This window comes from Sebastes fasciatus, chromosome 10 (genome assembly GCF_043250625.1).
Source record: "Sebastes fasciatus isolate fSebFas1 chromosome 10, fSebFas1.pri, whole genome shotgun sequence".
Lineage (NCBI taxonomy): Eukaryota > Metazoa > Chordata > Actinopteri > Perciformes > Sebastidae > Sebastes > Sebastes fasciatus.
In genome coordinates, this window is record NC_133804.1 from 14,617,420 (window position 1) to 14,859,590 (window position 242,171).

The 242,171-nt window shown below is 41.3% G+C and overlaps 12 protein-coding genes across 17 annotated transcripts; 5 read left to right on the forward strand and 7 right to left on the reverse strand.

Annotated features, from left to right (window-relative positions):
• The first annotated feature begins 17,461 nt into the window (after positions 1-17,461).
• LOC141775221 (uncharacterized) lies at positions 17,462-24,210 on the forward strand. Its single transcript, XM_074648371.1, has 7 exons — positions 17,462-17,739; positions 21,707-21,860; positions 22,274-22,417; positions 22,546-22,674; positions 22,755-22,991; positions 23,245-23,370; positions 23,496-24,210. The coding sequence occupies exons 1-7, from the start codon at positions 17,588-17,590 to the stop codon at positions 23,721-23,723; spliced, it is 1,170 nt and encodes a 389-aa protein (XP_074504472.1). The 5' UTR covers positions 17,462-17,587; the 3' UTR covers positions 23,724-24,210.
• An 8,951-nt stretch (positions 24,211-33,161) lies between these two features.
• LOC141774812 (L-threonyl-[L-threonyl-carrier protein] 4-chlorinase) lies at positions 33,162-36,289 on the forward strand. The gene is made up of 7 exons (XM_074647628.1): positions 33,162-33,296; positions 33,596-33,791; positions 34,086-34,323; positions 34,404-34,495; positions 35,158-35,297; positions 35,793-35,897; positions 36,001-36,289. Exons 2-7 carry the CDS (start codon positions 33,662-33,664, stop codon positions 36,085-36,087), a joined length of 792 nt encoding a protein of 263 aa, XP_074503729.1. The 5' UTR covers positions 33,162-33,296; positions 33,596-33,661; the 3' UTR covers positions 36,088-36,289.
• Positions 36,290-37,642: 1,353 nt separating this feature from the next.
• On the reverse strand, positions 37,643-39,443 carry LOC141775223 (glutamine amidotransferase-like class 1 domain-containing protein 3, mitochondrial). Its single transcript, XM_074648373.1, has 5 exons — positions 39,310-39,443; positions 38,811-38,923; positions 38,417-38,588; positions 38,120-38,321; positions 37,643-38,020 (listed from the first exon to the last, which is right to left on the reverse strand). The coding sequence occupies exons 2-5, from the start codon at positions 38,916-38,918 to the stop codon at positions 37,828-37,830; spliced, it is 675 nt and encodes a 224-aa protein (XP_074504474.1). The 5' UTR covers positions 38,919-38,923; positions 39,310-39,443; the 3' UTR covers positions 37,643-37,827.
• An 884-nt stretch (positions 39,444-40,327) lies between these two features.
• On the forward strand, positions 40,328-46,058 carry LOC141775222 (uncharacterized). Its single transcript, XM_074648372.1, has 9 exons — positions 40,328-40,479; positions 42,223-42,336; positions 42,442-44,103; positions 44,188-44,287; positions 44,377-44,525; positions 44,644-44,756; positions 44,855-44,944; positions 45,026-45,148; positions 45,252-46,058. Exons 1-9 carry the CDS (start codon positions 40,425-40,427, stop codon positions 45,456-45,458), a joined length of 2,613 nt encoding a protein of 870 aa, XP_074504473.1. The 5' UTR covers positions 40,328-40,424; the 3' UTR covers positions 45,459-46,058.
• An 8,745-nt stretch (positions 46,059-54,803) lies between these two features.
• On the reverse strand, positions 54,804-60,290 carry LOC141775224 (uncharacterized). The gene is made up of 11 exons (XM_074648374.1): positions 60,067-60,290; positions 58,922-59,107; positions 57,310-58,839; positions 57,135-57,227; positions 56,932-57,036; positions 56,533-56,642; positions 56,231-56,428; positions 55,945-56,107; positions 55,683-55,848; positions 55,425-55,519; positions 54,804-55,329 (listed from the first exon to the last, which is right to left on the reverse strand). The coding sequence occupies exons 2-11, from the start codon at positions 59,079-59,081 to the stop codon at positions 55,244-55,246; spliced, it is 2,706 nt and encodes a 901-aa protein (XP_074504475.1). The 5' UTR covers positions 59,082-59,107; positions 60,067-60,290; the 3' UTR covers positions 54,804-55,243.
• Positions 60,291-60,408: 118 nt separating this feature from the next.
• irg1l (immunoresponsive gene 1, like) lies at positions 60,409-64,751 on the forward strand. Its single transcript, XM_074648375.1, has 6 exons — positions 60,409-60,548; positions 60,976-61,030; positions 61,177-61,364; positions 61,722-61,814; positions 62,572-62,777; positions 63,370-64,751. Exons 1-6 carry the CDS (start codon positions 60,531-60,533, stop codon positions 64,295-64,297), a joined length of 1,488 nt encoding a protein of 495 aa, XP_074504476.1. The 5' UTR covers positions 60,409-60,530; the 3' UTR covers positions 64,298-64,751.
• A 2,135-nt stretch (positions 64,752-66,886) lies between these two features.
• glod5 (glyoxalase domain containing 5) lies at positions 66,887-72,958 on the reverse strand. Of its 4 annotated transcripts, none has more exons than XM_074648379.1 (5): positions 72,836-72,958; positions 69,576-69,728; positions 68,649-68,804; positions 67,410-67,565; positions 66,887-67,295 (listed from the first exon to the last, which is right to left on the reverse strand). In XM_074648379.1, exons 1-5 carry the CDS (start codon positions 72,842-72,844, stop codon positions 67,152-67,154), a joined length of 618 nt encoding a protein of 205 aa, XP_074504480.1. In that variant the 5' UTR covers positions 72,845-72,958; the 3' UTR covers positions 66,887-67,151. The 4 variants fall into 4 exon arrangements, with proteins under 4 accessions (XP_074504480.1, XP_074504482.1, XP_074504481.1 ...); XM_074648381.1 differs by lacking the exon at positions 72,836-72,958 and adding an exon at positions 70,137-70,240; XM_074648380.1 differs by lacking the exon at positions 72,836-72,958 and adding an exon at positions 69,980-70,084.
• Positions 70,778-80,340, reverse strand: rlim (ring finger protein, LIM domain interacting). The gene is made up of 4 exons (XM_074648376.1): positions 80,147-80,340; positions 77,384-77,610; positions 74,798-74,911; positions 70,778-74,710 (listed from the first exon to the last, which is right to left on the reverse strand). The coding sequence occupies exons 2-4, from the start codon at positions 77,550-77,552 to the stop codon at positions 72,699-72,701; spliced, it is 2,295 nt and encodes a 764-aa protein (XP_074504477.1). The 5' UTR covers positions 77,553-77,610; positions 80,147-80,340; the 3' UTR covers positions 70,778-72,698.
• Positions 80,341-87,507: 7,167 nt separating this feature from the next.
• nexmifb (neurite extension and migration factor b) lies at positions 87,508-143,742 on the reverse strand. 2 transcript variants are annotated; one of them, XM_074648382.1, is made up of 3 exons: positions 143,185-143,742; positions 97,729-97,859; positions 87,508-92,091 (listed from the first exon to the last, which is right to left on the reverse strand). In XM_074648382.1, the coding sequence occupies exons 2-3, from the start codon at positions 97,808-97,810 to the stop codon at positions 87,869-87,871; spliced, it is 4,305 nt and encodes a 1,434-aa protein (XP_074504483.1). In that variant the 5' UTR covers positions 97,811-97,859; positions 143,185-143,742; the 3' UTR covers positions 87,508-87,868. The 2 variants fall into 2 exon arrangements, with proteins under 2 accessions (XP_074504483.1, XP_074504484.1); XM_074648383.1 differs by having other exon boundaries at positions 143,650-143,714.
• Positions 143,743-155,387: 11,645 nt separating this feature from the next.
• On the reverse strand, positions 155,388-183,785 carry abcb7 (ATP-binding cassette, sub-family B (MDR/TAP), member 7). The gene is made up of 16 exons (XM_074648384.1): positions 183,547-183,785; positions 180,466-180,549; positions 180,305-180,382; positions 178,773-178,892; positions 173,494-173,626; positions 170,708-170,976; positions 169,929-170,017; positions 169,638-169,725; positions 166,566-166,740; positions 165,895-166,052; positions 163,487-163,650; positions 163,198-163,327; positions 162,591-162,762; positions 159,724-159,827; positions 158,951-159,058; positions 155,388-156,864 (listed from the first exon to the last, which is right to left on the reverse strand). The coding sequence occupies exons 1-16, from the start codon at positions 183,697-183,699 to the stop codon at positions 156,646-156,648; spliced, it is 2,244 nt and encodes a 747-aa protein (XP_074504485.1). The 5' UTR covers positions 183,700-183,785; the 3' UTR covers positions 155,388-156,645.
• A 1,963-nt stretch (positions 183,786-185,748) lies between these two features.
• Positions 185,749-192,099, forward strand: uprt (uracil phosphoribosyltransferase (FUR1) homolog (S. cerevisiae)). The gene is made up of 7 exons (XM_074648387.1): positions 185,749-186,299; positions 187,835-187,877; positions 187,962-188,031; positions 188,240-188,302; positions 189,781-189,942; positions 190,549-190,647; positions 191,684-192,099. Exons 1-7 carry the CDS (start codon positions 186,067-186,069, stop codon positions 191,788-191,790), a joined length of 777 nt encoding a protein of 258 aa, XP_074504488.1. The 5' UTR covers positions 185,749-186,066; the 3' UTR covers positions 191,791-192,099.
• zdhhc15b (zDHHC palmitoyltransferase 15b) lies at positions 192,019-200,445 on the reverse strand. Of its 2 annotated transcripts, XM_074648386.1 has the most exons (11): positions 200,268-200,445; positions 198,339-198,365; positions 198,124-198,218; positions 197,893-198,013; positions 197,491-197,560; positions 197,158-197,190; positions 196,952-197,072; positions 196,641-196,773; positions 196,384-196,510; positions 195,931-196,049; positions 192,019-195,214 (listed from the first exon to the last, which is right to left on the reverse strand). In XM_074648386.1, the coding sequence occupies exons 1-11, from the start codon at positions 200,389-200,391 to the stop codon at positions 195,171-195,173; spliced, it is 1,014 nt and encodes a 337-aa protein (XP_074504487.1). In that variant the 5' UTR covers positions 200,392-200,445; the 3' UTR covers positions 192,019-195,170. The 2 variants fall into 2 exon arrangements, with proteins under 2 accessions (XP_074504487.1, XP_074504486.1); XM_074648385.1 differs by lacking the exon at positions 198,339-198,365 and having other exon boundaries at positions 200,241-200,445.
• Between the last annotated feature and the right edge of the window lie 41,726 nt (positions 200,446-242,171).

Below are 242,171 nucleotides of genomic sequence, written 5' to 3' on the forward strand. Positions count from 1 at the left end.
ACCTCCTGGGGATGTCTTTGAGAAACCAATGATTTCTTCAACACAGCTGCAGGATTCTAAACGATCACTAGTCCTGCAAGAAATAAAAAACTTAGCAGGAGGTTTCGTTAAATCCACCTTGCAAGGGAAAGCCCCGGCTGAAGAAGAAAATGCTGGCAATGAATCCGCTAAATGCCGTTGAGACAGTTTAAGTTAGTGGTGAGACCTGCAGAAAATAAATTACAGAGATGACAAGGCCAAATACTTGTAGGTGATAAGTCCTCTTTGGTTTTAGTGTCTTAGGGTTGAGAAACTACAGTGGTCACTGTTGGACAAACAAGATCATACATCACAGTAAGCACAGTATATGATTAAAAGTTGCCTTGCTCTTTGAAGCTTGACTGAGATCAGTTTAGTTGATCTGAGACTTCAACGCTGCAATTTTCAAAGATACCAAAATCCATGGGGAAAAGGTTGTTTTTTTTAAGAAAGTTGCTGAGGCTTTTTAGTCTTGCTGCTCCACTGATGAAAAAATGAAGGAAAGCATAAAAATCTGCCACGACATATTAACCACATGAAAGAGCAACACTATTCCTGTGTGTCACATGGCGAATAGCAACAGACAGGATGGTAATATCAAATGTCTGTTTTGTGCTGTGAACCTGACAACTGGTAATGTAAAAGTCTCTCCTGATCAGCCCGTATGAAAGGTAAACTTTAAAGTTCCCCTTCATTTTGAAATATGTAAAAATACACCGCTATGATTAATGTTTTGTTTAACATGGTTTACCTGCATAAAAAGTAAAAAAAAAAAATCTGAAAATGGGCTGGACCTCTTCTCTTTCTCCCTCATTGAGGGAGCTCTAAAACCGCCAGTTCACGCCTTGCATTAAAATGTGTCTCCACGCGCGCCTCGAGTGACCGCTTGTGATCGGATCTCACTTCCCTGCTCTATATGCAAAGAAACACGTATCATTTCCGTTTGCAAAGACCAAATAAGTTGTTTTTAACCGGCGGGAGACAGCAGTAGTAATGACCTACATATTTGTGAATTTGGGTACATTTTCGAACAGAAAAATATAAGGTTATTGTCTAACGGAAGGGCCCTCCGTACCGCCAACACCGTCGCACAGAGCTTCAGAGAGCCGGGGATGAGAGTGAGCGAGCGGGCAGATCAGGACAGAGTATTGGAACAAAAACACTAACACATCTCAGACAAGCTATTAAACTATAACTAACTAACTAACTACATATTAAGTTATTTTGTTGAGTTGCCTCTTGATGCATTGTATATGTCTTGGGCTCTTATTGTGAAAGGTCGGAACGGAAGAAGCGAAGCTGTTATGCGCTGCTGTTGACAATCTGGGAGTAATAAAGTACCGTTATTTTATTACCTTCATAAAGTATATGCGGTATCTAACCCATGGCTACACAAGCTGTTGTGAATCACCTTTCTCAGTGAGTGACTCACACACACACACACACACACACACACACACACACGTCAGTTGAGTAGGCGGTCCTTCAATGTGGCCCAGGACACATTCAAATTCATACTGCTAAAAGGATATGGCAATTTGCGGCAATCTTCAAATGTGGTCTGAGCGATCGGATCTCAATGCTTCTTTGGTGCATTCACACCTTTACTTAGAGCTGTCCACTTATGATTGGATCACCTAGGACACAGAAATCCTGGATCTGGCCTCGTCCAGTCCGCCACCGCTGCTCGCACTAGGTTGAGCAGTGCGCATCAAGATCAGAGATCAGCGACCAGCTCGCGATCTGCAGCGATAGTTTCGGCCTCTGTTTTATTTTCTCCGTTAGAGGAAACATCAGAGATTAAGCCGTACATGTTTGACTCAGATGAGGAGTCTGTTTAGCGCCAAAATCTGCAACTTGCAGACGTATCAGAATGATAAGAGTAGTAAGCATCTTTTATGTTGTTTGTTAGCTTGTAACTGACACATCATTAGTGGTTTTCAAACCAATAATGTCAAGTTGGAATTTTTGGTACATAGTGTAAGGAAGCTCCGGGGTACAGTTTACATCCATAAACTGCACACTCTACCATGTTTGCTGTCAAAACTTTCACAGTACTAATGCAAACTCTCGCTCTCTGTTCTCACAAGTCCGCTCTGCACTGGAGGTTTCAGGTCTTTTTGACGGTGTTGTGTCGATATGTGTCAGCATTAGCGTATTTGACAGCGATTGGCTTTTCTATTTGTGGCGTACCAAATCTAGTTTGCCCGGGGTTTGTTTGATTATCAGATTTTAGGGAAGTGCACAGAAATCTCCCCCCCCCCCTTTAGTAGAGGAATGTGAAAACACGTCTCTAGTGACAAACCTTACATAGTCAGTATAGTCAAGATCAGACATTTTAGGGGACATAAACATAAGAAAAACACATTTTTGATTTAATATAAATGTAATGTGTCATTTTGTATTTCATGTCACCACCAGTGATTTCAATTTCAAGTGCCTGAACATTCAACACTCGAATGTATCGGTGTGATCGTCGTGCACAGCCAAAAACAAATATCTGAGACACTTTTTGAACGAGGAAACCCTTTTAGAAAGCCTGCTGTTGTTTTCCTTTACCCTTTGACTCTTGTGAAACCTTGACTCAAAGCTGTTCCTCTCTGCTGCACATCACCGACTCCCTCTGGACGCCCCCACCACCCCGCTGTCACCACATGCTCTATTTCCCCTCCAAATGTGAATACTCTCAATCCCTCTGTCTTCTGTACCGCTTAGTGACAAGTGTTTGTGTGTGCGTGTGCATACAGTATGTGTATACTGCTCCTGGCTGCATGAATGAATGTGTGTGTGTAGTCACTGTTTTCTCTATTTTCCTCTGCAATTAACTAGACACCCACAGAGTTATATTAGTATCTATTTCAGTGGAGGGTTTTACTGATTCTGACATCTTTCCAAGTACTTGTGGTGTGTGTGTGTGTGTGTGTGTGTGTGTGTGTACATGGTGAGACCGAGGCTCTCTCATGAGGAGCAGAGGGAGCAGTGGGACTGAATGTCGGACATTTTGGATAGCTTCCAATCCGATATAGTGCAATACCTTTGCTTCTTCTTCCCCCTCAGGCTCGGTTGACATTTAATTTCTCTATCCCGGTGACCAATGCATAAAAGAAAAGGTCCTGCTGCAATTACAGCCAAGGTCAGTGCAGTGGAGTGTAGACTGTTGTAATGTTAAGATGTTGAATAGAAGCTCTTATGGCATCACTGTTCTGTCGTGCATACACACACACACACACACACACACACACACACAATGCACACAAAAGTGAAAGGAAGTCTTCATTTTATTCAAACAAAGACCTTATTTTCACCCTACAGAATTATATACTGCAGGAGCCAAAACCTTCCGTGAAATTACAAATGTAATGCAGCATTTCTTTTTATGTCAGTCAGGATGCTTGCATACTTAATTTAATCCTTTTATAGCTATTTCAGTCAACTGGCATGGAAGCCATGCATGTCATGAATTCAGCCTCCTGCTAATGGTTTTATCATAATGGTTTGGCCTCCCTCTGCCAGCCTGATAAATATGTAGGATTCCATGTTCATTAATATAACCTGTCAGTCAAGGAGACGCAGCACGGCAGCAACCACGGGCATTTATGCTCATGCATGAACATGGCCTAAACACACACATGCAAGGGCCTGCAAACACCCACGCAGAGACACTCATACATGCAGACACAAAGGCAAACAAGGGCTTCTGTACAGTCATTTGTCCGTCCATTTCTAGCATGGTCATTAGCGCACATCTCGTTGTGCAGATTTCACTCTCTAATCCTGCCAAAGCTTTACGTACCAGCCTTGCTTAACATCTAGCCAACTGAGGCAACGGAGCAACACCTCGTTATAACATCTTCTTTTTTTATAACCCCCACTTACTGCTGCTCTATCTTGCCAACTTTGTTTCTCTCTCCTCTCCGGCTCTTCTTATCCTCTACTCCTCTCCTCTCTCCCTACTGGATGCTCATTAAGAGCTTACCCTGGACTCATGCCTGGTCCAGAGACCCTGCCAGTCAAACTGGAAGAAATCTTTACCTGTGAGGTGTAGTGGCCGCGAGCTACCACCGGGGGTCGGTAGTGTGCCACAAAGTATTTGTCTCTCCACACCTATTAAGCTCTCCACAAAATAAGTTGAACCCTCATGTTTCAGCAGCAGATGGACTGACTGAATTAATAAGTAAGAATCGCCTTTCCTGAAAAACATATTTTCCTGTGCTGTCTCGCAGATCCTAACAGTTAAGAGGCAGCGGGAGAGGAGTGAAATCAAACTGTACTTGAGGTTGCATAGGAGCGAGGAAGTTAGAAGGATGGAGCAGATGGCAGACAGACGGAGGCGGGAGGGCAGAGAGGAGAGACGTAGAGAGAGAGAGAGAGGAAAAGGGCACGATCGAGGGTGAATCCATCAGCGTCTTCCTGTGAGGCGTGACAGAGCGCCGGACAGCTAGATGGATGCCTGTAGGTGTGCTCAGTGAGGGGCAGAGCAGCTGGCTATTCACTCCTCCGTCTTTTGTTGGATTCACCTGGATGCCCCATTGACACATATGCTGACACAGCACTGGTACCACACACTCACGCATCCACCCACAGCCGGTCACGCACACACAAACATGCTTAAAATTCACAGCAAGTCCTCCAAATAGAAAAAGAAGGCGAGAGCACAGAGCGGTAGGGCAGACAGCCACAGCATTGTTTACAATAGGATTAATATCAATATAATGGCAGACAATTTCAGAGCTTCACTCGATCAGCTTTCTCAAATGGAAGTTTACGCATCTGTAGCTTCTTCAGAACAGCAATCACTCTGGAGAACAGCCCAATTGTGAAACTTGGGTGAATTGACAGCTCGTTATCATTCCCAGGGCGTCAAATACTGATGGTTTGTCACGCCCCTCAGCGTGTGATACAAACGCACAAGGCACCCTTTAGCACCTGTATGAAAAAGCCCCGGGCTTTCAAGTAACTACAATGTAAATACATCCGTGCCAGTATTAAAAGCTCAGAGGAAGTGGTTGGAGAGTGTGTTGACGTAGTTTTAAAGGTGAAAAAACACACACAGGGTGGGTTGGAGGGGAGGTGGTGGAGTCCAACAAACACAAGGATTTCATCATGAAGACAGCTGTTTGTGTTACGTGTGAAACTGACAACGTGTTTGTCTTTGCGTTCACAAAGTTAAGTTTCACTTTCACATAAATGTCCCTGCTGTGGGACTAATAAAAGATTATCTTATCTTTACAAACAGCTGTTTGTGTCCCGTGTTCACAAAGTTAAGTTTTACTTAACTACAAACATAGTAATTTGAAGCCAAACCATGATGTTTTTTTCCTAAACCTAACTAAGTGGTTTTGCTGCCTAACTTAGTGGTTCCCAACCTTTTTTTGTGTGAATGATCCCTTTATCTCTATAAACTAATTCACATGTAGAATATGTAGGCAACGGCACAAGATTTTGGTACCAGAAGTGTACCTGTACTCATTCGATCAGGCTTTGGTGGAATGCAGGTGAACAGTCCGTGTGGAGCGCGAAAGAGGCGGAAGGCATTGGCCCAAATGTGGTCTCGGAACTCACCAGCTATTGTCTGACGATGATTTAGCTTTTTATTGGTTTTAAATTAGCCAGTAAATGGCTGCTTGTGAAACAATCCGGTCATACACGTCGTCTCTCAACTCCAGTGTCATTTGTTAAGTTGCTAATCGGACTGTAAACAATGAGCAGCGCACAAAAGAGGAAGTCTTGGTCCGGATATCCGCTACACCAGAACTCTATAAATATAGCCCCTTACCCCCAGAGGCATTTCTGTCGTCAGACCGATAACTGATGGATTCCAGGTCTGAGGACTCCTGAATTGATAGATTTCACTTCAGGGATTTCCATCTGAAAAGATCATGCTTGTTAGATATGATTATGACCAGAATTATAGTTGTCAACTACAGTTGAGGAGACAACCATGGAGGAAGTGAAACCCATGATCAGAATAGATACTCTTACTCACATTGGGCTCACTTCTGTAGTGAATTAAATAGTGAAAATAAACTAGCTGGAATTCCCTCAAGGGCCCCTGGGGGTACCCGGACCCCTGGTTGAGAAACACTGGCTTAACCTAAGCATCATAGTTTGACTCACTGGGCTACCCAGTGCGTTAGAAAGTGATGCCAAAGAGTCCTGACAAATCTAGCGTCATTATGTGATGAGTTGGTATGAGAATGTGTTGGAATAGATAATACTAATAATGTTGTGGTCGCTCAGCGGAGTGGATGTAGAGACAGAGGGAGATAAGTTGGTGGAGAAGTCGAATGCTGAGCAGCTCCTGCCTAAGGGCTGTGAGCCAATATCCGTCACCGTGGCATTAATTATATTCTCTATTCATTAGAGCACACCCTGGGGACCGCGGTTATTAGACACAGCCCAATTAGGCCTGCGGTGAGCTAACGATGCCGGGCTGGGGCGAGGGGCAGTGGGACGAATAAGGAAACCTAGAGGGTTGCAGCAGTGCCTCCATCAGCCCCTTTTTCTGGGGGTGGGAGGACTCAGAGCAGATGGGAAAGGATGATGGAAATGTAATCTTACAAGCCATATCCTCAAAGAAATCTATTTTTCTGCTGTTATTCTCTTTGAGTATATGAGAGGAAAAATTAGTAGGGTTTATCTCCTATGGAGTATTCATATAAAAAGAAAGGCTCATGTCAGAGGATAAGAGAATAAATTACAGAAAACCCGTTTCCCACACTGGCACTGTAATCTGCACCAGAAATAAACCTCTTCAGAGACCATTAGCTCGATGGCGTACTGTGAAAGCATGATGTTGATATGATGGACATGTGAATGTGTGTGTGGGACAATGGCATTGTGTAGTTGGATTGTTTCATCTCGTCCCCGTAAGCCCTCGTGTATCCTCATACTTTAGAGATTTCAATACTTTATTGCTCTGAGAAAGCTGCTTGGGAAAAGTTAGTGTCCCATGAAAGACAATGACGTCTTCTGTTGCTCATTTTTAAGGTCCCACAAGGACACAGTGGAAGAGTGACAGAGCCCTAGTACTGAAGAAATAATACCCCATTTTTATGATTTGGTGAACAGCTTCCAAATCTAGATGGGCTTTAGCAGACGAGGGGAGATTTACTGTCAGCGTTGCTGGCTGTGAAAGTTTTTAATGTCACTTTTTATATTAATGTGTATTTCATGATGACAGTGTCAGGACACAATTGGCCTTTGAAATGAGTCCAGATCAATTCTATGCTGTTTCGATGTTAGAACACAGCAATGCTTGAACACCATATTGATCTTCTAGCATCTTCTCTCAGGTTATCTCTCTCTCTCTCTCTGTCATGACGACTGTATGTGTGCTCGCGGCCGCCCCCGGTTCAGGCGGAGCAGATAGGCTGTTATGGCTGGAGGTGAGGCGAATCAATGTATCAGCACTTCTTTGATGCAGAGCCCGTTTCCCTATAGCGCGTCTTTGGTTGATTAAACACATCGACTGGTCTGTCAGCGGAGCTGGAGGGATGGCCCACTGCAGCACTCCGTGGCAACGCTCCTCCACCATCTCTGAGCTTTAGCTGCAGGCTAAAAGGTCGAAGGCAACGCTGGATGATGTCAGCACGATAAATTTGACAACACGAGAAAGCGTGTCTTCATCTCCTCTGTTTTCCCTCTCCTGGCCTTTGTACAGTTCTACTGACAGGAAACTTTCATCTGTTTTTTTCCCCTCCTGCTTCACATCCTGCAGCCTTCTCCAAGCTCCTAGACTAAACAACCTCACTATCCTTGGCAATAGCGGCCCCATTTGAATACTAAGTAGACAGTCATATTCTGTAATTGCTTCGGCCTGCTCGCTGTCCATTACTGAATTAATCATTTCTCTCTTTCTCTCTCTTATTGCCCCTGCCTCTAACTGTCTCTCCCTCTGTCTCTCTAACTATCTCTGTCTCTCTGAGGGTGAGCTGATGCAATGATATCGATGGCTCCCTGACTACAGTGCATCCACGGGCTGATTATGCACTTTTCCCTCCAATCTAATCCAGCTAATGATCCAGGGATTTCATATTTATTAGGCAGCACACCATCATTTATCATTTCCCAGCACCCCACATAAATAGTCATATTGGCTTTGAGTAAATGAGAAGCAGGCAAAGGCAGAAACTTAGTGTCTGGAACCTGTCTGCATAATGCCCGCATATACTATAACAGGCCCGAAGCAGGTATTTGTCTCACAGACTTATTATCTGATTATGTGGATGCAATAGGATCCACAGTGACTATACACTAAATAGCTGTTTTCACATTTCCCTGCACACATGACTGGCTGAAAGGTGTCGCATCAACACATCTGGTCCCTTTGGAAAGGTTAAGTGCAGGCAGACCTGAAGGTTTCATTTAAAGGGGCACTTCACAGGGGCACTTTAGAAAGGCAAAGTTAATTTAATCATCACAGGGAGCACAGCTCAGCCTGTGAAAACAGTTGCATAGTGTCTTCTGGAGGAGCTTCGTCATGTCTGAGAAAATAACCCCTTATGCGTTTACCGTGCGTGACGGCATTTAATCCTCCTGTTGTTTTCATTTCATGTTTATTCATTGGGGATGTTAATTTACTTAAAATATATATATATATACACGTATATATATATATATGTATATATATATATATATATATATATATATATATATATATATATGTATATATATATATATATATCCGCTGAGTTACAGACGTCTCTTTCCCAATGTAAGTCTCTGGGAAAAAGACGTCTGTAATATGTATACACATATATATATATATATATATATATATATTTATATATATGTATATATATATATATATGTCTATATATATGTATATATATATATATATATGTCTATATATATATACATATATGTATATATATATACATATATATATATATATATATATATATATATATATATATATATATATATATATATATATATATATATATATATATATATATATATATATATATATATATATATATATATATATATATATATATATATATATATATATATATATATATATATATATATATATATATATATATATATATATATATATATATATATATATATATATATATATATATATATATATATATATATATATATATATATATATATATATATATATATATATATATATCCGCTGAGTTACAGACGTCTCTTTCCCAATGTAAGTCTCCGGGAAAAAGTCTTTTTGGGCCCAATGGTATCACATGACGGACACGGAGGTTGTAGTACCACCGTTTGGCCACTACAAAGATTTGCTTCAAAGCCCGGCGCTCTTCCAGGGGGCTTGATTATAGCTGATTAGGAATCCATAATAATACATACAGTATATTATCATCTAATGTTGTGTTAGATCTCTTTATCAACTTAAGTTCTTGTGAACATTACAAGTTTTTAACTTCTATTTGCTATTTATGGCCTGTAGACCTCATCAACCTGAGCTCTTACGACTAGTTTTTGAGTAAAAAAAAAAAGCATAATGTATGGATTATTCTGTCTACAACAAATATTCAGATGAAACATATTGTACTATTTATCACAGACTATTTTATGTTAAAGTTTAACAAAAACATCTGTTTTGAAATCATTCAACATTTTTAAATAGTGGTACAAAAGAGTCATGGAATCTTATGACAATCAGATTAAATTAACTACATTGTTCAGTACAAAAACATATAAATCAGTCAAATTCAACTGGAACGCAACAGGAGGGTTAAGGAAGTGTAGGATTCAGTGTTTTTGGAGCTTCACCCACACTCTAGACTAAAGGGGGATTTATAATTACGCATTAAGGGGTTAGGAGCCTTCATACGTAGCCGCCGCCTTAGCTACGCCATAGCTAACATGCATGTCCTCAAAAATGTCCGGGGCTATGGCAGCTACTTAGACAGAGACCGCAAAAACTGTGATTGCTTGTTATCTCCTACAAGCTGAGGAAAGGCTCACTAACCTTCTCCTTTTCAGTAAAACACATCTTGATAATATATTACCACTGCAAACCTTCTGCTCACCTTAAATATGATTTAATCTCCTTTTTAGTAACAAGACATGGCGACCTTTCCAATCATCGCTTTATATCACGTAGTAAAGGAAAAAAATGTCAACACATTTACTGTAAGGAATATGATTAAAGCATGATGCGGCATAATTATCTATAATAAACCCGTCTGGTGTCGCGGTGGTACTATAACTAGGTGAAATCCAATACTGACAATCAAAACCTACACCGACAGGACTGACGTTAACCTCTAGTGTCAAGTATAAATCTTTAATCTCAATCTTTAAATCTGTCAATCATAAGTCCAGACCATATAGAAGTACAACACTAAATGGGTGGAGTAGTCCTTTAACACTAACCCAGTGAAACTAGATTGCCTCAGTGCCCTCTGGATCATTCATCATGGTTGTCTTACAGGAAGTGTGATTGTTGGCTTGTTTGTTTTTTCCTCTGCCAACTGGATTTCAACTGAACACAAAAAGGATGGATGTCTTTTCTTGTCTATCATTAAACTGAATAATCTTAACTCTATGTTTTTAATAATTTACTATTTAGTCCTTTTTTCTTTCTTTTTCTGTTTCACATTTCATCAGCTCAGACTGGTCTTCAACCAGTGAGGGGAAATATGTTTCCACTTTCTCTTTCACTGCATATTGTATGCTGATTTTGAAAGTATTTACATGCGCCCGTACAGACACACTGAAGAAACACACAGTGGATTACAGATGGATTTGATATAGTGTTTGTTTTCAGTCGAGCCCTATATGTTAATTGATCACATTGATTCTGTCAGGCTGATCTAGAGCCTGCAGGCTCACTGAGCCGCCCCGCCTCCTTCAGCTCAAATCCCTGCAGACCTCATATTCTTTTAGCCAACGCACACACACAGCCTTGTGCGGCAAAGCAATGTGCGGCATACAAATACATATTTCACAGGCCATGGAATTCCTATTTATTTTACTCCTGCCCCATAATGGCCACACACTGTTCGGAAATGATTGTAATGGGAATTTCTGTTGTCTCAGCAAGTATGTGCTGCTCTATGCGTTCATTCATATGGCTGAGCAAATGTAATCCAATAAGGGGCTGGCTAGGAAATATGACATGTCACATAATAACCTCACACCACCGCTGGACCTATTAGCTCTCTGCAGAGAAGCAGCAGAACAGAGTTATGGCCAGTGTGAAGTATGCAGGTGAGGATCAATACTTGGCTCGGTGGCTCATGAGGTCACAGCAGAGATCAGCACGTGAATGACACTGATTTACTTTCTCGTGGCTTATTATCAGCTGGTGTCAGGTTCTCTCTGTCCAGTACGAACTTCACAGAGGATGTAAAGGCTAACATGGAGTCATGTACGAATGATTGTGTGGGGATGTCAGATTTTGTGAATAGTGATTGATCCACATTTTGCAGCCTTCTAGTAAAATGCTGAAGAGCGAAAGGGGTCAAATGTACCCCGTTTTGCTGAAATCTACGTCGCCAAAAGTCTATTTTTGTTTGATTCTTTGCTCTTGACATCTTTCCAGGTCCTCTGATGCTTTTGCATGTTTCCATACAACCCGTTCCTCTCTTCCTCTATTCCACTCTCCAGCTCTAAGCCGGAGCAGAGATTAGGGTGCAGGGAGATGTTGAAAATGAAATCTTTTGGATGCAGCATGCCGTGATATTGCAAGCTGCTGCTGCCCTCATACCTACACACACCCTTTTACCTGTACAATATTTATTCCACACACACACACACACACTCGACAGATGTGTGTGTTGATGGATGTTTTTGTGACTGGGGGCCCCCTTCCTCTCTCTCTGTAAGTCAGTGTGATAGGCGGAGAAATTCTAGCTCAGCTAGACTTAAATGAAAAAGATCCAGGCAGCATTTTACTTTAGTTCTCCCATTGCACTATGACTGTGATTCACAGTTTAAGTAGCAGACGAACACAGTGCCGCTCCATCATTCTGTCCCCCGTTATAATTTCTACAGCAGATAAATAGGGGTCATAACTAACCGGCAGAGGTTTAGGCCAAGTTATGCAAAGTGTTTGGCTCTCGTCCCTTTGTCATGCCGGAGAAATAAAGGAGAAAAAACAGAGGGAAGGACGAACGGAGGAAAGTAAAGAAGCACAGAAAGACACGAGGGAAAGCAAGAGCAAGGAAAAAGAAACGAAGGACATCTAGATGGAACTTAAAATGGAGGTCGAGATTACACAAGGAGATAATGATGGACCTGGCTGGGCAGATGAGATTTATTCCCCAACAATATAATCCAGACAGGGAAGCGGGACTTTGATGTATCGTGTCATGGCCGGGCAGAGAGGAGCCATGTTGAGAGATTTCCCCCTAATGAGCTCACCCATGTTGAAGTGCAAAGTAGGGTGACATTAATTCTTAATGGGAGCATTAAAAGCTTAGGAGAATTGGAGAATAGTGAGCATTTGTGATTAACTGGCCAAATTAATAGAAAGTGTCACATTAAAACTGAACTCGGCTTGCCCTCCTTCCTGCAACACAGGGCTCTTCAGATGCAATCAAGAGGTAGTGTTGGAAATTCCTCCATAGAAAACAAAAGCACAACTCAAAGGTCAACGAATGGGGCTGACGTTATTCAATGTTTATGTTATCGTCAAAAAATCTATAAGCCAGTGCAACGGTGTGGCTCATCGATCTGTTTTAAACCACAATAGAGCTATATGGATCAGAGGAATATGATACATCATTTTGGTCTTTTTATGGGATTATACAGTATATAAAATATCCCCATCTTTATCTTTTAAAAGAGTACTCCACCAATTTAGCATTGCACTCCTGTAACACTTTCAGAGTCACGATGGACCAAAAAGATAAAAATCAATGCAGCAGAGCCAGAGATATCATCTTTTTTATTCCATGTATTCCTCTCCCTGGTCAAAACCTGTCGCCTGCATTACCCACAATGCATTAAAATTAACCCTAGCCTCAAGCAGAGATGAGGAGCGAGCTACAGAGTTCTAATAATTTCACTTCTTTCTAACTCTTTTTTTAAAGGGACTGTTTGCAACTTTGTAAGCGTATAAATGTAGTGGGTCGGCACACATGCGCGCTCGCATATGCGCGTTCGCGTGTAGCCGCTGTACCCTCCTCCTCTGCCTGCTCGCCTTCACTCAGACAGCTCAGCTCGCTCCACCTCTAGACGTGAACGCACGCTCACTCTACACTGCAGAAGAGTTAGTTTAGCTCTGAGAATATCTAGTGAATGTACAGGGGACGTTTGTGCAGAAATAAATGCTGCAGCTCCTCCAGACCAACAGAGGTTTTCCGTGTCTTACGTTGTCTTCTCGTTACCGACCGGGTGCCGGTGTCTCCTCTGCTCTCTCCGGCTGCGGGCGGAGAGAGCAGGGAGACACGCTGCAGAGCTCCGCTGCCTCAGCCTGCACTTAGGCAGGAAAAGCCAACACTAGGATCAGATCTAAATCATGTTCATGGAGAGACCTTCATCATTTTAGCTGCTAACATTACTGCCAAGCAGCTGAAATATAGAGTGATATTGTGGTTTTAGCTGACGTGTGTCGCCTCACTGTTTTGAGCGATGCTCGTTCAGGTATATTTAGAGCGAGCAAGCGCGAGCCGACGCTGACTTTCGTTGATTTCACGGCCACAGGTGTCGCTGTTAAGAAGCATTTCTGAAAGTTACAAATAGTCCCTTTAACATATGCAAAAGTCCTCCCCGCTATCTGTGAACAGACATTGATGTGTGAAATTGATTGGCGTTCCCCTTTAACGCTCTTATGTTCCTAACATTTCTGTTGTTTATTGTCATAAAACTAGAGGGGCTCGATCAGTGAAAGAGCTCTGAAGTTATCAGATGTATTTGTTCTGAATAGTTCAACACAACAGCTGATCCCTCTCGAACCTGCCTTTCAACACTTCAAGCTTTATCTCGAACAACAACAACACATTTTAGTCACTTTTGTCTCTGACTTTGCAGCAATCCTTTTCACGTCTGTAAATCTACAAAGGTCTGTGTGATAAATGTTGATGTGGGGTAATACCTTTAGATGTGTTACAGTGCATCATTACATGTGATCAATATCAATTTAGCAGCGCTGTACAACTATCTTCTTTTTTCCAATGACACTACCAACTTAAACTAATAGATTCCCTGTTTGTTTTCCAGAGCAGAACATTTCTGATGCTACAAGCAGATGAGATAACCTGACCTTACTCAGTTTCAAAGCTGGAAACAGCGTGAATTTGCTTTGTGCTTTTAAACAACAGCTCCTTTTCCATTCCTAAGCTTTTCTTTTCATGCTAATATTACCTGCAGGGGAAGGCCGTGTTCCATCAGACGCTTAATTAAAGAGCCTTTTATATTATTGACAGCTTCTGCATTTAAAATGGCCTTCAGTTGCTTCGTCTGAATGCTAGCACATTCATATTCTTTGGAGGACGCAGATGTTTTATGCTTCATCTCACGCTCTCACTTTGCTTCTTGCATTCTTATGTGATGCACACAAATCAACATTTTATATGTTCAAAATATTATTAATGTGACAGCGTGCCATGCATAGGAAATAACTTTGTGCATCTACATGGAATTCGCTCCCAGTCTTGATTTGCTAGTCAGTTTAATATAAGCAATTCTGCTGCACTGGTCCCAAGAGTTGTAGCGCTCTAATTCAGTACTTGGAGTGTGTGTGTGTTTGTGTGTATGCGTGTGGGTGTGAGCGAATGCATGCTTGCATGTACAGTATGCTGCCCTGTGACTCACGTCCCTTTGTGGTAAATCACGAGGGGACAGCTTAATGCATTGTTGCGTTTTATCAGAAATTCTCCAGAGCCTCCACTTCCAGTCTCACACTCACTCACAGTCATGCAACTCAGACACACCAGTGTTCATTTATTTTGATAGATCTTAGCTGAGACACACAGAGATGCACTCAGACAGTCACTGAACCTGGAACAGTCTGCGAAATTGAATCATTGACCCTGGTTGAGTCTGTCAAACTATCGCAGCTGGAGACTAAACAGGTGAAGCAACCGTTACGGTTAGAGCGGCTCTGCAGAGAGACCCAAGTGCTAAAGAGACCAATTTGGTCCAATCCAGTTCAAAAACCCAGACTTTCTCCTTTTAGCTGCTGATGAGGAACTTCGCTCAGCTAGCCCAGGAGAACTATCCACCTCTCAGTCGTCCTCACTCCATGGGACACTCTCTATTCCTCTCCACGATCTCCTGTTAGACTAAAAATCAATCCCCCAGTGGAGCGGCAGCCCATTTGTCCTTGGCTTTGACAGAAGCTTGGGTCAATAAAGGCACTGCATCGCTACTCCCTCGTTGGGCCTCCCAGCAAAGCCTCTGCTTGGCACAGCAATACTCTGACTGCCGTCCATGATAGATGGCACAGGCATGTGAGTGGAATCGCTGGAGCAAGTCGGAGCTACTGGGCAGCACTGACACATTGTGTTGCCTCTCCCACTTTTATCTCGTGGTGGTGCATCAGATGGTAAAATGACAGCAACTTTGACTCTGGCCTCTGGATACCACAGTTCATAACAACACTATAAATCTTGGTTTATTTTACTTTTCCACTAGTGTAAAGGCTGTTGTCTGAATTTAGGTACAAGGGTCAGTAATTTAATGGAAATATTTTTTTTATGACTACTGTCTTTTTCACTGTGAATCAAAGTACCATTATGTAGTTAGTTAGTTATCACCATGTCATACTAGCTCATCACGAAAGAGGCTAAATAACGCTCCAAACTTGAGCTAACTTTTGGCGAGGAAAAAGTGGCATGGTTGTATGGGTTGCCACGAGTCTCCCCTTTACAGACATGCCCACTTTATGATAATCACATGCAGTTTTGGGCAAGTCATAGTCAAGTCAGCACACTGACACACTGACAGCTGTTGTTGTGACCATGTTATGATTTGAGCATATTTCTCATGTTAAATTCAGTACCTGTGAGGGTTTCTGGACAATATTTGTCATTGTTTTGTGTTGTTAATTGATTTACAATAATAAATACATACATACATTTGCATAAAGCTGCATATTTACCTACTCCCATGTTGATAAGACTATTAAATACTTGACAAATCTCCCTTTAAGGTACATTTTGAACAGATAAAAAATGTGTGATTAATTTGCGATTAATCATGATTAACTATGGACAATCATGTGATTAATCATGATTAAATATTGTAATTGACTGACAGCCCTAGTTAGAGTGCTAAAGTGCTAAACTAAGATAGTGAACGTGGTAAACATTATACCCGCTAAACATCAGGATGTTAGCATTGTCGCTCAGACCATGATTGTGTTCGAAATCGCATACTAACATACTGCATATTGTACACACTCGATCAGAATGTACTGCATACTGCCTACTAAATGAACAATTAAGCAAACGTACTCACCCTTTTTAAGCCAAACTATGATGTTTTTACTAAACCTAACCAAGTAGTTTTGTTTCGTTTTTGTTATGTTTTGTTTAAATTTACAACGTTAATCACATGTTTAAAACTGCGACCATAACCCGGGAGAAAATATGTTTCCCTCGAAACCTAACTGAGAATACAGTTTAGTTGTAGGGATCATCATGTTGTAGGAGACAGGGTTGCACTGTAGTGATGCTGACAAGTGTCATTGATAAACGAAACAGGAGATTTATTTCTATTAACCTTTGAATTCTCATCCTAAACTGAGAGCTCTTCATCAGCTGTAGAGCTATTTAATAGAGATTATTTACATCTGAGCCACTGAACTGCATCTCCTCTTCCATATCAGGCAAATTCTTTACCACACGGGGCCTTGAATCTCTTGGACTCAGTAGTTGGAGGAGAATGTGTAGCAAACGAGGCTGGCAAATTAATTTCCTTAGTGTTAATAAAAGACAGCTTAGCCTGACTAAGAGGAACATAATTACAAAAATCCTTTAATTTACTTGATTGCCCCTTGGATGAACATGTGATTTCCTAATTAACCTGCTGCAGCCCACTTCCCTCAATCCCAGTAATGAGCAGACTGGTGAATGCAATCAGCCTGACCCTATTATTATTTGTCATGAATAAATGTATGTGTTACCATTATTATCAATTACATGTTCTGCAATTATGCATATCTATTCAGCTCCCCTGCTATTAGTTCTTTCCTGAAATTGCTCATTTAAAAACATAAGACAGCAACTCTGCTAACAGGCAGCAGTCTCACAACACATACACACACATACACACTACACACACTTACTGCACTGAGTGGAGTTTCCAAGAAAAATTAAAAACAAAACAACACTGTGTAAACATTTTGAATAATTTACGATCAGTACAATAAGTCCAAACCATTTAAACCCCACAGTGGGACAGGCCCTCTTTAACATGAAGCACAGACAGTTGTCAGTGTCACTTCCTATTCTCATAACTCTGCATCATGTGGCTCTTGGTCTCGGCTACTTCCTCTTTTGCTACGTATCAATACCAACGACACTGTTTACTTTCCACCACATCCACAGCAGACAAACCTCGGTCCGTGTGTAGAGCAGCGTTTTTTAAATTTCTTTCGGACTTTATGAAGATTTGATCAGTCATGGATGGAGATGTGCTATCTTTGTCTTCTACCTCATCATTATCATCATCCTCAGCAGCAGCAGCGGCAGAAATACAGAAAGATACTTCACCAAAGAGCGACAGCGGCCTCTCTCAGAGCCAACAGGAACACAAATCAACTGAAGAGTTATGGTATGTATGTTCCACATTTGTACATACAGGGGTGGACACAAAAACAGGAACATATAATAGTATGATATATAACAATTTAATGTAACAACTACAGCCTTGAATAATAAAGTTCAATCAATACATTTATGTCAACAAATGATAAACAAGTAATAAGGAAGTATTTATTGTAGGGATATTGTATTATATTGTTCAGGGATTCCTGTATTTGTATCCACCCCATATTTTACTTACTTAAATATACAGTTTGAGACTAATCAAGGTTATATAATAGATTGGGATATATTGTAGAAAGTCTGGGTATCATCTGTAATGTATTAAATTCTAGAAACTGTCTGAAACTCACATTATGGATGAATTATATTTCTTATTACGTTTTCAGGGAAGCTCCGATAGTTATATAAAGTACAGTGAGAGGAGGAATAAAGAGTGACTGCGGAGTTTCCCATGAGGTCATAAAGATGTAGGCTTCAGTTCATCATTTCACAACACTCATACTCCATCATGTTGTAAAGAAATGCTACTAAAGTCATATCCATATATTATATAATGTCAAGCCATCAACCTGAAACAACCTCAGTATGTTATATTCACTTATTATATATTTAATGACTAATATGGTTCTTAAAATGGGCACACGTGGTAAATGTCGTGACCACACTACCTACACAAATGATTAGTCTGCCTTAAAATGGCCATGTTGAAATAGTGAAACTGCACACTTCTCTCCTCTGTAAGGGGATCAGACTGTGGCCGTCGACCGGTTACACACAGAGACAGATCTACGGTGATATTTCTCTGGGTTGCCACCAGCAAGGAGAAGAGATATTATCTCTCTCTTTATCATATGCCATGACAGTGAATTACCATATTACTGCTGGAAGCTGTGGCATTTTGGTGTCCTTCCAAGAAGGCATACGATTGAAAACTTTGTGAAACTGGGTCAGACAGTGTGTATCGGCTGTCAGAGAAGCCCAAAGAGAAAAGGGCTCTGGATCAGAGCGACATGGAGCATGGTGTGGTCCCAATAGGATGGCTGAATACACAGTGCTGACTTGCCAATGCAGGGTATTGGGCATGGGTATGTTAGCATTTTGTCTCATACTGGCCACTAAAATTAGGCTCCATTTCATTTGTTTCATTTCAGCTTCTGACTTACTCTTCCCAAACTGTGTGTGGGTAATTCAATCATTAGTGACCATAAACAGCCTTCTCTAAAGCTCTTTCCGGCTTTGTTGAACTTGATGACAGATGGTACAGAGTGCAGATTTGGACAAATAATTTGAATCTGGGTAAACTTTCCTTTTGCTGTATGAAATAAACCTTTTTGATTATCTGATGAGAATATGTAGGTTTCACACAAACTGCAATGAAGCCTTTGAAAATAGCAACTTAATTTGTTTAGAACATAACCTTGCTGTAGGATAATATATTTTCTGAAGTAAGGAAAAGTAAGTAAGGAAAAACCCCTTGTTCTGAGCTTTACAACAACATTATTTCAACGTTACCGATTCGAACGTTATAAGTTTTCGTAAAAGAAATAGTTCAACACTTTAGGAAATATGCTAATGAAGCGACAGCCAGCAGCCCGTTAGCTTAGAGACTGGAATCTGGGGGAAAAGCTAACCTCAGCACCTCTAAAGCTCACTAATAGACACATATCATGTTTGTTTTAATAAAAAAGAAAAACAAATTGCAATTTCACAGGTCGTCACTGTAAAGTTTCCAGGCAGCGAAAACTCCAGAAAAATCCCAGCTCCCAGCCAAGAAATAGTCCCACACATAAACCCCTGTAAAACCACAACTTGTTGGGTTATTTTGCTTACTTTTTGTTTACTTTTTGTTATCTTTGGAAAGAGCCAGTTCAACTGTTTCCCCTTTTCCTTCCTTTTTTTTGCTAAGCTAAACTGGTATCAATCTTCTCACTTAACTCTCACCAAAATGTTGAACTACTCCTTTAAGCTCGAGAGGACAAAGAATGTCTAATCTCATATTTCCATCATCCCACAGTAGAGCCCTGCGCGGGACTGTTTTCTTAATCCCGCTGTATTTCTGACCAATACCGCCCACACCTGCAAACATTCTGACCATACATACACACCCGCACAATAGTCAGTAGATTGACCATTGATTTTGTGTCTTCTCCCAGAGAAAACACGTTGTGTTACTGTGTAGTATTATTGATTGATTTTTATTTTATTTGATAGGAACGATGCCATTTAACATACTGTAGTTCCAATACATGGCATCAAACTTATGTGTTGCACAAAGAGTTTATAGCTATGGCTAATTTTCAACTCTTGTCCCTAGTTGGGCTTTTACATGTGTGATTAAAATATACAGCTTTCTATATCATAAGACCACAATACACTACAAATATAGAAATACAACACACAGTGCATATGCCAATGTACCAATACACATACACCAATACACCTTCATTTACAGTACAATTTGATAAAAAAGGATACAGCTCGCTTTGCCAGCACTTATAGTTTGTTGTAAAGGACTTTTTATCTGAAATTGTATATGTAAGGGATAATGTACAGCGAGACAATCATTGTTGTAAAATAAACCCCAACAGAGCGATGTGTGCGGAGGAGTCTTGCATCACCCTGAAGGGGTTTATTTCACAACAATGATCCGCTGGCTGTACATTATCCCGCTACTTACTTTGAATACAAATTTCAATAAAAATTGACACAAAGATGGTCCGCAAGAGTCCGACATCAGAACTGCGTCCATAGCAACGGTCTGCTATAAAGAAATAACAGACCGTAGAACGCTGTAATTGACCAATCAGAATTGAGTATTCAACAAAGCCGTGCAATAAACAGTATATAAACTGTTCATAAAGATATACAGTGGTTGGGTGAGGCAGAACATCTTGTACTTCAAATGCGCGTTGAACTATGTCAACAAAGTCTTTCCCGGCGACGAAGTCATACGGCCGACACACACATTTCTCGACAGTATCTTGTTTAATATGTGCAAGAACAAGTGATTTATCTTTAAAGGAGATCTTAATTTGACTGGGGAGAACGGAGCAGGTAGGCATATGTCACCTCAACACAGAGGTGCCAGATTGGTGCCCATTGTACGTCAATATTTTTGCACATTTGTCGCTACTGACAAAGTCCAGCTCATAGAACATCTTGTCAGAAAAAACACCTTATAAGTCATTTTGTTAATAGACCTGCATCTTCCCATTTATACTGCCTTGAATACAACTCTCTAAAATTGTGTAACAGGTTTGCACATAGCAGGACACTGTGCGTAAGTGGATGAGTGTGTGTTTGCGAGGGAGTTTAGCCTTAAGGGGGATGAGAGGTGATCGCAGATTGTGATTCTTTGTAATACTTCGCTCTATGAGATTACATCAGTCCGGCAGTATGTTTGTGTGAAGAAGCCCTGGGGGCTACATGCACAGTTGTATGTTCTTCAATGAGCATGCAGATTCCCCCCAGGCTTTAAATCTCCTCCGCCTCCCCGTCAGCTATACCGTTTAGACGAGACCTCACAAACAGGGCTGCATGGTGGAAAAGAAACCAGTTTGACTAATTCATCTTTGCAAATATTCTCTTCAAGTGGTTCAATTTGAATCAACATTTTCCAGGGATCATCACCCATATTGTTTCCAGAGGCTATCGACATGCAAACACATCTGATAGTAAACAGAGCTTCTGATTGGCTGGGATGCAGAGAAATGCACCACTCTGTGTATGTGTGTGAGTCTGAGTGTCTTGAGTGCATAATGTTACTGTGCATGCATGTGTGTACGTGGGTGTGCATAATAGCTCCGATTCGATTCTCTGTAAGTGCACTCTATGCGAGTGGGTGTTCAAAAGTACTCTGACGTTCTTTTGTGCGCACATGTGTTTGCTTATTAATGGAAATCCTCTGCTAATGTTCTTCATCATGACTTTATTTATGGCCCATATTCTCTCTGACTGTATCTGTGTATGTGCAGGACCGAGGATGTGAGTCCCGTGGGTGGCAGCAGGCTGCTGTCCACCGAGGAGCAGGTCACTCTGATCACTGAGAGTATGACTGTCACCTCCACTGACCAGGAGAAACTGCTGCTGCTCAACAAGAACACAGAGCTCCGCAGAGTCAACAAAGAGGTACAACATCACCTTAAACCGGTGCAGTCTCTCCACAGATCCATGTTTGTATCGCTGATGTTGGCAATTACATTTACTTCTCTCTGACAACCAGAGTAGGACTGTGGGCGTTGTGTGAAAAACTGCTACTAAGCTGTGAAGAATCATCGTGAAAGTTATACAACCTTTGCTTCTTGATTTTAATTAGATGCTGCTTAGTAAAAAAGGGAAAGAGAGGAGGGAAAATGATTATGTCAACTAAACTATAATGTATTTAGAGAGCGTAGCGTTGTGTCTCACCTCACTGACCCAAATCTACTTCCGGATGTTGTTGTGAGGACAGACTGAGAATGGCAACAGCAATGATGGAATGAATGATGCTGCAGTGGAGGCTATGATGATGATTATGTGATGATGATGATGGTGTGTTACAGCTGATGAAGCTGAACGAGGACTGGGACCAGGTGTACCGCAGTGCCACGCTGGGTCTCCAGCACCGACTGGAGGCGTTGGAGCTGGAGAACACAGCCATCAAACAGCTCAACAGCAGACTGCTGCTCAAAGTAGAGCATCAGCAGGTAAACACACAACAACGCTTCAAGTATGTACAGCATACGGGGGGGAATTCCTAAACGGTGGGTTAAGGTGTAGGAGGTATAGATGTGGTTTATATATGTGAGGTTCACTGCTGTGTTTGTGTCTGCAGAGTGCAAAGGAGTACTATGAGCATGCGTTGATGCAAGAGCTGAAGAAGAACCAGGACCTGCATGAATACATCAGACTGGTGGAAAGCAGGATGCACCACCCAGACAGAGATTGCACACTTGCTAAACAGGTATTACACCTGTCAGTGGGATGTTCTCTGATCTATGATTTGAGTATAGTTACTTAATTTGTTTTATGTCTTTACTAAAGGGCAGCTTCAGTGCTTTGATACGCGGCCCTGCGTCAGGCCCCGCCACTAATCCTCCAGTTGGTCCCGACCTGTCACCCAGTCACGTCTCTGGATACAACCCCTCATCCTCCTTCTTCCCAGCTTCTTCCGAGCGGCAGGGGAAAAGCCAGAGAAGTAGTGCCCCACTGGGAGCACTGGGAAACTCCCATCAAGAAGTGCAGGATCTAAAAACGCAGCTGGAGGCACTGCAATGTCAGGTGGGACGCTCTCTTCAACACAGCATCAAAAAAATGTTCCCATTTCTGATGTGATGAGAGCAGAACTGATGTCAACTCACTGTTGCCAGGGAAAGATTTGCTTGATGCTTATACACTTGAATTAGACGGTGAGCTGCACCACCAAGTGGTGGCTCTCTGTGCTGTTTCGCACAGCGTAGTTAGAAGTATCTGCAGATCTCAAGATATGGCTTTGGTATTGGCTCTCTGCCATATTGATGTCTTGTGTCAGCAGACCCAGATTTATGAAGCAGAATATCAGACGGAGCACAACGACCACAAACACACGCAGCAGGAGAACCGGAGGCTGAGGAAGAAGAGGGAGGAGACGCGCCAACAGGTGGCATTACTGCAAGAGCAGGTAGTGTTTGGATTGTCAGTACAGTACATCCACTTTGAGATGATTCCTGAATTTCTTTAAGATGTGTTTTTCACTGGAATCCCTTTTTTCTGATTTTACTGTCTGTGGTTCTGACATCACTACAGCTCAAGGTTTATGAGGATGACTTCCGACGGGAGCGGTCTGACAAACAGATGCTGCAGCGGCTGTTGTTGAAGAAAACGTCTCCAAACAAGGACCCAGTGCTTATCCATCGCTGCAATAATGAGCAGCAGCCTCCAGGGGGAGACAAGAGAACACAAAGTGGAGAGAAGAGAAAGCAGCACCACCCACTCTGCCCCAAGCATGCAAACAGAGACAAAGAGTCAAGCTGAGGGTCTGAGAAAAAACTAACAAACATCATCATGCACAGTAAATTAAGTTTAAAATGTACCAGTTTCAACTGGATACAATTTTTTGTACTCCATTTGTAGTTGTCCTTCACACTCACTGACAAGACAAATTAATGTTAATGTTTATGGAAATAGTGCAACATGAGCAAATGTGGGGTCAAATGAATTGTTTGCTCTTTTAAGGTTCTGCTTTCTACCATTATTAATAATAAAAGGTTACAGTTAAATTGTAGATTATAATCTATAGTGTGTTTCTGTTTAATAATTACCATAACAGAAACAGTTGCCAAGTTTGATGCCTATATATAATTAATATATCAAATATGTCCTTCCTAATATATGTCTTTTCAACATACAGTACCTCTTTATCTATAGTTATTTTTTGTTTTTTTTACTCTGACTTTGATTGCTATCAAAGCCATTTAAGAAAGCTATAAATAAAGTCAAAATAATAAAAAATAAATAATAAGAACTGTCAGTTTGATACCTGCTTCAGCGTCTCAGCGTCAGAGGAGTCTACCCAGCTTATTTCTAATTCTAATTGTTTCATTATTTCTTCTCTCTGTGGTGCATTACTATGAAGTCTGTAAAACAATTTCCTCTCAAATATGTTGGCTCATTAAAAAACAGTCACAACCACAATAAAAGTCAATGACATCAGAATGTCAGACAAGGAAGCAGCATGTGGGTGGGTTTCCCCCAGAACAGCTGCTGAGGAGCGGACGCTTGACTCTGGAGTGTGCTGCTGAGTTAATGCTGGCTCCGACACTGAAGGAAGTAGAACGCTTTCCTGCTCACTGATCCACATCTGAACTGAAACTATTGACACATATCATCAGGATAATCAGGGGTTTTGTCCTCTGTTAATTATTTTCTCAGCATGCTCCTAAAGTTCCTTCAAGAGACTGTAAATTATTCCTTAAGCTGTCTTTTGTATTAAACCACACAACATGAAGTGCATTTTGTGAAAGTCTATAACAAGTAATCTAATAATTTGTTTTAATTTCTTGATAATTTAGTCATTTATTTATTGATTGAATGCACACACACATATTCATATCATCATTCACATGACGACACCAGGAAGCAGCATCACACGTTTCTAGTCACAGGGAAGGAAGTTATAATGTGGACGCTGCAGTTTCTTGACCACACTCACAGACATCTGCGTCCTCAAACATGTTGCTCACACTCATTTATCAGAAAAGGAAGTTGACAACTTGTCTTTATGTTGGTAAGTATCTTCCTCCTTCCCTGTTTATAGATCAAAATAGAAGCGCCTAGTAATAAGTAAGTAAGGGACTGTATGAAAAGTACTCAAACATATACATACTTATCACACACATACAAACACAACAAATAGGACAAGATAAAATGTCTGGATGTTGGGTGATTTTGCAGCTCTACTCAATCTACAGAGCTTTGTAAATTGAGCTCCATATTCTGTGAAATTAATTCTTCTTTGACATTGTTCTTTCAATAAGTCCTTTGAAGGTGCTTCCTTACTTTTCCAGTTTTGCAATATGAGCTTCTTATAAACTAATGAAAAAAGAAAAGAGTTTCCCATCCAGTTGGGTGTCTTATTGCCCCAACATTTTGAAAGAGACAAATTGTTGGGGAAATTTCTACTTTACAGTTGCAAGTTCTTGAAATCCATCTTTCAATTTTCTTTCTAACTTCATCACAATACCAAAAGGCATGTGTCATAGCCCGGCTCCTAGGCCATGACAAATACGGGAAAGGACGCAGTGATTGATTGTAAATTAAAGATATTTATTACAAATAAATTAAGAATATACAGAAATAACTACAAATGTGGAGTGTGTCAGTCAGTAACATCAGTAATGTAGATGTGGATGTGTGATGTGTTGTAAGTGGAAACTAAAGAAGAGTCAAACAAAGGCAGCCCGGCAGGTTCTGACAGGTACGAGTCCAGGTGAAGGAAAAAGAGGCCTGAGCAGCACTTGATTGGGGCTTTTATACTCCGGACGCGCCAGCATCAGGTGCTCTGCATCAGTCATCAGGTGCTCTGCATCAGGCATCCTCTCCCGTGATACCTTCAAGGACACAGGGAAAGAATCAATGGCCAAATCCACACTGGCATCTCAGTAGTGAGGCAGGGGCCGTCACACCCCCCCCCTTAAAGTCGGTGTCCCAAGGGAACACCGGCATACTTTAAACCCATCCTACCAGAACAAATACCACTACTCAAAAGGACTAACTAACAAACAAAAGGCAAACAAAAACAAATAACAGAAATAATATACGACCTTAGCACTGAATATTCTTCCCGCAGCTTTCTACCCCATCATCAGCAACCCCGGTACCTGAGAAGCAATTTAAGAAGGTGGCACAGAAAGAACAGGTGTATGAAACAGTACAACAGGACAATATATCATTCTAGCCAGTCACACTAGTGACTAATCAATACAGAGGGGCGCGTGATAGCGCATCAGCAATAATGTTGTCTGTTCCTTTAATATGTCTAATATCAAGGTTGTAGGCCTGAAGAAATAAGGACCACCTTGTCAGCCTCTGGTTTGGGCATCTAAGAGAATGCAGAAACGTCAGAGGATTGTGGTCTGTATAAACCAAAGTTGGCCCTCCCGCTCCTACATACACGTTGAAATGCTGTAATGCCCAAATGAGAGACAAAGCCTCCTTCTCAATAACAGAATAATTTCCCTGGTAGCTGTTAAACTTCTTTGAGAAGAAACTAACTGGCCTCACCACCCCCTGGTGGTCTCCCTGGAGCAAGACGGCACCTGCTCCCACCTGGCTGGCATCTACTTGGAGCATGAACGCTCGATCAAAACAAGGAGCAGCTAGAACAGGAGAAGAGCATAACATCATTTTTATGTTATCAAAAGCAGTCTGACATCCAGACGACCAATCAAATTTCGCCTTGGTTTTAAGCAGTTCAGTGAGGGGAAACGCAATGGTGGAGAAGTCTTTACAAAAACTCCTGTAGTAACCCACTAAACCCAAAAACCTTTGGAGTTCCTTCTTTGTTGTGGGTTTTGGATATCCAGCTATTGCCATAACCTTGGCCTGGACTGGCGCTACACTACCATTTCCCACCACACGACCGAGGTATGTCACTGTAGCTCTTGCAAAGTCAGATTTGGCCAAATTAATGGTGAGCTGTGCTTCGGCCAAACGGTCAAACAACGCACGGATGCGCTGAAGATGTGAGTGCCAGGTATCACTGTATATGACCAAATCATCAAGATACACAGCACAGCCTTTTAACCCAGACACGACACGGTTCATCAAACGCTGAAATGTTGCAGGGGCATTCTTCAACCCAAATGGCATCACCTTGTAGGAATACAGGCCAGACGGTGTGATAAATGAAGATATTTCTTGCGCCCGCTTGGACAAAGGTACTTGCCAATAACCTTTAAGCAAATCGAATTTGCTAACAAACTTGGCGGATCCCACCTGATCAATGCAATCATCCATACGTGGCAGAGGAAATGAGTCAGATTTTGTCACAAAATTCACTTTCCTCATATCTGTACAGAATCTAGGTGTTCCATCCTGTTTGGGCACCAAAATACACGGTGAAGCCCAACTAGATGACGATGGTACAGCAATATTATTCTGAAGCATGTACTCAACCTCAGCATCCAAATAACCACGCTTAGATGGTGCCATGCGGTAAAAGTGTTGCTTTATCGGCTTTGCATCTCCAACATCAATATCATGTTCCGCCCAATCAGTTTGTGAAGGAATGTCGCCAAACAAACACGGATACTTGCGTACCAACTCTGACAACTGCTCCCGCTTCGACTCCGACAAATGAGCCAGCAACTTGTCCAAATTACAAAGTGATTCTGAGTTTTTCAACCTTCCATACAGCAGACTATCGTCAGGTTCTGGCACTCCATCTCCCTCATGCACCGAACCCTCCGAAGTCACAGTAAGAGCTGGATGAACACCATCTTTCACCTCCTGATCTAGGTCTGTGTCAATTTCACGCCTATAGTAGGGTTTCAGGAGATTCACATGGCAAAGACGTTTGGTTTTCTTCCGCTCTGGTGTTGCTATGATATAATTCAAGTCAGACCTTTTCTCTGTGACGGTGTATGGACCTGTGTACTTAGCCTGAAATGGTGAACCAATAATAGGCATAAGTGACAAAACCTGGTCTCCTGGATTGAACTCATGTCGCTCTGTACGACGGTCATACAGCTTCTTCATCTTACCTTGACACGCACAACTTTTCCTGTGCCATACTACCAGCAACAAACAAACGATGTCTAAATCCATTGACATAGTCAACTAGGCTCCTTGGCGGCTCAGTGTCAACACAGCCATCTTTCAACACTGACAAGGGCCCACGCACAGAATGTCCAAAGACCAACTCATTAGGGCTGAAGCCTGTACTTTCCTGTACAGCCTCCCTTGCAGCCAACATCAGCCATGGAAGCCCCTCCTCCCAGTCTCTATCTAGCTCCGTACAATATGCACGTAGAAGAGACTTAAGAGTCTGGTGGAACCTTTCCAAGGCCCCCTGGCTTTGCGCATGATAGGCCGATGATTGGTTCTGTTTAATGCGCAACATCTTCAACACTTGCCCAAATAAATGAGACGAAAAATTTGACCCTTGGTCATTCTGGATCACCTTAGGGATACCAAATATAGATATGAACTGTGATAAGGCCTTAACCACAGCCTTGGTCGTAATCGACCTCAAAGGATAGGCAGCTGGATACCTGGTGGTCTGACACATTACCGTGAGCAGATATTTACAACCGGACTTGGAACACGGCAACGGACCCACACAGTCCACAATGAGATGTGTAAAGGGTTCACTCAAAGCTGGGATAGGCTGCAGTGGTGCAGGCTTGATCCTCTGATTAGGTTTTCCAGTTAACTGGCACACATGGCAGGTTTTAATGTATGCGGCCACATCCCTTTTGACCCGTGGCCAAAAGTAATGTTTCAAGATGTTCAAGTATGTTTTCCGGACACCAAAATGTCCACACTCGTCATGTGCCACTTTCAAAACAAGGGAACGAAACTTAGTTGGCACCACCATCTGGAAAACGTCATTTTTCACACCATCCTCATCAACAGGAACCCATTTTCTGAACAACAACTCATTACTTAAGAAGTATCCATTTGCAGCACTATTTATCTCAGAGCCAGGCAAAACACGTTCAAATATGTCTTTCAAAGAAGAATCGCTACGTTGCTCCTTTAATACCTCACAGTGTGACAGCGACACCGGAAGCTCAGACAGAGATGGGACCTCCAAAAGTACATCATCACTGTTGATGTCAGATGACATGTCAGGGTCTACTTTGCTCATAGCACGTGTAATCACACAGGATGAAAAGACTTCTGGTAACACCCTGGAGCTCTCGTCAGACACAGACTCAGTTGGACAAGATGTAACCACAGGTGCGGGATGAGAATCGGTCCAAACTCGGCTACCAGCCAAGCCGTTGCCCAAAATAAAATGGACACCATCAATAGGCAACGCTGGACGCACACCAACAGCTACCTCGCCATTAACCAGCTCACAGCTGAGAACCATCCTGTGCAAAGGAACAGGGAGAATTTTCAATCCCATCCCACGACTGAGAACACTGTCACCAGTATCAGACTCCTCAGACAGAGGCAAAACAGAGTCAACAATGTATGAATCATAGGCACCTGTATCCCTCAAAATCTTTATTGGGACTTTCACATCACTGTCTACCAGTGACACGAACCCATCTCGTATGAAGGGAACATAGGCTGCCAAAACATCCACTTCACAAGAGTGAGAAGTTAGCAACTCAGCAGCACAGCAGTTTTTAACAGGAGCAGCAAATGCAGCAGGTTTAACATAAGCTCTCATTCCCTTAGCTTTAACTTTTAGCAAAGGACAATCTGCCTTCCAATGTCCTTTCTCACGACAATAGTTACAGCCATCACTGCTGTTCAAGTTACCACCTGCTTTAAAGTCAGGTTTCGAAAAACCCACTCTCCTTGAACGCATCTCATATGAAACAGCATCAGAACCGATTCCTCTCCAACCAACACCATCACGTGCCACAGAGCGTTCTTTGAAACTGCTCTTATGGAGCGACACATACTCATCAGCTGACACAGCAGCCTCAGCCGCAGTAGTGTTTCTCCGTTCTGTGATGTATGTCGCAATTCGATCCGGAAGACAATTTTTAAACTGCTCCAAAATCATTAAGTCACACAGATCCTCAAAAGAGGTGACGTCAAGGGCGCTTAACCACCGCTTAAAGTGTGTTGACAGGTCTCTTGCCAACTCCACGTATGTTTGGCCACTTTTTCTCTCCCATGATCTAAAACGCTGGCGATAAGCCTCTGGCACAAGCTCATACACCTTAACAGCAGATTTTATTTTATCATAGCTAGAGCCATCCTTAAGGCTCAATGATGAATACGCCTCCTGCGCTTTCCCTGAGAGGACACACTGAAGCATAAGTGCACAGTCAGCCTCAGGCCAATTTCTAGCCTTAGCTACACGCTCGAACAGCAAGAAAAAGGTGTCTGGATCTTTCTCATTAAACCTCGGTAACAAGCGCAAGTTATTCACATCAAAACGATTCACAGAAGACCTGGGCACTTGTCCGCCCTCATTCTCACCAGACAACACGCCATCTTTGATCATAGACAAACGATATCCCTCCATATTTAATCTTTCCGTCTCTGATTGCTGACGGATTCGCTCTACTTCAATTTGCAATTCATGTTTCATTTTGTCATGTTCAAACTGCAACATCAAAATCTCCTTCTGTTGCTCAAAAGTTAGTCCTTGAGTCTGAAAGGACATAGCAGAAGGAATTGGAGAAGACTTCTCTTCATCTCCGGACATAATTCCTATTTCGATTAATTTTGATTTTATAGGCTCTTTAATATTTTCTTTCATACGCTTGTCTCCTACAACAACCACTGAATAATGCTCGGCAATCAAGAGCAACTGCTCTTTTGTGCAGGTATCCAGGGACTCCAGAGACGGAGCAGCAATGAACGCCTCAATCACAGACATTTACAAAGACAAAAAGCCAACTGACAACTGAGCAAATCCACCGTTACGCACACAACCGCACCAGGCAGACACCACAATGTCTACTCTTGCGCTCAAAGAGGAATACTCCTCAACACGGTTTAGAGTTTCCCCGCTATCTAAAGAAAAACCCAGCTAACTAAGCTCATCCCTAGTCTTCATGCAGCTACTTGCGGTGGGTATTTATGCACTGAAGACCGCTGGCCCAGCAGAGCGACTAGCAAGCTAGCAACCCCCTGAAACCACGGATATGCTCCCGTGAAGCATGAAAGCTTCAACCACTTTTGCCACAGCACTACAAATAAATCAGCTCAACGAACCCAAAGGGAACGTCGCTACAGCCTACAAGGGAAAACTCTGCACCACTTTGCAACAATTACGCACAGAGCAACACGCAAGTGTCATCTGGGCCAGCTGATCTAAGCGCAAACAAAGACGGCGAAACAAACTCCTCTCTCCACAAAATCCAGGTAAGAAACAACTACAAATCCAAAGTCCTATAAAAGTCATTAAATTTACCCTGCAAAGCATCCCAAATACGTTGTCCTTTCCCTCAAACCAACATTCGCGCACACAAGGTACTAGGTAACAAAGGAACAAGCCGCGCGCCGCGGGCGCTCCAAACAAACTTTACGCATGCCAAATTCTCTGAAACACACGAACAGGCCAAGATCAAACTTCTGCTGCAGACAGTTTTTACCGTTTTAACTGACCCAAATGGTCCAAACAAGTCACAAAGAGCGCAACTAATTACCAAAGTGCCCAAAAGCACAAAAACACTCATTACCAGATCTTATCAAAAAGTCGCGGCACAAACGGGAAAAAAGCTGGACGAGCCCCCAATTTGTCATAGCCCGGCTCCTAGGCCATGACAAATACGGGAAAGGACGCAGTGATTGATTGTAAATTAAAGATATTTATTACAAATAAATTAAGAATATACAGAAATAACTACAAATGTGGAGTGTGTCAGTCAGTAACATCAGTAATGTAGATGTGGATGTGTGATGTGTTGTAAGTGGAAACTAAAGAAGAGTCAAACAAAGGCAGCCCGGCAGGTTCTGACAGGTACGAGTCCAGGTGAAGGAAAAAGAGGCCTGAGCAGCACTTGATTGGGGCTTTTATACTCCGGACGCGCCAGCATCAGGTGCTCTGCATCAGTCATCAGGTGCTCTGCATCAGGCATCCTCTCCCGTGATACCTTCAAGGACACAGGGAAAGAATCAATGGCCAAATCCACACTGGCATCTCAGTAGTGAGGCAGGGGCCGTCACACATGTATGAGGAAGTCACTCTGAAACATTTATCTGAGGAGCTGGTGTCAAACTGAATTTTGTCTCTACTATAGTATATCCTTGTCATAATTTATACAGAATTAAACATAATTTTTTATTTGTGGATATGTGAGATGTAAACATTCCTTCCATTTTTTTTCATCTACTATACCAAGATATTATTATTCTATTTATTATGTATGTTTTGTAGCAGTTCTTCATTGCTCTCGGCTTTGGACTCAGAGCTTACTAATCGTCTCTATTTATCCTTTTTTTATAAGTATGCATTTTTAACATCATTTATTTTCCTTCCCTACTCGGCAATAGCGTTGATGCCTGGGCCCGGCTCACTCATTCGGCAGCAATTTAACCTTTTAGCAGCTCTTTATTAAAACCTAGAGAGTGGCTGTATTTTCACTATTTTGTTATACTTAGATATAGATATATAATTCTCAGATATTTGGATTTGGGTATTTCAGTCTTTCAGGGAGAGGGTCCAAAGAAAAATTCACGACAACATTCACGAAGAACGACACAAATGTGTCTACTGATATTCTTATATATTCTCAAATATGAATGGAAAATTTGATGAAAAACTGAATTGAAATAATAATAACAATGATGTTATAATATCCGGAACAACTAAACAAAGAGGAAGCTGGCTAAAATGTTTTGTCATTCATTCTTTACCCAAACTTGTCCAAACACTCACAAAGCAAACTCATAACATCCATCACAAATGATATGAAATATGTCTTTATACTGTGGTCAGTCATCCTTTCTTCAGTTCCCGACAAGGAAGAGAAAAGTGTAATATAAGATGGTGATGATTGGTAAGGTTAGTTTGACTCATGTAATGAGTTAGTGTGAAGTGAAGCTGTGTTGTTCATATCAGTCTGGACCATTTTCAAGTGAGTATCTACTTCCTGATGTATAGCGTGACGGTCATTTAGGTGGAGATTACAAAGGCCGGCACGTAACTTCCAGAAAGATAAGGTTTCATGTTACTTTAGTCTTTGAATTGCCCACCACACCTGGACTAAGGTCGTGTACGTCACACCCAAATGGAGTCATGGATTTTCCCCTTCATTTTAGGAAATGGATGAATTGTAAGATGCTATTAAAGGAAGAGGAGTTTCCAGAAGGTGCTCTGTGTGGTATAAATAGTTGCCACAGAAGAGCTTGGAGGTATCCAGAGCCCAGACTCACAGAGAGAGGAAGAGGAGACTGAACAGCAGACAGGTATGGAGACAATATAATACTTAAGTTAGTAATAAGATGTAACGCCACCTGTCGAATGTGTATATTGGTCTTACAGTGCAGGAAGAACAAGGTGGTGCTCAGTGTAACCCAACTAAATGTGGTTAAATGTTTTTTCCCATCAGTCCAGCTGGACAGGGCATGCTTTTTTTTGTGTCTGCAAATTGAACTTGTCTCTAAAACTAGATGGAAAACACAATGTTAGACAGAATACTGACTATATTTAAACTGAACTTTTTCTATCTGTTCTTCCCCCTCACCTCCACCTCCACCACAAACAGCCTGTACCTTATAAATATTGGAAGCAGAAACCCCGAAGGCGTCAACAGTGAAACTGTCCAACAGAGATGTCTACATCCACGACTAAACTGCAGGAGCTCTACAACCAGCAGGGCTTCCTCTCCGCGCTGCCTGTGTTGAAGGAGACTGAGCTGAGGGAGGCCAAGCAGGCCTTTGCTGAGCTGGAGAAGAAATTTGGTGAGTAGCACTGGAAGACGAAGGAGGGAAGGGATGAAAAAGGACACAGGTTAAAAGAGACGGTGCAGAAATAAGTAATAAGACAAACTTTAGATATCAGGAATGTGGTTTTGGGCAAAGACTGTGAGTCTAATTTGTCTGCAAATTTTTGTAATCCTCAAAATTGACATGCTTGCCATTTCTTTTTCAATGTGTATCTTGTTTTTTGTTCCACACATAACTAAATAAAGTAGGTTAATATACGGTGTTGCACTATACGGTGTTAGTGAATGGGTGTATTCTGTGTGTTTCCAGGTGAAGAATACACCCAGTACAGCCTCCACAATGTTCACCTTCAGTATCCATGGGTGGGGAGCCTGACCAAGCACCCTGAGATCATACAAGTGGTCAAAGCCATCCTGGGCCCTGATGTCATCCTGCTGGACTCCCGCTTCATCTGTAAATACCCAACACTCAAACCTGACATCCAGGAGAATGAAGATGCAGTGAACCAACCTGGACTCCCATATGTGGCCTGGCATCAGGATATGAGGTAGATTCACACACTGAAAAACAAACACGAGAGTTTTTGTTTTGTTTTGTTTTGTCTAACTGTAATTGTGTTGTTCACAGGTATTGGGGTATTGCTGGTGGCCCTGTTCTCTCTGTGTGGCTCGCTTTAGATGACTCACTGCAAGAGAACGGCGCCCTTCAGGTCATCCCAGGTATATCAGCTACTCATTTCTGTTTCTCGTGCAAGTTTATGCCTTTAGCCATTGACCTGGTTTAATCTTTACACACTCTCGTTAGCTGGAATTTGTCAAAATTCAAAGATATACATATTTCACACAAATAATATATATAGCACTGTCAGAGTTCAATAGTTCAACAGACTGTCTGGTTCAGTGCATTAAACAAATTAGTAGCTGGATGTTCCACAAATATTTCCAGTTAAATGAGGACATAACTGAAGTCATTGTTTTCAAGGCCAATGATGAAAGACTTAAAAGTCTGTTCTTACCTTAATAGTCTGTCCTTGGAGAGGACAAACCAAGCTAGAAGCCTCCCTAAATTTCAGTAGTCACATTAAATCAATAACAAAGATTAAATAAAAAAAGAATATCTACTGCCAGGGTTGTAACAAGGACCAAAAAGTCTCAGCATGTACAGTAACTCCAGTTCTAAGATCACTGCATTGGCTATATTGGAAATGTGCTATATAAATAAATGTGTTGCCTTGGTTGCACCTTAACTAAACGAAAGCAGCATAAAAGCTTTTCTTGACTTTCACCAAACACTATAAAAAAGGTTTTGGATTTATATCAGTGTTGAATAAAATTAACTACCTGCGTCACAGAGTGTAACATTTTGTCTTTGTGCCCTGCAGGTAGCCACTGCGCTGGCATGTTGACCCATCGCCAAGCCATCCAGCCTGGAAACATGCTATCAGTCAATCAGGAGATCCCAGAGGAGCTGGTTCAGGCTGACGAAGCTGTGTTTTGTCCTCTGTTAGCTGGGCAGATGTCTGTGAGTTTATTTCTTGTTTATTAAAGATGACAGGGTTGAGTACAAGATAAGGTGAATTAAAGCTAGGGTTGGTAATCTTTTTTTTAAAAAAAAAACGTTTTGTTTTATTTGTTGAAATTCTCTTTACATCCCAACAGCAATCAATAAATCAAATGTTCTGAAGAAAAAAGCACTCATTGCGCGTCACCGTAGTCTTCCACAAGCTGTAGCTTGACAGATATGAGTACTAATAATAGCCATGATTGTTGTTTACGTTCACAATGACAATTTTGGGGGAGTAGCTTTGGATGGAGGTCTGAACAGACGGTGACTGTCAGTGTTGCCAACTTGGCAACTTTCTCGCCAGATTTAGGGACTTTTGGAGCTAGTGCGGGCAACACTGAGTTGGCAACACTGGGCTGTGTTTTTGGTTGGATCATTTTTAAAATCTAGTGTACTCTTGGTGGTTTCTCAAGATTACCAACCCTAGCTTTAATTAGGATTTTGTTTTAATAGATTCATGATGGACTCCTCGTCCATGCCAGTGATCCCAACACATCCCAGAAGAGGCGCTGTGGGCTTGTGATCCGTTATGTTCCCACCAGTGCATATCCCACAGAGGTGAGACAAACACGAATATAGATTTACTATATTCCATGCAGATTATAATTTCACAGACTGACATGGACTGTGTATTGATCCTGATTGTTTTTGTTGCCGATAGGATCCAGATCGTCCCAGGAAGTTTGCTGCGACAGTGTTGTTATGTGGAACGGATCGGTTCAATCATTTCTCCAACAAAACCACATGAATACTTCTTTGATTCTTCCTACTGGCAAGAACAGTTACTTGTACGCTTTACTGTAATATTTCCTACTTAGAACAAATGTTTGTGAGTAATATAATTTATGAAAATAATAGTAATAGTATAATAGTAGTTTGTACTAAATTGTATTGAAATGTCTCAATTGTGAATAAATTATTAATTATATAAAATAATGTTTTAATGTAAAGAATGTGTGGCCATTGTCTTGTTCCATTTATACATTTAACTGGACTGTTTTAAATTGCTTTAAAATAAACCTCAAAACACCCAAACACTGGTCAGTCAATGAATCTCAGTTCAACACAGTTCACTTAGGTTCTGCAAAATATTGAGGACATCTTTGCTAAAGGTAAATATTATTGTAATATTATTGAGTATTGAAATATGATCAAAAAGGGAAGGTATGTTTTTAAAAATCCTCCACAAAACACTTCATTTAGTCACAGCTTGTTTTAGTGTGAAATCTGTAAGAGATTGTTATAAATTCAGACTGAGCTCAATAAATGTGTTATTTCTCATCCAAAGCACTGTTCCACCTCAAGTTTGTCTTTTTGCATATTTGATGCACAAAAGTTGTCAAAATGTTGCACAACGACAGTCAGAATATGTTACTTTTAACAACTTAAAAGACTAAGTTTTCCTCTTCTGGACAACAGTAATTTATTGATTATTGTGGATTCTACTTTATACAAGAAGATGTCTGAAATATGGAATAAAATATGGAAGCAAATAAGAGACATAGATATTTGAATTTCAACAGCCAACGGATACGTAATATTGAAATTTAAACACCACTGAATTCATAGCATAGCAGAAAACTATTAATCTGGATGCATTTGTTCTAAATTCAATTCTTTGAAATTTAAAATCTGAAATTTCTTGATTTGCAAAATCAGAAGCTGAATTTTAATGTTTTTTTTTTCAATGTTCACAAATTCAGATCCAAAAATTTAAGTCGAAAGAAAATCATCATCCAGGATAGCCAGGATAGGCAATTGATTCTGAATGCAATCAAACCTACTTCCGGCATCGGAGCCATGGATGTATTATAAGATCATCCATGATCAGAGCACGATCGCGTCTATTGTTTTTCCAACCCCCTTTAGATGAAACCACGGCAAAATGAGTCCAACAACTGGAACAACTGTATTACTGCATGTACTTGAACCTACCATTTAAAAGATTGTGGGTTGTTGGTATAGCCACGTTGATCTCTGCCTGGACATGGTCTTAGTGGGCTTAAAAATCATCTGCACTGTGTAATAAACCACTGAGTCACATCCATGTTAGGTACAAACACAATATACAGTAAAGGAAATGTAGCCTACTTTGTCCTCCTTGAATTCAAAATCTTTGATCTGCTGCCTCATTTTTTTTGGAATATGCTCGTAATTTGGGTTTAGCACTCCACTGTTAATCTCATTGTTGAAGCGCATCCTTTTTCTAATACAATATACAGTATATATGAGTTTATGAGATTATTATCCTAAAGTATTTATGATTTTCATTGTTTTATTTTAATAAATAAAAAAAATGCAAATTTGTAATTAGTAGAGTCACTTTTATTGAACATCTCAAAACATCTCAAAACATCTCAAAACAACTCATTGACGATACATCAGACGAATGCTCAGAGATAACTTGATATTAGACACATTTCACAATTCAATCAATCACAAATGTTTTTAAATAGATACAAACATCCAGTATTTAATCAGAGACTTTTTAAGCCAGTTTCAGTGTCTCTTTAACAAGGACTCCTATTCCATCAAAGACGTTATGAATGGGAGCTTTGCACATGAATGCAGATGTGGTGACCAGCTTATTTTTGACATCAACGTGTGCTTTATCCACATCCGTGTTGATGTGTTTGCAGCCCATCTCCTTCATAGCGGCTGCTGTCTGAGCATACGGCCACCTAAAGATGAAAAAAGAAGGAAAGTTAGAACTGTTGAGTGACTTTTTTTTATAAATATATATCCATAGATGACTGATGATGACACACTATTTCACACACTTTTCACTCTCTTTGTCCTGTCCCACAGTGATCTCGCAGCCGGGCAGGACTTTGGCAGCGAGGATGGGGGCGATGCAACACATGCCTAGCGGCTTTTTGGCTTTGTGGAAAGCCTTGATGACCTTCTCTACATCAGGTTGGACGGTACAGTCCTTATTCTTCACTCCCCAGTCGCTCAGGTTCTTCGCCACACCAAAGCCCCCTGAATGAGAAAACACAGGATTTGTTTAGAATATTGCAAAAATTGAAGTGAAAAAACAGAAATAATATGGAAAATATTTGACTCCACGGTCGAACCTGGGAGGATGAGGGCATCGAATGCTGAAACATCTAATTTGGCCAGATCAGTGACTTCACCCCTGGCGATGCGAGCACTTTCCTGCAGGATGTTTCTTTTCTCCTCTGTAGGTTTCCCCTCACAGTGATTGACAACATGCATCTGATCTGCATCCGGCGCAAACATCTGCACCTGAAATGAAGCATGTAAAGCTTAGCCTCTGTAGCTAAGGACTGTGGGGCCTTTTAAGAGTTGTCATTGAGACCAACTATATCTTGCTCTTGTATTGCTAAATGATAGACCGAAACGTAGACGTGAAAGCTACAAAGTCCCTCTAAATTGGACTGGATCCAGAAGTCTGACGTAAAATAACTGTAATAAGTAAGTTTACTTCTCATCTTTAATTGCCCTTACTTTTGCTCCAGCACGACTCAGATGGACGAGGACGGCAGAGGCCTCGTGGATCTCTGTGCCGTCATAGACTCCACAGCCTGAGAGAATAACTGCAACACGCTTTGCCATGGTTCCTATAAAACACACACATAAAGCAAACACATTTATCTAGTGTTAATATACCTTATTATCAGACATGAAGAGTACCGCTCCTGAGCTACCTGTTGCACTTGTTTACATTAAAAAATTTACAGAGTCATGGTGACAGAGGAGTCACAGGAGATGCTGTTGCCAGGTAACATTGTTGACACCAAGGAGAAGTTACAGGAAGAGGTTGGAGTCTGCTACGCCAAACTCCACTGATATGAATGAAAATGCAGTACTGTAAAAGGAATATGTGTCATACACTTTGCATTGAATCATAACATTATCGTCTGAAATCAACCTTTATTCTTAACATATTAGGAGAAAGCATTGGTTAAGTTTAGATAGATGTTAAGACAGTGTAAATAGATCTCACCTTGTATAGGTACAGTAGGACAGGTGGCCTGGCTGTGTGTGATGGAGCTGTTGAGCAGCAGAAGTGTGCTGTCTGACCTCTGAAGCAGACTCTTTATAGTCCTGCCTCTCTGTCTCCTCCCACAACCTGCTCTCTTTCCTAAAGGCTGACATCATACACCAGCAAAGGTAACCAGACACACTGTTGCATTGTCATGGTCAGCTTTGGCGGTAAACTGCCAAGTCACTCAACTCAGTTTGTCAATGAACAATTAATGTGATGTAATGAGGAAACATCTAAATTAATTACATGATTTATTTATTTTACTGTTCAATCCTATGTGTTTTAAGAATTATTTGATAATTGTCTTTAAAGAATATTTTGATAGATAACGATACATTAATTAATTTAGGACTAGGCTATTATTATATTGTTATATTTTGATATCAAAATTCAAAGGTATGTTGTGTAAGTTTTGAAACCTAAAAAAAGAGTAGCCAACCACTAATATCAGAAACCAATTTTATTAATAATTAAATGAAATAAAAATTAAATTAAATTAAAAAAAAGTTTTTATAACGTATTTTATTTACGTTTCAAGCTGTAGAAACTTAAAGAAGAGCCTACTGCTAATATCAGAAAACATCTCTCAAACCAATGATATGCAGATATGAATAGGATACTAAAAAAAATAGCAGGTGCTTTAAATAGAATATGAATGTCAGTCTTGCATTTTATGAAGCACAGTTGGAGGTCTAGAATCATAATACATAAATCACCAGATCTGTAATTTTACTGGTTAAAAATGATATATGAAGTCATCGCATTTGCCTAATACTCAACAAGGAAAAAAGAGTTGATATTTAGACTAAGTTGCGATTAAATACCATTAATGTGCAGGTGTATTTACTCACAATCAGCCTACATGACATCTCTGTGTATATATAATGAATCATAATGAGGAAATCACTTTTTATATTTACTATAATTTCTGGAAGAGCCTATTTTTCCTCTCCTGTGACTCACCTGACGTTTTTCCCCGTTGAGGTGCAGCTCATGTTTTTCCTGCGTGCTGCTGACGTCACACGCAGCTGTTGGCTATAAAGTTGCGCCTCAAGTCTTCAGCATCTACTCCTATGATGGCTCAACACTCACTGCATGTGTCCGTCGGCATACTGGGCATCTCTGGCGGTGAGCTTTTATTTACATACGACAGTTTTTTGTTATTTTTTGCATTTGCAGGCATAAGACTACACTGTTAAGAACTTCCCAGTAAAATAACGGTAAAGAACTGGCAGCAGGGTTGCCTTTATGTTACTGTAAAATTAACATTATTATACTGTCGATGAAATTTACAGCTTTGTACTGTTAATGAAAAATACAGTTTGAACTGTTTTGTTTTTATTAATTTCCCAGTATTTTACAGTTAATTACAGTTTAAAGATACATTATATAGCTGTTTTTCACCTTTCTTTTACATTATCTTACTGATTTGTTTTAATGCTGTATTTATTTTTTACATACATTTTAATAAACATTATTTTTTGCCTAGATGAATAGACTTAGCAGGTTACAGACATAGGAATAGTCACACTAAATACAATTAAAGGCACTTGGTAGGAAAAAGGCTATAATAGACTTGTTGACACTTTTCCCAAAATGTCTCTCTATATCTGGCTATAAGCACAGAATGCAAACCATAACAACATGTGAGTGAAGAACAGAGCTAATTCACTGATTTTACAATCATGTACAATGCACAAGCCTCACATGTGCAGATCAGGTCCCAGAATTAAAAAAAATACTGCATGAAACTGTTACTGATGATACTTTAGACAGTTGATCAGCAGTAAAGTGCTGTTTTTTAAGAATGCATTATAGTTCAGTTAAAAAACGGCCTATGAGCGTAATTTAACAGGTTTTCTTTTGTATTAACAGTAAAGCACTGTTTTTTAGCAATAACAGGTTAATACTGTTGAAATCCTGCTGTAAATTAACAGCAATTGTTTACAGTTTACTTTCTGCTGTTATATTTATTTATTTATTTATTTATTTACTTACTTATTTATTTATTTATTTATTTATTTATTTATATTGTTATATTCTGATATCAAAATTCCAAAGTAATGTTGTGTAAGTTTTGAAACCTAAAAAAAAAGTAGCCAACCACTAATATCAAGATAATATAAGATAAGATAAGATAAGATCTTCCTTTATTAGTCCCGCAGAGGGGGAAATGTGCAATGTAAAGCAGCAAAGGGGATAGTGCAAAAAACAAGACGCATCAGCTAACAAAGTAAAAAAAAGAGCTTAACAAAGTGTAACAAAATATGAACCATTTAAATAGAAGGAAGTATAAAAATAGGAGCAGTATATACAGTATTGATAATAAACAGACTATTAACAAAATTGCACAAGTGGAAAATGATATTGCACAGTGAGAATTACACCTGAGTAGTACTGATAGACAGTTGGTGTACAGTAAAGTGCAGTTCTTGTCAGTTTTTTGGTGTGTGTGTATATGTGGTCTACTGGGAGCAGTGCTGGTTCTGGAGTCTAACAGAAACCAATTTTATTAATAATTAAATGTAATAAAAAAATAAAGTGACATATTAGTTCAGGATCAGTTTTTATAACGCATGTTGTTTACGTTTCAAGCTGTAGAAACTTAAAGAAGAGCCTACTGCTAATATCAGAAAACACCTCTCTTCTTAAAACCAATCATGCAGATATTTTTTATTAAATTGATTATTAGCTACATAGAATATGTTATCATGTGAGGAAATTAAAACCGGTTCTCAGTTAGCCAGACTTCTAGGCAGACGCTTGATGTTATTATTGGAGGGTGCAAAATCACATATTTGTTTTCATCAATATTTAAAAAAGTAATACAATATTATAATAATGTTTAATGTTATTTTTTCTGACTTATAGGTTCTCTCCTGCTTTTGGTGAACAACTATGCCAGCTCACCTGAAGAAGACTTCATCCCCCATACTGCACTGGGGATTCTGCTCCTCATTATTGCAGCCCTCTTAGCTTATGCAGGTTGGCTTTGATGAATGTTTATCACAAGTTTTGATTCATTCATTTGTAGTATTGGTTGATTTGTATGTGTAAAACTCATATTCCTCTCCTCTGTTTATATCTCAGGTATCTGTCGCAGTCTGTCCCACGCCCAGCTGTTTTCCTCTCTGTGTCTGACCGTCTCGGCCCTGTGGTGTGGTTCAGGTCTGGTGTACATCCTGGTGGGGCAGGGGGTGCTGCAGCCCACAGAGCTGAGATCCTCTCTGGTCCCTGGCCTGGCGGCGTTTACCTTAGCCCTGCTCATCATAGGCCTTGTAGCAGTTGTCGTAAAGAAAGTAGTTCTGTTTCTCATAGCTGTCGGCATTGGCTTAGCATGTGCTCATCAAATTGCCGGTTTATCAGCTGCTGGTTTTGGTCAGTCTGCCACAGCTGCTAACTACCTCCTGGTCTGTCTGGTGGGTGTTTACTTTGGGTTTGGACGTCTGCTGTCCACCATCACTCGTGGTAAAGTGGAGCCTCCAGGATTGGGCCTGAAGAGGAAAGCAGAGCAGAACCAGAGGTGTAGTGATGCAGTGTCAGTAGGTCTGGTGATGAACTTGCTGTCCGCCTCTGTGTTAGTCTGTCCTCTGTTAGGCGTGGTCCCCCAGCTCTCCATCGGTCACGTCCCCTGGCTGTGGACAGCTGGAGTCTTCCAGCTTGGCATGTGTGTCCTCTTCTACCGAGCCATGGACACACTAGCTGCCACTTTTTACGGCTTCACCGCTCTGCTGAGATTTGCAGAAGGCTACAGCGCTCTCCTATCCTCCTCAATCCAGCCTGTCTCCCCTGTTCCCTTCCCCGTTGTCTTCTCTGTGCTCTTCTCCATCCTGGCTCTGTTCAGCTGTCAGAAGAGCTTGCTGGAGGGGCTCTATCACTTATGCTTTACAGCTTATTGTATTGCCATTGCAGCCCAGCCTCAAGGCTTCTTCCAAGGAGGCACGCAGGGTGTACAGGGAGCTATATTTGTATTCTCTGCCGGCATGCTTTTAATTACCACATTCAATATGGTCTCCACTACAATGATCCCTACAGGGCAGGGCTATTTCAAGGCTTTAGTAAGCAGGATACAGGGTCTCACTCTCAGAGCCCATGATAAAGAGCTCCATGTACCTCATCTGGGCTACTCCAAGTATGCTGATGCAGAGGTGTTAGGCTACGCCTGCAGTGTGCTGGCTGCTTTCGCCATCACAGCCACAGTTGGCGACAGAGATCCTCTGTCTGTGCTGGTTCTGCCCTGGGTGGTGGTGGCCGGAGGGGTTCTCCATCTGCTCTGCGGTTCAGTAGCTTTTGCTCGAGGTAAAACCTTTGAGAGCACAGTTTTTATTCTGTACGGCGTGATGTGGGCGGTGTGGGGGTTGACACGATACGGCGGCCTGTACGGTGAAACCAGAGGCTTTAACGTGGCTGTTGGTATCATTAGTTTCATGCTGTTTAACTGTCTAGTGACAGCTGCAGCCCTGTTTGTAAATGTCGCCTGGTTTGCTTACGCCCTCACCTTCCAGCTCATCCTTATTAGCTTCCTGCTGGATGCACTAGGTGCACTGCCTTATGGTTATGACATAGGGGTCACCATCATCTTCGGTCTGGTCAGTTTTTATTGTTTCCTGGCGCACATTTTCAACAGCACCTTCCAGTCCCCCCAGATCCCCTTGGGAAAACCTTTAGTCAAGCTGAGTGGGGTCGGGGGAGGCGCAGATATTTGTCCACATGTACCAGCCCGCAAGGCCTCGTCTGTCCAACAGATTGCAGGTGAGAATCTGTTAGAAATCGATGTTGATTTTTAAAAATACACAGTTGTTTACATATTTGATGTTATTTTTCTTGCTTTTGCAGAAATCATGAAAAATGGTGGCATATGTGGAATGCCCACCGACACGGTGTATGTGCTGGTGGCAGCTTGCAATAGGCCCGACGCAGTCGTCAAAGCTTACATGTGAGTTTCTATTTTCATGAGCGTGCGCTTATCTGCATTCATTTATTGATTCAGTCTCATTACTCTCTAATTGCTGTGTTTCACTTCAGGGTGAAGAAGCAGGCACAGGACCGACCCATGTCCCTGTGGATCTCCTCCATCAAGCAGCTGGAGCCGGTGCGACACCTGCTGAGCCCTCTGCTCCTGGACTTCATGGAGGCTGCGTGGCCCTCCTCCATTAGCATGGTTATATCCAGGGGTAGGTGTGCGTTTATGGATGCATATTTGTATGAGTAACATTGTGTGTGTGTGTGTGTGTGCTCACGTTGCATGATGGGGGTTTTATGAGCATCATATTGGTCTCTTGGCTCACACAGGCCCGTGGATGGACACCTTTGGTTTAGGAGATGCTGCCAAACACATAGGGACGCCACAAAGCATTGCAATGAGAATCCCAGACTGTTCTGTGGCCACACACCTCATTAATCTGGTAAGGGCTTTAGGAAGTAATCTCTACAGATTGTAACGTGACTGAAACTAGTCAGCAGACCCTTTAGTAAATACTTTTAATAACCTTTTTTCTTGCAGGTGGGGCCCGTCGCCGTGACCTCAGCCAACCCTACAGGCGAGGCCGACACAACTCACCACAACCAAGTTTACGCCAAGCTGGGCAAAAAGGTGAGGACAATAATTCAGTGTTAATGAATACCAGAGGCAGTGGATTATTTTTTGCAGTACACGTGCATTTTGCTCCGTTAGGTGGATGGAGTGTTGTGTGACGGACCCTCCCCAGAGAACATTGCATCTACTGTGGTGGACTGCACTAAGATTGAAACAGGGCATATTGGTTTCTTCAGAGTGGGTCTCATTCCTAAATCCAAGGTAAAATAAACATCCCTTTTTGTTCGATTCATTCTAAATTCACAATTTCAGTTTAGTGTATGCTTACACTAATGCCTATTGCTTTTGTTTTTGTGCTTTGAAGGTTCTTCAAATCTTCGAGGAGGTTCAGAAGCGGCGCAGACATGGGCAGACGAATCCTGCTTTTGAACATGATTTGCATCTGTCAGATACAGAAAGGGACAAAAGTTCAGGAGAGGACGAGGCAGCAGAGTCAGGAAGAGGAAGTGGGAACTCAACACCGTCCACAGTTTCACCTGAACAAAGTCCAGTCCTCAGAAATGGGCCATAGTATCAATGCATTGCTTACAAATGCTGCTAAAATGTAATGTAATTTCAGATGTACACACATACCTATTGTTAAATGAAAAATCCACGAACGGATGGAAATGTAATAGTTGCCACACCCTTTTCTATAATGCATATATGGTATGCACACAGACTCTAATATACTGTAATATGATGAGCTGGATACATTTAATTTGTGTTTTGTACTGTTTGTATTATATTACAATTTTTTTAATTGTTTTTTTTTCTGGAAATTGTATTTTGAATACATGAATGTACTGTATATACTTTTTCATGATAAAATATGCATTAAATTATTTCCAAAAGCAGCTATTTATACAATACTGTTTTAATATATTATTGACTGTGTTTTACTCTATTCTATGAAACATACTCATAATAACATTTACAGATCACTGCCCAATGAAAGTTACCTGATGCACAATAATTGTGCATTACAGGCCTTATTATTTTAAAATGTAAAGCAGTATATGCATAGGGAAACATAGCCACATAAGTATACAAGTATATATTACTTAATTAAACTGTCAATTACAATGAGCGTCATTCCAAAATGAAATAAACCCCATTCAACAAAGACAAACTTCTTTCATACTGGCTGCTCTCTTCAATTTTAAGCTTGTGTGTTAGCAGTGTATCATAGTCAAGAGACATCCAAAGACAAAATAAATGTGATAAAATGATTAATAAATATGAAAACAAAAATCAGTGTTGCATGAAAGAATCACATATGTTTATCAAATGTTTCATGATGTCTGATTCAAGTAGAAAATGTCTCATTGTGGATAAATAACATTTTGGAATAATACCCATATGCAAAGCATCTTTCTCAACAACATAAAAAAAAAAGATCATATATATTTTAAAGCACCAACATACAAGTCCACGCACACAGTTAGACCTCTCATTAGACTTCTTCTCTTGTACAGACTGTGCTTTATTGAAAGCTCAGTCACTCTTCTGTTAGCTTTGTTGCACGTTTTAGGGCAAGGCACTTACACTTTTATTGACATTAGTTTATAGAGTTTGGTGACATCACGTATAATAGTTTCCAGCACATCTCCACCCAACTCCAACCTGACAGGTCTATATAGCCAGAGTATCTGAAAACACCTGTGTGGGTATGCAGGGCTTTTATATAAAAACCCTGAAATCACATTTTAATTTCATGAAACCAAAAAGGGTATCAACCAGTTTGGGGCAAGATTTCAGTTAAAAAAATGATATCTAAATATATTGATAAATAAAAATTAGATCACTATAAAGGTAAAATCTCAGCTGACCCATCACTTGAGGTCATGATGGGCAGGACTTGAGAAAAACATAAATATCCTATTATGCAACAGTTTTTCTGCCAGTAAAGGCATAATGCTCACTTTTCTTTTCCCGGAAGATTGGTGTTTTTCGGGTTAAATTACGTACTTCGCTAGTCCTCTTTTGTTTGTGTAAATGTGTACATTTCCATAGTGGGTGGTTTGCAAACAAAGCTCAGCAATTTGACCTGCTGGTATTTCCTTACATGCTGTTTTGTGAAGATACAGCAACAATGATGAGACGTCACATGGAAAGGAATAAGGACAAGGAAATATAAGGAGAAATCTTGAGCATCTTTGTGAAAGCGAACATCAATTCTTACGAGAATAGGCCCTTTTCACAGCAGCCGTTTTTCACATGTCATTGCAGGATAAACACAGGTGTGATTAATAACATTATTGATGGCCCTGTTCTATTTAGCTGGGCCAGGGCCTTGGTACTGTGCATGCTGGTTCACTGGAAAGGCTGTGGCACACTAAATAGAACAATAGACCATAATTCATTTTATCAATCACACCTGTGTTTACCCTGTTATGACATGGCTGCTGTGAAAAGGGCCTCAATTCAGTTTACACTTATTATTTCAACACATGCTGGCAAGTCATTCTCTTGTTGGACATGGTAAAATATGATTTTTTTTTTATCATCTTTACAAAGTAAACACAATTAAGATCACTCACACTATTCTGTGACGGTCGCAGGAAAACGACCATTGAGTTTCAGTTGTCCTCACAATAACGTGGATTGTAGATTTATATTTATCATGTGGATTAGGATTAAGGTAGATGATTGGTCAAACCAAGATTTTGTAGCACCCCTGTTTCATAATGGCCACAAAGCAGGCCTTGGTACAACTGGAGATTTCCTGAATTTAAAGGATAGGTTTGCAACTTTTCAAGTATGTCTTAAAACAACAGTCAGGTACCCATATTGACACTGAAACAGGGCTTTCTTGCTGTAATCATTCCTCATGTTCATACTGACCATTAAGAGATCCCGATGGGCCTTCTATGTTGTGATGAGGAGAAAATCCACAGTCGTCTTTCTATGCAAAAATGAACCTAATATGAGTCTTCTGCAGGTGGAGTTAGATAATTTAAGTAGGTATCCTCCAAAGTTGCAGTCTTTTTAATGCAAAATTCCCTCTTTGTGTTTTCCTGTTGAGCTGCAGTGGAGGCATAGAGGGAATTTTGTACTAAAAAGACTTTGGATGATAACCACTGTGTTTGTCTAATTTGGATATCTGAAGCATCATATGAGCTGCAGATAAACTTTTGAGTACATTTTTTTCTCAAATCAAGGACTGTGTATTTTGTCCCATATCACTTACATTGAAGTCACATTAGTTTAATTAATCACAATCTGTTTCAGTGTTGATACGGGCACCTGACTATTGTTTTAAGACAGTCCTGAACTTGTGAACCGATCCTTTAAGCTTAGGAATCTAAATTTATGTAATCCATTTTGTGGCCGTTGATTTCATTTTCTAAACTGTGTTCAAGTGCGATTGAGAGTAAACTCGTTGAGCCCTCTCTGTAATGTTCAAAAAATGTCTTTAAGGTGGTAGGAAAGACAAGTGGAGATTTGAGTGGAAATTCATTTGTGTAGTTATTACGGTTAAAAATGGAGTCAGTCTGCAGATGTGCAGGAAAAAAAAGGGCGTGGGTTTTGTCACATGATGAGTGATAATCAACATTAATCTGATTGTGTGTTATCAGGAGAAACGCCTGCAGAAACACCCAAAACTTCTCATCTTCTGATGCAGAAATCAATAAGCAAACACTGCTGTTTCCTGATGTCAGTAAACGCTCTGTATATATCTGTTTTTCTGAAATACTTCCTGACTCTTACTAGATGAATCATCTAAAGTATGCACTCTTTCACCTCTTACAATGAATACACTATTGCCAGGAACCATAGTGAGGAACTAAGACCCTTAGAGGGTTCCAGAAACTTGTTATTTCCTTCCTTCATTGAGTAAACAGTCTTTAGTGTTTCACTTGAACAGTTTGACTGGAGATTAACCACAGTGACTAACAACCTGTGGTGCCGAGTGAGAGGACATCTGTACACAGGGCTTCAGACTATAACCTCTCACAACAGTGATTCTGTTAGACAGGGTTTGTGTATTTATGTGGACATTTGTCAGCGCTCATAATGCATGTGTAAATATGTGTGTGTGTGTGTGTGTGTGTTGTCTGTACAAGCAGCTCTTACTTTTTCAGACTGTGTGCTGATGTGTTTCACTGCAAGCAGAGCATCTTGTTCTCTGCATGACTACATTACGCTTACGTGCCTGTACGGTCCCTCCTTAAGGAAGTGCATGAATGCATTATTCATTCTAAGAGTTATTTTTATCTTTCAAAGCTTAATTGGCCCATGGAAGGTGTTAATGATTCACTGTATCAATAGTTTTTTTACCAATGTTTCCTGGTAATAAGTTACAAATTAATAGCAGCAATTCATCATGAGCCTATAATTAATCTTTACACAGGGACATCCCAAGATATGTTCTTTCAGGGCAGGTTTGAGATCCAAAGATATTTCCTTACTGTTACAGATATAATTGAGGGACATTTTAAGAGGATGTGTCATGAAAATAATTTCAATGAAAACAAGGGTGTGGAAAGAGAGATAACTGGTTGCTCTGTGTATTCAATCGTAAGGGAAAATATGTCAGGTGCTCTTGGAACACAGAAAAAATCAGGATAGACAGGAAGGCAATTCAGGCACTCCAAAATACTAAAACAAGTGTGAACGAGGAAGGCAATATATTAAAAAGCCTTTATTGTAGTGGCTAAATCATTAAAAAAGCCAACATATTTCGACCACTGTAGGTCTAACCTCGACCCTGTAATAAACAAGGGTTTATTCATTAATATGTATTATATTTTAAAGAGGAAAACTTCAAGAAAATGTCCATCTCATAACATATATCCTTCAAGTTACATTACAGTGATGTAAAGAAAAATAATATTTATTCCTAAAAGAATTATTTTTGTAAAAAATTCCATAATAACTTTTCAGTATATTGTAATTAAACCCTCCTGTTACCTTCAAATTTACTAACATCTTTTATACTTGGGGTCAATTTGACCCCAGCAATTTAAACCTCCAGAAAATGATTATAATTAAAATTGTTACCCAAGTTTATGTGTCAGGTACTTTATGTTTGTTTGTTGACTACCTAAATAGCCCTTTAAATAAAATCAGTATCTTCACGGGAACCATATTTTGCCGCCCCCAAAACGTGGGGAAATATCAAAGTTCTCGATTGATGTTTCCCCTCCCCCATGTCGTGTGAACTATCAGTGGTTCTCTCACTACTACAGTTATGGTTATGTTAGGTTAGGGCCCTAAAGCTTTTTGAAGATTATAAAGTTGCATGTTATAGTGACCTCAATATCATCCAAAACAAATGTGTGTAAAATGTTGATATTTCTTCTATGTTTTATACAGCTAAAACAGCCTGGGGTCAAATTGACCCCAAAGAACACCGATGCGTACAGCATGTGTACAGGACATTGAAAACATATCATCATTTTAATTTTATGTTTACCCAGTTGTTCCCATTAAATTAGGAAAATTCATTAAATATGAAGCAAAAAAAATCATGTCAATCATTTATTTAGAGACGTTAAAAATTGAATGGGGTCAAATTGACCCCAGAGATAATAGGAGGGTTAAGTGTTCTGACAGAAAACTAGACTTCTACACCTCCTCATCTCTCTGTTTTCAGGCTTTAAACTATCTAGCCCATGACGGGAGACTTTCAAACTTTCTCATTTTACAGCTAAATAGTACACAATGTTTCTGAAAACATTTGAGGCGAGAAATGGGCATTAACATAACATAATATTGATACATATTTGATCAGCGCGGCCTAGTTTGACCGTTTGGTTGGAGTTCGCGAGTGATTGACAGCCGGCTCTCATAGACAGCAGCTGGACAGCAGATCCCAAATCAGCTCTGACTGCTTGTTTTCCTCCGGAATGTGAAATCTTGCAGGTGCCGTTAGGAGCACCGGAGGACACAGGAGGACACAGAGGTACATGCTTTTTTTCAGGTTACCTGTTTCATGTACTACTGTCACGATATAGCGACCGTTTTATAAAATAACTTTTTTTTACCATATTTGCTCCAATCTTTCAAAATAATACATTTTGCTGAGAAACATGTTGAGAATTAATCTAAAGTCCAAAGTCAATTCTTCCTTGGAGCAAACTTTGTTTTTTCCGTGTGACGTCTCATGATTGTTGCTTTATCTTCTTAAAACAGTATGTAAGTCAACTCCAGGGGGTGAAGTTGCTGAGCTTTGTTTGCAAACCAGCCGTCCTGGAAATTTACACAATTAGACAAACAAAAGAGAACAAAAGATGTACGTACCTGAAACCACAAATCTTCTGGGAAAAGCCTGAAAATGTAGCCTGTTGTACAAAATAATTACTATGAATAGTAGACACACCTCTCTTTGAGGATTGCAGCACCATGAATGAAAATTGATTTAAAAATTATGACAGCTCTCTTCAGGGTGTTAATATGAGAGGAACTATTTTACTCCTTGCGGACACCGGCGTCCTCAGCTGACGTTATAGTCTTTCAGTAGCTGTAGCTAAAAGAAAGGTGCTGGTATCATATGAAACTAGAAAACCTAAGGAAGTTCTATCATGTCATGTTATAGCTTGTCGTGAAGGAGGCTTAATAATGCTCCAAAGTTGGGCTAAATTTTAGTGAGGAAAAACTGGCATGGCCATTTACTTTTTTATATTTTCGACATACTATACTATGACTTTTTTAATTTTTTTGACATACTATACTAAGACTTTATTGTATTTTTCGATATACTATACTATGCCTTTTTTTCGCCATATTATACTATAACGTTTTTTGTTTTTTCAACATACTATACTATGACTTTTTCATTTTTCGACATGCTATACTGTGACTTTTTTTGACATAATACTATGACTTTTTCATTTTTTCGACATACTATGCTATGACTTTTCTTCGACATATAATACTATGACTTTTTTTCAACCTATTATACTATGACTTTTTTCGACAATCCTATACGATGACATTTTGATTTTTTTCACATACTATACTATGTATTTTTTCAACGTACTATACTATTACTTTTTTTATTTTTTCGACATACTATAATATGACTTTTATTGTTCAACATGCCATACTACGTCTTTTTACGACATACTATACTCTGATCGTTTTTATTTTAATGACACTATTAAAATACTATAATATGATTTTTTTCGACATACATTACTATGATTTTTTTTTCGACATACTATGATTAGTATGACTATGACGAAATCAAATATACCAAGAGAATAGTCATAAGTGCATGTGGCATTGGTTGCTTGGTTGTTAAGTTCCCGGGTTCTGAGTGCGGCAGAGCAGGGTTCAATCCCCACCCTCAGATCGATGCCCGGTTCCCGACAGTGGAGTGAGACGAGCGTCTCCTGGGGGGTTATGCAAGAAGTTGCAAAAGAAATTGCAGTAAATTTTACTTTACTGTGGTAGTTATTGTGAGAGAAAATACCGTGTCCCTTTGTATTAGCATTTGTGTACTCAGATTTATCCGAATGTTTTGGGAAAGTAGAGACTGTCCTAGCTTAGATACATTTGTTATCACTCTTTCAAAACATTATAATCAACAGTATCTCTTTTAATGAATCTTCCACTCAGAGGAAGGGCAGAATGTGTGGGTCACAAAGGGGAGTGAAGGCTAAATCAAGATAAGGTGTGGGTCACAAAGGGGAGGGAAGGCTGAAACCAAGATTATAAAGAATGTTGTAGTGAGGAAGCTCTCTGTCTTTGTACACTGACTTGTCTGCTGTATGGACCCAAATGCATTTGCTTAATAAATGGTATTTGCTTCTTAACTGAATGACCAGAGACTGTTTATTAAATAATTTCTCTAACATTATGTTATCGCATTAGGGTTAGGTTAGGGTTCTCTCCAGCCTTGAGAAACGGGATGGTTTTCTTCCTGGGGTGGTGTTTGCTGGACTGAATGGCCGTTTCCGCAACTGCCTTGCCTTGCCCTGGTCGTGGCGCCAGCGGTAACGTCCATCAGCCAAGGTTGGTGAGGAGATGTTGAAGGAAATGTTGAAGGGATCCTCTACCAGCACATAGAGTTGAATATATTAGAAAAATAAATAAAGGGTTAGGGTTATATATTATTTAGGGTAAGCAAACATTATATAGGTTAAGTTAGGGTTAGGTCTGGGTTCTACCAGCAAGTACCAGAAAAATAAATAAAGACATACGTTATAGACATAGACTATGTGATGGAATAATTGATACACAAGTTATCTTTGGAAGGAAGAGGTCCGGAGCTGATGATGTCTTACAAAAGAAGGTTTATTGAAGCTTGATCAAGGAGAATTGACAGGTCTCCACAATAGATGCTCTCTGCGTGAAGGCATCACAACTCTGTCCTTCCTCCCTGGTGCTCAGTGTCTTACCCCTTATCATGTTATGACTTACTTCGTTCCTCTGGCATCTCTGACCCTGGTTGCCCTAGCGACTGGCTCTACGGTCTCCACTACAGACCAAGCTGTACAGATAACGGTGGCTCCTCTAGACAGGACTCCAACCCAATAATGTCAACAGAGGGACACTCTGACAAACACTCTGACCTTTCTACCAATAAGAGAGGAATTGATGGAAAATTCCATCACAGACTATATTTGCTTTGTAACAATTCAGTAAAATTTGTTTTCAATTTGTTTTTTGACATACCACAGTATAGTATGACTTTTTTCACCTTTTTTGACATAATATACTATGACATTCTTTTTTTTTCTGACATTCTATACTATTACTTTTTTATGACTTTTTCAACACATAATATGTCAAAAAAGTTAAAAAAAAAAAAAAAAAGGTCATAGTATAGCATGTTAAAAAAAGTCACAGTATAGTATGTTAAAAAAAGTCGTGAAAAGAACCCACAGAAAAAAAACATGCTAACACGGGGAGAACATGCAAACTCCACAGAGAAGGGCACCAAAGCCGGGTTTGAACCTGCAACCCTCTTGCTGTGAGGTGGCAGTGGTAACCACTGCAACACTGTGCTGCCCACAGTTTTAAAATAGTATGTCGAAAAAAGTTTTTCCTTAAAGCTCACAACACCACACTATAGTGTGTTTTTGTTGTTTATACAACGTTATTCCATTACAGAAACTTAGACATTTTAGAAATTTTCATTTGTTATGATACGTTATCAGAGCAGTTCTCTTTGCATCTTTATGACTGGCGAAAGTTATGATAGTTCTAATGTGCTGTGTAACCAAGGAATCAGATTCCTCTTGCAAACACTGTTGTCACTTTGACATGGAAGTATAAAGCATTATAAAAGCTGAAGTTAAAATGCATTATGTCCATTACTTATAACACTTTATAAATCTTGTTATAAATTGTCATACATGATTATAAACACAAATAATTTTATAAAGCCTTATAAATGCATCATAATGTCTTATGAATGTGCTTATAATGCATTATAGACATGACCAAATTTCTCGTAAGGGAGACAATAAAGGCTAATCTAATGTAATGTAATCTAATATAAACCAGATGAGTTGACAGTTAGACCAAGAGTAAAGCTGAAGCCAAATCACTGTTTGTTTTCATTTATTCTTTCAGAATAAAACCATCCTCCCATTTTTCTTAACATATCTTCATCCTGAGTCAGGTGTTGTTTTGTGAATTGGACCTTGAGACGGGGCAGATAGTGGTTGTAAGTGATGCACAATTTATGGAGCCATCAGCAGCTGCATTTCATTCTTTGTGAATTCTCCCGAGTATGTTTTCACTGCTCACTACGTCCCTTGTTCAGTTCCAGCTGGGGACCTGTGTTGCATCTCATTTCCCCCTTTCTGCCTCCACTTGTTTCATGTCACCTCTCAATTGTCAGCTATTAAATACAGGCAGACATGCTATTTTAAAAAAAACGTTTTAAAAAATGAATCAGTTGACAGTTATATTATTGGTGACATTATTATTTTTATTATTATATTGGGACACAGACATTACACAACATCAGTCAAATTCATTTTCGCACAGTGAGCTTAAATATAGGAAAATGTTCTACTCAACCCTTATTATTAACAGAAGTGCAAAATGAATATCCACATACAGTATAATTTAAATGTATAAATATATATTTTATAGAAATATTAAACATTTATCTTCAAACATTCTTTGCTGAGAATCTTAAGTGTACATCAAGACATTGTGAGTTACAAATGGTTATTTTCATTGCCAAGACATCCACAGTTAAAAACACATACACAACCGGCAATACACACACTTTCACCAAGTCTTTCACACATTGCTCATAAAGTGTAACTGAGCTTGTTGAATGGAAATGGGGAGCTGAAGAAGTCAATCTTGTGGCTCTCTGAAGGAGAGAAATTAAGTACGAGACAATCACACCATAGTGCTTTTCACTCTGTCAAAGATCTGTCGGACTTTTACTGCAGGGACACAGCCCTCCCTCACAATGGTGATGGTCCCTGTGGAAAGAGTGAGATAGGCTTGAGTTAGAAAGTGCCTGTGAAAACACACACAAAAAAAGGGAGAACGTAAAGGGACTATTTCTGCATTTTACCTTCGTCAATCTTCAGGCAGTTGACCACGGTGGAAGCAACAACTTCATTTGAGTCCCCATCGCACAGAACCCCTTGGATCTTGTGTCCCAGTCGACTGTGGCAAAAAAAGATGGTAGGAGAGTGTGTGTGAGTGAATGTGCATGTAGTTCCCATCCATTAGTCATACTACGATGACACATTTATCACTCTGCTACACAAGACACACTGAGATTAATCTGCTGTAAAAGGACATTCAAGTTCTGTGAAGAGACACTTACTTGATGACCATGGTGTGGTGAGTGCTGTCTGGCTCTCCGCTGGGATTGGCTGACGTAATAGCAAGGGGTCCGGTGATGTCACATAGGTGGCCGGTCACCGTGTGGTCCGGGACGCGGATCATGATGCTGTCCTTTGTGCCAACACGGTCATAAGCTGGTCCCACTCCTACACAAGATGAATTAAAAGGTGAGGTGAATATTGATGATTGATATTAATAAGATGAAACAGCTGTTAACGGAATCCAGTAACGTAGCAGCTTACCTAGTTTGAACAGCCAGTCTCCTTTGCTGACGATGCAGCTGATGCCTCCTGGATACACATTCCTCATAAACTCCCAGAGCAGAGGGCTGAAGGGAGGCTTGACTGCTACCAGCTGCTCCACATTAGAGATGCAAATGCAGATGGGCTTCTCTGCTGGTCTGTCCTGGATGAGGTCACAGATGACAGGTTGAGGAGTTTCACATCAAAGGCAAAATGTTGATATTGGATTTAATTATCTGTGTCATATTACACTTCAAAATGATACCAGCATGTTTTTCATTCTTACTTTAATATTGTAGATGTTCTCTATAGCTTGAGGATTTTTACAGGAGGCAGCCAGGGCATACACAGTGTCTGTGGGAATCCCACACACCGCTCCTTCCTCGAGAAGGCCAGCGATCTTCAGGAGACCACTGGTGAGTCGTGAATAAGTCACAAGACAGGGGAACTCTGGAGCAGACTCCTGCTTCACTTCCTCCTGAGACTGGTCACAGAGGAAGGGACATTTTCATAAAACGAAAAGGAAAGAATATGACAGACCATTGTAGAGTTAGCAGAGTAATGCAAAAGGAGTGATTAATTGGTTACCTTTATTAAGGGAGGGCCCATAGGCAGCAGTCTTTGTGAGAAGATGCAGTTCACCAGTGACGCCAGAGCTCCATATATACAAATTGTTGAAAGTAGTGCAAGCATGGCAACTGTAAAGAAAATGTTGTCACAATGTTTCAAAAACAATATTTTTTTACTAGGGCTGTCAAAGTTAACGCGTTTGCCCACTCCCATGTTGATAAGAGTATTAAATACTCGACAAATCTCCCTTTAAGGTACATTTTGAGCAGATTGAAAATGTGTGATTAATTTGCGATTCAATATTTTAATCAATTGACAGCCATAATTCTTTTTTACATATATGGTTTTGATTTCAGCCTATTTCTAAATTTAAAACCCCCAAAAAAATATCCAGAAATAGGCTTTGGGCATACTTACTTTCTAGTTCATATGGCAGTCGCTGCAGAGTCGAAAGCAAGAAACAGACCAGAACAACCTCCATGACTGCTGTTAGAAACAGCAAAACCAGGTTCCTATAGGCAGCTGACATAGACAATGGAAGAATGAAAACAAGCTCAAAAACAAACTAATTAATTACATTTATTTCAATACTATAAAGCAAATAATCTTGTAGGCCTTACCAATCAGCATAAGGAAAGCATTAATAACCAGGAGAGCGATGGCTCCTGCTGTAAAATCGTAGGCTGCCTCTGTGGAAAACTGAAGCAGGTTACCTAGAAAAGAAAAACAAAGGATCAGAATTTTGTGTAATTCAGTCACAAGTCTCCATTTAAACATGTGTTTGTACTGACATACCTGCAAATCTAAACCAGGTCCAGGTTGCCCATACTGCTACATAGATGGATGGGATGACTGACCCAAAACGGCCACCTCCTGTGACTTGCAGCCGGCTGACATAGGTCTGGATGATGGCTCCAGAGATGAGGACCCAAGGGACAGTCAGATGAAGGAAGGCAGGATTCGTACTGGATGACCTTGCATGGAGAGCAGAGAGAGCTGCAACCCCATTTGAAAGGTAGAACAGGGCGTCTGAAGCCTGGTCAGTTTGGGCCAGCGCCTCCTGGTCTCCCTGCTCAGCCCTGCAGCACCTTAACACCTTCTTCAATTGGTCAGAGGAGATGGGCTGTGGTCCTACAGGGATTAGAGACTTCTCGGCTATGGTGTTGATAAGACGCGAGAAAGTACCATACAGGGAGGCTGCGGTGAACAGGGAGCAAGCTATACCAAAGAAGATGTAGTATCCCTGGAGAGGAATCTGGGGGATTGTTGAGAGTGTGAGCAGGACAAACAGCATGTTGTGGATCAGCTCCAGGACATCAGTGTTCAGGCTTCCCACGCAGAGCACCAAGCCTGCCATCACAAAGAACCAATCTCCCACCATTGTGTCCCTCCCTGAGACCACTTTACTGTCCTCCACAACCAGAGCAGATACCACAAACTCCTCCCAAGCCTTGATCAGCCAGTATGTGGCATGAAGACCAAACTTAGTGGTGTGGTAGCAGTCTTGGCGTAGATGGGCGTAGTAGCTGGAGAACAGCTGGGCAGCTGTGATGATTGAGACCCATGCAGCTCCTACGCTAAAGGACTTCATGTACCCAAAGCTGTAGAAAGCAAAGATGAAGGGGGCAACAGTGTCACAGAAGAAACCCAAGGCCATGGGCTCTGCGTATTTTGTGTTTTTCTTCTTCTCTTGGCCAATGCTCTGGGCGCTTGCTGAGTTAGTGGTCCCTAGCAGAAGAACATTAAAGAGGGGGGTGCCAAAGCCTTTGAGGACTAGACGTTGAGTCAGACCTTTGACAAGCAGAGCAGCTGAACCGTAGATGGCAAAAATCAGAATGAGCAACTCGAGAACCCCAGAGACCACAAGGGCCCAGGAGCTCGCTACCAGACCCACTGCTTCAAAAACTAAGGTGGCTGTAATGGCCCCAAAAACAAACGGCATGATGTAGTTGACCGTGGCAGAGCAGAAGGCTAGGACAAAGGACAGAAGGATATAGGGGACCAGACCAGCGATGGCTGACTCTTTTATGGACAGGAACAAATGGGAAACTGGGATCTCTGTGGTGGCATTCAGAGACATGTTGCTTATCAAGTCCAAGTCCATCATGTTAGAGGACAGGGACAAATTGTTCATCACCTGATGTGGTATAAATGCTGTTGTAGGAGTTTCATCCAAGGCACCAAAGTAGATTCGGGTGGCACCATAACTGCCCCAAAGAGCAGCATACCCAATGAAGGCAGTGCCACTCAGGTGATCATATTTTCTGAAGGAAAGCAGTCCGGCCACCAGTTGGCATATACCACCAATCAGGATGAGATGGACACCTGTTAAAAAAACATGGAATTTAAATTACTAAGACAATTTTATTGTATATTACTTTTTATTATATAATTTTTAAAGTTTTACCTGCAAGTATGTTCTCCACCCCGACTGGTGCATTGCCAGTGCGTGCTGTATTGAAGTTCTGTAGAAGTACGAGGAATGCACTGATCCCATTGGATAACATGCCTAACACTCCTGGTTCACCATAGAAACTGGCTGGAAATCCATCTGATGTTGCCATCATGTCTTTGTTGTTAAGCTGCAGTTCCACTGAAATAATGAAACAAATGACATGAATGTATGTAAATTTTTTCCATTAAGTAAGTATGTAGTGCAATACCAAATGCAGAAATACAAATTGAGAATACTGTCTTATTCTTGGTTGATTGACTGAAACTATTTATTCGCCAAAGTGGAATAGTATCACTGTGTTGCTAAAATATAGATGCAATGCAGCATCCAAGGAGTCCAAATAGTTTGGTTCTGTTGACCAATCACTGAGTGGGCCGGCTGACCAATAAGAGCAGACTGGGCTTTTCGGGATGGCAGGAGCTCAAACAGAGTGTTTCAGACAGAGGGTGAAAAGAAGTGCTGCAGCACAGCCGGATTGAGGAAAATAAAGCGTTTTTTGAATATTAAAGCATTTGAACATGTTCTAGTAGAAACCCAAAATACAAGTATGCTCCTGAAAATATGCATAATATGTATCTTTAAGTAGCATAAATATACTGTAAAGCCCAGAGGATAAACTGTTAAGTCCTAGAAACTCAGTTAAGTCAAATTGGAAAGTTCTACACTCTTTTCTGTCTTATCTCCCTAAATACTTACAGAAACCTGAGAGTCTTTGACCCTGCCCTGTCTGTCATTACGGTGCTGATCCACTGTAACAAGAGACACAGAAGAGTAGCTGTACTCAACTTTCCTGCTCTAATGACTGGAAAGCAACCGGTATCAGCATAAGTAAGCATTTTATGCTAAACTAACATACTGATATTTACTGACATTTACCCAAAAGACAGGTACTGTTATATATTTTCAGAGTTGTAATTTTGGTATTCTTTGTTAATTTTTTAAATATCTCAATAAGAACTTTGTTCTGCCATTGAGCACATTTCAACTAACTGCAGATATTTAGCTCATGTGAAAATCAATCATCACCATCAATTTATTATGTAGCATTTTAAAGGTTACATGTAATAAAGTGTTTGTACTAGAAAATAAAGTCTTACCTGTTGAAGACGCTCAGAGAGATGAACTGCTGAGTTGTTCTAGGCAGGGATGAAAGTCTATCATAAATAAGGCCTCCCTGCGTGTAGGTGGAGTTCAAGAAATTCCCCCACACAATCAGTCATCAGCCACCTGAGAGGTGACATCACTGTTTTTCACCTTGAACAATAAAGCACCAGCCCTTCCTCCTCCTCCTCTTCTTCGGAGAAATGAAGATGCTGATGATGATGATGATAATGATGTGACGATCATCGTGGAACTTCCTCCGTTTAATCTATGGTTATGGATATGCCGGTCCTTCCCTGTTCCTTCCAGCTCAGTATCAGTAGCCATTGTGAGTCCTGGACTATATAAGGCAGGCACCCTGTCAATCTGAAAAGCATCAGCATCCTTGCAACAACCTGTTGGCTGCAAACTTACTGCATCTAAGAGAAAGAAAAAAGAAGAACAACAACTGACTGAAGCCATGATCTCCACATTACAGGTAAAGATTTAAAGATATTTTACAGGCCTATTTCTGATTTATAGGGATCTATATAATTTTGTTCAGGCTTGAGTAAGACAAATAGATTGCTGGGTATGCTTAAAACTGTTTAACTTCATCCAGTCCAGTGTAGGATTTAGTACAAAAATCACAATATAGCGTGAACTGTGCGGGTGTTTTTTTGTGAGAATATGCTGGGGGGAATTTAACAGAGCTTTTGTTAAATGTTGAGCAAATTACACATACTGTACCACACCTGTTACACCAGCACAATAGCTCTTTCAAAAGAGGCACACAGACTCAGTAATATTCATTATAGTGATGCCAAATTGTCAATATCCACTAAAAGGAGATCTGAAAAAAACATTTTATAGTAATACAATAAAGTGATTTACAGGTGTAAGTTAAGATACTCTTTGTCCTGCAGAAAACCATTAGACCAGTGTGGGCTGTCAGAGGACTGCATACGTCTGTGGTGGAAGGTAAACTTAACTACATCCTCTTTGTTTCTCTGGTTCAGTCATTACAAACAGTTTTACTTGTAGACAAACAAACTAAACAGTTCTCCTTTACTTACTCATGACCTTATTTGTGCTCGCTACATTCCTTGGTCTTTCCCTTCTTGTAGTCTCGAAGCTCCCAGCCCCTGAAGACACAGTCACAGCCAGCTATGGGAAGTTCATCAATGAAGTAAAGCCCCGGCACTTGTCCTCCGTGGTGCTCCACCGCAGCAAAAGGATGGTGCTGGACAGCATTGGAGTCGGTCTGATTGGCAGCACAACAGACGTGTTTGAGCTGGCCCTGCAGCACTGCCAGGTGAGGCGGAGAGGAAAGAAAAAAATAGGTCCTATCTGATATGAGGCAATAAGGCAGATGAAAGCAATTGCTTGACCTTATGCAAACAGTAGTTGTAAGTCAGTGCAACAGCTGTGTGTGGACAGACAAGATGAGTTAAAAAAAAATCCCAGGTTATTATTATACTGAATTTCATCTTGAAACAGGCAGGGTTTTTTTAATGTCTGGTGACCTTTTCAACTGAAGAGTGATATGCCAGAGACTTTTAAAGTTCACTTTATACATGTGATGACACAATTTGTGACTGTAAACTGGTGTATTAAAAATGTCCTTGAGACAACTCCCTGTGTTTACCTGTCTCCGTCTTTTCCCCTTCAGCTCATGTATGCTCCCGATGACATCAGCTCTGTGTACGGACGCAGGGGCACCAGGCTGTCTCCGACACTGGCAGCTTTCGTCAATGGAGTGGCTGTGAGTATAAATATGTGGAACAGATGGGTCACCATTGTCCCCAGTGCACCTCAGATGCACTTAACCCATAACCACAACCAAACTACAGATATTTTATTCTCAGCTATGGTACCGCTTGGGCAGCCAACCGTAAGAGGGGTTGATGAAAATGTTGAATTTACCCCACATTACCATTCTCTGGAAATTTCCAACATTATAGCTACGTTCCAAATCACATTACTTTTAGTACATAGTGCAGCTGCCCCTAAAAAGTACGTACTGTTGCATGCAGTATGTATGCAATTGGGACATACTACTTGGTCATAACATTGCGCCTCGAACTCTGACCTTCTTGCTCATATATCTGCTGTGCAGAGGATTGTAGGTCAGAATAGCCAGAAAAGCATGCTGGCTTGCATACTGCAAAATGCGATGGTAATAATGGTATTTTTGGCATACTGCATTTGACATACTATGTATTGAGACATACTAAATATTTTTCTGGCATACTAAATAGTATGGTAGTTTGGGTATTGGAATGTCTGTAAACATTGCTTGGCCTCCATTCATAAAAAGCCTTCGGGATGTTAAGCTCATTTCCGCAATATGCATTTGCCTCCAGTGGCAAAGGGATTATTTTTTTGGCCACAGTGAGCGTTAACCGAGAAAGGAGATGAATTGCATCATTTAAACACAGTGTTCACAAATAGCTACTGCATTATTTCATTTCAGTAAATCTATGTACTATTATTCATAATGATTTGGTTGTTTGCTGCAGACTCACTCCATGGACTTTGATGATACGTGGCACCCTGCCACTCATCCCTCCGGAGCGGTCCTTCCTGCTGTGTTAGCACTCACTGACATGATGCCTGCTAACAGCAAACCTAGTGGCCTGGACTTCCTGCTGGCGTTCAACGTCGGCATTGAGATCCAGGGCAGATTGATGAGGTTCTCTAATGAGGCCTGCAACATCCCCAAGAGGTGAGCGCCTCAGAGCGTGAGTCAAATTGGACATAGATACTGTAATTTATGATCTAATAGCATCATTGAAGTAGGTTTTATTCTTTACTGGGTCATTATAGTCATGATTTAATAGATATAAAGCCAGATTTGTGTTGAGGAGTTTTGATTTGTACCACAACGTATCCACAGGAGTCTAAAGAGATCCATATTTGACTCTGCTGTGTGGTTTACAAGGAGGCCTGTGCAGTGTCATGTGCAGCCTCTTACTGGTGTCAATGAGCTGTGAAAGGCGTGTTATTATGTTCATCTCAAGGACAGCAGAGGCTCTGTGGGTAGTGTTAGCACAATTAGCCATGTGGAGGAGAATATCACACAGGACTCCATTTGGCAAGTGTTTACACCAAGTCAAATGACTCACCACATTATGTGCTTGTTTATCAAATACTAAAATGACTAAAAACCTATTTCCTTTAACACCCCTGAAATAAGCTGTCTCTGCACACAGAAGCTCTAACCATAATGATGGAGAGCACCCATTTAAAATGCTTCCGATGAGTAAATAGTTCCAAAACACCAGACCAAAGTCTCTTTCTGTCTTTCTCTTCACCAGGTTTCACCCTCCCAGTGTGGTGGGGACCATGGGAAGTGCAGCCGCCTGTGCTCGCCTGTTGTCTTTGGACCCCTCCCGGTGCAGTCATGCCTTGGCTATAGCTTCTTCTCTATCTGGAGCCCCAATGGCTAATGCTGCCACTCAGTCTAAGCCCCTCCACATCGGTAATGCATCACGTTTGGGGCTGGAGGCTGCTCTGCTGGCCTCCCGAGGCCTAGAGGCAAGTCCCCTGGTCCTGGATGCTGTCGCCGGTGTGGCTGGCTTCAATGCTTTTTATGAAGACTACGTGCCGCAGCCTTTAGAATCACCCGATGACGACGGCCATATGTTCCTGCTAGAGGAGCAGGACATGGGCTTCAAGCGCTTCCCCGCCCACCTGGGGATGCACTGGGTGGCAGATGCTGCAGCCTCAGTCCATAAGCTTCTTGTGGGGTTTGGCCCTGGCACCGTCTCCCCATCTCAAGTCCAAGACATCCTTCTCAGAGTCCCCAAATCAAAGTACATCGACAGGCCTTTCCCTGACTCTGAGCACGAGGCACGCCACTCCTTCCAATTCAATGCTTGCAGTGCTCTCTTGGATGGGGAGGTGACTGTGCAGTCCTTCACACCCGCTGCCTTGAGGCGCCCCGACCTGCTCGCTCTGCTGAGCCGTGTTCACGTAGAGCATCCCCAAGACAACCCAGCTAATTTCAACAGCATGTATGGCGAAGTGCAGGTGACACTCGTCGGGGGTGACATTCTGAAGGGACGCTGTGACACCTTCTATGGCCACTGGCGCAACCCGCTGACCAATGAGAGCCTGAGGAAGAAGTTCAGGAACAACGCAGGGGCGGTCCTTCCCTTTGAGAAGGTAGAGAGGCTGATTGATGTGGTGGAGGAGCTGGACAGACTTGGGGACTGCACGGCCCTTCTCTCGCAGCTGCAATGAACACTCACAGACACAATGGCAGCAAAACAGAAATGATTGTACATAAATGCATTAAAAGACATTTTTACTAAATATTTACAGTAAAATGTATTTAAAATGACACATTTGTACAAATCAATGCTTAAGAATATTACTTGTTTATATACCTATTACACTTAAGTTGTCAAATGTGATCTAGTTACATTGCAAAAGGAAAATGAAGGAAGATTTATGTATGTATTTATTAGGTTTATTATGTATTTATACTATCAGATATCAACATTACACATGTATGAAGTGTTGCAAATTTCTGTACTTTAAACTGTTTTTGTGCCAAAAAAAATGGATTGTTAAATGTTAATTTATAATAATACTATGCAAAAGCTTGGAAACATGTCAATACAACAGAATTTCTTCTTTGACATTCCAACATTTCATTACACAAATGTTGCATTTCTGTTTGTGTGTTTAATAAAATTACAAAAAAAAAACATTGTCTGAGAAATTACATTTTCAACAGAAAAAAACTGAGAAAATTTGAATGTGTTCCCTTTGCCTAAAAAAATATTCATATTTCTTCCTGTTATTAACACCCCACAGTTACAGTATGTCCTGAATTCCCCCCCGGGGATTAATAAAGGTTCATCTTATCTTATCTTATTTAAACACACATTGAAAATGAAAGCAAGATAGTAAGTTGTCAGAGAAAATTCAACACACTGTATTTCCCTAAAAGAAAAGATTCTATAGAGAACATTAGTGACAGATGAGGTCACAAAGTAGAGCACATTACTATGTCAAAGCTTAATCTCTTCCAGTAAATCATTTAAAACCAAGTGGACGTCCGCAGTCGTCTTTTCACGATAAACCTTCCTTTGTCCTTCAATTGAAACAAGCAGGACATTTTCAGAGTAACAAAGGTCAACAAGGAACTGCTATGAATACAAAACTCCCATAAAGGTGCTTTTCTTTTTCAAGACACATTTGGAGCGCAAACAAAAATGAGCAGCCGTCTTTTCAAATGTGGAGCAGTGCTGGGAAAAGAGGGCTGTTTTCCTCATTCCAGTCTGTGGCCATTCCAGTTAATGTGTGTGTTGGATGAATCCACAAAGAAATGATTTGCAAAGTCTTAATAAGGGTCAACCAAGTACTAAAGAAAAAGGCCACATTAAGTTTATTATCAAAGTGAATAGAAGAACAGTCTAAAATACAGCAGAATAGCATGCACTGTTTGACAATCTTGGAAAGAAACCAAGTAATTTACAGTTGTAATTTATTAACTTTGGTCTCATCGTACAGAGAGAGGGCCACCCAACGTTTTGTGTGTTATTTTACACAATTTTCTTCGTAATTCAACCTGATATATTCATTATGTTTGGGAAATGCCAGGGAGCTATAAAACTTAAAAGTTCTGTAACATTTTGAAATGATGGACCCAAAATTAGGATCAGCAGGGTAAAAGAGGTTAGAGTAATTTAAGGGCTAAAGCCAGACGAGGTGTCCCATTATCAGGAATTAATGGACGACAGGGAGGGGTTGCCTCTACAAAGTCCATTAACATCTGATTGTGGTAACCTCGCAGAGCATTATCCCACTTACACCATGGTCATTTGCCAAAGAAAAAAAACTTAAGACCATTAATTTATATCTTCATGTGTTTTGCAATCAAAATCTAAAGTTTTTCACACGCTATAACTCTTTTTTTCCCTGGTAACACCTGGGGGTCTGCTAATACCTAGAACAATCATTACCATCTCATAAGGTTCTAATGCAATGGAAACATCATTCACTTCTCCAGTAAATAGGACAAACCTTAGATACGACTTGGCAACGGGAGATATTTTTGTAGTCCGCTTGAATAAAATAAGATTGAAATTCAGTTACAGTATCACAAAGACAGCAATAGTACAGACAAATAAAGAAAGTGAAAGAATAAATAATTAGAGCTATAAAAAAACTAAACTAAAATAAGAATAGAATAAAAAATGGAAAAACTATAGAAGAACATATGGTCTGGTTAAAGTGACTGTAGTGATTAACAGCAGCAGTGTCAGCAAGTCTATGTTAACAGTGTACACCAGACTGATGATATGACTAAATAATGGAAATTAGTATTTGTCTGTATTAATAGAGATGTAATATAAATATACTATAGAATATGATGCAGAAATTAGAACATATTAACATAATATAGTATAATACTATACATTTTGATGGCATGGGATATGAGATGTAGTATGAGGCTGTGTTGAATACTCGATTCTGATCGGTCAATCACGGCGTTCTGCGGTCTGTAATTTCTGTATAATGGACAGTTGAGTGAGGTCCTGCTTCTCACTTTCTCCCTCTTCTCATGTGAGGATGGCAGCGTTACCTCTGTGCCCTTTTTGTTCATGAAATACTGTCTGCAACAATAAATGGCTTAAGAAACCACATTAAAAACAATATGAAAAGTTAATGGCAAAGGCTAATATGATATGATAAAGAGATATTTAAAGAAAAGCAGAAATAACAGCATTGGGTACATGGAAGAACCTTTTAGTTTCTGCTGAAAAAGCAATTGTCCTTATAAGTGTTCAGTTTCTCTTCACAAAGTAAGTACATCAGGTGTTGTTTTTTCATTTTTTATTCCAAATTAAGAGTGCCAAAACAGCCTTTTCTGTGCATACTTAAAATAGCAACCACTGGTCAGGAGAACTACACAGGAACAGAGCCTCTGCACAGCCAACTGATGTTATCAAGTCTGAAAATAGTGCATGTGTTGTTGAATTACAGTAATGTTGGTCCAAAACTTCATAGCTGAAAAAACTCCAACTGTACAAATTGGGCCGAGCAGACAGAGTTGGGTGCATTCACAAACAAGGCAAAAGAAGTCTCAAGAAGATCCCTCTAATGTTGACTCATTATAGTTTGACACTTCAATGAGATTGTGGTCTGGATCTCTGAAGTAAAGAGAGGTGATGGGCCCCACAGCTCCGCTCCGTTCCACTGGACCCTCCTCGATCTCAACCCCACAATCCTGCAGAGACAACAGAAACTGACACTGAGCATTTCAGTGGCATCTTAATCCCAAAATGGTAATGAAATGTGACACGCAAAGATGAAGTGGTTTTAAAAGAAACGGGTGAACGACCTTCAGATGTGCAGCTACTGTAGCCAGGGAGGTTTTGGTGATGAGGCACAGATCTGCAGAGCCTGAGGTTGGATGCTGGGCTTTGGGCTCAAACTCCTGTCCCAGCTGGTGAAGGTTAAACTTCTGCTGCCCAAAACCCAGGGCCTTACGGTTTCCCTTGAAAATGCAGAGATGGCATGTGTGGGTGTTGTGAAGTGTGTGAAAGCTCAAGGTCCCTCATAAATGACTGAGTGGAGAGGGCTGCTATCAGCTGAAAAACGGTCAAAGCCTGCCATCTAGTGGATGTGCTCTCAAACCAAAAGCAAAAGAGTATTTCACTTTTCCTGATCCCTGTGTAAATCATCATTAAACACAAGCATTAGCATGTTCGTTCTGCCTTCGTTCTGGGTCTTGAACTCACAACCTCAGACACAACGGGCAAGTCATGGTGAGCTTACTGTTGGCTCAATTTTTGATAATTCAAATATCTGGCTGGATCGTTTGTGGAGGACAGTCTGAAGATGCATCGTAGCAAAAAAGGGGGGAGTCCAAGGCACTCTTCTGGCAAAAAAAATATAAAAAGCCTTTATTCAATTGGCTAGTTCATGATGAAATGCTAAAAGCAATGCTGTTACAACCCCCTACGGGTTGTTACCCAATCTTACATGTACCAGCATTGTTTTTAGCATTTCATCATGAACTAGCCAATTGAATTAAGGCTTTTTATATTTTTTTGTCAGAAGAGTGCCTTGGACTCTTCCCCCTTTTTTGAACCTTTGTGTACCCCACCAAAGAGCACCTTCATCACACTGATTTGAACTTCTGAGCACTCTCGACTTTTTCCCTTTTTTGATGCATCGTAGAAAATTTGGTGTGAATTGAGCAAATGATGTGGGAAGAGATAAGTTTAACAAGTTTTACAGTTTTTAAGAAAATCAGAGTGACAGACTTCATAATTCCTTTCATAATTTCTGCACACTTGGGCTCAATTTGGGAGGAAGTTGCAAAGTTGTAGCATGAACGGTAGATTTGTTATGAGTTTTCAAAGTTTGAAACGTTTGCTGTAGCACCACCATCAGGACTATTGGCCCACAAAGCCAGTTGAGGAAGTTTAGCATAGGACTGGACATATGTGCAAATTTTGGTTCATTTTCATGCATGGGAAGGCAGATTTCATAGGAAGAATAATAATATTGACAAAAACAAGAGTTGACCTGCCAGGCCCCTAATAATACATTTACTGTGCAGCACCTTGCATACCTTGAAAGTGATGACCTCCATGCCAAGGACTGAGGTATAAAAGTTGATGGTGTCTGGCACACTTTTCACGGTCAGAACCAGATGATCCAGACGGCTCACTTCAACTGGACAGGTTCTTTTGAATCTGACGAATCCGGGTGTTTGAATGGAGACAGCCTACAAGAGATAAGACAACTTTTTTTATTTTTATTATTTAACCAGGTTAGTCCCATTGAGATTAAGAACCTCTTTTCCAAGGGAGACCTGGCCAAGACGGTCAGCAGCAAGAACACAAAGTTGCAGACTCAAATAGAGATAAAATACAATTCACAAACACTAAAAGCACTCAAATTTGCATGAAAAGAGAACTATCTAAAGACAAATGGTGGGACAAAAAGGAACTTTTCTGGGAGTCAGCTGTACAAGGGGGCTAGAAACATTTGCATGCCATAGAGTCTGCTTCTAAAGCCTTCATTTTAGATTTAAAAATATTTAATGATACCAGCTCTTGATTTTTTATGTCATTTTGGAGCCCTAGAATAAAGTCTAGGGATAAAAAAACAACAACTTAATGTTGACGACATGGACATAAGGTAATGTAATTAAATGCATCAACAGCGCCGCTGCGTGGTGAAAAGCAGCTACAGCATCCTGTGAGCATCTGAGAGGTGGAATCATTACAGCTATGGATGGAATTCTCCTGTAGTTATACCGATTAACAAAAAGATGATGTAGCCTAGCAACGGCAAAAGCATGATGTAGCCTAGCAACGACTTAGCTGATGCTATGGCTAATACCATAAACATAAACGTCCTCGACTGTAAATGTACTAGCCTACATTTAGCTACAATTACTTCAGTCCGTACAAAGTATAAGACGCAGTAAGTGTTTAGGGAGAGTAACGTTAGAGGTTAGCTAACTAAACTAACAGATATACAAATCATTTACCTTGAAACTGTTCCTCTGAAAGAACAACAGACTTCTCCCGACTGTCCGAAGCGCCATCCTCGCAGCAGTCTGATGACAGGTACTTCCTTGTTGTTCCACCTCTGGACTGTGGACTAGCTGCAACACAACACTGTTCACAGCACCGAGGAACGACTAGAGGGGGCAACAACAATGACACCTTTCCTCAACTAAAAATGTCGTCTACTTGTGTCCGTCTCTAGCAAAGATCACACTCATGAACATATTCTCTTTTTATCTGCAAGTTAAATGGGGATTTTTCACAAATCCTACCAGCAGGGGGTGGTAGTAATAACACTTCTTCTCCCAAGCACAAGTGGCCAAATGCATCATTATTACACATTTAGTATAATGTGATATATATGGAGCACAATGGGAACACCAACCATCCTCTTTCACACCATTACTCGAAGTCATAAGGGTCAATATTCAAGGAGCATGTGATAAATTACATTTTAAAAAAGCCCAAGTGGTAAGGGGAAATGTCAGATCAAAACAAACATTGAAATAAAAGTATTTCTAGAATGTTTAATATACACTCACCGGCCACTTTATTAGGCACACCTGTTCAATTGCTTGTTAACACAAATAGCTAATCAGCCAATCACATGGCAGCAACTCAATGCATTTAGGCATCTAGACATGGTGAAGACGACTTGCTGAAGTTCAAACCGAGCATCAGAATGGGGAAGAAAGGGGATTTAAGTGACTTTGAACATGTCATGGTTGTTGGTGCCAGACGGGCTGGTCTGAGTATTTCAAAAACTGCTGATCTACTGGGATTTTCACGCACAACCATCTCTAGGGTTTACAGAGAATGGTCCGAAAAAGAGAACATATCCAGTGAGAGGCAGTTGTGTGGACGGAAATGCCTTGTTGATGTCAGAGGCCAGAGGAGAATGGGCAGAGTGGTTCGAGATGATAGAAAGGCAACAGTAACTCAAATAACCACTCGTTACAACCAAGGTATGCAGAATACCATCTCTGAACGCACAACATGTAGAACCTTGAAGCAGATGGGCTACAGCAGCAGAAGACCACCCGGTACTAGCAAGGTGTACCTAATAAAGTGGCCAGTGAGTGTATATGGTAATAGTAATAATATCTAATAATGTGTGCACCTGACTGCAGAATAAAATTACCCAACAGCACAGTGAGTGTACAGAATGCATACCTGCAATGCATTTTGTAGCATAACAACTTGTTTAATTCAGCGGTTAGTTTCATTTTAACACCCAGTTAACATACTGCACTGGGTGACACAGAACAAGGCCAAAACTAAAGAATGGCCAAAGAGGGAACATACATTTCATTTACATGTTTATGGTATTCAACAATGACAACGTCTTGCGTTCAAACTTTTATGTCCCACAAAGGGGAAGTAATAATTGTGGCAAAGACATCAAACAGTGGAACAAGAAACATGACAGGATGGCATTAATAGTGATGCCCTTTTCTTACTTTAGTCAGTGTTCCTGTTCATCAACAGTGCTATTAAAACCTACATAACTTCTAAATAAAATAAAATAACTTCAACACATTTTAAAAAAGGTAATAAGTCTTCATTTAAGATTTTTGCCATTAACAACAGTTTTTAACAATAGCATACATTTATATCATGGTTTGTATTTCCCTACTTTCACTTTAGCATGTATTGCACACTGATATGGAGCATCTGCTCATGGGGCAGAAGGAGGGCACAGTGGGTGAGCCTCTTGACTTCCTACTGGAGCCTCGCTAAGTCAGAAGGACAATGATGTGAACTGGTAACTGTCTGACACTCGAACCTTTGGATTAATAACTTAAATTGTCACTTGTACACTGAGGTGGACCTCCAGGTAAAGAGATCTGGCTTGACTTGACATTTCACTGTTTCTGGTCATTCCAATCTATGCCAATATAGTCTTTGATAACTTAATTCATCGGTCATAATTAAAGACAATCCAGTATGTTAGTGGAAAAATTAAGAATCAGACCAGTAGCTAATGGATGACAGGGCAAATGTGTGAAATCATTGTTGTACATTAAAAAGTAAACATCCTTTTACATTTGGGGGGGAAAAAGCAAGTATATTAAATTTTTGACATGTCATGCCTGTTAGAGTATTTTTGAGGTGGGAAAATTCACATGCCAACAACTTGAAATCAACCCAATATCTACTACCAATATTGAGACATCCCTAATTTCCGGTATGAATACTACTCAATCATTTATAATGATCAAGAAAATAAAGATGCTATATGATTCCAAAATAAACTTATACTTTGCTTAAGTAGCCTAGTTGGATTCATCTTTCCCTTATGTCTGTACAACATTCTATTTTTTAAACAATTCATCACACAGAGTTTTCATGGTATATGCCACTCCAAAACAGTAGTTTGTTTCTTTCAGGTGAACAAAAAGGGAGTGTAAAAGTCACTGTCAATGGCAAGCCAATTAATGTCCTACATCCTTTGGACATAAACTCTAAATAATTCTGCTGTGTACACTGATGCCACTTATTTGTTTAAATTTAGGGATGCTCTGATATAGAGTAATAGCGGCCAACACGACCCTAATCTTCATGAGATAATTTACAATTCAAAACCAATTCACTAATACAAAGTATGATTCAAAATTATTTTTACAAGCTTATTTACAGCTAATACTTTGAACTGGTGTAACTAAGAACTGTACCAATACCCAACTTCCGGTGTGTAAGGCGCCATTTAGGAGTTAATACAAAAGAGCAGATGGGCCTGAACTACCTGCAGGTGTGCAGCATTTATAACCAGGGTATTCTTTAAGAGATGCCGGTCTGCTTGTTTGCATGGCTAGACGCAATGCAACAAACTGCTTGGTCACTACAGGTTGATTCAAACAGCATGCATTGCTTGTGCCTAACTTTGGACTGCAATAATAAGTGTCTTACTAGAGACGGAATATGTCCCAATGTCACTGTATGGAGCACCCCAAATCAAACCTGTGACTGCATTATGATCAAACTCACAAATGGTATGAAGGAAATACATTTCAACAGTGGAGACACATTTCCTCAAAGCCTCTTATGGACTTGGGGTATTAGATTACTTAGGTTGAGACTAAGGGCCTGCAGTCTTTTATAAGCTACACCACACTCTCTCGGTTGGCCGATACCAAGACAGCCCTGCGGCAGATTGGGCAAGTGGAGTTTTCGGATAGCCAGCGATCAATGCAGTGCACATGGTACTCATGAGAGCAGGGCAGCTTACGTAGCTTATTACCTTCTGCATATTCTGTTATGCAGACACTGCAAGTCTTCAAGGCATCACTCTCACCAAAGTTGCGCATTGAGAGGTTGTCAATCTGCTCTTTGGTCAGCCCTTGGGGCTGGTCCTCGTCATCATCATTTAGGAGGAAGAAGTGGGCAAGCCGCAGGAAGGGCAGCGAGCTGGGCTCCTCTAGGCTGATAGGTGGTCTAGGTCGAGCCCTGCCCCCAGAGGCGGGTGGAGCAGCGGCAAGGCCCTCATCAATATCAGTCTCAGCAGTCCTTGCTCTGACTCCTGTAGCCACCGGTGGTTCATCAACATCAGCGACAGGAGCAGCAGCAGCAGCAGGAGGAGCAGCATCTGGGTTGTTGAGGGCTTCAGCCAGATCCGCAGGTGTGCTGGCTCCACGATTTGAATCTGAAGAATCAGAGTCTGAATCCATGAGGTAGCCGAGTTCACCAAAACCAGTCATAATCTGCCTAATCATAGATTGGAGAGCCATTGAGGTTGCTTCTCCCAAACCTGCATCAGAGATTCTTCGGATAGGGATGCGAATAGTGCTGACATAGGTCCTCACACCAGCACGCTCAGAGCGTGAGAAAGTCCTACGAAATCCACCACGCTCACTCTCATAAAGAAATGTGTTGTTTGAGTTCTGGGAGCGTGAGCGGGTACGGCTAGCAATGCTGTCTCTTTGGCGATATTCGCCTGGACGCACACGACGCACCTGGAGATCAAGCATAATAGTAGGGGGACGGCGCCCTGCTGCGCCACCTTCTCCCCCAGCAGCTTCTCCTTCCTGAGATCCCACATTTTGGGCCTCTGGGGCCGTTTCTGCACCAGCCCTAGATGGCTGAACATCACTGTCAGCAGTGCTTTGCCTAGAAAGAACATGTTGTCGTGTCCGAGAACTGCCCTCCACTTGAGGCACAGGGGGAGCATTGGTGGCAGAGTTGAGGCCTTGAGAGCTGTGAGCATGACGGGGATTAGGGAGACCATCCAGCTGATCCAGGTTGAGAGGGGAGCGGCTCCTGGCAGTGCGGGCCCTAGTCCTGCGTAGTTCTGGACTGCGGCTCCGAGCTCTTCTTTGTCCTCTGCGTGGAGATGGAGAAAGTGGGGGTTGTACCAACAGGGCAGCAGGTGAGCTGGGAGGTTCTCCTAAAATATCTTGTGAAACAACTTCTTCTAGTTCAGGCTCTGGTTCTGGCTCCACTATGACAGCCAATTCCTCTACAACTGGTTCTTCCACCACTTCCGTCTCCATGGGCACCTGTGGTTCAACATTGGGCACCTGTGGTTCGGCATTGGGCACCTGTGGTTCGGCATTTGACACCGGTGGTTCGGCATTTGACACCGGTGGTTCGGCATTTGACATCGGTGGTTCGGCATTTGACACCGGTAGTTCGGCATTTGTCACCTGTGGTTCAGGATCTGCAACCGGTGGTTCGGCATTTGCCACCAGTGGTTCGGAATTTGCCACCAGTGGTTCTGCATTTGCCACCAGTGGTTCTGCATTTGCCACCAGTGGTTCTGCGGTTGCCACCAGTGGTTCTGCGGTTGCCACCAGTGGTTCTGCATTTGCCACCAGTGGTTCTGCATTTGCAACCACTTCTTGACCCTCTAGAGTCTCCTCTGGGGACTCCTCTGGAGACTCCTCTGGAGATTCCTGCTCCCCTTCAGCAGCTGCCTGCTGTTCAGCCAGGTTGCGATTCACACTGATTTCCAGACTGAAGCGAAAATCGCCACTGTTTGGGTTGGTTTGGCTTACAGCTCGCCATGACTGATTTCCACGATGACCAGTTCTGGTTGTGTTGCCTGTGCGCCTCACCGTGTTCAGCCAGTCTAAGAGACTATCACCATTGGCAGGATCCTCAGAGTTTTCTGGTGGTTCTGAAAATCAAAACAAGTGACAAATCATATATTGAATTTGACAGTAAATCACAGTCAACAAAAACAACAAAAAAAAGGCAAACATACCAACTGGATCTTCTCCACCTTCCGTACTGGGAGCACTAGTGCTGTTATTCGGCTGTTCTGGACCATCCTTGATTTGCTGAAGTCTACTAAACAGCTCATCCTCTGTCACCTCTCCTGAAAGATACATTACAAAACAAAACAGTCTGTTATTAAAAAAGAAAAAAAAAAAATTTTCAGTCCACGAAGGTTATTAAGTGTTTATTACAATTCCTCTTCTCTAGTCTAACCACCAATGTAAATTGGGAGAAAGACATTGCAGTTGCTGGGAGGAATTGAAAGATTAACTCGCTACAACAAAGAACAAACAATTTCTGATTTAATTCATAGTATGATAGTAGTTTAATTCATATATAATTCATTTGATCTGGGTAAACAGATCCATTTGGATATTCAGAATTAGGCCTCATTTCCGATTAAGACATGTGGGTTATGCTGATAATATTCAGGTTTTAGGAGCATTATTTGGACAAGCATGTAGTGCATTCGGAATATGCGTCTTAATTGGGGTTTTTACCGCAGTTTGCGACACACAGACCCTTCTTGTTTAAGGTCAGCTCTGTGTGTCAGTCTGTTCTCATGCATAGCCGTAAAAAGAATATTTACACTATTTTTCACAGAGGACTGGTTGAGAACTTCGTCACTTGGTGAAACGACAATCACCAGAAGCTCAATATCTGTAAAACCAAGGAGCTTGTTGTGGATCCAGGGAGAGGAAGTGAAGAGGGTGGACTCATAAAAGTACTTTGGGGTCCAAATCAATAAAAAATTGGACTGGACTCACAACACTAAAGCTCCCTTCAGGAAGAGACAGAGCAGACTGTTCTTCCTGAGGAGACTCAGATTCTTCAGTGTGTGCTCCTGCAGATTTTCTATCAGTCTGTAGCAGCCAGTGGTCTGTTCTTCATGGTGGTATGCTGGAGTGGTGGCATCAAGGCTAGGAGGTTAGTAGTCTCAACAAGCTGTTAAAGGAAGGCCAGCTAGGTGATCAGGCTTGAACTGGACAGTGTGGAGGCAGTGGCAGAGGGGAGGACGAGAGACAAAATCAAAGCTATCTTGGATAACCCTTCACCCTCTCTACAAAGAGCTGTGGCAGATTGGCAGCTCGTTGCAGAGAGAAGGATGCAGGACAAAAATCAAAGCCTGGGAGCTGTTCCTCATGCGAGTCGAGTGTCTACGGATAGAGGATGTTGTTTGCTGTACAGAATGTGAAGCCCTCAAGGCATATTTTCGATTTGTGATATAGTAATAAAATTGATTTGACTACCTTAAGCTTTATTGTTCTTGTTCTGCTGTACGTCTATTAGTTTGTAAGTTCATTGAATGAAACAAAAAACAAATCAAGTTCCTTGTATGTGCTCACTTGCTTGGCCAATAAAGCAGATTCTGATAGAACACAAAGTTGTAGCCGTGGCAGTAGACAATGCTTCAAATATGGAAGTTGGTGCAAAGACGCTACAAATTTTAAAAGCGGGGGTAGAAGGAGAAGGTTTTGGGGGCCTCCCCTCAACCAGCAATGGAGGCACTCTGTGCAACGCGCCACGGCTCTGTCATAAATAGATTAGGTGCGTATTTTTAGTGGAGCGGAGAGCCACTTCTGAAACGTGCTGCGGCACGTCTGGTGGAAACGCAAGCATTGTATCGAGTGGCCGCGATCAGCTCGAGCGTACGCATCGCAGTCGGAACACAGCGCAGCTGCGACCGATGTCAAAGTATAGTCATAAATAGCACGGTTCGTACCAGGCTCAAAATCGAACCCACCAATGGTTATGTTCGCGGTCTTTCACTTGACGTTGCCCAATAAGAATTCAGAATCTCAACAAAAAACACCGGTGTCTAAAATCCGTATTTACAGGAAAGAAGCAGAGGAAAAAATGGCAAAATCAGCTGAGACAATGCAGGCAGGGTATCAAGGCCAGGCAGTCGCTGGTGAAATTCCTGACCTGCCTTTGAACACCAAATTGAAATCAGTTTTATCTTTAAGTCCAAGTGGATGTTTGTGCCAGATCTAATGCAATCCTCTCCAGGCGTTCCTGAGATATCACGTTCATGAGAATGGGACGGACGTGACCTTTAACCATCAAAAGTTTAATCGTGAGTCCAGGTGGACGTTTTTTTGCAAAATTTGAAGAAATTCCCACAACACGTTCCTGAGATATCCCGTTCACGAGAATGGGACGGACGGACAACCTGAAAACATAATGCCTCTGGCCACAGCTGCCATTTTGAGTAAGCAACAGGGTATTAACAGGAGAGCACATAAAAGGACAATGGGGATTTAATTGTTGGATGAAAAGTAACAAATAAAGACAAAAACAAAAAAGTAAAACTTAACTCAAAATTACCTATATTACACACATACTTGGTAAGATCCATTGCTGGAAGTTTTTCAAAGGCAATATGTATGATGTGACGTGACTTGACCTGGTATCCTTTTAATTCACTCTGAATACCTGGAATTTAAGGAGTACTGATACCCAGCCCTATCTTTCTGTTGCTTAGTATTATACAAATATCAACATTTCCACAGTAAGAGATATTACGTTCACAAGACTACAGACTAGTGTAATTAGACTAGAGGTTTATTACCTGGGGTTCCCAAAAGATTGTTGTCTCTCATGAGACGATAGTCCTCATCACTGAGATTGTTGACAAACTGGTAGAAGGCCTCCTCCCTGTCCAGGCGGTCCAGCTGTCTTCTGCGCTGGGACTCTGGCTGGTCACTGCCACTCTGCTCTAAACTGTCAGACCCTTCCATTGATTCAGAAGGGAGGGAGGTTGAGGGATGCTCTCCAATCTTCAGCAAGATCCAGCTGCTGCAGCAACAAAAAAAATATATATAGTTTATTGACTCTAATAAGAATACTCATATTTTCCATGTATGAATCAAACAAATTGGTTGCAGCTGAAATCTAGAAGGCAATTTCACTGGATTCAGTTTATTTTCAATGTGTTTATTTTAATTGTCCTTCCTATTTGAAACAGCTTTTGGTTCCATGTAGATCTTCATATTCACTCAGACATATATGCAACATCCCTTTTTCTTTGTCCCAAGAATTTTCAAAGAAGTTGGACGCAGGTCATTCCAATACAAAGCTCCATCAGACTGGAATAATCTTCCTCTTTTTCTGAGATCCATTACCTCTTTCCGTTGCTTCAGGACATCTTTATTTTCCCCTCTTAAAACAACCTGTTCATGTTTTTAATTTGCATGTACTTATGATCCTCAGTTTATTTGCGCTACATATAAACTGAAGACAAACTGTTGTAATTGTTCTTTATGCTGATGTAATTGATTTAAATATGGTCTTGTATAACTGCAGAGGGCTGATGGGGGTCTGGGTGGGAGATGGTGAGCGAGCTGTCTGTATCTGTGTATTTGCACAGTGTATGTTTGTTATGTAATGCTGTTTTGTCTGTATGTGTTTTTGTATTTGTGTCTATAGGACCCCCTCGAAAATTAGATGCTACATCTCAAGGGGCTATCCTATCCTTTCAATAAATTCAAAATGATATTTAGAATAGGATTAAGCAACAGGGATTTACCACCAAAGGCTCATGAAAAGTCTTATTTCCACTCGTTAGCTATGGTGAAGCTATGATGAATCAGTGTATTATTACCTAAAACTGTCTCTGGTGTTACTATCAACCTGGGAAATTGTAATCAAGGAAAAAACTCGGGTCAAATCCATTGTAACATATTTGGAAACATCGACCCCAGTAGCTAATGTTAGCATGGTTAACTGACATGCTAAGTTACTATATAAACACAATACTCAGCTAACTGAGCAAATGAGTTGATCCTAACATCAACGTACTGTTCCCGAACAAAATAGAAAATGTGGCTGTTTAAGTAGCTACAAATAATGTGTAAAATGTGTATTTCTAAGTCATATGCAACAGAGATTTACCACCAAAAGGCTCATGAAATGTCTTGTTTCCACTCTTGTTAGCTATGGTGACAGTTCACACTGTCCCTTTAAAAACAGTGAAAAGCTACAAAGGACTAGAACTACAATAAAGTATAGATATATTAAAAGGTATTATATTATATTGCATATTATATTATGCACATCTTAACTCAGTGACTACAAATCTGAACATGTATCATTCCTATGTGTGATTAATTTCTTCTTAAGATGGTGAAGCTATGATGAATCAGTGTATTATTACTTAACACTGTCTCTGGTGTTACTATCAACCTGGGAAATTGTAATCAAGGAAAAAAAACTGGAGTCAAAACACACAATGCAACATATTTGGAAACATCGACCCCAGTAGCTAATGTTAGCATGGTTTACATCCACTGACATACAAAGCAAACATGACATGCTAAGTTACTATATAAACACAAACACTCAGCTAACTGAGCAAATGTGGCTGTTTAAGTAGCTACAAATAATGTGGAAAATGTGTATTTCTAAGTCACATGCAACAGAGATTTATCACCAAAAGGCTTATGAAATGTCTTATTTCCCTTCTTGTTAGCTCTGGTGAAGCTATGATGAATCAGTGTATTACTACCTAAACCTGTCTCTGGTGTTACTATCAACCTGGGAAATTGTAAATCAAGGGAAAAAACTCGTGTCAAAACACACAATGCAACATATTTGTAAACATCCACCCCAGTAGTTTTGTGTATTTCTAAGTCATATGAGAAGTAGCTCATGTTAGCATGGTTTACATACAAAGCAAACATGACATGCTAAGTTACCACACAAACACAGCACTGGCTAGCTGAGCAAATGAGTTCATCCTAACATCAACGCATTGTTCAGGAACTAAACATAAAACGTGTCTGTTTAAGTAGCTGCAGATGAAGTGTGAAACGTGTATTAGTGTGTTTTATAAGTCATGAGCAGAAAGCAGTGGTCAAAGTCGAGGATGAAAACAAAATGGCATCATCTAGCTTAACTTAGCTCACGTTAGCTTAGCTGGCATTAAACACGGCTTCAACCACAGTTAGATACAAAGAAAGACTATCTTTGTGTTGTACGTGAAGCAAACTGGTGCTGTAGGGTTTGTGATGTATAATGTGTAGAGTCAAGTTTCCTCGATGACCAAACAAACCCGGTTGAGCTTCCACTGAGCTAATGCTAGTTAGCTTAGCTAATGCTAACTTAGCTTAGACTACTTCATGATAACTCAGTTAACCACCTTAACTTACTTGTGAAGAACACGTGTTATGAAGCACGATGTGGACTGTGTAGTTTAATGTTTAAGTGTACAAACACGTTAGCATTAACTCGACGTCAACCCAGTGACGTTCACAGCTAACGAGCTAACATGAGCTAGCTGATGAAAGTAAAAGGTAATATAAACAGTCTGTCATTAACTCAATGTTGTATTTACCTGTTCAATGATGTGAGCAGCAGTGTAATCGTACTTCCAAAGTGTTCTTTTAATCTTCGCTCAGAGACGCTCGGGTGTTTAAAGCTAAAGTGCGATTTCAGGTTTCCATTTTCTTTCTTTTAGGAGCTACAATGATCTTCCGGAAACTGAACACACGTGGGTGATTCCTACCCCGAGCTTAACCTCCAAGGTAGACACGAGCACCGCAACAACAACACGGGTTTAAATGGACTATAACACAGATGACTTTCTGCTGAATTACATTCTCATTCTATTTGCACAAATCCAAGTATATGAAAGTGAAACCTACACTTTGCTAATGTATATAGCCTAATATCTAGGCTATTCTATGTTTGTAATTTAGATATAATGTGTTTCATTCTGAGTTTCTTTCTTACATAAAAAGCCCTTAAAGTCATAATATAATTTTACATATTTTATCTGTTCTTGTTCTGTATGCACCTTGTCATTTGACTCTAATGCAATGATCTATGAGACATGTTGTTTGTAAATTTGAATTTGTTCAATAAAAAAAATTAAAAAACACAGGCTAAATGGACAACAACTAAGATGACTTTCTGGTGAATAACATTCTCATTCTTGGAAAATTTTATTTGCACAAATCCAAGTATTTGAAAGTGAAACCTATACGTTTAATGTGTTTCATAAAACACACATAAAAGCCCGTATTTTTGTATTATTATTGTTTGTTTTTGTTATGTGTGGGGTTTTTTAGTTTTTTAACTCTATTCTTTCTTTTTGTCATTATTATTATTTTTATTTCTTTTCTTGGTTTTGTTTCGGTTTTGAATGTTGCGGTTGTTTTCTCTAGGGTACTTGATGGGTTTGTCTGTAAGCTCATCTACTCAAAAGTTGGTTTATAGATTGTTGTAATTACGAACAGTGGATTGCATATATGAAAACAGCCTTGAAAAAGGAAAAAATAAAGTATAAAAAAAATAAAGTCATGGAAAACAAAAATGCTTTGGAACTTCTTAGTATAATATAAGAATATGAATTACAGGTACAGCCCTATAGCCCTTAATTTAATTTATTATTATTTTCATGTATAATTTTACATATTTTATCTGTTCTTGTTCTATATGCACCTTGTCCTTTTAATCTAATGTGATAATCTATGAGCCATGTTCTTTGTAAATTTGAATTTGTTCAATAAAAAAAAAAAAAAAACACAGGCTAAATAGGTTGAGTTGACGTCAGCCAATCAGAGGAGAGGATGAGGGGAGTGAGTTGTACGTGTTGGCTGCCTGCAAGACTGAACTCAGAGCAGCATAACTCCTGTTTCCTCCTGAGAGGAGCCTTAGAAAGAGGATGTTTGTGTTGGACAGTGTGACTCTGTTCAGCTGTAGCGTCGCGATGCGGTTGTAAATGCAAATACTCTTTATCTTCCGCAGAATTCAGACTGGAAGACAAAGATCTGTGGGCACACCAGTGTGCTTAAATGGCCAGCATATATATAACATATTTTAAAAGGAAATCGTTCCTGCCTAAAGCAATAACTCTACAACACCTCGCCTCTGTCTAACAGAGAACTCACAGCTTTATAGTTTTTGTCTAAACCATTCATTCTGTTCTTGTTCCTGCAATAATATTGCACATGTTGAATTTTGCACATCTACATTTGCACATTTACTACCTCAATTATTTAAAAACAAACATTGTAACTTGCACACTTTGTTAATGTATATAGTATGTTATTGCACACTTTGCTAATGTACGTATATAATATCTTGTACACCTTGCTAATGCATATAATATCTTGCACACTTTATTAATGTATATAAAATCTTGCACACTTTTGCTAATATATATAGCTATCTAGCTTATCCATTTATCTATCTATCTATCTATCTATCTATCTATCTTTCTATGTTGATAATCATGCATGGCATTTACCAATAGCATCCAATAGCCTATGTGACATCATAAATTGAGGCAACTAATGTATTTTATAGTTACTAAATGTCATTAGATAGTACTATTTAATCCCATTTGGACCATTTGTAGTCCAGTGTGTTTTAAAATGGTTTCCATTCTCTCGTTGAACAAAGGCAATACAGCCTACAAACGGTCAATGTTATAGACCAAATGCCTGATAGTGATTTTCAAATGGCAATGAAAAAGTGCAATAACTAAAATCTTGTGTGACTGTTTTGCATCATTAATGCCTTATGTAGTTGTATTACGCTTATAGTCTTTAGTGTTGCACAACCAATGGTGATGTGCACTATGTACAAAAGTACACAGTATATCATATATATATATATATATATATATATATATATATATATTATTGTGTATGTAGCCCACTTATATTTGTGTCCCATAAACTCACTCACTCACATCTTCACTCAATGCCACTTTTTTTAGCGAGTGAGTACTGAACTTCCCAAGTTCTGTTGCATATTGGCTATTCCTGCTATGTCCATCATGTACTGTAGGTACTGTATGTCTACAGCCATACTGATTACAACACATTGTCAGAGGATGAGCAATTTGTCAAAGCACACAAAAAAGAAAACAAAGGTTGAAAAACACAGTATGTGTAACCACCAACCAAATATGTTTGACAAGTCAGGGAGATTATCTTAAAAACAATTATAAAAGAAAAGGTTACATATCCATATCTAGCTGTTATAAAATCAAGAAGACAATAACGTTGATTCACTTTAAATGACTTGTTTAGTTTCTTTGCAAATGAGTGTTTTTTCTAAAATATTTTGCCATTGAGGTTTATCTTCTTCTCTGATTTCAATACTAAAAATATTGCCAGAAAATTGTACTTTTGCTAAGCCAATTACTTACTATGTTACTAAATCGATGTCATACCTCCTGTCTGTTGTTGCTTCATATTTTGTCAGTAACTTGTATCAATAATAATTATTTATATTTAAAATATTATGAATTATTAGTAATCCAATTAAATTCATTTGAGTGTGTAAGAATAGCAACTCTGAAATATGTGTCAGTAAATGACTGTATCTGAAAGAGTGATACATGATGCATATGCATGCATTTTAACTGGACTTACATTACAACTGGCCTTATAATACAAGTGAAAACATAAAAATGGTCCAATAGAAGAGTCAAAGTCAAGGGCAATTGTAAAACTTTCTCTTTATCCTTGAAACTATAATTTAAAAATGTAAAATAACTATATTTTTTTAGGGGAAGAAAGACATCAGGCTTACAGCAGAGCCTAGTCTGTGTGTGGGTGGAGGTGGGACGGTATTGATACAGCAGCATGCCAGAGGAGACCCTGGGGTGACCCTTTGGCAGGTGGTGGCAGCTGGTTACAGGCCATTTGTAAACCAATGTGCAAAAAACTAGCTAGCAAGCACAATTGCAGCTTTCATGGACACATATTTGGGAAAATTGTGTTATTCCTAATTTTTATTTTATACCTTAATGCAATAGGAAAGCTATAGGAGGCTATTGTTGAAAGCCTCTGCAGTGACTTAAAGCTATTATTCTAGCACACATACAAATCATTTCTAATACTAACAATAAACTGCCAGCCAAACAAAAAAAAATGTGAGTAATTGTGTTGTTTGTACCTTCTTGTGATTTGACTCAATAAGTACACGCCTAAACATGCTGATTCTTTCATAATGTTACTCTTCTGGGTAATGATGAAAAAACAAACAAACAATTGTCCTAATGAGCGAGCCTATGGCTGTCCATGCAGTGTGAGCACGCACTGACAGAACAACTAGGGTCTCATTTAATAACCACAGGTGTACCTGATCCACTGCATCAGACGTTCCGTCTTATAATTTGCCTGCTCCCTTATCGGCTATGGGTGACTAAAGAACAAAAACAATGCTAATACCACCTGACAATTTTGGAGGCATACATCACAGGATCTGTTTATGGTCTGAGACAGTATTTCCAGCTCCAATTAAGCATGCCAGAATGAGTTGCAGTGTGGGCCACAGCAGCCCGGCTCAGAGTTATGGATGAGCAGTCACTCTAGCAATGCCTGACCCTGAGTGCTAATTAGATATGACATTAAAATAACATGAGCCAAAGACAGGCTTGTGCAGAAATTAAAATGCCTTACGTCCAAGAATCTTGCAGAGTAACAAATAAGGACAGACTAATGGGACTTATTAAGGTTATATTAACACACATTTTGTGTAAAAAGCAAATTTTCAATACAACAGATTATATTCTTCCCTATTACTATTATTGTATTGGTACCATTAAGATATGGCGGATATTTCCTGAACAGATGTATCACTTACACTTCACTCCTGACATCTCAATAAGCTGTTTCTAATATTAAGTGTTTTCACTAAACTGCATGCCATAACCTTTTGTAATTATTTTTTTGAATGGGCAGAAAAGTAAATAGTGTGGAGATTCTGTTTACCGTTTAGTTACCGGCTACAGTAATGGGTGGGCGGTAAAAAACACAACCCAACGCTCTTCAGAAAGCAGCATTCAAAATCTTATTTTAATTTGTATATTTACTCCATAAACATTATTACAAAACTCAGCAAGTTACCAATATTACATTATCACCATACAGGCTTGATCACAAATATTTAAAACCTTTGCAACAGTTACAACAAAACAAAAAAACTAAATAATACTCAAATAATTTACATGAAAATCTATAAAACAGCAAATTGTTCACAAATTATATTTTTTTTTCCAGGTTTTCATGTTTTTTTTTCTTTGCTTATTTGTGTTTTGCACAGTAACACAACACTCTCACAACAAGATCATGGTCTTATTACAAAACTCCCAACAAAATGTAAATAGTTCTAGTTTTCTGTTGATATTCATATTTTGGTTTTTAAAACCAGAAACTTGTCATTGTATATCCTTTCCACTGCCCATAGAGGCGCATAAAAGGTTACTCACACACACAAATACTTCACAGCACTTTCTAAGAAAAATATACACTTACAAAATATGTTACAAATTGGCACACAAAAAATATACAAGATTTTGTAGTGTCAAGAGTTCATTAAGATTCCTTCTGGTAACAACTCTAGACAGTATATATAAAGCTCGGTAATCTTTTAATGAAAAGAGCAAAAGTAATTCCAATCAATGTCAAAGAATCATGAAGTGAATACATCAAACATAACATTATAATATACATTCATAAAGAGGGTTAGGTACCTAATCTATTTTGCATTTATTTTTTGTTAACTCTGGGAAAACAAAAAAATTAAAACAAAAGAAAAGAAAAAAAAAACAATTGTCAGCTTTCTTAGCACCATTAACATGAGGCAGCTCAACAGTGGCACATTTTAAAAACAAAAAAAGAAGAAACTATGAACTCAGAGAAGTACATTCAATTTGACAATAGGCAGAAATGAGAGAAGGCAGACTAAATGGGCTTGCGGCCCATGTGGAGCTTCCCATCAGCAGCTTGTCTTGGTCCTAACCCTGATACACTGGAGAAAAGAAACAAAGGATCATGGCAGAGAGGAGAGAGAGAAAAGAGACAGAGAAAGATTGATTATGATTCTTGCCATATGCAAGCAATCAATTACTATCACCTCAGAATTACCATATCCAGTGTGACAAGGCCTGTTTTTTGAATCAAGCTTCAATTTGTCCGCACATCTCCATGCAGTCTCATGTAATTACTGCTATGTTTAAAAATGATATTCAACATTCAAAAGAAAGATAAAATATAGGCCTATTGTTTGAGTATATATTTATAAAAGATACCAGTTGAAGGGGCTCTGCATTTCTCCTGAAATATATTTAGTATATAAAACAAAAGGTTTTATAAACATGATTGTATGGTTCGATTTAAGGTGGAATTATTTCAGTGCAGCGAGGCAGTGAATGAGCCCAATGTAATTAATATAAATGGCCCGGGAATACACTGGATCAGATAGTACCAATACATTTTCTTTTTCAATTTGTGCCTTTATTTGGCCTGGTGACATTATTTTCTGCCAAAATATTGACCCATCAAAACTGAAAAGGAGACACCATATAAAAGAAAGAAGTTAAATTAAGACATTATGTGATAAATGAACCAAAAATAATCAGAGACCGAATACACCAGTGGTGCAACGTTTAAAGTATGGCAGTGTTAAGAAAAAAATTACATGAGAATGTCAAGAAAAATTACTGTTTAAATTACCGTTTCGGGTAAGATAGAAGTAAGATTCCCACGTGGAGCTAATGCAAAGACATGCTTTTCCTTCATTTACAAGATTACTGACTGCTTTCACATTCACATTGAATCTAACTGCAAAAATGTTATGTCCATTCACGGCTGATGCGTGCATCAGAATCTCTATGAGTAATAAACTGCCTTGAATTTCCAGTACAAAACAGCTATTCAGCGAGGCACAGCCCCAACTGACAAATAATTTCCTTGCGTACCCTCAAACATCTGCACTACACTCTCCGTGGTCCAGAGAAAGCTCGTTTGAACAGTTCTTTTTTTTTTTCTTCATCGTCTTCCTCTACAGTAGCCTTCAGAGCAGATCTCCCCTTTGCCTCTCTTTTGTTGCTTCTCAGTGCCAGGCGATGTTGAGGTAAATTGAATTTGGCAAACAAAGTGGGGGGAAACGAGGAGAATTCAGAGTCTTTCTGATTTGGTTTAGTGAGTGGTGGTGTACCACTGCCAGCTGTAGGTGCCTTTCATCAGAGAAGAGAGAAAAGTCCCAAATAAAGAATTCCTGTAGTGGCAAGTCTCTGTAAGGAGTCTCCAACCCGAGCAGCCAATACTCCAATGGAATAGAAAAGAGGAACAGCCAATATTCACACATATATAAGAGGTCATTTACACAGCATTGTTACTTTTGGCACATTGATTTTAAGATTATAATCATCTTTTTTTTGCAAATATTGCATGTCCCTGTACAACAACATTGACAAAAATACTCTGAGGGTGGAGCTTTTATGAATTTGCAAGGCGTAAAAATGTAAATTTAGATAACCAGTTCCTCTAAACTCCAGAGGAAAACAAAGAAATGCTTGATAAAAGGAAATGGGGGGAGTCATTCCAACTTTGAGGGGGGAAAAAAAAGACAACGTCTGATATGTCATCAATACAAAATGGTCCCATCTTGTGTTTTCAAGATGTCTCGGGCTTAAACAGGGCTCATTAATTGTAGGTTCCCTTCTTGAAATGAGCCAGGCAGTGTATGAAGGACAGCAACAACAGGACATCCATATTCTGCATACAAAAACAGATGAGGAGGAGGGGTGCGTAGATGTCACTCAATGCATTTGTGTATATAGCTACATCTTTAGGGAAAAAGGGGAATAAATACATAATTCAGGGGAGCTAGTTCTGCTGAGAAAAATACAAAAACAAAGTTCCTCAAAAAAGGCGACAGAACTGTTTTCAAGGCTTATTCTTTTTTTTTTTTCAGACAAAAATAAAACAAAAAACGACTAGAAGAAGAACAAACGAAGCAGAAACAACAAAAGCAAGAAAAATGCAGCCATGGTCGTTTCAAATCTCAATCAAGCTTGACACAATCACTCAATAGGTAGTTTGCAAAGTACAAGAAGTTTTTCATGCAGATATTAATTTCCTCTTCGGGCGGGGGTTAAAAGGAAGTGGGAGTAGTCAGGGGGAACGTAGTACTCATGCAGCTCTGGCATAGCGTCAGTGTAGGTATGCTTGGAAGGGGGGGAAGGAGGGGAGGGCTGAGCAGGTAGTGGGGGGGAAAGTGAGAAGGGGGTGCAACAGCAGCTGATAACAAAATATTACCTCAGTTTCTCAAAAGAGGTCATCAGTGCTATGTCCTTATTTGGGTCTCTCTCAGCTCGCTTCCCCTTCAGTGTCTCAATCCGCGGGAACTTTGCACTTGTCTTGTGGCGGTACAGCTTTTTGTGCGCAGGCCCAGGGTTAATAAAGTTGGGTTTATCAAACATGTTACAGCCCAGAGCTAGTTGAGGGAATAAGGGATGAGAGGGGTTGAATTTGGCCTGGTTCTTTCCTCCCTTTCCCCCTGCCTTTCTACCTCTCCCGGCCCCTGTTAGCGCTGCTCCCTTTTTCTTCAGGTCGGCCTCTGTGCCTGCCAAGATTTTGAGGGTCTTTAAGTTGAGGCTATTGGCCTCAGAGGGCATGCAGGCCTCCGACATGGGATTCCACAGTGGCTCAATGGAGGCCATCATGAACCTTTGGACCTCGGCCATGCCAGAGACAATGTTGGACAGAATATTGGAGGGCTCCTCGAATTCTCTCTGGTCGTCCCCGACCAGGCTGTTGCTCTCTGACCAGCCGGTGCCAGACCAGTCCCCAGTGCTGCTACTGTCAGTCAGGCCTGTGCCGCAACTACCTGCCTGGTTCTTTGCTGCCTTACCCTCCAACATGGCCTTTATCTTTTTGGTGGAGCGCGAGTTCTGTTTGGGGGTCTTGACCTTTTCTGACTTGGGAGCTCTGGGAGCCCGGACTTTCTTTGGGCTCTGTCCTGCAGCTGTCTGTTTGCAACCGCCTTTCCTCTTTGACTTTATGCTTTTGGCGACGGCCAACATCTCACCAGTCTGTTCGTCAAATTCGGAAACTCCCAGCTCCTTTTTATCCAAACGCAACACATCCTGACTGTTGAAGTTGTGCAGCGGGAACTGGCTGTCCTCCACCGTGTATGCATTTGCTGTGTGCTCTTGTTGCTGCATAACGTCACAGTTCCACTTTACCTCCCTGTTGCAGTCCATAGTCATATCACTCACATCCTGGTATTCTCCAACATTCCCTCCCATCTTCATCTCACGCCCCACCACCTGGGGGGACAGGTTGGGGGTCTCGGGAGGGGAGAGCTCTGACAGTGATGAGTGTCTAAACTTGTCAGGGGTGAAGTTGGAGATGTCCAGCAGGTCTGAGGACTCCCTGAGAGGGGTGAGGGCGTCCACACTCTGCTGAATCACCACTTTAGGACTGCAATGAGCTAAGAAGCTGTCTCGGCCCTCCTCCTCACCCTCTCGCTCACAAGACTTGAGGCTGAGGGAGCTGTAATTGCTGGAGGAGGCTGACAGAGAGCCCACTGAGTCATAGCTGATGAGCCTGCCATTGTCTGTGCACAGGGACCCTCTCTGGTATTGCACCTGGCCCTCCACACAGGCAGACTGACACACTTGCAGATCTGCCCCGGGCTGCAGCCCAGCCTCAGTCAGGTAGCTCTTCTCATAAAGTAGCCTGTCAGCCTCAGGGCTCAGCTGGCTGTAGTTAGACACTGGCAGGCTGTCATTCAGGGGCACAGCAGCTGGGAAGTTGTTGGGTAAGATGGGCGTCTCAGGGGTCTCGGGCCCAAAGCTCTGGCTGTGAGTTGCGCAGAGCTGCGGGTGCCACATCTGGGGAAAGCTGGGGCAGTTCTGGGGAGACTGCTGGAGCTCCGACTCGGAGGGAGGGGAGAGGACGCAGCTCTGAGCTAGCTGCAGAGAAGAAAACTGTTTCTCCTCTAGGGACAGCCCCAGAGGATACTGCTGCCTAGAGGGCTGCTGGGGGAAATAAGAGATAGCTGCTCCACCGGAGGAGTCTGTGGCATCTAACAGGGTCTGCAGGTATCCCCCCGGGATAACAGGGACACCCGCCTCCACCGCCTCTGAGGGGGGAGCTTTGTCAGGAGAGCAGGTGGACGAAACAAAGGGGAATTTCTCCTCGGATGTGAGAGCAGTGGTGGCATTGTCAGAGAAATGGGGTTTGACTGTAGTTGAGCTGACGCCTGCCTCTTCTAACCCAGCAGTAGGGTCCTCAATCTGTGCCGCAGCGACACAGGCATCCGTTTCATTTGTCACGCTCCTCCCCTCCTCTCCTTCTGCCTCTTTCATTTTCTTGCTCCTCAGCCGGGCTTCGCTTTTGAATTTCCTTATCCTGACTGTTTTATTTCCTCCCAATCTCCTCCCCTCCCTCTCCTCCCTCTCCTGGGAGCGGCTCTTGGCTGTGACTGTGTGCGTGATGGAGTTTGTGTCTAATGTGACTGGGAGTCCTGGGGCTGCTGTTATTCCCCCCGCCGTGGGGGTGGCCTCTTCTTTAGTGACACCTCCCTGGACCCGATCAGAGAGAGGGGAGCACTGTACTGTCGCTGATTGCTCCACAGCGTGAATCCTCTGAACCTTAAGCCTGTTTGCAATCTTGTATTTCCTTTTGGGATGACTAGAATTAAAAGGGCGATGATGGCGTCCGTTTAGATGAAAACCGCGTTGTTGTTTATCTCTGGCAGCCAGCTTAAGCTGCTCCTGTCTCTCTCTTTGCTTCTCCTGCCAGAAATCCTTCAGAGGAGCCAGTGTCTCGTATTTGCTTACTGTGTCGGTGTTTAAGCTCACAGTCGCATCCACAGGGTCCAACTTGCCCAGTTTCACTGACATGAGTCTCTCTCCTTTAAACCTGTTGATGATGATGTACTTGATGACCACCGGCGGCTCTTTACGACAGGATTTCCGGCGTTTTTTGGGGCACCAGTCCACGTCCTCCTCCTCTTTTTGACCAGAGGGAGCTTTCTCTTTTTTCTCTGCATTCTTCTCACTCTCGAGCGAGTCAACGTCATATAAGTAATCGTCACTGTATCGAACCTTTCTCTTGGAGCGCAAACCGTAGTTGAGAGGGTTAGAGGGGCTGAGCAATCTCTTCGAGTGTCCCTTCTTAAACTTGCCCTCCTGCAGGGTGTCTGAGGAGGAGCCGGTGCAGGAGCTGTCGTCGCTGAACTCGCCCGACTCCTCTGTGGAATTGAAGTCCATTAGGTAGTTGACTTTGGGAGTGGACATGGGCGAGCCTTGGGAACCATCAAGGGGGCTCCTACCACTGCAGTCCCCAGCCTTTCCTTCCTGTCCTGTCTCCAGGATGAGCTCGTCACTTTTGGGCTGAAGCTCCTCAGCACTCCTCCTCAAGACTCCCGCTCCTTCCTCTTTCTTGGCACAGTTGGCCAGGACGCTGGGGAAAAAGTTGAACTGCGTCTCCTCCTGGAGCACGTTTGTCTTTTCCCTCATGTTGTCCTGGAAAGACTCGTAGCGAATCTTCAGCGAACAGACATCACTGCTTAAAGTCGAATCGTCGTCTTCATCGTCAAATAGATTGTCAACATCTTCCTCGGAGAAGAGGTTGACCGACAGTTCATTCTTAGAACAAAGGTCCAGCAGCTCCATCTTACTCTCACTGATGAAGGATTCAAAGTAGCCCCAGTCCTGGCCAGCATTAGCCAGCAGAACCTCCTCTCCACTCACTTTGTCCAGTAACAGTCCCTCATACAAGTTCTTAGCTGTTCCATCATCCTCTGGGTCATCACAGTCCTCTGTTGTTTTGTTTCCATCAACTCGTTTGCCCTCGTCGGGGACTTTCGGCAGAGGAAAGCTAAGTAGCTGGTCAGAGAGGAGCTGTTCTCCATAGTGACTCACCGCCTCCCCCGCATGGCTCAGGCACTGGATGCTGATGTTGTTGATGTCAGAGAAGTCCTCTCGGCTCACGTCCCCTATCCTGACACTAAGCCCAGTCTCTGTGTCAGGGTTGGTGATAGGGTCATGGGGCGGGCTCTGGATGGAATTAGGGTCAGTGGCATCACGGGTCTCGATGAAGCAGCCGAGGCAGGTGCGGGTAGGCTGGAGAAGACACTCGTCCGTCAGGGCAGACACAGTGCCAGGCTCCATCATTGTAGCTGACAGAGGGAGGGCAACAGGCAGCAGAAGGGACGTCTTCTGAGTGTCTCCTGTTGGGCTCCAGGAGCTCACAGCTGGGGTGGGAAGTGGTGTGGGAGAGGGAGTGTGGTGAAGGTGGGGGACTACAGTTGGAGCGTCATCGGAGGGAGGGCTGGGGGCCGCTGTCAGGCCCAGAGAGGAGTCGGCACCGAGGGGCAGGGAGAGGGTCGGTGATGCAGGCGTGGTCCTCTGGTGTGTTGGGCAGGCCCGCTGTGAAGTCTCTGCGGCGGGAGGAGGCGAGGACGGAGGGAGAGCAGCATCGACGATGCCGCACAGACTCAGATCACCACTCTGCTCACATACCCCTGCAGGGAGGAAAAAAATAAAAGATTTCAGATCTATCAACTCTTTGAACTGTAAGTCTGAAGTTAAATTACATTGTTTTTGCTCTGTAGTTACACTGACATTTGTTCTGGGCTGCTGAAATGCAATTAGTGTCAATTAACCCCCTAGAGCTCCAAATGTCATTTTGTGATGCCAGCCTTAAACATTAATATTTCAGTTTTGGTACTAGATTCAATAAGAGGTATTAGCAGTGTCAAGTTGGGACTTCTTACCCATTACTGATTGATGTTCAAATGTAAAAGGCGAGAGGAAACACAGACGTAAAAAATTCCTACCAAATTCTCAGAGCACATAAAACCCAAAGCAGGTAACTCACAAATGGAGACACCCGCCTCATGTTAAGTCAACATGGTTGAGCTGCTAGAAATACAGTTTAACAGAACAAAATGAGTAATTTTATCATACGCTTCCAGGAAGCAAGGTCTCCGAAAAAAACACTCTCTCTGAGTGTCCTGACAGTGAGTGCTAGTAATCAATGGAATGACTTCTACAATTATGCATCATGTATTTCATGAGATAATAGTTACTAAATGGTTCGAATTTTGTGTTAAATTAAGCTTTCATTCATAGACAGAAGGTAGAAAAAGCCACCTCAAAATGTGACTAATTTGTTCATTGTAGGCCGTGTAGGGTTGCGTTAACGCGATAATTAACTCCACTAATTTCTTTAACGCATTAACGCAATCAATCTTTCAGAGGTTGTAGCAGGCTCAGTTTTAAAGTTAGAGTGAAGATACTGGTATCATCATGAAACTAAAAAGCTAAGGAATCCATTGGTACCAACCCTGTCATACTAGCTTGTCACAAAGGAGGTTAAATAACGCTCCCAACATACGCTATTTTGGCGAGGAAAAACTTGCATGTCCATTTTCCAAGGGGTCCCTTGACCTCTGATATGTGAATGAAAATGGGTTCTATGGGTACTGACGAGTCTCCGCTTTATAGACATGCCCACCTTATGATAATTACATGCAGTTTTGGGCAAGTTATAGTCAAGTCAGCACGCTGACACACTGACTTGACAAATCTTCTTTTAAGGTACATTTTGAACGGATAAAAATTAGTGATTAATTTGCGGTTAATCATGGACAATCATGCGCTTAATTGAGATTAAATATTTTAATTATTAAATATTAAATTAAGTAATTATTTTAGCCCTAGTTTATTGAAAATAATGTCAGCTGCTTTATGGAAATAATATACAACAATAATGCTATGGTATTATTTGCCTTCCTTTACCAACCCAAGAGCAATATATGAGATCAAATTATTGCAGTCATCTTGCATTACCTCCCCCTCCTTTTAGCATTTCATCTCTATATACGCAGATCCAACTTAGCTTAAGGTAACAAGATACCACCAAATTACACAGATTGACTGCAACAATAGCAGTAATGACTAAATTGAAAGTAGGTTTTGGTGATTTTCTCCAGGTCGATTGTGACAATGTCTTAATCAGTTGAAGACATCCATCTGATGAGCAACAATCAAAACCCACAGAAGCGAGCTTGTAGCAGCAGGCAGATAGCTTTGTTTGCTCTGCATAATTAGATGACAGCAGCGGAGGCAGGTACGTACACATGGGACACGACAGGCCCATATGTTGGAGACTGTATAACCAATATCATCTCTACACCTGCCTCCCTCTGCAATCCCAAGCTGCTGCCTCACACATATTCTTTAAAATCAAGCCAGAAATATTTAAATTGAAAAACATACCGCAGCAATTAATGTGTTCACAGAGGTTAACTAGCGACGTCCCCCATTTTAGAGTGGATGCGCCTCATTATTGAGGTAGTGATAAATGCTTGAGGGGGAAGACTGCTTAACAAACAGTATTCAACATGGCCGTATTGGCAGTGAGTAAATCTTTGAATATGGATATGATTTGAGAGTGATTTAACGAGGTAATGAAATTTCTGAGAGCAGGTCTCTCCGGGTCTGCGGCCTGCAGACACATTGGAGCAACCAGAACGCCTACTAAAAGCACACAACGGCGCTAACTGTTGTCCTTAATGAAGAAAACCTCAGGAGAAATATGCATCTCCTCTCTTCCTCTCGGAGTTAAAAAACTGTTACGGTAGCAACTTGTGAGAGGCTGCAGAAGCATCGAAGCGAGGCGTTCGCCATCAGTTCCCTTCAATCTGTGAGCAAAAATGACCTCAGAGCAAAAACATGCTACTGACATATGTTCTCTGTGGAGGACAGACATCCTTTCCTACATTTAACAACTATTTCACTATCACATTTTGAGCCACGTTCTATTGTATGGCACTTATTATAAGGAGAGGTGCATAGGAGGACAAGTAATGATGTTTTTGTCCAGACGTGGACACAATTAATTTGGATTTATTTAGAATTAGAAGTAAACAGTGCCAGTGTTTGAAATCTACCAAGTCATTTCCCAGCACTCATAGATAAGTAATCATTTCTTTATATTTGTCTTATCTCTTTCATTAGCCCTACAAAGCAGCAAAGCCACCAAAAGAGGGAAATTACAAAAAAAGTGGGAGAAATTAACTTCCTTTATCCCCTCCCCCTCCCCCCCGTGCTCGTGTGAAACCTAAGCCGCCACCTAATATTGCCAAAAGATTGTTCAAAATTGCTGTGAAACATTAAACTCATATTGAAAAATGTGTTTCCTCAGGGTTTATAATGGATTAACAATCTATCCAATCCAATGCGTGCGTGCATGTGATTTTCTGGTGTGTATGTGAGAGAGTGTGTGCATGCGTGGATGCATGCGTGTGTATATGCATGTGTATGTGTGTGTGTGTGTATGAGAGGGAGAGTGAGAGAGTGTGAGTATTGGCTTGGGGGTATAGTGTTATCGAGAGGCCATCTGTCTCCAGCTGGACCATTAGCTCTTCAGCTGTTCAGAATGTGCCACAGATCAGTCAGTCAGACAGGTACACACACACACACACACACACACACACACACACAGGGTCTTACAGCGATGACTGTAGATGACAAATCAAGTTTGACATTAGAGGTCAAAGGGGGATCGGCAGCCTCATAGTCACTGATACGTTATACAGCATAATGTTACAACTGCATCTGAGCTGGCAAATGTAAACAAGATAAACATCCAAAATACTCACTGCTGCCAGAATTCAATATCTAGCTTACAGAGAGAGCAGCTCATATACTAATAAAAAACAAGCTTTATACACTCTGAGATCATCCTAACACAGTTGCAGTTTTGTAATTGTGTTATCAGCAGAAGTGCTCCTTGAATAGTAACCGAGGCTGGATGCGACACGGCTCACGCAAGCTGGCACGGACGTTCACCGCTGAGCATATGGGAGGACCGCGGTTGCTGGCAGGAGGTGGTGATCTTCTGATCCTCGGCCCTGCCAAGCCCAGCCGTGCTAGACAGCCCGACCACCGCCAAACTAGACCAGACCAGACCGGACCAGTTAGCACACGGAGCTCTCGGAGTCTGGCCTGTCTTTCTATTCTAGCCATGATATTCAGGGCTTCGTGCACCTGAGGTAAGCCCAGGCTGCTCTGTGCCAGGCGGCTCCGCGGGGAGGCGAGCCCATGCCGATGGACACGGTCATGGACACGAGGAGAGAGAAAAGTTGGCGTCTGTGGCCTTGTCTATTAGTGTGTCAGATGCCACACGTGCACACACATCTATGCTTTTTCAATCTACCTAAAGTCACTTTATAAACAGGATAAAAACACAAGAATATATGACGACCGTCTGATACTAACATGAATCAAACCTCCATCCCATGTGGACAAATGAATTAAATAGCTCAGATATCACAATATGAAGTACAATGCAAATGAAAAACAGCTGACATGGCCTTTTCTTCCTTTTAATGGCTTTTTGAAATCATTCCTCACTCACATCCCCCTTTCCGTCCCCTTCCTCCTCCCTTTTTCGCTCCTCGCTATCTCCTTCCCTCCCAACTTCCCCGCTCCTTATCCCCGCTATATGGAGGCTTTTACATTCGCAAAATGCCGAGCTAGCCGTTCTGCAGCTCAGCCACCCGGGGCGTTCACTCATCCAGCTGGTAGGCCAGCCACAGAAGCTGCTTGCTACCTATTGCTCCATCTTCACTATATGACATTCTGTGAATGGTTGGGGGGAAATCAATCCAGCCGGTACAGGATGTTCATAATAAGTGGTGAGTAACTGCAGCATGATTCATGGCTATCCTCCTCTGAGAGCTGCCCTATTCCTGCTCAATGGAGCCGCTCTCACCCTCTCCTCTACCGCTCTTATTCCTACTCTCACTCTCCATCCTCTTTTCCTCTCTGAGCCTCTGAAGGAACAGACTAGCGCTGGGGATAATCTGTGTGATTCTCACAGTGGGGACCGGACAGTCCCCACTGAGCCTGACCAGAGCTGAAACACTGAGATAAACCTCATCTAAGGATCAGTGCTGCTTGGTAGAGGTAAACTTTAGGGGGCAGTAGGTAGTGGCTGAATGAGCACATTGCATCAGCGGGGCTTATAGTTCAGTAACAGGAAGAGACTACACTGCAGATGTACCTGGATTAACTTTAAATCAAGAGTTTACATCATGGAAGTATCGTTATTATGCATGGTTTATGTTATTGAGAATTCACAGAGGTAGCAGGTACAACTAGATAGATAGATAGATAGTAACTTTAATAATCCCGAGGGAAATTCAAGTTTACAGCATCACAGTTCCATAGTGCAAAAACATGTTAGTAAAAAGGCAGTCACTAGGGCTGCAACTAACAATTATTTTCATTGTTGATTAATTAATTGATTAGTTGTTTGGTCTAAAAAATTCAGAAAATGGTGAAAAATGTTGATCAGTGTTTCGTAAATGTCTTGTTCTGTCCACAACTCAAAGATATTCAGTTTACTGTCATAGAGGAGTAAAGAAACCAGGAAATAGTCAAATTTAAGCAGCTAGAATCAGAAAAAATTTTTTTCTTAAAAAACGATTAATTGATTATCAAAATAGTTAGCGATTAATTTAATAATCGACAACTAATCGATTAATCATTGCAGCTCTAAGTACGAACTAAAACCAAAAACGAAATAAATCAGAATAAACTGACTGACTTACACAAACACCCTCTTTTGGCTATGCTAATGACTGTAAATGAGTGTGAAAGACGGTTGCACCCTCTTTCACATTTGCACCTTTTTATGAGAAAAGGTAGATGTCATATTTGTCAGAATTGTGGAGGCATCGGGAGAGAGGATTATCAATAGCTTAAAAAGCTTCATTTAATGTTTCTTTTCAAATTCATTTTAAAAAGACAGGATGTGTTTCACCTTCCCCCTATTGTCAAAGAGATTAAAACCGAGGGTGAAAAGCTAATTTGAAAAAGCTACTTCAACTGTACGTGTGGTAACACTAATTGTCTTTTCAAAGTTCTTAAACTGAGAGAAACTGTTGTCATTAAGCTTTCGTTTATTCTAACGAATGCTTGATTATTCTCGGAAAAATGAGAAATTCTTCTCTTAGGTCGACAATCTCTATAATCAAAGCAAATTTAGAAAGTCAAAATTAACATTTTCATGCACATTTGTCATTTTAAAAGAGTTGGATGTTATGTTAACGAGCTATAAATCAAAGAAAAAAGTGTATAGTGTTCACCTGTGTTCTCCACTGCATTTGCATTCTCCGGTTCTGAAGTCTTCACGATCAATGTGAGACTGCTGTCTGTTAACACATCCATCAATACGGCTCAACGCTTCACCTCCTACGCATCATTTTGACTGTCCCACCTGTTGAAAAGAGAGAGCCAGAGAGACACACAGAGGAGAGAAATAGAAAGAGATGTGAGTACCAACGGGATCGTTACAGGGTGACTGCCGTGTGTCTCATGCAGAATAACATTAACAGCAGTACATTAGATTTCATTACAACAAAGGCAGACAAACACCAAGTTGCGGTAATTGAAGAAAAAGCTTCAAAACATGATTGAGACATCAAAGACACCCCCGGGGCACCAAACAATCACTCATCTCTTCTCTGTATCACAGATTCGTGTCGAAGATTAATCTAAACTTTGCCAACCAAGAACGTACACCAAGAGTCACAGCTGAGATCGCTATGGCAACTGTATGCCATACCATCCTATTTTAAGCTTCATTTAACATTTATAGCAGCGTCGTTAACCTATGCGAACCTTACATAGGCGGCTCTGAGCATATTTGTTTATTGTAATTAGCTGACTCCCTCCCTTCTGTGTGCCGCGGCATCACGGAAACCAACCCGGCTCTGAGAGGACAGATTAAAGAGATGTGACTGTGTGGCAATACTTTTTACTGTAGCAAGTGGAGAGAAAGTGGGGGTGGGGATGATTGAGTGAAGCAGGATGCAGTGCACTGGGTACAATGTAATACAACACAATGCGTTAAGGTAGAGAGAGAAGAGAGAGGTTGAAGTTTGGGGTGGCACACAGAGAAGAAAAAAGCATATTAACCTTGTGTGATTCCTTAAAGAATAATGATGATACAAGAGACTCTGGGCCAGTAAATGATGAACATTTGATGTTGTGGCCTCCTGCCTGTTTATATTGTTTTCTTTTTTTTCCCAGCTCCTGCAGTCCTTCTCTGGAGGAGTGGTGCTGCAGGATGACAAATGAGCCAGGGGAGGGGATCTAATAACACGATCTCCTTGTGGTGTGAAAACGCTGGCTGGGAGATTAAGACAGACGGCAGACAATAAGACAAAGGTAGTGTTGTGGCCGACTACAAACAACTGCCATCTCTTTCATCCTATTGCTTCTAAATGTCATTAGCTGTTCACTGACCTGAGCGGGAGAGAGAGCTACCTGAAGGGAACCCCTGCTTCAGCTTACAGTTGCATAGATACACACCGGCTCAGTGGGTAATTACCTCATGAGCCATCACAGCTGCTCATGTGTGCAGCAGGTACAAGGACCCTGCAGGTAGACCCAGCCAGAACCCGTTCTCCTCTTCACAGTGAGGCACTATTACTCCTAAAGCCGAGGCTTAAGTGCACATGGCATTTACAGAGCTGAGAGATGTTTTTGAGGTCATCTTGTATCACGCTGAGAAATTGAAATTCTACATCGGCCGATAGATACATCCTCTTCGACAAAGCATGAATTGGAATTGGATATCCCCTCCTGAACTGGCTGACCCAGATGAGCTAAGCCCGGATTTATCAATGCAACAATCCAGAGACTCCGACAAGACTCGGAAAAAGTGAAGTCACAGCAGCAGCACCCTATTAGAAATAGCCAGCGAGCAGCGTGTCTCCGGAGTGACAGTGACACAACACACAGCTGGGGATGCTGGTCAGGCTACAGAGGTCCTGCCATAGCTCAGCGCCTACAGCTGCTTGTGGATGTGTAGCGGCTTCATTGCATGTGTGTGTGTGTGTGTGTTTATGCCCAATTGCATGTGTGTTAGACAAAGCCCCAAGGCTGAGGATCCACAGCATCAGCATCCACTGGCGGAGGCTGCATATACAATCACATAAAGAGTGAGAGAGGGAGAGAGAAAACGAAAGCATTTCACAACACTCCCAACACTGCCAGCCAGCTCCAAATGTGTTTATTCTCCACATTATTCATGATTCTCCTGTAACCCCCCCCCCCTCCCTCCCTTCGCCGTCTCCACCACTCTGTCATGACCTGACGAGAGGCCATTTCAATAATGAAGATGGACTAACTGCAATAGAGAGTGCACATAAATTGGAGCTACGGCCAACAAGCATGTCCAATTTGCCGAGCGGTTAAGCCTGATGTCCGGGTGCAGCTTTAAGAGAGCGCCGCGGCTGCCGTCAACAGGTTTGCGCCGACCTGATTCATCCATCCACATCATTAATACTTCACACAGGGCACCAGCGTTTAACTCTGCGGCAGGAAACCGCTCTTTAAACGCCACACATTAGGGCACGTAATCACCATGCACTCATTTCTGTAGCGTTCAGCAGGTGTAGGAAAATGGCTAGCACTTATGACCCCGCCATTGTTCTTGCGTGTGCGCCGGGGTTCTTTGCACGATGACAAACAGAAATAGAGACAAAGAGCAAGAGAGAGAGAGTGGGAAAAGCCAAACAGAATGATTAGGATTTGATTCATCCTTTTAAAGCCCTCCTCCACCTCCTCCACACACCATGTGTTAATGTGCAAGCTGGATAACAAGATAAGAACATGTTTACTCGCTCTATATGGAACTTATCTGCACCACAATCTAATTCCTGCAAGCTCTTCCCGGATCCCCGTTTCACCGCATTTCTCCTCGATTCGATTGCATTTCTCTCCAGTGAAGCGGCAACAAGAGGCATGGCTGGACTGGGATCATGTATAATTGCCAAAAATCGGAAGCAAGGTCCCACAGCAGTAGCATACATAGGTACAAAGGGCCCATTGTGTCAACAGAGGGAAAGAGTCAGGGGCCGAGGAATAGATCCCCAACAGAGGAGCTCTCAAAGAGGGCATAGCGCCACGGGAAATACAGACAGCGCTGAAATGGCGACTCCTCTTTTCAGCACAGGTATACAGTTTCAGAGCAGGTTCACCGGCTCGCTGAGTAACCTGCCTCACACGCAACTCACGGTAATACTCTTGAGCTTGTGAGCTCGCAGCATTACGTGGTAGGAGTACAGAGAACGCACAAATCCAGTACAGACACAGTTAGACAGAAATACATAGACTAAATCACAGAATTAGCTGGTATGAACTTGTCTCAGTTGGAAGGCCAGAGTTTCTAAATTTGGGAAGAAAACATTCACTCAGAAATTCACTATGAATGGTAGTCTCTCCTTTCAATAGAAGCAGAGACTCTTTCATGTCCAGTACATAGTTCACCTGGTTTCTTTCTCCAACACCCAGAGACAAGCTGTGCTATCCACTAAGCCATCATGCCACCTCATTGGTCTCTCCATCCCAGTCATTCTCTTGTTAACTGATAGGTGGACTGTATAGCACTCCTCCTCGTCCTGCTATTGTCTGTGTTGTGTACATTATGTCTCTGTATGTTCCTTCCATGCTGCAGAAGAAGCAGTAACTCTACGGTTCTCTTCTCTCTCAAAAACATGAGCGTTGCTCCGTCGAAGGTCAACAGGCCTCCTCACCACCAATATGTCAGAGCTCTCCTCTTCTGAAGGCGCTGACACATCGTCGAGCCAACCTCAAAGACGCAGCGGAGCTGTCAATGACCGACAGATCAAACACTCTGCATCACCTCACGTCTGTTATTACTTGTTCACTCGAACATATCGCACAGGCCACCGTCGACTGACTGCCAGCATATGTTCTGTGCCTGCAATAACAAATGAGTTGTCAGTGTTTGTAATTAGAGCCAGTTGACGATGGATGAAATCAATAGCACAATATTAATAAGAGTTTTGTTCAGTATTGATATACTGTACATCACATCAGAATTACATTAAATAATCAGCCAGATGGTAAACAAGAACTCAAACCTGTATTAACTGTTTTTAGCCACTTAGGGACACCGCAACAAGCTGTAAACACAAGACTGACATATTAACACCTTGTAAAATTAATATGGTGAACGTGTTAGCAAACAGTTGCCAAATTACACATCCAGCAGACACGGAGGAACAGCATTCATTGTCTGATATTCACTCTCCTTTTATCACTATTTTGCTTGGTACTGAGCAGGTAGTGTACAGTGCGTTTAGCAGAGCTTCTTCTGCTGTAAGAGTGAATCAAAGCAGTAAAGTCGGGGGCCATGAAATCCAACACAATGAGTTAAAAGTGCTATAAAGCTTTAGAGTCGGTTAATGATGCTCCGTTGGTTCATCACTGCAAGTGACCCCTTTCAGAATACATGCAGTCATTTTTATTAAAGGTACAGTGTGTAGGATTTGGCTGCTTCTAGTGGTGTGGTTGCAAATTGCAACCAACTGAGTACCCCTCCGCTCACTCCAAGACTGCGGTAATGTGAGCCGCCAGGTGCACAACCATGGTAACACTTTGCGCCTTGATCAGAGGCTATTCTTAACATAATAACAGTACTTAACTAACTACGGTTAGCCAGTGTTTGGTTTGTCCGTTCTGGGCTACTGTAGAAACACGGCGGACTCCATGAAGAGGACCCGCTCCCTATGTAGATATGAAGGGTTCATTCTAAGCTAACGAAAACATAACGATTCTTAGTTTCAGGTGATTATACACTAATGAAAACATAGTTATGAACATTTATATTCCATCACTGCTAATAGATACCCCAAAATGTTACAAAATGTTCCTTTAATTGTTAATATTAAAATATTGATTATAGCTGCTTTAAATAACAAAAACAAATCTTATTTTAATATTCCAATTTGGGGATTTGAGGAAAAAATGGCCACACATGCTCAGCAACACAGTAGCTCCTGACCCGACAGGTGGCTAGTGTGTCAGGGCCATGACAGATCTACAGTATGTAGGTGTTTCCTGAATCATGCCTATATTTTAGTTTCTACCACGTCTCCACACAAACCTTGAAGATTGCTTGTCAGGTAATATTTGTGCTGCAGCAAAAGATATATCTCAATAATTTTGACACATGAAGAGAGAGAGAAAAAAGTCTTTATCTGTATATCTTAATTCAATGGTGCCTTCTACATGTGCTTCTGCCACTGTGCGTCTTCCCTGTCAGCTGTTCGGTGCTGTATTTGATCAAACATCCTCACCTAAAATCCCAGACACGGCCACTGCGATGGCAGAGATATGGTATCCGCTTGAGATAACCATCGTCAATCACAGGCTGCTGAAGAGCCCGGGAAGCATCTGATAGGTAGAGATTCACTGTGAATCAGGATTATAGAGCTGGATCTTTATCTGCACAGCAAAACCTGCAGAGCCACATCTGGACAATTGTAACCACTGTTACCTCTAAAGCCTAGAGGTGCAGGCCTCTGCTCGTATGTCAGGATCCGGCTTTTTCTCAGGAGAATGTACTGTCATTTAGTATTTTCTTCTTAATGAGATCACGGTTCTGCTCAGATACAGTATATGACTGACAGTTTAATCCTAGCTTGGTATGTGGCTTCAGAGATGACTGGATTTCAGCTCTCTCATCTGCATTCATTTATCTTTTAGTTAACATTTGTTAAGTTTTTGGTTACTGTCATTAACTGACTGAATAATATTTGCACTGTGAATCATGCACAATAAAAATACTGTTCCTAAATGTGTTGTTGTAATTTCAGTCATGTGATAACAGCAATAAAATCTGTTTCCCATAATTCTCTTGAGTCATTCGTTTTATAGACGTCTTTTGAAATCCCATATTTAAGTCACGTGATAACCAAACCATCTCCATGACAACTGAGCAGTTCCATCCTCAGCGGAAGGACGCGAGATGTGGAAACAAGAAAGTTGGACCTTGTGTTGAGATTTCTTTTTTTTTGTCAAGCTGCTATTTCCAAGGTCAACAATGAACCTTCAGCCTCCGTGGGGCACTAAGAGCTCCAAGTATAGCATCCATTGTTTACGAGGCTCTTTTAGACCGTGAGCTGCTTGATACTGTATGTATGTACAATATATATGGTAAGGGTTTTATGCACAATTTGGATTATTTATTCCTTGGGCTAGTAGGTAGAACTATGATACATAAGAAAGGAAGGATGGAAATAAACGTCTGTAAATCGACGGATAATTTTTTTTAGTTAAACCAACTACCCAGTACGAACACTTGAATAGCCGTTATTTAAATCATTAGGTCCTAAAAGTTGTAAAATGCACTAATAGCCAAATCCAGAGTTTTCCCTTCCTCAGTTCATGTGAATGAGAGGAAATGCTACTTTGGGCCCAATGAATGCGGAAGATCGCCGGATGATGCGGTTACTTTATCACTCTGCAGTCGAGCCATTTTGGCTTCATGCATCACTGAGCAACTCTCAGGGAATGAACGGGAGCCCGTATCCAACGCTGTATCCAGTTCTCTTTATACATCCATGACGCTAACCTCTTCAGGAGCCCCCATTGTTGTTGAGAACAATTCACCTCTCCCTGTCGTCTCACACGCACCTAAGCTACGCCTGTAGCTGCAATAGGTCCTCACAGGATGCCGATTGGTCCGTGTTCTGGCACAAATAAATTTTTGGAATGCCGTAGCAACGGAAATAAAAATACAACCTGACCTGAAACCGTTTAATGGAAAGGTAAAACACTGGCTGGAACTAAACCAAACCTGTGATCACTGATTACTGATTGGGAACATACATATGCAAATTGATTGTAATGTACAATGTGATTTTATGTGTAATGTGATTTTATCTATTTTTATGTTTTTTCTTAAAAACCAGGGACATGGTCTGCAAATTAGCTACGGATAGAAGTCCTATAAACATTGCATCGGTTACATTTTAATTAAGTGTAACAATGCCTACATGTATTGTCCCTGTCAAATAAATTAATAAATTAAAAAATTAAAACTTATTACCTGAAGCCTGACAATGGATTTTTGTGTAACATTGTGATATCACAAGAATCCAGCAGCTGTGCAAAGTTATATGCATATAGCATATTTTAAGGACATGGTGTTTTGCTTCAACATGTTACCAATAATAAAGTACTTATTGTTTCTTCTCAACATTAGCCAGAAGGTCAAATCTAGTAATGGGGTGGACACAAAAACATGAACACTTGTAAAATATGATTCCATGCATTACTGATCCCTGGAGAAAATACTGGCTTTGCACAATACACAGTATAACCCTGGACAAAATACAGTAACATTAACACCTTATTGTTAAATTAAAATTGTATTGTATTGTTTTGTATTGTATTAAATTGCAGGCTGATTATTACTTTGTCTTCACAACGATTGCATTAGATTTTATTATATTTTCCAAGTGTATTTTAAACATGTTTGTGTTATTGTGTCAGCCATTGAAATTTAATGGAGAAAAGCCATTACAGCTACATCCTCCAATTCTGTGCATGTCGGCTATTGAACTTTTAACAAATTAAAGATACTGCAATGTCTTTTACATTCTCTTTTTTTAAATTGAGACACTGTGTGCTTTAAACATGAGAAAATTAATTTAAAATTATTGAAGTTATTTTAAAACAGCACATTTATATATTTAATCAATGCACAGTGAAATGCTGCTCCTGATGATGAAGATGTTTTACGAAGGCGTTTGCGCAGTGAAATTTGTTATTAAGTATTTATTATCGTGAAAATATAAACGACTGAAGGAGATGGCGGATACATGTATTGTAAGTTAGTTAATAAAATTTAATGAACAATATTTAATTTAGTTCCTGTGTACAGTGCAGAACCAAACACACGCTGTACATGATATATAACTTTATATATTAGCTGATAACTGTCTGTTTCTCTGTTTATCTTTTACACAACCTGAGCTCTTCGACGGCGAGGAGAAGAGGACAGAGAGAGATAAGGAGAGGCGAGAAATAAGCAGAGGGAAGGTCAAGAGTGAGGAGAGAAACAAGCGATTACAATACATCATTGCATGCCACTAGAGACTGCTGCTGCTGCTGCTGCATGTGTTTACAGTGCTGCTTCATTCACACACATGATCAGTCAAAACAAGGCTGCTGCTGCTGCTGCTGCTTAAAACGAAAAAAAAGAAAAAAAAAGTGATGGGAGTCTAAATGGGGATGAGGCCCTGCCGGTGAATGGCAGAGAGAAGAATGGCAATGAGGCAGGTAGTAGGCGAGGTGTTAAAAGTTGATTAGTTTGTTAAAGGTCACATAGTCAGGCCTCATCAGCTGTCCCAATGGAGCACAGGAAGCAGCTCAGGGCCTCAGCACTGCTGCTAATGAGACAGAAGCAATGGCATCCGTACTAACATATGGATATATCTTGCTCGCATGTACAGCGATCTTCTGATGGTACATGAGCGTGCACGCCAGTACGAAGTTAATGTGATGACGATAACAAAAAAAACATCTCCACTAGCCTGAGGTTAATGTAACAAGCCCCGCACAAGAACACACAGTGCAGAAGAAGACTGGCTGAGGCATGTAAAGCGAAATTATTAAATCACAGAAATTGGGAATGCAATGTAGGTTTTTAACATGCATATGTACTACACAGCTCCCACACACACACACAAAGGTTTACACACCATAAACTTTCACATTACAGATTCATTTGCTCATTTGAGCAAATCTATGTTTGGTCCACCCACTGCTCTTGAAGGGTCAGTCTTATGAAACGATTGCGTATTTAATGAGGCTCCGCATACAAGCAGCTCACACACACAAGTTCACACACACACACACACACACACACACGTACACGCGCACTCCCATACACACTCATTACGTACACGGTGCTCCCACTCAGTACAGTTAAAAACATGCTGATGTATGAGTAACTGCTGATAAAGACAGAAGATGCATCCACCCCCCAGAAACACAGAGCCAAAACTACCAATCATGGCCAACCCTTCGAACGCCTCACTGACATATACACACACACACACACACACACACACACATACTTGCATTGCATGCATCAACTGATCTTTACTGCACCGCTGAAAAAAAAGATCAGCCATCAGAGATGCAATTATCATATTTCCAACAGGTGCATTTATTAGAGCTACGCTTCGTTTGCTTTACTGAATCTAAATCAGGCTGGGGGGGGGGGGGGGAATGGGGACCATTACAGCGCAGTGATCAGTGCTAATACAGCGACATAATGTCCTGCAGGTTTACAACGGCACTCTGTCAATGCCTGTTTCTCCCACAACAATGCCTGTCAGACGCATTATGGGTTGAAGTGATCAATATTTTTTATTACCACCACTTTGTTCTACCTCTCGCACATAAGCTCTAGAATAATTGACATTTATGCAATTATCGGGGCCAGCGCCTTTCTTTTCTACACAAGTGTGCATGTGTCTGTGCATGTGTCCGTGTGTGTGTTCCTTTCTATAAATGAACATGTGGCAGCATGTGGTTATGTATTAAAGAGATATGATTTGTGTTTGTGTACTGATCTGTGTGCGCTAGTGTTGGATATTGTGTGTATACCGCGTGCGTGTGTGCGTGCACGTCTGTTCATGTAAGAACTTAAAGTTAGAGTCCCTCATAATGAGAAGCCCATAAAGGTGAGGCTGGATCACAGGGAAAGGGCATCAGAACAAGAAGTGATGATGGTCGCTATGGTGTTGGCCTCCGCGGTAGCCAATCGCAGCTGAGAAAAAAAAAAAAGCACAGCACATGTAGTGACACAGAGCTATGCTGTACCTATTTTAATTCAGCCTCTGCAAGAACAGACCTGTGCCTACAGCGGAGATGGTGGAAAGAAGCAAAATCACACTCGATATCAGCGTTGGCTACAACTGCCATCAATGGCTAATCAATAGAGTGGTGCACCTATGGGAGACATGTTCCATTAAGTCTGCGGGTCAATGTGTTTGCCAGCAGATAGCACTGGTTTATTTTCCCTGACGCTTGTCCCCTAGTCCGATACCCCGCATGCTTTATTAGCTGCCCTGCTTGGCTCCATTGATACGTATCAGTGGTCACCCCCGGAGTCCTATCAGTCAGTGACTCTCAGAAGACAGAGGGTGAGCACATACGACATCTGACCTCTGACCCGGGATGACCCTCAGATAATTAGGTGTGTGTGTTTACCAAACATCTGCTCCGCTTGCACCATTACTTTACTGTCTGAAAAATAGAGTCACATTTATAACACAGACACAAATACTATTAGTGAGTTATGATGCAGAAGTGGGCTAAATATTGAGCGAGATTACTAACAGACAGAAGACTGCAGCCAAATTTCAACTACCCAATATGTTATTGGCTGGTTTAACTAAATTGTGAAAATGTGGGTATCGTTTGTTTTTAACATAATTTGTCCTGTGGTTGATATTTCTTTTTTTGTCAGCATCAAGCTCTTTTGTCAGCACGTATATGTCATCACTACACAGGCTGACAAACAGAATGTGAGAACATGCACCCAACACAAGCGCTAGTAATTAATGAAATGACCTCTGAATGCTGCACCTACAGCAGCCCCTTCTCATCACAGCTACACACACACATACTGGAGTAGAATGCCAGTCTGTAGCTGCTGGAACCTGCCAATTATTCTGTACTTTACTGGACCCTCGCTGCATCGGATGTGTGATTGGAATAACAACCATCCTCCGAGCCACGCAATTCTCCATTCCCTGTAGGGCGGCACTGAACCAGCAGGGGTAGACGAGATGGTAGCGACGACGAGGAAGAGAATGCGTACGAGAAGGTGGAAGAGGGAGAGGGAGAGGAAGCAAAAAGCCAAGGATTACATGATGCAGGAGAGGAGGGGGGATACAGGGGGAGAAGTCAAAGCCGGGGCTCCCTGGCAACATGCAGAGACAGAGGCAGTGTGAGAGTGAGTGCTGTCTGAGTGACACTCACTCTCATATCCCCCCCTCTGGGGAAATAACCCCCTTAATCCAGCGTGCTCTTTCAGATAGACAAGATCACCCTTCTTCTCCCAGCAAGGATATGAAACGCTCCCCCTTGTGATTCAAATACCAGGGATGAGGGCTGGAAATCGAATAGACAACAATGTGACGTGGCGCAGCTAGAGAGAGACATCAATGGCCCCGTCTCCTCCCCTCCGGCAGCTGACTCGCTGCCACCGACGGAGGCACAAAGTCATTGGTTAACGCTGGAGGAAGTGGCCTGCCATTGGCTCATTTGTTGGGAGGTGGCATAACATTGGTAGTAAGAGGCACAATTTTAGAGTGAGGCGCCTTTTACTCTAAACACCTGCTTTTTTTATAGGACAAAGAAATCCTATTTAATGTTAGAACATTTTGTGTATTTATGCTACGATATGGTGTGCAGGTTTTTTTTTCATTTTGTCAAAAATAACTGGCCTAAATTCTTGGTTTCTGAAAATCATCTACTATATCCTCCCTGCTGTTTTTAATGCCGAGACCCTTTTAGTAATATCCTTTTTAATAAGCACACACACAATGTGACAAATACTCGGAGACGGAGTTAATTAACAGTGCACAGCGCTGGACGGATCGCGGAATCAATAAAGTAAAGGCGGGCCCGGTTCGCAGCAGGCCGAGCGGCAGGACCCGCCAACCACGCAGCCTTTCAGTGTAAACCGAGGGAGGTCTTTTTCTCTCCTTACTGGTAAATCACTCCACAGCCAGGCTGCTTGGCACACAGAGCGAACTGCAGAGCTAGGCCGACACAGTGTGATATTATATTAGCATTACAAAGGCTTTCCCACCATCTGTGACACGCAGTGGGAAAAAAAAAATCACTTTTCTGTTTCCAAGCCCCGAGTGCTGATGTTTCCATAGGTTCTGTGAGGGGGGCTGATGGGAGTGTGGCTGGGGGATGACAAACGAAACATGCATTTATTACAGCCTCTCTGACACGTGTGATTCACCTCCAGTTCAGTAGGCTACATACAGTAACACGCTCACGGGTATTGAAAGCCTTTTAACTTCAGCTCAGGGTTAACAAATACGGTTATTCAAAGCCATTACAAACCTATCAATGTTACAACACTGCACTCTGTGGCACTTCTACACTGATTCAAAAAGATAGGTTTATGATCATTTCTAGCATAGCGTATGATACAAAAAAAAAAAATCCATAAAGTGCTATGTTCTCCTTAGCGAGAGCAGATAGAGTTCTGTGCTTCACTCAGCGGCCTAGGGGAATGAATAGACTTGGCTCGTCCACACAGCTCTCCTTGCTTTCCACTGTAGCCTGTTGTCACTAGCCCCTGGTCGTACGCCAGTCGCCTACTTGGCAGGGAGAGGTGCTGTACAAAGCAACTGGCAGGTCTGGTAAATAATGCTGATGGAGTGTGATAGAGAGAGAAGCATCTCCTTTATTCCACACAGCTACTCTATCTGTTTCAGCGGGTAGAGGAGAGACAAATGCCGCCTGCTTTTTTTTCCTCCAATCTATTCGACTGGAGGAAAAAAACCCTACCTAGCTCCTCTTTGTGTTATCTTTCATGATGTTTGCCAGCTTAAGAAAAACCAATAGCCCTCAGCCAATGGCTTACCAGAATACCCAGCACTGCAGGAGCAGACAACCTGCCAACAGCTGGGATTTACAGTTGAAACTTCATGCATACAATTACACAGATGAAGGAGGGACAAGTGGACAATAGCAATGCAGCGTTGAGGGGAAACACTCATCCAGGCAATCATGCAAAGCCCTCTACTTAGTTAGTAAAACAGGATAGAGGGAGAGTGAAAGGACAGACGTGATTACCATAGTGACTTCATAGTTCAGGCTTCAGCATCAACACAGAAACATGATCACCCTCCTGTGTGAATGCTGTGACTTCTTTACCTCCTGCCAGCACTATATTACCTATATTACTAGTTTAGTTGTAGAGTGGTGAAGGCCCTGGGTTACCTCGACAAAAAGCCAATGGGATTTTTCCATTGGGTTTTGGATTATTGCAGAAAATGAGCTCTGTGGCAAACAAACGTTTATGATATTTACACATTTTGTTCAGCAAGATAATCTTCACGAATGAACACCACTTTTATGATTTTTGAAGTGTGAATATAACCGCCAGAAGTAAAAAGCTAACATTAGGCTATAAACGAACTACGCCGCTGTCGCATGAACGCAAGTATACACAACAAGGCTGTAAAGGTGGACGATTCGGCATGATGATGTTTTGTGGGCTCATTTATCAACTTGTTAGCAAACGCCTTTTTTAAGACACGTAAAAGCTTCAAAATTCACGAGTGGGAGATTCACGGATGGATTTTATATCGTAGAACAAAACGTTAAAATCTCTTAAGCTTGTGTTAACCACAAACCTTATTTCAGGCATCTAACTAAAAACCCATTAAAAACACCCCATTAACTTCCAGGCGAGGGAACCGGAAGTGCTAAAATGCTAACTCATATCCTGGTTTTAGGACTCAATCCTGCACCACTCTACAACACATTCTCATCCCAACTCTGCTTTATCACGCCCATGGCGTCACTTTATTTTTGGCATCAAAGCAACTATAGTTACCCTTGGGTCACTTTAGGATTAGGCATCAAATCCACTATGGTTATGTTTACGAAAGAACTACATGGTTGGGCTTAAAACTACTACGTTTTTACAGTGAATATGACACTGAACGTTTCTGAACACGGGACACGAACAAACAGCTGATTGTAACATGAAGCATTGTGTTTTTGGGACCCATCCACCTCCCCTCCCGCCCGCCTGGTGTGTGTCTTTTCGCTCTTAAAACTATGTTACCACACCCCTAGCGCACTTTCTCGGATTATTTACTATTGCCGTGGATGGGTTTACATCATAGTTAATGGAACGCCCAATGCATTTCACACCGGCGCTGTGCGGCGGTACCGAACGCAGACGGCCGTGACAAAGCCTCCGTATTTGACGCCCTGATATATGATAGCAAACTTTACAATGTGAATGTGAACAGCGATAGCTATCGTTAGCTCGCCGAGACAGCTGCTCAACTGGCTCTCACACAACTCAATTTTTTCGCCGATCCATTATTTCTCCTAATCCTTGTCTGTTGCTGGTCTTCTGGACACCTAGCAGGCTCATAATTATAAGACTGTTGTCCATCATAGACGTATGAATATACCTCTTCAGTATCACAATTAGCATGTGATCCATATTTATTTAAATTAAACCGGCCGCCCTCCCTCAGCCCACATCACTTCTGGACCGGTTTGTTTTTTTATGAGAAAGTAAGAAATATCTTCAGTATAACGCCTCCAGATGTCACTGTAGTGCATATTTATGTATTTTTTTATTTTTTTTAAATCTAGTGTCTACATCATTTCCCTACACATTGATTCACTGGGGGCTCTAACCTGCAAGCTGCTCTTTAAGTTCAGTCATTGTAGTGCAGAGCTCTGCAGGAGATTTCCATTCACTGTTGTAAGAGTTTGTATTTGTGGCTTTATGCTGAGGCTTTGGCAGAGCCGAACCAGGACCAGAAACACCACCATTAACATTGCTCATTATCCCTATTCATTAAGATTACGAACCGCCATCAATGCCTCCTGTGTGGGGACATGAAGGAGGTGTGCAGCTCACCAGAGGCTATATCTAACAGGAGAAAGCTCTGCATAGTCTATGAGCACACATCCAGTGGCAGTGGGCAAAGTAAGCATGAACACTTGCCAGTGGAAGGAAAAAATCCTGTAAATGTAATCCATATATTTGAATGAATTCTTCACCCATGTGGATCCCTGTCATTTGATGTGGGTATTAACTGGGAGTATTACTGCATATAAAGAGCATATATGGCTCAGTGGCAGTATATAAAGCCACTTTCATCCATGTGGGAGTGCGATGGGTCAATGAGGTTTCCAGCCCGGTGTAATATTCCTGTCACTGAGCCTCATTCTGAAAACACCTGTAGATGCATCTTCCCTTTCACTAAGAGTAATTCGCATTAGCATATGGCCCAGAATATCCAGCCCGGCGAAGCAGTCAGGAAGACAGCCCGGTGAGAGCGGAGGTAGCGGGGTTAGCTCTCTTGTCAAAACCAATATCCACCTCTTGAAGACTAGACTGGGGGGAGAGGCAGCCAAAATCATCTGCATAAAGGAGAGGCACTAAAAATCACCTCTCATAAAATACGACAGGGGGGGAGCCAGCTCACACTGGTTAAAGCGTGATGAAAGGAATGGAATCCAGCACAGCTCCCTGTCTGTGGATAATCAAACATCCCTGGCGCTAAAAGCATGGCATTCAAATTCAATTGTGAGAGCTGCTACCGTCTGAGAAAAGAAAAAGGAATAGGGGAAAAATACATCGTTGTTTTGAACTTTTGTGGGAGCTTTAAAAGATGTGTTTTATAATGCCTCCCATTACACACAAACCCTAAACGCAGAAAAATAGTTCCATCCATCCATCCATCTTCAACCGCTTATCCGGGATCGGGTCGCGGGGGCAACAGCTCCAGCAGGGGACCCCAAACTTCCCTTTCCCGGGCCACATTAACCAGCTCTGACTGGGGGATCCCGAGGCGTTCCCAGGCCAGAGTAGAGATATAATCTCTCCATCTAGTCCTGGGTCTTCCCCGTGGTCTCCTCCCAGCTGGTCGTGCCTGGAACACCTCCCAAGGGAGGCGCCCAGGAGGCATCCTTGCTAGATGCCCGAACCACCTCAACTGGCTCCTTTCGACGCAAAGGAGCAAGGACTCTACTCCGAGTCCCTCACGGATGACTGAGCTTCTTACCCTATCTCTAAGGGAGACGCCAGCCACCCTCCTGAGGAAACCCATTTCGGCCGCTTGCACCCGCGACCTCGTTCTTTCGGTCATGACCCAACCCTCATGACCATAGGTGAGAGTAGGAACGAAGATTGAACGGTAGATCGAGAGCTTTGCCTTCCGGCTCAGCTCTCTTTTCGTCACAACGGTGCGGTAAAGCGAATGCAATACCGCCCCTGCTGCTCCGATTCTCCGACCAATCTCACGTTCCATCGTCCCCTCACTCGCGAACAAGACCCCGAGATACTTAAACTCCTTCACTTGGGGTAAGGACTCATTCCCTACCCGGAGTAGGCAAACCACCGGTTTCCTGCTGAGAACCATGGCCTCAGATTTAGAGGTGCTGATTCTCATCCCGACTGCGTCACACTCGGCTGCGAACCGATCCAGTGAGTGCTGGAGGTCGCAGACCGATGATGCCAACAGGACCACATCATCTGCAAAAAGCAGCGATGAGATCCTCAGCACACCGATCTGCAAACCCTCCTCCACCCGACTACGCCTCGATATCCTGTCCATGAATATCACGAACAGGATTGGTGACAAAGCGCAGCCCTGGCGGAGGCCAACCCCCACCGGAAACGAGTCCGACTTATTGCCGAGGATCCGAACACAGCTCTCGCTTTGGGCGTACAGGGATTGGATGGCCCTGAGAAGTGCCCCCCTCACCCCATACTCCCGCAGCACCCCCCACAGTATCTCCCGGGGGACCCGGTCATATGCCTTCTCCAAGTCCACAAAACACATGTAGACTGGATGGGCATACTCCCAGGCCCCCTCCAGGATCCTTGCGAGAGTGAAAAGCTGGTCCGTTGTTCCACGGCCAGGACGGAATCCGCATTGTTCCTCTTCGATCTGAGGTTCGACTATCGGCCGAACCCTCCTTTCCAGCACCTTGGAGTAGACTTTACCAGGGAGGCTGAGCAGTGTGATACCCCTGTAATTGGCACACACTCTCTGGTCCCCCTTTTTGAAAAGGGGAACCACCACCCCGGTCTGCCACTCCTTAGGCACTGTCACCGACTTCCACGCGGTGTTGAAGAGACGTGTCATCCAAGACAGCCCCTCCCCACCCAGAGCCTTCAGCATTTCTGGGCGGATCTCATCAACCCCCGGGGCTTTGCCACTGTGGAGTTGTTTGACTACCTCAGTGACTTCCACCAGGGTAATTGATGATGGTCCCCCATCAGCTTCCAGCTCTGCCTCTACCATAGAGGGCGTATTGGTCGGATTCAGAAGTTCCTCAAAGTGCTCCTTCCACCGCCCGATTACCTCCTCAGTTGAGGTCAACAGTCTCCCATCCTTACTGTACACAGCTTGGATGGTTCCCCGAAAAATAGTTAACGCTGTAAAAGAGAAATGCAAATGCGTCAAATGATGATTGATTGGTAATGTAATGAAAACAATAAGGATTTGCGCAGGCAGAGGTGTGATCTCATGATAGCGCATCAAATCCCCAAGGAAACATATTAACCAGCAGGATGATGACAATACATCACATGGATTATCACAACATGTCAATGCACAAGATATTCTTGTTGCGACAGACGGCTGAAGTGTCAGAGAAAAGACAAAGGATTAAAAGATATGTAAAAAAAAAAAAAAAGTTTTAAAATGTAACTGGTCATAAATATATCTACGGGGCTAAATATGAAAGAGCTGCACACGTCCACTGACACAACAACAGCATGGCTTTTAGACTTGTACATGTAGTGGTGCGGCAGAACAGCCGGGGCAACAGAGAGAGGGAGCATGAATGCCTTATTACAGTGTGTGTGAAGAGGAGCTGGGAGCAGGGAGGGAGAGGGGAACGTCTCAGTGACAGAGGCAGAGGAGGCTGATGAAAGCCCTGCACAGAGCGGTCCAAAGCGCCGACACATGACACAGCTCATAACTGCTCACCATCCAGGACAGGATCGCATTCATGTAGCCCTCTGCTTCATGTATATTTAAACACTCGCAGCTCTAGTTCAATTTCAACTAAAAACATTTGCTTTTACAGCACACACACACGCATATTTATATATATATATGAAATACCAGGGCGAGTCTCACGGAGCAGTGAGCTGCGAAGACGAAGCCGCAGGTGACCCCAAAACGGAATGTTTTTTTCTTTACGTCATACTTTCGTTTTAATTAATAGAAAAATTGAGCAGGCTGTAGTGGCTCTGACACATTAAGACTGTGTGATCTTCACACATGGGTGTATCTTCAAGGCCCTTGGTGTGTTTGTGTATGGGTGTCAATGTGAGAAAGTGTGTGGGTGTATTTGCTTGACTATATCTTTGCATAAGAGAAGAAAAGGGGAATGACGTGGTGACGAGAGCGAGAAAGAGTATAGACACGAGGGCTGAGAGCGAATGAGAGAACATGGTGGTAGAAAGAGAGAGAGAGAGAGAGAGAGAGAGGAGGAGGGGGGTCTCTGTGAGCCCAGGGGGTAGGTAAGATTACAGATGTACACACAATGTTCTGGAGCACAGGCCAAGGGCTGAATAACAGAGTGTTGCTGTTTCTCCAGAGCTGCTTGCTTCAGCTCACTCTGTGCCTTGTTCTGCTCAATGCCCAGGGCAGCCATTCAGAGACTCTCCCCCAGTAACAGCACAGACAGACTCTCATATCCCAAATAGTTCCTCCAACAAAATGGCACTGTTGTTGATGAGCCCTTAGAAAAAAATAAAAACCCACCCAAGGTAGAGAATTTCAAGGAGAAGGCTCACATTTTTCTTCACTGCGACCTTATTTGTCATTAGCCCTTCTGAGTACATTTCCAGCATAGATTTTGATAGGTTTGGCTTATTCTAATGCTCAAATGTAGGGCAGTAGGTAATTGTTCCTCCTTTGCCTCCTTCCATTATCATTATAACCAGATTAAGGTGATACTACAATTATCTCAAATGTCATGTAAACATCCAGGCTCCTGTTAGTCAAATTAAGGTAGAAATAACCCGATTAACCTGGATTATGTGTCAATCTTGTGAATTACTGCAGCACGTATAGAGCTTAGTCTAGCTTCGGTCTATATTCGGATTCTGATCGTAGAGAAGAGTCTTTCTTACACACAGCAAAAATCATTTACAACAACACTGACCCTCCTTTTTTCTGCTCTTAATCTGAGGCTGCAACAAACCCTTCCAACACCAAACCTGATCATCAAAAAATAAAAATCATGTAAACTCAGGTTACTGGGGAACATTACTGTTTGTAAGCTTTAAAGAGGACTTATGCTCATTTTCAGGTGCATCCTTGTATTCTGGGTTTCTACTACAGCATGTTTACTTTAATGTTCAAAAAACACTTAATTTTTTTTTCATATAGGCTGTGCAGCAGGACCTGTTTTCACCCTCCGTCTGAAACGCTCTGTTTGAGCTCCTGCACCCGCCAAAAAGCCCGGTCTGCTCTGATTGGTCAGCTGGCCCGCTCTGTTGTGATTGGTCAACCGAACCAAACTCCTCGGACTCCGCTCCAGCTCCGCTCTAACTAGCTTTCTTTTCGGGTGTGCCAAACTAGCTGCTATGCAGGTATTATGCAAATGTGTTACTTGGTGACATCAGCATGTTACGGAAGAAAAGGCGGGACTTCAAGCAAGGCGTTTCAGGCAGTTCGGGAGCAGTGTTTCTGTGGGGAAGAGTAACTCCCTTTGGCGTGGAGTTTGGGCTTTGTAACTTTGCAGACCTTTTACATGCACAAAACACTTTATAACACACTACAGGAAAGGGAAAACGCACAAAAGCATAAAAGGTCCCCTTTAATTGAACAATTACGTTTATCTTGTTTTCCTCTTTAACAGGGTTATATTGCGCATGTAAATACAGACGGTCTTACTATTATTTGCTTTTTCAATATATTCAGTAAGTGCTGGGGGTGGTACAGTGTCAGAAGACAAGGTACAAAAACGTTTGTCACAGGGGGGCCGTCAATCTGACAGTAATGTGCTGCACAGTGTCAAAAGGTACAAATTCCACACACTGTTTTCTCAGGGTGGTAGTAACAGCAGAAGTGGTGATATCAAAATGTGTCTTATGCATACAGCACCGGTAGAAACACTGCTGTCGGCGAGTTCTTCTTATGTCAAACATGTTTGACTTTGTTAATCTCCATTTTGTTTACAATGTATCTAACAAAAGATTGAGGGAAACACATATTATTGTGAGGTGCTGGCTCACAGTTAAATCAGAGATCAACGCTTCTGCAAACAGTTACCTGACTGGAATTTGTACTGACTAAATTTATACGGTTTCAAATCAGGGCAATCCACTTGAGAGGCCAGTCCAAGGAAAGCCTGATACCAAAATGTCAACATCAGCAGCACAAAGATAAAAGTCAAAAGAAAAACATCTCACGTTCAAATTAGGGAAGGAATCTACCAAAATGGTCTTAAATGTTGAATTGAAGCACTATATGTATAGATATATATATTTGTATTTTGTAAATTCCCTTCCCTAATTTGAATGTAATGTCTTCTTTCCGAGTTTGTGTTTTTCGCTTCTTGATATGTGGACATTGTATTTCATCCTGATGAAGGCAGTTTACAGAAATCTCTATTAATTGAAATAAATAATCACAACAGAGTAATGAAAGTGTGGCTTTATAATTTCATCTAAGGCGTCCTGATTCCGAAACACATTATTATAAAAAAAATGTCCCATTACATTTTGAGTGTAAACTGGGCATGAGTCTGTGAAACGTGGATGAAGTTGTGTTTAGAAGGGGCATGTCAGTGAGTAGGCTCGTGTTGAGTAAGTGCCATAAATAATCTGACACACAACAAAGCAGAGTCCAATACAAGCATGATCACTAGCTGCTCAGAAAAAAAGAGTATTATCCAGCAGCACCCAAGCTGCTCACTATTTCCTGACTGATGACATCACAAGCCAGTTCCACTTTCTGCTCCATTACTCTATTATTTTACTAATGTTAACACAAGTCTATTATCATGGCATTCATTGGTAGACACATACATGCAAACCTCTTCAGAATCCTTTGTAAGTGTATGTTAAGCCTTCACAGTAAATCTTTAAAGAGGATCTATTATGCTAATTTTCAGGTGCATACTTATATTTTTGGTTTCTACTAGAACATGTTTACCTGCTTTAATGTTAAAAAAAAACGCTTTATTTTTCTCATACCAGCTGTGCTTCAGCACCGCCCATCACCCTCTGTCTGAAACGCTCTGTTTGCCGCTAGGCAGGTATTATACAAATGTGTTACTTGGTGACATCACCACATTACGGAAGAAAAGGCAAGGCGTTTCAGGCAGTTCAGGAGCAGTGTTTTTGTGGACTTTGGGCTTTGTAACTTTGCAGACCTTTTACATGCAAAAAAAACTACACTCTTCAAGGGAAGAAACAAAAAATAGGTCCCCTTTAATTTAGTACATGCTTATCAGTATCACTTAGCACTATTTTAATGCATTTCTGGCAGAGTCTGGTGAGGTCAGGTCCTTCAAAGAGCTGGCAGGATGTATGAGAGCCTTTTCTTTTACTTGATGGCAGCAATCAGGTGGCAGTAGAACTGGTGTGTGCATTACACCATCTCTCATTGTGCAACTACACAACACATCCAGGAAAGTGAAAACACAAATCTATGCACCTTTCTGCACACAAGAGCAGAAGAAGAAGTTGTTCCACAAGGCCATACTGTGCAAATCACGAGCAACCTATTGGACAGTTTTTCTCAAATCCCAAAACTACAAACATAATTTTCTTATGTATCAGCTTTAAGATTTTCCAACATCAAAATAGATTTGTTGTACCAACAGCTACAGTAAAAACAAGGCAATTGCTTTCACACAGGATATGTATTGTGATTATGTTATTTGTTGTGTCACTATAGCCTATATTTTATATAAATCCCAGAAAGAATAGCTGGTGTGATACAGCATCTAACGGGAATCCAAATTCGCCAACAAAGCAGAATATAATGATCTGACTCACTGAATGCAGACTACTTATTAATCATTTTAGTAATCAAAAACTGCAGAGACAATTGTGCAGACATCCCTCTCTTTGAAATAGCTTAGTGTACATCATTACATGGAAAGAAACATCATCTGTCCATTGATGTATATTTAGGGTGCTCTATATTCCTCAGTTTTCTCATAGGAGAAGCCAACCTGGACTGTCTTCATCAGGAAACTATCGCCTGCTTTTGATCGTCCTGTTGCATCCAGACTGTGCAGCACTGATCACCGATACTGATAATATACTTGGGCCCTTGGGCAACCCTGTCTCCTACAACATTACATTCCTATACAACCAAACTGCATTCTCAGTTACGTTTTGAGGGAAACATATTTTCTCTAGGGTCGCCGTTTGAAACAGTTTTAAACATGTGGTTCATGTTGTAAGTTGAAACAAAACAAAACAAAAAAAATTAGAAAAACTACTTGGTTTAGTTTAGTAAAAGATATCATGGTTTGGCTTAAAATGACTGTGCCATTGAAACAAAACAAAAAAGCAACACTTAGTTTCACATGGGACACAAACAGCGGTCTCCTGAGGGGAAGGTCGGTGTTTGTTGGACCCATCCACCAACCCGCCCGCCAATAGTGGACTTTTTCGCTTGTTATTCTTGTTATTATTTGTGTGTTCCAATACCCCATACTACCATACTATTTAGTATGCCAGAAAAGGATTTAGTATGTCCCAATACATAGTATGTCAAATACAGTATGCCCAAAATACCAGGATGTCCTACTACTATATCCGGTTGCATTTTGCAGTACACAAGCCAGCATGCTCTTTTGGCTATTTTGGCACAATGTTATGACGAAGTAGTATATCCCAATTGTATGCATACTGCATGCAACAGTACATACTTTGTTAGGGCAGCTGCAGTATGTACTAAAAGTAAAAAGTAAAGGTATGCATTTTGGAACACAGCTTAAATCACGTAACTTTCTTCTTCTTCTTCTTCTACTTCGTTGCTTTTAGAGGTGGTTTGCATCCAAAAAAATGCATTATTGCCTACTACTGGATTAAAAATAAGACTCAATTCTCATATCTAATCTAACTTAAAAAAAAAAAAAATTTAAATAAAGATTTTTCCCCCATCCCTCATCCCATTCCCTAATAAACTATCCCTATCAATCTAGACTCTGAGAGGGCCTGAAAGCCTCTCTCAACAGCCCATGCACTTCCTCTCCAGTATTTCCCACAATCAGGTAACTTATACGATATACTACGTCACTTGCTGCTGCCTTCCGCTGACTTTTTGTGATACGTCAAAGACAAAAATAATCCGCGAAAAAGTATGTTTCCCTTCGAACGTAATTGAGAATGCAGTTTAATTGTATGGGAGCGTAATTTGCTTTGAGGCACACCCATGGATGATTGGAGTTTGCACTTGTATGTTTCAAGAAAACAGGATTGTTTGGAGGGAAAAACTGGTTTCAGTGATTCATTCTTGCTTGAGCTTCCTGTATAGCCTTTTAAAACTGAATTTTGGTACCTGCAATTAACCTATGAATGAAATGAAACAGCCCAAGAGTGTGTCTCAATCCGATGTTGCAAAGTCAGAAACCTTGACCCTAATCATCTCAGGTCGAAACACAGATGTTAATGTTAGCATGTCGATTTAAATTCACCTCTGGTCTAAAAACAACATGAGCTTAATAAAACAGCAGTTAAATTATTCATTACTATATATATATATATTGTGTTTTTTAGCACGTATTCAACATACATGCACAACATTCATTGGGTGTATTACCACAGTTTTCTGTTGTTGCAGCAGTGCAATACCTCCACAGTGCATTCCCATTGACCTCATGGTATAAACCCACATTAACCGTCATTCCAAACATCCATGATGTTGCTCCTAAACTGGGTTTAGCACTTGATACTGCTTGGCTTTGGTGTGAAAGGATTAACATGGGTAACATAATGATAATAATACAGGATTATATCATTACTACAGAATTAATTCTAAATAAATTGATGGTCTTAATAAGAAATTGTGTTCTCCTCAATCTATAGCAACGTCATTTTAGACTGTTGCATATTAATTTAGTTTGTTATATTAACTTTTCATTTGGTGATCAAATAAATAATTTCTACACAGTTACACTGCAGTTACAAGTAGTACAATGTAAAGTGGCATGATTATCAGATTAGCTGGTGGTATTTATGGGGAAAGGATCCTCATACAACGGTTTATATGATATCTTACGAAAAATCATTCCCAATTTTTGTGCGTTTTTCTACAAATGTCCAGCATTATGTGACACAGGTGTCGACTTCCGCTGATTACATGCATACAGTCTTTTCAAAATAAACTTCCATCTTCACAGGAAACAATTTCGTAACAAAACTACTTAGTTAGGTTTAGGAAAAAGATGGTGGTTTGGGTTAAAATAACTCCGGAAGTGGCGTAATTTAGCTACGGAAGTTACGTGGCAAGATAAATCAACGTTGACCTCTGGTTTCACAAGGGGAACAAACACCAATGTCCTGGGTGAAAGTTTGGTGATTTTTGTCCCGCCTATCCACCCCGACCTCCTCACTAAGCAGTGTTTGTCACTCTTTATACTTCCTGGTTCACAATTACATGGATTACTTACAAATTGATTTCATGGGATATATGAATGAATGAATTACAGGGGATTATAGGTAGGTATAACTACAAACGGTGTATGAGAATGGCCTGTTATGGAACTGCTGACCTATGAATAGTGACGACCAGGAATATCAGCAAGCTGAAGAGGTCAAATGCAGGTGGAGTGTGAGTTCATTATCTTGTGACAAACATTTGAGGACATTTGAGAAACACTGAGTTTCTGTGTATAAAACCTCTTTGCCTTTTGGTTCTTAAACAAGTTCACAGATGAGCATTACAGAACTAAAAACTCAATGAAACTCCTCCAACTTGACAGTTTGAGTCATACCGACTGGTGTTTCTGATGTACAAAACACATTCACTATAGGATTTTTCAGCTACTGTATATAGTAGCACACAACCTGTGTGTTTCTCCTACAGCACATTGATTGAAATTCTTCTCATCCACAAAGTAGCTGATATTAATATTACAGATGATAACGCACAGATAGTATGCTATCATCCAAAACAAAGATGATGTGAAGGAATGAAAGAAAAAAAGGATTTATGGGACTACAACTAACAATTGTTTCTATTATCGATAAATCAGACTATTATTTTATTGGTTAATTGACTAATGAGCTGTCTTATAAATTGTCAGAAAAAAAGTGAAACATTCAAACAGTTCAAAGCCAAAAGGTAATCAGTTCATTATCATAGAAAACTACAAAACCCACGGTGCCCTGACGGAAGAGATTTGGGTGCTGACCATCAACCATAACAAAGCAGAAACCAGGGACATTTTGGCATTTTTGCTTAAAACATTAGAATTAATCGATCAAAAAAATTGTTGCTGATTAATTTCCTGTTGTTCAAATAATCAATTAATTGACTAAAAAGTATATGAATTTGACGTGTTGAAGTACCTGTCAATCTGAGCGTTAGTTACTACTGTAAATACTTACTGTATCGTATTGAGGTATTCTGATATTTCAGCTGATTAGACTGTTATCAGGCCATTCAATAGGCGTTATCGGTCGCTATAAGCACCATGGATTTGGGTCAATGGGGGCCTACTTCACCTACTAGTAGGTTTTATCATCTATTCACATGGTAGATCACCGAAAGAAGGTGTAAAAGAACACGACAGCGACCTCTAGCGACCGTAGTAATTATGACAGGAGCAGAACCGGAAGTCAGGAGCTGTAGTATAGACAGCGTGAAACTCCATATGGGTTGGAGGTTGGTGTGATGGATGGGCCGGGGTTCACATCCCATGTGAAACCAACGTGTAGTTGTCTTTGTGTTCACAAGCGTCAAGATTCCCTCTCATTTTTGAAACATAGTTATTATAAGAAAAAACATAAAAAACATGTTTTTCCCTAAACATAACTAAGTGGTTTTGTTGCCTAAACATAAAGAAGCCTTTTTGTTTGTGTTCAAAATGTTTCATTTAGTTTTACAACATGTTAGAATGTGTTGCTTTTAAGTTTCACTTTCACTTTAACAACGTCGTAGGCGTAGTAGGCCCCTAATGACCCACATGCATGGTGCTTATAGCGACATTGTATTTGCGACATTTTGGGGAATTTAAAAAGCTGTCAGTTTCAATATTAAAAATCACATTGCCATTTTAATCAGGATACATAGGCTAATATTCTATTCACCTGTCTCGATCCCACGTATTATCAACACATTATCAACCAACTGATGTGAGAGATGTGAGAATATTACCCAAGTTTTCATTGAAAGTGCATTTGCTGATCAAATTCAAGGCCACATTGCGGTTTTGTCACTGCAACAGTGCATCAACTTCACAGCGCCTCTCTGACCTTGTTAGATGCCCTTTTCCCCAACAATTACAGCCCAGTATTAGGCTTTTGTCCTGTGCCATGCCTGGTGGCCTTGCTGCCTGTATACAGCTTCTCCTGTGTGAACGACAGCTGATAAAAGCTCTGGGCTTTTGCTGGCGTCACCGCCATTGTGTAATTCCACTGCAGGGGAGTGTGCTTTTAGCTATGAAGCCCACTGCCACAAGAGCACTAAAGACATACAGGCACAAACCCTCGCCAAATTGCCCTTAAGCTCCAGAGACATTTCATCTGACATGTTATTGACAGAGACAATTGTTACTATTCTAACCGTGTGTGCTATTTATTGTATTGCATCAGTAGCCCTGCGCATACCACCGCCAACAATGAAGCACAACAGCAAGAGATAAGGCTGGTAGCTGCATCAAATACAGCCACCCTAATTATGAGGGTCCGCATTAAAATTTCATAACAAAAAAACTAGATGACAATAAAGCCTCTCAAGTCAATAATGCACCAAGGCGGCACAATACAAAAAAATATATTTTAAACAACCCAGAAACCTCAAGTAAAATACTGAACCCAGCTTATTTATGCTTGCAAAAGAGTGTGTGCATGTGTGTGTGTGTCTGTGTGTGTGTGTGCATATGAGTGCATGTAAGAGAGAGAAAGGGAGAGAGACCTTGAGTGCAATGGGAGGAGTAGATGCTGCAGCATTCAGGGAGGGAAAGCAAAGCTAACTGTGAGTCAGATTCTCTCTTTCTCTCTCTTTCGGCCCTTACCTCCCTCCTTCCACTTCCACTCTTCCCTTCTCCTCCCTCTCTCAGCACTTAAGCAGCTGCCTCCACTTATGCAGGGCACATTTCAGATGACAGGAGGGAGGGAGGAAAAGGGGGGAGGGAGGGAATGATGGGGGGTGTGGGGGGGTAACAGGAGGAGCATTGGGGGAAGGAAACAAAAGGTTGCACTATGATTGCACAACGATTCAAAAGCTGCTGAAGGGGGACATTCCAGCCTAGGTGAGGATGCTTCCCCCTCCTCCTCCTCCTCGTCCTCGTCCTCCTCCTCCTGCTCTAAAAACCCACACTGCTATACATCAAAGAGGAGAAGGTTAACCGCTAGACACCGTAACCTCTGTAATAGAACTGTTTTCTAATGACCATCAAAGAGTGTTTACTAGCTCTGGGCCTGTGATTAATGGCTGTATGCACGGGCAGCCTCCTACCTCACATCCCCTCTGCTCGTGCTCAGAGATGGTGAAAGAGATGTGGTGGAAATGACAGCTGGGACTCTAAATGCTCCGGTAGGATCTTTTAGGAAATGAGCAGCTTGACCTCCTGACCCCTTCTATGACAAATTAGTGTCTAATATCAAAACACATAAAAAGGTCATATTACGATAAGAACGTCACATTGCTTTCGCAGCTTTAACAACTGGATGACGATGCAGCAATGATCTAAAACATTCCAGGATTCTTTTACATAATAGCTTCAATGAAACTAATTATTGATTTTTCACTATTATAGTTAATTTTCCATGCCACAATATACACAAACAAAACAATAAATGCCAAATATTTCACAAAATTATATTAATTTTTTTTCAAAATATCATAATATTCATCCCCATTATCTTTACTGGTCCAAGAAGCTGTTGAAGTAGGTGTGAAAACCATGTATCTCCATGTCAACTTCTCAAAAAAACAGCCCCGTTTTCCATGACAGTGCATTTTTCAGATGGTCCGCTGGGTTTTTAAATGGCTTATAAAACATAAGAGGTAAGAGAATTTTCTCGTCCCATAAAAGGACATTTAAAGGAACAGTGTGTAGGATCTGGTGGTGTCTAGCGGTGAGGTGAGGAGATTGCAACCAACTGAAGCCTGGCCCGTGTGCCAAGCGTGTTGGAGAGCTACGGTGGTCGACGCAAAAAAGTGAATGGCCCTCTCTAGAGCCATTTGTTGTAAAAGTAGCGTAGGCCATTTGGAGCAGAGCCAGTGTGTATAGTGTGTGTGTGTACGTGGGAAGTGAGCGGTGAAGCAAAAGAGAGAGAGCGGCGGCGATGGGAGCGAGTAATGCTATCGACTCTGGCCCAAGCAGGAAAAGTTAACAAAGTTTGATTTGTCCATTCTGGGCAACTGTAGAAACATGGCGGTGCAACATTGTGGACTGCGTGGAGAGGAGACCTGCTCCCTATGTAGATATAAACGGCTCAATCTAAGGTAACGAAAACACAACGATTCTTTTTTTATCAGGTGATTATACGCTAAAGAAAATGTACTTATTAATATTATATTCCATTTCTGCTAATAATTGTTACACACTGGTCCTTTAATGCTAAAATGAATCTGTTTCTATGATGTACAACGATATGAGTGAGGTTTTGTTAAGTTTAGGCACAAACACAACTTGGTTAGGGTTAGGGAAATATCATGCTTTTGGTTTAAAAGACTTTGTTAAGGTTACGGGACCTTTGTCGTCATGGTTACAATAATAACACATGGTTAAGGTCAGGGAATGATTGTGGTTATGCTTTAAAACTTGATTTACAGAGTTCGGTGTGGAACAGGTATGTAGAAAAAATAAACAGCTGAAATCTACGTTGACTTTCTTTACTACTGCAGCATGATGCATGGGTCAGTGTCTACTGTTTATCATTGATGGCAAATGAAAGCCTCACGTTTTACACACTACAATATTTAAACCAAACTGAAGACGTAAATGTGCATTGCAGCTGTCTCAATTTAATATCATGTATTAATTGTACTGAAGATATTTTTCAGGCTTAATGTAATTGTCTTACTAAATGCAATAAATACAAACTTGTATTTTAAGGCTGTGTAACTTTTGTTTAGTTGTAAACAATGCAGTAAAATGTTTCACTGCAGAATCCGGTGTAATCATTGGTGACAAAAGGACAGTAAAGTTGTTATACTGTACGGTCTGTTTCCCCTGACAACTGTGTTGATGGATGAGAAATAAAGATGACTAATACTGTGACCGGAGCAGCTAACGGAGAGGAAGCTGAGGTCATCCCCCCACACCGCCTCTATCAGCTCTGTGAAAGCCAGTGTCAAGGGGGAAGGAGGCTGCAGGAGAGGAGGAGACGCAGGACAGGCTGCTGCTGCTGCTACAAGGATTACAGTCTCCCTCCGCTTTGTTAGCTGCACAAATCATCCCAAGTTTGTTTCATTTAGAGGTTCAATAAGTGGGATTTTTACTTTCCTTTCATAAAATAACTCTCAATACTATAGCTTATCTGTGGGGGGTCATATTGGTTTGGTTAATGCCATTAATGGACTGCAAATTTAGTTTTTCTTTGATTTCATTTTCTGCTTCTCAACATCTCAACATTGAGGATCAGAGTTAAGCGCAAGTGCTATTTTGTTTTCTAATTAAGATAATGTCACAGATGAATTATCATTATTTTTTAAAGTATTTTTGCATATTTTAATAAAACTTTTCATTGTACAATCATCTTAGATATCATGTTTTTAGTTCATGGAAGGAATTAAAACATGCTTTAAAAGAATAGTTTGACATTTTTGGGAAATGTTCTTAATCGTTGTCTCTCTGAGAGTTGAAAAGATCGATGCCACTCTCGTGTCTGCCAGGAGGCAGTTAGCTTAGCTTAGCATAAAAACTGCAGGTAGAGAGAAACAGCTAGCCTGGTGCTCTCCAAAGTTCAAATATATGCCAACCAACATCATTTAAAGGAACAGCGTGTAACATTTCAGGGGATCTATTAGCAGAAATGGAATAAAATACAGTATATACAGTAATAATTCTGGGACACGCTTGTGCCTGTGCCTGTGCCTGTGGTACAACCAGCCGCCTCTGAGCGAGGAGAGCGGCGTTACCACGGTTTTGCACTCAGCGGAGGAGTGAGGAGTGAGCGGAGATGTACTCATCTGGTTGCAATCTGCAACCACACCACTTGATGCCGCCAAATCCTGCACACGTTCCCTTTAAGTTAAAGCGCTCTGATAAAACGGTATGCTTTAGCACCTGCTCGGCACCAGATTTATTCTCAGGAGTTGATAGACAAAAGGACCTTAAACAAGACTGAACATCAGACGTATATGTCAGGTGAACAGAAACTCCAAATCAATGCCAATGTTGCTCCAATGTCTTGATGTGAGAACAGGTATTTGTTTGCTAACATGTTAGCAACAACCATTTCAGCTATTCCTCCATACTGTGTAAGGCTGTGAGGCGAAGAACAGACCGGCTGCTGGTTAAATCACTTTCACATTCATCAGTCACTGTGTCCAGTTGTTCCTGAGTGTACTTCTTTTCTGTCTGAAAAACTAGTCAGCCATTATCACTAGAAAGATCAGTAGATGTGCAGCAGCCAACAGAAAGCCAACAAGCAATACAGTGAAAGGGGTCATTAAATGCATCATGAGTGCACTGCTTCGCTTTTTTGGGAAATAATTGCAAATGTTATTTTTCAAATATTTTTGATGATGATAATGACACACTTTCAGGTTCACTTTAAGAATCCGGAGTACAGAAGAGTCACTGACTGATTTTTCAAGTAATGGAGGCACATTTTTAAAAAGTGGAGGCATCTCTATTGTTACGTTTCTTTCTTTTCGTAGAGAGATGGAGCTCGGTTTCTCGAGTTTCTTCATTTTATCTCAAAGAAAGTGCAGAAATCGGCCATACTACGGAGAAAAAATAAAATAACTTCAGGAGATAAGGAGCCACAAGAAATCTACACAGTTTGAGACATCAAGTAATAAAACATAATTTGTCGCAGAGACTAACGGATAAGTGTTCAGTGGAAAGATCCACGGCGTCTTTGGCTTCCCAATTCCCTCTTTTCTAGCACAATAAATGTCCCGCTAATACGTCCACAGTCTCTTGAGCCAAGACAAAAGCAGCTCATTGATAACGGCTCAATAAGTGAGCATGGAGGTCTGTCGAGGGCTTTGAGGAATTTCCAGTCAATATGTGACCATAATGGATTGTACATGGCCTTTTAAAAACAGTATTTTAGTCCTGAAATTGCAGTAGGTGCAATTTGCCAACTTCTACAACCCCACCACAATACAATAACAATGACGAAAACAAAATAGAGTTATAAATAATAAGCAGCTGATGAATAGTTAATGCACACTAGGGGTTTTTCTGTAAAATATATTTCTTTAAACGTAATAATGATGATCCTGAGAGAGGGATACATCTGAGCCATCACATATTACAAATTCTTATTATTTTCCCCTCTTTAAATCGCGATCTTTCATCAGTATTTTGTTTTTCAAAAAATGAGAGAGTCGAAAATGAAGACAGTTTTCATCCACATCACAAAAATCCATTCCATTACTCTCACAGTGGAGCTTTCCCTTTGTTCTCGGAGCCACAAATTATTTCCCTGTTGCTTCAGAAGGCGACTCCTTTTGCTTGGCTTCAAAAACCAAAGGACGGGGGGCAGGTGGGGCGGAGGGGAGAGGGGGTGGTGGTGGTGGTAGAGGACAGAAGGAGAAGAAAGGAGATAAACGGAGAAAGAGAGGGGGATGAGAAAGGGGGTGAAAAGAGAAAGAGTGTGCACAATGTGTTTGTATGTGTTTGGGGGGGTAATAACAGGGAGGGCACGGGACACAACAGCAGCCCCGCTCTGCCCTTTGGACCATCTACAAACTCTCAATATTCAGCCGCCATCTCTGGTTGCTAATACGCCGCCTTCCTTTGATATTTGTTTTCCCTTTTAAAGTCATTGATGTTATTAGTTTTTGAAACTCGGCTTAGAGGCTTATTGATAGGCTGCGCAGATGGAAATATAAATGGCCTCAGAATCTGTGATGAGAGAGAACAATAATTCGTGTCTATCGCTCGTGTGAAGCTGCAGCACATCTACAACACTACACGCCGGGAGGGAGTTTCTCGCGTCGAGAGACACTCTTGCACGTTGCAGTTTTAGGCCACCGTGTTTCCAGTGGACTTCACCGATGATAAACAAGAACCCAGCTTTTCCTGTGAAACACTTAATCAGGCGGTATGGAATCAGTGAGAGCAGTAAAAGGAGCACACTGTCACGGTTTTAATGTGTGTCTCTCTGTGTTCAGGAGGGGGGGGGTTAGCCTCTCTGATGTGCCACAGCTGAAATTGGCAGGCTATCAGTCACAACCCTGTAACACAATGTACAGCATTTCTAAACGGTATAAAGAGATATGACAGCCAAGGAGGCAGAGAGACAGATTGAGCGAGGGAGAGAGAGAGAGAAGACACGGAGACACAGAGTGCAAAGCAGAGAGTGAGAGAAGTGCCATTTTTAGAAGCCCTGATGTGTTAGTCTAAATGTTTTCTTTACAACTGGGTCACATTATTCCAGACTCGGAGAACAAGCGAGCGTTTAAGTCATTTGACACCGACGAATCCAACTCTCGGTGCAGCGGGTCACATTTCTCAGCAGAGTAACAGACACATCACAGGCGTGGTCTTTTGAACGACAGCGTATTGTGTCTAATCGAAGGAGAAGAAGTTGGCGAGATGTTTGGAAGGGGGGGCGAGCTTCTCTGAGAACAAAGGGCCGCTCAGCCTCCCTGTTGGTAATCAGGCCTATTGATTAGTGGCTGTGTGGGTCTGCGAGGGGCCGCAGAAGCCTGGGAGCCGGTGGCTGTGTGCATATGCACAGGGGTATTAGCGGCGCTTATTCTCCGGGCCGGTGGGACAATGCAGCCTCTGAGCGAGGTGATTAAAAGGCCCGAGCTATTGAGCTCCTCCAATCAATGCCCTCCTGTGCTGCTGGACAGAGCCGGAGGCCACTTCCGAAACACACACACACGCTAACATACTATCACTTTCTCCTCTCCCTCCCCCCTCAAATCTTAAACCAACTTCGTTAAGTGTCGGGGCCAAAGGGGGCCAAATCCCCATTGCCCTGCTGCATGGCTCGCCTTGACCACACCGCGCTGCAAAAGGGACTTGCCATTTTCATCACGCTCAATGGCCAATTAAACAAAATCTAATACCGGAGAGAAGAAGGCGGTGTGGGATAAAAGTAGGAGCTTTTCATTTAAATGGATAAGGTTAATGAGTTATTTGTATGGTTGACGTATTCGGATGGTTTAAAAGGTTAGGCGCATCTACACAGCTGCCCTTTGGAGTGATCTCCTCCGTTTCACGCTCCCTCAAGCAGTGGTAATGAGAGGTCACCGTGCACCACGAGGGCCCCGGCCAGACAACAGCACCGCCACCGTCATATTACTATTTCCTCCAAAATAAACAGGCCTTGAAGAGAGGAACAGGTCGTTTCAGCCCTTTCTCTTAACCTGCCTCTCTCTCTCTCTCTCTTTCAATATCCTGACAAGTGGTCTGCTCTCAGCTCGCCGTGACCGGAGAACACTCCTCCCTCTTGTTTTTTTGGAACATCCACTTTCATATTTTCAATAACTGCAGAATCCTATTTTCGTTTTCTAATGGAGCCGCTCTGTTTTTTTCTCGTCTGTAAATTCCATTTCAGAGAACTGGCCCGTCTTCTTTACATCCACCACCATAATAACAACCTGCTATTTTTTGCCGCCGCATGTCTCATCAACACCTCGGTAGATAAAATGATCACGTATTGCTGACATATAATCAGTCATGGAAAATATAACTCAATCACAGCATGATTATGGAATAACAGGGCAAGTATATATAGATCACGGCAATTTCCATACCGGCCCCCGTTCTAGGCGTGAACTTGGACTCGTGTTGGTGAGAATCATGCAGAAAAGGCCTCGCTTCGCTTAATTCACAGCTATTGATTTGGTAATTATTTCATAAGCCGGTATGTCCAAATACTCACAGGCACAGAAAAGCGCCATATCACAGGCGGCCAGGCGGCCTGGGGTGTGTTGCTGTCAGGTTTGCCAGAGTGAGCGGACAGAGGCGGTGGGCTCTGCTTAAGACAGAGTATTGGACAAACACAAACAAACGAGGCAGCGGCCACTGTGACTCAGTGCTCTAATGAACCAGCGTATTGACTTGCTGGCTTTCTCTTTCTCTCTGCCTCCATGTCTCTCTCTCTCTCCTCTCACACACACACACACACTCTGCCTCGCTCGCTCGCTCGCTCCCTCTGTCTGCTATGTTTGTATGGATCCCAGCTGCCACTCGGAATACCAATTACTGTAGGCCCAGGAGTGGGGGAAGGAGAGGGAGAGATAGAAGGAAAGGGAGAATGAGAGAAAGAGAGGGATGGTGGGGAAGCAATGAGGACAAGGAAGGAAAGAGGGAGGAAGGGGGAAGAAAGAGGGGAAGCCATCCAGGAGGCTTGTCCTCACTTGGTGGCCGAGAGAAGAAGCTCAGAGTCGTGGGTGACGACGAGGAGGGGAGAGGGGGGGGGGGGTCTTCATCCCTGACGCTGTGGCACCTCACAAGGAGGGAAAATCAAAAAGTGTCTCCATGTGAGACACTCACATCCCTGATGCTGTGACACTCTTGCAGCTGACGCACAGGGTGGGAAAATCAAAGGGGACCTTTTTGTGGTCTGCCATTAATAGGTGCACCCCCTGCACAAGAGGGAAGAGAAGGAGGGGGGGAGTGTTTCACAGGCAAATGTACCATTTTCCCTGTGAATTCCTGGGCCGAAGCTGGGCGCCACGTTTCCCCATTACAAGATATTTGTATTTGATAAAGGGGATTTGGACCGTGGAGAGCGTTTGGTTCCAATGACACTCCTTCTCTCCCTCTCCCTTTCTCTTCTCTTCTCCAACCACCGCAACAATTCTCATGACAACCATAATGAGCATGCTCACATTCTGCACGATACCACTAATTTGAGAAATTTCCAGCACAAAGACATAATTAGACAAACTAATTAGACGAAGACTTCGCTGCACAGAGATCCTCCGCAGTTCAACTCATCCGCCTACCTGCCGATGACTAAAATAGGAAGCAGCCGTCAAGCCCATCCGTGCTCATTCCCCTCAGTTAGTGCGGTGAGATGTTTGTGAGATGGCGCGCAGGGGAGAATAACATGATCCCTCCCGAAGGGCTGCAGCCGCTCCTCGGCAGCGGCACAGCAGTGTCTTTGTTGTGGCTTTAGTGTCACATCGGGCTAACAGGTCTTACCCAGCCGCAGATTGTCCCCCTATTTTTATCTGAGGCACCGGCGTTGTCTAGATGCTGCGAAAAAAGCCAGCTGAGAACAATCCACGCTGGCCAACAGCGATATGTAAGACATATTAATAAATCAGAGAGAGGCACTCACATCTGATGAACGCTTAAAAAAATACAGAGTTCCGGTTGAGGTGTTCGTAGTGAAGCTATAGGTGAAGTGGTGGGTTTTCTAATGAAGAATATGAGGAGAGTACTTAGAGAGAGTTGGAGAGGCGAGGGAGGCAGAAAGGTAATTGATTTTAAAAGTGATGGAAAAACCCACAGGTCTCAGGAGGGAGCAGCAAACCGTCTCGACGGATACAGAAACCCCCAGCTGCCTCCAAGAATAATGGAATTAATTCTTAGTGTGATTTAAATACATTTTATAATGGGAACTTAAATTAACATCTCCTAAAGCCCCCAGAGATGGAGTCAAAGTGTAAATTGTTACAGTTTTTTTTTTTACTTTTCTCTCGACAATGGAGCCTTTGTCCTCTGAATGTGTGTACTGTACGCACACTCGGTGTTATCCAAATAACTGTGCTCGCTATCATTTTTGTACAGTGTAAGATTAGAAAAACATCCTATCATTATATGAATGCAGACTGACTCGTGCATACACAACTTCCATGCCCACATTAAAGCTCGGAGGGCCAAATAAACATGTGCACATGCGTACGTACACATTCATATTTCCAACTGCTTGGCAGGCTGCATTCATTGTGGAGTCTCGGTAGTTGGAGGCAGATTTGTACGAGTATAAGAGGGAGAGAGACAGACGGGTGTTTGTTATTGCTGATTTTCAGTCGGTTCACTAAGTCCAGGTAGACTCGCTGCACCGCGGGATTAACAGTCAGCACAGAGGGCTTCTGTAAGCACCGGCCGCCCCTTAAACAGATAATTCACACGCACACACTGCTACACATAGATACCTTACCCACCTCTCCAGAGGCCTCATCACTGGAGCCAAAACACTGCAGCAGCATACATCTTTGATAGCGAGTTTAAAACCTATTAGATCATATGGCTATAAAGTATGCATGCAGACTGTACACTGGCTCTCCCCTGACAAAGACTTTCTCTCAATGGAATTACCCGCATAAATAAACCATAAGCAAATCCCAAATAGTGCACACAAAAGGCAAAAAGGCGTGCAAGCATATATACACACCTCAGAGACAGATATCAAAGGAGCAGGTTATACACAGCGTCATTTGAATATAAAAGGAAAATACCTGCTGCTGTGATGCTCCCAAAGTATTTAGCCCATAGTGACAGAAACGTCGTTGTATCACAACAGTATAATAGAAATAGCAAAAGAAATGAGAAGTGAGATTACTGGACACTATGGATGAGGGACAAGGATGTACTTTCTGCTGCATATTCATACTGTACGCTTCACATGTTAAACAGTGTTTTTTAACCTGAGGTTTGGTACCAATAAAAAAAGTTTATTTATGATTTTTGCACTACTTTACTTTGAGGAATATAAAAAGGTCTTTCTACAAAACAGTAGAGCTGCAACGATTAATTAATCGCCAACTATTGTGATAATCGATTAATCGGTTTGAGTACTTTTTTAAGAAACAAAAGGTGAAATTCTCTGATTCAAGCTTCATAAATGTGAATATTTTCTGGTTTCTTTACTCCTCTATGACAGTAAACTGAATATCTTTGAGTTGTGGACAAAACACGACATATGAGGACATCATCTTGGGCTTTGGGAAACACCGATCGATCATTTTTCATCATTTTCTGACATTTTATAGACCAAACAACTAATCGATTAATCGAGAAAATAATCAACCGATTAATCAACAATGAAAATAATCGTTAGTTGCAGCCCTACAAAACTGTTTTATCTATTGCAAAAAAGGTCAAATTCTTATAAATCTTCTCAAATTCAACAGGTCTGTCTTGACTAGGACTAAAATTAATGATTATTTTCATTACCGATTAATCTAATGACTATTTCCTCAATTAATCGATTAATCATTTGGTCTATAAAATGTCAGAGAACACGGATCTAATCAAATTTCATAGAACCCAAGATAACGTCTTCAGATTGCTTGTTTTGTCCGACTAACGGTCTAAAACCTTCAGATATTCTGTTTCCTATCAAATAAGACAAGAAAAAACGACAGATCCTCGCAATTTATGTGTTGCAATTTGATAATATTTGGGAATTTCACTTGAATAAAAATATATTTTTTCTGTCGATTGACTAAACAATTAATTCAGATTACTTTATTGTCCATCAGATTGGCATAAATGGAAATTTGTCTTTGGCCCTGGCATAAAATACAACACACACCATACACAACAAAACCCAACATATACACACAACAATTATGCATCTTAAATCCTAAAGTGACCAAGTGGCAGTAATAATAAAAATGCTGAGTGTGTTGTTCTTCCACTGGCATGTAGTCCATTAAAACATCACAACAGAGCATGATACTCGACAGTATTAACATTAAATAAATAAGTATACATTAAAATGTGTGATGGTTTTGGTTGCAGAATGTCCTAAGAAGCAGCCTTGATGACTCGTTTCAGCCCTAGTCTTAACACAAAGCAACCAAACAAGAACTTTACTTCAATGAAATATAGTCTAAAATGAACTATTAAGTACGTATAAGTATTAAATATGATTATTATAATCAGGGAATACATGATAAAAAGTTAAGTAAACAACATGAATGATCTGACAAAGCATTTAGTGACAGCCCTCAATACTTGACAGCTGAGTCAAAAAGGTCAAAAAGGTCAAAAAGGTTCAAGACCCAGCCCTAACCGTGACAGTTGGGATCCCTATAATGTTATGGCATTGTAGAAAATTACTTTCCTTTTTCTTTGTCTTTTTTTGGCACGGCATCAGCAAAACATGCATACCATTTGAAATGAAAATATCTGACAAACTGATATATTAAGTTGAAAAATAAATGTTGTATTTTATTAAAAAAGACAAATAAACTAACTACCAAAATTAGTATTACGAAGAAAGCCTGGAAATTATTCAGCACAATCCAGATCTCCTGAAATCCAACAGTATACCAGATATGACAAAGAATCTCTGAGGCTTTGTGTGACTAAATGATGAAATAGCTTTTTTATCAGCGGTGGTTACGCTGAGATGCATATTTGACTCCTTCTGGAGAGCGTTTTACCGGCTCAGCTGTGATATATGTGGGCTGTATTCTGACAGTGTCGCTGAATGATGACTTGTGGAAATGGGTTAGAGAAGAGCACTGAGAGACGGCGACTTGAAAAATGTCTATTTGCGCATGACGGAGCTTCAGTACGTCACTGAGAGTGAACGCGAAGCGGGCGTCCTGGCCCTGCGTGTATCTTTATTGGCTATTTGTGTGTGACAGCAAAGACTGGGTCACTGTCATAATGTACAACATGTGTGAATGTGAGGAATAACAGGAGTCGCAAAGCTGAAGAAAACCCCAGAGCCAGCAGAAATTGTTACCCGGAGCTATAACACACACAGGGAAACCAGCGAGTATACACACAGCTGTACATCCTAGAAGTCAAAGAGCCACAGTACACACTTCATACACCCTTCTGTGATGCATCTGAAATGAGAAGTCCTAATTATTATTTCCATTGTGCCCCACTCCTGTGACAAGGACCACTAGCTGTGAATGATTATAATTATTACCCGTAGTAGAATCGCAGTCATGCTGTTGTATCATCAGCAACATCATCCAACAGATCAGGGTCAAATCCAACTTGAAATTCATGTATGCAATTCAATTCACATCCAACGCGTTAAGATATTCAAAAACAGTTCTCATTTGACTTCTGCTTAGATGTGTCGCACATGGATTGTGTTTCGCCTCTGGCGTGCTCAGGTAAATGGAAAGGAAAAGCGCTATTCGTCAGCTGACTGTATCTGACAGGAAAGACTGTTGCAACAGGGTTTTTGTCATTCTGCTCTCTGCGTCAACCGTTGCGGTATGATAAAACAGCTATTCGATTCAATTATCACTAATGTTTGATTAGAGCACAAATGGTGCAGTCTCTCCACAAACAGCAGCACAATCAAAGTGAAATGAATTACAGCGAATCTCAGACCAGAACGCCGGCGACGCCGTGGTCTTACATTTCAAATGCTCAACTTATGCACGCTGTGAAAAAGATTTACAGCAAAATATAGCCCTGTCTCTTATTTGTACATAAATTCACAACATCGTTTAGAGTAGCAAACAAGCCTGTCTTGAATGGCTGGTAATTATGTACAGCAGCAAATAAAGCGTGGTTCCTTTCTGAGGCACTGGTGGCTTGTTAAGTGGTGAACAGACAAAACAGCATTTAGAAAATGAAAGGTGCAGGGAAACATCCAGGGCACAGCGAGCTTCTCTCCCATTAGAGACAACACTGTCTGTCTTGTTTGTTCCTACTGGCTGTGCTGTGAGGACGCACCCTGAACCCCCCACCACCAACAGTAACTATGTCTCTCCCTTTTTTCTGTCCCCTCTCCCTCTGTCCGTCCAGCCCTTCCTCTAATCTTCCCACCAGGTCCATCCCCCCTCTCCTCTGCAGCTCCTCTGCTTCCACCTCTCTCACACAGCACACCCTACCCTATGTTTTGCTCTCTTTCTCATCATCAACCCCTTTTTTCATCTCTCCCCCCACCCCCTTTCCATCCACCAAATCAAAGATAAGGCTAATGAAGGTAGCTTATTATTCCGGCATTCAGGACCCTGACAGACAGTATGCACTTCTAGAGTAACATGGATATGCGGCTCCTCTGGCTCCAACGTGAGGAATTAAAAAAGAAAAAAAATGTTCAAATTAGACAAGGGGCGATGAATCTATTAGTGTTATTATATAACAAAAACCAGGGCTGTTATTGCCACTGTGTGTGCCATTACAAAGGGAACAATACATGGGAGCACGCTGTGTGAAACCAATTAAAATCCAGCCCCGTCATATAGCTTCCTCCCTCCCGAGTCATGTTGTGAATATGTTGCTTTTCACACCATTCATGTCAGTGCACCTGTGTCCACTGCATTAAATCCCCGCCTCTTTCGGGCTCCTCCTCGAAAAATTTCCCAGCATCCCATCTCGCTATCTGTTTCAAGGATCCCACGAGTTGAAAATACAAGGGGGCCCGGGAGAGCGCGAGCAGAGCAGGGGAAATTTCACATTATCTATCCATCTGCAATATAAGGGTCTGATGTGGAAGCAGGAAATGAGCTATGAACGTCAAGCCTGCGTGCTCATGGTCCCTGTGGCCGCCAGCCTACACATTGAGATCAAGTAGGCAACGCGAAAAGTGGTTTAATAGACCCCAGTTTAATTGGACTTTTATTTGTTAATGGCAGAAATCCTGATGCATTACTTTAATTATCCTGGCAGAACTAATTCATGAACACGGTGCGAAAACGTGGCTGGACTTGGCATTTAAATTCCATCCAACTGCTTTCCCGTCTCTCTCTTTTTTTTTAACCTGCTATCCTCAAAGTAGCTTCTGCTTTCCACGGGAATCTCTCTGATAGGACTTGTAAGGCAAGTGATGGTTTAAACCCTCGGTGTGCGTTAACCAGCCAGCTGTCATGAATGAATCCAGAGGAGCGCTGAGGCCATTTTTCCCCTTAAAAGCGCTGGGGCCCACCCAGATCCTATATGTGAGCATGTCCATGTTTGCCAGGCCCTCAGAGTGCAGAGCAGCCCTCATCGGTTTGGCTGCTGCTATGTAGGGAAGGGGGGGTGGGGAGGCACAGCTTCCCCTGCAGAGCGCTGGTCCAAGACAACCACAGGCAGCCTCTGCTCACATCTACACTCAGCCCAATCACACATCAACTGCTCTGTCAATGCCGACCAGCAGCCAATCGAGGGAGAGCTCCTTAATGTCTTTCTGATTGCGCTTGTTTTTAATTCATTACATGACTGCGCTGTAACAGTTTTGCCTCAGTGCCTCCACGCCTCGCACTGACACATATTTTCTAAAACGGGGCATTCTTTAAAGTAGATTAGCGCAGTTTGCCTGTCAGCTACAGATGTAATTTTTGCCTCGCTCAGCCACTGTGTGTATGTGTGTGTGTTTGTTTATGTGTGTGCATGAGTATGCCAGTAGCATGTGAGCACAAATGTGTGCGTCTTCCTGGAACAGCTCCCATCTGGGGAGGATGGGGGTGGGGAGGGCGGGGTGGGGGGCGGCAGAGCAGGCAGCAAAGAGCTCAGCATTGCCTCAGTCCCTCAGGACACGCTGCAGCTCTCTCCTTGCGGCCATGAAAAGCAATCAGAGCCCAGCCTTCTCCCCTGGACTTACCTCTGCCTTTAATTACAGAACTCGGCAGCGGCGGCAGCAGCACAGAGAAAGACTGCCTCCGCTGGGCCGCAGCCAGCATGTCACGGCCCAAACGCAGGGCTGGGGTCGAGGCGGCGGCAGGCCTCTGCATACAGTGAGTGGCCTGACATAAGCAGTGTGCTTAAACACACAGCCGCTCCTGATGGGCTCCTGCATAGACTGGGACGGTGCCAAGGTGCTTCCATACTGTAGCGATAATGTGCAGAGGAAACTGCAGATCCCCAGACATAAAACACAGCAGGGCTCCATATAGGCAAGGAAAGCCCTCTCTGTGCTTAACAAGATGTTCTCGCCTGTATTCTGCCTAAAAGTCAGTCAAAATATCGAAAATATTGAGTATCGTGATATTATGTTTTGTGATACTGTATCGATTTTCAAAAACACTGTTGATTTTTAATTAATAGTTTACATTCAAAGATGAACTTAGTCAGTAATTAAGTTCATTTGCAAAGAGATGTGCCTCTCAAAGTAGTGCTATGATGTTGGATGTTACAGCGACTGTGATAAATGCAAATGCAGATCCAACTGATGGTTGCACACTTGCTAGTTGTATTTCGACGTTATTTTATTTATTATACTCATGTTGCTCTATTTTGCTCATGATTCTGCACTTTTTATCGCTGATATTTATTACCAATCTTTTATCTCATTCATGCCTTATTTATTCTTTGTATATATGTGTGTAGTCTTTTTTTAATACAATGCACCATTAGAGGGCAAAAGCAGTTCCGTTATGCTTGCATAATGACAATAAAGTTCTTGAATCTTGAATGCATAAAAATAGCAAACTTTTTGCGATGACAGTTTTCCTAAAATTAGTTTTAAATAATCACAATATATCGCCCTATCGCAATATATGACAATATATTGAATCGTTACCCCTTTATCATAACACGTATCGTATCGCCAGATTCTTGCCAATATCCCTGACCGCAGTGTTGTATCCTTTTCTTTATCGTGCCTTATAGTGAGACGAAGTCCCGCCCCTTCAAGTGGACCACCATGGGACCTTATTTTGGAAAAAATATGAATGGTAGTCAACGGCAAGAGACAAATATTTTTTTGATCCTGTTTAAATTGTGCCATGAATCACACATACAATGTCTATCAATTTAAAACATAATTTTGCAAGTCAAGAAAGTCGCAGTTTGTTGTAAAACTGTTGAAGCACAAGACTGTGAAAATACGCAATTAGAAAGACTAGGGCTGCACAGTTAATCGAATATTAATTGTGATCAAGGATTTGAACTCCCGCAATTAAATGAAGACAATCAACTGCGATATTGCCATCAGCCATCAGGGAGCAATCAAGATGTTTTGGTTTCACTTTTTGGGAGCTGTCATGACGCTGTGCGTGAACCCTACAGCGACAGCCTGTGAAAAACGTTCCTAATGTTGCGGCTACAGTCTAGAGTAAAAGAGTAATATACTGTATATTACTTGTTTTGCCCGTCTGCTCTCTGTTATAACACAGGACAAAACAAAATGCACTGATATCAGGTGAAGAAGAACCTTATTTTAAGTCTTATTTTGATGCCGAGATTTGCACATTAGCAGGAATGTAGCACAACGAGTGAAAGCAGTCTGTTTATTTAAATGTGAAAGTGCAATAAAAATAATCAATGAATAATCGTGATAAATAATTGTGATCTCAATATGGATCAAAAATAATCCTGATTATCATTTCGGCCATAACCGTGCAGCCCTAAGAAAGACTACACACCCAAAAGTCGCATAGTGACGTCTCTCTCTTACTGAAACTACGATACATGTGTGTTTCGTACTGGGATGTACTCACACGAGCAACGGGTCTCTTCTTTCACTTCCTGGCTGATAAAAAGACCAGGAGTCGCTGGATAAAACACATCAGGTAAGATAACGTTTCATTAGTGCTTGGTCTTAGCTAACTAGTGTTGGTGACGTATATTGTGTGAGACGAGAGATGTAGTTCACTGAACTATTTCACACAAAACTAAATGATTCTACGACAAACCTACAGCAAACTGTGACTTTCTTGACTCAAATTATGTTTTAAATTGACAAACATCATATGTGTGATTCATGCCACAATGCAAATGGGATCAACCTCTCTCATCGTTGACTACCGTACATATTTTTTTCTGAAATAAGGTCCCACGGGGTCCACCGGAAGGGACGGGACTTTGCCTCTCTCTGGGGATTAGAACATGCAAGGTGTAAAATATTAATCAGAAACATGATCCTCATATATGAATAACACGTCCACTGGTAAGAAAAAGGATGATCGATGAGGATCAGTTCATTCTGTATAATTGAGACTCTCCCATTCAACAGACGGGGCGGTGGAGGCCCAACACATGTGCCTAAGGCTGAAGCAGAGGAGAAGCCACAGAGCACACACGGGCAGGGGAAGATAAGAGACTATGTGTACACAAGCTGCTGGTTTTATTGCTGCAACACAACGCTCGGATAGCATTTTAAACACATTGTCAGAAAACCTTCCAGCGCCGTCCTTGCTACTGTGGAACAGAGCCACGGCGTTGAAATGTGTCACTGGGCTCAGTTTCTCACCCGATTTGAAACTGAACGGAGAACGCCACTTGAGTGAGAGCGATGAGACTGACCGGGAGGAGGATGTGTATGCCAGACGAACCTCCACGGTGAGCTCGGTGGCTGGTCGCACAATGAAGACACAGTTTGATATGATAGCTCTTGTTTGTTTCCACATCTATGATCTTCAAACAAGGCCAGGCGGCCAGAGCGGGGAGGCCCTCTCTAGCCCTCCACACGTCAAGTAGCCTCAGGCCCAATGACAGCACACATCATCATGTATGTTAATGACACCCACATCTACATGTCAACTCAATTTGGCCCTCTCATAGGCTCTCTTTCACTAAATCAATGCATGGCCTTCCATCTGGTTTCCACTGCTGTCTGTCTTCACATTAGGAGAAGAAGACGGCAGTGACAAGCTGCCCATTTACATTACATTGATTAAACAAATCTTCCAACAGGTAACCCAAAAAAAAATGCATGCTGAAAAGTCAAAAAACACCCTGTCAAAGAAGCTAATAAAAAGCTCCCAAAACATAAATCAAACCAAGTCACGTCAGGTCAATAACTGTGTGCAGTGCAGATCATTAATTGTGGCGATAAATTCACCAAGTTCTTATTTGAAAATCTTACAAGCCATTCCAATAAACATCAGCCAGGGAAATTTCAAGCTCGTTAAAAATTTAATCCAATTAAAAGCCTATTTAAAACAAAGTTAACAACTGATTCTAACACCTCCACAAAGCCACAGCACACAGAGAAAGGCTGTTATTATGGGGCTGTAGCTCATTATTCTCGAGCGTGGCTTGTCTGGCTCGCAGTGTGGCTGACTGGGACATCCAGTAAACATCTGTCATCAGGGGAGCACAGACACAGCATGCTACTGATCTAGTGACCCCACAGTGCAGGCATTCACACACGCCTTGGTGCACCTGTGTGTGCACTGGCCAATTTTAAGAATTTGTGCTTATAAACCGTTTATGCATCATTTATTATCACAGTGGAGTGGGCCTAGCTGTAAGATGATGTGTTATCCCTTTGGGTTTCAATAGCCCCATTCATGAATCATGCATTACTTTGGACTATAGATGATCCCCCCCTTTTATTCATTTCTTATTCATTTTTGGGGCAGCACTGCTCGGGATGCATAGAGATTCAAAATGACGTCCACAGGCCACTGTTTTGCCTTCAAAAACACATAATAAACAGTGCAATGGGAAACTGCAGCTTCCAATATATGACTAAAAACCACACGTGGCATCTTGTATTTGTGTTGAATTCCTGAGCCTACAGCAAGAATAGTGCACAGTGCATGTGCTTTAAATAAGTGGGGGTATTTTTTCGCAGGGAATGGGATAATAATCGATGGAGCAGAGACAGAATGAATGTAGGCTATACGACAGCTGTCCCAAGGAGGCAGAGCAAGCTACTATACACCGCATGCTTGGTGTGTGCTCTCAATAAAATGTCCGATCACATCAAAATCAGGCACATAAATCACAGTGTGTATGCATCAAGCTGTCATGTGCATACCTAATAGGATCCCTCTATTCAAACACACACTGAATATAGCAGCATAATAACGTTTTTCACTGCCTACCTCCAGAGCGTCTGCGCCCAAACTGCGTTTTTTTTTTCCTCCCTCCGTCGCAATGGGATCCTTCTCTCAGCCGCTTTGGACAGAATCAGAGATGCGTCTTTTTCCCCCCGAAATGCAAACACTTCCCCTGCATGTTTCACCCCCCACCCACCACCTCCACCACCACCACCAGCCTCCTCCCAGCCACCAGCAGCAGCAGCAGCAGCCCAGGCCTCCAGTGATAGCAGGTGGACGCGCCTCTCTCTCTCAATGATGGAGACAGCAGCAGCAGCAGCAGCAGCGCGACTCTCCTCCTCTCCACCGCCGCTCCATTTTCAATTACGGAAGAATTTCGTATTCCAGGAAAACGCGCTATCGTGCAGCCAGCATGTCCTTAATGTCGCTGCTGCTTTCTTATTCTAGGGGCTCTCTCAAAACCTCCCGATCCGCGGCGCCTTCTTCTCCTCCTCCTCGCCTGTTATCTACCTTTCACGAGATGCTTGATGTTGCCATTGTCAGAGGCGTATTTTTTCTTCCTCTCTCTCTCTCTTTTTTTTTTTTTTTTTTTGCAGCTGGACCTCTCCCCCTCCTTGCGGCGCGCAGTCTCGTAGGCGCGCACTTTGCCTCCCCCCCTCCTCTGATTCTTCTTCTCGGTCCGACCTATGAGCGCGCACAGCCAGCCAGACGCAGGGCCACGCGCTGCTTTGACGGACCAAGGCGCTGAGCAAATCAGGTAGAGCCCACTCCACATAGGACTGTATCATAACAGGGCAACTGCAATGACATGAATAATGAATAGGCTACTCATGTATGCCTATGCTGGATGATAGGCCCACTCATAACACTTACCGGACTGGAAGCAGGGTTTGGATATAGACTTGGAGTCTCTCTCTCTCTCTCTCGCTCTCTGTCTCTCTCTCTCTCTCTGTCTCTCAGAGTTGGATCTGCAAACTGTAAAGAAAGAGAGAGAAATCAATAATCGATCACATACATTCAAATAACTATAATAAAAAAATACAATGGCATATTTAATGCAATGGCATTCTTTCTTTCTTTCTTTCTTTCTTTCTTTCTTTCTTTCTCTCTCTCTCTCTCTTTCTTTCTCTCTCTCTTTCTTTCTTTCTCTCTCTCTCCCTCTCTTTCTTTCTTTCTTTCTCTCTCTCTTACTCTCTCTCTCTCTTTCTTTCTCTCTCTCACTCCCTCTCTCTCTCTCTTTTTCTCTCTTTCTTTCTTTGTCTCTCTCTCTCTCTCCCTCTCTTTCCTTCTTTCTCTTTCTCTCTCTCTCCCTCTCTCTCTCTTTCTTTCTCTCTCTTTCTTTCTTTCTCTCTCTCTCCCTCTCTCTCTCTTTCTCTCTCTCTCACTCTTTCTCTCTCTCTCTCTTTCTTTCTCTCTCTCTTCCTTTCTTTCTTTCTCTCTCTCTCTGTCTCTCTCTCTTTCTCTCTCTCTCTGAGTTGGATCTGCAAACTGTAAAGAAAGAGAGAGAAATCAATAATCGATCACATAGATACAAATAACTTATAAAAAAATACAATGGCATATTTATAGCAAAATATCAGTTATAATAGATAAGATCAATAGTCAGTTGATCTTGTCCTGCAGTTACAGTGCACAGTTATTATGTCATATGAAGAGCTCACAGTGCAAGGCTACATGATGTACTGTAAAGTCAGTAGTACACAAACACCAGCACTTTCATTCCTTGATACATTTTGGAAAGCTGTACAAGGTGCACTTTTTACTCAGGAAATTTTCATTTATATACTGCCCTTTAAAATGAATGATTGAAAGCGATAATCATACACGCTTAGTTGATTACAGTTTTTCTCGATTGTTTACACACATTTTCTGAAAGCATGCCTCATACTCTCAGAACTCTATACACAAATCAAAAAACACACACACAATGGGCAAAACCCCTCAATTCTCCTGCAAAATGAAACTTTACATTCAAATCAATGTTATTTCTTCTCAAAATGGTATTTTGTTTTCAAATGACACACACAAACCATCATATGAATAGACATTTATAAGAACCAGTTGAACACTGATGTGCTCAATGTAAAACACTATGATGAATGGAAAACACTTCTTCTCCATTCATCATAATGACTTAGGCCTTTTTTTTGTTCAGTGTTACACTTACTACAGACAGTACATACATAAGTGTGTTGTAAAATATTTTAGAATATTGTTTTTATACTCAGAACACACAAATACACGGTAACAAATATATTTTAATTTCCCCACAAAAACAATGTACACAGTGTACATCCCAACCAACACAAAGTTGCACATACAGTGGTCTACATACAAAACAACAGAAGAATTTACTGTATACAGTTACTGTAAAAAAAACGAAAAAAAAAACTATGCTGCATCCTCTCTTCTGTTTCGGTCTGGCCACAGCACCTCATCCACATCACAAGCAATGTTTTCCCTGGCCAAGCAGCGGGGGAAATATCGCTTAGCGTGTCAAATCCAGCCATGAAAAGCATCAACTGATTGCTAATTGTAACACTGTGTGACAGGTGTTTGCCCATGTGATGAGTCAGTGTGCATAGTAGGGCAATTGACTTTAGAATTTTGAATGACAGTGTGTTCCTTGTGAAAACGAGATTTTCTTCATGAAAATTGTGCCAAATGCAGAGAATTGTGTGTAGTGTTTTGAAAAAAGTGTGTTTTAGAACTGCAATTTGAGTGTAAAGCAGGAATTGTGCTTGTAGTTTAGCAGAATTGGTTCAGGGGGTTGGTGCATGAGTTACATGTTGTGGTCATTGTGTGTCAAGTACCAGTATTTGTGTGTAAACAATTGAGAAAAACTGTAATCGATTAATCAACAGACAAAAATTTAATCAACAACGATTTGATAATGGATTAATTGTTTATCTAGTGAAATGACAATTAGCTGGTTTCACCCTCTAGAGTGTGAAGACTTGCTTCTTTTCTGGGTTTATCACTGTTCTATACACTGAATATGTTTGGATTGTGTGGGTCGGACAAAACAAGGCATCTGAAGATGTTACCTCAGGCTCTGTCCATTTGTATTGGCCATAAGGTATTTGTTATTCATTATTGATTAATCTGATGATTATTTTCTCTATTAACCGATTCAGTTAACTTTCCCATCACAAGTCCAAGTTGACATATTTAAGCTGCTTGTCCAGCCTGCAGTCTGTAACTTAAAGATATTCAGGTTACTATCATCAGAGGTGGAAGAAGTACTCAAGATATTTTACTTAAAGGTACAGTATCTAGGATTTGGCAGCATCTAGTGGTGTGGTTGCAGATTGCAACCAACTGAGTACCCCTCCGCTCATTCTTCCCTTTCTAAGATACAGTAACGTGAGCCACTGAGTGCAAGACCGTGGTAACGCCGTTCGTCTCGCTCAGAGGCCATCCTTACCATAATAAACTTTAGGAGCAATGGAAGTCAGACGGCGGCTGGCGGTATACCAGCATTCTGCGGCTCACGTTACTGTACGGTAATGTCAAAACATGAAAGGCTCTCTCAGAGCCAGTGTTGGGTTTGTTTTTGCTAACGAAAACACAAAGATTCTTATTTTCAGGTGATTATACACTGATGATAACAGCGTTATGAATATTATATTCCTTTTCTGCTAATAGATCCCCCTAACTGTTACACACTGTTCCTTTAAGTAAAACCCCGGTGTAGAAATACTGTGTTGGACGTAAAAGCCATGCATTCAAAATATTATTGAAGTAAAAGTACAAACGTATTAGCGTCAAAATATACTTCATTATGCAAAATGTCCCATTTCAGAATAATATATATTATTTAATATTAGTTGCTGATGCATTAATGTGTTCAGCACTTTAATGTTGCAGCAAAGGCGGAGGTCATTTTAATGACTTTGTATACTGCTGGGTTTAATCTATAATAATATACCATCATGTATAGTTGATTTATATTTTGTATTAATAATCTGAATCAAAAAAAGTAACAAGTAACTAAAGCTGTCAGATAAAGTAGCAGATTAAAAAGTACAATATTTACCTCTGAGATAAAGAGTTGCATAAAATGGAAATACTCAAGTACAGTACTTGAGTAAATGTACTTAATTACTTTCCACCACTGACTATCATAGAAGAGGGTAACTAATACCAGGGAATTTTTGGCATATAAAAAAAAAAAAAAGATTGATACATTATGTAAATTGTTGCAGATTAATTCTTCGTTGATCAACTTATTGATTATTGTTTCAGTTGGAGCATTATTGCAGCTCCATTAGCCCTACAAGTCTATCTTTACATATAAATATTCAGACATCTTGAGGCTCTCCGGTTTCCGTCTTCACTGATGTGAAAGTCTGTGTGTAATCTAAATGTGCAGTAATGCCCAATGAAACAGAACCGCTAAACTAAACAATTTATTCAAACTAAACAGTTGATTTCCTGTTGTGCGAATACACGATTGAGCTGTAATGGCCTCCAATAAAACAGAGACAAAATCTGTCCTTCTGCTGCAGCGCGGTCACACACATTATTACTGATATCACACGTGAAGACAGATTGGTATTCATTGTTATTGAACCTGTTCTGTGTGTTCATGCACACGTACATATACACGTGCACACTGGCATGCATGTGTGCTCTTGATCTCCAGTCTATAACTCTCTCTCTCACACACACACACACACACACATGCACACGCACACACACAGCAAATTACCTTGGAAATAGATGAGTCACTGATTTTATGAGCCATGCTTTCACATTCCACGTAAAGTACAAGACTTATGTTAATGAATTCAATAGTGACTCCATAACAGACATGATATCCACACATCTTAAAATACCTTTTCAATGTATTAAATACTTGATGAATGTCCTGTTAAGGTACATTTTGAACAGATAAAAAACGTGCAATTAATTTGCAATTAATCGCCATTAACTATGGACAATCATGATCAATATCAATATTTCAATCGATTGACAGCCCTAAACAAAATCATAACAAAATAACAAAAAACAGTTACAAACTTTCAAAAACATACAACCTCACAGTTGACAGGAGTGTGACACATTGTTTGCATTTATGTATTTCAGAATAACAGCATCACTAACAAGTTATCTTAAAGGTGCTCTATACGATATACAGAGCATTAATATATCAGCTAACAATTATTAATATGTAAAGATATAGCGGCGTAATGTCTACCTGAGCAGAGAATGAAGTCACTCTCCCTCGTGTTGTAATCTGAATATCTCTGTGCTTTGTTGACATAGCCGGGCTGGCCGTACGGGCCTTTTAGTGCATGTGAGTCCCAGTGTGTGCCCCTCTGGCTAGCTAATCACCGCCACTCTGCACTGCGCTCTGACCGCGGTTACCACTGATAACACCGTCCTGACCCACGATGTCGTCGCGGAAACGTAACGCTCACCCTCCGGTTCTCCCCCAGGTTAACACTGTTAGCTGTGTCAGCACTGTTGCCGTTGTTTGCACTGTTCATGCTGTTAGCGCTGTTAGCTGCAAGCCGCTGGCTCAGCCGTCCCCATGTTGATGGCCGCCTGGAGGCAATCCCTCAATCGTAGATATGCGCTGAATTTGTAATTTAGCACCTTTAATGTGACGCCCAAACAGCTGTCCATCACAGCTGGAAGCTTTACAGGTCAAAATCAGCAGATGTGGAGTGAATATGTTGTATTGTCCATGTTGAGAATTTTGGTGTTGCTCCTATTTACTCTGTAAAACACAAGCTCCCATATGATATATCAATGACAGAGTAAATGAATAGATTGCCTGTATTTGTTTTGCTGTGTAGGAAGTCAATGTATACTTTTGGTTAAATATTTCATGATATTAGGTCCTGTATCAATAACCAAAGATTGAAAAAAAGGCTCATTGCAGTACAGACAACTGGGTCAGAGTATACTATTTGACCAAATACTCAACATTATCTGGTTAATTTAGGTACTCTGAATTATTTTGTTGGCATGAATAACCATTCGATTGAGTTTTAGTCAAATGTTTTAGATGCAGTAAGACTTCTGAGTACTCTGTCCGTAAAGATGTTTATTTAGTGTTTTACACTATAACAACAAAAGGTAAACAGTTTTCCAGGCCGAACAGCTGAAAAGCTAACCTGAATTGAATGTGAAAAATGGGCAGATTCTCCGTAACACAGTTTAAATGGATCTACAGGAGGTGACTCTGGCATTCAAGCTCATGTAAAATTAAAGGCTGTAAGGAGTTGAGGGCAGAATGTAAATGCTGAAATCTCCGGCTTTGACGCTCACCAGGTCTGACAGTCGGTGTGAAATCTCCAATAAGATTATGACAGTTGTAACCTGCGTGCATCCATCTTAGTATTACCATCACTGTGCCTAGCCAAACAGTCTAAGACGGGGCCATTTGGTCTGATTTGTCAGCTCTGTTTGAGATGTGGTGAGCTTGATTCAAAAAGCGGTCCTGAAATGCACATGCAGGTGCACACTGGTTCGTGTGAATCTGTCTAAAAGTCTTAAAGACCACTGAATGACGGGGCACGACCAGAACAAACACACGTATACTCCTCACCAGGGCCCTCAGGCATTTGATCCACTTTTATAGATTTCTCTTCAAACAAATTCAGAGGTTAAGTTCTGGGATTTTTGTGGCACCATCACCTGGCATACCTAGCTTTTAGAAAGATTTAGGCCTATGATAAATTTCCAAATGTACCAATTATCTTAGTAGGATGTAGGGGAGAGCGGGGTCAGTTGGGATAGTTAACCTTTTTGGCAAGTTAGAAAGCAGCTATGCCACTCATCCACATCCTCTTCACTTTTACCCTCAAAGTGGAGACCTTTCTACTATTCCTCACATTTTATTCACAGTTTTGAAATATACAGCGAGGAAGTAAACGTTCGGCTCTTTTTTTGTTTTATTCTACCACACTGTTTTAGCTATGCCACAAAAACATATTGTTGGAAAGCTTGTTTTCTGGCTTATCAGTTGATGCTAGTGTTTGCTGTCTGAAGTTTTGTTGGTAGCTATAGCAAAGGAGTCTAAAGTGTTTCTGCTCTCACTGGGACAGTTGGTACAGTGTTTTTTATAGTTCCTACATTGTTACAAATCAACAAAAAGCAGACAAAAACAAAACAAAGGCTTTTCTTAATTGAATAAGACCCGCTGTGAAGTCACTGAGTGAATGTCACTCAAGTTGCAGCCAGTCAAAAACCCTTTTTGCCAAATTACATACCTCAGTAATTTATGAAAATTTTCTTTTTCTCAAAGAAATGTGTGAACAAGTGACATTGTAAATGTCAGGTGTTCAAAATTTAGACTGCATTTTTTTAATTTTAAATGATATTTTTTTAGCCCAGAACAAGGTGTCCCAACTGACCCAGGGAGGCAGAGATTTGGGAAAATGTACTCTTTGTAACAAAATTGTGCCTTTCACATTTGCTCTGAGAAACTTGGTACATTTTTAGCAGACACCTGTATCTGTTCAGGGATCACATTATTTTCATTACTGTTCAAGTAGTCTGTGAGTACTGGAGGTTATTTGGTGTCGTAACTAAAGTGTCCCAACTGACCCCGCTCTTCCCTACATTTCTTCGATTCTCAAAAACAGTTCTAGACATGACCTTTCTTTTGGAGATTTTAAATCGAACCCTCGAAAAGACAATCTCTCCAAGAGCAGAAGTTATTTCTGTAATGCTTAGCATACAGACAGACAGTAGTGATGATGATGTCATCCAGGCACAGACCCCAGAGCGGCTCTGTAGACAGTGAATAATGGAGCAACTCCTGTGGGATTCTTTGACAGCAGCCACAGTCATTATTATCGGGACATTTTCTGATTCACGGCGAGCAGAGTAAAAATGTCCACAGATTCAGTCGCTAATTCAGTGTCACTTCACCTGTGACACCTAATGACATCACCAGATCTCCATCTTAGACAAGGAGATCATGACTTTGCCGTCCAAAATCAGTGGATGACTAAACTGTAGGGTTCATATTCTAAGGGTGGATTTTCCCTTTTAGTATCTCCTCTTAGATTCCTACATGTTTCAGTCTCTATCTCTTATAATCCTGCCTGTTGCACCTTACACAAAAAAACAAAATGTTTTGTAGAAAATAGAATAAATAAGCCAAGGAACAGAGTTTTCCAAATCAGCAGCAGAGTCGTACCGTTTCAAATGTTATTGTGTAGTTACCTTCAGAAAGAGAAAGCATTTAACCTTGCAAGATCAAAAGTTGAAAAGATTCAGCTGTTTTTGTTGCTCAAAAAAGGAATAAGACCTTTTTGCCTGCGAGTATAAAAGAAATTTAAATTCATAAGTTTTGTATCCGCAGCAAGCACACATATTACAAATGTGTGGCCCGGCTCATCCAGGCTCTGCTCAGAGGTTGCATCATCATCATCAGTAGCAGCAGAATACTGTATATGTGCAGAGATGGTAATATCACCATATCTGTGTTTATTGACTTTAAAAGGATCAGCCGAGTGTGTGCGAGTGCACGCATGTGTGAATATTCATTCTCATTTTGACCAGGAGCATTGATATAGTACACAGGGATTACGCACATAAATTTACACTCCCACACAAAACGGTGGAAATAACTACATCTTCTCTGAGGCATCGATGCATATTTATCAAGGCGTAGACGCCCTTGGCCACATACTAGTTCCATTGTAGTGGGTTGGGAGCGAGCTGACTGTCTGGTGCAGAGGGATGGCCCTGAGTCTCAGCCCACTCTGCCTGTTATCATGATTTAAAAAAAAAAAAAAAAGCGTGGCGGACTTCAGCAACAGGCCACAGATTTGACGTGTGTGATTGAACCCCTTTTATCACCTGTGCACTCTGAACAGCTTTCATGGGACCAGCTTTTTTTTTTAAGAAGATCTAGGCCCACATATTAAATCCATCACTGAATCACCATGCAGGATAACATGAAATAGCCATGCATGGACAGAAATAGTGCCTTTATAAAGGAGATATCATCCTATCTGCGCATCGGCAGCATGTTCTTTGAAAATCTCTCCTTCAGTAGAAGGTCGTGGTTTGCATTAGGCGCTGAATCTCCTGCTGCGGTCCATATTAAGGACGTTATTAAAGGCCTTTGTGTGGCTGTCTTTCTTTTGCGCCTGCAGAATGCTGCATGGTAAACAGGGAGATGGCTTCCTCATTACCTCCCGAGGACATGCAGGCAAACAGCTCACAACAGCACTAATCACATGCACCAAATACAGAACAATTAAGGGTCATTGAACAACAGATTTTGTGACTCAGTATTCTAAACATAAATAGCCAGAAAGCAAACACCCTCCCTGTGTACGTCCATCTCGGATTGCTCAGTAACTTCAATACTTTGAGTGTGACGTCCTTGACCGTACCCGACACACACACAAAGCTTTGCCTCAGCAAAGAAGAGGAGAAAGCGAAAATAATTCTGCTCGTGTAATATCCAAGGCTCTCTAACAGAACCTGAGCAGATCCTAATGAATTATGTCCACTGAATAATTAGCGAATAACCTGTTAGTGGGCAGCTGAACATTGTTGGGAGTCGCTAATGAATAGTCTCATAATCTCTTCCTAGGTTAGATTAGAAGGACGCCATTAACATCAACTCATCTGCCCGGACATCTGACGCATGAAAGGAGACCCATCCAACCAGTAATCATCCAGTTGCTTTCCTTTTAAGCAGGGCTCTATCAAAGTCTACTTTCATCTATAATGTGCGACTTCCTCCAGAGGTGGTGGAGGCCTCACTATGGCGAGCCACTCCACCAAATCGGTGCCATTTGCATGTTGTAACTTTACAAAATTAAACTTGATCTTTTTTTCAGCACTGTATCTAATAACATAATGTTTAACTATTCACTGTGTACTGGTCAATATCAGGCCATTTATTTTTATATATAAGGTTTCTAAATTGTTTGTATGAGTAACAGGACAGAGTTTTTAGCACAGCATTAGCAAATACATGAAATGTAGCCACATGACATCAATGTTAATAGCATAAGAACATTTAGCATCTTCAAGTGGTTTACCAAAACTATCTTTGAAAAAAACAACATAATAACATCTAAGATATAATTTAGGTACCAGGACTGTACATTGAGATTGATATTCTCAGTCGCACTTACAATAAGTAGCCTATATTTTTTATTTTATGGTTTATTTTTGCAGGGATAGCACACAATTCAAACTAATTGCACGTAATTTGCATGTGTTTGTCTCAGGGCAGGTGGACAAAAAACAACCACATGACAATAAATACACTTCATAAAACAACACAATGCACAAAAGTCCATCAGTGTGAGATAATAAACAGATTCAACATAATAAATATGATAAAAAAAACTACAGAAAATAGAGTGAGAGAACTTAACTTTAGGTCTTCCCATGACCTCCAGGAGACTCAAGTGATGCTACCCACTGGTTATCATGTGACTTGTGTAATGTCCCCAATGTGTTAGGGTAGCTGAGTGAAATTTTTAACTAGCATATCATGATTTTAAAGTCTAAATTGGAAATAAAGTCACGCAAAAATACCAAAACAAATACGATGTTTGAAGGATTCTAATCATATTTCAAGTGTTCGAGTGTTGACCGTCTTAAAATCCTATTTTTTCAGTGATGTAGGTAGTGTTTTATTAAGGTTTTACATGATGTACTGTATCTTCAAATTGCATTTAGGACAAAGTGCAGGACACTTTGCTTGATAGTATAATGTATTACACAGATAGGCCTACTTTTCATGCATATTAATGCATTTAATGTCCTGGGGACGGAAAAAGCACAGATTCGGCAGAATGGCGGCGCAGCAGGGCATGGTCTGTCAGGTTATGTGAATGTTTTTTGTTATTGTCGGTTTCAATTATAATCTTGCCGAAAGGCCTCACAGAAAGTGTCGTCTAACGTATCTGGTCCCAGAGGAGGATCTGCAGCGAGCTTCAGGGGTCTTTGAGGGAGATCCACTGTCATTCAGTCCACTAGATATCAACACAAGTAGAGTGTTGGATCACTATTGTGATCATATAGATTTAACGCTTGTATTCAAGGTAAGAGATCAATAATCTGTTAAATACAAAATCTAAAACTATTTCTTTGACTGCTCTCATGGGTTACACACTCAGTTTATACACAATTTTGCTTTGATTATGAATCAAGGGATAGAAATTTTGATACCAACGTTTATACGTTTATAAGGTCCGCATTTGAAAGCATAATCATTTCTAAACATAAAATAAACTGACACAATTGTGAATAAAAAAAAAAAATCTATCATGGTATATGTCCTTGTATATTGCTGTATGAATATACATTGTATCACGATATATTAAACATTTCTATAGATGCAATTGAGACATTTTATAGATAAAATAACCAGACAGAATGTCAAAGTGGTGAATCCATTGAAATGAATACAAGAAAATGAAGATATCTGAATTTATGCAAAAAAAGAAGATCCAATATTGCCATCATTTCCCACAATGGTGTCATACAGTATTTCCCAACCTTTGTCTTGTCAAAGTTAACATATACTTCTGTGAGGAGTAAGCATTGCATGGTTTTTACTTTCTTAGATAGTAGATAGTTCAATTTGAATTGTTTTAGAGGCCTGAAGATGTACAATGACCTGGTATTTACAGGAGTAATTGGACATTTAGTGAAATACACTTATTTGCTTTCTGGTCGGATGAGACTATTGATTCCACTGTGACGTCTACAGTAGGATAAATATATAGCAAAAGCATAATCCAAATAGTCCATTATATTCAAGTCACTTTTATACTTCAGTTTTCGTACAGATTAAACTAACAATATAATACGTGTTGATTACTGAGCTTTAGAGGTGGTAGATGTGTTACCTTTGGACAGAGCCAGGCGAGCTGTTTCCCCATTTCCAGTCTTTATGCTAAGCTAAGCTAAGCAGCTGCTGCATGTAGCTTCATATTTACCAGACAGATATCAGAGTGGTATCAATCATCTCCTTCAACTCTCTGCCAGAAAGCAAATAAGTGCATTTCTCAGAATGTCGAACTATTCGTTTACATACAAGGACAATTGTTCTGCTTATTAATAATCTTGCGACCCCTCAGAGTTATCTAATGACCACTTAGAGGGGTCTCAACCCTTAGTTTTGGAACTAATACAACCACAAACACTAAAGAGATAGTTTCCTTGGTTCAAATGGTTTAATAAATGTATAACTTGTGCTATATATCATCGAATCACTCAACCCTAATGAGAACAACAGCATGGAGACCTTGTTATTTAGACAAAAGCCAACATTTATTATAATATCTGCAGTGTACACAGTCAATATAGTCTTGAATACTTTGAAACAGGCTTCACAATTGTGTACAGGACTAATCATTTTATTTATAGATACAATAACATAATAAAAGGTTCCTAACAAAATGTGCATATCACAGCCAAAACAGCCCTCAGAAAATGAGGACATATGTGTACTGTCAGTATTTAAATATTAACATTTACATATAACCTTCAGGAAGAAGTCTCTGGTCATACAATCCAAAAAGCTGTCTTAGCACTGTTAAAACTCTCTGAATAACTTTTCATTACAAGAGGCCCGTCAACCAATACGAATGTTCCCAGAGGAGACTTTCAAGTCGTTGCCTCTTCATGTGGCTCCCATTGTGGTGAAATCCATTCATGATTTATAAGGGTTGCTTCTCGTCATTCTCAGAGTGTTATATTTACACGAATGTGACTGTGACATACTGCTAATTCACTGGGGAGCTATTTTGCATGTTCATGAGTCCAAACATCCATATTATGCCGAGTCGAATCAAGACGACTTGATTATCTGCCAAATTTTTATATTTTTAGAACGCGCATTAAAAAAAATGTCACGGGCAATGTGCATTATGACTGAATGCCTAAATGAAATAGTGTTATTCAAACCTACACATACTGCAAAACAATCCTTGTAATTCAGTACATCTAATCGCAGAATAAATTGTAATAAGTGCACATCTTTAATGTAAAAAAAAAAAAGCAAACTATAGGTTGAGTAATAATTTTGAAAATTAAATCAACACAAATTTTGTGTCAACATCAAGGCATATGCAAGTCATTACGTGTACTCTCATCTGTTTCCAGTGCAATGGAAGATGTCAATAAACCTGATGTCAAAAATGAGGAGGAGGGGGGGGCAGCCATGTTGACTAACAGATGTCTTACACACACGTATGTGATATACAAGGTCTCTTATGCTTGGCTTCAGCTGAGACAACTGGCATAGAAGCTCTATCTCTGGACAACAGCCAGCGCTAAACACACTTGCTCCCTGTTCTGCTCCTCCTCCTTCACTTTGGCGAGCTGTGGCCTTTATTCATACGAGGAGGAGGAGGAGGGATAGTCACATGGGTGGAGGCTTGGCTTGAGTGGAGAGTGGGGATGTACCCCTACCTCCGCTCCCTCCCAAATACTGCACGGACCAGGGATTCCAGTGTAGGCTGTCTGTGAGGGGATGTAGAGACGTGGAGGAGGCCACTTCTCTCAACAGGAGCAGTTCCCACAGCCTTTAACACTGTTGACGATCTCCTCCTGCAACTTTTTCCTCTCCTCCTCCTTCTGGGACAGGCGCTCGGCCGGCGGCTTGGTCGAGCTCTTGTTGATGTTGAGGGCTTTACTGTTCTGGGTGTTCCACAGGTCTGCGTACAAGCTGCCGGGGGTGTTGAGGAGGGATTGGTGGTCGCCTCGCTCTGCCACTTTACCCTGGCAGAGAAAAAAACATATGAGACCTAAACTTGCCAATGCAAGTTGTGCAGCACACATGAAGTCATACTTGCAAACCTTGATTTTACCGGGAGAGTCACATTTTTCATTGTCCTCTCCCGGTTGCCTCCAGGGGTCACAATTCTCCCAAATTTCTCCTGATTTTATGACGAATTTTCATAAATTTTTTTAAACTTTTCGTTATCACAACCTGTTTTTTGGGCACACAGTAGTGTGTATAAGCCCTACTGTTTCCACCCAGACGACAATACAGCTACACCTAATGTCATTTCCTGGCAGAAGAGAGATGCTCGCGACAATTCGGCGCTTGCCGCTGGGTTCAGCCTTCAGCGCACATCACAGCGTGCGGCGCCCAAAATTTGGGCTTTGCCCGAAACAGCAAAAAAGCCGCCATGGCGCAGCGCAAGCCACTGGAAATAATGGGTTTCAGAGCAGAGTGGTGCCGTTGTCGTGTTGTGTCAAGTGCCTTCAGTGAGTGAGTGAGAAATGGAGAGTACATAGAGAAAGAAACAGGAGCAAGAAAAATGAAGGAATGAAAACTGATGAATATTAGTTTATGCCAGAGATTCACACAAGTTTATGTAAGAGGGGTGAATTATTTAACCTAATAATGCAGTTGCAGTGTACTTATTCTTTACAAGTCACCAGAATGCAGGAAACAAAGTCTCTGAAACGTAATTTTTCCTCCCCCAGACCCCCCAATTTGATTTCTAAATCCTCCCTATTTTTGAGGTCTCAGGTTGGTAAGTATGCATGCAGTTAAAATGAAGAGGCCATGAACACAGAGTCCTATAGATAGTTAGCATCTCGTCATGACCACACAACACTGACCACACTCTCTGCGGAGAGTCAGCTCCCCCCTAGAATCCCTGCCGCCTCCCCAACAACTGTTGCAATTCCTCTAGCAAAAAAAAAGAAAATCGAACTCGCAGACACACGCAGCATCCACACGCAACAAACACACACATCCCTCCCACACAGTCAAACACAAACGAAGGCACCCCCTTCCCCCACCTCCCATGAGCATGCAGGGGTGTTGGCATCATCTTTAGTGCACCCAAGATGAGCACGTGACTGCTTCCGCTCGTTATTTTAATGAGCACCCCAGGCAGTCCTCTGCTGGTGACACCACCAGCAAACGGCATGGCGACATCAGACGCAAACATGCCTCCTCGCCACTACCCTCTGATCCCTGCCATCTGACTCTGGAAACATGGAACGACACATGCTCACTCGCCGCAGTTCAAAGAAACCTCTCCTCATTTTATCCTATCCGACTGTAGCACTGGTGGAAAAATGTCACTTCATCTGTGTTACATTTCATGTTAACTCTTACTTTCCAGATAATAACTGACTTCACACGGTGTCTTTTGGTGCTTTACGGTGTGTCAACTCGTTACGTAGTGCAGCATTTTGGATATTTCTCTGATGCACAATACAGTGACAAAGGACCAAAAAGATTCAGTCTCCATATTTTTAAGATATACTCTGTGTCTCCACGGCACCTTTAACCTGACTTAAACATCTGACCTAAAACTGAAACCATTTGAATGGCGATCTCCTTTAAAAGACATGTTTAGTCCCGGAGGAGGCCTCATCAGTGTCTGGGAAGCTGGCCCATACATTATTAGTCACCGAGACAAACAAGACACGCCATCTGACCAAAACAGCCAGTCGAGTCTGACTGCTTTAATGAGCCCTTATGGAGAAAATAATACATTCACTTTTACCAACAGTGTCCTGTTGTTGTTGAAGTTAATGAGAAAAGCCAAACAAAGCATGTTTTCATCACGTACATTGTAGAAAGGTAACTCAAAATAAATGAGAGGCTGCTCGCTAAACTCTTGTTTCTGGCAGATCCAGTGCGCTGCAGGTCACGCAGAGTGCAGGTCATCATCCTTCCCTTCAAATGCTAATTGGACTGGCAATTAACGCAGCGCATGTTTTTACTCGGAAACTCTGAACCATCGTATTATTTGCTTTTTCATGAACCTGACATTACAACTGGAAATGTTAATCAGCGAAGGTATGAGATCAAGTAAGAAATAAGTGGATGAGTTCTTACCTCGCTGAGCACTATAATCTCGTCTGCGTCTACGATTGTGGAGAGCCTGTGGGCGATGAACACTGATGTCCTGTCCTTCACCATCTCCTTCATTGAAGTCAGAATGTTCTGGAGGCACACAAAGACAAAAACTTAATCACACTATTCAGATTTACAAGAGTATCCCCTACGCCAAAAGAATAAATAGGTTTTTGCAATAATGGAAAAAGTTGCATGAATGAAAAGATATATATGAAATGTACTCCCAAACTTTGATTTGAAAGAGAAGCTAAGTCAACAGAATGTTGCTCAGCGACATCCACCTGAATATGCTTTTCTTTCTTTGTTTACATATGATAATTTTAAAACACCATCGTGATGAGAAGCAGCAGAAATATCTCAATTAACAGCCACATCTACTGCCCCACTCTTTTTCCTGAAGTTCAGAGAGGGCGTGCTGAACTTTCTCATTAAATGTAACATTTACAAAGACTGTGGGGTTTAAGCTGAGCTGGAGATTAAGTAGGAGAAAACAGTGGCAGGTGGCAGGGGAGAACATGGGGGTGGTGTGTGTGTGTGTGTGTGTGTGTGTGTGTGTAGGGTATGTCACAGCAGGCATGTGACGCGGGAGTGAGCTGAATTATTGTGCACCTACAGCAGGTGACTGAGTGGGTGTTTGTTCTGCTAAATGTTGTATATGCAGGCACGGCGAGGTGTCGACTTGTACGTGCAGCAGACAACGGGCATTTGTGGCTGTGTTAGGTATGCGCGCCCGTGTCTGTCAGCGTGCCCACCTCTTCTGTGATGGAGTCGAGGGAGGATGTTGCTTCGTCATACAGGAGGATGGGCGGATTCTTCAGTATTGCACGGGCGATGGCGACACGTTGCTTCTCCCCTCCTGAAACAAAACAACAGATGTCATAAATAAAAGCAAACCGGGCTAAAGCCAAAAGGTTTGAAATATGTGAGGATACAGCAGGTCTCTCTGTGGCCCTTCTCATCAGATAATTACCTCAAACGGAGGGCTGCTAAAGCAGACTTTCATTTAATTGTGAGGAAAAATCAGCGGGACACAAAGATTTCTCCCACTGTGTCTGACTCGGCCTTTATTACATATGAGCCGAGTGTGGCCTCTTGAAAGCAAGCGGCGTTCGGCAGATATAAATATTTCTGGCAGTGGAGAACAGCAGCGAAGGAAGTTAGGAGCCTCGCAGCCCAGACTGCCCCCTCCTCCCCCAACAAACTCATTGGCAGCTGTCACGTACAGTGAAATTAATGAGAAGTTAGTCATGTCTTTATTTTGTCCGTTCTCTCACTCACTCAGTCACTCCACATAAAGAAATCTGTGCTGCCAGTAATTGCATCTTGAATGTTGAGTGAAAGTGCTCACACACTGCGTGTATTAAACACTGTGTGTTAACGTGGGCTAAATGAGTTGCAGAGTGATGCTAGCAGCCAAATACTACACAGTCGTGTGCTATCGCTGCAGATCAAATAAGGCAACGTGCCATTAAACAAGTTCACCCACTACACTACACAAAAGAGGACAACAAAACAACAATGGTGCAGCTGCAAATGAAGTCTCTTAATGAATCTCATAAAATAAGGTCAGATTTAATTATTAAAAGAAGTTTAATTATCACCTTCTTTTACAAGACAACAGCTCATAATAAAGTCTTAAAAGTAATTTTGAACTGCAACAGTTAGGCAAACATTTTAATATAAATTTAGAGCTGTGCAAACTTAAATATTCCTCACAGCATTTTGGAGTCTCTCAGTCATATTTATTTCTCAAAGCATACTACATGGCAACAGCCTTCCTAATATACCTTATATTCTTGGCAGCAGATGGAGGATAGAGTGCTACAGGAATGAGTCCTAAAACCTGGAAATTAGTTTGTGTTTTAGCACTTCCAGTTCCCTCATCTCAATGCGTGTTTTGAATGGGTTTTTAGTTAGATGCCTGAAATAAGCTCTGTGGTTAACACAAGCTTTAACGTTTTGTTCTACGATAAAAAAATACGTCAGTAAATATCCCACTGATGAATTTTGAAGCTTTTTACGTCTTTTAAAAAGTCGGTTGCTAACAAGTGGCTAAATGAGACTACTAAACGTCATCACGCCGACTCGTCCGCCTTCACAGCCTCATTGTGTTCATTCACGCTCATGCGACCGTGGTGTGGTTTGTTTATAGCCTGACGTTAGCTTTTTACTTCTGTCAATTGCATTCACACCTCAAAAAATATAAAAGTGGTGTTTCATTCGTGAAGATTATCTTAAATAAAACGTGTAACTATCATAAACGTTTGTTTGCCACAGAGCTTATTTTCTGCAATAATCCAAAACCCAATGGAAAAATCCCATTGGCTTTTTGTTGAGGGAACCGGGCGATGCTAAATTCCTGGTTGGCCTACAAAAATACATCATCCCTGCACCACTATATAAGAATGGTGTATGGAAGATTTAGGCTCCTGTACTTTGCTTCATTTCCTCTAGTAACTGTATAGAAATTACCATGTTTACAAAATGTACCTTCAAATGTTGAACTGTACAAAACTTACACAATCACACATAAAACATTTAAACTCAATACTTGAAGATCAATAATGACACAATATTTTGGACTATTTCAGCTTTCATAAAATATATGGTGGGTGATCATATAATATATAATGTAGGTTTAACGGTTATATAATGTCCGATTTGAATTCTCTAAAGCACCAGAAAAACTAAACATTCAAGCCATACACTGATAATACTATACCAAAAATCATACCTCATATCACAATGTCAATATTATATTAGAGCTAAAATTATTGGTTGATTAATCTGCAACAATTTTATTAAAAAAGAAACAAACAAACTGCAGAACATTGTCTGGTCCCGCCTTCTCAAATGTGCAGCATTTTCTGCTTTTCTCTCTTTTGTACATCATTGAAAATGAATCATGTTTTGTTTTATAGACTCAACAATTCATGGCGCCTGGGTTAGCTCAGTTGGTAGAGCGGGCGTTCATGTATCAAGGCTTGGTCCCGACCGCGGCGGCCCGGGTTCGAATCCGGCCTGTGGCCCTTTCCGCATCCACTCTCTCTCTCTCCCCCCTTTCCAAGACTCTATCCACTGTCCTCTCAATAAAAATGGAAAATGCCCCCAAAAAAATGAATTTAAAAAAAACAAAAAAACAATTCATATTAAAAAGAGAATCGACAGATTAATCCACTCCAGGAGTTTCTTCCCTCAGGCCACCCGGCTCCTGAACCAGTTGCTTTCACCTAATTATAATTCATTCACCTGCCTGCCATACATTGCATAACGTTATACAGTATTCACCGGCTATATTGTTTCATTTCTCTGAAACATACTGTTATATTGTTTTAATGCCCCTTTGTAAAATATTTTACTTATTTTATTCTACTCTATTTTTTTCTATTTGTTGGTTGCCCTGTAGCGAGGCACAAATGAATTTCACTACACGTTGTACTGTGTATGATTGTGTAGGTGACAAGTAAACGTGATGATGATGTGATTTGAATCATTTCTGGGTTTTATATGTTGTAACTTAGTATACCATCCAGGGAAATATACAAAACACACAGCTCTTTTACTTGTTTCTGCAGAGGAGAGACCATATTTAAACAGAAGTCATAATGGTGCAGCAAACCTGACAGCTTGAGGCCCCGCTCCCCAACCTGGGTGTCATAGCCATGGGGCATCCTGAGGATAGCATCATGGATGCCTGCTAGACGTGCCACTTGGTACACCTCCTCTGGTGTGGCGTTGATGTTCCCGTACTGCATGTTGTAGAAGATGGTGTTGTGGAACAGAACGGCATCCTGACGACGACAACAACAACAACACAGTTAAGAGGAAAAAAATGAGGCTTCAGAGAATATTTTTATTGCAGCAGAGACAGAAAGAGAGGACTGCAGATACAAAGACGAGGGTAGGAGGGAGAAAGAGAATGAACGCAAATGACAAAAATACTGTTCATGTACCATCTGTTCAGATCAGCCTCTGAGCTCACTGCAGTGAAAACCTGACTGAATTCAGCTCATTTCTAATGCTGTTGTTAACTACTAATGTTACTTTGTTCTATGCTGCCCCCTTGTTGTATATAATCATCAGTAATAACTCAAATATATTACATTTACTATTGAAAATGTCAAAACACACATTTTGTTTTATTCCAAATAGTGAAAAACAATCTACGTGGTGTCGATAAAAATGACTTTTTATTGTTTATTTTATTGTGTGGGTGCGTGTCATACCTGAGGTACGACCCCCAAAGACTTCCTCAGGCTGTCAAGGCTGATGTCTCGGATATTCTGCCCCGCTATGTAGACGTTCCCCCGCTGGGGCTCAAAGAAGCGGAACAACAGCCGCACAATGGTGCTCTTCCTGAAACCAGACGTGGAACCAATCGTCAGCATCATTCCATCTGTGAGCTGCACCCCCCACAGTCTACTGATGATATCTGATGATAACACTGTCTGCACATACAAATGAGATCACACACACCTGGCTAAAGGTTTGACACTTCTATGAAAGGTGACCTACCCTGACCCGCTGCCACCAACTATAGCCACCTTCTTCCCAGCAGGCACTTCAAAGGACACTCCGTTTAAGATTTTCTGGCCCTCCAGGTATTCGAAATAGACGTCCTCGAAGCGGATTGTGGCCTCCTGCGGTGTGATGGCTAATACCGGGGCGAGATCCTTCTCCTAGAGAAAAACCATCAGAGGGTTGAGACAGACGAAACGGAGACAGAACAGCCACTAGCACACGGCATGATGCAACGTTACTCCAACACCTTGTAAAGGAGCTCAGAGCCAACATGTGCTGCATAAAGCAGAGACATTCACAGCAAATTCCAGAGGTCGTTTCAACTGAATCTTCAGACGCTGCCCTTCACGGTAACTGGAGGATCAATAGGCGTGAAAAACTTTCGGTACATACTGAGCTGAGCCATAGAGCTGAGATGCAGCCAAGGTCAGCAGTGAATAAAGCACCGTCCTTGCCCTGAGAGTAAAAGCCTGCTCTGCTCCGTTTCTATACTCTCTAATAACAACATAATCACCCACAATCCACCTCAGCCAGTTAGCACAAATAACGCACAGTCCATTAGTATAAACAAATGATAATTTCACACACCCCCAACATGGAAAAAAGCCAAAATCATTTATTTTTTTATTTAGTGGAGCAGTTTCAAGTAAGGGGGTGTTTTAAATTATTTTACATCTACATAATAGGCCAGTGTGTTCCACAAAAAAGAGAAAGCATTCAGACAGTAATGGCCTGCTGGGCAGTGCCATTCCACAGGGAATCACAATGGAGAGGAGTATTACTGATGAGTGAAAAATAACTGGACAGATTCATTTCTCCCACTATAATTACAGGCCTGAGACGGGAATGGTATTCATATTGTTAGGCAGCAAGCGCACATTTGCACTTAAATGTGCTCTTCTGACGCAAGATGGGCTGTCATGTTGTGTTAAAAAAAAAAAAGATAAATGCAATGAAATGTCTGAATTGTCTCACAAAAACAACTGATAGCTATGAAATTGAAGGGGACCAACATGTCTAAAATCGTAACAGTTTTAGCCATGTTTACAGTTAAAGAAAGGATGTACTTTTGAATATGACTTTGTATTTTAGTGTGTTTTTAAGGCGAGTTCACAAATTGACAATTCAACACTGATAACACTATGTAGTGTCATAACCCCATATAAAGGGCAGCACGTGTTTCTTGGCACTTGAACTGATATTTTAGCAACTATTTTAATAATCATTTGTCATTTCTGTATGAAAAAAATGCCAAAAATGTGTTGGTTTCAGCTTCTCAAATGTAAGGATTTGATGTTTTTATTTGTCATATATCATAGTATAGTGAATATCTTTGGGTTTTGGACAGTCGTCCGTATAAAACAAGCAATTTGAATGCGTCACCTTGGGCTCTTGGAAATTATGATTAGCATTGTTTTCACTATTTTCTATATTTCATAGACAAAACGATTAATTGATTAATCAGGAAAATAATTGGTAGATTGATCAAAACTGAATTTAATCGTCAGTTGTCGACCTAGTGGGCAGTGGAAATAGGGACGTTGAAGAGCACAGCTCTTTAGGGCAAGACTCCGTGCACAAATGGGTGGCTTTAGTTTTCAAAAATATGAATGAAATGGAGGCAAAAATGAACCACAGGAGGTTCAAATAGGTGTGCATCATTAGGTCTTCTAAACAGTGGGGGAATAAGCACTATCAATGATTGAGCAGAAGATCTGCACAAACAGAACAAAAACAAAACTCATCACATCATCATTTTAAGTCAGTGATCATTTTGTTCAGATCATATCCCTCTGGAACGCAAAACAAAACTACTCAAATAAAACGGTTTCAAAAACATCCCTGAACTTCACAATTGAGACAAAGAAAAACTGTTAATGTTGGTAAACAGGGCCAAAAGCAGCTTTTTTTACACACTACAAAATCAGTCAGAATTTTGTGTGCACCAATTAAAAAGGCTACTGATCACAACTAGTTAATGCTCTGAATAAATTACCAATAAATAGGTCTGCTGCAATTTGCATTAACATCCCGACCAGCGAGTAATGTCATGCTTTAAAAGTGGCAATAGACGAGGAAGCATCTGAGTCACATCAAGCATGTAATTACTATGTTTGACTACAACCTATCATTTTTTACAGCACATGTGGATAGGTTAGGTATGTCATGCGGCCAAGAATAACTCAGTCCTGCGTTAACATCTTTTTACCACTTTTCTTTTTAACACGTTATGTGCTGCTGTTGGAGAAAAAGTCTCGGCTTAATCGAGTTTTTCAGATTTCATATTGAACTCTGTATTCGCTACTGCTCTCTCTTGTTATAGGAAGAAATAATTTTAAAAACACACATTTTGCAATTTACGACTGCAATGCGGAGAAGTGCATGTCTGGCCGACAGGTTACCTTGATCTTGGTGTCGATGCTGAGCAGGGTGAAAAGAGTGTTCATGTCTATTAGGGCCTGCCGGGTCTCTCTGTACACTGTGCCCAGGAAGTTGAGGGGGAGGGAGAGCTGGAAGAGCAGGCCGTTCACCATCACCAGGTCTCCCACGGTCATCGTACCTACACCACAGCAACAGAAGGACTTACAGACATGCAAATAATCCAGCTCTATTGTATCATGTATGTGTCTTTGGGTACAAGATCTGAAAAAATAACACTCGAGCCATTTCTTCTTTCAAGTTGTGAAAGCAGACAAAGCATGTTACAGTCTGAATCTATCTCCACCCGCTGTGATTTCATTTTCTGCATCAAGGCTGTTTTATTTCCTATTCATGCCACTTTTCCATGCTTGCTGTGCTTTGTTCTCATTTAGTTTCTATTATCCAGTTCAGCCTGAGTTTTACTTGTAATTTTTCTGTCCATCTGATTTTGTTTTGAGGTGTTTTTTTTAAGGTTTTTTTATTTCCAAAAGCACATTTCTTTCTATTGTGCTGAGGACACAGATCATGGGCATAAAGAGATAAAATCAGATCAGGTGATTTATTTTGCACCTTTATCAATTTTTTTCATGGTTTATAGATCTTGAGAGATTGATTTTCCAAAAATTGGACACACACACACACACACACTCACCTGCCGCAATGCCCTTGCTGGCCAGCACCATGATGGTAGCGAGGCCGACACTGAAGATGGCACTCTGGCCAAAGTTGAGCACGGCGAGCGTGGACGTGGTTTTTAAAGAGGATGACTCATAGATCTTCAGGTAGCTGTCGTACTTTTCAGCTTCGTACTTCTCATTGTTGAAGTACTGCAGCCGAGATGAGAAACATGCAGAGTGTGAGGAGAGGAGGGAGCACAGGGCACGGAGACAGCAAAAAGGATTCACAAAAGGAAAAGTTGAGAGAGAGAGAGAAAGAGAGCGAGAGAGACACGAAATATGGTTAAGGTTAAAGTTTAAGGAAGCATGGAGAGCAGTGTCGGGCAGATAGACACTTTAGAGCAGCTTGCCTCAAGGCTGCATTTGTTCTCGGTGACCGCTCTGGGCGTAGTCTGGGTCTCAGTTGGCCTCTAAAGCACTTTTTCATGTCTCTGTATCATCATCTCCACCCCACTGATCTTAAAGGATGTGGAGGGCGGTAGAACAAAATCCAAAGCCTGCTCAGCGTAGCAGCTTTGGCAGAGGATAGGGATTATGGCAAAATAACAGTTTATAAAATATTAGGCAATTATAATTGTGAGGAAAGCCTAAACATCACTCGCAATTTAAACAAGAATCGCTGCAGAGTATTCATCATTGGCACTTACACAGACACCTACCACCACAGCACAGATAGCTCTTTAAGTGTTACACCACACAAGCAGCACTAATTTTGATTAAGACATACAGCTATCATTTAGAGGAAAAAAAAACCTCATGAATCAGCCACTAGCACATCTCTTAAATTCAGCACATAAAACTACGCCATGATCATAACAGCGACCCTCCTCAACTCTGCTGCCAATTACCTAATATTGCTGTTTGTTTAGTTTGCACTATTGTTCCTCTGCTCTGGTTAAGTGGCCGATTTGCTTCTCTCGCTAACGGCAGTGGTGCTGTGCTGCTGCCGACTTGCCACTGATTTGCATATAGGGAAATTCAGGAAATCAGAGAGAGAGAGGGAAGAAAGTAGCACATGGAGGACAAACAGAAGCAGTGCAAGGCACCGCGTTCAGGTTCCCATCCAGCCCTTTGTGAAAGTGGAACGGATTTCTGAGTGGGCGGAGATCTAATTACATATGCACACTCACAGCTCAGAGTGATGCTAAATCCGGCCGCATTGGCATAGATGACACAAAATAACACAGAACAAAACGTTAAGAAAAACAGGACGCAAAATAATACAGCAAAGAAAATAACATGGGTACAAAAATATATATATAGAACAGCCTAACAAAGCACCCGAAACTGGGTGGTGATTATGTTTGTATGTGTCCTATGCACAATGAGGGTACCTAGAAAGAGGCTTAAAACAGCAAAAGATGACAGGATAACCATGCCACTGAGAAAAGTATAAAGCAATGTTTACATCCGCATCACATCACATCAGTCAGGTGCCTGAGAGCACACTCACCCATAAACTACCCTGGCTCTCAGCAGTCATTTCTATTCAAAATACAGCCTCCTGTGGCACACACTTCCAGTCCAAAACTATAACCGAGACACTATTTGGGTCATTGACTAAACCAGGAAAATAGTCCTGAATGTCCAGTCATAAATGTCTCATTGTTTGTAGTAACTAGGCCTGTCGGGATAATAGGGCTGCAACTAACGATTATTTTCATTGTCGATTCATCTGACGATTATTTTCTCCATTAATCGATTAGTTGCTTGGTTTATAAAATGTCAGAAAATGCCTGAAAAATGGCAATCAGTGTTTCCAAAAGCCCAAGATGATGTGCTCAAATGTCTTGTTTTGTCCACAGCTCAAAGATATTAAGTTTACTGTCAAAGAGGAGTAAAGAAACCAGAAAGTATTCACATTTAAGAAGCTGGAACCAGAGACTTTTTTTTAAAATGTATATTTAAAAATGACTCAAACCGATTAATCGATTATCAAAATAGTTGCCGATTAATTTCATATATGACAACTAATTGATTAATCGTTGCAGCTCTACACGACAATAAACATTATCGAATTGTTGTACGTTACGTGGACATGACCTTGATCGTTTTTACTGACCTCAATATTGCCCGTTGTGTTTACATGCGTGTTTGTTTACATAAGAATGTCACCAACATTTTAGCCAAAATAAAAAGCAGGGTTTCCCCTTATTATTCTCATTAGAAGACTTGGACATTGCGAAGACATTGCACATTTTTGTTAACAGAGCCCGAGAGTATATTTGATTTATTGTTTTGGCGGTGTGGTTTTATTTATTTCGAATATTTTAATATTTTCACATTCCAATTCCAATGGTTGATTATTCTTAAGAATTAAAAGTTCATTGCTCTTTGAAAGGGTGCACTTGCATTATTATGCTATTATATTATCATTATATCTGTGGCATAAAATGGTCTTAAAATGACGTCTATCGCAATTCTTTCTGGGACAATATATCGTTCAATAAAAGTAGTTATTGTGACAGGCCTAGTAGCTACTTATTATTTAATTTGTGGGAGAACAATAGTGTGAATGCTAAATCAGCATCTTATTGCAGATTGATCAACTTGTAGATGACAAAAATCATATTACAGCATATGAACATTTGAAATCTCACAACAGGTTCCACGTTGATGTGACACTGCTCTATAATAACTTGAGAGAATATGATAACCTTCAAGTGAACCTATAGTAGAAATTGGACTTTCCACCCTCAGTCCTTTAAGCCATAAATTCCACTCCTCTCACTCAGAAAGGTAAACTTGACTTTTATCTTGTACTTGCTATGATAAGGAGTTTGTGCGTGAAAGTGGTGGGAGTCCGAGAAAGAGAGACAGAAAGATGGAGAGAGAGTTAGAGAGAGCTTGTCTTTGATTAAAAGGCAAATTCTGACAGTGGCAATCCAGTGAAACACTATTATCACAGACGAGTAAATATTTGTTTACGTCTGGCTTAAGTGAATAGAAGAAAAAGACGACCAAGGAGGAGATGAAAGGGAAGGATTGATGAAGGGAGGGATGAGGAGGAGCTGAAAGAAGAGTGTGTGGGGGGGGGGGGGTCTTACCTTCACAGTCTCATAGTTAAGGAGGGAATCAATAGCTGCATTTCCGGCTTCATTGTCTGCTTTGTTCATTTCTATCCGGAACTGAGTCCTGTGTGCAGAGACATGTGCACAATGACATAAGCACTTTCTTAAGTACATATTTCAGCCTACGAGTGAATGTTTTTACCGTCAGCACAGAGAGCCACAGAACTATTTGCTGAATCTTTTTCGAGCAATAACAAACATTAACAATAAAATAACGAATTGAAGTAGAGCCAGACACAGGACTAGTACAAACATCCTCATTGTTACCTCCACTGAGTGATGAGAATGGTGAAGAGGGTGTATGCTGATAAGGTACCCAAGGACACTGCTGCAAAATGTCCTCCACACTTGTAATACTGCAGAAGAGAAAAAAAGCACAGACAAAAACAAAGCATCCTTTACAAGCTGTGACTCGACAGTTTTGTGATTAAAAAGTCAAGCGACCACTTCAGACCGCCGGACTCAGACGTTGGCGTCACAAGGCGTTCGGAGAACGCACTGTTTTTGACCATTCCACTATGAAATTGAGTGTTACAAATGGAGGGGAAACTACAAGAAGTAATCGTGCTAATGCGGTAGCTATTTGGGCAATGGAGTCTGCCCTCATTACAGGCAAGCAGACATTATGGTCCAGAGAGGAATAATAGCACCAAGCTATAGACAAGCCGTTCTTTCAGTGGTGGCCAAGGAGGGGGGCATCTGTTCAGGGCATACTCCACAGGAGGACATTAAGCTGCTACAAAGCTTTGGGATTCATCATCGACGCTAATGGGCTCTGTGTTGACACCAAAAGTTCATGGGGATTCATATTCCATTTAGAATGTAAATGAGACAATATCCCCGAAATTAATTTCCGGACAATCTGCTGTGAAGAGTGTCAAGGTGATGGAAGGTCCTGTGCGAACATTAAGAGCTGAATCAGTAACAGCAACAAGAAATAAAAGACAGAAAATTGTAAGCAGTGCTCCTGGTAGCATCTTTCAATAATGCCGAAGCTTATGATTGACATCATTATCTGTGTGCGTGGATGTCACCGTGAGACTCACCAAAATGCCACTGACGAGGCCCATCTCGAAGATCGTGGGACCTAGATTGAAGACGATTGCACTGAGGACAAATGAGATGCCCCGTGTGCCGCGGTCGATGGCTTTGGACAGCGCTCCCGTCTGGCGGCTGAGATGGAAACTCAGATCCAGATTGTGCAGGTGGAGGAAGACGTTCTTGGCGATGCGTCGGATGGAGCTCTGGGCCACCTTGCCGAACACAGTGTTCCTCAGCTCGTTGAAGAGGGCTGCACAAGCCCGGGACGCGCCATCTGGGATAGCGGAGGAGACGGGAGAGTTTAGCACACCTGCTGTGAAAAGCTGGGAGGTTCAAACAGAGGGGCTCGGCGCTATCAGCATCATCCTAAAACACTGAGGACTGTTATGTAGCTCTAACGTGATATGAGGCAGCAAAACAAGAATGCGACCCCAGCCTTTCCTGTCTTGTAAGATGTACTGTAATGCAGTATTGAGACAGCTGAGGATAGAGAGGGTAGAGGCTTGTCAACTGCTCTAAAGTGAAGGCTTGTGTGAGGTGGCCGGGGCAGGTTTTTCCACATCATCTCTGGTCTGCAAAGTACTGCAGGGCTACAGCAGCAGCCGCTGTAATTACAGAGCAGGATGCTGTCTGAAGCCTCACTACCATGGCAGGCCAGCACACTGCAGACTGAGAGGAGGGGGGGGGTATGTGAGTGTACACAAGTGTGTTCAGTGTGTGTGTGGCAGGGAGCGGGCTACATGTGTGAGCAGAACACTAGAAGAGGGGGAGGCGGTATTAATAAGAGTGTCATAGAAAGATGTGACTGAGTTGAGTTGACTGATTTCACCACTGTCTGAGTCTAGACTTTTGTCTGGCTGATCAGTATGATGCAAGCAACATGGCCTTTCTTTAAAGGAACAGTGTGAAACGTTTTCGGGGGATTTATTTGCAGAAATGGAATATAATATTTATAACTATGTTCTCATTAGTGTATAATCACCTGAAACTAATCGTTGTGTTTTCATTAGCTTAGAATGAGCCCTTCATATCTACATAGGGAGCGGGTTCTCTTCACGGAGTCCGCCATGTTTCCACTGTATCACAGAACGGACAACCAAACACCAACGCTTGTGAAACGTGCAAAACCGTGGTACTGCCAGCCGCCGTCTGACTTCTGTTGCTCCTAAAGTAGTGTTATATGGTAGTGTCTGATGGTAAGGATGGCTTCTGAGCGAGGCAAACGGCGTTACCATGGTATTGCACTCGGCGGCTCACGTTAAAACAGTCTTGGAAAGGGAGGAGTGAGCGGAGTGATAATCAGTTGTTTGCAATCTGCAATCACACCACTAGATGCAGCCAAGTCCTACACATTATACCTTTAAAAAGGTTTTTTTTTTTTTATTATTGCATATTTTAGGAGTTTTTAAAGGGGACAGATCATGCTCATTTTCATGGACAGAAATCCTGACGGCTTGTTTCAAGCGCTCAGTTTCTAAATAAGGGCTGTGTGTATTTCTCTGTGGATTAATCGTTTTGATACTTGCACAGTATTTACAGTATATAGGACTTAAACTTTTATAATATAAAAGCAATGAAAATGTCACTTTTTACAATATGGGACCTGGAAGCTACCTGATGTGCAGCAAAAACCAAAGCAGTTCTGTAAGAGTTTCAGTTCAATAAAATCACCAATCTAATTCCAAGGAAGTCAATTATTTGATCCCTTATTCATAAACTGTTATACAAGCAGATAGCTGGCATGACTGTCACAAATTAATAGTGTGTGTTTGAATGGCACGTGGCCTTCTTGTGGCGATTTCACTGACTTGTGTGAATACACGACTTGTCCGTCGAGACCAAAGTCAGGGTAATAATCGCTCTGTCTGCCGGTCTTCACGGGGCTGTAATGTGGCGTTAAATAGGAATGCTCACCTAATGAACGTGTCCACATCTGACAAGGTAGGATGAGCACTGTGCAACCTTTTCAGCCAAATTACACCCGTCACCGCGGGCTCCGAGTACCGGGCCTCGAGTGTCGCAAAGAGGGAACAAAAAAATACAATTCCTTTCTTTAAGAGCATCCCCTTCATTCTTCCTCGTCATCTTAATTTGTCCTGTCTGGAGTCCTGTTCATGTGCTCCAATTATTCGACAGGCAGCATTAGTGTGCAAGACCTAAGTGGGCTCATTAAAATAAGTGGCTACAAGGCTAAGTGTACATTGCATCCAAGCTGATCTCACTCAAGGCCAGAGTGACTTGCAGTGGGTGTCAGGTTCACTATATTTATTTATTTTTGCTCTTCATCAGCAACTCTGAGAAAAAATATACTCTAAGCAGGAAAGAACTTCACATTCGCACTACATTTCACCAATCTGACCCCTCTTGTATTCACAGGTGCCATTTGGACAAAGAGAGAAAAAAGTAGTGCTCTCAAGGGATGACGTAAAAGAAACATCCTTGGCCTTTGCATAACACAAAAAAATATCCAACCACTTTGTAAAAGACATTAGCAATTTCTACCCCGCTGCTTTAGAAATGTATCCAGCTCTGTTTGCATTGGGAGCACACAGGTGTCATACCGCAAAGTCGTTGGCACTCATGAGAGGGCCGAGTGGACTGACTGAGAAGTGAACTCAAGACGCGGAACAGAGCACGTAATGTAAATAATGTGGAGGGGGAGCGGGAGGGTTGCGGGGCGGCATTGATATGAATGTGTTGGGAAAGGTCAGCCGGTAGATAATAGGCAGTCCCACAGTCCCCCCTCTGATGAGCGCGGCACCTGCCAGCGCAATGCAAGTCGGGGACTCACAGCCAATCAGCATGGCCGTTGCCATGGTAGCCACGGTGCTTGGCGCGTCATTCAGGTGCAGCATGTGTCCCGACATCTGGTTAAGCTCGTCCACTGCATACTTAAACATGAAGGGCACCGTCACATTGGTCATCTGGGAGAGGCAGAGAAGGGGGGGAGGAAACATTCAGAGGGGAGGAGAAAAGAAAAAAAAAGAGAGGGGTAAATAGTTTCATATAGCCAATTAGACAGACATATGCTCAATATAGTCCTGTGACGTTATTCTTGTCCTCTGTAGTACCTCTGTGTGTGCATATGAATGCATTTAGGTATGTATGTGCTTAGAAAGATGATTTCCACGATTGTTAGGCAGTAAATCCAACATACAGGTGCATTCACAAATCTATATGCATGTATGGTGTGCTGTGTGAGTGCGTATTCTTCCTGACTGGTTGTGCTGGTGCTGCTGAGGTAGCTGGTGCTTCCTGCTAATGGAATTGAAATGGTTATTAGGGCTAATTAAAAGCACAGGGACAGCTGTGTGACTCAGGCAAGGCGGTCCGCCGCGCATTAGGACAGCCAGAGAACACAGCAGAGTATTTTCATTTGAAACCCATTTTATTTGAACCTCTCAACCTCTAACAGGGGGGAAGGCTTTTCTGTTATACTTTTCTTTTTGTTCCTTTACCCCTGTCAAATTCGGCATGATATAATTTTGATAAAATAAAAGTGATAGCAATTATATTAAAATAGAGTATAAAAAAATAAACCCGCCTCGACCCTGCTAATGTAAAAGGATAATGCACCATTTTATACCGCAAAAGCTACATCCCCACGGTTCTCGCTTTATACACTTGGGTATTATACTCAGACAATAGAAGTCCTCTAACCCCCCTCAAGGAAAGACGATATGTTTGCTACCAGGACAACAGAACATGAAACACGTGAAAAATAGCCTGAGCCTGTTATCACGAGGCCAAAACGTCCTCAATTTTACCACTAATACATGATAAGACTGGATGTGCTCTTTTAATCCATTAATGGCCAACTGGAGATTAAATCAACGCCATGTCAATCTGTACCTGGCGATATGTCATCCCATAATAGAGATATTGTGTCAAGTAGAGGAGAGAAGAGGCTTCAGGCTATCAAGAATTAGCCTAAGCTTATAGTATGACCCACAGGCCGAGAGGGCTTCATTTGAGTTCGACGGAAACAAGAGCTTCTATATAATCAGTTATTTGAGATGAAAATGTCACTGATATAGTGGAGTGCAGGGGTGTGATGCACTGTAACCACATAATTATTCAGCTGATTTAAAAATTGCCTCCACACTGCTGGTGGTTTTGGTTCAAACAGACAGACTGCAGAAAACGAGGCTAGCTCCAGCCAAGCGGGAAAATAGGAGGAGGAGATTGGATTGCATGTTGTGTGTGTTCTCTCCTCCTTCGCACGCACACTCAGACCTGCTGAGCGGCAGCGGTACATGCTTATTTAGGAGCTGTGATTTTGTGATTGTTTTCCAGGGTGTAAATTAGAGACCATCAACAAAGGGAAGAGGAAATACATCATGCACTGATTGAAGCTGGCAATTAATTATTTTAAAGTTATTTTAAAAGTCTATCATTTTTAGTTTTACCCAGGTTTTTTTACGCAGTGTAACAACCTGTGGTGAGCCTATATGTCTTGGTCGTCAAATGAGAGACGGTATTTGATTTAGTACGGAGATATTTTTGATTGCAAATCTTTTTTTAAAATAGACCAATGCTTGGCTGTTTTTTGGCATCAGCCAGCACTAAAATGATATTACACTGTACAGAGTCAGTGACAGTGTAACAGAGTCTTAGCCACGATTAAGGGTGATGGTTGATCCTGAAAGAGTCACAGCTAGTACAGTACAGCACTTCAGAAACCATCATGTGGCAGCGATGACAACAGACTAATGAAATGTTCAACCATGCTGGTTTCTCTTCAGCTAGAAACGCTGGCTATTCTGTGCAGTGATCACAAATCCCAACCTGACCTGAATAAATTGGCGGTTTAAACTTATTGACATGAGATATATTCCAATAGTAATTTTGAAAGGTGAGAGTTTCAAACGGTGCGCTTAGAAATAAGACAAAAAGGTGTTGAAAATAGAGACCAGATGACTGATTTATGTCCTGGTGTGACTAGTGGATACCTCAAATGTACCATCCACTATTCTTTATGTCAATAAAAGACAATGAAATATTCAAAATTGTGTTATATGTCTTAAACTGTATAACTGCAAAATAGTGAGGCTTTAATCTTTTTTTTTTTTTTTTTACAAATTGTCATTGTTTGTTTATTTTCCACCATTGCTGTAGGTCATGAATGCAATGCTGTGTGAGCAGCCAACTCTCAGCTGTTGGACTTCAGAGCATCTTACCAGAGTGCAAACCCGGCAAACTACAATGACGTGCCACTGGAGTTTGAGCTGAAGGACTTTCTGGTGAACCTGCATGCCGTAAATCGTTTGGTCTGATGTCGCAAGGGATCGGACCCAATGACAGGCATTAAGAATAACTATATAGAAATAACCAATCTTCTCGCTGATGGTCTCGTTTGTTTATGTAGGTCATATAGAGGCATCAGTATTAAAGGTCACATATTATACTCCATTTAAACTAGTTATTATAGGTCTCAGACACCTCCAAACCATGTCTCTGAAGTTTTTTTTTCAAAAAAACAATCAGATCATGCATTCCAGCATGTCTCTATAACCTCTGTTTCAGCCCATTTCCAAAAGTGCTGATTTCTGTGTCTGTAGCCTCTGTCTCCTCCCACTCTGCTCTGATTGGTCAGCGTTTTCTGTCAATCAAACGTCCTCAACAACAGCGTCACCCTCCCCCTCCCTCCCGGAGAAGCTCTCTCTCTCTCTCTCTCTCTGTAGAGAGAGAGAGAGAGAGAGAGAGAGAGACGAGTGGAGAGATAGCAGCTAGAATAAAGTTTATAAACCACTTTAAAGTTTATAAACCAGAAACTTCACCCAGCGCACGTTACCGGAGGAATCTGATCAGAAATCGGCGACACATGATGAACATCTGCGTCCAGATTCCAGGTTTTCCTGACGGTTTCTCTCAGGTAAATAATGCTGTTTATATCTCTGTTAGTTAGCTCAGTGTTTACCTCATGCATCAACTCTGTAAACCGTAAACATACACTCTGTTTTACGTCTGTCTTTACAGATCCATCTGTGAGAAATGACCGACAGAATCATCCCAGAGGAGAGCAGATAGCTGAAAGCAGATGGGAGATACAGAGCTAACCCGTTAGCATGTAGCTACATGCTAACGGGTTAGCTACATGCTACCGCTATGACACGGTGTGTAAACACAGCGACCATCAGGGTGGAAAATAGAAGATGTGAAACAGTAGTCAGTTCATTATTTCTGCTAAAAGATAAATGTATGGAAGATCAGAGTAATGGTATATTATTTACAGTAGGAGCTGTCTCTGTGTTACCATGACTACAGACCACCGGAGCTTAGCTTACCATAGTTTACCAGAGCTGAAGACTTTCTCCTGTACCATGTTAACATAACTAACTAACAGGTGAGATGATTACAAATGCTGTGAATAATTAATATTGTCATCTGTCTACTCAAATAAAGTTTGACTGTGAAACAGAAATGTGTTTTGTTGCTTACAAGTCACTATTTACTACCTGTACTCTGCTACATGCATGACATCAAATATATATAATATATAAATATCATCTGTTTAAACAGTGTAATTACATAAAGCCTTTGTGAATGAACATGTTATATTTAGATGATGGGAGTACATGAAGCCTGTTCTGCTGGTTCTTGCAGACTAACTGTAGGAGCTACTTTGCTCAAGTTCGGTTGAGGAGGAGAGACAGTGACGCGCTGTGGGCCGGGGTCAGCTACTGAAGGTTCTCTCTGGTTCGACCAGGAAACCCTCACGTGACTTGCATTCTCTAATGACGTCAGAATACAAGGAAAAAAGCGAATTTTTTTTCTGCACCCATTTCCGGACAAACGGGGGAGGAGAAAAAGAGAGAGGATGGTCTTTTATGATACTATGGTGGCCTGTAGACACACTGGGGACAGATATTGATGTTTAAAAGACATGGAAAAGTGCATTTTGCATAATAGGTGACCTTTAAATTGAAACTGTTTCATTACCAGTTAAATGTTCTTTGTAGTAACTTCAAAAGATGATCTGACATTTAATAATCTTGTGGGTTTATTTGACGTCAGCAGTAACCTTGACTTGTCACTTCTCTCTTCCACTGTATTTTACTGATTCACTATGAAAAGGCTCGGCTGCTTCAATGTAAGGGCCCATCTCTGGATCTCTATACCTTTTATCTGAGGAATAATTACTATTCATCACTATTTTCAATTTCCATTTCTCTATGATGCATCACTTTTGCACTTTCCTGCAAATCAGGGACAAATTAAAATGAGAAGCAGCATGCAAGAAGGACTTTAAAACTGTGGAAATGGATGATGAGTGAAAGCTGGAGAATGTGGGGAGTACGTTATTCAAGTTAACACAAAGCTAGTGATGGCCAATATGGCATCAACTTAGCTAATGGCAGCACTGCCCACATTCATTTCACACAGAGGAGTCCACATCTTTTTTTTTTTTACCTATAACACTGTCACAAGCATCAGGAAAATCATCAGTGGCATAATACAGTCAGCTGTGAGCAAAATTTGTTCCTGATGATGTCTTAAAGAACAATAGCAACATTTTTGGGGGGTTGTTATTATTTTTATTATCTCTATCTTTTCTTAATCACTTGCTGATCATGTTGTGAGATACAATATTTGCTGTTTTTCTCTTGTCTTAGCGGTTTTAAAATGGATATATTCTCTATTAAACTCTATTTAAATATTATGATGTACTTCTAATAAAGAAGAGAGAAGAAAATTTAAGCTGAACCTGTGAAACAACAAGCTTTTAATTGAGTATATCTTTTAAAAACATCTTGTTTCAGCCTTAGAGCTTGACCAAGTTTTATCTGAGAGAAAACGGGTCCTAATGTAATCAGGAAGAGCATTAGCTATTGTTAGACAGATTTAGGGTGGAAGGAATCAACAAAGCTGAAAGCGGAAGTAAGACTCAGTGTCACCAAATATGAAAAAAGGACTGGAGCCTCTTCCTCAATGTTAGGTGGCATGATTTTGAATAAAAATATCTTCAGTTGTGGGGTATGTAGATCCAATTAGCAACAAAAAATAACAAAGAGAAGTAAATAGGAATTAACTCCTCTTTAGTACCCATGACATTGTCAGTAAACCTACCTTGGCTCCAGCGAGCAGGCCCAGAGAGATGGCAACACGGGCCCGAAGGTCTGGTCTATTCTTTGGCCACACGTACGTCAGCATTGCAGACAGGATCCGGGCTGAATTCACCTCATTTAGCTGTGGAGAAGAAAACAAAAGCAAAACCTTTTCTTAAATCATAATACCTTTAGTTTGAGTCTGTCCTGTAAGATACAGTCGAATGAGCAAAATATAATTTACTACACTACTATACTACAATGTTAACTTCCTAACCTACTTTATGTTTGCCAATATTGGCAACTAACTTGCCTTCTGATTTCAGTGAGACAATCATAATAACCTCAAGATGGCTCTCTGGGCAGACACTTGGAACATCAAATGTCAGTGGGAGTCTGTTGGGAGATCTGGGAGCAGCAACAACAGCAGAGTCTCCAGGTGGACCTGGGGGTCCAGTCTGACACTACAATTCCCAGGAGACACCTGGGCTGTCATCCCAGCTGAGTTTGAGAGCCCACCGGTGCCAACATGGCTGTTTACACACGCTCCACGGCACACCTGCCACAGGGACTCTCCGCAGGCCAAAGAATATGCAGTAATTCCTCTAATCCACTCAATATGGTGGCACCATGTTACAGCGCTGCTGTATGGCAGAGCCTCCGAGCAAATTACAGGGAAATTGTGCCCAACACCTGCCTTTAATCAAATACAATGAAGCAGTATGTGACATTGCAAAGAGAGGATTAACATTAACAGTTGAATGCACTACTGAGGTCCCTGTACTATATACACACACGTGAAGGAGACTAGTTAACGTATAATAAAACTTTATTACAGTTAAATTCTGACTCGGCTTTCAGAATTTGCAAAATGGAGAACACGAGTAAAGACTGTTCATTTATATACTAAACATATATAGAAAACTAGAACTACCACCTCACAGTTGTAGGTCTCCGCCAGTCAATGCATGTCTGCCCAAAATGTCATCACTTCATCATTTTATCCTATTAGACATTTGTGTGAAATTAGCATAATTAACATATGAATTCTTGAGTTTTGGCCAAAAGACGTGTTTTATGAATGTCACAGTGACCTTTGACCACCAAAATCCAATCAGTTCATCCTTGAGTCCAGGTGAACATTTGTGCCAAAGTTGAAGAAATTCACTCTTTGTATTCCTGCGATATCGCGTTCATGAGAATGGGACGGACATGAGGTCACAGTGACCTTGGCTTTTGACCTTTGACCACCAAGGCGTTCCTGAGATATTGGGTTCTCGAGAATGGTACGGACAGACAACCGGAAAACATAATGCCTCCTGCAATGGCCGGTGTGGAGGTATGATAAAACAAAACTACTACTACCACTAATAATAATAATGAATCAGAGAATCAGTTAATGAAAAACGTTTTCAGATGAATCAATACTGTCCGCTGCATTATTTTCAATTCACATGTGATCTTTGTTTAGTGTGCATAAGCAAAATTGGTCATTAAAAGTAGCAGCACAAAAGGTTTCAATGATCACAGACTAAAAGAGGAAACTGTACTCACCACATTTTTTGGATCTGCATTTAGCTTTCCTCCTGCATTTCCATGCCAACATGTTCTTTTGTCTGTAATCTGCAAATGCTGTGAAGAAAACATCATGTATTGTTATTCTACTTTTCATTTTCATAACAGACATGATTCACGATTATTTCAAACATACTTACTTTTACTGCCTCCAGCATCCGCCGACTGTTGTCGCTCCTGTGTGTACTCCATGTTGCTGTTTGTAGGTGTGGAGGGGAACTCAGCTGAAACATATGAGAAACACACGAGTCTTATTTGACTGATTTCTGCTGATTCATTTTTATGGATGAGTTAATATTCAGAGACACTCTGAAACACAATACGGAGTAAGAGAACAAATGAAACACAAAAAAGGTCAAATAAACTGCAAACACTTTTAATTCCAATACAAACACTCAAGCACTAAACATTTTCTTCCCCATGTGTTTTCACCAAAATGCTCACAGTACAAAGTCACCAAAATCAGGGTTTAAAGGTTACACAAAGGTTGGGGACATTCTGAACAAATATTTAAGATCAGATGAGGAGTCAATAGCTGTTTTTCACAATAAATATTTGTCACTAATACAGTATTAGTGATAAGCTTGTATTGCTTATCAACTGAAGCAATACAAGCTCAGAACCTTTCTGAGTTTCAGAAATATTTTCATTTACATCACCTGAGCCTGTGAAACTCAATTGAAACCCAGTCACTCAATGTTTAAGAGGGATCTACTAACACGCCTACAGAGGCTGAGTGCTTGACAATGCAAGATAGACATATTGAGCTTAATACACTCAGCTGGTGTTGGACCTACATTTATTAGGGATGCACCGATCTGACTTTTTCAGTCCCGATACCGATACCTGGGCTTTGGGTATCAGCCGATACCGAGTACCGATCTGATACCAGTGTTTGATAATAAGCTCAATGCCTCACTGTGTGGAAGTGACTGGGATCATTCTTTTGTGTGTAAGGCAACATTAGGCTTGACTTAAACATTGCTTTCCTAATTTGTAAAACAAAATGTAACAAATAAATACATAGATATAAATTTACTGTGAACTAAATTTATGTACACTAAAAAAATATAAAAAATAAAAAGTGTAAACCTTTTTAATGCAGCAAAAAATTGGTCAAAACTTAAACGGAAATTAAATTTCTGGTATACAGTATATTGTATATAGTATACAAACATAGAACTGAATTAAATAGATCTGACCCATTGTCATCGATACCCGATCCAGCTATACAAGTCAGTATCGGCCGAATTTGCTATCCAGCACCAGTGCATCCCTAACATTTATACAAAGACATATCTTTATTGGTGATATGAGTATTACAATACCAGATAAGTATTAGATAAGTTTATCTCCTTGAGGACACGCATCCTCTTATCTATGATGGCCAAGCACATTATATAAACAAATACTGTGCGGTTTGTACTCATTAGAGAAAAGCATAATTTGTTATGAGACAGTAATCTTACATATTTATTTATGTATACCAATGTCATACAGATTATTTCATACATTAATTGTAAATGTGTGATTTGTTTGTGAACCTCCTAAATTCCTCACTAGTAGAGGTACATTTTCAATAAGATTTAGGGGAACCAAATTATGGAGTAACTTTTCACATCTATCAATAAACTGTTCATCTGTCAAATGTTTCAAAAGTCGCTTAAAGGGTCATTTAATTGCTGTCTTGTAATTGCTTTTCCCCATGTTGTCCATGTATCTGTTTTTATGTTTTTTATTTTTTCCCACTCACAATGTTGTTTGGTTACGATTGCGCAGAAGTCTTTATAGATATTTAAATCAATATCCTCCTCACAAACACTAACCATACACTTCCACGCAGCGCGCGCGCACACACACACACACACACACACACACACACACACACACACACACACACACACACACACACACACACACACACACACACACACACACGTCTTTGTTGATATATTTACTGTATTGTTATTGTTGTTATTATATATATCTTGTCCTAATTGTTTGTTATCACTATTATGTAGTCATATTATTTCTTTATATTAATCGTGTCTCTAGGTGGAGGCTTCAGATAAGCCCAGTGGGTTTTTTGCCTCTTCCTGCACTGTATATTCTTCTTTTTTTTTTGTTATGTTGTATAGTTTTAAATTGTGCAAAATAAATAAACATAAACTGAGCTTACATCATAAATGCTCAAACTGGACTAAAATGATATAGCTATTAGTTAACAACTGGTGGTTGTCCAAAAAAACAAACAACAGCCCCCCCAAACCTAGTCTTCAAAATGAATATAAAGGTAAACCAATAGTTTAACCAACAAAAACTGAACATTATAGGCTTGTTGAAAATAGGAAGTATTGCTGGGCTGTTGCATCAGACTACATTATATGATGCTGTGCAATCATTTTGTAATTATCTGATGGACAATTTGGACAATAATCTGGCCTAACTTTAATCTGGCAAAACTGTCATCTCATCAATATACATATTGTATATTTATATTTTATATTGTATTATCTTTTATATTGCACTATCTCTTTTTTTATTGTATTACCTTTTCATTAGCACCTATGGGATTGTCACAATCTAATTTCGTTGTACTAGACAAAGACAATAAAGGGCTTGAATCTTGAATCCCTTTTTAGCAAGTTGTACATATAAAAGAAGCAGCTGACTTTTTGCTGAAAAGTAAAAGTTGTCAAACAATCAATAACAAGACTGTTAACGGTGACAGCATGTTACATCAGTTAGGTCCCCAGGGTGGCACAAACACACAGTCTTATCTAACATCTACTGTCTGCACATTAACACGTGACTGAGACTGACAGGCTACAACATTAGCTTGGTAACTAGTGACAGTTAGACTATAATGTCACTTAGCATACAGTCAAACCTAAAGGGGCAAAGTACCTACTGTGACGTTAACCATTCACCATGGTGATCAATATAAGGTTACCACAGCAACTACTGTATTAGCCAGTTAGCCAGCTAGTTAGTTAGTTAGTTAGCTGTCGTTTTAACGCTAAGTTAGCAGCTGGTTGGCTAACATTATACTGACATGACATCAACCACTCTTGCACAACAAACTGGCCAGCTATAACTCCACTGAAAGTTAGTTAGAAACACTTTCCATATATCTGCCCTCTGCGTGCTGACTGACTGTCACACACCAACAACACACTGCGTCCTCTCCTCTCTCCTTGTCTCCTTGTCTCCTCACTCACCAGATATGTACTTTGACGTTTATAATCCGTCCCTTTTTCACCGCGGCTTTTATTCCAAACGTGATACGAGCTCGTCTGTCGAAGGAGAAGCGCTAGTTTGCGTCTTTGGAAGTGAAAGCAGCATTTCAGCTGCGGTGCCAACATCGGCGCCATGTTTGCCGAAAGCAGGAAGGCGGTTAGTGAAGGCCTATGGAAAGGAGGCTGGGTAACGCGTCATCATCACGTCATATCTCAGGGCGGTATTGCACATGCGCAGTAGAAGTCTGTTTTTCTGTTAACCCTCCTGTTACCGTCAAATTTACTAACATCTTTTATTCTTGAGGTCAATTTGACCCCAGCAATTTAAACCTCAAGAAAATAATTATAATTAAAATTGTTACCCAAGTTTATGTGTCAGGTACTTTATGTTTGTTTGTTGACTACCTAAATAGCCCTTTAAATAAAATCAATATCACCCCCAAAGGTGGGGAAATCTTCTCGCCAGAATGATGTTTCCCCTCCCCCATGTCGTTTGAACTATCAGTGGTTCTCTCACTACTACAGTTATGGTTATGTTAGGTTAGGGCCCTAAAGCTTTTTGAAGATTATAAAGTTGCATGTTATAGTGTCCTCAATATCATCCAAAACAAATGTGTGTAAAATGTTGATATTTCTTATATGTTTTATACAGCTAAAACAGCCTGGGGTCAAATTGACCCCAAAGAACACCGATGCGTACAGCATGTGTACAGGACATTGAAAACATATCATCATTTTAATTTTATGTTTACCCAGTTGTCCACATTAAATTAGGAAAAGTCATTAAATATGAAGCAAAAAAAATGATGTCAATCATTTATTTAGAGACGTTAAACATTGAATGGGGTCAAATTGACCCCAAAGATAATAGGAGAGTTAATAGAGGTGTGAACTCCAGGATAAGAGCCTTGTTTCAGGACAGCATGGTTTCTACTCCGGCAGCAACATTTCATTGGAGTAATTTTGTTAGTGATATTGACTGGAAGAAAGTTTGGTCCTTACCGCAAAAGTTCCTTCTAACAAATAAGATAAAAGAGGTGTCATTTATCCACAGATTCTATCCAGTGAAACATTTCTTACAAAAAGTTAAAGAGTGACATATATGTAAAAAATCACATCCTGAAACTTGCTCTCATTTATTCTGGTCCTGTTGACTTCAGGACATCTCTGACTACAAACATGCTGAAAATCAAACATTTTTACTGTATCAATCTAGATATTTTCCAAAGTGAAAGTCCCTAGAGTGTATGATTCAACTTTTCCTCATGGTCTAGTGTTAAAAAAGTTAACAAAAATCGCAATAAATCTTAATATCGAATCGCAATACATATCAAATCGGCACCCATGTATCGTGATAGTATCAAATCGGGAGATAGGCATATCGTCCCAGCCCTATTATAGGGTTAAAAAAAGAGGTGTCATTTAAGTTGATCCACAGATTCTATCCAGTGAAACATTTCTTACAAAAGTTAAAGAGTGACATAGATGTAAATTGTTCCTTCTGCGAATCACATCCTGAAACTTGCTCTCATTCATTCTGGTCCTGTAAATTTAGATGTGAATTGTGGAAAGATGTCAATAATTTTATACTTCTTAACATTTTCTCAGATTTTGCACTGTACTATATAAATATTATATTTGGTTGCTATGATTACAGTGACAAAGACAGTGTTGCATTTTTTCTTATTAATTTAATTTTAATTCTCGGGAAGTTCCACATTCACAAGTGTAAATTTACTAAAAAAAAAAAAAAAAGCCTAATTTCTTTGTATTTATGAAAGAAATGGAATTGTATCTGTCAACAATTTCTTCCTCACAAAACAAAAAAGCAATGAAAACAATGAATGTATGCAATATCTTTAATGTTTTTAAGTGAAATTATTGTCATACTCTCGCGTGGTCTTTTTTATTATCATCTACTTATTTATTTATTATTATTGTGTGTGTTTTTTTTATTATTATTTTATTTTGGTTTTGTTTCATTTCGGTTGTCCTTTTATGTTTGTCACAGCTCTTTGTTTATGTTTTCGCTATGCTTCTTTTGTATGTAAATGTTTTTAATGTTTCCTGCTGTTACTATGTTTACTGTCATTTTGAAATAATAAAAAAAATAATAATTAAAAACCTTGTCCTAACCTCCTTCCATTGGCCTTGGCGGTTAGTCAACACGCTGTATACGTCATATCCGGTCTTCTTCAACTGCTGTCAAAGCAGAGCTAGTTTAGCATAGTAGCAGCTTCACTTGACTCTACATTTTAACGACATATCAGCCGATAGTTTGACTTTAATACGACTTTATAGAGTATCTAAAGGTTTGTGAATGTGGTGTTGATTAGCAGTATCTCCGCTGTAGATTGTAGACTCTGATAATCTCACTTTAAAACAGCTAGTCGAGGCTAAAGCACGTTGTCTTTGTCAGACTAGCATACAAACTGGGTCAAAGAAAAGGCTGTCTGGTTTATTTAGCACAGTATTATTAAGACAGAAACCCTCGCACTCAGGATGCCATGCCACAATCAGCAGCTGAACAATGTCAACAGTGGCCAGGAGCACCCAATGAAGCAAGTACGGTTTGCTAATAACAACAATAACAGCAGCAGCAGCAGTGTGCCTGCAGGGTTGTCCAGCTCTGATGCCTCCATAGAGACTGACAGCCAGCAACACCTGGGACCTCAGCTCAAACTGCTCCCTCTGAACGACCAGATCCGTGAATTACAGACCATAATCAGAGACAAGTGAGTCAAATACTCATTTATCTTGGCCATATGGAATACAATAAATCTGATGATTGTGGTACAGATTAAAGTATATATATATATAAAAATATTAGATTTAAGCAGTTAATTCTAGGAAAAGGGCAACATTCAAGGTGTATCACAACTAGAATCCTATACAGTAAATATACAATGTAACGAGAAAAAAAGTCAAAAGTTCATGAGAAAAAAAGTTGTAATATTATGAGAATAAAATCATAATATTACGAGAATAAAGTAACAAGTTTATGAGAAAAAAATAGTTGTAATATTTTGAGAATAAAGTCACAAGTCTATGAGAAAAAAGTTGTAATATTATGAGAATAACATGAGAATAAAGTAACAAGTTTATGAGAAAAAAAGTTGTAATATGAAAATAAAGTCATAATATTACGAGAATAAAGTCACAGGTTTATGAGAAGAAAAGTTGTAATATGAAAATAAAGTCATAATATTACGAGAATAAAGTCACAGGTTTATGAGAAGAAAAGTTGTAATATGAGAATAAAGTCACAAGTTTAAGAGAAAACAGTTGTAGTATTATGAGAATAAAGTCATAATATTACGAGAATAAAGTCACAGGTTTATGAGAAGAAAAGTTGTAATATGAAAATAAAGTCATAATATTACGAGAATAAAGTCACAGGTTTATGAGAAGAAAAGTTGTAATATGAGAATAAAGTCACAAGTTTAAGAGAAAACAGTTGTAGTATTATGAGAATAAAGTCATAATATTACGAGAACAAAGTCACAAGTTTATGAGAAAAAAGTTGTAATATTATGAGAATAAAGTCACAGGTTTATGAGAAGAAAAGTTGTAATATGAGAATAAAGTCACAAGTTTAAGAGAAAACAGTTGTAGTATTATGAGAATAAAGTCATAATATTACGAGAACAAAGTCACAAGTTTAAGAGAAAAAAAGTTGTATTATGAGAATAAAGACAATATTATAGTAGTATAAATATAAAGTAGTAATTTTACGAGTTATTTCCTTTTTTTCCCGCAAAGTTATGACTTTATTCTCTTAATATTAAGACTTTATTCTCGTGATATTACGAATTTTTTCTCGTGGAATTATGACTTTATTCTGGAAATCTCCGATTTTAAATCTCCGCCTTAAATCTGTGTGCTCCAGTGTGCTTTGGACATAGTCTCTGAAGTCTCTCCTGTCAAAAACTGTTTCCTAGTCACTGTCATAATAAATCATAATTTCAACTACACACTTTAAGAAGACCCTCTAGAACGATATAATTACAATTTTGCCCAAGCATCAACAGAATATTAGTGTCTTAACATCTCCACTTATTGTTAAGAAGTTTCAGCCTCATTTGACCTTACCTTACACATAGAGGAATGATCCCAATCAAAGATTTTAAGTTGAAAGAGATCTCTGGAATTGGATCAGCACCAATACCATACATTTATGTATCATAACAGGAGAATTAAAGTGGGTTTGGTGCATCCCTTGTGAGAAGTACATTCTGAACTAACCAAATGTTTATATTCATATTTTCAGGTCAACCAGCAGAGGAGACTTTGTGTTTTGTGCTGATCGATTGGTAATATCGTGACTCAATACTCCATACTGTTCGTGTATGTTGATAAACTACAAGCTGTAAGCTTTTTTATTTCTCCAACGACAGATCAGACTAGTAGTTGAGGAGGGATTGAATCAGCTCCCCTACTCAGAGTGCACTGTGACCACGCCAACAGGTGAGCATCTCTTTCTCTAATAACCAAGTCAACATTTAGTTTAAAGGTTGGACACAGAATCTGAGCTCGAGCTCAACGATTATAATAAAGAAAATGCTAAACTAAGTGCAGGGCTCCCATCCAGTGTCTTACCTCCAGTGTATATGTCTAGAGGGCTCGTACAGAGCAGCTACATTTGTGAATGTTCCTACTTCATTTTTCCCCGCAGGGTACAAGTATGAAGGTGTCAAGTTTGAAAGAGGCAACTGTGGAGTCAGCATAATGAGGAGTGGTAAGTTAAACCCGCCATAGCACACCAGCCAAATTAGAGTCTCCTTTGTAAGGGCATGTATCGTGTCTTCCATCCATGCATATGTGATTTGTGCCGACTGTGCACTCATGCTGTACATTCTGTTCTGCGCATATTCATCAGGTCGGGCTATTGTGTGCTCTGGATCAGTCGCCTTTTTATCAGTAGTCAGGTCTTTTCTCTCAGTGAGAAGTTATTGATCATTTTAATACTTTATAATACAATAGAATAATGTTACATGGGGCAATTCTGAAGGCATCGCAGTCAGCGACTCTCACTTTCTTTCTCCGTCAGATTTAATGAGACTCTTATCGCTGTCAAATGCAAAACCTACTGCAGTTATTGGAAACCCTGTATCATCCTTTTATGACAGAAATGCTAGGGCAGGAAATGTGAAACTTCGGCCTGTTGGACCCAGTATGGCTCAAATACAACATCTTAAAGGCAACGCACAACAGCCGTGTATGACGCCAGTCAAATCACCTGCTGCACCTGTTGATTTCTATCTAATCCACACAACAGTGGCGTCTTGACACACGTCCTCGTGGGTTGACGCTTATCAGCGTGTCAGTATACACAATGCTGTCCTGTTTTTCAGCGACACAACAGCATCCCAGCAAATCCATTTTATCGCGTTTGCTCTCCATATCGGCACCTCCAGGCTACTGTACATTTAATATTTTATTCCGCGTGGTGCGTCCAGTGTGTTCTATGGATGTTAAGTGAAGCAATGCTACACAATGTGGCCGATGTGTGTTGCACTTGAGTGCCGTCACTAATGTATTACGTAAATGTGGAGGGAAAATTGATATTGTTTTTTTGTTATATTTTAATTGACAGCACTGTATGCATATTTGGCACCAAGTATGGATATTTTGCTTATGTTTTAAAGGCGCAGTTTAAAGCTGCAACGATTCGATTAGTTGTCAACTATTAAATTAATAACCAACTATTTTGATAATCGAATAATTGGTTTGACTGATTTTTTAAGAAAAAGAGGTCAAAATTCTCTGGTTCCAGCTTCTTAAATGTGAATATTTTCTGGTTTCTTTGCTCCTCTATGACAGTAAACTAAATATCTTTGAGTTGTGGACAAAAAAAGACATTTGAGAAACACTAATTGACATTTTCACCATTTTCTGACATTTTATAGACAGAACAACTAATCGATTAATCAGGAAAATGATCAAGAGAGTAATCGACGATGGAGATAATTGTTAGTTGCAGCCATATTCCTATCCCTAATATAGGCTGCGTAAAAAGAAGGCCTTCACATTTTTGTTGGACATGGGCTTCTCTGCGTCTCATTGCAAGGATTCACACACACATCACATGTTGGTGTAAGGCTATTGTAAATCAGCATTGATGAAAAAAGTAATGCTGGCACACCGACTCCAAACAACGAATGTATTTGAATAGACAACATTTTGATCCCAGTTGTGTTTTGTGTCTCCCCACAGGCGAGGCCATGGAGCAGGGTCTCCGGGACTGCTGCCGCTCCATCCGCATCGGCAAGATCCTCATCCAGAGCGATGAGGAGACACAGAAAGCCAAGGTCTACTACGCCAAGTTCCCTCCAGATATTTACAGAAGAAAAGTGCTGCTCATGTACCCCATCCTCAGTAAGTAACGCAGGGCTGAGCACAGTTTATCTTACTGATGACTCCAGTTTACCGCCCTCAGTAGCACGCAAATGTCAAGACATGTCCATTTTTTGTGCAAATGCAAAAACGGTTTCATGTATTTTTCATTTTGAGAAACCTCCCCTGAATTGACCTTCACCGCCAAGTCTGCGTTTCCACATCATACCGGCCCATTCACACTGTTCTGATAATTATAGCTCTCATGGGGGAAATTATACACTGCCTGGGAGATGGCCACCAAGCTGCTGAATAGCATAATGAGGGCCAACAAAAATAGTATCCTAATAGCCCTGGTTTCCCAACGTGGCACTTTCTGCTCTCAGTTTTTTGAAAAAATATGATGGGGACCGCGCCAGGCTGACGGTATGTTTTATCATGTCAGAGTGATGGAACATATGGTAACACTGATGCCTGCTAACTGGGTCAGAAATGAAAGCCTGCCAAGTGCCCAGACTATCGATCAGCACACGGCTCAGTACATTTTTCAGATGCTAACATTAACACAAGGATTCTGTAACTAAAGTGACATTATGAACATTTGAATGCGAAACAAACGTTGAACCTTAAATTTGTCTATGTCCGCAGGTACCGGGAACACCGTCATCGAGGCGGTGAAGGTGCTGATAGAGCACGGAGTCCAGCCCAGACATATCATCCTCCTCAGCCTTTTCTCCACGCCTCACGGTATATACCACCACACAGCCGGTTCACTGCAGCTCATCACCAATTTACTTCTGTTTACACACCAGGTCACACACTTTAGTCTCTCCACTCCTATTTCCTCCTCTGTCATTGTCTTCATACAATATACTGCTGGGAACCACAATGCTGTTCAATTCAACCAACAAGTTTTAAAAGAGTGAACAAGGCAGCAGATTATCTTTAAATTGGACCAGAAACAGCGTTGTCCTGGAGTAGATTTCTCTCTATCTACTGGCCAGATAGCCGTGACATTTATTGTGGATATTCGTGGTTTTCCAGAGAAGTATTTCTAATGTTTATTTTGAACCCCTTGACCTTTCTTCTAGTGCCATCAATGAGCCAAAACGTCCACTTTAACACAGGACATATTGAAATCTGAAGGGCCATGTTAACATAACATTTTCACCACTCTAATGGTGAAAGGATAATGTACCATGCCTAAGGAATTAGCACAACGTCCATTACGATTATTTCCATTTATAAATAAATATGAATTCATGTTTAGTCCATGATGTTTACACACTGACTGCAAATCTGTTTTTGAAAATGGTTTTGGCTTATTTTACATTTGCATTTGACAAAAGGCTTAAAATAGGTGACCTTTGTATTTCATTTAGCTTTAGTAGAGACATGTTAATTATCTGTGTGTGTTTACCGTACTGCAAGCTGTGGTTCAGGATCAACTGGTTTTCAGCAATTGTTTTTGTTCTTCTGCATCTTTACTGCCAACATCATAAAGTAGACCTACTGTAGGCTCAACTGTTCTTGTTGAAAACATTTGGCAAAGCAGTGCAACATTTAATGAAAAGACAAGATTCACCCTCTACGGATAAATGAATGGCACGACAACCGAATCATAGAAAATAAGTTTGATTTTGGGTCTTAGTTTCTCAGGTTGCTTTTGTATCACTTTTAACCACTATTTTTTACTCCATCTTAACAGCAGCCGTGTTGCTGGATATCTTAGTTTACCTTTGAATACTTCATCAAGTGTAATACGTTTTACTTTTTCTCCCAGGAGCCAAATCTATAATCCAGGAGTTCCCAGAAATCACCATCTTAACCACGGAGGTGCACCAGGTGGCTCCGACACATTTCGGACAGAGGTACTTTGGCACCGACTAAACGGAGGACTACCTGAGGAACATGACCTGCAAATTGTTTTGAGTATATTTTGTCTTGTTTATTTAAATGTATCATGTTCTCCGTGTTGTGCCAAATACCATTTCTTTATTTTAAAAGTTCCTAAACTGACACAAAATGATTAATCTGATCGATTGTATTTATTATTGTGTTGTTTTTTTTTGCTGTGTATACTCGCGATAAAGAAAGAAGACAATCCCAAACCATATAAACAGTTCAACTTGAATCATTTTATTTTGCATGTTACAACAACTGATGGAAAATAAAGAATTTATATTTGTTAAAAGACAACAGCAAGTGTAACACTATCAGTACTTTTGGTGGTTCAGAGGTGTTGAAAAAGGGGAAGCGCCACAATCACATACTCCAAAGACAATTCAAAAGGGACCATACTGTATGTGCTCTAGCAATGTTGAACTCCTGTCTGCGTACTGGGTATAATTTGTCATCTTCTCATGTTATAAATATCCTACTATTTGATAAAAGCACATTGCTTCAATAGTTTATTTGAAGTTTCACTTGATGGAGCAAAATATACAGACACCGCCTGCAGCAGTAATGAATCAGTAAACTCAATACACAAGAAAAAAAGCTGGAGATTATAACAATAAATAGACAAGAATACATGAAACACTCGACATCCACATCTTTCCTAATGGTTTGTACATGCTTTCAAACACCGACTCATACCTCAGATGAAAACAGTTTGAATCAATAAATGACTTTTGTATTTCTTAGACATGAGCAGCATTTGATTTGGCTTTTCCAACATAGTAGAAAAGCAGATCTGATGAAGCAAGTTAACTGAAGATCAAAGAGCATCAAGGTTTGATAAAGGCCCAACTTTTTCCTTGACTAAATAAATGGGTGTACTCAGTTACAGATACGGTTTTAAAATAAGCACACTGGCTAAATACACACATCCATAAACCAAACAGTCTCGATGAGGAGAATCTGTTTCACTGGTATTCAAAATTTCAAAATGCATAAACACAGGTAGAAAAAAAACGTAGACTATCATATTGCAGAAGATTGCTGACCTGTACCAACCAGTGGATGAGGATCAGTCATAATATATACGTATATGTACAGTTATCTGCAAGTTTAAAAAGATCAAAAGTGAAAACAGACATACAGTAGAGGAGCCTATGTCCTCTCTATGAATGGTATTGTGGCTATGATGAAAACTAATTTCGCTTTGCATCCACACAGAAGTGTTATCATGCTAGCCTAGGGATGGCTGATAGGTCGTGACAAGTATATTTTTAAAACTATGTCTATCACAGTATGTCTCCTATGCTCATCCCAGACCTTAAAATCAAACTGATTACTGCATTTTTTTTAAATATAAATAATAATTTAATGATGTCATGATATACAGTATATTCAGGATATGTGCTAAACATTATATTTAAAAGGTATACTATGCAGCAATTCTCGCTTACTGTTTGAACACACAACTTTTGTTGGCCCCTCCTCCCCAGCTCAACGAGCAAGAGAGAGGAGCTAGAGAGTGAATGAAGAGAGGGAGCGGCGTTAACGAGAAAAGCAGTGAATCAGAAAAATGAAATGTTATTTTCTGATTGTTTCATGGCGGTTACGTTCTAAAGTACAAATAAACACATCCACACCTCCGCACAACCCTGCAGGAAGGTGCCGCAATTTATGTGAATGCAGCCAAAGCGCACGCTTCATCATGTCCGCTGTGGCCTCTCTGCTCTGCATGTGTGTGTGGGGCACAACCCCACCCTCGGTCAAACAGACACACAAACCTGCAGCTCTTTACACATCCATGACACAGAGAGAGTAGGCTTGCTGCGATAGTCTGTCACCAGTGTTTACTCAGTGTTTGGGCATACACCAATTACATGATTTGCCTACCGTCGTTTTGCTTAGTTTTTTTTTTATAGAAATAAAACCTATTTCGTTTATTTAGTTAATTTTCGCGCATCAGCGCCGTGTCATCAATACATAGTCGGACGACGGACACTACAAACTAAAAGCAAAAGACTCTGCTCTGTACAGAGCTGCGGCACAGAGTAGCAGAAGTCAGATTTCACACACACAGGACGAGAGTCGACAGACAAGACGATGCCGGAGGATTTGGTGTCAAAGCGAAAAGCAAAAGCGCCTAATTTGGCAATATTTCGGATTCAAAACCAATGCTAATAGGGAACCTAATAATGTTAATGCGGCAACACCGGTGTTGTCACAAATCATTAACCAGTGGGAACATTTCCTCACCATGAGAAAATGAAAAGAGAAAATACAGGCAGAGGGCGGGTTCTCTGTAGATACAGACACCACCACACACTTCTGGTCACCAGTAATTATTGAGAAGGATTATTTTTGTGTGAGTCTATACATAGTTTTTTAGGAAATTCCTGCATAGTATACCTTTAAGTTTGCCATAATACTCTTGTTGAGATTCCAGGATTAATTCTCATACATATGGAGCTGTAGCTGTGAACCAAAGCTACAAATATATGTTAGTTCTGTTTTTATTACTGTCACCAGTCTGATCAGACATTGGTAATGGCATTTTAACTCCATATTAATGCTGAAGTACTCTATTAAAGCACAATATGAGAAGTTCTTTCATAAATAAGTGCCCAAAATGTTGGCACAGTCTATTCACATCTATTTGCTGGATACATTCTTAGGAGAAATGGACTCCCAAAACACAAGAATAAATATGTTAATAAGGCGGAGGTTAAGTCAGGTATTATAATATGCTTATGTTCATTGAATAAAGTAAAATCTTATGTTAATATGCTGCAAGACCCAAACTGGTAGAGGCCCGACAACTGAATCACTACAAGAGACCTCTGGAGCATTATGGGTGTCAATTTAGATACCACCCTACACAGATCGAGCTCGAAGGTGCAACACCGTAAACTCACAGCCCAACAATGAAACAGAGGCATATAAAGTAGTACAGTGCCAGACAGAAGCTTCCCAATTAACAGTAATGTATAATCCCACAGAGGCCAGTGCCTTGAGATGAACAACCAGAGGGAAATAAATACGAGCCATGGTATTAATAGCAGTTGTTTTGTATGCGAGGTAATATTTGACAAGTTTTTTTTGTCCGAATCAAACTGATACTGTCGTCCATGAGAGGAGAGGTGATGCTACTGGTTGTCCATTGAGTTCCTGTATTCATCATTCTGTAAAACACACAGGTTAAAGTGGCAATGACAATCCAAATGCAGGTTTTAATCCACACGTTTGGCCCCCTTCAGAATTTTTTGTGTCTGAACATCCACATGGTTTGGAATGTGTTTGCCTCGTGGTACACAGTGTGTGCGATATTAATCTACATCCTCTGTTCCAGTGTAGATTGTCTTTACATTAACTTACTATTCCTCCATCTCTATGGTAACAGACGGATCATGGTCCTCAACTGGAATGAAAGAAAAAAAGAAATTTCAGCATGCATTATTTTATTAGTGTTTGTTGAAACTGATGCAGTTCATACAGTAGTTAATATTATGTTGCATATCACCACCAGGTGGTAGCAGAATAGTAAGGTTAGAATCCAAACACAGCAGACTGTTGTACAATGGGAGATTGGTACCTCCAGATTATTGAATTTGAATTTAAACACATTTGTGTTTTTGGTTTGTTTCACTGTCACAATCACATCCTGGATCCTTTTGTGGTACTTGGGAAAAGCTTTTGCTTGCAAAAACAACTCCAGTGTCTATTGAAGCACTGAGCGGCAAAACGAAAACAATTTAAAAACAACAAATTCAGAGCACATATTCAAATTCATTTTTCTGGTTGTACCAATCAAACCCATAGTAGTTTATCAATCCATATTTTTTATGGATTAGGCGGTATATTTATTGCAGTGAAACACTACAAATAGCACATTTACTGAGGTTAGACACATTCTTCAGACTTTGCTGCTGAGAAATATTGATCCAGTTCATCAGGTGACATTGTTGCAAATACCGTCTTTTTCTTAAAAACTTGAATTAAAAAAATACATTTACACACAATGCAGAAGGTTACTGATATCAGTTTTAAGATATTGAAAAGCCGTTTGTATTCTAGGAACGACAAAGAACATGTGGAAGTGTAAATATGCATATGACCAAAAGGAAAGTGACTCACCCAAGCTTCCCTCCTCAGAGCCGTCATCCGACTCCTCCCACATGTCCTCATTAGCTAATAAGGGGTTGTGAGACTCAGAATTCCGATTCTTCAAGGGGAAGTAGTGGCCGTTCCCTTGGCTGACGTGTCCAGCGCACAAAAGAAAATGGGAGCTAGTTAAGGAACCGTGGCCATTACCTCATTCCATCCACTGATCCAGTCCCTCATTCTACATTTTGTTCATTAGCTTTGACGCCGCTACATGTAAAACAATTCTATATTCAACTCAATATGGTCCATTCTATCAACTATCCATATCCCCTGTAGCTTATCATATATATATTTATATATATATATGTTGCATGGCATTGTTCTCTGGTTCAGTATTTTAATTCTGTGTATACTGTATAATTCGAAACGTTAATCATTATTATTATGCATCTTTAACTTGCTGCCTCTTGACAACAAACTCACCTTGAGAAAACAGGGATGAACCACAGCCTCCGATCTTCTCCAAATACCTGCTGCAGGTTTCTGCGTATGCCGACATTGAAGCCATTTCTGTCTGGACCACCGACAAAAACTGGAGCCGAGAAGGCCTCTAGAAAAGGAAAAAAACAATCAGAATATGTTTTCAATTCTGCACATCAACTCTTAAAAAGGACATACATGAGAGAGCAGCTTCATGAGCAGAATATAAGGGGTTATCCGATAAATATGTAAATCCTCACCTAAAGTAGATCGGTTCTTGGCCACCAACCAACAGTGGTAGCCAAAGAGGAACATGAGACTGACGAAGAACATGAGCGCCACAAACATGAGGAAGAGGACATGGAACTTTGCGGGCCCATTTGACAATTCCCCCTGGGAGAGAGAAACAGGAGAACGAGAAACTTGAGAAAATGTTGGGCTTTAAAAGGGTATAACTCACGCCACTGGGTTTAGCTCTCTGTTCTCCAGGAATAGTGTCAACAATGTGCAACTAATGTTATATAACTCCATTATGATGTTGAGCACGAGTGATAATTTAGATGACACTCACCACCCAGAATTTGAGGAAATACTGAAAGACTGTTGCTCCGATGAATACACAGTACACCATGGAGTAGGAGAGAAAAAGCAGGAAAAACTTGTAGTTGGCAAAGCCCACGCAGTTGTTCACCCTGAAAAAAAGACATTCTGGTGTCAGAGCAAAATGTCTGCATAAATTCCTCCAAGCAGGGAAATACAGGCTTGGTTACTACTTACCAGGGACAGTGATGGTCCATCTTCAGGACACATCTTTAAAAGAAAAAACACATTTTGTTTCTGCATTTCATTTTGACAGTATGGCAGCTATGTTAAAGCAGTAAATACCACTCATCATATCATAAAACTCTCAATACAACCTTCTCGTCTTCTGACAGCACTCTGATTCTTTGTGGTGAACCTCTGCCCTGATTGATCATTATTCTCTCGGAGAGATAGTGTGCCAGCAAAACAACACCTTCTAATTATCACAAGAGTCCCAGGCCAACAAGGATCTCCTTGCCTAGGGCAATCTCTCTAGATGAATGGATTTAGGAGGAAAGAGTGACTTACGTTTCACAAACCGAGCAGTGGTGACAGCGGTCAGGCTTCAGTACCTGGCAGCGGTCGCAGAACCTGATAGCTAGAGACAACAGGATGGCCAGGTGAACGAAAGACATTTGAGCTGAGCTTACCCTTCACTTACTTCCTGTAGCCTAGATCTTAGTCTTAGCAATCAGCACTAATGAAAGAGATGCATTGGCTGATTACTCTGGATGGGGATGCTCAAGAGCACACACACAAAGCTAATTGCCCTAGCCTTCTTCTTTTCAACGCACACAGATTATGTGCGAGATGACGGACTGTGGTTAATGAACCTGCCTTGTTACTCCGGTGGCAAATAAGTGAATAATTCCATATGAAATGATATCATTGCAGTGAGTAAAATATAAATTACTTGACAGGACAATTTACCTCCAGATTGAGCTCGACTAAAGATGGGCAGCTTCTTTGCAATCTCAACCAGGATTTGTTTCTGAGCATCTGGCCTCTCTTCAAACTCGTATCTTTGCTTGTCCGAGTATGACAGCTGAAACTAGAGCGACACACAACAAACATCAAATCTGTGTTACAGCATAGTATGTATAGTACAATAGATCAGCAACATGATGTTCACCCTGTCATCTATAAACAGTTCAGGATTACCTTTTTGCATGGTGATGCAGGAGGGGTAAATATGGACTTCCAGTATGTCCAGGAGAACATCACAAAGCAAACATGAAACACCAGTAGATATGCCACTGAAAGCACAAAAACAATAGGCACAATTATTTACAAAACACCCATAAAATAAACGTAATGTATTGTATAGAAGCGCACCCTGCTTGTGCAAAAGCACAAAAAATGTGAGGGTAACTCACCTTTTTCCAGTGTGCTGATGAGTGTAACTGTAAAAACAGGAATATGGCATTATAAAAAACACAAGCCGGGTGCTAGACAGTGTAGCTAACTGTTACCACTAACACTAGTTATCTTTATCTTTATCTTTTATTCGGATCTCCATTAGCTGTGGCTGAAGCCCAGCTATTCTTCCTGGAGTCCACTTAAATCACTTTGAACTCTTAGGCTACATTTCAGTACATAATCACTTTACAATCTTTACCAACAATGACCACAACATCAAAAGCGACAGCAACAAAACACAGCAATATTCAAGACACAACCCAACACACAACACAGGACCTAGGTTCAAGTTAATACTATTCACAGAGTATAGAGGTCAATGTGATTCATTAGTGGTTGGACCATAGCATATTATGTCAAAATACAAAAACATACAAAAACAAGCAACAACTTCTTTTACCATAAATATTAACAGGACTTTGTATTTATCCAACATTAAACTTTTTATGATTTGATGTTAGCTAAATATCAGCAGACACAGAGAGCTGTTCAGCAAGGAGATGTTTTTTCTTCAATGATATACCCAGGCAGAGTGTTCACCATGTCACCATGGCTCTGTACACTACAGTACTTTTCAACATGTTAGTTTTCACCTTCGGAAGTGTGAATCTGCCTTCAGTGTTATGCCTGATACTGAACTCATGTCCATCTGAACTGAAGCATAATTGTTTATATAATACCCAGGGCAATTTAGTTACTGATATATTTCCTGTGAAATTAAGCAACAAGGCAGTAAATCTGTCTTTTACTTTTCCTTGTGATGGATGTTAGAAATAAAAAGGGGATATAATGCAGCATAAAGGGTACAATGCAGACATAGAAAGAAAATAAATAAATAAAGAGATAAATAAAGAGATAAACGTTAGAAATAAAAGAAATAGAAAAAGATAACAATAATAATAATAATAATAACAATAATGATAATAATGATAATAATAATAATAATAAAAAAGATAAATAAGTTCAAAATTATAATGATAATTAAAAAATAAATAAATTAAGCAACAAGGCATTAAATCTGTCTTTTACTTTTCCTCGTGATGGATGTTAGAAATAAAAAGGGGATATAATGCAGCATAAAGGGTACAATGCAGACATAGAAAGAAAATAAATAAATAAAGAGATAAACGTTAGAAATAAAATAAATAGAAAAAGATAATAATAATAATAATAATAATAATAATAATAATGATAATAATAATAATGAAAGATAAATAAGTTCAAAATTATAATGATAATTAAAAAATAAATAAATTAAGCAACGAGGCAGTAAATCTGTCTTTTACTTTTCATCTTGATGGATATAATGCAGCATAAAGGGTACGATACAGACATAGAAAGAAAGTAAATAAAGAGATAAATAAAGAGATAAACGTTAGAAGTAAAAGAAATAGAAAAAGGTAATAATAATAATAATAATAATAATAATAATAATAATAATAATAATAATAATAATAATAATGATGATGATGATGATAATGATAATAATAATAATGAAAGATAAATAAGTTCAAAATTATAATGATAATTACAACAACAACAAAAAATTAAGCACCGATGCAGTAAATCTATTTAAGACTATGTAAAAGAGGAACAACATGACCTGCTAACACTGACTAGCTGCAGTAGACTGGCAGGTTGCAGCTAGGAGGAACAACAGCAGCCAGTCTGTGTTTGAACACAGAGTTAACACTAACCAATAATGACAATGAGACATTTAACTAGGTGTATTTAAAGCTAAATGTCACGTTAAGCTATTAAAAGCACACACACACCCTGATCCACTTCCGCCTAGCTGCTGTCTGTCATCAGGTTCATGTTGTCAACACTGCTGTGCGGCAATCTGCGAAAATCACAACACACAGACTGTAGTTTCTCATACTCACACAGACATAGCTCAAAGACGTAGGCGTAGTAGGACCACAGCACCACGGAGGTGATGATAAGAACAGGTATCCAGGAGAAAACCCTCTGACAGCATCTCAAACCTCTGGAGAGAGCCATGTTCATCTAACCTCTCTGCTCTCATCGGCGCTCCACTACCAGGCCTGGGATTTATCCCATCAGTGAGATCGGCGAGCGATTCACCGAACTGAAGGAGCCAGAGCAGCATCCTCAGTCAGTTTGATTGTGTAAAGCAGGGGTCAGCAAGCTTTACTGTCAAAAGAGACACTTCAGGCAAAGAAATAGATTTAAAAAATCTGTCTGGAGCAAAACATTTGAGCATTTTGATGAAGGCAACACAGTTTATAATCTAAGTATATAGTCTATATATATATATATAAAGTATATAAGTGAGTGATGCAGTGAGGGCCCAAGTGCAAATGTGAGTACTAGGGCCACATTGAGGGGGAAAAAATCAGAGATTTACAGAATAAAGTCATAATATTAGGAGAAAAAAAATACGTAATTTTACGAGAATAAAGTCATAACTTTACGAGAAAAAAAAGTCATAATATTACGAGAATAAAGTCATAACTTTACGAGAAAAGAAGAAAATAACATGTAAAATTACTACTTTATAATATCAAAACTTTTTTTTGCTGTACATTGGGAGTAATTTAGGGTTCAGTGTGGCCAGGAGGAGCTGGGGATTGAACCCACAACACCTACATCCACAATTAATGGACAACTTGCTCTACCAGCAACACTCCAGCCAGCCAAGTGCAGCGTTTTCACATGAGTCCTACATGGTCCAACACACAGGAGCATGAACAAACCAAAACTCTTACCACTTTGTTTTCTATAAGAGCCATGTTGTATCATTTACATTTTTTTGTATTTGATTCTCATAGCAAAATTACATTGTGTTATTAATGTTTGATATGCATTAGAATTAAGATATTTAGTCATGTTGTAGAATGGGCTTTGATCCATTTAGACTCTGATGTGTGTTTCGCCCTATTAAGACGTGCTCCTCTAGTCTGTCCTGCTATTGGACAATTTGTGTGTGTCCCTTTAAGTGAGATTAGTGAGAGTTAGGCTTCAATGGAGCAGGATGGGGAGCAACAATTTTTCTGACCGCAGATAGTAGACTGTATTTCACTTATTTTCAGCAGGATTGGTTAGTTTTTGATAGTTCATCATGGAAATATTTTTGTTTATTTTCATTTTCGTGGAATAAACTTCTTTTCACTCACAATACGAGCCTCATCATTGAAGCTGACCAAGGAGTGAGTGTCTGCAGAGGGCAAGTGGAAGTTGGACAGAAACCTTTACATCCTGCTAGAAGTGGTGAGGACAGTTTATAGCAAGCTGCCACTACATCTAGTTTATTAGATAGTGGACAACAGAGAGCTGACAAGGGGAGAGAGAGATTGGGGATGACACAAAACACAGGTCCCCAGCTGGACCTGAATGAGGAATTGATTTAACTTTAACAGTACATTTTTCAATTAAGTGCTCTTGTTTACTCCTGCGTGTTTCATTTGTAGGTTATACAACCCGTTGGGTTCTTGTCAAAATATCTGCAGGCCACACACACACGTACGCATGCACACACACACACACACACAAGAAATCACCTAATTGTTTTGCCCTCCCAAGAGCAAATGGATTGGATCAACATTCTTTGAGTATGAGCTATGAATGCTGCTGCAGTTCATTTATTTTTAACATAAAGACTGATGTTCACCTTTTCCATTAAGATGCTCTGTGAATTACATCACCTTGGATCATTTCTTATTTGATTTTAATGTGATAATTCTGCATTGAGTTACTTTCATCCCTACCATCCACAATTTATACACATTTCACTGGATTAAATTAAACTTTAATGATAATGAATGGGGGGTCGCTTTGTGCATTGCAGCAACAAGCAGTAACAAGATGCATCAGAGGAAAATTAATTTAAAGAAAGAAAAGCGCAAATGAGTGCTCACAAACCCAGTAATTGCACATGTTGTTCATATTATGGGAATAATGTGGATTCCAGTAAAGACGTGTAAAACAAAAGTAATAGTATAAGTGGCAGCAAATGCAGGCATGTAACAAAAAATGCAGTGTGAGAGTTGTTTAGCATCTATTTATGAGAAAGAATATGTGCAATATTTTCACATTAAAAGGTTACAGAATATCATATAGTGCAGTATAATGGGGGCTTCTGTGGTCAGAACGTTCTGGAAGATGTGATTGATATTTGGCTTCCTGTCACATGTTCGAGGTATGAGGTGTTTCAATGTAGGAGGTAAAAAGGATTGTGTGTTACTTTCTCCAGGTTGTCAGGTTCAACCCTATGACAGCCAGCCTTTACACTACTCTGTTAATTCTGTCTGCCTCCCCTGAATACCAAAGCTAATATAATGCTCAAGGAACGATTGATTACATGTAATGCTGAAAAGTCTGAAACTCATCAAGACGAAGAGTTGGCGTTGCTTCTGCTCAGTGCCATTTGAGGTTGAGAACTAGCTGCTCACTCTGGATAGAGACAGATGTCAGTTCTCTCGCTCTGTTGGAAATTTACTAACAGCTTCTTCATCTAACTGAGGCTGAGCAGCAGATTATTCTCCTCTCACTAGTTGAAAGTCTCTGCCAAGTTCTTGCAATCACCCCAAAACAGAGGAGCAATCAGAAAACCTAGAGGTAACACAACTCACAATTGAGTCTGAATTTGAGGGAGGAGAACTGCTCTGGAGCATAGACTGTCTAAGTGTATATACCGTGAAGATGGACGACATGACAGCTCCACAAAAGTGAAGCCAAAACATCTGGATCGCCCCCTGGTGGTTGGCTGCAGAATAGGTCATAAAGCCTGTCCCCTCCATGTTAGCAGATGGGACATGGACCAAACTAAAAAGTCAAAGTACACGTCATATTAATGTTTCTCAAAAATGTTTTCTGTAATTTTAGGTAGTTCTTATCACACTAATGTACACATATGTTCAAGTGTTCATTTTGTGATAAATTTGGTTTTAATTAGTTTTTCGATGCTATAAAAAGAGGGTGAAACGTCATGATTGACAGCTGTGATTGACTGCTGCTCTGAGTGAAGTAGTCACGCAGCCGGAGGCTCTGAATTGTACGAGAGAGGAGATGTAACTTTCCATAACAATCATGAGTCTGTGTAATAGAACATGTGTCAATTTGATCATAAATGTAGTTATAGAGATATTATGGTTACTTGTTGTGTCTGTCTATCCAGTGGGTGGAAGAGGAGACAAGTCGTCCATCTATATATACAGTCTTTGGTCTGGAGGCAGAGAAACTGCAGCCAAAGTTAGGTCGTCTTGTCTCACTGTGGGTTCAGGGGAACTGGTTTGTGATCCCAAACTATCATCCGACTCCACAACTCTGTCACACTACTTTTAAAGACATGAAAATAAATATCTAAATAGTGAAATAAAACATTTTCATTTTATTATCGTCTCTTCTGTTATAGGCTCCCAATAGTGTGTTAAAGGAATTCAATATAGTGGCAAACCAAGAATCAGATTACACTTTGTTTTCAAACACTATGCTCACTACAGGGGGGAATTACAAGCACTTAAGTATGCCATTTAATGCCTTACTTTATGTCTGTGTTCAGTTTAAATGAACTTTAACACGTTTTGAGGTAAAACAACAGCACATGCACTTTGCAGCAGTCACCAATGGGAGGCACTGTGAGACCAATAACTTGCAGCCACAGATATCATCCGAGCAGCTTTACAACACACACACACACACACACACACCTTTTACCATTGCCCTTTAGAGAATCTCAAGTTTGAACATAAATAATCTTACAGTTAAATGTGTGTAAACGCATTAGCAGCGCTCATCCCACTATGCAAGTTATGAAATCTGCATCAAAGCAGAATGAGAATTGAGAGTTTGTGTCAACATCAAGGTGTCCAATTAGACTGGTAATTAGACCTGTTTGAACATGTGTTTTATGGTTCACAGTTGTCTTTGTTTGACAAAAATTAAAAGAAACAGCGGGAACACCAACGCAGCTGATGTCACTATCAGCACTGATCTGTTTATGAGTGTGCGACTCTCATCTTTAATATACCCCATTAATTCCTCCTCCATCCCTTCAGAGAGATGCTGCTTCCTTTTGTTCTGAGGATTTATGACATGGCGTCATCCTCTGACGTGGCCGTCCGACACAATGCGTAACAACCAGTGTAATAGTCTCCCCATTACTGAATGCTGTGAAACTTCTCACTTTTTTACATGGGACCCCAGACTCACTGGAGCATTTAACCGTGGATTCTAACAGCCCAGCAGGACTGTTGATCGCAGGCGTCGTAGAGGCTTTGTGTGCTTCGCGGTACCACCTGCTCTCCCCCCTTTACGTAATGCAGACTCCCTCTCTGCAGTGCCTTCTGGGATAGGGGTGTGAGGTGAGCTGCACCCAATACTGACCTCCTCTCTTCCATCACACGTTCTCTCCTCTCAGTCTCTAGGCCCGCTCCTTTCTCTGACATCTTCTCCCACTTCAACACGTCGTCTGTCGCTGGCTCTCCATCCAATTCCTGCTCTCTTTGACCCCCCCTCGGTCTTCCTCTCTCTTCAGGCAACAGTGTCGGCAGCTGGGCGATGACAGCTCCTCTCTCATTCAACCGCTCACTGGAGGCAGGGAGCGGCCGTCCATCCGTCAGCACGGCAGCAAAACCCCTCCACTACAAAGCCATTGTGACTAGCAAAATAGTAACGGCCTTTTAATCAAAACATTTACCCCCGTGTAAAAAGTAAAACACAAACAGCTCATATCAGCAGGTTGAGGCAGACTCCTCGTCTCGGAGGTGTGCGTGAGCGGAGCGTGGCGGAGGTGCATTCCACGCCGCCCCGGTGGTAGTCTACATAAACAGACAGTAGGGGCTGGAAGAGAGCCCGTTTGGGGAGAAGTCATGCGTGGCGGCAGGAAAGTGCGCAAGGCCTTCGGTTCACAATGTACCACCATGTAGGCATATTAGCAGGCGAGAGGAGCACAATGGCCGACACAAAGCGGTGTTATTTAAGTTTGCTGTTGAGCTGCTGCTCGCTGTTATGCCTTGAAGATGAAGTGGCACTTAGCGTGTGCATTTCATTTGACCCCTGAGACTCTCATGTCATGCGGTTGTGCTCTGCAGTCACGGCTGGTTCAGGGAATGCTGATGATGCTAAGCACTTGGGAGGGTGATTCATTTGGGAGGTGTGTATGTGTGTGTGGAAGACGAACGGAGGTATTATTTGTTTTGCAGACTGTATGTTTGTTGTTGTTTTTGCAACACAGAAAGATGATGTAGTGTTGAGTTTTGATAGGATTTCAAATTTCATTCCCTGCATGCTTCAGTGTCTGGAGGGGGAATTCATCATGTGTGCATCCGTTTGAAGTCAATATGGAGCGCATATTGGAAAGTCTGCATTCATCTCGACGTATTGTCATTGGTGTGCGTCCAGGTGATCAAACAGTCGCTGCTGTTCTGAGTTGCCCACATTTAGACAAAAGGTATGTGTGCAAAAATCAGACGTGAGTACAGGAGTAATTAGAGAGACAGACCAGTACAAGAAAACACAGCTATGACTTCACAGAACATGGCCACACACGTCATTTGCAATTTAGCTTAACACAACGCAGAAAAAGACTTAATGCATTCTACCATTAACCTATTAACACTGATGTGTTGCCCTGAGAGCTGTCTAGAAACTTGTTTTGGTGCATTATGCAAGTATGAATAAGTCATGTTGGAATCAGGGAGAATAATGCATGCCTTTTTTACGTCATACAGCCAAATGTTCTGACTCTGAGGACGACTGCAGAGACTCAAGGTCTGGTTCTCACTGATGGACACGGCGGACCACAGACGTCTGGAAAGCTGTTGGGCTAGTGTGACATCAGCAAACGGCACTCAGCGGAGCAGGAGAAGCCCTTAAACGAGGCTGTATTTCTGCCTGGCCTCTGCTCATATTCACACTTAACAGCAGAACAAACAATGACAGGGCGGGGAGGAATTGCAGACACCTCACCCAGCATGTGTGAAAATAAATCTGCTCAAGGGTGGAGACCTGTGTGTCTTCAACAATCATGGAAATTTCAATGGCCAGGGCTACACGCGTTTTAATAAAGGCATTTCGTTACGCTGTGTGCTTGTCACGCACTCATGGGCGATTTCTGTATCACACGCTGCCATGGAGCTCTTTTCATTGCCTTGATGCTGACAGGATCTAAACTGAAAACGTATTTCATCAGGATCATTGTTCTCCATCTCTGCGCTTGTCATCAAACAGATTAATTGCCTTTTGCCAAGTGATAAAATAATACATTGTGTCTAACCACATGATAATATTTGGAGTGGAACATCAAAGGGCAATTGTAGCAGCTTTGTCGCTTTCAAGAGCCCGTTTGAAAGCTAACACGCCTGTGCTCTGTCTAAACTTAACCACCTCCTCGCCACTGAAACACCTCATGGAAAATCTGATCTGGAGATAACCCCTTTCTCCTCGGAGATACTGAAAACAAAAGGCAGTGCTTTCACTTAGACTAGTTTTCATCACCTCAGGCTGACTTTCCATAAATACGATTGGTTGTATCAATATGTGTTGTTTGGAGGAGTGAAAAGGAAGTGGTTGTTAAGTACTATTGGTGAGATACAAACAGAGGCTGGGGGAAAAGAAAGAGCGCAGCAACTGGACACAGAGGGCAGCTGGAAAGTCTATCATCTCACAGGTTTAGATGCTGTTTGCCTTGTATTGTACGCCAGCCTCCAGCGTCCCCCCAAGGACGCTGATCTTTCCATGAGACACAGTCACAACATACACAATACCACACACAAGGAAAATCTTACTGACGAGTGCAAACCGCCCCACCCCCCTTTGGATGTTTTGCTGCAGGATATGAATTTCTTGTATCAAACTCTGTCGAGACAGATCAGGCGGTGAGAACAGCAATAACCAGAACACGAATATGTGGACATCCCCTTTTCCCCATACCGCCTCAGAAAACAGATTACTCACTGATGGTGCAGCAGGGAGTAGACAGTGGAAGGCCTCATTGGGTTCTGATGATCCAGTCGGACTGACGCAACCACGTCAGGTTCACATGGGACCAAATCAGTCTTCTTCCACCATGGGTGTCCGTCACTCATCCTCTGTGCCTATGTACACACACAGAATGACCGCCATTTATCAGTCAGTCGCTCTCAGGATTAATCATATGGAACTATTTAAGCATACATACACTTTCAAGACTTATTGCCTACTGTATGAACGACCATAATGAAAAGTCCAGGTGGCAATAATCATCTTATTTTCTACCTATCCTTCCTTTGATGGTCGTCTCACACTCACCTGAGGACATGGCCCTGGTTGGTAAGAGGACAGAGGTTAACTCAGCAATCTGGTACCAGATGTGCGCTACTCTATCAGAGCCAGTTTACGCAAAGAGCCGAGCTCCGACAGAGCAGTAATGTGGCATAAAGAAAATCTGGGCGACAACAGCTCATCTGTCTCCTGCTATGGTAGCTTACAGTAATTTATGAGCACCCCCATTTGAACCACACACAAATGAATGCTTTCCAAGATTACATGCTCATAAATATTCTGACGAAGGCGTCGAGCAAAGAGGTGACCCCATCAGTGACAATAATTTACATTTCAAAAGGTTGCAAAAACACTTTAATGGCTTGTTTTTTCTTTTTTCTTTCCCCCCGTCTGAAAATGTGAGTTTGGGTTGACTGTTTTCCCAGTTCTGCATGGAAAGGGTCTGGAGTTATCATCGCGGAGGAGATTCCAGAGCAGGTACTTAAGGGAATCTGTTTCCATGCTCCGATCTAACACACAGGGGCAGAGAGACAGACGGCGAGAGTGGAATAAATAGAACAGAGAGAGAGAGAGATGAATGTGGGAGGAGATGGAGAAAAAGACGAGATGGCTGAGGAGAAATGAGAGCGAGGAGCAGACAGGAGGGTAAACAAAGCATAGGTAGAAGAGATTAAGAAGATACAGGACTGTGGGGGGTGCTGACAAAGAAAGATCCAGGTATAAGAAGCAAATAGAAAGTGTATGGGTGTGGAAAGGGGCTTATTGAGTTAGTAATTGCAAGCCCAGCAGTGTGAGAGAAGGCAGCCAAAGGTGGCACAGAGTTGTAAACCACATTAAAGAAACTCAACCTTCGCATTTAAAGCCCCTGATGTAGGCACTAATGTGTTTTCATGCTCGGGGTTACCAAAACAAACGGGGTGACCGTGTTTTGTTCTGTTTTGCGAGGAATGTAACAGATGCAGTCTGGAGCCGCAGGGGGCTGGTTGGTAGTCATAGCACATGTTGTTGACCTTGTCTGCACCCCCAAGAAACCTGGACCGGGCGCTGTATCTGATACATACATGCCTTTGAAGTGCAGACAGAATCACAGACAGACACATAGACAGACAGGCAGCCGAAAAAATCCATTCAAATCTCTGCCCATGCCAGCAGGAACACTTCATTAGCTGACACTGCTTATAAAAATAGAAAATAATACATAAACCATGTGTCTTGCAAGTTGTTACTCATACTGTTAAGAAATTTCCTCCCAATTTGTACGACTCCGCATCGCGCCCGAGGGTTCTCACTGTGTAATCAGTTGTGATGATAGAAATGAATACCAACGAAAACCTGTCTGTTGCCATTATAAACAGCAATTATTGTTCCATTTTGTGCCGTTTCTGAATTTTGTGACCTGGAAACAAAGAGCGCATTCAGGTAGATTCAAGTAGGGTCTGTCACAAATAGAAAGAGGTGGTGAAATTAAACAAGACAGCCATACTAGTGGCTCTGGCACAGCGGTGCGTTGAGCTAAACGTCAACATGCTAACATGCTCACAGTGACAATGCACACGTTCTGATGTTTAGCAGGTATAATGTTTACCATGTTCACCATCTTAGGTTAGTGAGTTTGCATGCTAACATTTGCTAATTAGCATTAAACCAATGGGCAACCTCCGGGTTTGAAAAGTGCCTTAAACCTGCATTCTTTCTAACAGCCAGCAGGGGGCGACTCCTCTGGCTGCAAAAAGTCTGATTGTATAGAAGTCTATGAGAAAATGATCCAACTTCTTCTACAAACATTGTAAACATGAGTTTATGGTCTCAATCTCTAGTTTCAAGTCTTCTTCAATACAGCATGATGTTCATTTAGTTCATTTGGTCCCATTTAGAGTCAAATAGACCATAAAGCAGGGGATGCTTTAGGGTATGGCTAGCTTGTGATTGACAGGTCGCTACCACGGCGTTGTCCGTGTTTTAGTGTTACATCTTTAACCCTTTCACAGTGTGTTTTCAGTTCATGAAATGAATGCAATTGTAACATTTTGGTCATCTAAAAATGTCTTCTTCAGCATTCAGTTGTACTTAGCTTCACCCTCTTGTGTCACTACTGGTTGCAAAAAACCAAGATGGCAACGGTCAAAAACCAAGATGGGGACACTCAAATGACGAACTCGAGGCTTCCAAACGGTAGTCCACAAACGAAAGGGGAGACGTCACGGTGACCAAGTCCACTTCTAATCTACAGTCTGTGCACTAAACACAAAGGCTGATGGGAATTGGTTTAGCAGTTAATTTGGTCCAATAAGGTCATAAACCAAAGTAATGGACAAATTGAGATTTTCTGATGGTGGCGCTATAGGAACATTAACAGAATCACCAAAGTTAATACAATTTAAATCCAGTGGGGAACATGAATGTCTGTCCCAGATATCATGGCAATCTAACCAAAAGTTGTCAAGACATTTCCCTAGAAAACACAAACATTCAACCTCATGGTGGCGCTAGAGGAAAACTCAGAGTCGAAGGATTCATCCTCTGGGGACCATGAATATGTGAACAAAATATCACGACAATCCATCCAACAGTTATTGATATATTTCAGTCTGGATCAAAGTGGTGAACTGAATGACTGACATTTGGTGTAAAAATATGTTAAGGCAAAGGGGTTTATTAAGTAAGACTGTTGAATGTTATAATGAATTTTAAATTATTCTGAATGAAAACCTTCCATCACTTTGAATAACATCACCACAGGAAAGCTATGAATTAATGAGCAAGGTAGTTCATCCGATATTTGTCAGTACAGTACGTGCAAAGAGCTTTAGCTTCTTTTATCAGTAGGGAGAAAGCTGGTTTCATTGAAGGTCTTTCCACTGATGTATTTTAAACGCTCCATCTTTCCATTGGCAGTGTCATGTAAACCCTGGCAGCTGACTTTGTCTCCCCTGCATTGGATCCAGTGTTACAGTCCCACTGCTGTCAGGAGCCACCGGCCAGACCGACAGCTGCCTGGAAAGAGACTCTCGTGGGTCCAAACAGAACCTTAGTCAGGGTCCTGACTGTAAATCCTCATCCAGTCTGCGATGTTCCCGGTACACACAGATACATTTACTCCCACAGACTACACCTACAATGACCCCAACGCCTACTATGGCATGCCATTCCTGAGCCTTATTATAAATTTGACAACATAAGTAATCACTGTCGAAAGAGTGCAAACACAAATACTTGTTAATGTGTGTGTGTGATTCATTGATGGGAAACAGTAACATAACGAGTAGAAACATGTTTCTCTTAATATTATGAGCGACTGTTGTACTTCTGGCTTGGATCGAATTCAGGCGAATAAGAATGGTACTACTTGTTGTTTTGCTTCAGCTAATCTTCAGCAGATTTTTGTCATCAGTTATAGGATAATAGAATATACGCATTTGTGCAAAATTCACGCCACGAGAGTCGTACTAATGTAGAATCACACTGCCAGTGGATGCTGTTGCCCCGCAGACAGAGATATGCGTTGTATATACAGCAGTGTTTCCGTCTCCATGACAACAAATTCAACTTGCCCACATGTCATCAGGTGGCTGATAATGGACACGTCTTGTAGTGATGATGTCACTGCCTCCATACAAAGGCAAGCTCCGGCGTTAAATAGAGTGTGGAAGAGACTTCTCATTCGCAAAAGAGCTCTGTGTTGAGTTAGGGATTAGGGGGGAATTAGAGTGCCAGTGTCACCTCCAAATAGTTCCTCCATCTTTTAAAGTCACATAAAAAGTTAAATCTATGCACTTGGGCAGCAACGCAGACTTTGTTACATTGTATTTTCCATTCGGATTCAATAGCCAAGAAAAATATGGCATAACCAGCAGCGCAACATCAAAGTCAGGGGTTGCAAAGGGAGGAGAGAGGGGAAAGAGAAAGCGACTGAGAAGGAGGAGGGGTACAGTTCATACTGCTCCTGTGTACCCCACTCCCTCTCCCCGCCCTCTGGCAAGTAACAAGCACGCACTGCCTCAGTGCACCAGCGCTGAAGCTATGAGCTGGGACGGCAGCCGAACTATTTAGCCTCCGCAGCCATACACCCTTCACGCTTGACACTTCTCCCTGCAGTCCCTCAACACATTAGCATAACAAACTTTCCACTTGAGGTAGTTCTCTCACAGTTCTCTTTGGTTAAGCAGGGGCTTTGAGGAATGTCTGTTTCTGGCGGATGGGCGGCCACTGATGGGACAGCCGCTACGGTCCGTATGTGTCACTGGAGGCCAGGGTGCCTTACTGGTCTGTAGGGCTCTCATAAAGTCCCAACCAGCTTGTGAAGGGCCTTTCATGTTTCATGTTACCTGGCTCAGACCAGTTCTCAGTGGATCTTTCATGTTCATGAGGCTTGCTTTTTCCATAACCTTGCCATGCTCTAATACAAGACCTGGTACTTATTCATTTAGAATCGTATCTAATCATAAATCATTACTTTTAATGTGAGTGTAGTAAAATGATATTAAAGCTGCTATAATCAATATTTTTTATATTTGCAATGGATCATATGAATTCTTGTATGTGAAAGGGGTTGCTCATAGTGACAGAACCACAGTGAGTCTGTAGTTCCCCTCAGCTCTACAACGCTTTTTAGCGCCTTTCAGCGGTTTTCCGCTCCGCAACTTTACTGTTTTGGTTCACTCTCACCGCTGTAATAGCATAGTTTACGGCCGCAGCAGGAGGCTGTTTTCAATGATAAACACCCTCTTCACTACCTGCCCAGAACCAACATCAAACAGACAAAGTTAGCAACTAGCTGGTGAACATAGTGGAGCATTTAGTAGCTAATGCCGAATTCACACCGTGTAATGTCTATGAAAAGCTGCAGCGGGCAATCATGAGCTCAGCTGGCTGTGGCTGTTTGATTCAGCGGCGAAGTGCGGCCAAATTAAAGTTGGGAAAAGTTTAACTTTTATCGGCGAAGTGCGGCCAGAGAGTACCCGCAGCCAATCAGTAAACAGATCCTGTGACACCTGTGACACCTGTGACACCTGTGACACGTTGACCTCTGTTACAAAGAATCTTTTCCTGCCTGAAACGCATGAACACGACTCCCGGCAACAGAAAAACATAATTATTGCAGCGATATTTCCCACAGGCATTAGTGGGGACCAAAAACAGAGCTCCAAATGAATGCTAATGTTTCTACGATTTGCTGGATGTTTAAATAGACAACTGTTGCCATATCAACTAAAAGATAATAATAAGTCAGTGTTGGTATTTAAACTTGTTTCTGGTGCCCCCTAGTGGCCAAAGATAGTATTGTAGGTTTAAGTGAAGTGCAACTTAGTGTTGCGACTAAATATCACAACTTATAATGACCTGGTTGACAAAGAAAGACAGATGAGCAACACTCACAGCTGCCCAGACAGCCTTGCTCAAAGGAAGGATGATTACGCCTGTTTTAATCTGACAGACACTCATATCGTCTGCCCTTCAAAGACTTCTGCTGTGTCTAAAGCATATAAGGACACGCACACACCTGCTCCTCCTCCTCCTGTTACATATAATACAGCTATGAAATTATTATCCCTGTTATGCAAGTTCTCTTACTGACGTCCTCAGTTTTGCAGTTGCACCTGCAAGTGTGTGTTGTACCATCCACTGTAACCTTGACAGATAGAGATGTGGCTGTGTTGTTGTGCTTTGTTTTCAGGGGGATGACAAATGTGAACTCTGCTGAACACTCTGCTGTGAACTTTTGTGTCTGGTCGTGCCGAGGATAGCTGGGGTCACGGCACAGGCCAGATAATCCCCATCCCCATCCCTGTGCATGGCTAACGTCTGTGTTCGGCCCCTAATAGAAAACAGACACCATTAATAGCAGATTCCTGCCTGTGATTAATGATATTGATTCAGTTTTCCAAGCCTGTGTTTTTCTCCTTCTCTCCTTCTGAAATGTTTCATCAGTGTTGCCATGGCCAATTAGTCTGATTGCTCTGCGCTGGCATCAAAGACCGGCTGGGAGAGCGGGCCTGATGGGTCCTGGGCTGAGTGTTCGACATGCACAAGAAGGACTGGAAAACAAGCCTGATGTCTCTCATTAGAACCTTTCTCACGTAATCAAACAAGACTTAAGGAAAATGTCAGCTATTTCAGCTATGCTTTTACGTCTGCTTGCATAAATGGTTACAAGGACTAAAATCTGCCATAAATAGCCACCAGGGGGTTGAGATAGCAGAGATCTCCCTGATGCAGAGGCACAGAGGTGTCCTCACAAATCAGCTTTTATTACGCAAATTCAAATGTGCTATGATTGATTGGGAGACATTATCACATGGCTGGAGAGATTAAAATGGAAATCTTTTCATAATTAAATCCCTCATGAGGAAATGTCATTCAAAAAGCAAATGTCATTCAACAGGGGATCTACAGATGCAGCACCAAAAGGGCACGAGGAAACAATCAGTGTCTGAACCAGGAAAAGACAAACCACAAACACTTACACAAATACCTACTGAGCCACTGGACCCACCTGATACAGGTACACCCTCTCGTCTGTGCATCATTTTCCTATTCCATTCAGTTCAAAATGCGTCACAGACATGAATGTTATAAAAACAATATTCAATGAGCTGGAAAGACACAACCTAATCTGAAGCCTGATTATGACCTCGAGATGGCCTTGATAACTGATTTTGTGATCAGAAAGATTCTGCACTTGTTTGTGCAAAATTAGGGATGCACCGATTCAACTATTTCTATCCCGATACCGAATCCAATAGCATACCTCAACGCACTTACAGAAAGCAAATAATAACCCAATACTGGTGCTCTCTTTTTCCCAAATTTGAAATATATACACACACTGCATGGACGTGTGAGGCATGCCATGACTAAATGAATGTAAGTGCATCCCTATGAAAAAAAAAATATAGATGAATATTAGAAACAGAGTCAAATATTTATTAGGGCTGGGACAATACACCTATCTGTACTATCACCTATTCGATACTATCACGATACTCGGGTGCCGCAATACGATAATGTTTCCTACGAGTTAGCATGCAGCTTTAGCAATGATGTCTAGCTCTGCTTTTTAAGTGTTTCCATATTTTACTGGATGTGTAGTGTTTACCACGTTGGATTTAAAATGCGAGGGTGCAGGTTGTATCCACGCGGACCATCCGCCGTTTTCTGCTCTGCCTTTTCAGCTCACTGCCACCAGCTGCGGTTTGTTTTGGTTGACGGATACGGAACAAATATGATGTCACGTTACTCTGACTACAACAGTAAAAACGGTAACTTCCTTCTACCTCTGTATAGACTCAAATTAAGCAAATATATCGATTCTGGCATTAAAAAATTGATTTCAAAATCGTAAAAAAAAAAAAAAGTGATACATAAGTGAAACGATTTTTTTCCCACCCAAAATATTTATATATAAAATATTATACAAAGTAATACAACAATAAACCTGCAAGTCAATGTCATTCCTTCCCTTTATAACATCCAGGCAAATATTAAGCAGATACGATCTATAGTTTTTAAATTAGTTAAGTTAAATGTAGGGTTACCAAAACTTTTCTACTCTGACATGATTATATTTGTCACATTTTACAGAAAAATGTACTTCAATCTCACTATCGCCTGTTATAATGTGACCACATTTTTCTTTCTCCCTCGCTAATATGTTATTTACTGATCTCTGTTGCTTCCCATCACTTGACAAGATTTCACATCAGAGATTTTGCTTCTGAAATGTGCAACCAATTACTCTGAATTACCTTATAGCACACAAGCAGCAGCACATGGCTCGTAAGCTGTTTCTATTGGCTTTGTTGAATGAGACTGAAGAGCATGTTCGGTGTGAGAACAGAGACAGACAGGGGAGGTGGGGACTGTATGAAGGGATGTTACAGTAGATGTTCAAGGACGTCAGGCGTGAGAGAAGAAAGTAAGTAAAGATATTAGATTAGTTTTGAAAGAAAGTGAAATCAGTTAGAAATATATAACAGCTTTGAGTCATTTTGTTTCTCTCTCATCCTGCATCATCCAGCTAATAACCCCTAAATACTGCTGCTGCTTCCTGCTAGAATGATGTGTGCTTTACAGCCCGAATGGCAACAGAGAGCACTTTAATGGTGCTGAAATTTGTGCAACATGTGGTTCACAAGTAACATACCAGAAACAGGAGCGTGGGTGGGGGTGGAGTGGGGAGACAAGCGCTTCCTTAAGGCAAAACTGGTGCACCGTCATGGTACAGAGGCTCCCTCTGAACACGGGGACTGCATCCTAAGAGTGTTTGTTGCACACCGTGAGCCCGAGCTGCTAACGAGGCTTTATCGATTCAGTAATGACATTCCGTCCACTCTATCTCCACAGGGTGCCCCACCCTAACTCAATCCAGATGAGCTCCATCATGTCATACTTGGAGGCGAACCAATCTTACATGACAGAAGTGGGTGGGTATTTCTGTGCTTTCTGATAAAAATGGGGAGAGTAGGAAAAACATTTCTAAGGGGACACTCTATTAAAGAAAAGGCATGAGGCCTTTTCCACAGCTGTTTTGCACATTGGCCTGAGTCAAGCGGCGCGGCTGGTAATGGAGTGATAGGCAGTGTGGAGGCTCGCTCCACTGAGGGCCATTTTACGCTTTTCAGGGTGTTGGAGAAGTACACTAGCAGGACCGCACACACTCACAGATTTTCCTGTTTGTTTCTCAGAAATGCAGACACAAGTCCAAACGAATCAAACACAGAAAAGAACTGATACATAAACATATGCTGGACTTCATATGTGAAGAGTAACGCGACACCCCCTGAATACATCTTGTTTTTGCTGACCACCAGTGGTTTAATTTACACCTGACCATCCTGCAATGATGTACAAGTGTACTCCAGGACCCCATGACATCACTGCTGGGTGTGGTTATAGGTGCATTAAAGCCCACTTCTGACCACAAACTAGAGTCAAAGTGGACGTTTGAGCCAAATTCGCCCAAGGCTTTCCTGAGATATTGGACGTAAGGACACAGTGACCTTGACCTTTGAATCACCAAAATCTAATCAGGTCATCCTTGATACCAAGTGGACACTTGTGACAGATTTGGAGAAATTTGATCAAGGTGTTCCCGAGATATAACAAGAATAGTACAGAAGTAAGGTCACAGTGACCTTGACGTTTGACCACCAAAATCAGTTCACCCTTGACGCCAAGTGGACAATTGTGCCAAATTTTAAGAAATTCCGTCAAGGCGTTGCTGAGATATTGCGTTCAAGAGAATGGGACAAACGGACAACCCGAAAGCATTACGCCTCCGGCCACGGCTGTTGCCGGTACGGAGGCGTAACAATCACGCACAGCAGTGATGCTGGTCAGAGGTGAAACTGGGCAGTAAAATTTGGCTTTTCAGCCTGGTGTTAAGTTACTCTTTAAAACTGCAATAACTGGCAGTGGAAACATGTTTTAACACAACACTGACGGCTAACCTGTTACCAACTGCTATTTATACATCCAACAGAGACGTAGCAACATTATCATTTGTAGTCGTGTTTATATTCACTCTTGTTTTAGCTCTCCACCGGCTGCTAAATGCTAAATGATATTCACCAGCTAGTTGCTAACTTTGTCTGTTTGCCGACAGGGGACATATGCTCATTTTCAGGTTCATACTTGTATTCTGGGTTTCTGCTAGAACATGTTTACATGCTTTAATATTCAAAGAAAGACGTTATTTTTCCCATACTGTCTGTCTGAATATACCTGCATTTGCACCCTCTTGAAAAAGCCCAGTCTGTTCCGATTGGTCAGCGTTTACGAGTCTTCCACACCTACACTGTCGCCGTCTTCACAGCGTCACTGCAGCCGTGGACTCACTGGCTGTGTCATCTACACATGTTTAGCGGGACTTCTACCAGTGACTGTATAGTTGTGACATCACAACCTCACGGAAGTCCTGACGGCTCATTTAAAAGCACCGTTTCTGAATACGGGCTGTGTGCATTTCTCCATGGATTGAACGTTTTGATACTTTCACAGTATTTATATACAGTAGCACCTAGAGACCTACTTCATAATAAAAAGACATGTAAATCTCACTGCTACAATATGGGACCTTTAAGACAAGCCTTAAAAAAACCTTGTTGGTCTAAAGTCAGTGAGATGAACTTATCAACTTAAACATAGAGTCTAAGACATTACAACAAGCACCACAATATTTATCAATTTCCGGCTGATAATGAGGAACAACGTTGTTCAGGGAACCAACTGCTTTGACTACCATTCTGTTCAGTGACACACTTTTCTTTTCCATAACCTCTGTAGCTCCCATTCTGTACATACAGTTCACACAGCAGCAGCAGTCAGGTCTAAGCAGACTAACACCTCAGACAGCTTGATGGGCCGCGTGGACTCGCTCTGTCCACCAGCTCCCACAATTTAACTGCCTGGCGTGCAAGAAAACTCATTACACAAATGTGCACTTCAAAGTTCATTTGGATTCCTGAGCTACACGCGCACTGATTGCCTCACTCCTACATTAGAGTCATGAGCAATCCTAAAAAGGCTGTAAACCTACAATGTGACTGTAATGTTTCTGGTGTTCGCTGTGCCAAACCTTATTTCAGGGCATGCTCCAGTGATCACTTTGCATTTACACTCAGCAAAGCTTTGTTCCAAACACAGACACACATCTAGAGTCATCTGTGTCACATGTGATTATGTGAGCAGATGGAGTCTTACTATGTAAATGTGCAGCCAAGGTAGAGAGGGAGGAAAGCTGTGAAATGGGAAAATCAATCAACAACAACGTCAAACAAACGGGCCCAGGTTAAAGCAGCACCAGTAAACCTGCTTGTTTCACTGCTCTATGAATCAATTAAAAGCTTTGTGTGTCTCTCTCTGACTATCTAATGTTCTTTCTTTTGCTCTAAATGTATCATTCTCTACTCTTATTGCAATATTACTACAGTTAAAGCTGATCTAAGTAGTTTTCACCTGTTAGACCCAAACTGTTTTCTCGCACAACACAGGGAAATAGTCTGAAAGGGTCAAAACCCCAGCAACACTTATTAGTTGGTAAAGAGAACATCGACCAATGTTACACGACCCCGATGAAGGCTCCAAGCCAAAACGTCTTGAACTCACAATAAAGCTATTCTTCAAGTTGCTGGAGTTTTAACCCTTCAAGTACAAAAAAGGGTACCGCTTTCTGATAAGGTACCTTTTATAAAGGGTTTATTAGCTGTAATTAATGACTTTATTAATGGTTAATGAAACAATGTACTAAAGCTAGAACATGTATAACTTATACGCTTTTGGTGTTGCCAGGTCGTAAAAATCCCTCATCGCACATGACACTTGTTTTGTCTCTTTAGGTAGCTCTGGAATTATTTAGGATGATCCCTTAAATTGACTTAATAACTAAACTAACTAAATAAGCTGATGCTAATTAAATTGTCCATAGATTGACTTTGGTGGTCAAACAGTCCATTTGAGGGGGCTTTCTGATGGACCTATGAGTTAGCTGAAAGGACAAAGCATCAAAATGCCATCCTGGAAGAGGATTTTCCACAACCTGGCAACCCAAAAGTTGTACTTGGAGATAGCGTATCACTGATCTATAAAGCATTATTGAATAATCTATTAACCATTAATAAACCAACCCGGTCTCACAGGAAGGCATATATATAGCACAACATTACAAGGACATTCCGCGTGTCAGGAGGAAGCAATTTAAGCTTTTGCTTGTCATTTGTACGCCACGCAACAAAACTACAATAACGTCTGCAGTTAGGTTGAGGCAAAAAAACACTTAGTTAGGTTTAGGAAAAATGGCATGGCTGGGCTTAAAATAAGTACATAAACTAAGTAAAATACATATGAAAACCGTTAAAAGTCATGTGTTTGTTGGACCCATCCACCATATGCGGTCTTTCTTGCTTTTTATTCTATTATATGAGCGTAGCATATTTACGTAGAATTATAGAGTACGGTCTGGGCCTGCTCTATGTGAAAAGCATCTTGAGATAACTTCTGTTATGATTTGACGCTATATAAAAATGAACTGAATTGAATGTGTTTACATTGCAGTCATTACAGACATGGCATAAAAAGGACACACCAAAAGCAAGAAAGGCGCTCTTATTGGACGATTTGCCTTGCGCATTATCGTATCATTCACATGGATGGATGGATGGATAGATGGATAGATGGATAGATAGATGTACTATATTGATCCCAAATTAGGAAATGATTGTGTTACAGCAGCAGGTTATCCAGACAATGCACAGGAACAGTACATAAAATATACATTTCAACACTAAAGCAGTATATCCATAGAATACTAAATATAAAGAATATTGGAATACACTATAAATATACCTGACTGCTACTAAAACCTTTATAAAGAGTACATTATTTGAAAGTGGTACCAAAAACAGCCTTGTTTGAAAATGTCAATCCCTCAGCATGAATCTGCTGTTTCTTCTTGTCTTTGTATTCACCTTATGATGGAGGATTTATTCAACTGGGGCTATTTCATTTGACTTTATTGTGCCTGTGGGAGCGCTTAACGTCAATTAACATATTAAACAATAAACAGCTTCACTCAGGCATTTAAAAGAAGACTATGCCAATGGCCTTCATCAGTCCAGCACATAAAACACCTAAACGGCAGGTTTCATTACGCACTCTGACTTCTCCTGAGTCAAAGCAAAATAACAGACAATTATCTGCTGAGGTTAGTCAAGGTCCAAGGGTTCACTTCCAGTTTGCTCTGCTGCCAAACACTAAGACTCTATTAGTTCGCACCTTGTAGTGCAATGAAACATGCTTGTGCTAGTTTTACGGGTTTTGGCCAATGGTGCTCCGTATCCACACTGACCAGTAAAAACCTCAGAGTGCACAGTGGAAAGACAAGGTAGTTGGCCCATGTGTGCAATCAGACAAAGACAGTCGGGATGGGAGAGATGCAGGCTCTCACAGCTCACAATAATGTCACACAGCGGAGAAATGAATCCATGGAAAAGACACATAATCCTCATTACAAAGGGTTTGGCGTCTCTTTTTTATGACACATGTGACTGGCGAACAATTATGTATTGTCTAATCCCATCATCCAGTCAGCAGCCAGCCTTAACCTTCGCCGTAATAATGGAATCTCCCGATCAAAACAGGAACATGTCAGGTTCCTCTCGCTCCCCCGCTCACACTCGCTGTCCTTATTACGTTACATCACGCACAGCAGTCTGACAAATTAGCACATGCATAGACCAGTACGTGGAGAACAATTCACGTGTCTATGTGAACACACTTGAACAGGATAATAGTCGGGGAAACAGCTTCTCATTTGATGTCTTGCGGCTCTCTGCTTTTTATTATTTCTTTTGGTTTCTATGGCCACAGATTATTTGAGACATTTCTTGTCAGAGTAATAAGGCTATCATTGAATGTCTTGCTTTGTTTAAAGGTGGAGTGAAGTGGAGTGGCTGGCAGCAATGGTGGAAAGAAGACAGTAAACAATAACACAAAGACGAATCTCTGCACAAGATGAGGATGTGTACTGTAAGTGTGCACCATCCTACGCGTGCATGTGATAATATGCACCAAAATGCATGCATGTGTGCATGTGTGAGCATTGTCTGAAAGGATGGGGTTCGCTCAGTGACCCCGCGCAGGGCTCCTCCAGCAGCTTGTCAGGGTTGGCGGCTCCTTCCCTGGGACCTCTGGCTCTCTTATCCAAATTGCAGTCATGCTTCAAAAATAAAGAGCCCCTGAGACCCATTCGCCTGAGCAGGCAAACCCCGCACCGACAATGCGTCACAAACTCCACATTGACACTTTCATGGCCGATTCTCTTTTTTTCTCTTTCTTCATTTCGCTCTCTTTTATATATATATATATTTTTTTTTACCAGTGCTTTGACCTTTGGAGGTTTTTCACAATTGTTTCCTGCCTCGTTCCCTGTTTTCTTCTTCCACATTTTCCCCCCATTATAGTTGTTTTGTTTTTCTGTTTCTCGTTCTTGATTTCTATGGTGACAGTGCGCTTCCCAGGAATAATGGAGGCTGGGGGATTAGGAGGCGTGAAGGCGGATGGATGGCTTTCTCATAAATAGGTAGGAAACTCCTGTAGCTGGGCGGATGGGATCAGCAGATGTGTGACATGAGCTCAGGCTCTAATTGGAGACTTTTCTATCACTCAGAGGGAACCAGGAAACGAAACACAGGAGAAACACAGGCACCCTCCTGTACGGGTCTTCGTATCATCTCATCTGAACTGAGGGGCCACTCTGAAACGCCACGTAATCCCTGTTATAACCAAACATATGGAATACACACACCGCGTGCGCATATGCAGGTGCACACACACACATCTCTTCAGCTACTATGACATCATCAGATGCCACTTGCACGCTTCATCACAGCGAGGCTCCACGCTGACAGGATCCCCTCCAGTGCAGCTCCAAACGGCATGGGAGCCACACACACCGCAAAAGCCTCAAGTCAAAACACATCAAAACACTCAGCACACACACACACACACACACACGGGCAGCAGAACGGGAGGTCGAACAGAAACAAGCTCAGTGTGTTTACAGTCTGATTTGACTTGTTTGGAAGATAAGTTTGGACTATTGGCGGCTTCGCCGGGATGTTTCGCCGCAGCGTTCAGCGATTCTAACACGGTGTAATGAGGGAGTTGGATTTCGACAAGTGGTTTCGTCAAAGGAAATGCCAACCTCTGTGGTAGAGCAGTCTTGGCCTTTAGAGAGAGAGAGACAGAGAGTGTAGTAGCTCAGTGTGTATGTGTGTGTGTTTCTTAGAGAGCGTTCGTGTGTCTGGGAGCCTAAAACATCTAGTGGCTGCTGCGCTCCATACTTGCCTGACCGCGGTAACCACAGGCGAGCCACAGCTAAGCCTCCAAAGCCAATTAAAATGTTATGAAGTGGAGTTCCCTTTATTTATTTATTTATTCCTCCTGGCGGGGAATAGCCAGACACTTACTGTGACTGCACAAAACTGGCTGCAAGCGTCAGGCCTCCTCCTCCTCCTGCTGCTGCTGCTGCCTGTGGGAAACATGTGAGTGGAGGTCCCTCCGAGGCCTGGCGGGCCGGACCAAACCTCCAGATTTTTTGAACAAGCCTTCTGACAGACTGACAGCAGAGAGGAGAAGGCGTACAAGCCTGGCTGCCATGGAGCAGACATCAGACGGAGGCTACAGGAAAGGCCCCGCCGCTGCACTGAGACCGACCTACGAGCCGCATACCGAACATATTGCGCAGTGACGCATGGCGCGCTGACCACGTAACCCTGCGCAGTCAGAGCTAAAGCCCGTGAGCACCTGTGTGTGTATTGTGCAGGAGGGGGATCGCCTCCCTTATAAAAACATCCTGCAGGTCCAGCTGAACACACACCGGAGTCCCTAGCAGCCCTGAGCTCCGCGCACCGGGCTGCATGGCAAACACCCCAGGAACACACACTTCTTCAGGCCTCACACACATCCCCACCCCTCGTCCCCCCTCAACTTCCCCAAGGGAACCACAACCATGCTTTTCCCAGGCTTTGCTCATATCGTGTGTCACAGGTGTTTAAGTAGAGAAACAGCGGCGAGGCTTCGGAAATACTCCCGCTGCCAGTCGCAGGCGTGAGGGAACATGCTTGATATTGCCTTGACAACATGTTTATTTCTTTGCTGTTTTGCCTTCGCCTCGACAAAATGCCTCTCCCCGGAGTTCGCTGCATAAGTCCATGTACAACACCAACACCCTGCAGATGACAAGGCATCACCTGGAGTAATACCCAACTCCTGATGTAATCCACCTGGCCTCGCTCTGCAGCACGAGCGTGTCTCTGTTGCCTGTGTGTCTGAACAAGGGGAAGAGCTCTTTCTTATTTCTTACCCTGTGTGTGTGTGTGTGTGTCTGTGTGTGTGTGGGTGCGTGTGTGTCTCCTACACTGCAACAGGAGGGATTACTGTACAGCTGATTGTGTCCACTGTCTTGTCAGAGAAATGGCAGTGAAATGATTCCTTTGTCTTTCTCTTCTCTCTCTCTCTCACACACACACAGACAATCCTTCGGGGCACCTCCACCTCCTGACTGAGGAATGTTTTTCTCGCTCACCCATCAACACAGGGGGAAATTGTCTGCGCACGAGCGTGTGTGTGTGTGTGTGTGTGTGTGTGTGTGTGTGTGTGCAGGCTCAGGGGAGACAGCTCGTAGAATACCTGCGAGTGGGGAGACAATATCTCATGTCTTAGCAGGTTGAGGAGACAAAGTAAACAGCGAGTAACATGACAACCTGTTCCTAGATCAGGCGGAAAGTTCCACTGCACACACACATCGTTTTCCATCAGTTAATCTAGATCGCTATCAGAAAAGATCAAAATCTCAAAGTCACTACCACTCCCCTTGATATGAATGATGCATAGAATGAAAAATCAGCTGCAAACCGAATTACAATGCAACAGAAAATTTTATTTTTTCCACATGAAATCACTGAAAAGACAACGCAGCTTGTTTCATCTTTTCAATCACATATATTGTGTTTTCTGATAACCACTAGAGGCCGTAGTTTGCTCTGAAGTACAATTTGTCAAAACAAATAACACACAGGGACGAGGTTATGAGAGGGATGCTCTGAAAGGAATGAAGGAATTCAGATTGCATGTTCGGAAAAAAGAGAAATGCAGCTTGAGCAAGAGGCTCTGTCCTCCGCTGGGTGAAGAATGACAATGTTAATGGTGCTCTTGTGGGATGATGGATGTGTGAAGAGTTGCGTTTCTCCCGGGCCCGAGAGGTGTGCTTCCTCACTCTCCAAATCCTCCCCAGCCCTTTGATATCATGTCTTCCCTGAAGCGTGTTCGACCCTGGCAAGAACAGCAACACTTATCCTCCCCTCTGGAAGGAGTGGGAATACTTGTATTTGTCAAAATGGTGGAAACATGGAAGCCAGAGAGAGAGAGAGAGAATGATTCCCACAGATCTGAGGTGTAACCTTGAAGAAACACTCAGCTAAAACCAGAGTGGATGACTGAACTGTATGCGCGCGTGCATTTTCGTGTGTCAATAAAGATACCGCTGATGAAAAACAGTCGGTGATGGATTGTAAAAGTGTCTGTAAAAGAGGAGGGAGTTCTTTAGGCTTTGGGAGGAATTACAAGAGACTCGTGTCCTCCAAAAACAGCTAACAGGAAATACCGCAAAGACATAAAGTTGTGTGAGGAGCTGAGAGGCTTCATGTATAATTTGCTCTGCCTTATGATTTAAAGTTCCTGGATATGCAGGGAATCTCAAACAGCAAGTGGCCTTTCTTTTTTTATAAGAATATAGAGTCCTGAACTTTGACTTATTTCCCATAAATAAAGACAGGCAAAGCAGATATAAGAGCTCATATTTTCTTCACAATTATCAAAGGGGGCGGCAGACTGCACCGTGGGTTCAAGGGGGGCGTAATTCACTTCGAAACGGCTCATGCAGACCATCTCATATCACGAAACCTCTTTGATCTCATGCGGTAAGAGAGGAGAGGTTTTTCCTTCGTTTGAAACAACAAACAGTGGCATTCTTTCCAATTGAGTCTACTGTATGTGCAGGCGCATATTTGTTTTCCCTTTTCCTGCTTTTTCTCCCCCCCACCCCAATCCCAATCAATTCCTGCTAGGATTACTGCATGATTCCATGGAAACTGCCTAACATGAGCAGGTGTTTCAGACTCTCGAGCTGATTGCCAGACAGAGCAGGCCGGGGTGCAGCCGACTGTTAGCGCTAATGTGAAGTGACAGGGCTTCTGAAGCCGGGGAAAGAATAGAGGATCGTTCTACTTTCCAGAGCTGCTCTTAGAGTTATCAGGTTAACCACAGGTTAAACACAAATCAGAGAAAACACTTAGATACAACATTAATTGTTTTTATACTTGACACGCTCAACTGCAATTGATTAAATGGCATTTCGTTGTTAAATACGAAAAGAATAGCCTCAACTGTATATCTGTTCATTACAGATTTAACACTTTATGCAGGGCTAAATCCTAAAGGAGATTAAAGTACAACATTCTTGGAGGCTGCGATAATAAAGCAACAAGATATATTAGTGATATTTCATCCCTGAGTACACTGTGCTGAAGAAAGTATAATCTGTCAAGATAATACTTTTTATAAGGCATAAATTAATGACGGATGCTGCTTCTCTGTGTATAATGTAGCCTCTATGACACACATTTATCTCTTTTATGAGCATTACAAAACATTCACAAATCATATGTCAACCCAGAGATATCTTTCACTTTGTATTCTTCCCCGTTATCTATTTTCCTGTTTGACTTTCCTTTGTACGGCGAAGTCGGAGGCGTGAGAGTATCAACTTTGATTTGCCATCTGCCCCAGTGCAGCAGGTGTTTTGAAAGCGGAGAGACACACCATAAATCCAATGAAGAACATGTTCACAGGCAAACAAAATGTCATCAATCCGACCATCTACCAGGGTTTTTTCGATCGAAAACAGAAACCGGCAGGAATCTCGCTCACATCTGTTTCTTGTGACGCCAACGGACAAAAGTCATGAAATCACTCACTAGAGAGGCGGGGAGGGATGGAGGGAGAGAGAGAGAGAAACAAGAGTCAAGGTGGTTTCAATTAGAGAGCTATAGATAACCCTTCATTTATTTGAGGCTTGGCCTCGAAGAACAAACGTTAAATTCACACCATTGGCTAATAGAGTCTTCCTTAATGAAAGCAGATACCTCTATCTGTCCTGGACATCATCAGCTGCTGGCCGTTTTTAGCCAAGTATCCAGCCATGCTGACAGGATGAAGGGTAAACACTGGGGAGGGCGCACGCAAGGCCTGAACCTGTACTCCCTGGGCTGAAGCTCTGACAGAGAATTACTGAACGACTGCCACAGCAACCTGGACGGGGAACAGAGAGAGGGCCACATCTGTTAGGCTCATGACTGGGCCGATCCACGCCGAGTCTGTGCCCCGACGCAGGAGCTGAGACTAAAAGCAAAAGTCAGAGCCACCTTCAGACACACCTCGCCCCCTCGTCCCAGCCCATCCAGTTCAAATAATCCTACATTCATCCCCCAAAAACATGATATGCCCCAATAAAAACCATGCTGTTTTTAAATCTTACTGACTGGTCGCCTTGTCCGGACAATGGTACCTAATATTGCGCCACAGAACGGTCTGCTAAAAGACGACAGCACCGCTCAGTTTAACTTTTTGTCAGTGTTTTAATATTCCGAGGCGGAGGACGTATGAGTGAAACCTTATGGGCCAGGTGCATCCGCAGAGCAGCGTCAGAGTCTCTGATTGAGACACAGAGAGAGGAGGCAGACAATAGACTGGCTTTGTGAGGACAATGAAAAAGCCATGTGTCCACACGGGCATTTCCAGACCCCGGGGTCAGAGATGTAAAGTTTCATAATGCAGTGATCACTCGGCAAAACCTAAACAAGCCTGTGATTTTAACATCGCTGCTCTCCACCTTCTCTGGAAAATGACTTATGTCTGGACCTCTGGAATGTGTTTATAGACGGCAGTCCACCTGACAAAACCATCGCCAGATATATGAACTACTGTCACCAGTCACTTCAAAGGTTATGCTCATATCTTCCGAAGAAGCTGCCGCCGCTGCGTGCGTGCGTGCGTGTGTGTGTGTGTGTGTGGTCTCCATCATCCTAATACTGAATTCAACAGAAGGAAATGTACTTATTACCACCAGGCCTACACAACATATTAAAGTCACCCACTATCAGTACTTCTCTTTATTGTAAGCTGACTTTTCTTTAACCCCCTCCCCCAAACAGCGATTGTCCATTCGTATCTTAGCAGCTGTAACCAGGCATGGCAAGCCTGTCGAGCTTTGGATTCGTCCACATGTTGTAGCGTTGTGCACAAGACTGTAATAAGAGCGATATCTAAAGAGTTTGGAGGGTGGTGTCCTTTTTTTAGCCTTTTCAAAACCAGAAACACAAAAAAACAAAACAGTAACTCATTAAAACAGTGTGTTTAGCTGCATCCCGTGCTTAGCGCCGCCCAAGACAATAGTGATTGGTTTAAAGAAATACAAACAAGCCAGAGTGTTTTTTTCCCACTATACCAGGATGATAATGTGTGGAGCCAGACCTTTCTCTAGCGCTGACACAGCACTGTGGAGACAGCTCTGGCTGTGCAACACTAGCATACCTACAGTAGCGTTACCAAGCGTTACTTCCAAGGCCAAGGAGCACATCCTAACTAGGTAGCTAACCAGGTCATTTTCTGGGTTACTGGTTGTGTTATGGCCAGGACATCTCTGCAGCACCACAATGTTTAATTTAAAATGGTATTTTGAGACACATTTCACCTTTAACAAATATTGCTTCATCAACAATCCCTTTTTCTCTCGGTCACTTCAGCTCTCTGATGGAAGTTTGTGAGAGACACATCACTCTGAGGTCTATTTCTGTCCCTCTCTTTATATACAAAGCTGCCTGCAAGTCCTCTATGAAATGCAGCTGTTGCCTTTACTAGAGCTGAGAGACCGTGATAATTAATAACCTCACTTGTGCCTCACCCGCAAAAGCCAATAAGAGCATGTTTAAAGTCAAAATACACACAATGCCATGACAAATAGTTCCATACTTCATCCATTGAGTTGCTGTTTTGGTCTGCGATGGCCAGCAGAGTCTCATATCCAATCTGGTGTGGCTGGCAGCGAGCTGATGTGTAGTCTACTCCGTGATTTTGATTTGTTCTAACTTTAAAATGAAGACGATGATATCAGAGGATGATTTAAGAGGGATGCTGTCAGACTTTCTGAGTGGGAATAGGGCGGAGCGACCAAACCACTTCTGAATCTGAGTGTCTTTTTCATGTTTGGAAAAAGCAAATATGCGCCCATACACACAAGCATGCAAAACACAGAAAACATGCATGTGTAGGCTACCTCATCTGTAAGCCTTAAATTAGAGTGTGACTAGCTGTTCAAAGGAAATAGCTGCTGTCTTTTCCCACTGACAGATTTGAACCCATGCCCCCTGGAACCACAAAGGCCAGTCAGAGTGCAACATATCCTCGTACAGCGGTTCATATGATATCCTACAAAAAAGTTTTTGGTTATTTTTCGTGCGTTTTCCTACAAATGTCCAGCAACACAAGCGATCAGTGCGCCTGCACAAGCCCCTGCGGTGTTTAGGAAACAAAACTACTTGGTTAGGTTTAGGAAGAGATTGTGGTTTGGGTTAAAATAAGTACGGAAGTGGCGTTACTTAAATACGTAAGCCTACTTAAGCCCAGCCTCCTGGGTGAAAATCCAGTCCAACCATCCACCCGACCTCCTCCCTTCGCGGACTTTGTTGTTCTTTATACTACATTACCTGTCCTGGCTCACGATTAGGTGTGATTACGTGGGATATATGTGAATTATAGTACTTTTCATAGGCATAGCTATGATGAACAGTGTATGAGACCAGCCTGCAGAGTGAGGGTTAGATTCCAGCTCTGCATTGTAAAATAGACTAAAGATGTGAACAAGAGTCTCTAACCACAGAGAAGAGGCCAAGAGGGCAGCGCTGTTTAAAGAAGGCATCCACTACTAAACAGTCTGAAATATTTACCCAGTAGAATCACACATCTATCAGGTCACAATTTAATAGTTTGACATGGGAAATCAACCCCGTCTCCCACAAAACTGCGTTCCCATACAACTAAACTGCATTCTCAATTTTATTTAGTGGGAAGCGTATTTACTCCCGGTTGCAGTTTTAAACATGGTTAATGTTGTCAATTCAAACAAAACATGCAACAAAACTACTTTGTTAGGTTTGGGCAACAAAACTACTGGGTTAGGTTTAGTTAAAAACATCATGGTTTGGCTTAAAATGAAAGTCTGTTGTTAGTTTGGTCCATCCATCAACCCTCCCACCCATAGTGGACTTTCATGCCTGTAATACTCATTATTCCACACAACTTCCATTAAAGGTCGCTCGATATACTACGTCGCCTGCTCTGCGCGTTGCTTATTGTACTACATCGCTAGCTGCGGCCGTCTGCGGATTTATACAAACGTATTTATGATACGTCAAAACAAATGTAATCTGCTACAAAATACGTTTCCTTCCACACATAATTGAGAATGCAGTTTAGTTGTGTGGGAACGTAATTTCTAGGAGACGGGACTGTGGGAAATACACTTACTGAGAGTTAGATCAGCAGACTGTTTGTATGATTAGCTTAGCTTAGCATAAAGACTAGAAACAGGGGGAAACAGCTAGCCTGGCTCGTCTAGAAGTAGAAAGTTCTTTATTTGTTCTGATCCCAGAAAGAATTCAGATGCAAAATCGTATCATCAGCAGAATATTAAAGCAGACAAATAACATATAATTTTTCATGAATATGTGTAAGCAATTACACTCTCATGATCTCTTGATTTACAGCATTTGCTAAAAGTGTATGTAGTTTAATTTCAGTTTTTTAATCAATTTATATTTTGTGGGTTTTCTGTTACCTGTGCAAATAAATCAATAAACTAAACTTTTTTTCAGTTAAGCATGGCCTGATCCTAAATTCCATGAAAAATCTAACCCTCTTGAACTCTCAACCACACCAATAGTGCACCATAAAGACACTATTCAAAGCAAAATGAAAAATCCGAACAACCTGCAGGTAAACCAAAGAGCCTTTGTTCCACCACGGTGTGTCTGATAACTACTTTTATCTTCGCCCACATTTTTCCCCTCCTAATCCCCTGCACGTCGACTCAAACAAGGAAATAAAAAACTCCTATTTGATTCCATAAATCCATTTGGCACGTAAACAAGGACTTCTCTCAGTGTGTGATCCCAAAGAGAGGCAGCGCCTCATCAAATTACCACAGCTATTCATATCTGCCTCCGCTCTACTGGAAAGATTTAGGTAGAAACCAATCACATCTTTCCTCAACAATCCTCAGTCTCTCTTAATTGTCCACTGTTTAACTACTGGATTAAATAGCATCAGATGGACAGCCAGCGGGAGTGAGATTAGGCTTTCTTAATGTAAACTAATAAATCATAAAAAAAGAATAATAATAATAATAATAATAATAATAAAAAAAGAAAAAAATGCAAACTTCTCTCTGACAGTCTTTAAACTTTAGTCTCAAACAGTATGTCTCTTTGTCTTCATCTCTCCATACATTACTGTTTAATTCCCATCACTATTAGTTAGGTACTAGTTGTGCTAGGATTACAACCCCCTGTTTATTGAGATAAATGTTTCTAATGGAGAAGAAGAAAGATGCTCTTAATGCCAACTGTCTAGTTTGGACAAATTATAGATCTGCAAAATCCAACAAAACTTTTACAAGATGCCCTGAACTTATGTTTTTTTATGTATATAATGCTATTTGATTTTTAAACCAAACACTATCATGGGTTCAATTTGTTCAACTTGAATACAAATTTCATCGTTGGCCTTCACGAGCCGGCGACGCCTAGTTGCTGCTCCCCCGAGTAGAAACACAATCGACCGATGTTGTCCAAAGATAATCAATGAAATTACTGCGCACGTCATTTCTCATAACAAGTAAGAAGCGAGAGGGACAAGTAGCCGTGAACCAAGCACCTCCAACCAAGTGTCTTTGCAATAGCAACGAGCAAACATCACCTCAGCTTGGCTTCGCTAGCTGACTCAGAAATGAATTACCCGGTGTGTTACAAGAGAGAATACATTTCCGACAAACATGGGGTCAAACAGCATGAATCCAAATGCATGCAATGGCTGATATATATATATTTTTTTAAGTGGTTATCATTCTTCATTTTGACACGCTTGTTCAGCGTGGACCACAGGGACGGAGCAGCCAGAAGGTTTTGGAAGACTCCTTTTCTTTGGGAGTTGCACAAAGCTGCTGTGAGTTTTGAGGACAGATCCAGATGCATCCAGTCCATCCTATCCTATTATTTCCCAGAAAAATGTATTAACCTACAGCTTAGCACTACACTTAGCAATGCATTACTGTCTGACAGTGAATGGAAAGTCATATCTGGTTGAAATAGCGTCACAATATTGCGAGGCCTGATGTTAAAAGTTGTATGTAATCAGTGCTTTGGCATTGTTATCCAATTGCTGCAACTGGCCAAAAGCAAAACACAAACAAGCACAGGTTTTTTTAATCACATGAAACTTAAACTGAATATAAAATGGCATTTGTGTTTGTTTGGCTGCAAACACCTAGATTGATTAAGCCTTTGTATGGGAGTCGAACAACAGGTGTCTTTGTGCATATACGGCTGCAGCGGGCCGAGAGCGGCCGGCGCTTAGAGTTTCACTCTTTGAAACTGATATGGGTGAGCTGCTTTTCTCAGGCCTAACCCCAAATCTGCCGTTGATGGACAGACCACCCAACTCTCAGCTCTTATAGGCGCACAGTGGGGCCGCTCGCAGCAAAGGCAGCCCCCTGTCATTCTCCTTTGGGAAGGAAATGGATCAGCCGACTGTTTGTCAAGTACACTGTCAGGGTCTCCTTCGCAATCAAACAGCCAGATTTCTTAAACAACGGCATTACGCTAATGGATACCTCTGGAGTACACGCAGTGCTTTACAAACCCAAACCTTTACATCAGTCTTAAGATGGCTTAAAATGTGACAGCAGCAGCACCAACAGAAAAAAAAGTTTCTCTTTGTTGAAGTACAGAAAGGTATCTTGTAGGGAAAATAGGACAGTGTGATCAGTAAAAGTAGAATCCCGGAAGATAAATTACATTTTTATGGTGATCTGGCCTCTCCAGTGAAGTCTCTGTTTCACTTTATTGTGGGACTTTATAGGAGGTTTCTGCCCTGTATTCTGATCAGAAAAAAAGATTCCCCCAGGATGCTGCAGTGCCAGAGCCGAGGATGCCAGAGCCATTGGTCAGAGGCGGAGGGCCGGGGGTTAGCCTTGCTGGGCTGCTCAACTGACAGCGCTTCGTCGCCAAAAGTGGACTCAGACTGAGACAAAAGATTCACACCCATCCTCTTCTCTCCAGAAGGATCCCATCCCTAAAGTCTTCTGGATTAGTCACAGCGCAAACAAAGCCACCAAGTAGCCTTGGTTTCCTACATTCTGTATACTTTTCTGTATTCTGTATACTATATACAGAGCTAAACATATTAGGATGGAGGTGGGATATTAGTTCTGGTGTCCCCCCCCTCTGCTTTCCCTCAATAACAAGACTCGAGAACGGCCAAATGTTCAGTCAAATCCTGAGCCAAAAACAAGCTGCTCTACCTCTTGTCCTGGCACATCACACCCACTATCTTCTTGGACACAAACCCTCCATCTATCTTGGTCCCAGATCTCTTTTCTGTCATGTTACATACTCGCACTGGATACAAGTTGTGTTTGGCTGGTGAAGAGGGCAACCCAGTATAAGTCCAAATCCTAAACATATGTCCCCCTCCCTCTCCTCGCTGGATGAGATCTGAGATACTGATAAATACTTTCATGGCTTTTCTTGGGGTGAGCTCTTATGAGGGAACCCCTCCCCAATTAAATTGGGGCCCCATGTGTCTGTCCAATCAATAAAATGGGAACCGGATCGAATAGCTCGGCCAACAAACAACACTATGTAAGCCACACAAATTAAAACCTACCCTCAAGAGGGGCTAACACACACAATAGCTGGCCTCTATTAATGCAGTTTTTAATCAAAATAAGTATATGATCCATGTGCTTATGAAGGCGTGAAATGTTTCAAATATTTCAGGAGGCTTGGTTTGGTGACTTTCTTACAGTAATCCAGCATCTCTGCTCTGACATAAATCAGTCCGTTGTCACATAAATCATACAGCATATTAAACAATGTGGGTTGAGAAGAAATTAAGCCCATGATTAATATTTCTGCGGACATTTTTGTCAAAACGCTTACTTCATCCTACACTTTGTTCATTACTCAAACACATCTGGCTGACAGGTGCCCCGTCTGTTGAGTAATTTCATTCCAGCAAAGAGGAGCGAATGGAGAGGAGTGGAGGATAAGGTACTCTATCTTCTATCTGTGATGACATCAGGGCTCTGAGAGCTTGTTAGAGATGGAGAGTTTCTACAGACGGAGTAATCCAGCCCACCGCTGTCAGTGCCCTTTCAAAGCACTGATTACTCCATTTCCAAGGGCCTAATCTCTGTAAACAATCTCTGTTTTCATTATCTTTTAAACTGATTAGCCCTATGAATATAACTTTCCAGCGCTGGACTCAGACAGAAAAAAAAAGCCCTGCCATATTGATGCCAGCTGTAGCTGCATGACCTTACAAGAGAAATAAAGCTGCGATACAAACACAGATAGAGGAGTGGAATGGGGAGGAACATATGTGACTAAGACGTGCTTGAGAAGAATGACAGACATCGGATAAAAAAGATTTCCTGGGGGAAAATCCTCAACCTGCTTGTGGTTTTGCACAATTTGCAGCTGGATATTATAGTCGAAACCTGGGAATAAACAAAGTCTCGACCATTTTCTATGAGATTAGATTGACAGCTACAACACATAAAGAGGTTTTTGTGGTTACTACTATATATTATAGTTAATCGCAATGTGTGGACATGCAAATATTGAAATTAAATCTTGATTAATTTCCCTCTTATCTCTCTATCTCTTTCTATCTCGACGTCCTTCGTGCCATTGGAAATTAAACGTTGCTTTCCACCCCATCCTTTTTCTCTCCCCTCTTTCTGGACAAAGTGAGCTAACGTTTGCCAGCACATGTCTCCATCTGTTAACAAACACTTCCAATATGTTAAGAACAACATCTTGGCCCCCAGCCTCCTCCATCAGGATGTGATGAACGCGGTGCACCTGTCTCAGCATCCAGCCTCGTTTCTGGCAGCAGAGAGACTGTCTCAACCGAACAACTATTCGCCCCCATGACATCAAAGACGGAGGAGTTGAAGACTTCAGATGAAAGCGAGTGGGTTTCTGTGCTTTCTTTTCCATTATAGCCTCCCAATACAAATCATCAACATTGAACCCGCTGCCCCCATTAGTTCGTTTGGCGTTTCCTCATTTGCCAAAAATCACTTAAAGTCAATTAAAATGTCTCTGGTGGAAGACCTGTTTAAAGTCAATGCGCACGCGAAAGACGTGCCTTCTGTTAATCCTATTTGGTAAACAAGTTTTAAGCATTCACATGCACAGGCCCAATCACCCCAAACTGTAAATCACTCTAGACAGTAAATTACCTCCACTAATATACCAGATCTGAGTGTTCACTTGAGTCAACGGAGGGGAGAATAACAGCGAAACTACGTCAGAAGCTGCGGCCTTGATTACAGAAACTGAGAAAGAACTCATCCAATCACGCCAGGAGAGTCAGCGAGTTGGACTCTGCCTTTGTATCGTGACACGGAGGAATGTTTTAAGAATGAAAGCAAAAAAAAAACAGAAGAGACGAGCTGCGTCACCCCGCTCTGAACTCCCCACTTTAATTAACTAATGCATCTCCATTTGTCATAGCGTGACATTGCATGATTCTGAGGCAATCTGAGATGTTGGCCGGGCTACGAGAGGGGAAAACATCAGCACCCTCTACTGACGAGCCGGCCAGCTTCAGGGCCCCAGCGGACTTTGATTTCATTTCCTTTCGTTTACATGAAGGTTGCTTGTCTAATTATCATCTTATGATAATGCTGCCACTGAGCTGTCTGCTAATGAGGACCAGATCCATCCTCTGAGCTGGAAAACTCTGGGCTGTTTTGCATAATTTAAGTCATTGTGGCTGTTATTAAACCCTCAGGATTATGACAAGTCAACGAGAAGTGTCAGAACCACACAAGGGCTACACATTTATGAGCTGGTCCTAAATCAGTGGATGAATATAGTCTACACACACTTCTTTCACTGTTTCGAACAACCACAATTTGGCTCCTGTTCATAGGGACTGTGCAAAAATGATCAGAGGGAGAGATGGGGTCAGAAAGGTTGGAGGGTTATGTATTATTTTGTTGTTTTTGCTGAAGGGAGGGTTGTCCATCTAACTGTTTCTCAACCAAGATTTAGATTTTATTTCTTACAATCTATCTCTTACTCAAGAGGAGGGTCCAAAGAAATAAAGAGAAACATTCAGTTCCTCTCCCTACTCCCATAATTTCTGTACAGTCCCTAAAGCACTCTGAAATTGATAGATGAGTTAAATCAAATTAAATAAATTACTTTAACAAATGACTTTCCCCCCCAGCTATGCACATATCCAAGGCCATGCAGGGCTAAAATAAAAGTGCAAAGCATTGTATATCAACTCACAAGATTAGTGAGAAAGCAAATATAAACTCTGATTCCAGGAACGGTTTTCGTTATAAATCCTTCCCTCCCACATCTGCTTGGACTAGAGGGGACAATAAGTCAGCATAGCAGGTAGAAATAGTTGGGATATATTTGGCTTTTCTGTGAAAGGGAATGACTGAATGTAAAGTGTGGGGTAAAGGTTTGCGTCAGTACCGAGATATTCTCAGATACGGGACGCCTGGCCTTTTTCATCTCTGTGTAACTGAACCTGCATCAGTATGTCACTGTCTCCTCAGCTAAACAAATTAGTATGTTTGATTGATTAAAGTTTATATGAGAGGGGGGATTTGATTTCAAACAGTGAGGGGAGAAGAAAGAGGGTTGAAGAGTGAGAGAGGGGGAATGTAAATGTAAAAGACACAGGCAGAGTGAGAGGGCAAGGGGAGGGGTGAAAGAAAGAGAGAGAGAGAGAAGAAGAAAAAGAGACTGAGCAGCTGGATTGCCATGTAAATAGCTGTGCAGATAGGTAGGGTTGGGCTCCGTGCCAAAGGCTCTACAAAGGGCTCCTAACATCTGTTTGAGGGTAGATTCCTGCTCTGTGTTGTTGTAAGAATAATAGTCTCGCTCTGAGGGCCTGTTCCCTCATCAGACAGGATCATGATCACGCATATACACTCTCTAACATCAGACCGCAGCCCTGCAGAGCTGAGAAACACAAGTCGAGCTGTTATTGACGTTATTACACCGCACCTCAGTCATCAGCGCGGATGGACAGGTGGTGGCTCAGATAGCGAGCGCTGCTTTCACCTAGTCATTCATGAAGCAGGAGCAGACTGACGTGAGGCTGCGATTCATTAGACTCATTAGGCAGTACAATCCTGAAGAATCAGCAAGTAAAACGTTTAAAAACTCTACTTATATCGTGGATAAGTAAGAAGTTTACACCATGAAATACAGCATTTAGTGTTCCAGTTTATATTTAACTCAGCCGACTAATGAAAACAGCAAAACCACAAGTTTGGAGTACGGATCATTAACTGCTAACCCAAGATGTTGGAGACAAACTTAAAATATTCCTACCAAGGTTTTCCCATCAAGTTAAAAAAATAAAAAAGTAGTGGGGCATCTCTGTTGGTGTGTCATGACAAGGATCTTTTTCCCTCTCCCAATAACATATGTAAGCAATTTGTACAACAAATGTTGGTTTTAGACTGTGTTCCTTGCATACTAGTGGCTTCTCAAAACCTGGAGGGCTCCATTCGTTAGTGCTTGAAAGCAAAGCAAACAAATTAATTAACACTATCTTTACATGGGGTGGCCAAGGAAAGCAGGCGCTGAAATGTTACACCATTACCTAAATTCGCATGCATCTGTCTGTGTCTGCCCCCCCCACCCCCGCCTGCATACCCTCCCACCCCTGCCCCAGCGCACACAGCGCCCTTGAACAGGGCCGAAGGACCACCTGCGTGAAAGAGGAGACCCTCTCTGTTATGTCTCTGCTAGGGAATGAAATAACACGGAATCCAGCTCTGCAAATAACTCACAGCGAAGATCATTTTCCACATGCTGCTTGACAAAAGGTAAAATAAGAACAGATGATGTCCTCTCTCTCTCCTCTCTCTCGCTGGGAATTTGTAGCTCTGCTCTGCAGCTACACTCAACAGTGCTTACACGTTGTTGTGCTGCTTTTGCCAGCCAGGAGACGCAAGGGTCAGACCCCTTTTGTCGCCTTGTTAACCGGGTGGCATGAGATACGAGGTCTCGTTCCTAATAACCACTGACATCGAGTCAGCCGTTTTTTCATGCCCTCACTTGGCTGAGGTTAAGAGAGGTTCGAGGAACCTGATCCCAGATCTGATGATTATGTGTGAGCCATCAGGAGCAGCAGGAGGCCTTCTTCTAAACTGGGCATCCATCACAGGAGAGGGAGGCTGCAACTGGCTCCATTATAACCAGTATGAGGGGGGGGGGTGTCACTGTTTCAAGCATAGACTGTATAAGAAGTCGACGTAGTCATCATGACGTCACCCATTGGTTTGGGGACTAACGTTTTGCAGCCTCAATTTCTGCATTTTGGCCTTTGCCATCTTGGTTTTTGGCCATCACCATCTTGGTTTTTTGCAGAAGTGACACGAGAGGGTGGAGCTAAGTACAACCGAACACTAAATAAGACATTTTTAGGTGACCAAAAAGGTTATAATTAACTTTCATGAACTGAAAACACACTGTGAAAGGGTTAAAGTTGTAAGACGAAAACACAAACAGCTCCCAGAACAGACAACGCCGTGGTAGCGACCTGTCAATCACAAGGTAGCCACGCCCTAAAGCATACCCTGCTTTATGGTCTATTTTACTCTAAATGGGACCATCATTCACTAAATGAACATCATGCTGTATTGAAGAAGACTTGAAACTAGCGATTGAGACTATAAACTTAAGTTTACAATGTTTACAGAGGTAATAAATCAAGTGAGAAGTAGGCTCATTTTCTCATAGACTTCTATACAATCAGACTTCTTTTTGCAACCAGAGGAGTCGCCCCCTGCTGGCTATTAGAAAGAATGCAAGTTTAAGGCACTTCAGCTTTGGCTTCACTTGCCCCCACTGGTTTCATGATACATTCTTTACAGGCAGAAGATAACATTTTTTGAGCATCTTGTTGAGGAATTTGCACAACTTATGTGCAAAAACAGCACAAAAGGAATTGCTTGACTTTTTGGTAAGTATGTTTATTCGCTTTCTTGCCGAGCGTTAGATAAGAAGATCGATACCACAGCTGGTTAGGAGAGTAGTATCAATCTTCTCATCTAACTCTCAGAAAGAATGCGTATTTCCCAAAAAAGATTTCTTTAACTTTAACAATGACTGTGAAACACAGACATGCACCTCCAGCATGCTCCATAATCGAATCAAACACACCTCAGTCTGTACAACATGCCGACCTTTGCTCACCCCTCTGAAGAGGACACATAGGAAGTTTGCCTAATCCAAATAAACAGGTGAGGCACTTATTAGCCTTCAATTCCCGCTGCAAGTGTAACTTCATTTTCAATTTTGACTCTCTGGCTGTGACTCCTGGGAGAGCAACTTCAAAGCTGCAGCCATGCACTTGAGGTCATTATCTTCATTTCTATATCCTCTGCAGGTTCTCAGCATATGGGAACATTTTACCTCTGGATTTCTTTTTTTTTTGTGTCTGCAGCTATAAATCTGCCGTGTCAACTATAAAATATAGCTGACCAGCAACAGATGTAGCTCCAATAGTTACCCAAAAAAAAAGAAATGAAATCAAAATTTAACACTTCTAGATTTTTATTCTAACACCTAATAGCCTGTAAGATTGATTTCAATTTCATACGCAGGAGATGGACATAAAGAGCGAAGATCAGAACATGCTCATGAGGAGGGAAGAAAAGGCGGTTGGGTGTTTCCTTTTAATTTTCTATTACTGTTTCACTTGCCCAATCTCTTTCTTTCTTTCTCCCCTTCTCTCTTTTCTTTAATCCCTCTCCTTCCACTCTTTAGCTGAGACGAATCCTCCTTTCATCCTCTTCTGCAGCGAGAGCCCTGGTGTCTGTTCGCACAAAGCCTGACCATCCCTGACTCCTCGTCAACCCCTTGCCCAATTCATCAAGCGGAGGCCCATGGGCATTCATCACCCCCACCACCTTTCATATCCCGCACCAGCTGAAAGCCACTGTCCCTCCTCTGACTTCAATGCAGCCATGACACACCCGTAAGATTTATAGTGGCATAATTAGTAGCAGTGAAAAAGGCCTGCATGCTTTTGAGGGTCAATCATACTGTATCCCACTCGGAGGAGCTCTCAAAGAAAGTCACATCTGCTTCTAAAATAGATTGCACCGCCACCACAAAAGTTGATGAATTGGCCGAAAAACAAGAAGCCGGGAAATTCATCAAAGCCTCGCGGTGACATCAAAACAATCAGACATACTTTGTGTAATTTTAACATACTATTTGTCACCATTCGTGGAAGCTAGACACACTGTCATAACTCCCGTTGCTCTACAGGGAAGCTGCTGCTGCTGCTGCTTGTGATGAACAGCTCTGAGGAGAGAACTCCCCCTCAGGACGGGGGTTTCCGAAAACAGCTTGAAGGAGGTCTAAAATAACATGCCTAATAGTTAAACGGTGTTATTGATGTAATAATGCCCTCCCCTCCCACCCATCCTGCTGTCACTGATATCTCAAGAACAGTGAACTAATTAAAACACTCCTGGAGTTTGTTTTCATTTCGATCCTCACACAGAAATAAAGTCTTCACTAAACAGCTGCGTTTCTCTTTTTTTTCCCTGCAAAGCCACAAGTTGGGACCCGTTGCCCCACTGTGCACAGAAGAGATGCAAAATCCCCATTCAATCATAAATTACACCTATTATTCATTATTCCTGTTGTGGCTTTCTCTGTTATCCCTTTCATGTGTATAGTGGTAAAGCAGACTGTGCACCTGAAATATCAAAATGTTTGTTATCAGCTGCCTACTTTAGCTTCAGCTGCCATAACATGTAAGTAGCCTAAGTACATTTACTCAAGCAATGTTCTTAAATAGCATACAGCTTTGACATACTTGTACTTTATTTGAGTATTCAAATGTTATGCCACTTTATATATTTGACATACGTAGTTACTAATTACATTACGGACTACGATTTTACATCCAAGACGTAATCTTAAAGGTGCTAAAAGTGAAATTGAGAGCATTTCTATGCGTCTCAACGGCTCTCAACATTGCGACAGCTTAGCCAGCGGCTCACAACTAACTGTGCTATGAAAACCATACACTGTATATAAGAAGTGGACGTAGTCACCGTGACGTCACCCATTGGTTTGTGGACTGCCGTTCTGAAGCCTTGAGTTCAGCATTTTGGCCGTCGCCATGTTGGTCTTTTGCAACCAGACGTAACACGTGGAACTAAGTACAGCCGAATGCTGAATAAGACATTTTTAGGTGACCAAAAAGGTCACTTTGATGAACTGAAAACACACTGTGAAAGGGTTAAAGTTCTACGACAAAAACACAAACAACTCCCAGACCGGACAACGCCGTGGTAGCGACCTGTCAATCACAAGGTAGCCACGCCCTAAAGCATCCCCTGCTTTATGGTCTATTTGACTCTAAATGGGATCATAATTTACTAAATGAACATCATGCTGTATTGAAGAAGACTTGAAACTAGTGATTGAGACCATAAACTCATGTTTACAATGTTTACAGAGGTAATAAAACAAGATAGAAATAGGGTCATCTTCTCATAGACTTCTATACAATCAGACTTCTTTTTGCAACCGGAGGAGTCGCCCCCTGCTGGCTATTAGAAAGAATGCAAGTTTAAGGCACTTATGCATTCGCTTCACTTCTCAGACCTGGAGTTGCCCACTGGTGCTAACAGTGCTCACAGTATAGACAACTGCAACAGTGCTGACAGAGTAAACAGTGTTTACCTGAGGGAATCGGAGGGTGGGTGCTAGGCTTCTGCTACGATGTGGTCGGTCAGGACGCCGTTATCAGCTGTAACCACCGATTGAGGGCAGTGCAGAGCCATGCAGCAGCCATGAACTTGCCAGCAGCCGGCCCGCCTACGTAAACAAAGCACAGAGAAGCTCAGAGTGACTTCATTCACTGCTCCGGTAAACATTACTCCATTATATCTTTACATAGCAGGTAGTGTTGTAATAGACAGAGCTGTAAAATCCTTCAAGTGAAACTCGTGAACTCGTGTTTACAACATGGGAAGTCGTGTACAGTACACAATATGCTTGGCGTTCAAGTGGTTAGGTCGTGAGAACACCGCTGCTAAGCCACCACAATTTTAACATTACCGTCGGCCACAGAGGCTAACAATTTAGCAAGCTAGCAAGCGGGTAACATAATGCAGGAAATGCAGCAAAAAACACAAACTTACAAGTTTCATTTGTAGGCACCATATGTGCAGAGCTGTTAACTCTCAGTTCATCACAACAAAAGGAGACACCACCTGGTGGCACTATGTGGCATTACAATAATACCACAACTGTCTATTACAACATGAATGCCTTTTTTTTGCATAATGAGCACTATACTCATTTCTAACAGTCTCTTCTGCACTATATTCACTTTTTTAATAGTCCTGTATCACAGCTGTTACCCTGCACTATATTCACTTTTAACTTCTTCATCTCCTTGTATTTTTATATCTGGTATATTTTTTTGTACTTTGCACTACTAACTTTTTTACTGCCTTTTTACTAACATGGTTTGTACTATGGAACTGTGATGCTGGAAACTTGAATTTCCCTCGGGATCAATAAAGTTACCATCTATCTATCTATCTATCTATCTATCTATCTATCTATCTATCTATTTATCTTTTTTCTTCTAAT

Coding starts and splice junctions, on each gene's coding strand:
- LOC141775221 (XM_074648371.1), top strand. CDS start 17,588: ATGGATGGAGATGTGCTATCTTTGTCTTCTACCTCATCATTATCATCA. Junction 22,418..22,545: donor TCAAAGTAGAGCATCAGCAG/GTAAACACACAA, acceptor TTGTGTCTGCAG/AGTGCAAAGGAGTACTATGA. Junction 22,675..22,754: donor ATTGCACACTTGCTAAACAG/GTATTACACCTG, acceptor TCTTTACTAAAG/GGCAGCTTCAGTGCTTTGAT.
- LOC141774812 (XM_074647628.1), top strand. CDS start 33,662: ATGTCTACATCCACGACTAAACTGCAGGAGCTCTACAACCAGCAGGGC. Junction 34,324..34,403: donor GCCTGGCATCAGGATATGAG/GTAGATTCACAC, acceptor TGTTGTTCACAG/GTATTGGGGTATTGCTGGTG. Junction 35,298..35,792: donor TGTTAGCTGGGCAGATGTCT/GTGAGTTTATTT, acceptor TTGTTTTAATAG/ATTCATGATGGACTCCTCGT.
- LOC141775223 (XM_074648373.1), bottom strand. CDS start 38,918: ATGGCAAAGCGTGTTGCAGTTATTCTCTCAGGCTGTGGAGTCTATGAC. Junction 38,322..38,416: donor CGATGCCCTCATCCTCCCAG/GTTCGACCGTGG, acceptor TTTCTCATTCAG/GGGGCTTTGGTGTGGCGAAG. Junction 38,021..38,119: donor CAGGACAAAGAGAGTGAAAA/GTGTGTGAAATA, acceptor TTTCATCTTTAG/GTGGCCGTATGCTCAGACAG.
- LOC141775222 (XM_074648372.1), top strand. CDS start 40,425: ATGATGGCTCAACACTCACTGCATGTGTCCGTCGGCATACTGGGCATC. Junction 44,757..44,854: donor CCACACACCTCATTAATCTG/GTAAGGGCTTTA, acceptor TTTTTCTTGCAG/GTGGGGCCCGTCGCCGTGAC. Junction 44,945..45,025: donor ACGCCAAGCTGGGCAAAAAG/GTGAGGACAATA, acceptor TTGCTCCGTTAG/GTGGATGGAGTGTTGTGTGA.
- LOC141775224 (XM_074648374.1), bottom strand. CDS start 59,081: ATGATGGCAACATCAGATGGATTTCCAGCCAGTTTCTATGGTGAACCA. Junction 56,643..56,931: donor ACTGCCATATGAACTAGAAA/GTAAGTATGCCC, acceptor TTTTCTTTACAG/TTGCCATGCTTGCACTACTT. Junction 56,108..56,230: donor AGAACATCTACAATATTAAA/GTAAGAATGAAA, acceptor GACCTCATCCAG/GACAGACCAGCAGAGAAGCC.
- irg1l (XM_074648375.1), top strand. Junction 61,031..61,176: donor GCATACGTCTGTGGTGGAAG/GTAAACTTAACT, acceptor CCCTTCTTGTAG/TCTCGAAGCTCCCAGCCCCT. Junction 61,815..62,571: donor CTTTCGTCAATGGAGTGGCT/GTGAGTATAAAT, acceptor TGTTTGCTGCAG/ACTCACTCCATGGACTTTGA.
- glod5 (XM_074648378.1), bottom strand. CDS start 69,926: ATGATGCATTTGGCCACTTGTGCTTGGGAGAAGAAGTGTTATTACTAC. Junction 68,805..69,575: donor TTCAGAGGAACAGTTTCAAG/GTAAATGATTTG, acceptor TATCTCTTGTAG/GCTGTCTCCATTCAAACACC. Junction 67,296..67,409: donor CAGTAGCTGCACATCTGAAG/GTCGTTCACCCG, acceptor TTGTCTCTGCAG/GATTGTGGGGTTGAGATCGA.
- rlim (XM_074648376.1), bottom strand. CDS start 77,552: ATGGAAGGGTCTGACAGTTTAGAGCAGAGTGGCAGTGACCAGCCAGAG. Junction 74,912..77,383: donor CAATCTTTTGGGAACCCCAG/GTAATAAACCTC, acceptor TGTATCTTTCAG/GAGAGGTGACAGAGGATGAG. Junction 74,711..74,797: donor AGGTGGAGAAGATCCAGTTG/GTATGTTTGCCT, acceptor TTTGATTTTCAG/AACCACCAGAAAACTCTGAG.
- nexmifb (XM_074648382.1), bottom strand. CDS start 97,810: ATGGATGTGTTAACAGACAGCAGTCTCACATTGATCGTGAAGACTTCA. Junction 92,092..97,728: donor AAATGCAGTGGAGAACACAG/GTGAACACTATA, acceptor TCCTCCCTGCAG/GGGTATGTGAGCAGAGTGGT.
- abcb7 (XM_074648384.1), bottom strand. CDS start 183,699: ATGGCGCCGATGTTGGCACCGCAGCTGAAATGCTGCTTTCACTTCCAA. Junction 173,627..178,772: donor GCCTGCTCGCTGGAGCCAAG/GTAGGTTTACTG, acceptor TGCCTCTCCCAG/ATGACCAATGTGACGGTGCC. Junction 162,763..163,197: donor CTTTGGGGGTCGTACCTCAG/GTATGACACGCA, acceptor TGTCGTCGTCAG/GATGCCGTTCTGTTCCACAA.
- uprt (XM_074648387.1), top strand. CDS start 186,067: ATGCCATGCCACAATCAGCAGCTGAACAATGTCAACAGTGGCCAGGAG. Junction 186,300..187,834: donor CAGACCATAATCAGAGACAA/GTGAGTCAAATA, acceptor TCATATTTTCAG/GTCAACCAGCAGAGGAGACT. Junction 190,648..191,683: donor CCTTTTCTCCACGCCTCACG/GTATATACCACC, acceptor TTTTTCTCCCAG/GAGCCAAATCTATAATCCAG.
- zdhhc15b (XM_074648386.1), bottom strand. CDS start 200,391: ATGAACATGGCTCTCTCCAGAGGTTTGAGATGCTGTCAGAGGGTTTTC. Junction 198,014..198,123: donor CTGCATCACCATGCAAAAAG/GTAATCCTGAAC, acceptor GTGTCGCTCTAG/TTTCAGCTGTCATACTCGGA. Junction 196,050..196,383: donor TTCATCCCTGTTTTCTCAAG/GTGAGTTTGTTG, acceptor TGGACACGTCAG/CCAAGGGAACGGCCACTACT.